Source organism: Hylobates moloch, unplaced genomic scaffold (assembly GCF_009828535.3).
Source record: "Hylobates moloch isolate HMO894 unplaced genomic scaffold, HMol_V3 SCAFFOLD_17, whole genome shotgun sequence".
NCBI classification, from domain to species: domain Eukaryota; kingdom Metazoa; phylum Chordata; class Mammalia; order Primates; family Hylobatidae; genus Hylobates; species Hylobates moloch.
The window spans coordinates 72,158,827-72,447,184 of NW_026652292.1; the positions used below are offsets into that span (position 1 = coordinate 72,158,827).

Here is a 288,358-nt window from a genome sequence, read left to right on the forward strand (position 1 = left end):
CAAAGGCAGGGCGGTGGGGGCCGAGGCCAGGCCCCAGCTCTGGGTGCTAGCCGTTCCTCCTTACCCCGCCCCCTTTCTTAAAGACCCGGCTTCTTCCGGAGGCCTGCGGCAGGGTCGCCTAAGCATTGAATGGACCTCAGCCCTAGGACCCCGGCGCCCTCGGAAACCGGATCTGAAGTCCGGATCATTAACGTTCAGAGCTGCGAGAGAAGCCTAGAAGTTGCCGAAAGGGGCTGAGAGCTGCTTCTCCTTCTCCCTGGGCAGCAAACCTCCAAGCCTGTGCGGGCCAATCTTTGCATCCTGGTATCCAGCGCTTTATTTAGTGCCTAATCGCATTCCTGTCCTGCAGTAAGTGCTTTCCATGAATTATTTCATTCCTTCCTTCCAGCAGCTCAACTTCCATTACCCCACTTTGGGGATCAACACTACCCTGGCCGCGGCTATTTCCGGTGGAGTTAGGGTTCGAACCTAGTCTGTCTGGCTCCAAACTACTCAGCGCGGGCCACACGTGCGTTGGTTTCCCCAGGCAGCGATAAGGGTACCATTTACATAGGAGAAAAATGAGGCCCGGAGAGAGTAAGTGACTAAATGGGCATCAATGTTATGTCAGGCACAGAGCTAAATGTTTTACGTTTGGCGCATTTCATTTTCCCGAGCCCTTTGAGAGATGGAATTTGAAGGCCCATAGGAACCACGAAAAAGCCAGATAGAAGACTTGGTGGGTTGAAGCCTTGCAGCTCCAAATGGCAGAGTAGTGAACAGGCTTTGGTGGCAGGGCCAGGCTTATCTTCCACTTCTGCTTCTTCCCAGCTTCCAGGCCCTTGGTTGAGTTCCCTAAACTCGCGCCCTCATTCTCCCCAAGGAATAAGGAGACTCATAGGTTGGCTTGGAGATAAAAGGAGATAGTGTAGTTAAAGCCCTTTGGAGTGGGTGCATGGCACAGAGCAAGCTCTCAAAACATGATCAGGCACAAAAGGCTTGATGGAACCCGCTTTTCTAGACCCTGCTCAGCCTCTTCTTCCCTTCCTTCCTATCTGCAGAAGAGGGAGATGATCTTTCCAAAACTCCCTACTGTGAATAGTAAATGTTTTTTGTTTTTTGTTTTTTGTTTTCTTTTTGTCTCTAGTGGAGACTGGGGCAGCAGCCTGAAAGGGAAGGCTTTTAATCCTGGCTTCATTTACCATGTGCCACTCCTTGGTGACAGTGCAGATCCTAGTGGGCAAGTAGCTCTGGTGGGCCTCACAGGCAAGGCGGGGGACCCAGTGCCGTTCTTCCTACCTGGGGTGACAGGAAGGAGGGTACAAGGCCCAGCAAGACACATCAGTTGCTCTGTGCTCAGCCTCCTCAGTTTCAGAGATTCTGGCCTCCTTGCTCAATGCCTGATTGGCAAGTTTTCCAGTTCTGGGCACTCAACCCCAATGCTTCAGCCCCAACACCCACACACACACATACACACACACACACACACACACACATCACACACACACACTGCAGTCCCTACCACCTCACCAGGGTGAGGCAGAGACTGGAGCTCTAGGAAAGGAAAGAAGGTCGAACAGATTCTGCGGTTTCCACATGCTTGCGCTGACCATACCTTTTGGTGAATCCTGGGGAGAATCCATGAAGCGTGTGGGATTACACCTTTTTTACAGAGCAGCAAGCAAAGTTCAGGAGGGTCAAGTGACTTGGGCAGGGTCACACAGCTTGGAAGTGGTGAGGCGGGAACTGGCCTGGGGGACTTGTGGGACTTCAAAGCCTCCAGTTAATGTTTGCCACGCCTCTGCGCCCCTTCCTACTCCTAGGGTGGGGACTAGGCTGTGGGAAGAGGAGGGGAGAATCCCACAGGGGTGCGGGGAAGGGAGTATTAATTCTCTGGACGGTTTCCTATTAAGAAAACACCGACTCCGGCCGCCTCCCGCCGCTTGGCCTCCTGAAGGCGAGGCCTGTATATTTGTAGTTTGGTTCTGCCCGTCAAGGCTAATTTCTCCCTACAACTTAATGGACTCGGCTTGACGTGCGTAATGATTCCTAATCACGAACATTATTTTCGCTAGCGCGGAGACATGTTCCAGTTGTTGTGACAGATCGCATTTCAGCCATAATGACGGAAAATTACCATTTCTAATTCTCCGGTTTTTGACACCTAAATCCACAGACCATATGTGGCGGCGGGAACTCTGGGCCAGGCGGTCCGCCCTCCCCGCCTCAGCGAAGCTCTGCTGTCGCCCAGGGCTTCCACCCCCGAGCCGCGCCCAAACGGGTGGAGTGGGAGGGGCCCACGGGACGGACCCAACTTTAGCCTTTGAACCCCTTCCTCCAACCTGAGGGCCCCCTACACCAAGGAGCAAAAACCAGAGCTTGGACGGGGCCTCAGAGACTGTTGCATCTTCCGTGACTCGTTTTATAGATGGAGACTGAGGGGCAGAGGAGAGTGCAGCTTATCCAAGATCTTAAGGCTGGTAATTGGTGAGAAAATTCTGCTGAGAACCATTCCCAGAGGTGAGACTGTTTTCTCCTTCAGCCCGGGAAAGGGAGACCTGACTCCCTCCTTTTATTTGCAAGCCTCAAAACCATCAAGCCAGGCAAAGGTTTTTTTTTTTTTTTTTTTTTGCCGGGGGGGGTGCTGTGGGGGGGTTGCGGGGAAACATTGACAACGTGCCAGGAAATTTAGGCACAGAGAGGGTAAGTAATTTGCTCAAGATCACAGCGCTAATACGAGATGATGCAATTCACCTTCCTCTCACTTTCGGCACTCACACAAACCAGGTGTGAATAATTATGGCCACTTCTGGTGTGAGGAAACTGAGGTTAGTAGACGGAAAGCCGAAACTAAGACTCCCATATCCGTGTCCCCTCGTGTTACCCAATTTAGTAGGTCCAGGGGATACAGCGAACCCTACTATATGCCAACATTTTGTAGGTTGTTTTGGGGGTCACTTCCTCTCCCCCATTCCTCCCTCCCCACCCTCTACCCACTTGAAGCTAGACTCTGGGCGAAGCTCTTGAGATACAGAAGTAGAGACAACCCCGTCTACCAGAGCCTCACCGTTTAGCTTGAAGTTCTAATATAGATCAATGCATTTTTTTCTTGGGGAGTAGGGAGATCCACGCGGGGGCCAGTGGAGTTAGCTCAGAATTTACTAACCCTGCTTTTAGGAATACATCACAGAACCTCAGATACCGCCTCTGTAAATGGGGTTAAAGACGCTCCACTCCAAAAATGGTTGCAAGCTCGATACGGCTCCTTTCCAAACACTCGAAGGGCGCGGACCTTCGCTGAGACGCCACCCGCGCAAGTGGAGGAAGCACTTGCGCCACTGCTGAGCGGTTGGAAGGGGAACACTGCAGGTACGCCCCAGTCAGGCAAGGAGGCAGGACCAAAGCCCCGAGCTCTCCGGAGGCTGGCGGGGAATCCCCAGAGGCTATCTGTAGTCCCGGCTGACCCCTGAGCGGGTGAGGGGGCGGGGAGCGGGATATGGGGGTGGTGGGGGGAGTTGAGCGGTGAGAGGATGTTGTGGGCGAGCCGCAGGCTCTCTCTGCGTAGCCCACCCTGAGTTTGCGGGCACAGCTCGGGTCTCAGAGCGCTTCTCCTTGTGCAAAAGCAGCGATGACCCACGAGGGTCAATGAGACCAGGTGCCCATTAGGGAAACAGAGATGGAGAAGAAATCACGCGCCAAGGTCTGAAATTCGGCGTGGCTCTCACTCGACATCTCCGCATTGTCGCCACCCGTGCACACGCCTGCTAGCGGCGCACCGGGCTCGGTGCTGCACCTTCCTCCTGGCGCCTGCGCCACTGCCCCCACGCGGGTCCCACCTCGCAGGACACCCCTTCCCGTTTCCGATGTCTGCTGTGGATCACACGCGGTCGCTGCCAAAGCCTCCATTTCGGTTCTGACCCAGTGACTTTGGGGACGCCCAGGGAGGAGATGTGGAAAGGATGTTGCCAAGGTGAACCAGCCAGTGTAAGTGCTAATGCTTCTGGCTTCTCGGTAACACCTACCTTGCCCCACCACCCAAATCAGGCCTTGATCAAAAAAGAAGCGTCTTGACAATACATTTTTAGACATAAATAAGTTGAAGGTGCCCACGGAGGGAGGTTGAAAACATTTGATTATCAGGACAGAGTAGAAGCCTGTCTGGCTCATCCCTTTGGCCAGCTCTAAAGCAGCAGTGGACACATCTTTGCGATTTTGCAAGCATGTTTGTGAATGCGCTTTGTAACTCCTAGAAAACAGGCAAAAAACCGGGAGTGGATGTAGCCGCACCACTGGCACCTGTAAGAACGTGCCCTAAAGCTGTGGAAAGTCTGGTCTTCCTGCTATTCAGGTTCCAGGCACACGTCTCAAGCCTCAAACCTCCAAGAGTTGCCTTGGCTGCTCATTTTACCAATAAGAAGACGGAGGTCAAGCCTGGAGATAGTGGCTCTGCTGTTTTCTTTAGGCTGCTTGAAGCTTTAGATAAGCAGGAAAATTCCATCAAAGAAATCCCTGTATGTAAATTGTGAGAAAAAGATATGATGAATATTAATGCAGAGGCCTCTGAATAAATGGAACCTCCATTTTCACATCCAGCACAGGATCATTTGCAGCCAGACAACCTGAGAGTCAACCCCAACTCTGCCTTTTACTGAGTGCATGATATTGGGCCTGAGTTTGCTCATCCGTAAATTGGGGGCAGTGATAGAATCTATCCCACAGGGTTTTGCTGAACATTAAATGAGTTTAAACTTGTAGATGGCTTAGAATAATGCCTGGCATATAACAAGTACTCAATTACTGGCGCCTGGTGTATAGTAAGTACTCAATACACATTAGCTATTTTTCAAAGACACCACAGCTCACCTGGGAAGGAATCTCAGGTATTTGCCTGAGATTCAAGCAAACAAATATGGAAGCTACAAAAGGCCCATGGAGCCTGAAGGATCCTTGCAGCGAGATGTTCTAAGTGTTGCCTAGAAAGGCAGTTTGGAGGGAGGGAGGCCTCTCCAGTCAGAGGTCTGGATGCTAAGTTTAGCTCTGCCACATATTAGCCAGGTAATTTTGAAGTAATAAACAATCTGTTTGTGCCTCCATTTCTTCTTGTGTAAAATGAGGGGCTGTTGTGAAGATTAAATAAATCAAATACATGTAAAGCATTTAAAGCCAGACCTGGCAGAAAGGGTGCTTTACGTTTGCTTTAAAAATATATATGTGCAACATTTTTCTGTATGCCTGACATTCAGTAAGAGCTCACTATTGTCGGCTCTTATTCCTTCTTGGTATGTAAGCTGCCTTTACAGACATTACCAGTGTAGGGAAAGATGAGGTAGTTAGTAAATGTTCTGGTAATTGTATGTGATTGCTCAGAGACAAGGACTTTAGGGATATAATCTGAGTTCAAGACTGACAAAACCACTCACTAGCTGGGTGGCCTTGCATCAGTCACAGCCTGGCGGAGCTGGCTGCCACCTGTTCAAGGAAGATAACAATTTCCACTTAGCAGAGGAGGCTCCAGAATTTCCCTATAGGAAGAGATCTGGGGTCTGGGGGATGGTTGGAAGCTTGTCTTCAAGCTGTTCTGGCAGAGAAAACAGGCTCTTGACTTAGATTGACTGTACGCTTGTGGTCTACTGGAAAGACTTCAGGCCATGGAGCAGGGCTTTAGCTGCCCTTTGCTGCCCAGCCTATTCCTAAAGGGCAAATTGCTATGCTAACATTCCTATTGTAATTACCTTAATTCCCTAGATCTCTGGGTGGGGCAGAAAGACGGCCTTAAAGTCTGACTGAGAAATTGAATGGGACATTTGGTTCTTAGTCTTTCATAAGAGGCCAGCGGAAGGGCAGAATTCATTTGGAGTTCACAAATGTCCCTTCTGGGAAGGCAATCCTGATCAGAAATCTTGATTGCTTATTCCATCTTATCAACCACTTACTGTGTGCGTGCCGGGTATGGAAAGATCCACAGGCTTAGTACCTATTTTGTAGACTGAGATTAAAATCATGTAAAATGGTTGGCAATGTGCTTGGTGCACAGTGCTGGAAAGATGGGAGTTCCTGTATTGTCAGATCATAAATGCCTGAGAAAAGGGCGAGGCGGCCAACAGGACCTTCTGGGACATATTCACAAGAAGGCTCAGGTGCATTTTTAAGCCATCCCAGAAAAGCTTTCAAAGCACTTGTGAGGCAGCTTCTGTCCATTTTACTGAATGACGTCCTGAGGCAGAAGGGGCTTTTCAGCTGGAATTTCCCTCCCTCTCTGAGGCTACTCTGGAAATTTTAATTTAAAAGCTCCTCTTGGCGCTTGCTCCCCGGCTCCCCAGTGCTCAGCGCCGGTGTCCGGGAAAGCTGGGAAGAGCCATGCGGTTGGAGGCCCCTGCGGCCCCTCCTGGCTCCGTTGTGTCTGCGGAGGTGGTTAGTTCTGGAGCACTTCAGTCTGCGCCGAGTGAGGACCTCACTGACTTATCGCCTCGGCGCGTAGCGGCGACCCAGTGGCTTGGGAGGGCGAAGGGGGTCACTGTGCTTTCAGCTTTCCCGGTCTGTTCCGGAGAGCCCACGGTTGGCTTCCACGAGAGCACCCAACATGCCGACTAGTCCTTCGGTTCTTCACGTCTGCATCTCCTCCCTTTTGTCCTAAGGAAAGGTTGTCAGCAAGACTGGTGGACACATGCGCAGTCTGAAGCCAGGAAACACGACGGTAATTGTTGAGGTTTCCATAGGGCCAGCCCATCATGGCAAGCTATCTATGCCCATTAGATAGTTGGTCTCGTCCATTCTGTGGGGGTCGTAATATTACCACTCCTATTTAATAGTAGAGGGGGCCGAGGTACCAGGGACTGGATTTCTCCGTGGTCCTACAGCTAACCAAGTGATGGACCCTGAATTTGAACATCGTGTCTGGCTTGAGAGTTCGCATCCCTATCCAGGCCTGTCTGCTACCTTCTCCTGCGTTTCAAGGCCCAGAATGGTGCCTGATATCTGGTAGGCTTCTCTGAATATTTGTGGAAAGAGAAGGTATTGTTCTCCTACTGTTACAGATGGTGAAGCAGCTTGCAAAGAGAACATTTCTTTCTCCAGGGCATGGAGGGAGTGAGCGGAATTGCTGAGCTAATCCCGGCCTCTCCAAAGGGAGGAGGCCAGGAAGAGGCCCAAGCCCGCGTTGGCGTGGGTCTTCCCCTCTGCCTCTCGAACGGGAAACAGTGATCACAGTGGCTCAGAGCGGCTAGCCGGACACACCCTGCCTTCAACGCCCGGGTCCTTCTGTCCCAAGCAGAGCACTGGATCTGTGACATCCGCATAGAGACAGGGCCGATTGCACTCGAGACCAGGCTCCTTGACGCTGAGGGTTCTCTGCCTGGAGGGAGGAACATACGGATTTAGTTTTTATTTCTATCACGCTCCAATTAGTCACCACCGACTTCACACTTTCCATTCCCCAAACGCCGGATGTCCAAGGTGCTGGAGGCCGAGAGCGCGAGCCAGGAGTGTAGGACTGCCCGGCGGCGGCAGCGCAATCCCATTGATGATTCCAGCAGAAAGGACAAGGCCAGGAATCTGGACGCCCGGGTGGAGATTGCGGTAGCCAGCACCGGTGGAGTGGGTGGGTGAGGGGCATAGCCCTGGCACCCGTGGAGTGGAACCCCGCGGCAGGGAGGGACAGGGGCTCAATGGGATAAAATGGGCTAGTGGCCGCAGGCGCGGCGTGGTTTGGATGGAATGGGGTTCAGAGGCGCAGCGAAGGATCCTGAGAAGGCCACCCGGCAGTACCGCGCAGCCAGGCCAGTGTCCGCCGCCCCCCTACCCCGCAACCCCCACCCCACTTCCCTCTCGGCAGGAGCAGCCCCAGGTGAAGCTGGCTGTAACCGGCTTCTGCCCTCGACAGTGGGCGCTCTCTTTCCGCCCCGTAACAATCACCCCATTCCCCCGAACGCCGGCAATTAATGGGGGTGGGAGCAAGTGCAAGATAAGTTGGTTCAAGTACGCGGGAGAGGGGACCGTGAATTTCCCATATCCTAGCAGCGCTTGACCGTGCCGGACGCTGCGTTTGCGGAGGAGCCACCTCCTGCGTGGGCCCTTGAAAAGCCCCCAACCTTCTTTCTGCAGCAGGTCCTTCTGTGAAGACGGAGCTGGTAATGTCTACCTTGTGGTGAAGCTAAAGAGGGACGAGGGCGCTCTCAAAATGAAAAAGCCCGGTGCAGTGTTAGGGCCTTGCAAGCCTCAAACTTCAGCGCGCGAGAAAATACAGTGGAGAGATTGCTTGGTTTCAACAGATGAGGGTGAGGCCCAGAGATCTGCACTTTTACTTTTCGGGTGGTCCTGGTGCAGGTTGTTCGGGACCTCACAGCAAAGCCTAGTGCTGCAGGGCGCGTAGGCAAGCGAATGGATGGTGTCTGGCCTCTGTTCGATCAGCGTGTTCTGGGAGCCACTGTGCCAGTGGCGCTGGGAACACGGCATGCCCAAGGCCTCTTCTCAGGGAGGTGATCGTTTATCTAGCTGGGCGTCAAGCCTAGAGCCAGGACTTCATTTAAGCCACTTTCTCCTGCGAGGCCACCACGGCCGCGAAGCCCGTAGCCTCAAGGTGCCTTCTCGCGCCCCTGCTCCCGGGACCTCTCTCGGCCTCCCAGTAGTTTTAGCATCCTTAAGCCTCGTGGCGCACGCTATGCTAGGTCCCGGCAGCCCTGGCGCCCCCAGATCTCCCAGAGGAGAGGAAGCTGCCAGGCGCCACGGCTTCCCTGGGGCTCTGAGCGCTTTGGCGAGCGTCTTTGCAGCCACCCAATCCGGGTGCGGTCTTAGAGGGGCGACAAGGCATCTGCCAGCTTGGGGCAGGGGGCGAGACGGGGGTGTGGATGGGTGGACGGCAGGCTGCTGAGTGTGGGGGGTCGAGATCTGCCTCACTAGGACTTTGCAGCCGTTTGCCCCAGAGCACAGGAGCCTGGCTGCGGCCGACACGCGGAGGCCGCCTTCTTCTCGCGGAGAACCCCGGCGTCGCTTCCTGCCAGCCTTGGCGGGCGGGGGTCAAGTCAGGCTTTCCAAGCCGGCGGGTTTGCGCCTGGCCTCGCTGCCAAGGAGAGCCACCTGCGGAGGCCTGTGGCGAGTGCCGAGCTGAACCCACACCTGGAACGTGCTTCTCCCCAGTTCCCTTCTCAAAGCCCTTTCCTTGCAGGTCTGAAATGGAGCGAGAGGCTCTGCCTCCCTCGGGAGGAAGGTAAGGAAGTTGTCAGGGATTCACAAGCAGACAGTGTTTGCTCGCCTTTACCTATCCAGGTGAATTATTTGCGGTGATTTCTCATTTCCTTCCCCAAAGAAAACCATGTCCTCCCATCTTTCCATCCCTTTTCCCTCCTTTAGCTTAAATGCTTATGAAAAATTAATGGAAAAACATCTTCAGTGGCCTTTGGCTTGTCCTAGAAAAACAACCCAAACCCAGACCTCACTAGTAATAACGAAAACTTTAAAATTCAGCTCTTTATCCCAGGCTTCCCTAGTTTTCAAACTGACAAACATGTTTGGACTTCAAAATATCAAACTCGATATCTGGCTGTTATACAGAGATAACTTGGGTGAGGCATGACAAAATGTGAAATGTTAGTGCCTAGATTTGGAACATTCCAAGGGGCTTTTTCCTTTTGCTAAGCTATAGGCTTGCCGAATGATCAGGCTAGAATTGAAAGTTTTGTGTTAATATATTGGCAGTTTATAGGGGAAAAAAGGTGGAATATCGAGCTCATGAAATTCAGTAAGAATACCATTAGAATTTTGCCGTATTTGTCGTTCCCCCTTGGTTTATTTTACATGAAATTCCATATAAAATATAAACTATTTATATAAGTTTGCAGTGTTACACTAACCAAAAATATAGGGAATGAAACAATTATGGAGCAAATATAAGCATATTAATTAGCCCACCTTGTACATGCAGCTATATGTTCTACATGGCATTTTTCATTACTACATGAGCTGTTAAATACATAAAGTAGGTACATTTGTGGGCACATTAACACACTATGTGAACTTGAACTTGTTCATTTCCTGGCTTTTATGGGCCTGGTTGGGCTGTGTGGGCATGCTTTACACATGCTCATGTGCCCTGAACTCCCATTGACTTCTAGAGTCCCACCTCCATGGATGGAGGGAGGCCAATAGAAAATGACAGCATTGAGTGTAAGCTGGCCAAATCTATGTTATCTGCATATGCCTAATAATAACTGCATCCCACAGTGGCCCTGGCCCCGAGACAGAAGGAAGCTCTAGACTCCTCATGAAACTGGGCCAGTGTCCCTTCCTTCACCGAGTGGTCATTTCAGGGACCACATGGCAAGTCCATCATTATACTGGAAAGGTTTTTTTCGTTGTTGTTTGTTTGTTTGCTATTGGCTTGCCTGCGCTATACTCAAGGCTTTGTTATAAATATGAAAACTAAATTGAGGCTGCCCTGCTCCCTTAATGCAAATCAGTTTGAAATAATTTTCACCCCCTCCTCACACAAAAAGCCATTTGTACCTTTTATGTTGGATTTCTATACTCCTTTATTCTCAATCGTAAAGTTGAAAATAATTTTAATAAAATAATTATATCCCTACAAATGGATTTCTTGGTAAAGAACAGGCCTGACATAGAAATAAATACCCTTGGGTAATGGTGGGTGTTGCAATGTAAAAGAATTTATATTACCTGTATGTAAAAAAATTGCTTATGTGTTCAAGAGAACTGAAAAAAAACTGTACAAACTACTATCTCCCATATATATTTTTTCACAGATTTTTGTTTTATTTTGTTTTTAGTAAATAGGAATCTAGCAAAAAAGTAGTTTGAATCTGGAATTAAAATTAAAAATAAGACTTTAGAATTCTACTTAACTGTGGAGACCATGAAAGAAAAAAATTAAAGTCAGCTTCAAGATGAATCTTGAAATAAATATTAAAATATCATTTGGCTTACATGCAAGTGGCATAAAAAGAAAAACGTGCTTGTTTTCAAGATGGCAAAAGGCTGGGAGAAAAGTGAAAAATGCCGTTTTTCATTTTTATGTCCTGCTACAGGAACAGATAACCAAATATTTTGGAGGGAAAAAAATCATCATTTTTTTGCAGAAGAGTATTTTCTTGCATGATCCAGGTTTTCACATTTTATCTGGTATGTATAGGCAGTGCATGATTAATCAATTAACATCTGAATTAAATATTGATAAGTGAGCTTTAAAAAATATGTAAATGGTCGTTTTGCTCTAATTATCCTATTTAATTAAAAAAAAAGTCCGCTTGAATATGGAGGTAACACCTGCCATTAACTAGTGCTTGCTTCATGCTAGGCACCATGGTTGGTGTCTTCCACATATTGTTTCCTTTCCTCCTTAAGAAAGTTGTTGAGATCATTCCCACTTAACAGATTAGGAAATTGAGCCTTAGAGAGTATAAGTGACTTGCTTAAGGTCATATAGATAGTAAATAGTAAAACTAGGATCAATTGACTTTGTGACCTAAATTTTAGCCACTACTCTATACTGCAACCTTCCATTGATATGAATAGCGTGTTTCACTGAGCAGACAAATGAATTCACAGAACCTTGATATTTTATAAAAAATGCTTACTAAATTAAAATGGTTCAAGTTGAAATGGTAGAATTGGCTATGAACTTAGACTTTGGCTTTCAAGAAGGTGGTCTTATTTGCTAGGCCTAAAACGTTTTACTTTAGTGTTCTGTTTTGAAATGTTATTTTTTGGAACAAAACCAGTGGTAAGGTTTAGAAATGGAAATGCCAATATAAAGGACAAATTGCTGGAATTTTTCAAGCTGTAAACCAGAGGGAGCTCAGCTGGGAAAATTAATAAGCATATTAATTTCATGTCAGACAATTCATGAGACTGATAGATTTTGTGTAGTCTCTCTATTGAAAAAATATATTTTAAAAACATTTGTTTGCTAAAAAGTGTAACTAAGGTTCACATTCCCTGGCTTGTGTACTGAAGATATTCAGCGTTTGAGTGTTAAGAAGAGCTGCAAATTAATCCCTGAGACAAATTCCTTCCATTTCCAAGTCTGCCAATACAGGATTTTCAGAAAGGAGAGTTGACCAAGGAAATTAAACTCCCTTTTACTATGCAGATGTCAAGAAAGAGCATACTCTTCAAAGCGAAGCTATGAAACAGAAGAATTTTTTCTTCACTTTGAAATATATTTTCCCCTTGAAGTTCTTTCAAAGTTTTAGTTTCTTTATTATTTGTTACTCTGCAGTACTGATTAGTTATACCCGAGGAACATAATGTAAAGGTAATTTAAAAATTTGGTGACAATCTCTAATTCTCTACAATTGAAAAAAAAAAAGTAATTGGAATTAACATACATGCCATTAAAGGATGGGTTTTAAATTTGGTCCTAACAGTACCAATATTTAGAAATGGCAGAATTATTTTGCCATCGAAGATTCTTTATTGAATAGTATTTATTGAATGTGATGAATGCCTGTTAAGCAGGTTAATGTGCTGCCTTTTTAATAGGGAGCTTTTCTACTGGCTTACCTTCCATAGGCATGCATTGGAGTTGTTTTTCAGTGCTGTGAGAGCTAATGAAGGCCAATTTAGAGCAATTTTCTTGAAGACTGCTGCTCAGCCCTGTCTGACTTGTAATTCCAACACTTATGCCAGGCTGAAAGGAGTAGCAGGAGGTTAGTAAATACAATTATATTAATATCGATGTTATTTTAGTTACTTAAAGTTCAGTTATCTTGAATGCAACCAGTCAGATTAATAGAGACCATATATATCCATTGCATACATTACACCAATAAACCTAGCATTTAAACAGACATTGAAATCAAGTGTTTGAGAAAAGGTTTCAAAATAATGTTTAGCCTGAGCTCGCCCTGAGCTAATGAATGAGGGCAAAAGATCCTCTTCTATTATATTTTTTACTCTAAACTAAATTTTTTACATTTATTAGTCAATGAGTCATTGGCATTTGTTATCTTAGATATGTCACTGCTATGTTTACCATACTTTTTGAAAAGGTGAGATTATCTTACTCTGTTAGAGATATTATTTTCATCCACATATTCTGAGCAGTGTGTACTATTTCAGAATGGACTTTTTAACAGGAAAATCAAGTAACTCAAGTTGTAGAGAATGAACATACATAATTCAAATAGAGGCCAGTTATGTGATGTTGGCACAGTGAAAACTCAGTAGGGCTCCTTTAGCTCAGTGATTTCATTATTCAGGGGGAAAAAAGAGAGAAAAGATGACTTACACATTCTTCTGTTATTTTGTAGCCTCTCAGACATTTTCAGATTTCACCTTTCATTTTAAAAACAAAAATTTTCTAGGCCTCTTTCCAAACTATTTAATTCACCTCTGGTAACTACAAATAAAAAATGAGGCATAAATTGCTTTTAAAAACTTAGAAAGGTATTACTAAACATATTATTGCATCAGACTTAATTGGCTATAATATATTTTACGCCTTCAGTTCTTTTGAGACAAAAATGAAAAAAAAATTGTCTTAGAAGCAAAAGATACAAAAGTGATTTCAAAGGCAATGATTAAAAGGTAATTTTGCAAAATAAGGTTTTTGTTGTTGTTGTTCTTCCTTATTTTAAATAATGTCACCTTGTCTGAAAGAGGATAAAAAGTTCCAGGGCAGAAAGTTTAAGGATATCTAATTTGCAATCAAAACTAATGCTTAGTATTTGTAAATTATTTTGTAATTTTTGAGCTGTAAAATGGAGATTATTCAGTTTATCAAAGACATTTTGTGGGACTTAACATATGGAAAAGAAAATGGACTATGAGTGCCACATAAATTTTGACATATGAAGAGAATTACTTAACCTGTTTTTTCTCCAAGTTGCAGTTTTTATCAGCACATTATAATTTGTCCTTTTATATGAATACCACAATTATAGAGATAATTTAAATAATATTTAAAATGAATCAATTTGAATTTTCAAAGTCACTAATTTGTATTTGGTACAATAATTTAATTTTTCATATTTGAATAATGGCAAGGTAATCAGCACGAATTTTCTACTTTCGGACTCTTTTTCCCAGTTTGTATTTTGACTTAAATACAAAACAAATGCATTCTAAAAATTAAAACTTTGAGTTTGGCCTTCAAAATTTCTTTGAATATTAAGAAAAAATTAGATATTCATAAGTGTAGTGATCATTTTTTCCTGATACTCATTTGAAAGGAATATTGGATTAAAATTGACAGGAGTTTGAAGACCTTTTATTAAAGGTGGTTCTTATAAAGCTGTGAGAACACATCCCGTCAGAGTTTCTCCTTGTCTTTGCATTTACATGGAAAATAAGGAAGTGTGTATAATTTATTACTATTAAGGAACTTTATGAATGGTCCTTCTCATATTTCCCCCTTGGAAGCCATTAGATAATCTGTTTTTGTAATACCGAGTCAAACATTTAGTTTAATATTCTTTTTCAGAACAGACCACATAATCATAGGATTATTAGACATCTCATAATTTTTAGAGGTGTCTAAAACCCATGCAGGTTTATTCCTGTGCTGAGAGTTTCCTAAAGTTACAATCTTTAATTCTTGTTCTCAAAAGCAAACAAACAAAAAAAAATGTTACCCAAGATGCACATAAAACATGCATTAAAGGGGTTTCCTACTCTATGTTTTTTTATTATCCCTCTACCTTACCACCCACCAGTGTTGTGGATTTAAGAGAGTCGACATAATTGAGTAAGTAAATTACCAAAAAACTAGGCAGCTGCTGCAGACACCTAGCAATAGACTGTACCTTGGTTCTAATGTTCTCGTATTAGCACATTACAACAAGCAGAAAGGGGCTCTTAATTATGTCTTGCTTTATAGGAGCACAATAAATTCCTTTTGTTGATCTTACTGCAAACTCAATGGTGTTTTTGTGCAGTGTTGAATTAAGAGATATCAAAAGTCATAGATTGAAGGATTATTCTGAGTATTTAAGGAACGTGTAAGTAGGTAGTAATGAACCCCCTACACAACCAAATCTGCTCTTCTGAATGCAAAAGTACCAGTTATTCAACATTTCAAACTGACAGCTTGTAAATGTAAATTTTATTAAATGCAGAGCAATAAAAATTTGTAGGTTTCTGTCACTTTGAATTTTAGTGGCTTAAAATGAGGCCTCTAGCCTTTTAAATCACAGCAGGTAAAAGCAGAGCTCTCTAGCATTCAGCATTTAAAAACTGGAACCTTTTTAGGTTTCACTATGTGCATTTGCTCACATAATATCCTTTGCAGGATTCAAGAATGGATGTGTTATGTCACTAACAGGCCTGCATTTTCCATCACCTTTATATCACTGTTCACAAAATGTTTCTCTTACAATTCTGGGAGACAGAGAGAGAGAGAGAGAAAGAGAGAGAGAGGTGAAGTGGGGGAGATTTAAAATTTAATTATTTAAAATAAATAAGTTAAGAGATAAAAAGAAAAATAAATTTTAAGAGAAATAAGGAACGATATCATAATATTTCACAGTATGGTTTAATTTGTACATTTTTAAAAGCTAGTCAAGCTCATTCTTGTGCAGATTCTGGAAAATATAAAACTGATTGAAGTTACATAAAATAAGCATATAGTAAGAAAATATTGTGGAGGACAAAATCTTAGTTAAAATTTTATAAAGATTTCTAAAACTTAGAAAGAAAATTGAAAACATGCATATATCAAGGCTCAGTTTATTGGCCAAAATGATAATTGATTTTTTCATTTAAGGAAAGTCCAATGCTAGATTTAAATTATGATTGTTTTCTATGTTCTTTGTTTAATAACAGGAACATTTCATTTCTATATTTTTTGTCCTACAGAGAGGTAGTTAAAAAAAAATTTTTTTTTTGTAATGTAAAGACTGGGTCTCGCTATGTTGCCCAGAAAGAAGCAGTTTCAATTGATACCTGACAAATGTCAGAGTTTAAACATAGTAATTGAATATGCAGTTTGTCAAGTGATATTACTTTACCTTGGTGAATACTGTTGCTATAAATGACTTTTCTGATGAGACTTATGAGAAAGCATTTGGCCACCTGCAGTTGTTAAAAATCCCCCTGGTACTTTTTCTAAGAGTTGAAGTATTACCCCGTGTTTTGGCCACATTCCAGTTTGGGCTAATGGCATTCGTCCTCTCGAAGTTTCCTTTGCAATTTTAATTGGATTTGACCCTTTTCTTCACTTTAAGGAGCCTTCCCCTGAAACAGTCCCATTCCGGCAGAAAGAGAGCAGACAATCATCCTTTCTTTGGCTAAATTTTTGGAGAGTATTACAATGCATTATCAAAGTGAATTTCAACATTGTACATGAGTATTAGAGGGCTTTAGTAACTATAATTACAAGTATTATGCAATGTATGCATAGACTCCTCTTTCAAAATATTTACTTTTAGGGTAGCTTAAAGGATGATGTAAAGCAACTATTTTAACTTCAGACTCAACAGCTTGTTTTTAAAATGGTGGAAACCAAAAATCCCTTATAATAATTTATACATATTTAAAAAATATGATTACCAAGATAGTAATCACGTTTTAGAAGACTAATTCTCCTTTCCATATTAAAAGTCAAAATCCTTTCTCAGAGACCTGTGTGGATCAACTAACATCTATTTGAAACTATTTCAAGTTTAGTACTTCTTGCTGTTACGACATCTACTGAATCGAAACTAGAGTTAAGTATAAAGGACATATTGAATAAGTTCTTAAGGTTTCCTTAGCTAACATGTTTAAATTTGAGGGACAGTCATTTCTGAGAATTTTTTTTTTTTTTTTGAGACAACGTCTCACTCTGTCACCCAGGGTGGAGTGCTGTGGCATGATTACAGCTCACTGCAGCCTTGACTTTCTAGGGCTCAAACAATCCTCATTCCTCAGCCTCCTGAGTAGTCAGGACTACAGGTATGCACCACCACTCCAGGCTAATTTTTTATCTTCTGTAGAGACAGGGTTTCACCATGTTGCTCAGACTGGTCTTGAAATCCTGAGCACAAGCAATCGGCCTGACTTAGCCTCCCAAAGTGCTGGGATTACAGGTGTGAGCCACTTCACCTGGCCACTTTTGAGAATATTTCTATTTCTGGTTTCTCACCTTCCTCTATCACTTCGGGTTGAATTGGCTGCCAAGGTCAACCCCTCATCTTGTAAGGGTTACCAATAGTTTGGCGGACCATTGTGGAAGAGAGAGAGGTGGAGTTAAAATGGTCCTTACAATCATGGCATTTCAGAGCTGAACTTTTGGATTTCACATTTAGTAACCTTACATTAATCTACTTTATATTTATTATTTTTCTCTCAAATTACATAAGTAATATGTGGCTATTAAAATACATAAGCTATATAAGGTAAAGTAATTCACTTTCTTCTCCCCTGCCCTGCTTTCTTTCCCAATCTTAGACAGGTTTCTTTGGTTTTTGTCTTTCTAGACACAAATACATTTTCGTACATAGTTTCGTGTGATTTACTTTACACATAAATGGAATCATACCATACCTTTAAGCAAGTTGCTTTTTTGTGTCCAAGTTGCTTTTTTGTGTTGCAGTACTACTTAAAGAGCTTTCTATAATTAATACATATAGATATAGTTAATTCTTTTAAATTGGGGCGTCCATACTATTAAGCACCCAACCCTCAAATTGCTGAATATTTCATTATTATAACCATGTCTCTCAGATGCCCCTTTTTATGCATATGTGGTATCACTTCTCTGGAATAAATACCTGTAGACTGTGCTGCAGTTATCTTGTGTTGTGACTGAGGCAAACAGTGTCCATAAAGATAAAGTGACCTATCTAAGGATACATAGTTTTGGCAAAGCCAGGACCAAAGCCCAGGTCTCTCAACATTTAGTTTACTGAACTTTCTGTTTGATATCATGTATAGTGGCCACTCTGGTGCTTTGCCCATATTCTTCCTGTATTGTAAGTATCCTCATCCTCAGAGGGTGGGGCATCAGCTTTCAACAGCTCACAGGTGTACCCCTCACTGGGAATTGTTCATGGCTGCAGGGCACTGTTTTGGCCAAGGTTATGCTTCCTTCCAGAGCTTCTCCCATGATAAATGATTCACTGATGCAGGAATAGAAAGACCTGGCTCCTTTGGTTCTATTTGGAACAACTTTGAAGAGCCACTCCAGCTCCAGAGCACCTCGTAGAAGGGCTGAGACCTCAGTTACACTCTATTCAGGAACAGCTTCTCACTCTGCCCATTTGGAACTTTCTTACAAGAACGCCTCACAGGAGCACTTGCCAATCAAACTTCTGCAAATGATTCTGTGGCACAGCATCTACTTCCAGTGTAGAGGAGGAAAAAATTTATTTTTCTACCTTTCTATGTTCTTGGCTGGGCCCTCTATAACAAAAGACAGAGTGATGAGAGAAAAACAAACAGAAGTATATTAACATGTATATTTCAAATATACATGGGAGAAAATCAGGGATGAGTAACTGAACAAGGTAGCTAAAATTTGAGCTTATATACTACTACCTTTGACTAAAACAAAGGAAGAAGGTTTGGGGAGGCAAGTTATGGGAAGGTGACCAGGAAAACTAGAATGTGGTTTGTAATGCAGATTTAAATTGGTGACTGAGACTCTTATCCATAAAGAAGGCACCAATTTAAACCTGCATTACAGATTTAAGAGAGGAGTACAGAGAGGGAGACAGCCTCACAAATGGTAATTTCATTTACAAAAGATAACTTACACTCTGTTTTCAGAGCTTTTCCTGTCTGTGTTGTTGTCAAAATAATCAACTCAAAATAATTATGCTAAAGATGCATGTTTGCGGTGCCATATTTTGGTCTCTTACACTAGAAAACACAATTCAAGACACCAGATGGCTTCCCATAGGCCTTTCTGAATGTGAATTGGAAGTGGAGAGACAGAAAAAGAAATGATGTTTAGAACTGGTGATGTCAATGGAATGAGTAATTCCTGTAGAGTTTAGAGCCACCATTAAGGCTAAGTATCGACTTAGCCAATACTGGAAGAAAAGGTGCAGAAAGGGAATAAAGAATGAAAAGGATATGTAAAGATGAGGGAAGCTGCTTCAAATAACTTTTAAGAAGAGAGAGAATAAACATCAAATATTAATAAGTGAATAGATGGAGAAATTTTGTTCACCAGCATACCTTTTAGGTATAGTACTATATTTTGGAATAATATAATAATAAGTGTGACGCTTTCCCATTCCCCCACCCCCACCCCATACACACACACTCAACCCTAACACAAAGATGTAAGCTGACACCAAAAACACTGAGAGGGAGAATGTTTAGGATACAGACAGAGGAAACCAAAGTTCTAGCAGAAATGAGAAAGAAAGAAAAGGAAGACAGGGTAGTTGGCTGCTACACAGAATAAGACCAAACGGAGAGATCCAGGTTAGAAGGGAAGCTCGAACAACTTTTGAAGGATGTAGAGTGTAAAAGAAGATTTGTGGCCGGGTGTGGTGGCTCACACCTCTAATCCCAGCAATTTGGGAGGCCAAGGCGGGGGATCACCTCAGGTCAAGAGTTCGAAACCAGCCTGGCCAACGTGGTGAAAGCCCATCTCTACTAAAAATACAAAAATTAGCCAGGTGCAGTGGCGGGTGCCTGTAGTTCCAGCTGTTTAGGGGCCTGAAGCAGAGAATCGCTTGAATCCAAGAGGCGGAGGTTGCAGTGAGCTGAGATTACGCCACTCTACTCCAGCCTGAGTGTCAGAGCGAGACTCTCTCTCTCTCAAAAAAAAAAAAAAAAAAGGTTTGTCCCCAGTGGAATGAACAATTTAAACCATGTTGCCATCACTCCTTCTCAGACTACTGTTCTTACCTACACAGGACCCTATCTAATAACCTTGCCCCCAGCTCAAGTTGATTTGACCTGGAATGAACCCCTGAGCCAAACTGAGCCAGTCAGATTCTTTCCATGAATAATTTGGAATTGGGATTCTCTCAGAGACAGATAATTCATTAAAGCAGCAATTGGATTTACAGTATTGTAAGTCTGAGAGCTGGGGGATGGCTGTCCTCTAGGATGGGACAAGGAAACAGAGAATACCAGGCTGAATAGAGAGAGTGGAATAAATTACATGAATGAAAAAAAATTAACATGAGAGGTAAAATACTTTCGGGTTTCCTTATGGATATCTGGGTCCTGCTTAAAGTCTCTTGTGAGGCTTAGCTGTATTCTTGTCCTTTGGTTTGGTAGGACATTCCTGTAGCCCGGTGACAAATTACTAACTCTATTTTTTTCTTTCTTTTTTTTTACAGACAGGGTATCACTCTGTTGCCCAGGCTAGAGTGCTGTTACATGATAATGACTCACTGTAACCTCAAACTCCTGGGATCAAGTGATCCTTCTGCCTTGGCCTCCTGAGTAGCTGGGACTGCAGGTGTGTACCACCATGCCTAATTTTAAAATTTTTTGTAGAGATGGTGTCTTGCTATGTTGCTGGTCTCAAACTCCTGGCCTCAAGTGATCCTCCCACCTCGGTCTCTCCAAAGTGCTGGGATTACAGCGAGCTCAGAATATACTACTACTTTAATAAATATTTTAAACTAAGGGTATTGGTACTAGGGGTTGGGTTGCAAACATTAACCCTTTGAAGAAAATGTACAATTGGCTTAGTTGAAAAGATACGAAATAGGAGTGAATAATGAGGATTTATCCTGAGTGGGCCAGGGAAATAGCTTGATTTTGTTTCACAGATTTCACTAATGATGATCAGAATAGGAAGGAGAAAAATGCCAAGAGAAAACTATTTAGCATAATTCTATAGAGACCAGTAGAGAAAATAACTGGATATGGAAACAAAAATCCAGTGAATTTCAGGTCAAAAGTGTTCAGAAAATAAGTTGATAAAAATATCAATGTCTTCAGATGGAGAAAATATAAGAAGTAAAACATGCATTCACCGCAGTGTCTAAAAAAAGAACAAAAAGAAGTAAAGCAAAATTCACATTTTAGTGTAATTAAATATGAGCACATACAAGTGAAAAAATAAAGTGTAGAATGGTGTATATAATATTTATGTTAAAAAATGAAGGGATAGTGTATTAGTTTCCTTGGGTTGCTGTAACAAAGTACCACAAATTAAGTTACTTAAAACAATGGAAATTTGTTGTCTTACAAGTCTGGAGGTGAGAAATGCAAAATCAAGTTGTTTAAATAGAGCCATAATCCTTCTGAATGCTGTAGGAGAGAATCTTGCCTTGCCTCTTCCAGCTTCTGATAGCTCCCAGCATTCCTTGGCATTTGGTAGCATAACTCCAATCTCTGCCTATGATTCTAATGACTGTCTTCCTCCTGTGTGTCTGTGTTTTCTTTCACATGGCATTCTTTCTCCTCTTCTTATAAGGACACTGGTTATCTAGAATTAAGGGTCCACTCTCATAACTTCATCTTAACTCCGTCATCAGCAAGGATCTCATTTCCAAATAGTCACAGGTACTAAAGATTAGGGCATCAACATATCTTTGTGGAGGATGCAATTCAACCTATCACAAAATGCATGTAGATATATATTTAATTATTAAGTAGACAAATGTTTGTCTTTTTGGTTATTTATTTATTTTAGAGACAGGGATTGCAGGAATGCAGTGGCCTGATCATAGCTCACTGCAGCCCCAAATTCCTGGGCTCAAGCAGTCCTCCCACTTGATCCTCCTGCATCAGCCTCCCAAGTAGCTGGGCCTACAGGTATGCACTGGCTAACTTTTTAAAATTATTTTTTTAGAGATAGGGGTCTCACTATGTTGCCCAGGCTGTTCTCAAATTCCTGGAGCTGCAGCTGGAGCAGCCAGGATGTAGGGAACATTGTCTCAAGCCAGAACAGGGCAGGGGGGCCCTAGGCCTGGCCCAGGAAATCATTCAGTCCTCATAGGCCTCTGGGCCTGTGATGAGAGGGGCTGCTGAGAAGATCTCTGAAATGCTTTTGAGGCCTTTTGCCCATTGTCTTGGCTATTAGCACTTGGCTCCTTTTTAGTTACGCAAATATTTCTAACAAATGGTTGCTCCATATCCTGCTTAAATTTCTCTCCCAAGGAAGCTTTTACTTTCTTTGCCACATGGGTAGGCTGCAAATTCTGCAACCTTTTATGCTTTGCTTCCCATTGTATAAGTTCCAACTTTAAGTCATTTCTTTGCTCCTGCATCTGAGCATAGGTTGTTAGAAGCCAGGACAGATCTTGAATGCTTTTCTACTTTTTTTTTTTTTTTGTCTGTCAGGTACCCTAAATTATCACTTTGACATTCAAACTTCCACAGAACCTCAGGGGCAGGGCACAATGCAACCAAGTTCTTTGCTAAGGCATAACATGAGTGACCTTTGCTCCAGTTCCCAATAAGTTTCACATTTCCATTTGAGACCTCATCAGCCTGGCCTTCACTCTTCATATCACTGTCAGCATTTTGGTCATAACCACTTAACCAGTCTCTAAGAAGTTTAAAACTTTCCCTCATCTTCCTGTCTTCTTCTGTGCCCTCCAAGCTCTTCTAGCCTCTACCCATTATCCAGTTCCAAAGCTACTTCCACATTTTCAGTTATCTTTGTAGCAATGCCCCACTCCTGGTACTAATTTCCTGTATTAGGACGTTCTTGTATTGCTATAAAGAAATATATGAGACTAGGTAATTTACAAGAAACGTGGTTTAATTGGCTCACAGTTCTGCAGGGTGTACAGGAAGCACAGTCCTGGAATCTGCTTCTGGGGAGGCCTCAGGAAGCTTTTACTCATGGCAGAAGGTGAAAAGGAGCTTGCACATCACATGGCAAGAGCAGGAGCAAGAGAGAGTTGTATGGGAGTTGCCACACCTTTTTAAATGACCAGATCTTGTGTGAACTGATTGAGAGCTCACATATCACCAAGGGGATGGCCCAAGTCATTCATGAGGGATCCACCCCCATGATCCAAAGTCCTCCCACCAGGCCCCACTTCCAACATTGGGGATTACAATTCAACATGAGATTTGGATGAGGACAAATATCCAAACTATATCAGGCATTAATTCTTTCATGAGAGTACAGCCCTCATGACCTAAACACTTCCTATTAAGCTCCACCTCCCAATATTGTTGCATTGGGGATTAAGCTTCCAACACATGCTTTCTGGGGACACATTCAAACCACAGCATCTATATTTTGGGATTTGACATAAAAATATAAATAATGCCAATTTGCTATTTAAAATGATCACACTTAGTCACTGCAGTTTAGAAGGCTGTGATTCAGGATGTAATTGTTTAAATAAAATGGTCAGTAGGAGAGATGTGAAGGGAAATCTACAAACTCAAGGACAAATGCCAAAAAGAGGATTTTTGACAATGAAAGAAAGAGAGAGGAAAATAAGTATTTGTTGTAAGAACAGATTCCAGTTTGCAAAGCCAGCTGGAAGCTAAGAGAATTTGTTCTTGATAGACTACACATAGGAAAACTGGCCAGAGAGAGTTTAGCAGGGTGGTTAAGGAGGACTCTGAAGACAGACAGGACTTGGTTTGAATCTTTGCTCTGTCATTTTTATTAAGGTAACCTTAGAGAAGTCTCATCATCAACCTAAAATTCATGATTCTCATCTATAAAATGGGGATAGTACCTATTTCATAGAGTTGTTAAGACATTAAATAAGCTAATATGCATCATCTAGCAAAGTGTCTAGTCCATAAAATAAGGCCAAGTATAAATAAATAAAAGTAGAAAACTCAAAACTCCATTTTAATTCTAAACAATTGGGAAAATTAGTGTGAAATTAAAATTTTAAGATGGCTCTCAATATCCCTGCACCCTAGTTTATATGCCTTGTATATGACTATGATGAGATAGTCACTTCTGGGATTAGACTCTGTTCTAAGGTACAATTGACTTAAAGAACAGATTATTCGGAATGGACTTAACCTGATCAGCTGCATCCTTAAAAGGGACTGTGCTTTTCCTAGTGAAAGATATTAGAAACATGAGAGGGATTCAACACACAAAAAAGATTCTCTTGTTGGTTTTAAAGATGGAGGGAGCCACAGGGTAAAGGAAGCAGATGGGAAAGCTGCCCCTAGCTGCCAGCCAGCAACAGAATGAAGATTTCAGTTCTACATCTGCAAGGAACTGAACCTTGCCACAGCCACAGGAACTTGAAAAAGGACACTGGGCTCCAGATGGGAAGGTAGCCTGGCCATCACCTTGATTTTAGCCTTGTGACACCCTGAGTAGAGAACCCAGTTATATCGTGCAAAGACTTCTGGCCAAGAGAACAGGGAGCATAAAAATTGGTGTTGTTATAAGCCACAAAGTTTGTGGTCACTTGTTACGCATTGAAAGAAAACCAATACACTTGTGTTTTATAACTGATAGGATCTTCGGAAAAGTGTGACCATGTCCTTTGGAATTTGTAATTTGGAGATGAATATAATGTATTTTTAAAATTATTATAAAATGCTGAACTATTATCTAAGCTAGTTAAATCAGTTCGCATTTCCATCAGTAGTGTATGATAGCTGCTGTTACTCTTTTTTTTTTTTTTTTTTTTTTGAGACGGAGTCTCGCTCTGTCACCCAGGCTGGAGTGCAGTGGCGCAATCTCGGCTCACTGCAAGCTCCGCCTCCTGGGCAGCCTCTCCGAGTAGCTGGGACTACAGGCGCCCGCCACCACGCCCGGGTAATTTTTTGTATTTTTAGTAGAGACGGGGTTTCACCGTGGTCTCGATCTCCTGACCTCGTGATCCGCCCGCCTCGGCCTCCCAAAGTGCTGGGATTACAAGCGTGAGCCACCGCGCCCGGCCGATTTCTAAGAAGATTAATAAATTTTTATATGTTTATTGATGATTTGAATTTCTCCTGTTTCAAAGTACCCATTCCAAATCTACTGCTCATTTGCTTATGGATATATGTCATACATTCTGGGTACAAGTGAGTCTTTTTTTAGTTTCTTATTTAGATGTAAAAATTCTATCTGCACTACAAATATTCTTCCCCACTCTAGCTTGTATTTTCACTCTCCTTGTGGTATCTTCTGATAGACAGAAGTTCATGATTTAAAGTAGCTTTATCACATTTTTATTTATACACAATGCTTATTATGTTTGATTTATGAACTATTTCTTTCTTCTGAGGTAATAAAGATATTTTTCCTGTATTAGCTCCTAAAATTTTATAGTTTTGCTATTTATGTTGAAGTCTTTTACTTGTTATGTGCAGGGTGTTAGGTAAGGGGTTCAGTTTTATTTCTCTTTTATTTGATTAGCCAGTTGAACCCCCTCTTAAAACAGCCTATATTATTTAAACTTTTTGTTATGAAAATTTTCAAGTATATATAAAAATAGTCTTGTATATCTTTTCTTAGATATATTCTTAAGTGCATGATACTTACTACACTATTGTGAAAGTTACCTTTGCCTTTTTATTTAATTTTCTACTTAGTAGCTGGTATACAGCAACTAACTGCATTGATTTTTGAGTATTGATTTTTGTATCCAAGAGATTTGCTAAACCCACTTTTAAAGTTAATAATTCATCTATAATTCTTTTGGATTTTCAGTGCACATAATTATATCAGCTTTGGATAATGAAAGTTTTATTTCTTCATTATAATTACTTCTTTTTCCAAAGTTATGTTACTAGTTAGGATTGCCAGTACATCATCTTAATCTCAATGGGAATACTTCTGACATTTTACCACTAAGTATATTTGTTGTAGACTTTTTGTAAATTATTTTTTATCAGATTGGGGAGTTTCTATTTCTAGTTTGCTAAAAGAATTTTTAAAAAATCATGAATAGATGTTGAATTGTACTGAATTATAACCATTTCCTTCATCTATTGAGATAGTCATAATTTTTATTCTTTAATACATTACATTATTTACTTTTTTAAACTTTTGAGATGGAGTCTCACTCTGTCACCTAGGCCAGAGTACAGTGGCATGATCATAACTCGCTGTAGTCTCTACCTCCTGGTCTCAAGTAATTTTTCTCACATCAGCCTCTCAAGTAGTTGGGATTATAGGCACCTGTCATTATGCTCAGCTAATTTTTAAAATTTTATTTTTTATTTTTTGCAGATATGAGGTCTTCCTATGTTTCCCAGGGTGGTCTCAGACTCCTAGACTCAAGCAATTCTTTCATCTTGTGCTCCCAAATCTTTGGGACTATAGTCATGAGCTACCATGCCCGGCCACATTATTTAATTTTATAACGTAAATGTAAGCCAATCTTACATTCCTTTCCTTTGTCATGGTCTCACTATGTTGCCCAGGCTGGTCTGGAACTCCTGGACTCAAGTAGTCCTCCCACCTCAGCCTTCTAAATAGCTGGGACTACAGGTGCCCACCACTGTGCCCAGCTATGACTTTAAACCACTTTCACTCCACTTTTGCCTTCCTTTCTTGAGCTTATATGTTATTATTGTCATGTATTTTAATCCTACCCTTTCAAACACCACAGGATATTATTTTATATACTCAATGTTCGCTTATTTACCCACATAATTATCACTTTCTTTGTTCTTCACGTGGGATTGGTTTTTCCATCTAAAATCTATCTTTTAAAGTTTCCTTTTGAGTGAGTCTAATGGTGGTAAATAATTTTTTAGTAGCCTGAAAATATCTTTATCTCCATTTCTTGCATAACATTTTCTCTGTTTATAGAAATCTAGAATATTATAGATCCCATTTCCGAGTCTGAATTTCACTGTGGCTGTTGAGAAATTGGGGTTAGTATGCCACATCTATAATGATAATCCAACTTTAGGGCCCTCTTTGACTTTGAGGTTCTGCATTTTCGTAGGATGTGCCTGGGTGTGGATTTCTTAATTTTTTTTTTTTTTCTTCAGAGACAGGGTTGCCCAGTCTGGTGTGCAGTGGTGCAATCATGGCTAACTTCAGCCTTGACCTCCAGGTCTCAAGTGATCCTCCTACCCCCTGACTTCAAGGAATCCGCCAGCTTCCCAAAGCATTCGGTTTACTGACGTGAGCCATGGCGCCATACTCGGATTTTTAAAAATTTCACTTGTTTGAGATTCACTGTGATGACCGAATAAGTAAATGAATATCTTTCATCAATTTTTGAAAAACTCTCACCCCTTATTGCTACAAATATTGCATCACCCCTATTTTTTTCTTTCATTGTATTCTGTAACTAAGATTGAATATTTGTTAGTCACTTTATTCTACATGTCTTTCAACATTCATTTCATGTTTTTCTTCTCTTTTATTTTTGTGCTCCATTCTGGATATTGTCATATAGACCATCTTCTAATTTACAAATTCTTTTTTCATCTGTGTTAATTCTGTTGTGTGTGTGTGTGTGTTTGCTTTTTTAATTTATTTATTTATTTTTTTTTTTTAAGAGAAGGTCTCACTCTGTAACCCAGGCTGAAGTGCAGTAGTGTGATCATGACTCACTGTAACTTCAAACTCCTGGGCTTGAGTGATCCTCCAATTTCTGCCTCCCGAGTAGCTGAGACTACAGGTGTGTACCACCTCACCTGGATAATTTTCAAATTTTTTGTGGAGACAGTGTCTTGTTTTGTTGCCTAGGCTTGTGTTTTTAATTTCAATTATTTTAATTTTCATGTTAAGGAATACTATTTGATTTTTTAAATCTGCTATTTGCTTTTTAATAAGTTCTTCCTTACAAGTATATTCAAGCTTGTCTTTCATTTCTAAACATAATAAGCATGATTTCTTCATTGCCTGTGTTAACAATTTCTTTATATTAGTCATTTTAGATGTTCATGCTGTTTGTGGTTTCAGCTAATTGTCATTTACAGTGCTTTATTTTCATGTGTTCAGAGCTATCTGTGTCTGTGAACTGCCAGTTTTTCTTAGAAAATTAATTGTGGATTCTCTGTGGCATAGACTAAAGGTGCCTTCCTCCAGAAATGATTGCTTTTATTTCTTCTGTAAGTCTACGGGCATTAAGATTGGAGACCCACTTTAAGCTAATTGTTGGCTTGAATTTCATCAGTGATGTAAGTGTCGTATGTCCTCTCTCCTAGTTTGCCTTTTAACTTTGTTTACAGTGTTTTTAAAAAGTGAACTAAAGTGTTTTTTTTAAATTTTAACATAGGCATATATTAAAGTATTTAAGTATTTCTAACTAAACATACCCTTCCTTCATAGTTTTGTTTGTACGTCTTAAGACCTCCTTCTCTACTCCAAGTTATATAATCTTCATTTTCATCTGAAATATTATAAAGTTTTGATTTTCGCATTTGTGAAATATTTTTATTTACACTGTAAGATAGAAACTTTATTTTTTTCCCTATAGATATCCATTAGTCCAAGCACCGTTTACTAAATACTTAATCCTTTCCTCACTGAATTGAAATACTAAATTATCATGTATGTCTGAGTCTTTCTGGGTTTCTACTCTGTTCTACTGACGCCTTTACCTCTATGCTGTCTGCAGGCCTTCTTCTTCTTTTTCAAAATTATTTGACAACCAAAATTTGGGATCATCTTGTCAGCACCACATTTAAACAAGATTACAATCTTAATTGCAATTGAATTTATGTGACTTTATATAGAATTGGGACTATTTTACCATAATAACTTTTTTTTGTTGTTGTTGTGACGAGGTCTTGCCCTGTTGCTCAGGCTGGAGTGCATGGAGTGCAGTGGTGCAATCATAGTTCACTTCAATCTCTAACTCTTGGGTTCAAATGATCCTCCTGCCTCAGCCTCCCAAGTAGCTGGGACTACAGGCATGTGCCACCATGCCCAGCTATGTCCACAATGTTTTTGAACATCTTTTGTTTCTCATTACCTTATAGTTTTTGTGTTTGCGAATGATATCTTTTTTCTTTATACTTTCTGGTTGCTTTCACTGGTGTAGCTGGTGTTTAGAAGTATCACTAATTTTTGTATGTTGATCTTGTATCCAGCAAGCTTAATGAACTCTTTTTAGGTCTATGAGTTTACTAGGAGATTTGCTTGTCTTTTCTATCTTGGTGATCATATCATCACAGAGACAGTGTTGTCTTTTCCTTTGCAATGTTTCTTCCCCATATGGTGGTGAATACAGAAGATAATAGCAAGCAAACTTGCTTATTTATTCCCAATTTAGAAATGCTTCAAAAGTTTTCCCATTTAGTGTGATGTTTACAGAGTCTTTTGCGAGTTATTTTTAAAAATCAGATTAAGGAAGTTTCCTTCTATTCTTCATTTTCAAGAAGTTATTATTTTTTAAAATCATGAGTGAATACAGACTTTTGTTGAATCCACTTTAGGTCACTGTAATTTCTTTAATGAATAGATAGAATTTATTTCAGAAACTATTAACTCAATGTACTAAACAACATTAATAGGAAAAATCCTCACTAAAAAAGTTTGATAACATTTAGCATTTATTTAGAACTAGGATTAGAAAGAAAATCTTTTAATGTTGAAAACTTTCCCTCTAATAGTGAGATGATACAAGGATGCCCACCATTTATACTGCACTGTTCTATAGTTATTATTGGTCCCTGTAATATTGAATTAAATTCATTTGTCTTTTCAAGAAGACCTGAAGTCATTTACACCCATAGTTTCAGTTTTATTTATTGCTTTTTTTTTTTTTTTTTTTTTTTGAGACTTAGTTTTGCTCTGTCGCCCAGGCTGGAGTGCAGTGGTGTGATCTCGGCTCACTGCAACCTCCATCTCCCGGGTCCAAGCAATTCTCCCACCTCAGCCTCCAGAGTAGCTGGGATTACAGGTGCCCGCCACCACACCTGGCTAATTTTTGTGAAATTAGTAGAGACAGGGTTTCACCATGCTGACCAGGCTGGTCTTGAACTCTTGACCTCAGGCAATCCACCCACTTCAGCCTCCCAAAGTGCTGGGATTACAGGCGTGAGCCACCGCACCCGGCTATTTACTGCTTTAATCTTTTGATTCACTATGATTTGCATCTTGAATTGTTTTTATACTTTATTTAATCTTATATGTTCATAGTAGAGGAGATTGCCTCAAATCAAAAGCTTCTATAAGGTCTTAACTAAAAATCTGATAGGTGTATTGTGTTGAATTAGGACCCAACCCCACAAAGACGTATTCATGTTCTAACCTCTGGAACCTATGAATGTGATCTTATTTGAAAATGCATCTTTGCAGAAGTGATTCAGTTAAGAATCTCAAGATGAGATCATTCTATATTATCTAGGTGGGCTGTAAATCCAACAAGTGTCCTTCCAAGAGACACACAAAGGAAGAACATATGGGCAGATGGAGGAGAAGGTCAAGTGAGGATGGAGACAGAGATTGGAATTATGTAGCCACAAGCCAAGGAATGCTTTCCCCTAGAGCCTTCAGAGGGAGTGTGACTCTATTGAAAGCTTGATTTTGGACTTACTACCTCTAGAACTGTAAGAGAATTGATTTCTGTTGATTTAAGCCACTCAGTTTGTGGTAATTTGTTGTGGCAGCCTTACGAAAGCCTAGTGAAGTAGGCGTTCTTTATTCTGATTATTGATTCTTTTTCTATTTTATATGTTGTAAATCTCTTCTATAGTCTCTCATCCTTTAACTTTGCATATGGGTAATTGTCATCTCTTTTCACACAATAAGAGTCTCATTGCCTTCTAAAACATCTCATTTTTTTTCTGGAATGATTTGAATTCTTTTTCTGAAATTAAGGTAAAGGAGGACGCATAGTGATCTCATGGAAGGGTATATTTAGTTAGAAATACTTAAAGCAGAGAAGTTAACATTGTTTCCGCATAAATACAAATCAACTTCATATTTGACCTAACATTACTGACAGTATTAAATGAGGAAGGACTGAGCCTTCACGTGGAACAGGAACAGGACATTTTTATTATCCTAGCAGAATCAGGGAGGGAAAATAAGTCTATAAGATTTATGGAAAGGTATCTGAAAATCTATACAATCAGGTAGTCCTCAGGTGAAAAATTCTGTATATGTTCCTCTGTGTGTGTGTTTTAAAGAGCCGTTTCATTTCTAATATTTAATATGTGACTTTTCCTAACTCTTAGTACAATATATAACTTGGTATTTATAAATATTTTCCTTTATACCTTTTACCTGCGAAATCTCAAATAATGTGGCTCCACTGTTAATAGATAACTATTTAGTAACTGAAAAATTAAGTGTATTATCGAATAAATAGAAAATCATTTTCAAGTTTTCTAGGATAGGTTTTAAATTGCCAGTACACTCTGAAGGCATGAATCTCCCCTGCCTGGGTCACCAGTCAAGGACCTGCACGTGCATTCACATCATTACGTATTTTTCTCATTAACTAACAAGAATATTGATCTGTAGGTGAGGTTTGGAGAGGAGAAGCAGGAGTCTTGTAGCTTACTGTGTCGTACAGTGGAGCTCTGAGATAGGTATTTTTCCCTTCAGTACTTCAGCCGTGACCTGAACTACTGGATTTCAGCTTCAACATAATTGCAGCACAGCAAGGAGTCCCTTCTGGAAACCAGCTGCTTGATCAGGGATTCATTTATCAGGGGGATTATGACTCCAAACATTTTTCTAGACTGTTGTGGCCATTTAAAGGGGGAAAAAAAGAGGAGTCTGGGGAACTAATTAGGAAGGAGTGGCTCCCCTCAGAGTCTTGACCTTAACCCTACTGAGAAAGTATGGGATTTACTTTACCTAAGTAAGGAAAGAACGTAAATAGTTGGCAAAAATGCTTTGTGGTATGACTTCCAGCAAGTAATGAATTGGCCTGATACAGAGACAAACATACACACACGCGCACACCCACACATACACACACACACGTGCATGCACGTACATACCTACAAGAAAAACAACAAATGCTTTAAAATTGCAATTAAATGTATCATTATGACACACGTTATTATTTTGTATTTTCCTGGTTACAAGAAAAATAGATTAATTTATGATTAGCATATAGAGGATTTAATCTGACTAGCATATACAGGATATAACCTAAAAACTTTTTTTTTCACATTTTGGTAGGTTATGGAATGTTAATACAATGAATTCAGCTGTCACTTTCCATTATTCTGCTTAGAATATTGTGTTTTGTTTATGTGCATTTTAACATCTTTCATTAATTCTAGAAAATCCTCAGTCTTTACCTTTCAGCATATTACCTCTTCCATATCCTTTCTCTCTTCTCTTTCTTCGGCTCTAGTTGTATGTTACACCTTCCCAGGTTATTCTCCATGTTTTTCAATCTCCTATTTTTAAAAAATATCCTGATGCATCCGTGGTACATTCTCGGTAATTTCATCATATTTATTTTCCAGTTACTGAGCTGTTTCAAATGTACTACTTAATCCAGTCACTAAGATTTTAATTTCAATGATTATAATTTTCATTTAAAACAGCAACAGAGGTTTAGTTTTAAAAAGTTTTGGTTTAGTGTTAAGAAGAACTTAGAGCTTGTATACAGTTTGCAGAATTGCAAAAACTTCAGAAACTTGGCTTTTATTGACAGCATTGTGCTGTCCTCTCTTGCATTTCTTTAAAATACTAGTATTTTGATCTTCATAATAGATGTTTACTCTTATTTCCATTTTATGGGTAACAAAACTGAGGCTAAGAAGCCAACCCAAGGCCTATACATTAGTAATAAGTAGAGCTGAAATTAAATTAATGTTTTATTTCTCTCCTTATAGCCATATTTTTTCTTATTTAAGTACATATTGTTAAATAGTTGTCATGAATATACCATGGAGTAGTGGAGGGTCGAGTAATTAGGGAAAGATGTGCGAAATCCATTATATAAAATTAAGCTATTTTTTTGGAAAAAGCTAAGTAGGCTTAGCCCAGGATAACTCAAAATATTCTTTTTTTTTTTTTTTTTTTTTGAGACGGAGTCTTGCTCTGTCACCCAGGCTGGAGTGCGGTGGCGCGATCTTGGCTCACTGCAAGCTCCGCCTCCCGGGTTCACGCCATTCTCCTGCCTCAGCCTCTCCGAGTAGCTGGGACTACAGGCGCCCGCCACCACGCCCGGCTAATTTTTTGTATTTTTAGTAGAGACGGGGTTTCACCGTGGTCTCGATCTCCTGACCTCGTGATCCGCCCGCCTCGGCCTCCCAAAGTGCTGGGATTACAAGCGTGAGCCACCGCGCCCGGCCTAACTCAAAATATTCTTAATTTCAAAGTAATTTCTTTTTCCTACTTATTTTGTTCATGTCTATGAATTTCCTCACTTCCTGCTTTATTTTTTCTATATTTGTATCCCTTCTTTTGGGGTCTTATATTCTGTAAAGTAATTCACAAATTGCAGTTTCTAATATTTATGATATACTTCTTACTTTTGTTGGATCATTATAAAGATGAAGTTAGATAATGTATGCCAAAGTTCCTCATAAGGTGTCTGTTTCATAATGGGTACTCAAAAAAAAAGAGGAATTGGACAAATTCTTTTATTTGCAAAGGCAGTATAAATACTAATCAAATAAAGTCATAATTCACCTTGGTATCCCTCACAGCATGTATCAATCAGGGTTCTCTGGAGAAACAGAACCACTTTGTGTGTGTATATGTGTGTGTGTGTGTGTGTGTGTGTGTGTGTGTAGTGAGAGAGAGCAAGAGAGAGAAGAATTTGAAAGAATTGGTTCATATGATTGTAGGTGCTAGCAAGTCTGAAATTTGTAGGGCAAGCTGCTGGCTGGAAACTCAGGCAGGATTTCGAGACTGTTACAGTTTTAAGGTAGAATTTCTTCTCCAGGAAACTCGTTTTTCAAAGTTAACTATCACGCAGCAGGTAGTATTAATCTATGGCTTTGTGTGTACAGGGGCTATATTTAGTGTTTTTATTGAATTGTTAAATTTCTTTAGGAAAATGATTCTCCTGTATCACACCAAACTTTAATTTATCCATATTTAGTCAGCTTACTCTTTCTCCCTTTACTCACCTTGCCAAAAAAGCTATTTGAAAATATTAGCATCACTGGTTTAACTGGATAGGTTGCCATCATGAAGGCTTTATAGACAAAATTCATTTGAATATTTATGTACTAATGTGCTTACATGATATGAAAATCAGACACTTGAATAAAAGGTTCTAATATAGATTTAGTGTTATACTAAGCACTGTATATGTATTGACAAGCTTTTTAATAATCCTATGAAGTAAGTACTATTACTATAATCTCTACGTTATAGGTGAGAAAACTGAAACTCACAAAATTTAGATTACTTGTCCAGCATCATAAACATGACTACAAATGTAAATCAGATCTATTCAAATCTATACTACTACTTTAACCACCATGCTTGAGCTTCTCCTCATGTTCTTATGATACTAATTTATTTTAGTAATAATGACTAAGGCACTGAGAAAGTTTTAAACATTCTGAATCAAAACATTTGTATATCATAATACTGAGCTCCCCATATATTTAAGGAGAAATTGAAACCTTTTGCATGTGAGCCCTTCTATAATGAGGATTTAAGTATTAGAACTAAGTTTCTTAACTATACATACGATTTATTTCTTTTCTGGAATTTTTAAAGGTAGGGCTTCTAAAATAATATTTTATGCAATATTATATTAGTTCTATATGATACTAGTAAATATTATTTAGAAAATGTGTTCTTTGGTCAAATAAGTTCAGGGAATTTCCAGAAATGTATTTGACTAAATAACCCTTTTTCAAGTAATACTGGGTTGTAAAAGGTCAACAGAGATTATTTATTGCAGTATTTCTCACAATATAGTCTGTTCAAGTGCATTGTTACCTTCCAAAAGTAGAGTAGCTATAGCTGTTTTCAAACTAAACAGCAATTCATTGGACTAATGTCCCAAAGAACTCACTTTTGGGAAATACCCTCTCAAAATTAAGATAACACTTTATAGCAGTATCTCACTTGTCTGAATGTCTTAAACTTAAATTCTACAACGTAGATAAACTGAAAACCCAGATGACACAGCTAGGGACCATCATAGATAGAGCAGTTATGCAATGGAGGAGGGCTGTGTAAAACAAGGTTTCAGAAGAGATCAAAGTAAAGGATATTAGGAGTTAGAGAACATTTGCAGCGCTGCCATTCCATGGACTCCGGAAATGCCATTTCCCTAGTATCACTGGAATCTTTATGCTGGCTTTTGATAGTGAGGGAAATTCACACCTTCAAAGCTCCCACAATCAAGCTTCAAATAATGTTTTGTGTTTGTACCACAACTCCTATTTTTCAGAACACTTCTACACATATTACCTTATCTAACCATGCCAGCCTTGCTGGTGAGTTGTGATAGGTCTGGTTTTCACAGCTGTAGAGGTGATTTGAGAACTCTTCTGCTCTACAGATTTTTGGTTTTGTCTGGAGCTATGCTTTAGGAATCAATGAAGCACGTCCCCATGCAATGAGGCAGAACTGTGGACAGCTGCAAAATTGCAGCTCACAAACCAGTTTGGGGTTCTGTTACAAGCAAGAGTTATTTCTTTTCAAACAAAGGCTTTTAGATGATTATTAAACTAGCAGGTTTTGTATGTATTAGCAGAATATACTAATCACGTGACAAAGTTCTCATCTACCTACTGTGAAAAGGACTGTTGTTTATTATTCGTCTTTTGTTACTGTTGAACTATTTTTATCCTTTCTTTTCCATTTTTAAATAAATTTATGTTCACCGTAACAAATTTCATACAATATCAAAATGTTTAAATGGAAAGGGATAGTTCTCTCTAATCTCACTACTATTAATAGCTATTCACAATTTGGTTTGTATTATTCTAGATATTTTATATGCACTTGCTATCAATTATATATGTATATATTTATAATTATATAAGCAAAACATACAGAAGATTGTACACATCAAGTTCATAGCTAAGTGAATTATAAGAAAGAACACATATCCATGTGACCACCATCCAAATCAAGAAATAGAATATTATCAGTAATTCAAAAGTATTGGCACCTCACTCATAGGTAGCCAGTACTTTACTTCTAATACAAGTGTTTTGTTTGTTTGTTTGTTTGTTTTTTTGGGAGGGAGTCTCACTCTGTCACCCAGGCTGGAGTGCAGTGGCGCGATCCTGGCTCACTGCAACCTCTGCCTCCCGGGTTCAAGCAATTCTCCCGCCTCAGCCTCCGGAGTAGCTGGGATTACAGGCACCCACCATCATGCTTGGCTAATTTTTTTGTATTTTTAGTAGAGGTGGGGTTTCACCATGTTGGCCAGGCTGGTCTTGAACTCCTGACCTTGAGTGATTCACACACCTCGGCCTCCCAAAGTGCTGGGATTACAGGCGTGAGCCATGAGCCACCACGCCTGGCCCAAGACAAATAGTTTTCTAAAGTGATGTCATGTATTCCCTTTTTTTGTTTTGTTTTGTTTTGTTTTGTTTTTTGTTTTTTTTGAGATGGTGTCTGGCTCTGTCACCCGGGCTGGAGTACAGTGGCACGATCTTGGCTTTCTGCAACCTCCACTTCCCAGGGTTCAAGTGATTCTCCTGCCTCAGCCTCCCAAGTAGCTGGGATTACAGGCGTGCGCCACCATGCCCAGCTAATTTTTGTATTTTTATTAGAGACAGGGTTTGCCTGTGTTGGCCAGGCTGGTCTTGAACTCCTGACCTCAGGGTGATCTGCCCACCTTGGCCTCCCAAAGTGGTGGGATTACAGGCGTGAGCCACCGTGCCCAGCTGGTTTCACGTATTCTCTACAAGGAATGTGTCAGAGTTCCCACAGATCCACATTCTCTGCAACAACTGGTATCATGTAGATTGTAAAGGTGTGTACTGACTTATTGATGGAGCTAGTATGATCAAAACTAAAGGTTTTTTTTTGTTTTTGTTTTTGTTTTTGTTTGTTTGTTTGCCAGCTTGCTTCCTTTTGGTTTCTGCTAAGGTTGGGTACATGAGAGAGTTTGGAAAGTAGGAGGAGGCATAAGGGACTTTCTTTCTTGTTTGTTTGGCATTCTTGTCAATGTAATTCCAAATATGGGATCTCACCTTAGCAGCAGCAGTTGGTTATAGCTGTGGTTTTCTAGTTTCCACCTTCTTTCTAACCTCACGAATCAGCATCATTATTGTGCTCACTTGGCGGCATGAGAAGCAGCTGAGCAATATCCTCTTCTCAGAGGTGAGTTCCAGCTCTGTGGGAACCCTCCTCTGATCTTCCAAAGTATGGCCAGTAGGAGCCAATGGAACATTCTCCTCAGAATTCTGTGTCTTGCTCCTTGGGTCCTTCCTCTGTACTCCTGAAAAATGGTAGCAGTAAAGCTAAAGTCTGGGTCCTAACTCTCTAGTTTGTCTCTTTCAGCTTCGAAGTTATGATAACCCCTACCACTTTCTTTTGTTCCTCTAAGAGGTAAGAGATAGTAACTGCTTCCTGCAGTAACTTTGTGCTACACCCCTGTATTTCCTTTTTGTTTTTTCTGTACTTCAACACCATGTAACAAATTCCCCATATTAGTTCTCTCTGTTAACATAACTTTATGTTTTTCATTTTTTTGACTGATATTGTTTGACTTCTTAGTTTTTGCTAATCTACAGATATAAAATGGTATCTCATTAAACCCTTTTTGTGCTTTTCTGGTTACATTAACAAGGGTTGAATATTTTTGTATATGTTTATTGACCATACTGTTTCTTCTTCTGTAAAATGTCTTTTCATTTTATTTGCTTATTTTTCTATTTTTTTTTTCTTGCTTGTTTGTAGTTCTTTGGAGGTTCTGGATACCAATTGGCACAAGTTTTATGTGGTGAATGTATCTCCTCCTAGTTTGTGGTTTATACTTTCACTTTATTGTATATTTTGATGAACAGTTTAAAATTTTAATAAAATTTTCTTGATGTTCTTTTATGAAGAACTCTTTGTGTCTTCATTATGAAATTCTTCTCCATCCCAAGATAAGAAAGGCAGGCTCCTCATGGTATTTGAGGTTTCTTTCACATTTAGATTCGTATTCAACTGGAATTTATTTTTTTGTGTGTATAATGAAATGTAGAGTTCCAATTTCATCTCTTTTCCTATATGTTTCCAACTGTCACCCCTTACCTCTTTGATACACTACTTGATACACTCTGTCATATATAAAGTTTCATGTATCTGGCAGCCTATTTCTTGGCTCTCCAATGTTATTGTGGTGAATTTGTTTATCCTTGCACCAATAACACACTGTATCTTAATCATTATAACTTTATACAAAGTCTTGATATATGGTAAGGAAAGTTCTAGGACCTTCTTCTTCTGGAATATCTTGCCTGTCCTTGGATCTCTACCTTCCATATGTGCCATTTCAAATTCTATGAAAAATCTTATTAGAATTGCATTAACTTTGCAGATCATTTGGTAGAATTGATATATTTTATTGTTTTTCTATCCATGGATATGAGATGTCTCTCCATTTATCTAGTTTTTAATGTATTTTATTGTTTTTTAAAATTTCCCCCATAAAATACAATATTTGCTTTGAGATTAATTCCAGACATTGCACAATACAGTTGCAATTATAAATAGTCCTAAAAAAATGTTGCCTATTAATGATCCCTTCATTTCTTGCCCCTTCTCTTGCTTCTCCTGGCTATTGTCATGTGTTTATTCTTACACATGAAGTTCAGCATCATTCTGTCAACCAAAAAAAAAAAAAAAGTCAGGAAGGTGTTGATAGAAAGTGGGCTCTCTATCTATATATATTTATGTGTGTATATATATATATATATATTTTTTTTTTTTTTTTTGAGACGGAGTCTCGCTCTGTCACCCAGGCTAGAGTGCAGTGGCACGATTGGCTCACTGCAACCTCTGCCTCCCGGGTTCAAGAGATTCTCCTGCCTCAGCCTCCCAAGTAGCTGGAACTACAGGCATGTGCCTCCATGCCCAGCTAATTTTTGTATTTTTTAGTAGAGACGGGGTTTCACCATGTTGGCCAGGATGATTTCAATCTCCTAACCTCGTGATTTGCCCGTCTCAGCCTCCCAAAGTGCTGGGATTACAGGCGTGAGCCATGGCATCTGGCCGGGCTTAATATATTTTTGTGCATGGAAGTCACATTTTTATAATGGTGACAAAAATATGTGAAAATTGTAGTTTCAAGTAGAGACCCCGAGATATAGTAGATGAGCTACTCCTAGATTAAATCATCAAATGCAGATGTCAAAACCTATACCCAAGAACCAGTTCCATGACTGTTGCCTGCCTCACCCATCTCAAGGGTATAAAATGTAGATGGAGGATTTGTTTTGTTTTGTTTTGTTTTTTGAGAAAAGAGTGCTAATTGTGGAGATTTCCTTTGGAAGAGTGGTAGGCTGTACTGAGGAGCACTCATCATAGTATTCCCAAATTGGAAACCACCCATATGTCCATCAACAGTAGAGTGGATAAATTGTAGTGAATTCATACAATGGAATAGTATGTGGCAATAGAAAATATACACTTCTGATGCACATAACAACATGGATGACTTTATAGAATACTATCGAGTGAAAATAGCTAGATGCCAAAGAGAACATACTAGCTGTAATCTATTCGTATGAAGTTTACAAGCTGGTAAAACTAATTTACAGGGCTAGAGATCATAATAGTAATCTCTGAAGAGGTAATAACTGAGAGGTGGCATGAGGGTGTCTGCTGGGATTCTGAATTGTTCTATGTCTTGATTTAGATGGTGGTTAAACATACAACATGCACATGTATATCTATGTAGATGTGCATACAACCCATGGGAGAAGATAATTTTAGGAAGAAAGCCTTATTTTTAAAAATTTTGTCCTCAAGGAGTTTAACAAACCAATTAATTCTAGGGATCAGTTCTATATTTTTCTGTTTTACGGCAGAACTATAGAAATACAGAAATACCAAGTGTACAACTTGCGAGCATGGCCACTATTTAGCCTTACTCAGACATTAGTCCTAGGATCTACATCTTCAAAATTGTGAAATAGTGCAAAAAGATGAAGAAAACTGATGGATGACATTGGATTTGTTAAGAAGATGTCAGAGACTGGTAGTTTCTGAAATTAGTTCCTTCCTTGATTCATTTACCATTTTCCCACCTTCATTAGTGATGAATAATAATGTTAAGATATTTTTACTCTATTTCATCTGTCACCTGTTGTACTACCTTTTTAATGTACCAGAATCTGAAACTGTCTTGATGATTTACTAAATATCTGTGTTCATCCTTATATTAGTTATCTATGGCTATTGTAAAAAATTACCATAAACTTGGTAACTTAAAAGAACATAAATTTATTCTCTCACAGATCCTGAGGTCATAAGTCCTAAATTAGTGTCACTGCACTGAAATCAAAGTGTCAGCAGGGCTGGGCTACCTCTAGAAGCCTGAGGATAATTTGTTTTTTGCCTCTTCCAGCTACTAGTGGCTGCCAGCACTTGTTGGCTAGTGGCTACATCATTCCAGTCTCTGTCTCTGTGGTTATATTGCCTTCTCCTTTTATGTCTGGGCCAAATCTTCTACTTCTCTCTTATGAGGATACATGTGATTGCATTGAGGGCCCACCAAATAATCCTGGATAATCTTCCCATCTCAAGATCCTTCACTTAATCACATCTGAAAGATACTTTTCCAAATAAGGTAACATTTACAGCTTCCAAGGATTAGGACCTGATATCTTCATGTGGCTATTATTCAGCCTACATATCCTTCTACCAGAATGTAAATTCCATGGGAACAGAGCTTTTGTATGTTTTTTTCACTTCTGTGTCTTCACTGTTTAGAGGAGTTGTGAACAAGAATGCCTGGTACACAGTAGGTAGTCACTAAATATTTGTAAATTTAATTAAGTTTTTTTTTTTTTTTTGAGACAGGGTCTCATTGTGTCATCCATGCTGGAGTGCAGCGGCATGATCACCGCTCACTGCAGCCTTGACCTCCCAGGCTCAAGTGATCTTCCTACCTCAGCCTCCCGAGTAGCTGGGACCACAGGTGCCCACCATTATGCCTGGCTGGGTAATTTTTGTTTTTTAAAGTTCTCTTAGAGACAGGATCTCCCTATGTTGCCCAGGCTGGTCATGAACTCCTGGGCTCCAGTAACCCTCCTGCCTCGGCCTCCCAAAGTGCTGGGATCACAGTTATGAGCCACCATGTCTAGCAGTCACTAAGTATTAATGAATCACTTTGATCATCTTCCTGTGGAATGGGGAGTTTTCATTTTATTGAGAAAGACATACCTATTACCATTAGCTGTAATTTATAGTGATAAGCTTTGACTCATTATCAGAGATAATATTTTAATAAGCAGGCCTATCCATCTACAGGCCAGGTTGCTTCATAAAGGAAGAAACCCCTTGAATGTGGATGTATTCAAATAAGGTTTGAATAATTATCCATTAGAGATGCTATAAATGATATTCTATACAATGTCTAGAATTCTTATAAACCTTTTGTCTATTAGTTTTAAAACCACTGAAGACCATTCCTCTAATTTTTGACCCTGTTAAGAGCATTGTACATGAGAATCCACAAAGATATATTCTTTTTGGTGGATCAGCTCTGTTTCTTTAGTAAGTCAGAGTATCATACTGGAAGCTCTCAATGCTAACATGATCCTCCTCACATAGAAAGTTTTTTTTCTTTTTCTTTACAAAAATGGCTCTAAGTTTTTAAATTCTAACTTTTAACCCAGAAACTTGCCATATGTGTAAAATATGATCACTAAAATAATGCAACTTTTTGTTTTATATAACACTATCCTATTGATGTACCCATATCCAAATGAATGTTGTTCCTCAAAGCAGTCATCTCAGAAATTGATGACTGGAAAATGAGAAGCTTTCTTCTAGATTTCCCTTCATATAAAACCACATACGAAAATCAGGCCTATGAATTCAGCTAAATCTAGTTTTTGGCCAAAGTAGTTATGTCAGTTGAAATTTTTGTGTGTGTAAGTAACACAATTCATCACTAAAGTACCTTATTATTATTCCCCATAACAAGAAACGTAGAAGATAGAGTGAAGAAAGTGTAGTAGTTCCAAAAATACTGTTCTCACCCAATAATGACAGCAAAGGAAGGGAGGAGGAGGACTCTCCTCTAATTCTCCTTTTTTTTTCTTTTTTTTTTAAATGGTGGGGGGAGGGTTCTTTAACAAATGTCTTCCAAAAGACACTATCTTCTGTCTCATTAGTCCGGTGGATCACATAGCCATCTGAAGAAGACTGAAAAAGAAATTTTCTTGCATTTTAAATGCCCTCATGGACAAGAAGGGATTAAGTCTGTCCTCACTGGAAGTAGATTCTTCACACTAAGAAGTACATATCCTTTCTTCTAATTCTCATGAACAAATCTGGTGAACAGAAAATTGGTGGTGGCAATGGTGGTGGGGGATTGGGGAAAGAATTCGGTACTAATACTTAACTGGGTACCTATAATTTTGGGCCAACCCTATCTGCAGATGAAGAGACTGAGGTTCTACATAAGAAACTTGTATAAGGTAAATTGGCTAGAAAGTAGTGACACTTCCAACATGGACCATCATCTAATTATGATGATGACGATGAGGGTGATAATTACACCGGTTAATATTGAATGCTTACTACACACCAGGCATTGTGCTATCTAGTTTATGCCGATTATTTCATTTAATTTTCAAACCTACAAAGGCAGTAGTCTGTTTTACAGATGAACAAACTGAGGCTCAACGACACGTATCTAATAAACCTGTGATTAAACTGCAGTGTTGCCTCCAGGTCTGGGCATTTCTTTATACTGTTCTGCTTTCCTGTTCTAATGCCCATATGGTCTCCAAGACTACTGCTTCCGGGCTAAGCATTTTGTTAACTTAAGATACTTCATCTGCAAAATGGAGATAATTATACTTTATAATTCCTAATAGTAGTAAAGGTAATAATAAATTTAAAGTGATTAACAATGAAACAAACATAACAGGACAGCATTATTATTTTTGAATTTATCTCACTATATTGTAATTTTCATTTATGCCATTTACCTACGCTCCTGGACTGATATTATCCAGGGCAGCAGTTCTTAAATTTTCTGGACTCAGGTCCTCTCTATAAAGAATTACTGTGACCTCCAAAGAGCGTACGTTTATGTGGGTTACACCTATCACTACTGCATTGAAATGAAAACTGATAAGTGTTTAAAAACAACAAACACAAGCTCCCTTAGCTGCCAGTGATGCCGTCGTACACAAAGCATATCCTCCAGGAAACGGTATACTAGTGAGAGAAGGAACGTGAGAAAGGCAGACGAGGTGTCTGTATTATTATGAAAATTGTTCTGAGGTCATTGGGATTTCCAGGGGTCCCTAGACCACACTTTATGAGAACAGCTGCCTTAGGGTAAAGATGGGGTGCCAGGAGGTTGGCGCTCAGTAGCGTTTGATGAACGAACCATGGGAGCCTGGGGTTGTTCAGATGAGGAAACCGAGAGTTAGCCTGAAATAAGCAGCGCCAGAGCTCCACTGTACTCACGGCCGCTACTGCGGCTTCCCGGCAGCCTCGGCCCCTAGCAGCTGTCCCCTCATCCTCCCTGAGGTACCCTCTTCCCTAGTCCAGTTTTTCAGGGGCCCTCTCTGGCGCTCTCCGCCAGGCTAAGGGCGTCCCGGGTGCCCGGAGACAGGCCCCGCCCTGCCGCCGGTCCTCGAACTCCTGGCTGCCAGGCAACCCTGGCGCGTAGCCCGGGCGTCACTGCTCCACCCCGTCAGGGTGAACCATTCCCTTCAGAGACTTTCTCAAGAGGGAAGGAGAAAAGGGAATTTGATGGAACGCCTGAAGGCTGCTCTGCTCCCGTTTTCTCTCCTTAATTTGAACGAACACTTCTTTTCTCCTTCTAGCCAACTATCTCCTGAAGGGCAACGCGGCGCCTCGCCTCTCCCGCCGGAATGTCTCCCCCACCAGTCCAGCGCCGCGAGTGGTTCGGCTCGTCAGGGAGGCCGGCGGTCGGCGCGGGTTGGCTCTGAGGCGGGGGCGCGCGCCCGACGTGCGCGTAGGGGGCGGGGCCGCGCGCAGGGAGTGGGGAGGTGGGCAAGATGGCGCCTGCCGAGTGATTCTTCTCGGATCCCTCCTGCCGGCGCGGAGACACCGGGGCGGGGGTCCTGCCGCCACCACCTCCCTTCCTCCTCTCCCCCGCCCCCGGAGCCTTCCTCCTTCCCTTCCCCCCTCCACCTCGGGGGGCGGGCCTGGTTCCCGGGACACCATGTCGGACTCTGAGGAGGAGAGCCGGGACCGGCAACTGAAAATCGTCGTGCTGGGGGACGGCGCCTCCGGGAAGGTCAGTCCTCGAGCAGGCCCACCGTCCCAGGCCTGCAGGAACCCCGGCGCTTCCCCACCTCCTCCCCGCCGCCTGGCTTCGCCTCGTTACCCCGAGCCCTCGGGCTTTTAGGCCCGGCGCGTCTGGTTGTGTGGCCTGAGGCCGGACACGAAGTGGGCGCTTGGTGAAGGCCGACGAGAGCTGTCCAGCTTCCCCTTAAAAAAAAGTCACTTCCTTACTCCCCGCCTGGATTGCGAACTCCTGCAAGACTCGGGCCAGCTTTTCAGCTTCCCGCCTCTCAGGACTGGCAGGGATTTGCCAAGGCATCTTAGCTCCTCTTACTTGTAGTCCGGGTCACACTTGCTCCTCCCCTCCCACCCCCTTTACCGTTTCTGATGCTTGCACTGCACCGTGAACTCCCAAGAGCGTGGCTCTGGAATCAGTATTCCCCGGGTGAGAATTGGGGCTCTGCCACTTAGTCGTCGGGTCATTGGAGGGCAAATTGCTAATCAGTTTGAGCTTCATCTGTAAGATGAGTATTGAAAAGGGCCGCCCCAAAGGGAGAAATGTGAAAATACACATAAAACCTTTAGAGCACAGTGTCCACTCAGTACACTCTAGTTGCTATTTTAATATCATACGTGTTCATCACCTCTGTTTCCAGCTCAGCACTCGGTACAAGCAGTCAGTCAACAAGTGTTTATGGAGCTCCTGTTATGGGCAGGATGCTGAGGGTAGAGCTGCTTGCGTGACAAAAGGGATCCCTGGTCGAATGAATGAGTGCGGGCGTGAGAATATCAGGCAGCGTCAGTCTTATTATCTCCTAGGCAGAGGCTCCTACCCCAAGGTTGTGGAACTCCTGAAATGGAGTAAACACTGCCCGGTATTTGCTCTGGGGAGACGGTCCATAAGATCTCAGAGGGGTCTGTGATCCCTCCACCAACAAATAAAGTGAAGAGCCTCTCTACCCGGATGCCTTCTTACCCATGCTTCTGTCAAAGGCGCCAACACTTTCTGGGAATATTGCTGAAGTTTATCTCCCCTGTACTCCTCTTCCTTATCCCAACCATAGTCTATTGAAACCCAGGCTTTTATTTCCTGTTTAAGCCTTCACTTTTCCCTGTTGCTGGTTGCAGTTTGGACCCTGGTTTCTCTGGTGACGACTTCTCTTTGCATCCTCCCTGGCAGTTGGCACTGCCCAGATACCTGCTTCTGCCTTTGGTTCTGACATTTGAGTTTCGAGGTCCCCTGGGAAAGATGTAAAATTTCATATGCAAAATTTGGAGTATTTTGTTGTTTCTTTCTTGTCTTCTTGGATCCTTTGTTACAGATTTTTTTAAGCTGAAGAAAACAATATGCTATGATTACCTTTAAACGCTGGGGGAAGAAAGGAACTTGGGGTAACTTTTCTTTATAAAGTAGATTAATTTTTGTATACTTAGTAAACTTTTCGAATGAATGAATTGCTATAAATAAATCATCATTGTTTCTAATACCTTTATTGAATAAAAAGTTTGTTAGATTTTTATAGTTTTCTCATCATTTAGATTTTCTTTTGAAGGCCGTCTAAGGTTTTGGCTCTTAAATTTAACTGTATTCAATTCATAACTGATCTTATTTCCCATTTAAAATGATAATGACAACCTATAACATAATACGTTTGTAAAAAGACACAAAAATTGCTGGTTATCCTATATGCTATTATGATTCTTTACACTGTTGTTCATTTTTCTAACAGTATTTATTGTACGTATATTACTCAGTGAAATTTGCTAATAATTTTGTCTAGTTTTTTATTTAGCCTATCATACATGTTTCCCCTTTGTTGCTAATTTAATGTGAATAATTATGGTTTTTTATCTCTGTTTAAAATTTTTTCTGGTATAGGACAGCATAATTTTTTCACTTCCATGTTTTTGAATTAGTATTATCATTCTGCTTCAAAGGATAACAGTAATATTTTTTATGGTGCTCCGACTTAATCTTCATCATCTTGACTAAATAACTTATTTTAAAACTGTAACAGCTTTTTCTAACAGGAACTTCCGGACACAAACACCTGACACCTAACCTTCTTTCATTATTCTTAAATCAAGAATTTTTTTCTCCATACCCTATTCAGTTCTCAAATACTTGGCAGTCACCAACATTCCCATTCTTTTTCCTTTATTGTTCTTTTCTTTGTGAACTCAGCCTCTCTTTAATTCTTATTTGTATCCTGATTTAACTCTTGGCTCTTTTTTCCTAGCATTTGTTTTTCCTGCTCAATCTAACTCTGAGCATTTTTCAACACACTGACAGATGCAATAGAGTATTGAGATGATGACTAACAGTTTCTCCAAGAGAAATTTAGCGCCTCCCTCCAGTATCACGTGTTTCTATTTCTTTCCTTTTCTGATTCATATTTTTTCTTTTATTACATAATCTCTTAAGAGCTTTTTGAGGCAAAATATTCTTTTTTTCTGTCTTTTCAGTGTTTGTAAATGTAGCATGGTTAAAAAATGCTAGTAGAAATTTACCAAATCAAAAATGTTATTAGAAATTTTCCAAATCAAAAAATATAAAGATTCAGATAAAAATATTTCTGATATGGGAGCTAGTTGTTCACTTAACACCTGTAATTAAGAAGGGTATTTATACAGTGACTTGAGAAATTATTGAATGTGAAAGATAGCATGCAGTCTAGATAATTGAAGATAAAGTGACCCCCACTGATGCAGTTGATTCTCTGTTCAATTTTTATCTCAAGATATTGGGAGATGATATAGTAAGAACTTAAACTTTAATACTCTGTATGTTCCCAGTAACCTGTATTTTTGACAGTTTATACTCGATTCCAATTGAAAATCCTAGCTTTATGTTTGCCTCAAAAATGTGAAAGCAGGGCTTTCAAAATCTAGAAGTCACTTTTTCAGGAAAAGAAACTTTCTTAGAATTTTTCTGAATATTCCTTAACATGAAAATGAACTCTGAGATTCTTTAAAGTGAAAAATTATCTCAAATGACACTATGTGAATGTTACACATGCCTTCAGTTTCTCTTTGGCCTGTAAGTATTTCAACTATCAGTCTATTAAATATTTTGAAATATCTGTAATAGTATAAGTAGTGAGTTATTTTTTCTAGAATTCTGAACCTCTTCAAAGATGATTTTGTGGTGTAAGTTAGATAAGATCAGTAGAATAATATAGTGTAAATGAGAAACAAAAGTGTAAAAAGAAATACCTATCTTTTCAATTCTGATCTCTCAGTTTTGATATTGTTACATGTGTCAAAAATATAACAAATGTGTTTGTTTCTAGATGTCTAGCAGAATACCCTTCATATGGTAGTGCTCAACAAATACTTGGCCAATTATCTTCGAAATTTATTACAAATGCTGGGTATTTAAACACAAAAATATTTGGAATTATGGTGTCCAAATTGCCATTTGTGTGAAAAATATGGTTCTGTGTAAAAGGAATTTTAGATGATCTTGCTAAAAGGAATTGAAGTTTGGCCAAATTTTCTTTTGCACTATTGTACTACTTATGTCATAAGGAACTGTAATAAGCTATCTTGGAAATTTATCTTAGTTTTCATTATTTTAAGAGTTGACATGTAATTTTAACTTTTAAAATAAAAAAATGGCTATTTTCTCTTAATGTAGGGAGTCTGTCTTGAAGAGCATAAAAGCTTAGTGAAGTTGCCTTTCTCTTTTTTGAGGGAAGTTTATAAATAAAAATAGTGCATTTAAAATGTTTAAGAATTTGTTGAGTTATTGTTACTCAGTTGTTACTAGAATAATTATTCTTTTGCTTTGATAAGAAATGGTACTTTAAAAAGAAAACTCCAGAGTTTTTGACTAAAACTTTCAGTTTCTATTAAAAAAATAAATGTATATCTGTTCTGGTTATGATAGCTTGTGACTTCATGGCATTATGGTTCTTGGATGGAAAATATTCATTTTGTCTGCTTTATATTAATCTTAAAAAATACCAGTTTCTTTATTTAAAAGATACATATTGTCACAGTCTTTCTTTAGGGTCATTTTCACTTAGCATCTTTAAAAATAAAGAAAAATTAGACACGGTGCTTTTCTTGTGGGAAAAAGAAAAATTCTGTAAGCAGATTTCTCCCTTCTTAATGAATGCTTCTTATTATTAGCTTAGTGCTCAGCTACCCTCAGAATATTTAACCTCAGAAGCTGATCTAAGTTAGATTAGATCTTTAATTATGTTTTAAAATAATTCAGATCTTTATTTATTTTTTAGTTTGTTTTTTTCTGTTGATAACTCTCAAATTCTAATTTTCAGCAAGGAAAAGGATCTTGAGATCTAACTCATTAGTTCGTTGTCCCTACCGATAGCTGCTGGCAAGTGAAATTTACCTGGTGGTGTTAAGTCTCTCCCCTCCTTGTAACTGATTAGAACTGCTTAAATTTGCTTGTTGGATTAATTGCAGTATACATGTTAAGATTGCTTAAGATTTATAGTGGTCTTATGATTACATTTCTTTAATGAATTAATTTTGACATTTTGTGCATCAATTTTTTAGACCTCCTTAGCTACGTGTTTTGCTCAAGAAACTTTTGGGAAACAGTACAAACAAACTATAGGACTGGATTTCTTTTTGAGAAGGATAACATTGCCAGGTAAGAGACTAAAAAGTCTTAATGTAGAAGATTATAAAAAATTTTAACAATAAGTGGCATAAGAAAGAAATGTGTAAAATTTTGGGGCTGCTTCTACATGAAGATGTATATAATCAGTAAATTTATCTTAGGGAGGTTAACTTTCATCACAATCTATCATGAAGGCATATTGTCCATGGGTGTGAGAAAAAGTTTATATACTCTCCCACTCCTTCCCTGTTTTTGGCTACTATACCTTTTTTGAGGATAAACAATGGTTGCTTATAAAATTCTGAAAAGCTTTTAAAAAATTAAGTGCTATACATTTGTCAACAGATATTGTATTAACAAGATGTGAAAAGTTTGGGAAGGATTATTTTTTAAAATATTATTTTGTTTTGCCTCTGCTTTAGTTTTTTGTTTAAAGTTGGAACAGAAGTATAATGTAGCTATGGAACTTCTGTGCTCTAATATGTGAATGCTGTTTTATGCAAGGCAGCATGAAATTGCTGGCATTTAATAGACCACTAAAATTTAGGGTCCCTAGGCACTCATAAAAATACAGTTTGAGCATTCAAGATGTTTCACTTCACCATGCAAAGAAACTATTTAGATGCCAGTTGCAGCACATTTTGTGGGAAATACGGGGAAATAATAACAAAGAAAGAGTGGTTTATGTTTTAAGCTGGTTTCTGAACAATTGGGGCTTTAAAATGCTGTCCTTTCAATTTCAATGGTTAAATTATATGTTTAAAGTATTTTATTAAAAGCAGTTTATCTTGATTGACTTTATAAACCATCCATCCCTCTCCTCTGTGAGGAAGCACATTTGGGGAAAATGGTTGCAAGTGTAATGTCAGATTCATGTACTGAAATGTGAGTGATACAGTGGGAAGGGGTTTAATACATTCCAATTATTATTGAAATATGTTAACCTCTCAGACACCCCATCTATCAGACAACTCCCCATGAAAGTTTTAGAGTAGGTAATGAAAACTCTTGGTAATGGAGGTATTCTTCTTATCTCCTTAGTAATATACTCTGTTATATTTTGTAATGGTTTGTATTTGGCTACCAATGAAAAATAGATTAGGAGATATCCCATGAGAAAAGAAAGAATTCCAATTTTTCCATTACTGGGTTATTGTTCAGCAAGAGGTTTAAGGAGAAACATATGCGTACTTTGTTTCATTTGTATTTTCTTTTAATGTATCCAAAACTGAAAATGTCATTTTAATTTTATTATTCTCACTCTTACGGATAATCTATGCTGCATTGAGAATACTTAACGGCAGTCACTAGCCAAATACATACACAGATCACATAATATAGATGCTGGAAGCTTATTTTTGCAGCAGTTTTTTTTTCACAGATGCCAGTTGTACACAGAGAATCTCAATATGGTATTTCGTTATTAGCTATTTTGATGCTTAATTTGAAAAACCACCAACTTTTTGTCTCATTACTTTTAATATTTCTCATTTTTTAGTTGAAAAGCTTAAATAAACAAGTACCTACTCAAATATTAAAAACAAAGACTGGTTTTTAGACATTTTATACAGGCGATATGATGATTTCTGACCTGTGTCCCAGCACTACCAATTTAAAAATTTTGATTACTTTGTAAAAAATATTTGATATTCTCGAAATCTAGATTTATAGTATAATATTTTAGACTTAGTACTTAGGTTAAAAAATGACATTAGGGCATGTATACTAATGAATGTATATTTTAATTTTCCTAATTAAGTTTTTATTTTGATGGCAAAGTTCCAGAAAAAAACTTCTATTTTTTTTTAAGGCAGTTGGTTTTATGCTACTTAACAGACTCAAACTTATGGTAGAAATTTCAATAAGAAAAAATAGTTTAATGTATTTTGTTTTTATATAATTAATAGGTATATTAAGAAATGAGGTGAATAAATTACAGGGTTTATAATTATCCTTTATATACTTTAATGTAAATTCATTATAAGTATCAAATGTAGGATGATTAATTTATCATTAGCCGATTAAAACATTACAGGTAGCTTTATTGAATTTATAGCATAGTCGGTGAATCTAGTATTTGTTAGTAGTCTAGTAAGTCCTCTGACCAGTTAGATTGTTAAGGGTGTAAACCTCCTGTCCATCTATTTACATTCTCTTCGTGCAAGTTTTCAAGATCATTACTTTGCAAATACTCATCCATTTTAGTATATTTCATGATCCGGTATGCTGTATAGTCTGGATGCAACCACTGTGCAGATTTTACTGCTTAAAATAGTGTATCTGTTAGTCAGAGATTCTGCTGATAGAGCTTCTTAAGAGCCTTAGTCAAAATACTTTCAGGAAGCTTGTGAGTACAGTCCAGTAAACAGCGTTCTACTGTGAAAAAGATTTCTAAGTCTTTAGTACTAGAAGTGGGCAGACTTGTGTTTTTAGTTCCATCTTGACTATGCAGCACTTTAAGTAAGGTTAACCAAGGCACCAAGTGTACTTTTACAAGGTCACTGTTGGATCCTCTTGGTGGCTTTAATTCATACCAAAAGCAACTTATCTGTGTTTTGTCACCTCATTTATTTTATTTTTTCTCCTAGTTACGTGTCATTTCTTACAGAGGAACAGGAATTTTGCAGCATTTTGTGTTTGGGATTAGATTTCTGACAATTTCTTTAATGTTCTTTATTGGTTAGAAATTTGTATTAGATAGATTCTTGATTTAAACAAAATTATAGTATTATTTGAATATTCTTATATAGCTTCATAGGTATGTCATCTTGAAAATATACTAGGAGAATTCTTATGTTTATGCCTGCAAAAACGAAAATGAATATTGATTTGAATCATATCCTCATGCGATTTTGCTCCTCAAATAAGGAATCCACATTTTATTTTTAGTTTTATGTGTTAATAATCCTAAAATTAAAATGTGGAGTTAAAAATATATTTCTAGATATAAGAAGTAATATGAAAATATCATTTGTTGAAACTAAAGATAGTCATTTTTTGTTAGCATTCTATATTAGTGGACTATCAGTAATTCATAGCTATTTTTATTTCTGAGTCACTAGAATTTGTGTGTTAAAAAAAACAGGCAAACACTGATAACAGGGTTTATTTAGAAAGGCATGCATTTAAAAAGTATCCTCAACACATGAATATGAACCTCTTAGATGGGAGACAGTTGGATAGATGATTTAGGGTCTTGATATGATTGTAGTCAGAATTTGAAAACATGTAATGAAGATCATGTTCCTAAAATTACCAAGTGTTCACAACACCTAATTCAGATAGGATCTGAATATCAGAACTTAAAGAAAAAAGCTTTATATTTCTTGATATGAGGTTAAGCAATAAGGACTATGGGCTCTGGAAAAAATGGGATTAAACACCTTTTAGCACTTATTAAGTATTGCCTAAAATCTTACTCTTTAAAAGTTAGTATTGTTAAGCGCTGTCTTTTGAAGTAATCAAATAACTCTAAAGAGTTGTGCAAGTAAAATGAATAGACTACTGCCTGCTTAGGGGTTTCTGAAACTATTTTATATACTTAGTGATGGCTAGCCCTTTCTCATCTGCTTAATTTGAGACAGCATTATAGAAGAATTATTTCAGCCTTGAATCTCAAAAAATTTAGATTTTTAAGAAATTCGATTTGTACAAGTTTTTGAGCAAATCTTAGTCTGTGACATTTTGGTTTTCATATTCATAGGGCTTTAAGAACATTTTGGTCATTAGTCTAAGTGTTGGAAGTGTGTGTCTGTGGGAATAATGATGGTGATAAAACATTAGCGCTCATTAATGCTAATGGCAGTTCCTCATGGAAATCCTCTGCACGGTGGCAGATGGAACAACCTATGTTTAAATAATGGAAAGATTGTAATACAAACCCACCAGAATTTAGAAAACTGCTGGTTAATCAAATGTCTTTTTCTTTTCAGTTGCATAGTTAAATGGTATGACTAACTTTCTCTGATTTTAGTATTTTATGTTGGCTTATAAATTTATATCTTTATAATCTTTTTTTGAAGTGAGATCATTTTTCAGTTTCTAATCTTTTATTTTCTTTTGATTTGCAAATCATTCAAAAAGTGCTAATTGAAACTGGAGAAAACTGCATAATTTTATGAGGGGGGAATAGTTTAAAATGTTCAACTAAAAAGCATAGTTTGGCTTTTGTAAGCGTACTCATCAGTTGCATTGAGAAGGGAGAATAGCTTATCTCATAAATTTTTGTATCAACCAAATATTTTACAAAATGCACAAAAGGATTTTTAAAGATTGCCTTTTAGAATGCTTTTATAATGCTTGTATGGGGAAGATGATTAGTTACACTATTTTATGAAGGCTTGGAAGTATACATAGTTTGTTTAAATGGAAATACTTTGAACAGGTTTGAAAGCATCGTAATATTTAGTGATATACATGGTATGTATCCTACGTTTGTTCTGATTAGGGCTATCAAATGCGTTTCTATTTTATGGGTTAAATTTGAAAACATAATTTTTTGACTATGTTTGCCATATCCTATAGTAGCTGACAATCACATTATAAAAAGATTCATTAATTTGAGCTGAAATTATGGGTGCATTTTTATAGTTTGCTATTATTCCATGAGTTTTAAAAGCCATAGAGTTTAGAACCTACAACAAAACTCATATGTATGATTGGATGGTTGAGTATATAAGCTTCAGTTTTTATTTTTAAAGTATATTTCTTGCTCCATGGACATGTGCTTCATTCTGTTCTCTAAGAAAAACATTTTTCTAAGGCTTAAGTTTACAAATTAAAGCTGACTTTATTTTCTTTTGTTTTGAAGGTGATTGTAAATATGATTCCATGGAAATGGAGTAAAAAGATAAAACTAGATTCTCCACTATGATTTCTTTTGACATTGTTTTCACAATTCCAAATATCATATGAGCCTGCACATAAAGGCAAATTGGGCTCAGAGTTTCTTATTGTGACTTAGTATTCTGTGATACTGTGTGAGTTGTTGTATTGTTACTTAATTTTTTTGGTATTCTTATTTTTATATTCATTTTTTATATTCTAGGAAACTTGAATGTTACCCTTCAAATTTGGGATATAGGAGGGCAGACAATAGGAGGCAAAATGTTGGATAAATATATCTATGGAGCACAGGTATGATATGAATTCTGATTATTCCAGTATTGAAAGTGTACCACTTACAAGCACACATGCAAATCTACTCCCAAATGCACACACACACATACATTCTTTCTAACTTTTTATCTGATATGTAGAGAGAATAATTTTATATTTGTGCTAGTTCTTTGGTTTCATTCTCTCCAAATTATGTTTGGAATGATTTGGGTGAGGGAACAGGAAAACTCTGAACAGCTTTCGTATGTTATTTATATTACTCGGTGTTATTGCTAGCAGTTCAATAAATGCAGTGATAAATGATATTTTGATATTTATTAGCTGGTTTGGTTATAGTGACTACTTTCAAATAAACTGAATGAAAAACACAGGGATGAAAATTTAACTTCATTTTAAGTTACAAGGACTAATAGTATATCTATATGTCTATATTTTTGTGCAATGAATATTGATAGCTTTTCAGATTTAATAGACATGTCAGTATTTTCTATCAGGTAACTGAATATGACAGTGTATATGTGAAACACGTACAATAATTTACTATGATAATGCTGTATTTTCAGAAGAAAATCCATGTAGAGCAAGAAAAACGAAAGTGAAAAATGAAAAATGACCTGAATAATTACATACATTTGGCAACATGAGCTTATATTCTCCATGAGCTTATATTGATATAATTTATAAGACTTTAAATAAAGTTATTATACAAATAGAAAATATACAGGGTAGTAATATACTTTAAAAGTTAATCATTTCTCTCTGAGCATATTCAGTGAAGAATTGTCTTTTTAATATTTGGCAGATTGCTTTTGATTAAATGACAGACTTTAGAAATGCAGTAATACCATTGAAAGTAATCATCTGATGAAGTAGAGAATATGGTATATAGCCGAATATTAAGTACATTGTGCTTACTGAGCTCTGTATGTAATACTTGATGTGCTATTTCTTTATTTTTGCTTTTTTTCTCTACTTTTAATTAGTGTGTATCTTCTACATCATCTGGAGACGTAGGGGTAATAGTAAAAATTTCTAGTTCTTTATTGGAGTTTGGTATTTTAAGTGGGACAAATATAACTTGGTTATGTGGAACCGTGTTGCTCATAATAAATGATTCTATAGGGTGGAGATATAGTATATTAAGCACTCTGCTGTACAAAGTTTGGTTCATGTCAAATACCATTGCCTTGATTTTGGATAAAAAATAGATTCTGATTTATTTTGTAAAATATTCAGAGAAGGACAATATGGCTATAGAGGCTAATATGGTTCTGAATCACATATAAAGGCCCCAGAGTTTTGATTTTTTGCATTGCTGATACAGAGATTTGGCTCTTAAAGCTCGTATCTTTTATACATTGTTCTTTGTCTCCTGCAAAATTTTTCTGTTCACATTTATAGCATTTTCATCTGTGGTTAAGTTACTTGATATTTTATGCATGTTCATTTTTCTCTTAAAAAGTACATCTCAGAATTTTGTGTATGGCTTTTTTGTTGTTTTATTTATTTATTTATTTATTTCTGTTTTAAACTGATTAAAGTGGATACTAAGCTAGAGACAACTTGCTGGACAGAGATTTGTGGGATACCACAGTTCTTGTTTCGTTCATGTGGTTGATAACATGGGAAAATAACAGTCTTATCTTTGTTCCATAAAATCTGTCTTCAAGGCTACATATAGGATTTTAAGAAAATGAAGATTAGATCTAACTGCTAATAAAATTTGACTCTTGGTGTCAAATAGAATAGTCTTTTATGATTTATAGGTGTAACCAGAGTTAGTGGAGAACAGGAGGACTTTATGCATTTCAGGGTAAATAATAATATGTAATTCAATTAATACATTTTTCTTCACTTAAAAATTAGGGGAATATTATGCCCCTGTGTTGAATTCTGTTAATTCTATCTTCAAATCATTTAAAAATTTATTATCTAATTTATTTAAATTATTTAAAATTTATTACTATTATATAAAAATTAATATTGATGTGAAATTTGTGTATTATAAAGTTAACCATTCTAAAGTGTATAATCAGCTAGGCGCAGTGACTCATGCCTGTAATCCCAGCTAAATGGGAGGCACAGGTGGGAGGATCACTTGAGCCCAGGATTTTGAGGTTGCAGTGAGCTATGATCACACTACTGCACTTCAGTCCGGATGAGAAGTGACACTCCATCTCTAAAAAACAAAATAAATAAAAAATAAAGTATATAATCGGTATCATTTAGTACACTCACAATATTTTGTGACCATTTCCTTCAGTCAGTTTTTGACAGTATATATTTTACGTTATTACAAAGCTGCTTACAGTAAGCAGACATTAATGAGAACATTTGTAGAAATTTCAAGAATTTCCATCTTTTTTGAAAGTCCATAAGTTTAGTAAAATGTCTTCATTATTTTTTAAGTTTCTTTATTTCTTGGGAGAAAGTGAATGTTATAGTTCTTAGAACTTGTTGTATAAGGTTTCTATCTTGAAGGTACATATTGACTTTTTTCTCTTTTGGTGGTGTGTTTTATCGTTTACACTTTATGATTGCTGTGACTCTTAATAAGCGTGTGCTGTGTTTTTATTAAACAATAATTTAGTACAGTATTTCTGAGAAATTCATGGATCTTTCTGTGAAATTGTCTGACAAAACTGGGAATTCTGAGATGATGAAATGAATTGTCAAAAATAGATGATAGGGCACGGTGGCAGGCACCTGTAGTCCCGGCTACTTGAGAGACTGATATGGGAGGATCACGTGAGCCCAGGAGTTTGGGGCTGGAGTGAGCTATGATCATGCCACTTTACTCCAGCCTGGGCGAAAGAGTGAGACTCAGTTTATAAAGAAGAAAAAAAAAAGGATGATAATATAATAACTTTTTTCTGCTTTCCACAGATTCCAAATAAATGCTATGTTAAGTACATAAAGTACATTGACCAGTGGTCTATTTTGTTAAACTATTTTTAAATTCTATATCCAGGCTAGAGAAGCTGTGACTCATTATTTACTACTATAAATTGGAGAAAATGTTACTTTTCAAAACCTGTGCTTTTAAAAACATCCTAATAGCATTTTAATAAGCTCAATAACTTTATATAATCATATAATTATTCAAAGTAGATCTATATTGCTTCTGGAGTTATAGATGCTTTATATTACCTATCTCATGAATACTTTGGATTTTGGTATACTACAGGACAGAAATCTTCCACAGAAATGTTGAGACAAGCTTTTTCAGGATATCAGTTTAATGTGTTATTTAGGGTTTTGTTTTAGGTTCTCTAACTTCTGTATTGTGTATAGAAAGAATTATACATGTCTGGGTCATTAAACTAGTCAATCTGTTTCTTTAAAGCATTTCTTAACATCTGCGTAGAAGCTTATATGTAGGCTGGGAGTTAACTTGGATCCAAATAAAACTGATTATTTTACCCTCTTCACTGCCTTTACCCCCAGCAACATTAAGTGTTAGCAATAGCCTATTGAAAGTGTTGGTGAAAACTAAATTGAATTGACACCCCAAAAAGAATTAGTGAGGTATTTTGACAAGAACTAGTTCTAAGAATTGAAATATGTCCCAGTTAAATTCCCAGGTTTTAAATTAACTTAAAAATTTCTAGGAGTCTTTAGAAAGATGTTATAGGCGATTTTTCATAGTGGTTAGGAGCAAACACACAGTACACAGTGTTTAGTGCCCTGTAACCTGTGGCTAACAGAGGCTAATAACAAACCTCAGAGAAGGACTGGATGTTTCATTTTTGTAGCTCTTTCTGTCCTGGAATCTAAGTGGTTTGCAAACACTCACCCACTGAGCATAAACTCAATGAAGTGTAGTCACTTGTGAGGTAGAACATAACTACTGTTGTGTACCAGTGGCCCCACACAGATGAGCCTACTTTTTAAGTATAAACGAAAGGATTTGGTGCCTATATGACAGCTAGGGAGAGAGTGCATCTCAAAACTGGACTCTCCAAGACCTTCTGCTCTCTTTTACTGTTAGTTGGATATTTGCCAACTTATAACTGATTATGTTTGTAGACTTTCTTTGTCTTAGTGTTTCTTACAGGTTATACTTATAAAGCAAGATATATGTTGTTATAGCTATTATATAATCTGTATGATTTAATTCATTTCTATATATAACTAAATAACTAAAGCAGATTATTTGTCTTGCATATCAGAGAGAAAACAACCTGCATTTTGGGAATGGGAGAACCTTTCATTTTTTGAGAAGGTTAAATATTGTGTGTACTGTGTTTAGCACATGTTACACTGAAGAACTATATCTATGCAATGCTTTACAAGACTGTTACTTGGTAGGCACCAGTGTTTGTTCTTTAAGAACTTCTGTCAAGGCCAGGCCAGTGGGTCTTTCCTGTAATCCCAGTGCTTTAGAGGGCCAAGGCAGGACAATTGCTTGAAGTCAGGAGCATGAGACCAGCCTAAGCAACATAGTGAGACCCTTTCTCTACAAAAAATTTAAAAAATTAGCTGGGCACTGTGGTACACGCCTGTAGTCCTAGCTACTAGAGAGGCTGAGATGGGAGGATTATTTGAGCCCAGGAGTTTGAGGCTGCAGTGAGCCATGACTGCATTCCAGCCTGGGGAACAGAGCAAGACCCCATTTCTTAAAAAACAAAAATTGCTATCGATTATTACCTTGAAAATGGTATCCATTTCGTTTAGTCACTCATTGTGCTTATTAGATATGGTAGTAAGTGAAACAGATGAAAACAAAGTACTGTATAAACTAACATTATATCATATTTACTAAAAATCTTGAGGTTTACAAAATACTACGGATGGTAGTATTTTCTTGGAATTGAAGTTGGAGGAAGGCAGTTAAGGCATAAAATGAAGGAAACTATTGTTGAAGAGGGATTTATTAAACTTGAAATCTGATTTCCAAAGGTCATGTAAAAGATTTGGGAAGAAGAACAGCAGCTGGAAGGTAACTTGGGAAGTAGAAGGAAAGGATGGTATGGGGATGAAGACATGAAGACATAGGAGAGAGATAAATGTCAGATATGTGGTTGGTAACAAAAGTTATCTGGAACATGAGACATGGCAATGGATTTAGATGACCATAGGATTGCTAAGAAAATTAGATCCAGGAGTTCCCAAGTAGATTGCAAGATGTATTCCATATTTGAGGAAGTTGTACTTTCTTGTGGCTTGGAAGATTCCAGTAGTTTTCTGGAAGGGGTCAGAAGAGTTCTGGATTGATTGATGTGGTCAGAGACTTAGGGATTTGAGAGTGCTTGTATTATGGCTCCTGAAGAGGTGAGTACTTAGAGGTCTGGCTTTGAGGCTGGTGAGTAGAGGCCCTGAGAGTCAATAGTTTTGGTACCGTGTGTCTTAAAGATTTGGTCCATTTTATTCATATTGTCAAATTTGTGGTCACAAAGTTGTTTATATTATCTTTTTAATGTCTATGGGATCGGTAGTGAAGACCCATATTAATTAATGTTGTTAATGTGTGTCTTCTCTCTCCCTCGCTTTGTTTTTGGTTAGCCTGACTAGAGGTTTGTCAATTTTATTGATCTTTTTTTTAAAAAAAAAAAAACAAAAAAACAGCTTTTGGCTTTGTTGATTTTCTCTGTTGTTTTCTTCTTTAATTTCAGTGATTTCTTCCCTAATTTTTAATTACTTTCTTCTGCTCGCTTTAGACTGAAATTACTCTTCTTCCTCTAGTTTCCTACAGTGGAAGCTTAGATTATTGATTTTTTTGCTTTTCTAATATATGCATTCAATGTGAAACACTTTCCCTAAGGACTGCTTTTGCTATATTCCACAAGTTTTAGTTGGTTGCATATGTTTTTTTTTGGTTCAAACTATTTTAAAATTATTTTTGAGACTTCTTTGATGCTTGTGTTATTTAGAATATGTTGTTTAATCTTCACATACTTTGAGTTTTTAAAGCTATTTTACTGTTACTGATTTCTGGTTATAGTTTGAGAATGTGGTTTGTGTGATTTCTGTTTTTTACAAACATATTAAGGTATATTTTAGGGCCCAGAATGTAGTTTATCTTGGTGAATGTACCATGAGAGCTAGGGAATAGTGCGTATTCTAATGAATACAGTAGTCTATAAATGTCAATTAGATGAAGTTGATTGTTAGTGTTGTTCAGATCAACTGTACCCTTACTGATTTTCTGTTTGCTTAATGAAAAAAGTCTTCAGCTCTAGGGGGATCTGCAGATTTGGAACTCCTTGCAGTTCTGTCAGTTTTGGCCTCGTATGTTTTGATGCCCTGTTATTAGGTGCATATATAGAGAGGATTGTTATGTCTTCTTGGAAGACTGACTTACTATGCCAGTCTTTAAACTTGATAATTTTCCTTATTCTGAAGTCTGCTTTGTCTCAAATTATATAGCTACTCCAACTTTCTTTTCATTAATGTTTTCATGGTATTTTTCTATCCCTTTACTATTAACCTGTTTGTGTCTTTATATGTAAGGTCAATTTTCCGTAGGCAATATATAGTCGAGTCTTGTTTTCTCATCTCCTTTGACAATGTCTTTTAATTTGTGTATTAAATTCACATACAAAGTGGTTATTGATATAGCTAGGTTAACATCTGTCATGTTCGTTTTCTATTCTTTGCACATGTTCTTTGTTTCTTATCCTCTCTTTTTCTGCTTTCTCTGGTTTTGAGTATTTCTCTCCTGTTTTAGCATATCAATCATACTTCAGAATTTTTTTAGTGATTGTTCTAGAGTTTGCAATATACATTTTTAACTAAGTTTAGTGTTAAATGACACTGTATTGCTTCATGTGTAGTGCAAGTCCCTCAGAATATTCTCAGTTCATCCTTTTTGTCCCTTATGGCATGGCTGTCATTCATCTCACTTATCTATATGCTATAATCTTCCAGTACATTATTATTGCTTTAAACAGTTGTATTTTATATCAATTAACAATAAGAAAAATAACTGATATTATGTTATCTTCATTTTTTCCTTTTCTGATACTCACTCTTTTTTTTTACATTCTGTATGATTTTATTTAAAAAATGTTAAATTTTATTGTAAACTGGCAGTTTATAATTGGTTATATTTATGGAGTACAGAGTGATGTTATGATTTATGAATACAATGTGAAATAATTAATTCAAGCCAATTAGCATATTCATTATCTCAAGTACTTATAACTTTTTTATGTTGAGAGCATTTGAAATTTACTCTTTTAGCAACTTTGAAATGTATGACATGTAATTATTAACTGTTTTAACCACACTGTGCAATATTTCTCAAAAAAACCTTTATATCTCCTGAGATTTTGTACCCTTTGACTATTTCCCCATTTCCCCCAACCCCTAGCCTCTGCAACCACCAGTCTACTCCCTACTTCTCTGAGTTTGATTACTTCAGATTTCACATAAGTGAGAACATGCAACATTTGTCTTTTTGTACCTGGCTCATTTCACTTAGCTTAATGTTTTCCAATTCCATCCATGCTGTTGCAAATGAGAGACTTTTCCTTTTTTTAGGCTTATGGTATTCCATTATGCATATATACATCATTTTCTTTATCCATTCATCTGTTGATGGACACTTAGGTTGATTACATAGCTTGGCTATTGTGACATTGCTGCAACAAACATGGGAGTGCAAAAACCTCTTTGACAAACTGATTTCAAATCTTTGGATAAATACACAGAAGTAGGATTGCTGGATCATATTCTTAGTTTTTTTGAGGAACCTCCATACAGTTTCCCATAATGGCTATTCTTATTTACATTTTCACTGAGAGTATACAGAGGTCCCTTTTCTCTATATCCTCACTGATACTTGTTATCTTCCATCTTTTTCATAATAGCTGTTCTGACAGGTATAAGAGGATAATTTATTTTGCTTTTAATTTGCATTTCTCTGATGATGTTCAGCATTTAAAAAAATATATCTGTTAGCCATTTGTCTTCTGAGTAATGTCTTTATGGGTCTCTTGCCAATTTTTAAATTTAGTTTTTTGTTTTGCTATGGAGTTGTTTGAGTTCCTCATATATTTTGGATGTTAACCCCTTACTGGATGTATGACTTGAAAATATTTTAATTTGTAGGTTGTCTCTGCACACTGTTAATTTTTTCCTCCTTTGCTGCACAGAAGCTTTTTAGTTTTCCCCTTTGTCTGTTGCTTTTGTTGTCTGTGGTTTTGGAGTCAAATTCAAAAAATTATTGCCCAGACCAATATTTTGTAGTTTTCTTCCCTAAATTTTCTTGCAGTAATTTTGTAGTTTCTGTTCTTACTTTGAAATCTTTAAACAATTTCGAGTTGATTTTTGTTTATGTTGTGAGATAAGGGTCCAATTTTGTTCTGCATGTGGATATCTAGTTTTCCCAAAACCATTTGTTGAAGAGGCTATCCTTTTTCCATTGTGTATTTCTGGCTCTGTTGTTGAAAAATCAATTGACTGTACATGTATGGCTCATTTCTGGACTCTAATTATGTTCCGTTGGTTAATGTGTCTATTTTTTGCCGGTACCATGCTGTTATAATTACTATAGCTTTGTAGTATAGTTTCAAATCAAGTAGTATGGTGCCTGCAGCTTTTTGTGTGTGTGTGTGTGTGTGTGTGTGTGTGTGTGTGTGTGTTCATGATTGCCTTGGTTATTTGAGCTTTTTCATGGTACTCATTTTTTTCCTATGTAGAGTTTAGTTTCTGACCCATATCATTTTCCTTCTCCCTGAAGAACCTCTTTTAAGTTTCCTTCAGAGCGGGTTTGCTGACAATGAATCCTCTCAGTTGTTTTTCTGAGAAGATCTTTATTTCTCCTTTACTTATGATAATTTTTATGGGTATAGAATTCTAGGTAGTTTTTTTTTTAATTTTCTGTCAGTATTTTAAAATTTCACTTCGTTCTCTTCTTATTTGCATGGTTTCTGATGAGATATTCTCTGTAATTTTTATGCTTTTTCATTTATAGATAAGATATTTTCCCTATTCTTCTAGCTTCTTTCAAGATTTCTCTTTTCTTTCTTTTGAGCATTTTGAATATATGCCTAGGTATAGAGTTTTTGGTATTTATCCAAATTGGTATTCTCCGAGATTCTTAAATATGTGGTCTGGTGTCTAATTAATTTTGGCAGTTTCTTGGTGACTGTTACTTCAAATACTTCCTAAACTTGATTCTCTCTTCTTCTGATATTTCAGCTATGCGTATGATGCACCACTGGGACTGTCCCACTGTTCTTTAATGTTCTGTTTTATTCATTATTTTTTTCTTTTTGCATTTCAGTTGTAGAAGTTTCTATTATCCTGTCTTTAAGCTGACTGATTTTTTTTCCTATGCCGTTTCCAGCAATGTACCCAACAATGGCATTCTTTATTTCTGTTATGGTGTTTTTGATATCTAGCATTTTATTTTTATTATCCCTTGTTTTATTATCCCTATCTGTTCTTGCATGTTGTTTTCTTTTTCCTTTAGAACCCTCAACATATTAGTCATAGTTACTTAAAATTGTCTGTCTAGTAATTACAAAATCTGTTTCATATCTGAGTCTCGTTCTGATGCTTGCTTTCTCTCTTCAAATTACCTTTTGAAATTCCTTGTAATTTTGTATTGAAAGCTGGACTTGATATACTGGGTGATAAGATTCAGGTAAATAGACTTTTAGTGTGAGGCTTTACATTGTGCTGCATTTAGTGTTTACTTTAGCTGTGGGTGCCAGAGGCATTGATTCCTCTAGCATCCTTGTTTTTGCCTCCCAGTCTTTTTTGGTGTCTCCAAGAATGCTTTAGGTGAAATCTGTCTTGCAGCTCTTTCAGATATTGATGCCCTGGTGGTGTTGTGGTAAAGTATGGGGGAGGAGAAGCATACTATATTCTTATGATAAAGTTTTAGTCTTTAGTGGACTTGTATTTCGGGACTGTGACCTTCACTAGTGTTTCTTTGCGCCTCCCAATTAGATGAGACAGACCGGCTACAGAGGGCTGGAGTTGGGAACTTCCCTTTCCAGATGGAATACAATGTTCTGATTAAGCCATTTATTCTGCAGAGTATGCCTTTTTTATGGATAATGCTCTGGGCATATTTCACAATGGTTACTTTTTTCCTCTCTTCATGCCAGAGCCTTGAGAGGATCTTTCTTGGCTCTTTACTGATAATCTGGTGGGATATCTGGAATCTGGTGGTATATCCATGCAAGTGTGGAGGCCCCTAGGAGTTCCTCACTCTTAAGCTAAACCTCAGTCAGCCTCCAGCAGTTCGTCAAAATTATCATTACTGTTTCTAGTGGCTGCTACTCCAGATAGGCAGATCTTGGCTGTAACTTTTTGGATTTGTTTGTCTCTCCAGATTTCAGGGTGATGATTTTCCTTGCAATATCAGTTTTCTGATGAGTCCAAGAAAAGTCACGATTTTTTAGTTTGTTCTGCCTTTTTCTTATTGTAAGGTCAGGAGTGATGACTTTCATGTTTTTTTTTTTTACATGTCAGAGCTGAAAGTGAAGTCCTATAATTCCTTTTATATTTTAATATTTTTAGTTTTCTCACTTTTTCATCTCAGATTTTCACCACAGTGGCACTAATTATGATGGCAAGAACAAGGAAAAATAATAGTTTTTACATTATAAATGGTACTGAGAATATGAACAGAGAGATGTTTTTGTTGCTAGATAGCTAGGTGAGTGAACAGGAGTTTATCCTTCTATATTTTTTGTGAATCCTGGAAGATTTCTAGGAATCACCAACTGAAAAATGTTGGGACACATTTGTCTAGACCAGAGATTGGCAGATTTTTCCTGAAAAGAGCTAGATAGTAAATACTTTATGCTTTGCAGGCCATGTTATCTCTGTTGTAGCCACTCAGCTCTGCAGTTGTAGCACAAAAGCAGCCATTGATAATACTTAAACAAATGATTGTGACTATATTTCAGTAAAAGTTTATCTACAGATACACAGTGTGGGCCAGATTTGACCCATGGGCCATAGTTTACCAATTTGTGGTCTAGAACAACAGTTTTTAATGTTTGTTCCATATCTCTCATCCTGTACTGATTATCAGTAGATGGTGGCCATGTTTTATTTCCATATATTTTACCATATTCAGGTGTTGTCCCATGTTGGGATAAAGGTTTTCATATATTAATCAGAAGGATTCAAAAAGTCTTAAGAGGCATAGGTCTAGGCTTTATTTGTGAGTTTAAAACCTACCTCAAAGTTGCCATGAAAATGTGATTCTTGTTCACTTAGTATGATAACAAAAAAAATCTACAATTGCATGTGGTATGTTAATTTTAAAACAAGTACTTTTATTATTTGACTTTATAATGTAGGCATATCAGGTATTTTAAAAGTGAGGTAACAAATGTCGCCCAAGATCAATAGATGGGGCCAGGACTGGAATCCAACAGCAACCCGAGTTCCAGCGTAGAGCTCTTTTCAACAAATAATATATCACCCATGGCAGTTGGAGGTGGGGCCAATAGATTGAAGATTAATCTTCTTCAGGTATCAGTTTTGGGGCTTTATTCTTAATAAGAAAGTGAGATACTCTTTGTTTTAGATAATTTTGTGTTGGGCATTATTTCAAAGCGTCTTGGAAGACAGACAGAAATAGATGTTCAAGTGACCAAAATGAACCAGATGAGTGATTTTGCATATTATAGAATATTTAAAGTGAAAGGGATCTTAGAGACCATCTAACTCAAATATCGAATTTTAGAGATAAGAAACCTGAGACCTGGAGAAGCTAGGTAACTTGGGGGCCAATATGGTTTAATAAAAGAGAATAATAATCCTAGAAGGTAATAACAGAAATGTATGCTAGGGCTGGCTTGCTCTAGCTTCAGAGAGTTAATTGTTAAATTTTTAGCAGTTTTTGTGAGCCAGTTAGTAAAAACTTTTACAATGAAAAATTATGTATAAAGTCACACGTTGTATTAAAACAAAAGTATTAGATGCCTAATCTCTATCACTAATTATTTTACTATGTATTTCTGTTATCTGTGTTCTCAAGGTTGTTTACATCTGCTATATCTATATGGTGGAAATGTTTTATAATGGTGACCTCCCCAACTCTGTCCAGTGGTATCACATTGATAGCTTAAAAATGACCACAGGCTAGCATTTACACCATGAAAATTGGCAAAGATTATGGCAAACTGTCACCCCTGCTGGGCCCTGAACTCCAAGCCAATTGATTAATATTTACCAGTGTCTCACTAGTTATGACTACTGTGTTCTATACTTGTTTATGTGTTTAGTTTTGCTGCAAGACTATGAGTTCCTTATGGTTTAGAACTTACATCTGTAGAATCCAGCACAATGCTTGGAGTTTAGTTGACAGACAAATGTTTTTAATTATTTAGTCTTTGGTTCAAATCCTGGCTCCATCACTTACCTATCAGTATGACCTTGGTTATTTTAACCTCTGTTTATTGTTTAAAATGGGAATAATAATACCAGCCTTTTATGATTGGTGTGAGGATTAATAAGAAGACCTTGACGTGTGTCTGGTATACAGTAGGTGCACAAAAGTAGTTGATTACTTCTGTTATAACCTAAGAAGTCGACATAAATGCCATTAGGGTCCAGGCTTATACTGTATGTAGAGCTTTGTATTAAGTGTTTGACCACAAACTGGATGAGAATCAAGAATGTGGTACTGTTATTTCTGTGTGCATATATACTTCTCCTTCCCACACAAAATAATGAGATAAATTAAAAGGAGTATGATATATAAGAGGCAGGAAGCAATCCTTCTGTTGTATTTGGCATTGCTCAGACTCTTATTACAGTATTATGTCCAGTTTTACATTGCTCATTTTAAAGAGGATGTCAAAAAACTATATGTAGTGTGTCCTGGGAAGAATCAGCAACTATGATTAAAGGGATAGAAAAATAGGCCCTTTGAGGTAAGTTTAAGGAACTGAGTTTGTTTACTCTGGAAAGGAGATGGTAAAGGAGTTACTTAATTCTCTTCAAGTACATGAAGGGTTAGTTTAAGAAAGATACTCTCAAGTTCTCCAAATGCACAGTGGACTAAAAGAGGAAATCGACATTTCATTTAAAGAAAATTGTGTTAAATACTTAAATTGTCTATCAAGGGATATCATGGAATCTCCGTTTTTGAAAATATTTAAAAAGAGTAGCAGCAGATGATTATTTATTGAAAGATTTAAATGTTTGACCTCATGAAAGTGAGAGGTAGGATTGTAGATGTAGCCTTTTCTACTTCTTTGATATGATGTTCTTACATTTACTGTAACTTACCAAGCATATTCCAGATATCTTATTGGAAGACCACTTACAATTTTGATAAGATTATGTTTTAGCTTGCATTGCATCTTAGTTGCTGGATTTATCTTGAATGAAAACATTCAGTATTATCAATCTGCTAGTAAGCAATTTAAATAGAAGTTTGTGTATAAAACACTACACATTTGTATTTTTATACCCATTTTGACATATCTGAAGCATTACTCAAGTATTCATTAAGATTTTTTCACCAAATAGTACATTACAGATATTTTGTAACTCTTTTGTGACAGGGAGTCCTCTTGGTATATGATATTACAAATTATCAAAGCTTTGAGAATTTAGAAGATTGGTTTACTGTGGTGAAGAAAGTGAGCGAGGAGTCAGAAACTCAGCCACTAGTTGCCTTGGTAGGCAATAAAAGTAAGTTATTACTGCTTATTTATGTATGGTACAGTTTTACTTGTTGTTGACAGAATGTTTGTGTCCCCCCATCACCCCCAATTTATATGTCGAAGACCTAATCCCTAGAATGATGGTGTCTGGAGGTGGGGTTTTAGGAGGTAATTAGGTCATGAGAGTGGAGCCCTTAAGAATGACATCTGGCAGGGTGCAGTGGCTAATGCTTGTAGTCTCAGCACTTTGGGAGGCCAAGGCAGGGGGATTGCTTGAGGCCAGGAGTTTGAGACAAACCTGGCCAACATAGTGAGACCCTTGTCTCTATTTAATTAAAAAAGAGAATGGGATTAATGCCTTCATAAGAGACATGAGAGAGAATTCTCTGGGCCATGTGAGGATAGGCAAGAAGGTGGCTGTCTGCGAACCAGGAAGAATGCCCTCACTGGATGCTGAATCCGTCAGTACCTTGTTCTTGGACTTTAGTTACCAGAAGTTTGAGAAATAATCTTTGTGGTTTAGGCCATAGTCTATGCCATTTGTTATGGCAGCCCAAACAGAGGACTTACTGAGACAGTTGCCTATCCTGTAGTTTTAATTCCTACAAAGAAAGATTTGATATTTGGAAACAGCTTTTCTGGAGTGAGCAAATTATTTGAGTAGAAAATTCCTAAGGGTGTGTACAATCTTTTCAATAACTGTTTTGATGCGTGGTCTATCATAACTGCTCCGCTGCTTTGGTCAATTCCTGTGAAGGTAAGTTTAGTTCTGACAGTGTGTGTTTTGGCTTCCTGTGGTCTAAGAAAGCAGCATGGATTATTAAGGACAACAACACAGCTGCAGATTTTATGATATTACATTGCAGTTTCAGCTGTATCCCAGAGGTTTTGAGTGATGCATTTCATTAAATGATCCCCTATTTTAGGGAAGAAAGAAGTGTCTACATTGGAATTTTATATGCGTTGTTTCTTGCTCCTGTCTCTTATAAATTTCCTCTTCTAAATTTTTGGGTTTTTTCTGAAATATAATTTTTTTTTGAGAAAGCATGTACTAGGGAGAAGAGTGGTTCTTGTAAAAATTATGGGTTTGTTAGTAATTTTGAGACCTGTCTCAAATGATAGATAGCAGAGAAAAGTTATAAAACTGAACTCAGTACATGACTGTTTTTTGGTTCCTCGTTCTGCAATGCAGTTACTTAGAAAAAGAGACATTAATAAAGGTTTTCAAATATAGTCATGTGTTGTTTAACAACACGATATGTTCTAAGAAATGTATTGTTAGGCAGTTTCATTGTGTCAACATTATGGAGTATATATTAGGGTTCTCTAGAGGGGCAGAACTAATAGGATAGATGTATATATGAAAGGGAGTTTATTAAGGAGAATTGACTCACATGATCACAAGGTAAAGTCCCACGATAGGCCATCTGCATGTTGAAGTGCAAAGAAACCAGTAGTGGATCAGTCCGAGTCCCAAAACCTCAAGAGTAGGGAAGCCAACAGTGCAGCCTTCAGTCTGTGGCTGAAGACCTGAGAGCCCCTGGCAAACAACCAGTGTAAGTCCAACAGTCCAAAAGCCATAGAACTTGGAGTTTCATGTTCAAGGGCAGGAAGCATCCAGCACAGGAGAAAGATGGAGGCCAGAAGACTCAGCAAATCTGCTTTATTCTAGCCATGCTGGCAGTTGATTAGAGAGTGCCCACCCAGATTGAGGGTGGGTCTGCCTCTCCCAGTCCACTGACTCGAATGTTAATCTCCTTTGGCAACACCCTCACTGACACACCCATGAACAATACTTTGCATCCTTCACACCAATCAAGTTGACACTTAATATTTACCATCACATAGAGTGTATTTACACAAACCTATATGGTATGGCCAACTGCGCACCTAAGCTATATGGCACAGCCTATTGCTCCTAGGCTACAAACTTGTATAGCATGTTACCATACTGTAGGCAGTTATAACACAATGGTGAGTATTTATGTGTCTAAGCATAGAAAAGGTACAGTAAAAATATGGTATAAAAGCTCCATTATAATCTTATGGGACCACCATCATATAGGTGGCCCATCGTTGATAGAAACATTGTTATGCAACATATGAATGTATGTGAAATATTATATGATTCGTTGTTTTCTAACTTATTTGAGGTCAGAAAAAGAGAAAATGACTTCAGATTTTACCATGGAGGATTTAGGTCAGGTATTATTTCCTGACTACAAGAGTTGTTAAATCAATACCTACATACATTACCAAGAGAATTATCTTTTCCAAAGGTCTTTAAAAATGTAGTACATTTTTTTTTTCTCTGTAATTGTTTAGGAAGCAGTGCTTCCTGAAAGACCAAACCAAGATTTCTGCATTATGTGGCTTTGCACACTAGATGAGCATTTAATAAGTTCAAGCTTAATTTAAAACCATGACACAGGTGTGAATGTCATTTCTCTGAGGAGTTAAAAATACAGGCATTATCATACGCTCTGGAAAATGGTATTACATATCATAAAATGTTACGGCTTGGGTAGAAATTGTAGTTTGCTTTTTTAAAAGCTTTAGTTAAATTTTGCTCATCTGTTTTGCAAACTATTCTTTTTAATTGAGCGAATCAGATGCTTTTCAGTTCGTTGAAAATCCCCCTTTGACAAATCATGTTTTGATGAGCTTAGGTTCTGTTTCTGGGTTCAGCTTCTCATTTTAGTTGTCATACAAAGCATTGGCTTATATTATGGTTAAGTATGTGCTTTATTGGAGGTTTCGCATTACCTTATGAGAAATTATAGAGTGTGGGAGGGGGTTATGATTTGTTTTAATTTTTTTCAGGATATAATCTAACTACCACTTGGGATAATGTGTAGTGGTGCATAATTATATACATTATGTTATGTGTATGCTATCCTGTGAGACATCCACCATCGGTCACTGTCAAAGACAGGCTGTTAGAGTAGATGGGCTATTGGACTGGACTGGTGGTGGCATGCCCAGGTTTTAAAAACAAATATTTGTACAAGTTATTTGAATTTATGCAAGAAATTAATACAGTGTTATGTTGGAGATTTAATAGCATAAAAGACAAGAGGTTTTTTTTTTTTTTACTTTTGGCATAGCTATAACCCCTTTGTATGTATTTATAATACACTCTTTCAGTATGAGATTATATATTAGTGTATGCAGTCACACAGAGTGTTACATATGTAAGATAAAGAGATTATAGATAAATATTTTCCTGAATATTATTTACTACATAATCTGTCACTGGCCCAATTTCATGTGATCATGTAATGAAAGATCCTTCTGCAGTTAAGCCTATTAGGGCTTTAACCCTGAGTCTCCTGAATATATTTTAATTTCTATTTCCAAATTAATGTTATATTGGTATGGTATAGTAGTATGTACTTATTTTCTTTTGGGGGGGATATAATTATATTAAAAAGCAATAAAATTAACAAAGATTTTTCACACTGGTTAAAGGCAAAGCAAGAGATGTGATGGAAAGACATGTGAAGCTGGATTATTATACTCATTACATAAACATAGTGATCTTCTTCCTAAATGTGGTTTTAAAATTTATCATTGTATCCCTTTCTTTACAACTTAGATAGAATGCATATGTTAAAAAGAAATGTGTAGGCTGTGGAAATACTGGTAGCAGTAGCCAGCTTTTAGTTAAAGTTAGTAGAAGGAGGGAGAGAAAAAGAGAGGGTGAATACACATTTCCATACAAGTTACAAGATTATTTGCTTTTTATTAAAATATATTAAACCTTCAGAAATTTGGGCTGAGGATAGAGGATATTCTGATTATGGACTTATTTTTATTAAAAGTTAAATTTTATGGTTAACTATCCAGAGTAACTAGAGTAGGTTAATGAAATGGCAAATAGAGGAAGAGATTTCTTTTAATGAAATGAAAGAATGATTGGCAACTAGTACATTAACTATTTCAATATATAATTCTTAAAAATGTACAGTTATTAAAATGAATTATTCTGTGTTCTATTTTTAAAGGCTATAGGTGCTAATTAGTGTTATTTTGTTTTACTATTTAAGTATTAAATGAAATACTGAGGTCATAGAGCTTTGGATTTAGACAGACTTTGCTTACAAGCCCAATTTCTTCATTCCAGAGCAGTGTGACATCATACAAGTTACTTTACGTTTTTATGCCTCAGTTTCCTGCATCTGGAAACCAGGGTAATAGTTTATGTTGGATAAAGCTGATTTAAAGATTAAATGAGATATTGTGTGAAAAGCACTGTGCTTGTGGTCTTTTGCATAGCAAGTGCCTAGTAACTATGAATCAGTTTACTAATCATAATGGCCTTTTAAAAGTACTGAGCATAGATGGCTTCAACTTGATTTATCACAAATTGCAAATTAGTAGAGCTAAAATTCATGTTCTGTGAAACTTTCCTGGAGAAAATGTTTATTAGAGAATTTCCTTATTACCATCTTATTTCTGTTCTCCCCTACCCCACCCCACCAGAGATCGATAGTTCTTATATTATGTGTTGGGTAGGGCCATTCTTTCATTGAACATTTTTGAGAGTCTGCCATGTGTATTAAGCTAGCCATTGTTAATTTGCTGAAAGGTTGAGACAAAGAGAGTCTTTAAAGAGTGATGGGAACCTGCCAACCTAGATCTTAATCTTATTCTCTGCCATCTTCAAATTAAAAAAAAAATTCTTTGTTTTGCTGTGTCTGGTTGTTGAGATTAATAAATACACTTATGGACTTTAGCAAGATGGCTTTAGCAAGATGAGTGAATAGAGACACCTGGCACTTGGCTATTGGAAGCCCAGAAGGGCAGTGTGGAGACACCCAGCCTCTGCAGCTCCATCTCCCCTGTCCAGATCAGATTGGTCCAGAGACAGGAGAGACTTCCCCTTGTGGGGAAAAGGTAAGCAGAAGATTCCTACTAGTCCCCATTGCCAGCACAAACATCTACATTCCTTACTGCAGGAGAATCCCACAGTTCTTGCAAGCCCTGACTCTAGTTTGGAGGGCTCCTAGGAATTCACACAGCTGCCTTGCTCTGGATTACTAGCACAAGGTGTGCATTCCTCACTCCCCACCCACCGCTTGTGAGCCAAGCTGCTGCAGCATGGTGCCATCTTGAGACGAGAGCCACCTCTGGAGTGTGCACTCTTCTGGGGGTCAGTAGCCTTTGGACCTCTCCAGCACTGGGACTCCATCTGCATTCCACCAAGCCCAAATGTATGGCTGAACACCACAGCCTCAGCTGCTCATAGCCTGGGCCCATGATCGGCTGTGACTCTGGTCCTGCACAGCAGGGAAACCAATCCCCACTGCCCACACTCAATTAAGAGGAAAACTCTGGCAGTCCTCCCCAGGGCAAACCTGCCCTTGAGCCAGCCAAACTGCTGTGTACCTTCCCCTGAGCAGGAGAGATCCTTGAACCACTGAGTGGCTTACATACCCTCAGGCTGGTAGAGTGGCTATGTGTCTGTGCCCAGGTCCCGAGAAACAGCCCATTGAGTGACTTCTGGCAGACACAGCCCCAGGCTGACCGAGCATCTGTGTATCTGCATCACCTGCCTGAGAAACAGCTCCATAGGCTGCCCCTGGCAAATACATCCCCAGGCTGACCTAGCAGCTGTGCATCCTTGTCTTAGGTCAGAGAAACAGCCCCATGGGCTGCCCCTACCAAATACTGTCCTAGGCTAGCCATCGATATTCTGGGTCTGAGAAACAACCGTGTGGACCACCTCTGGCAGAAATGCCCCAGGCCAGCTGAGCAGCTGTATGTACCTGTCGCAGGCCTGAGAAATAGCCCTGTGGGCTACCTCCAGCAGACACACACCCAGGCCAGCTGAGAAGCTGTGTAGCCATGTACTGGACCTTAGAAACAGCCCTTGGCAGGCACTCCCCCAGGCTGGACTAGCAGCTGTGCACCTATGCCCCCAGCCAGAATAACAGACTGCAAACCAGACCCTAAGTTGGCCAACTTACCATGTGCATGCATGCACCCTGACCTGAGAAACAGCCCAGCAAGCCCACCCATGGCAAAGTTGCACCATCACTGCCACATACTCTCTCAGCCTTGGCCACCGAGCTACTCATGAATGTCATGAATGTGGATTACAACTGAAGAAACTGTGTAGAGAAACACTACTGTGTCCAACTAGAAACAAACCCAATGCACCTTCACTGAACTGACACCCGGGGCCCATCTATATGAGTAAGTCTCTTCTTATCCTACTCCATAAAATTAGAAGAGGTGACTCTTCTATCAGGTGCATAGAAATCAACATAGGGACACATGAAACATGAAAAAGCAAGGAAACGACACCTTTAAAGGAATATAATAATACTTTAGTAATAGACTTTAATCGTAAGAAAATATACAAAATGCCAGAGGTGGAATTCAGAATAATAATCTTAAGGAAAGTCAGTGAGATACAAGAAAATATAGGTAGAAAATTCAACAAAATCAGGAAAATAATTCATGATATGAATGAGGAATTCAACAGAGAGATGGATATAACCAATAACCAATCAGAAATCTTAGAGCTGAAGAATTTAATTAATGAAATAAAAAATACTATCAGGAGCTGCAACAACAGATTTAGACCAAGCAGAAAAAGAATTCTGCAACTTGAAGACAAGCCTTTTGAAATAGCACAGACAAAAATAAATAAAAAAAGAAAAAAAATGAAAACCTATAGGATTATTGGGGCAAAAAATATAGGATTATTAAGTGGACAAATAATTATATTATGGAAGTTCCAGAAGGAAAAGAGAAGGGAAAAGTTGTAGGAAACTTATTTATTGAAATAATAGCCAAAAACTTCTTAATCTTGAAAGACAGATGAACATTCACATCCAGGAAGCTCAAAGAACCTGAAGTAGATTTAACCCAAAGAGGTCCTCTTCAAGGCACATTATAGCCAAATTGTCAAAAGTCAAAGAGAATTCTAAAAACAGCAAAGAATAGTGTCAAGTCATATATAAGGGACTTGCTAGTGGACTAACTGTGGATTTTTCAGCAGAAACCTTACAGGCCAGGATAGAATGGAATTGCCTATTGAAAGTTCTGAAAGAAAAAAAAAACCTGTCAGCCAAGAATATTAGAATATTAAACCCAGCAAAACTCTCCTTTTTAGACAAGCAAGAACTGAGAGAATTCATTGTCACTGGACTGGCCTTTCAAAAAATGTTCAAGGTACTCTTACATCTGGAAGTTCAAAGACAGTAACCACCATCATGAGAACATGTGAAACTATAAAACTTGCTTTTAGAGCCAATACACAAAGGAAAAAGAGAAAGAAATCTTATCACAACAGAAAACCATTCAACTATAAGAATAAGCAATAAGGATGTAAGGAACAAAGGGTATACAGAACAACCAGAAAGCAGTCAATAAAATGACAGGTATAAGTCTTCACCTGTCAATAATAACTTTGAATTTAAACTCATTACATTTCTTATTTAAAAGATAGACTTATTTAATATATTAAGACAAATAAACAAAACAAGACCCAACTATATGCTGCTTACCAGAAGCTCAAAGATGCACATAGACTGAAAGTGAAAGGATGGAAAAAGATATTCCATACAAACAGAAACCAAAAGCAATCAGGAGTAGCTATACATAAATCAGACAAAACAAGACTTCAAGTCAAAAGCTGTACAAAGAGACAAAGGAGGACATTATATAATAATAAAAGGATGAATTCAGCAAGAGAACATAACAATTGTAAATATATACATACCTGATATCAGAACACTCAAATATATAAAGCAAATATTATTAAATCTAAAGGTAGAGATACTCTAATACAGTAATAGTTGTTGACTTCAGCACCCTACTCTCAGCATTGGCCAGACAACCTAAACGGAAAATCAACAAAGAAACATTGGATTTAAACTGCATGATAGACCAAACTGCACCAAACAGATGTTTACAGAACATTTCACCTGCCCAACAACTACATAATAAACCTTCTTTTCATCAGCACCAGGAACTTTCTCAAGGATTGACCCATGTGTTAGGATACAAACTAAGTGTCAAAAAATTGTAAAAAATTGAAATCATATCAAGTATCTTATCTGACTATATGGAATAAAACTAGAAACCAATAGTAGGTGAGCATTCAAAACTATACAAATAAATGGAAATTGAACAATATTCTGAATGACCAGTGGGTGATGGAATAAATTAAAAAGGAAATTAAAAAAATTCTTGAAAGAAATGAAAGTAGGAACACAACATACACAAAGTTATGGGACACAGCAAAAGCAATACTAAGAAGCAAGTATGTATCAATAAATGCCTACATCAAAAAGCTGGAAGGATTTCAAATAAACTGCAATGAATCTCAAGGAAATAGAATGCAAGGACAAACCAAACCCAAAATTAGTAGAAGGAAAGAAATAATAAAGATCAGAGCAGAAATAAATGAAACTGATACTAAAAAAACAAAAAAAGTTTCAACAAAACAAAAAGTTGTTTTTTAAAGATATAATCAACAAACCATTAGATACACTAAGATAAAAGGGAAGACTCAAATAAATAAAATCAGAAATGAAAAAGAAGATGTCACAGTAGATACCATAGGACTAAAAAGGATCATTGGAGACTCCAGTGAACAACTATACACAGTTTTGAGCTTAATAAATAAATAAAGCAAGCAAGCAAGCAAGCTGAAGATCTGACTGCTAGAGTTGAAAACACTACAAAGCAGTAGTAAGCAAAATGGCACAGTACTGGCATTAAAACAGACACATAGACCAACGAAATGGAATAGAGAATACAGAAATAGATTCACATATTTACAGTGAATTGACTTTTAACAAATGTTCAGGAACACTCAGTGGGGAAAGGACACTCTCTTCAATAAATGGTGCTGGGAAAATTGGATATCCATATGCGAAATAACAAGACTAGACCTTCACCTCTCACCCTATACAAATACAATAAATATAAAATCAATTAAAAATGTATCAAAAACCTAAATGCAAGATGTGAGACTAAAACTACTAGAGGAAACATAGAGAAAACACTTCAGGACATTTGTCTGGGAAAAGATTTTATGAATAAGACCACAAGCATAGGCAACAAAAGCAAAAATAAACAAATGGGATTATTGCAAATTTAAAAATTTCTGAATGACGAAACAACCAACAGAGTGAAAAAGTCATCTACAAATTGGGAAAAAATATTTGTAAACTACTCATCCAACAGGGGATTAATAACCAAATTATACAAGGGATGCAGACATTTCAACAGCAAAAAACCAAAACAAAACAAAGACAAAAACAAACAAACAAAAAAAAAACCCACCCCGAAAACCTAATCCAATTTAAAAAATGGGCAAATGATCTGAACAGACATTTTTCAAAAGACATAGAAATGGTCAACAAGTATATGAAAAAAATGTTCCAGCATCACTAATCATCAGGGAAATGCAAATCAAAACCACAATGAGGTATCATCTCACCCCAGATAGGATGGCTATTATCAGAAATACAGAAGAAATAACAAATGCTGATGAGAATGTGAAGGAAAAGAACTCTTATACACTGTTAGTGGGAATGTAAACAGTATGGATGTTCTTCAAAAAACCACAAATAGAACTACCGTATGGTCCAGCAATCCCACTGCTGATTATTTATCCAAAGGAAAAGAAATCAGTGTATTGAAGAGACATCTGCACCCCCATTTTTATTGCAGCACTATTAATAATAGCCAAGATATGGAATCAACCTAGATTTTTAACAACGGATGAATGGATAAAGAAAATGTGGTATATTTGCATAATGGGATACTATTCAGCCATAAAAAAGAATGCAGTCCTGTCATTTGTGGCAACAAGAATGGAACTGGAGGACATTATGTTAAGTGAAATAAGCCAGGCACAGAAAGTTAAACACCACATGTTCTCACTTACATATGGAAGCTAAAAATAGTTGATCTTATAGAAGTCACAAATAGATCATAGTAGAGGCTGGGGAGGGTAGGGGAAAGTAAGGGTTAGGGAGAGATTTGTTAAAGGATACAAAATTACAGCTAGATATGAGTAATAAGCTCTAGTGTTCTAGACCACTGTAGGAAGATTATACTTAACAATAATATATTGTATGATTTCAAGTAGTTAGAAGGAGGATATTGATTGTTTCAAACACAAAGAAATGATAAATGTTTGAGATGATGGATATGCTAATTATGCTGATCTGATCAGTATACATTATATGTAGAGAGCAACATCACCATTAATATGTACAGTTATTACACCTCAATTTAAAAGATTGGAAAAAAATAAATACAGTTATGTTCAAATCTCCATCGAAGGCCATGCTTTTATTTTAGTGAGGTAAAAAATAAATTTCTGGTAGGTAAATTTCAGAATGGGTAAGAGTTAGTCATTGATGTATTCTGTGCATATCACAGAAGTTTGGCTGAAATTTAACAATCTCTTCAACTCTATGTGGTGTGAGATGTCTGAAAAGCTACAGATCCAGCCACATAAGCACCCCAAAACAGCTATATTTTCATATTAGACAACTTCTGCAAGGCAGGGAGCCAGATCTACGAGGCCTAATACTGGGCTTCCTGGCTTTTGCCGTCTTGCGCTTCCAGCATTGGGGCACTCTCACTTCGTAAGAGCCTGCACTGTAGAGCCTAGAGATTTTTAAATTTATGTCCACCTAAGGGCTTATCATAGGTGAACCTGGCCATGGTCTAACATACACTATCACCTCTCGTATAAACTACAATAGTAGCTTCTTAAGTGGTCTTCCTGCCTAGACTTGCTTTCCTACAATTCTGTTCCCAAATTGCAGATCAGATTATAAGACTTTTCTGCTTAAAACTCTGGTTGGATTACATCAAATGAAATCCAAACTCCTTACCCAAATTTACTAACGTTAGGGGATTGAGCTCTTACCTACTACTCAGACTTCATCTTCCACATGCTTCTTTTCCCACTATAAGTGCAAGGCATGTTTATTTTCTTTTTCTGTTTCCAAAACATTCCAAGTGCATTTGTATCGTACTTAGAATTTCTTATGCTTGAAGTGATTTTCCCTCTTGTCTTTGCTTTTAGGTAGCTCAATTTTGTGATTCACATCTCACCTTCAACATCATCTTTTTAAAGTTTCCTTGTAAAGGAGCCACCCAGTCTTCCTTTCTGTCAAGCTGTTAAGTTTCAGTTACCTGCACATTCTTATTGTCATCTGATATATTGTTTCTGGTCTGTATTTCCCCACTGAAATCTAAACTCTGAAAGCTAAGGATCTCATCACTTACAACAGTGCTTAAATTAATACCAAGTGAATGAATAAAAGCCTTTTCATGACGACTGTTGGAATTATAAGTGTTTATGGCCCTGGATGTGTTATTCAGGGAAAATGATTTTTTTAATGAGGGAAAATACATATGTAGATATGGGGAATCCATTACATGGCCTTCAGGGCCAAGTGGCCTATTGAATTCCACCCTGATGAATAATGTCAGAGGGTAGATCGTGTTTGAAATAAAATTTCATGGATTTTATGTTATAATTTTAGGTTAAATATGAAAGATTTAGGAAGTTTGCTTCTTAAATCCTAACTTGTGGCTTTTACACATATGTTAGAAATGTAAGCTTTTGACTTTTTATTTACAGTTTTTTTGTGTTTAGTTAAAAAAATCATAATCTATACTGAATTACATTTTTAATTTTTCAGTGTTTCAGGCAAGGGTATAATTGAAATGAAGTGGAAATTCAGGAATATTAACTTTAAAAAAATTAATTTTTAAAAAGATTAACTTTTTAAAAAGATTAATTTTAAGTTCAATGTTTTATAACCACATGGTATTTTAATTTGTCATTTTGTTATTTTCTATCTTAAATCTGTTATGCCTTTATACTATCTGATCCATCAGCTAGTTTCTCCCCTGACTAGCTAACATTCTCAGTTGGATAGATTATAAACAGAATTAACAGGGGTTACATAGAAGCTGCCCTCTTCCTGATTTATAGCTTCTTAGTTAGTGGAGGGGTGGTGGTTATCGGTAACTTGTATTGGGGGTGGGAATTATCATGCTCCAGTATAGAGTGGATGGATGAATGATTTCTACTCTTAAAGATGTTAACCAGATCCTTTTGCAAATAAAGACTAATAACTCAGATTTTTAAACAATCTTCATGACAGATGAGGGCATAGAGAAGAGTGCATCAACACTAATTAAGAATGTTGAGTGTATATTCTTCTTAACAGTGATTGATAGTTCTTGGAGTACTATCTCTGCCCAGGAAGTGATGTTTTACATTGGAAAGTTTAAAGGTTACATTTTAATGTACCCTATAAGTTGTGTTCCCTGAACTCAGTGAAAATGTATTAGTAAAATAAGTAAACTTCTAGTTGAAAATTTTACTTATGGTCTCAATACAATTATCAGCAGGCTTTTAAAAGAGACTTTTTTCCTCAGTAATAGAGAAGTATAAGAAATGGTTATATGTCCAGTTTGAAAACCATTGGAATTTATATGAAATTACTTGCCTATCCTGTGACTCTTTTGAGTCTTCAAAAATTCTTTATCTGTAAAACAGACATGTGAAACTATTAAATTGGTAATAGTTAATTTATTTTGAAGGATTCATATCAACTTGTATAAAATTCATCACCTATAATATTATACCAAAGTGAACAGGTCATTGTTACCAATTTGTTTAAGAGAGCTTATAATTTATGAAGCATAAACAAAAACTCTTTCGGGGATTTGAAAAGTTCATTCCCTTTATACATTTTAAGCTAAAACATTCTGCCCTTTTAACCATTTCTTTTAGTACTTTGCTTCTTTTTTGTTCCAGATAATACTAATCCCAAAGTATCAGAACCAAGTGTCTTTTTCAGATGGAGCAAATATTTCTGTCTCTATTGCTGCTGCTGCTGCTGCTTTTTCTTTTTTTAACTTCTCTTCACATGTAAATTTTTCAAATAGAACTGTGATCATTTACTTACTGGAACATACTGAGATCACTATATGTTGAAAGAGAAAGTATTTTGTTATATATACTTAAAGCTGTTCCCTCACATGATACTTCACACTCCTATTGTATTTTAAGGACATGTTGATAGCATTTCAAGTTTAATTGGCTGAGTAGTATCTCCAAATCAAATGCATAAGCTTGCCTTCAGACTGTTGTTGTTACTGACAACTATTGGGGAATAAAATATCAAATGAGTGTGGTTTCATAATATCAATCGAAACCTATTTTTCATCTGACGGTTGTTGTAGTGATGTTATTTTGTTATTTCATATTTACTTTTTTGGATAGCGTACCCAAACCATTTTGACAGTACTATAATTTACTTTGTCTAAGCAGTATTATGGTTTTTGTGGTTATGTTTTCATTGGTTTTGGAGGAATTGTATAAGCATTTTGATCATAACAATTTGTTTATATGATATCTCTCCATCTTCTTTTTGTCATAATAGAGATTTATTAAATGCTAATGAAAACATAATTCATCTTATTTGTTTTCTTTTAGGATGAATCTTTGATTTTAAATTTTAGAAGAAATTATTAAATGTTAGTATCAAATAAAGAACACAGAGCTATAGAAACATTTCTTTCTGAAAAAGGAATTTGGAAAAATTAATATAATTTAAGCCCCTTTAATAATGTATTTTAGTCTGTATTTGCAGTGGTTGTGGGAAAAAGCCAAAATAATTTAAAGGAACACTAGACTGGGTATCAGAAAACTTTAGATATTTTTCTAGGTGCTGTAATTTTATCTAGTTACGTGAGCTTGGACAATTCCCTTAACCACTTATGGTCATCCTCTTGTATAAAATGAGAGGATACTACTGAGTAATACCTAAGCATCTTTGACTCCTAAAATTTGGTGACCCAAACTATGTTTAGTTTTAAGGTTGCTTAATTGAACATGGTTATTGCCAGACAGTTTTAAGAGCGTTTAATTTTAACTTCATTTGTAGTTTAAACCTTGTCTTCTTAGTTTTTGCAGAGATGACTTTTTGGCTGTATTTTGTCATTCAATTGTTAGATTATTAAGATCCTGTTTGCATGTATGGTATATGATGGATAGGTACATATACATCATCATAGTAAATATAGCTATTAATAGTAATAAATCTGGATTTATTGAATTCTTACTATTTGCCAGGCAAACCCTGGACATATGGCCAACTTTAGGGTATTCTGGGGGCTCTAAAAATTGCTTTTTTTAAAAAAAATTTAAATTGTTCCTGAATTAGAATTTAAGTATTTTCCACTTTATGTGACATTGTTTTCTGAAATTTCAAATGAATGTGTAGTTTTGCAGTGTAAGTAAAGCAATTCAACAGGTGTGGTCTTTCTCTCTCTCTCTTTTTTTTATGACAGAAATTTATTATCCCAAGGTTCAGAGGTACAAACCAGGTTCAGAAATATGAAACTAAGGTGCAGGCAGGGCTCTTTAAGATATGAAGAGGGAAGGATCTAGGAAAAGGACAGATCAAGAAAGACTTTGTGGGCCATCGTACAGGCTTTTGGCTTTTACTCCGAGTGAGATGGAAAGCCTTCAAAGGTTTTGAACAGTGTGCAGTGATTTAACTTGTATTTGGAAAGGATCACTACATCTCTTGTTTTGAGAGCATACTATAGTGGATGATAGTAGAAGCAGGGAGACCAGATAGGAGGCTTTTGATGTAATCTAGGTGATAAATAATGGTGGCATGGACCAGAGTGATAGCAGTGGAAGTAGTGAGAAGTGGTTGGCTAGGAATAATAGATTTTCTCACAGTTGGTTGTGGAGTAGAGGGGAGAAGAAACAACATAATGCCAAGATTTGGGGCCTAAGCATCTGGCAGGCTAAAGTTGCATTTACTGAGATGAGCAAAACTGTAAGAGGAATAGGTTTTGGGTAAGGATTAAAAATTTGGTTTTAGATATATTAAGTGTGAGGTGCTTATTAAGCATATATGTGGAGATGTTTGGTAAGCAGTTGGTTATATGTATCTGTAATTCCAGGGGTAAGATGTAGTCTAGAGGGAGGGGCCAAAATGACCGAATAGAAACAGGCTCCTGTCTGCAGCTCCCAGCGAGACGAACACAGAAGGTGGGTGATTTCTGCATTTCCAACTGAGGTACCAGTTCATCTCGCTGAGACTGGTTAGGCAGTGGGCGCAACCCACGGAGAGCGAGCAGAAGCAGGGTAGGGCATCGCTTCACATGGGAAGTGCATGGAGCCGGGATCCCCCTCCCCCAGCCTAGGGAAGCGGTGAGGTCCTGTGCTACCTACCCCGGGTGCTACGCTTTTCCACGGATTTTTACAATCCACGGATCAGGAGATTACCTTGTGAGCCTACACCACCAGGGCCCCGGGTTTTAAGTACAATACTGGGTGGCTGTTTGGACAGGCACTGAGCAGCAGGAATTTTTTCATATTCCTGTGGCACCTGGAACTCCAGTGAGACAGGAAAACTGTCCACTCCCCTGGAAAGGGGGCTGAAGCTAGGGAGCCAAGCGATCTTGCTCAGTGGGTCCCACTCCCACAGAGCCCCGCAAACTAAGAACCACTAGCTTGAAATTCCCACTGCCAGCACAGCAGTCTGGAGTTGGCCTGGGAGGACCAAGTTTGGTTGGGGGAGGGGCTACCGCCATTACTGTGGCTTTAGTAGGCGGTTTTCCCGACGGGGCTAAGGAGACTCGGAGGCTTGGATTGGACAGAATTCACCACAGCCAGCAAAGTGACTGTGGCCAGACTGCTTAATTCCTCCTCACTGGGCAAGGCATCTCTGCAGGAAATCCAGCAGCTCCATTCAGGGGCTTACAGATAGAACTCTCATCTCCCTTGGATAGAGCACCTGGGTGGAGGGGCGGCTGCAGACTCAGGTTCAGGGGACTTAATCTTTCCTGCCTGCTGGATCTGAAGAGAGTGGCTGAGCCTGACAAGGGAGATTCTCCCAGCACAGCGTATCAGCTTTGCTAAGGAACAGACTGCTCCCTCAAGCAGGTCCCTGACCCTGTGCCTCCTGACTGGGAGAGACCTCCCAACAAGGGTTGACAGACACCTCATACAGGAGAGCTCCAGCTGGAATCAGGTCAGTGCCCCTCTGGGATGAAGCTTCTGGAAGAAGGAATAGATAGCAATCTTTGCTGTTCTGCACCCTCTACTGGTGATACCCAGGCGAACAGGGTCTTGAGTGGACCCCCAGCAAACTGCAGCAGACCTGCAGAAGAGGGGCCTTTTAGAAGAAAAACAAATGGAAAGCAACAATAACAACAATATCAACAAAAAGACCCCACAAAAACCTCATCCACAGATCAACAGCCTCAAAGAGCAAAGGTAGATAAATCCACGAAGATGAGGAAAAACCAATGCAGAAACGCTGAAAATTCCAGAAGCCAGAATGCCTCTTTTCCTCCAAGTGATCTCATCACTTTTCGAGGGCACAGAATGGGGCTAAAGCTGAGATGGATGAACTGACAGAAGTAGGCTTCAGAAAATGGATAGTAATGAACTTCGTTGAGCTATAACCCAATGCAAAGAAGCTAAGAACATTGATAAAAGGTTACAGGAGCTACTGACTAGAATAACCAGTTTAGATAGGAACATTAAAGACCCCCGATGGAGCTGAAAAACACAGCATGAGAACTTCGTGAAGCATACACAAGTATCAATAGCTGAATCGATCAAGCAGAAGAAAGGATATCAGAGTTTGAAGACCATCTTGCGGAAATAAGGCATGCAGACAAGATTAGAGAAAAAAGAATGAAAAGGAATGCACAAAACCTCCAAGAAATATGGTACTATGTATAAAGACTGAACCTACGATTGATAGGATTCCCTGAAAGAGATGGGGAGAATGGAACCAAGTTGGAAAACACTTCAGGATATTATCCAGGAGACCTTCCCCACCTAGCAAGACAGGCCGACATTCAAATTCAGGAAATACAGAGAACACCACTAAGATACTACACAAGAAGATCAACCCTAAGACACATGTGGTCTAGAGATAAAAGTTGAGGAATATATTTAGAGCCAATGGGATTGGATGACCTTTACGTAAGGAGTGAGTTTAAAAAGAGATGAGGTCTAAAGATTAAGCTTTGGGTTGCACCCATGTCTTATTAAAACCACAATTAAATATCACCACACACTTCTTAGGTGGCTGTTATCAAAAAGACAAAAGGTAAGTATTGGCAAGAATGTGAAGGAAAAGGAAACCTTGTATACTGTTCAAAATGTAAATTAGTACAGCCATTATGGGAAATAGTGTGGAGGTTCCTCAAAACATATGATCCAGCAATTCTAGTTCTAGTTATATATTTAAAGGAAATGAAATCAGTATGTTGAAGAGAATCTTTACTCCCAAGTTCATGGCAGCATTATTCACAGTAGCCAAGATATGGAGTCTGCCTATGTGTCCATCATTGGATAAATGGATAAAGAAAATGTGGCATATATATATATTTGTATACACACATGCACACGAATACTATTCAGCCTTAAAAAAGAAGGAAATCACTGCCGGGCGTGGTGACTCAAGCCTGTAACCCCAGCACTTTGGGAGGCTGAGGCGGGCGGATCATGAGGTCAGGAGTTCGAGACCATCCTGGCTAACATGGTGAAACCCCATCTCTACTAAAAATACAAAAAATTAGCTGGGCGTGGTAGCGGGTGCCTGTAGTCCCAGCTACTCGGGAGGCTGAGGCAGGAGAATGGCGTGAACCGGGGAGGTGGAGTTTGCAGTTAGTCGAGATCGCGCCACTGCACTCCAGCGTGGGCGACAGAGCGAGACTCCGTCGTGATAAAAAAACAAAAAAAAGAAAAAAAAGAAGGAAATCCTGTCATTTTTGACAACATGGATGAACTTGGAGAACATTATGCTAAGTAAAATAAGCCAGGCACAGAAAGACAAGCACTGCATGATATGACTTGTATGTGGAATCTAAAAAAGTTGAATTCTTAGAAGCAAAGAATAGAATAGTGGTTGTCAGGGGCTGGGCCAGCTGGAGACAGTGGGTAGATGTTGATCAAAGGGTACAAAGTATCACTTAGGATGAATAAGTTCTGGGGATCTATTGTACAGCATGGTAACTACAGTTAATAAAAACATAGACATGAAAATTGAGAAGAGACTAGTTCTTTGTAGATCTTAAATGTTCTCACCACAAAAAATGATAAGTATGATAAGTGAGGTTATGGGTGTGTTAATTAGGTTGATTTAATCATTTACAAGTATACACATGCCAAACATCACATTGTCCAAGGTAAATATATACAATTTTTATGTCAATTATACCTTAATAAAGCTGAGGGAAAAATAAGCACCTCACTTAGTGCTTATGATTTAGTAGCGCATAAGATTATGTAAAAAGCATTTTGGCCAGGTGCGATGGCTCACACCTGTAATCCCAGCACTTTGGGAGGCTGAGGCAGGCGGATCATGAGGTCAAGAGATGGAGACCATCCTGTCCAACATGGTGAAATCCTATCTCTACTAAAAATACAAAAATTAGCTGGACGTGGTGCCATGTGCCTGTTGTCCTAGCCACTCAGGAGGCTGAGGCAGGAGAATTGCTTGAACTCAGGAGGTGGAGGTTGCAGTGAGCCGAGATTGTGCCACTGCACTCCAGCCTGGTGATAGAAGGAGACTCCGTCTCAAAAAAAAAAAAAAAACCTTTTATATTACACACATAGTTGTTTTAAATTTTTTATTTTTTCTCTTTCATAGCTCTAATTTGAAGCTCAACAATTGTTTTGAAAATTAAATTATTAGCTCTAGCTAATCTCTTAATTTTCACTCAAAATTCCAAGTTTAAAAGATGAGAAATTGTAATTTCCCGTAAGGATATTTATTTTATACTATATTCTGCCACTTTGATATCTCTAATAGAGGGAGACAGTGTGGATAGTGGTTAAGGACACAGACTCCTAATCAAGACCACATCAATTCTGATATGGGTTCAGTTACTAACTGTGTGACTGTGGTAAGGTCCCTACCCTCTTTGTACCTTAGTTTTCTCATCTGTAAAGTGGGACTAATAATAGCATCTACCTCATGAGGAAATTATTCTAAGAATTTAAACTATATAAAGCTTCTAGAACCATATCTGTTATATAATATGCTGTATGTGTTAGTTGTTATTATTGTCTTTCCCATTCTTGCTTCAAATCCTGTCTTCTCTTATGGGTAATGGGAGGAGGTCCTGCTAAATATATGTATTTTTCTAATATAAAGATTTAAAAATAAAAAGCTTGACAAATACTATGAAATATCTATGAAATACATAAATAATAATTCAAATTTTGGTTATAATTAATATTTAGAAGCCAAGCCTTCATTTAAATTATAATTTAGAAGTTTTTTTTGTGGACATTTGCTTAAATTCTGCTGATGGAGGTGATATAATTTGATATCTAATCTGAATGGTGAAAGCTCTTGTGCTATTGCCATGAATTTTTATCTCAAGTTTATTTTGCTATATAGACATGTGTATAATAAAAAAAAGATGCTGCGTAAACCATCATTTGAGTTTGAATGTGCTTCTGTTTTTGGTTGAGGTATAAATGTTATTTCTGGCTGTGTCCTTCATACTTAGCTCTTCTTACAACAAATGGAAAGTCCTTAATTGTACCTGAGGGAATAGTTAATCCACAGTGGACATATGGTGGACAAAAGCTGAGTCTACTAAATGAAATAAAATTATAAATGGTAAACGTGAATGCCTACAAAGTCTTGCAGCCATGCATGATTGACTATTTGAGATTACCCTGTTTTGTGTATAACATAGTTCTTTTTTGGTGAGTTTTTATGGTATATGTATTATAAATTTGATTTTAAAATGTGCTCTCAAGTTATGTATAAAGCATATTTATCGTTTTTACTGTTCATTGAGTTCATGATGTGACTTTGATGTCAACAATAGAGGACGATGAGCTCACATTTTTGGAAAGTTACTGCTCTTTTGATTGGGGGCAGTTAATTAGCGTTAACCCAGAACAGCTCTTGGGCTTTATGGATTTGGGTGTTATGTGGTTGCACTGCTCCAGCTAAAGGTTAAGTATTAATGGAAAATGGTCACAGCCCTTTTACTTAAAGAAAACATGTTACTTGTAGGTTTTCTTTTGATTTTACTTTTACAGTTACATTGAATGTCTTCATTCATTTAGCCATCCATAAAGCAAATATTGTTGCACATGCAATGGATAATAAGTCTTTTTAGGATTACTTGTGTGGTATGTCACAGATCATTAACTGCAAGTAACCACCTGACTTGAGGGAAGCCTGGAAGCATCATTATAGTGAAATAAGCTTTTATTTAGGTATCACTGTAGCACATTGATTTATAGAATTGTCACCAATGGCTAGTTTGAAGATATATTGTCATTATCATTTAAGGAATGGTAGAGATTAATTTCTGTAGACTGTAACAAAGTTATGTTGATTACAGTGGAAAATATAAGAAATATTGTGGTCTGTATTTAATTACTTTTCAAAGGATTTTTAGGCAATTAATTAGGCTAAATCAAGTGATTTTTTAGGATGCTTTCAACTTTGTGTATGATTGAATATATGTATTAAAGGCATGTTTTCAGTTTTCCCTACTTTGAAATGCCTTTAAATTAAGAAGCATAGCAAGGCCGTAGCAAACTTTATGTAACTATTTAACACAGTTAATGCGTATTAACTTTCCTTTGTGAGTACATGGCATTATGTTCATCTTACTTCCACAACAAGACTTTAAGTCTACAAAAGAAAGACAACATCTAATTTAGTACTTTTGTATCACAGGGAGGGAAAAAATTAAGGATTTTTTCCTTCCTTCCCATTTATGTATTCAAACCCTACCAATTTTGCAAAGCTCCAGTTTGAGTTCCACATTCCTAATCTTAATCCTTATTCCACATTCCTAATTGATTGGTTTCATTCTAAGGCCTTCCTCAGTAGCATGTATGTGGCTGTCTTCCCCTTTTGTCTTCTCATGTTTTTTTTTTCTGTGCATGTCTGTGTCCTTATCTCTTCTTATAACGCTAGTCATAGTGAATTAGGGTCCATGCATATGGTCTCATTTTACCTTAATTACCTCTTTAAAGGCCGTGTCTCCAAATGGATTCACATTCTGAGGTACTAGGTGTTAGGGTGTCAACATTTAATTCTGGGGTGATACAATTCAGTCCACATCAGAGCCGTTGTGATCTGATGTTTTAAGTAAATCTCACATAATCATAGAATGTTGAAGCTAGAAGCATGTAGAAAGGTAATAATTTCTAATCTTGTAATTTTGTTTTCTAATGAGGAAACCAAAAATAGAGCCCTTTGGTATGAAAAACGGAATTAAATTTTTAGACAGTTTTTACGTATATAAAAATATTGATTATTGTGATTAATTAGATTACTTAAATTATTTAAATAACTTTTTTGATAACAGTAGAACCAAATACAGATGCTGTGCAAATTAAAGAAGAAAATGTAAATGTAAAAGTAAATGGTGCCTCCTCGCTTTTTTTTCTGTCCTCATACTTCTAATGGATGCCAAAAGAAGAGTGAAAGTGAGTTGATTCCAAAAGTTTGGTTATTTCTCTTCTTTTTGAACTATTACTTTTCTGATGACTTGTATCATGCTTAATAAATATGAAGTGTATGAAATATCATCTTTAAGTTATTTTTGGAAGATGAGGTATAAATTAAGAATCTATTGGACACAATAAATTCATATTGTTACAATCTTTCAGTCTCCATATAAACAAAGGTTTTGATTTAGATAGCTTTTTTTCCAGGTGGATTGTCTTGGAGAAAATTTTTAGGTGCAGCAAGGCAGTCATGACACATTTAATATGTTATGATTAGTTGTGTTCTGTATTATGAATAATTTACTAATAATAAGGTAGATGGAAATATATAAATAATGCTACTTTGTATTCTGATATAATTTATAAAGAAAGAAATGGATGGAGATAACAGCTAGTGCTTTGGGAATCGTACATATATAATTGTGTTTAAGAGCATTATAGTACTAGGCTCACTCTGGGTGATGGGTTCAACAGAAGCCCAAACCCCAGCATTATGCAATATGCTCGTGTAACAAACTTGCATATGTGTTCTCTGAATCTAAAGAAGATAACTACAACAAAAAATGGATCAAAGGCCTAAACTTAAGAGCTAACACCATAAAAATCTTAGAAGAAAACATAGGTATAAGTTAACATGACCTTGGGCCAAGTGCTAATAATGCTCGTAATCTCAGCACTTTGGGAGGCTGAGGCAGGTGGATCATTAGGGGCCAGGAGTTTGAGACCAGCCTGGCCAACATGGTGAAACCCCATCTCTACTAAAGATACAACAATTAGCTGGGCATGGTGGCACACTCCCAGCTACCCATGAGGCTGAGGCATGAGAGTTATTTGAGCCTGGGAGCTGGAGGTTGCATTGAGCCGAGATTGTGTCTCTGCATTCCAGCCTGGGTGATAGGGCAAGACTTTGTCTCAAAAACAAAAACAAAACCAATATGACCTTGGATTAAAGCAACAAGTGTCTTAAATACTTAAATATAAAACCTGAAGAACAAGCAACCAAAGAAAAAAATATTATATCAAAATTAAAAATTTGTGTGCATCAAAGGACATTAGCAAGAAGATAAGAAGTCTGTAGAGAGAGAAAATATTTACAAATCATGTCTGATGAGTATAATATCCTATAGAAAATACTTGAACCTCAACAATATAAAGACAAATAACTCAATTTAAAAATGGACAGCAGATTTGAACATACATTTCCCCAAAGAAGATCTACAAATAGCCATTAAGTACATGAAAAGATACTCATCATTAATCATTAGGAAAATGTCAGTGAAAACCACAATAAGACAACATGTCACACCCAGTATGATGGCTATAATAAAAAAGAATAGAATAACAAGTGCTGGTGAGGCTGTGAATAACTTGGAACCCTCATATATTGTCCAATAGAAATGCAGCTGCTGTGGAAAACAACTTGGCAGCTCCTCAAGAAATTGCAGTTAGGCAGTTCCTCAAAAAGTCAGTTACCTTATGACCTAACAGTTCTACTCCTAGGTATCTTCCCAAGAGAAATGAAAATGTATGCCCACATAAAAATTTGTGTACAAATATTCAAAACAGCATTATTCATAGTAGCCTAAAAGTAGTAACAGCCCAAATTTCTATTAACTGAAGAATGGGTAAATTAGAAACAAAAAGTAATATTATTCAGCCAGAAAAGGAATGACATACTGATACATACTATAGCATGTATGAATCTCGGAAAGATTATTATAAATAAAAGAAGCCAGATAGAGAAGGCCACCCACGTATTTCATGATTCCATTTATAAGAAGTGTTCAAAATAAGTAAATCCATGAAGACAGAAAAAGTAGATTAGGGGCTGGGGAGAAAGCAAGAAGGGGAGGGAAAGGTAATGACTACTAGGGTTTACTTTTGGTGTGGTGAAAATGTTCTGGAATTAGATAGTGGTGATGGTTGCACAACCTAGTGAATATGCTAAAAACTATGCACTTTAAAACATTCAACTTTATGATATGTGAATTATATCTCAATTTTGAAAGATTCTGTAACTATAATCTTAAACAATTTTAAAGATAATATGGTTTATAGTCTTATAGGCTGATATAAGGTGTTTTGATTCATATTTTACCATTCTGGATTAATACATGGACAACAAAACTTTGGATCGTGCATACAAAACTCCAAGATCGTCTCTTAATCTTCAAATTTTTCTCCAATACATTTGACTTAGGGTAGTGGCCTCCAGGTGCATCAATGTTGCTGCAAATGACATGACTGTATTCTTTTTTATGGCTGTGTAATATTCTATGGTGATTACCACATTTTGTTTATCGAATCCACTTTTGATGTGCACCTAGGTTGATTCCATGACTTCACTATTGTGAATAGTATTGTGATAAACATAAGAACGCAGGTATCTTTTATGGATGAATTATTTTCCTTTGTGTAGATAGCCAGTAGTGGGATTGCTGGGTTGAATGGTAGTTTTGTTTCTAGTTCTTTGAGAAATCTCTGTAAAGTTTTCTGTAGAGGTTGAACTAATTTCCATTCCCACAACAGTGTGTAAGTATTTCCTTTTTTCTGTAGCCTCTCCAATGTCTGTTATTTTTTGATTTTAAAATAGCCATTCTGATTGGTGTGAGATGGTATCTCATTGTGGTTTTAATTTGTACTTCTCTGAAGATTAGTGATATTGAGCATTTTTTAATGTTTGTTGACTGCTTACGTGTCCTCTTTTGAGTAGTGTTGTATGTCATTAGTCCACTTTTTGTTGTGGTTATTTTTTTTTCCTTGATTTAAATTCCTTGCAGGTTCTGGATATTAGTTCTTTGGCAATGCATAGTTTGCAGATATTTTCTCTCATTCTGTAGGTTGCCTGTTTACTCTATAGATAGTTTATTTACCCATGCAGAAGCTCTTTAGTTTAATTAAGTCCCATTTGTCAGTTTTTGTTTTTGTTGCACTTGCTTTTTGAGGTCTTAGTTATAAATTTTTTGCCTATGCCAGTGTTCAGGAGGGTTTTACCTATAGTTTCTTCTAGGATTTTTATAGTTTGAGGTCTTACATTTAAGTCTTGAGTTGATTTTTGTATATGGTGAGAGGTAAGGAAGGTTTCAGTTTCATTCTTCTGTATATGGCTAGCCAGCTTTCCAGCACCATTTATTGAGTAGGGTATCCTTTCCCCATTGTTTATTTTTGTCAACTTTGTCGAAGATTAGTTGGTTGTAGGTGTGTGGCTTTATTTCTGGGTTCTCTATTTTGTTCAATTGGTCTATGTGTCTATTTGTTTACCAGTACCATGCTGTTTTGGTTAGCATAGCCTTATACCATAGTTTGAAGTTGGGTAATGTGATGCTTTTGGTGTTCTTTTTGCTTGTGATTACTTTGGCTATCCAGGCTGTTTTTTTGGTTCCATATGCATTTTAGAATTGTTTATCTAATTCTATGAAAAATGGCATTGGTAATTTGATAGGAATTGCTTTGAACTGGTAGATTGCTTTGGGTAGTATGGTCGTGTGGTCATTTTAACAATATTGATTCTTCCAATCTTTGAGCATAGAATGTTTTTCCATTTATTTGTGTCATCTGTGATTTATTTTAGCAGTGTTTTGTAGTTGTGCTCAGAGATCTTTCACCTACTTTGTCACATGTATTCCCAGGTATTTTATTTTATTTTTTGTTACTATGGCAAATCTGATTTTTTTCTTGATTGGGTTCTAAGCTTGAACATCATTGGTGTATAGAAATGCTACTGATTTGTGTACATTGATTTTGTATCCTGAAACTTTACTGAAGTCACTTATTGGGTCCAGGAGTCTTTTGGAGGCATCTTTAGGGTTTTCTAGGTATACGATTATGACGTTGGTGAACAGTGACAGTTTGACTTCCTCTTTACTGATTTGGATGCCCTTTATTTTTTTCTCTTGTCTGATTGCTCTGTCTAAGACTTCCAGTATTATGTTGAATAGGAGTAATGAGAGTGAATTTCCTTGTCTTGTTCCAGTTCTTACGGGGATTGCTTCCAGTTTTGCCTGTTTAGTGTGATGTTGGCTGTGGGTTTGTCATAGATGGCTCTTATTATTTTGAGGCATGTTTCTTTGATGTCCAGTTTGTTGCGGATTTTTATCATTGAGGGATGTTGCATTTTATTGAATGCCTTTTCTGAATCTATTGAGATGATCATATGGTTTTTGTTTTTATTTCTTTTTATGTGGTGAATCACATTTATTGATTTGTATATGCTGAAGCATCCTTGAATGCAGGAATAAAACCCTTTTAGTGAATTATCTTTTTGATGTGCTGCTTGATTTGATTTGCTACTGTTTTTGTGGACGATTTTTGTTTCTATGTTCATATTGGCCTGTAATGTTCTTTTTATGTTGTTCTTGACACATTTTGTTATCAGGACGATACTGATTTCATAGAATGAGTTAGGGAGGTATCCCTCCTTGACTTTTTGGAATAGTTTCAGTAAGATTGGTACCAGCTCTTCTTTGTATGTCTAGTAGATTTTGGCTGTGAAATGCATCTGGTCCACTGCAGTATTTGTTTAATATATTTTTTATTGCTGATTCGATTTTGTAACTTGTTTTTTGTCTGTTCAGGTGGACTTTAATTTATTTCTGGTTTAATATTGAAGGCTGTGTGTTTCCAGGAATTTATCCAGTGCCTCTAGGTTTTCTAGTTTGTGCACATGGATGTGTTCGCAATAGTCTTTGGGGATCTTTTGTAGTTCTGTGCTGTCAGTTGTAATGTTACCTTTGTCATTTCTGATTGTGCTTATTTGGATCTTTTTTCTTCTTGGTTAATTAATCTGGCAGTCTATCAGTCTTGTTTATTTTTTCAAAGAACCAACTTTCAGTTTCATTTATCCTTATATTTTTTTCTTGGTCTCAATTCCATTTAGTTATGCTCTGATCTTAGTTATTTCTTTTCTTCTGCTACCTTTGTGTTTAGTTTGTTCATGTTTCTCTAGTTCCTTTAGGTGTGACATTAGTTGGATAATTTGAGAGATACCTGTCTTCTTGATGTAGGCATTTAGTACCATAGCTTTACTTTTTACACTACTTTTGCTGTATCCCAGAGGTTTGGGTATATTATCTGTTTTCATTTATTTTAAGTAATTTTTGGATTTTTTTTTGCCTCAGTTTTGTTTTTTTACCCAAAAGTCATTTAGAAGTAAGTTGTTTAGTTTCCATGTATTTGTTTGGTTTTGAGAGTTCCTCTTTGTATTGTTTTCTTTTTTCTTTTCTTTTTCTTTTTCTTATTTTATTTATTTATTTTTTTGAGACGGAGTCTTGCTCTGTGCCAAGGCTGGAGTACAGTGGCGTGATCTCGGCTCACTGCAGCCACCACCTCCCGGGTTCAAGTGATTTTCCTGCCTCAGCCTCCTGAGTAGCTGGGATTACAGGTACCTGCCACCATGCCCGGCTAAGTTTTGTACTTTTAGTAGAGACAGGGTTTCACCATGTATGCCAGGCTGGTCTCAAACTCCTGACCTCAAATGATCCGCCCAGCTCAGCCTCCCAAAGTGCTGGGATTACAGGAGTGAGCCACTGCACCCGGCCTGTGTTGTTTTCTAATTTTATTCCATTGTAGTCTGAGAAGATGCTAGATATGATTTTGATTTTTTTGAATTTTTTGAGACTTTATGGCCAAGCACATGGCAGTCTTAGAGGATGTTCCATGCATAGATGAGAACAAGGTATATTCTGTGGTGGTTGGGTGAGCTGTCTATAGACTACGCCAAGAGTCCAGTTTAATTCCTTTGTTAGTTTTCTGCCTTGATCTGTTTAATGCTGTCAGTGGGGTGTTGAAGTTCTTCACTACTGTTGTATGGTTTGCTATCACTTTACTTAGGTCTGGTAGTATTTGTTTTATAAACCTGTGTGCTTCTGTGTTGGGTGCATATATATTTAGCATAGTTAAATCTTGTCAAATTGAACCCTTTATCATGATATAATGCCCTTTTGTTGTCCCAAATTTTATTTTATATTTGGCGGGGGCACATGTGTAGGTTTCTTAAATGGGCATATTGCATGATGCTTAGGTTTGGGGTATGATTGATCCCATCACCCAGGTACTGATTGTGGTACCCAGTAGGTAGTTTTTCAGCCTTTACCCCACCTCCATCTGTCTCCTTTTTAGTAGTCTCCAGTGTCTTTTTCTCCCTTCTTTATGTCTATGTGTACCCAGTGTTTGGCTCCCACTTGTAAGTGAGAACATGTGGTATTTAGTTTTCTGTTTCCATGTTAATTCATTTAGGATAGTGGCCTCCAGTTGTATCCATGTTGCTGCAAAGGACATGATTTAGTTCTTTTTTGTGGCTGCATAGGAGTCCATGGTGTGTATGTACCACATTTTCTTTATACAATCCACCACTGATGGGCATCTAGGTTGATTCCATGTTTTTGTTATTGTGAACAGGGCTTCAGTGAGCATATGAGCATATATATATACATTTTTTGGTAAAATGGTTTGTTTTCCTGTAGTTATATAGCTTCATAATAGGATTGCTGGGTCTAATGGTAGTTCTATTTTTAGCTCTTTGAAAATTCTCTAAACTGCTTTTCATAGTGGCTGAATTAATTTCCGTTCTCACCAACAGTGTATAAGTGTTTCCTTTTGTCTGCAGCCTCTCCAGCATCTATTTTTTTTTTTTTAACTTTTCAATAATAGCTGACTGGTGTGAGATTGTATTTCATTGTGGTTTTGATTTGTATTTCTCTGGTGATTAGTGATGTTGGACCTTTTTTCATATGTTTGTTGGCTACTTGTCTGTCTTTTGAAAGTGTCTGTTCATGTCCTTTGCCTACTTTTTAGTAGGGTGTTTTTGTTTGTTTGTTTCTTTGTTTTGCTTGTTGAATTAAGTTACCTATGGATTCTGGATATTTGACCTTTGTCGGATACATAGTGTGCAAAATTTTTTTGCCATTTTGCAGATTGTCTGCTTTCTGTGTTGATAGTTTTGCTGTACAAAAGCTTGTTAGTTTAATTAGATTTCACTTGTCCAGTTTTGTTTTTCTGTTGCAATTGCTTTTGAGGACTTATTTATAAATTCTTAGCCAAATATAATGCTGTTGTCTTTTTTTTTTTTTTTTTGAACTGTTGTTGGTTTAAAGTCTGAATCTGATGAAAGAATAGCAACCCCTGCTCTTTTTTTTTCTTTCATTTGCATGATAGATCTTTCTCCATACCTTTACTTTGAGCCTATGGGTGTCATTAGAGGTGAGATGGGCCTCTTCATAGCAGCATAAGGTTGGTTCTTGTTTTTAAATTCAGTTCCTTATTTTAAATTCCTTTTCTTGTTTTTTTTTTTTTTAATTCACTTTGCCCCTCTGTGTCTGTTACATAGTTTAGGCCATTTATGTTCAAGGTTAATATTGACATATGAGGTTCAGTTTTTGTCATAGTATTGTTAACTAGTTTCTTTCTAGTCTCAATTGTGTAATTGCTTTAAAGGGTCTTTGAGCTTTTATGATAGCAAGTATTGTTCTTTGGTTTCTATGTTTAGAACTCCTTTGAGCATTTCTTGTAGGGGCAGCTTCATGGTGAAGAATTGTCTTAATGTTTACTTGTCTAGAAAAACTTTATTTCTCCTTTGTTCATGGAGCTTAGTTTCCGAGATATGACGTTCTTGACTGGGGTTTTTTCTTTAAGAAGTCTAAAAATAGGCCCCAATCTCTTTTTGCTTGAAAGATTTCTGCTGAGAAGTTTACTGTTAGTCTGATGGAATTCGCTTTTTATGTAATTTGGCCCCTTTCTCTAGCTGCCTCTAAGATTTTTTTCTTTTGCATTGACTTTGAGTAATCTGATAACTATATATATGCCTTGGGGATGGTCGTCTTGTACAACATCTCACAAGAGTTCTCTTAATTCCTTTCTCTGGATGTTGACCTCTCTTGCAAGATTAGGGAAATTTTCCTGAATAATTTCCTTAAGTATATTTTCTAAGTTTCTTACTTTTTCTTTTTCTGTCTCAGGAATGCCAGTTTGTCATAGGTTTGGCCGCTTTATATAATCCCCTATTTCTTGAAGGCTTTGTTTCTTAAAGTTCTTTTTTGTTTATTTTTGTGTGACTGGGTTAATTTGAAAGACTGGTATTCAAGCTCTGAAGTTCCTTCTTCTGCTTGGTCTAGTCTATTGTTAAAGCTTCCCATTGTATTTTGAAAATCCTGTACTTAATTTTTCAATTCCAGAGGTTCCACTTGGTTTTTTCTTAATATAGTTATCTCATCTTTCATATCCTAAATTGTTTTTCTGGTTTCTTTGTATTGGATTTCAGCTTTCTCTGGATCTCAGTGAGTTTCCCTGCAATCCATAGTTTGAATTTTTCATCTGTTATTTAAGACATTTCAATCTGGTTAGGATCCATTGCTAGAGAGGTAGTACTATTCGGAGGTGTCAAAAGACTGCCTTTTTGTACTGCTTGAATTCTTCTGCTGATTCCTTCTCTTCTGAGGTATTGTCGCTTCTTATTTTTGAATTTGCTATTGTTTTATTGGGGCTTTTTACTTTTTTAATTCTTTTTTTCCTTGAGGGTATTACTGTGGTGTATATTGTGTATGATTGTTTGGCTTCGTTTCTGGGTGCTTTCAGGGGACCAAGGCTCTGTGTGGGCTCCTTGGTTGTGGGTAGTTTCTGTGTGGTGGCTTTCTCAGATGCTGCTTGTTGTGGCAATATATTGGATATAAGGGCTGACACACTATCTCCTGTGGGCCTGATGGTGTGGAGGTCTCCAGAATCTTATCTCGTGGACTAACACAGCTCTTCTGGTAGCAGGTTTTTAATTTCCTGGTGCAGTTCTGGGTATAATCCAGTAGATGGCACTTAAAAATAAGAGCTGGCAGGTAGGCTGGTGCCCTGTGGATGTGCTCACCCTGATGGGGTTGGTGAGAAAATCGTGAGGGGGTGCACTAAGGTCTTGGGAGAAGGGGCAGCGGGTGCACCAGCTCTTCATCTTGAGCCGTTAGGAATGTGATTTGCTTCTTTATCGTGCCCTTGTTGCAGGGCTCATAACCTTGAGTTGTTTCTGGATTCAGTGTGGCTGTGGGCCACAGATAAGCCTTTCTGATTACTACTACTAAAATGGGGCTGAGGAGGCAGAGCCTCTATTCCCATTCCAGGGCAGGCAACTCTGTTCTGTCCTCTGTTGCTGGGGTGCTGCCACTTTTTGTAAGAGAGTGGTGTTCAGCCCGCCCTTTGTGAAAGCCTGAGTGGTCATGGGCTGACGGTGGAGCCACCATGAAAAGCACAAAAGACACTTTCTTTGAGGCATGCCCACTAGCCTGTGGCAGGAAGAACACTGCTGCCTCCACAACAGTGTACTGGGGGAGGCTGGGAGATGACTCTCTCTCCAAATCTGTTCCTGGGTGTCAGTGCTGGCCCATTCAGTGGTTGGTGCTGCACCCATTTCCTTTGTCCCAAGGTGGGCTTTGGTGGGCTGTTCTTCCCTCCTCCTTTAGGGGTGGCACAGGCTTAGGGTTAGATCCTTGGGTTACCACAGCTCCCCGAGGAGCTTCTTGTCCCCTGTGCTTGCCAAAGTCAGAGTGGGTTATGGGTGTATTTGTGGTGCATCTGGTGAGACAGTGGCTCAAGGGTGGAGATACCCTTGGCACCATGGGTGGAGATTCCTAGGCAGGGTTGTGGCACCATGGGTACACAACCACCATGGCACCCACTGTCTCAGTTCAGGTCTGAAGGGAATGTGGGCACATCTGTGCAAGCTGGTCACCTGGTTCTCCATTCCCAGTAAGTACTCAAATCGCCACCAATAGTGTTTCCCTGGGTCATAAGGACAAAGAGTCTACCCAACAGTTTGGTGGTCAGCCGACTGTCACAGAGGTGAGGGGAGTGGAGAAGCAACCCCACCTACCCTTTCCATGGGACTCCGAGTTTCTTGGGTGTCAATCTCTGTTATCCTCATTCTGCTTTCCTTTTTTTTTGCACCCCAGCTTCTTCCTTTAGGCATTCCAGCAGATCCTGTTCCCTTCCTTTAGTTTTCCTTTTGGAATGTGTCTATTCACTGATACCTTTGGTCTTCTCTCTGAGGAGAACTGACATCCGATGTCCCTAAACAGCTGTTTTCTGCTCCTTGTTCTCTTTGATCCATTTTGAGTAAAAAAAAATTTTTTTTAATATTATGTGAGTAGGGGTTCAGTTTTTTTGCATGCAGATATCCTGTTTTCTCAGCATTATTTGTGGAAATGACTATGCTTTTCCCACTGAGTGGTCTTCACATCCTTGTCAAAAATCAATTGACTACAGATGTTTGGGTTTATTGCTGGACTCTCACTTCTGTTTCATTGATCTATATGTCTGTCCTTATACCGGTATAACACTGTCTTGATTACTGTAACTTACTGTAGATTACTGTATCAGTTTTAAAATTTATTAGATTAGTATTGAATAAACTAGATTATTGTAGTAAGTTTGAAATTAGGAAGTGTGATTCTCTCTACTTTTCTTTTTGAGATTGTTTCGACTATTCTATGTCCCTTACATTTCCATGTGAATTTTAGGATCAGCTTGTTATTTTTCTGTGAATAAGTCAGCTGGAAATTTGATTGGTGTTGAAACTGTAGATCAGTTGGGGAATATTGCCATCTTTACAATATTTTCTTCCAATCTATTAACATGGGAAGTCTTTCTATTCATTTAGTTTTAAAAAAATTTCTTTCAATAATATTTTTTCACTTTTGAAGTATAAAATTTGCACTTGTTTTGTTAAATTTATTCCTGTGTAATTCATCATTTTTAATGCTCTTGTAAAGTTGTTAATGGAAATGCTTTCTTAATTTCATATTTGAATTGTTCATTGATAGTGTATAGAAGCAAAACTGATATTCGTATGTGGAACTTGTATTCTACAACCTTGCTGAGCTAGTTTATTTCCTCTAATAGTTTTTTTTGTGGGTCTTCAAGATTTTCAATATATAAGACCATGTCATCTGCAGATAGAGAAAATTTTACTTCTTCCTTTTCAATATGAATGCCTTATAATTTGTTTCTTGTTCAATTGCCTCAGCTAGAGCTTCACTGAATAAAGAGTGAAATTGGCCAGGCACAGTGGCTCATTCCTGTAATCCCAGCACTCTGGGAGGCTGAGGCGGGTGGATCACTTGAGCTCAGGAGTTCAAGACCAGCCTGGCCAACATGGTAAAACCCCTGCCTTTGCTAAAAATAAAAAAAATTAGGTGGGCGTGTGGCGGGCACCTGTAATCCCAGCTACTCGGGAGGCTGAGGTGGGAGAATCACTTGAACCTGGGAGGCGGAGGTAGCAGTGAGCTGAGATTGTGCCACTGCACTCCAGCCTGGGCAACAGAGCAAGACTCTGTCTCAAAAAAAAAAAAAAAAAAAGTGAAATTAGAGTATTAGAATTTTTGTTAAATGCTTCTTTGGCATTTATTTAGATGATCATTTTTTTTCCCTTTATTTCAGTGTTATTATGATATGTATAGGTATAAATCTCTTTGAGTTTATCTTACTTGGAATTTGCTGAACTTCCTGGATGTGTGGATTAATGTTTTTCACCAAATTTGGGAAGGTTTTGGCTGTTATTTCCTCAGATAACCTTTCTGCTTTTTTGTTTCTTCTACTGGAAAGGACTACTTGGTGCTCTCCCACAGTTTTTTGAGGCTTTGACAATTTTTGTTCACTTTTTGTCTTTCTGTTCCTTAGACTATAATCTCAATTGATCTATCTTCAAATCCTCTGATTATTTCATCCGCATTCTAGAATCTGCTGTTGAGCCTCTCTTTAAAACTTTCATTTAAAAAGTGCTTATTGATTAGTTCAGTGATTTTTGTCCTTTCTGGATGTTTCCGACTGATTTTTATCCTGTTTATTGCTCATATTTTATTGTACTTTACATGTGTAATACTCTTTTATTGAGTCTTGAACATTTTATATTCTTGAGGACTGGATTTTCTTCTTTTTTACTTTGGCAGACACTTATTTGTGGCTTGATACTTTAAGGCTTGTTTTCATGCTTTGTTAGGGTGCTTATAAGGGAGGAGACCACCTCTCATATTGTCTTATGCCCAATTTCTGCCTCCAAAGAAAGAAGACGTAAAAACTAAAAGAAATGAAATCCACAGGCAGACAGCCCGGTGGCGCTCCGTGGGCCTGGTTAAAGATCGACCCCTGACCTAACCGATTATGTTATCTATAGATTCCAGACATTGTATGGAAAAGCATTGTGAAAATCCCTGTTCTGTTCTTTTCTGATTACTGATGCATGCAGCCCCCAGTCACGTACCCCCTGCTTGCTCAGTCGATCAGATCTATCCATCACGACCCTCTCACGCGGACCCCCTTAGAGTTGTAAGCCCTTAAAAGGGACAGGAATTGCTCACTCGGGAGCACCGTTTTAGGAGACGTGAGTCTTGCCGAAGCTCCCAGCCTAATAAAGCCCTTCGTTCTTTAACTCGGTGTCTGAGGTGTTTTGTCGCGGCTTGTCCTGCTACACTTATATTCTAGGGTTACTTTAGCCCCATTCCAAAGGTATTGCTCTTCTCTGTTCTCCACTGAATGCCCTGAGCATTCAGTGAGTTTCTTCCTCTCTCCCAGGTCTGTTTGCATTCTGGGAATTTTTCTGATTGCAGCTTCCTGGTTCTTATTTGCTCAGTCTCATGGAGTTCTGCCATATTCATGTGCAGCTTAGTAGTGAAAAACATACTGAAGGAAACCCATACAGATTTCTGGACCTTTTATCTCTGTAGATCTCTCATTTTTGGTAACTTGCGCTGCACAATCCCATGTGTTTCCACTAATTTTTAACTGTTATCTTGGCTTCCTCTATTTGCAAGCTCATACATACTCTCCTTGTTTTCTCCTCTTTAGTAGGTCTAGAAAGTATCTCTAGGTAGGAGTGACTATAAAGCTCACCTTGTTTGTTTCTTGTCTCAGGGATCACATGCTTGTCTGACGTTCATTGTGTGAAATCAATTGCATTACATATTGTGTCCAATTTGTTATTTGTTTATAGCAAGAGGAAAATCTTGTCCTAGTTATTGTGTCAAAGCTGGAAGCAGTAGTATTTTAAGAAGGCCCTTAAGTCTTCAAATATTTTATATCTTCAGAATGTTCATATCAAATACAATATAGATTTCACCTACCCACCTTTTGGGGTAGCTGTTTTAATGAAGAGAATTTCAAAAATTGGAAACAATGAGAAAAACCTCAATAATGGAAAAGTTTGCTTTAAAATATCAGGTCTATGGGGAATTCTTATCATTTGGATCATGAAACTGAGCCATTTTCTTACACTATACACGTTCTGATTTCAGGCAAAATAAGGAGGTAGAGGAGGATGTTAATGATGATTAATAACCCACACAAACCAAACTTTTATTAGGCAGTTGCCTTGAAAACTCAAACCTCTAAAGTACATGTTATATCCTCTGAATCAAGTTAAACTAGGTGTATGGCTGAAAATATTCTCATTAGTTATAATCTTGAGAGTAAAGGTTACCAACACTAAAACTGATAGTAAAATATTTTGAAGGTCAGCCAAATGTTTTGATTAACCCTGTTGAATAATGTGAGTATAATCTCATCAGTATAATAAGGTAATATATTTGTTTAGCAAATACCTGTTGGGGACCTGTTATGTCTAGGAATCATGCTAAATACTAGGAATTAAAAATGCATAAGGCATAGTTTCTATTCTTAAGGACCTGATAGTTTTCAAGGTATAGCCATAAAAATATGAGGAAGGTTGGATTTGTAGTATTAAAAATGGACAGTTGCCAGTTTATGGACATGCAAGGGAAGGTGGGGTATTAAATGTGAATCAAAGTAAAGAATCAGTACTATGTAAATATTTTGGAGCAGAAGTCAAGGTTGTAGACATGGATATAGCATGCTTTGAGGTCTTTTGAAAGCATCTATTTTTTTTTCCTTGTAATTCTCATTGTTTCAAGTTGTCCCTTCATGGTCCCCTCCTCAGAGATTCGTTTCTGATGTTGCATCCTCATTAGTATGTGAATCTTATAAAATTGGATGAGATGAGGTGGTAACCTGAGACTAAGAAGAGAATGAATTTCTTTTTGCCCTGCCTTCCTCAGTAAGGCTTTTGCATTGAATCTTTATGAAAATCTCATGAGAATTTTGTAAAAAGATGAAAATATCAGAGATGATCTCCAGTTTTAAGTTAAGCAATTAGACAAATTTTTGTTCTCTTCATTTTAGGACATTATCTCAAGTTCAAATCTCCAGAGATAAATTTGATGGTAATATAGTCATAAAACTTAAAGTTATCAATGTGACATTTAAAATCTCATCTTGCTTTTAACCTAACCTTTAATTTCTTTTTCTTTTATATTTCACTGCTATAAAACAAGCAGGTGTTGAGCAGGAATGTTTGCAGGAAGTAGTACCTCAAAGTGCTAATCCTATGAGGACAATCACATGTATATTGTTTAGAATTGATACAGTTCCAAACTGTGATTGCTGTTCTGTCATATTTTTGTTGCCACAGAACTTTGTATACATGTGTTACAACCAAACCAAAACAAACAAACAATACAACTAAAGCAAATATAAGCAACTAAAGCCACAGTACAACTAAAAGCAAAACAAAACAAGACTGCCAGGGCCTAGAAAAGCCAAGAACTTTGCCAGAGGTTAAATTAATCCCTCTGTAATGACAGTATCTTCAAGATCTTGAAGAAATGCATATGGACCAAATTTGCTGTTCGCTGAGAATTTCTCCCTTTCAATTGCATGTGTACATATGTGTGTGCATGCATGCACACACCCAGCCACAACTTTAATGTAGGATCTTGAGTCCTTTTCATGATGCTAGAGATTGAATATGCCAATATTGGGGTTTCTGAAGCAGAAATATTGTGTTAAATTATTGTGAAGAACTTCTAGGAAATAGTGTTTGTTGAAATAGTTTTACATGGAATTCAGTCTTTAATTTTAGTATTAGTTTAAGAGAACTTCTTTGATTCCAGAATCAATTGCCTGCTTGCTGATCTTCTTGATAAAATTCATATTGTAGCATCAAATAATTTCTTAAAAGTACTACATTTGGTGCACTTCTAAAACATCAAAAAATGTTTCTTGTCTAGTTTTGATGCCAGGAGTGTTGGTGTCAAAAAACTTTGATACCGAGCGTATAACTCTGGAATCCAGATGAAGAAAATGTTCCAAGGAGGGAGTATTCAATATGTCAAATGCTGCTGATAGGTAAATAAAAGAAGATCAATAATTTACTGCCGGATTTAGCAATAACTCACTTCTTATCTGTATAAGAGCAATTTTGGTAAAGTGGTGAAAATAAAAGCCAGATTAGAAGCAGTAAGTGTAGATGATTCTTCCGAGGAGTTTGTTTTAAAGAATTCAGATAAATTGAAGCAGAGGTGGGGGTCAAGAGTTTTTAAATTGTTTTGCTTTCAATTTTGAGATAGGAGAAATATGTTTGCATGCTGATAGAAATGAAATAGTAGAGAGAGAAATTGATGTAGAGGAGAGAGGTTAGAATTGCTGGAGTGATGTCATTAAGTAATTGAGAAGAAGGTAGGATCTAGTGTACAAAAAGAGGGTTTAACTTTAGGAACATGGATCACTTATTGGTTCATAACAGAAGTATAGGCAGTTGCCTGTATACTATGTTCGGTGTATAGATCTGGTGACATTTGGAAAGTCTCTTGACGCTAGTTTCTCAGTGAAATAGGAAGCCTAGTCTTTTTGTGTGGGTTGAATTGTCTCCTTCCAAAAGAGATGTTGAAGTCCTAGCCACTAGTACCTGTGGGTGTGATCTTACTTAGAATTAGGGTCTCTGCAGATGTAATCAAGTTAAGATGAGGTAATCTTTGATTAGGGTGGACCCTAAATCCAGTGACTTATGAGAAGAGAGAAATTTTGGCTGAGACCCAGACACACAGGAAGAAAGTTATGTGAAGATGGAGGCAGAGATTGGAGTGATGCAGCTACAAGCCAAGGAATGCCAAAGTTTGTGGGTAACCGCAAATAGCTAGGAAGAGGCAAGGAAAAATTCTTCCTTAGAGCCTTCAGACGGCACTTGGCCCTGTCAACATCTTGATTTGAAGTTTGAGAAAATAAATTTCTGTCGTTTTAAGCCACACAGTTTGTAGTACTTTCTTACGGCAGCTTTATAGTCTTCAACTGAAAGTGAGGAAAGGATTGGTACTTGATTTCTCATAGATACTTAAAAAACTTTTCCGTTTTTCATCCAGCACTTTATATAATAGTAAGCTTCCTTGACATTTTTATTGGCGGATGAATAGAATGTTTTTAGCCCATTTTTAATGGACAGAGCATTTGTTATACCTTCCTAGCTTTTTACTAGTCTTGATATAGTTTTTTTTTTTTTAACCTTTTGTACCTCCAAGCTTATGACTTTGTCCAAATAGGTTTTCAGAAAGCTGGTTGCAGCACTTAGAACTGATAGAACTCCCCTTCCCTCCCCAGTGATCCACTGTACAATCAGCTTATAATTATTGCTTTGATATTTTTCAATATCCTATTCAAAATATCAAACATACAGAAATGTTGGAAGACTTTTACAGTGAACACTTACTTGTATTCTCACTATCTAGAGCAGGGGTTGGCAAGCTTTATCTGAAAAGGGCCAGATAACAGATATTTTAGGCTTCAACGGCCCTACAGCGTCTGTTGAAACTAATCAACTGTCCCATTGTAGTATAGAAGCAGCTATGGACAATACCTAAATGAATGAGTATGGCTGTGTTCCAACAAAACTTTATTTATCGACAGTGACATTTGAATTTTGTATTTCACATCATGAATTATTGTTTTGCCTTATTCTCACCTTTTTTTTTCCCCCGAGACGGAGTTTCACTCATTGCCCAGGCTGGAGTGAAATGGCGTGATCTCAGCTCACTGCAACCTCCGCCTCCTGGGTTCAAGCGATTCTCCTGCCTCAGCCTCCTGAGTAGCTGGGATTACAGGTACCCACCACCATGCCCAGCTAATTTTTTGTAGTTTTAGTAGAGACGGGGTTTCACTCTGTTGGCCAGGCTGGTCTCAAACTCCTCACCTCAGGCGATCCACCCGCCTTGGCCTCCCAAAGTGTTGGGATTACAGGCGTGAACCACTGCACCTGGCCTCTCACCTTTTTTAAAGGTTAAAACTATTCTTAGCTCATGGGCCATAACAAAAACTGGCAGATTTGGCCCACAGACTACAGTTTGCTGCCTGTGATCTAGAGTCAACAATTAAAAGGCTGCTTTGTTTGCTTTTTCATATATGTATCCATCTAAACATCCTTCTATCAGTCTAGTAGTTCACCCTCTCTCTGATGCATTTCAAAATAAGTTGCAGATACTATACTTTACATACTTCCTTGAATGTATCATTACTTAGAGTTTAATTTTTTTTGAGGTAAAATTTACATTGAAATGAAATAAAGTTTGTGTACTTTTTTTGATAGGCATTTTATTTTATTTTTTTCATTTTTAAAAATTATACTTTAAGTTCTAGGGTACATGTGCACAACATGCAGGTTTGTTACATAGGTATACATGTGCCATGTTGGTTTGCTGCACCCATTAACTTGTCGTTTCCATTAGGTATTTCTCCTAATGCTATCCCTCCCCTGTCCCCCATCCCATGACAGGCCCCCATGTGTAATGTTTCCCTCCCTGTGTCCAAGTGTTCTCATCGTTCAATTCCCACCTATAAGTGGGAACATGTGGTGTTTGGTTTTCTGTTCTTATGATAGTTTGCTGAGAATGATGGTTTCCAGCTTCATCCATGTCCCTGCAAAGGACATGAACTCATCATTTTTCATGGCTGCATAGTATTCCATGGTGTATATGTGCCACATTTTCTTAATCTGGTCTATTATTGATGGACATTTGGGTTGGTTCCAAATCTTTGCTATTGTGAATAGTGCCGCAGTAAACATAGGTGTGCATGTGTCTTTATAGCAGCATGATTTATGATCCTTTGGGTATATACCCAGTAATGGGATGGCTGGGTCAAATGGTAATTCTAGTTCTAGATCCTTGAGGAATCGCCACACTATCTTCCACAATGGTTGAACTAGTTTACACTCCCACCAACAGCGTAAAAGCGTTCCTATTTCTCCACGTCCTCTCCAGCATCTGTTGTTTCCTGGCTTTTTAATGATCGCCATTCTAATTGGCATGAGATGGTGTCTCATTGTGGTTTTGATTTGCATTTCTCTGATGACCAGTGATGATGAGCATTTTTTCATGTGTCTGTTGGCTGCATGAATGTCTTCTTTAGAGAAGTGTCTGTTCATATCCTTTGCCCACTTTTTGATGAGGTTGTTTGTTTTTTTCTTGTAAATTTGTTTAAGTTCTTTGTAGATTCTGGATGTTAGTCTTTTGTCAGATGGGTAGACTGCAAAAATGTCCTCCCATTGTGTAGGTTGCCTGTTCACTCTGATGGTAGTTTCTTTTGCTGTGCAGAAGCTCCTTACTTTAATTAGATTCCATTTGTCAATTTTGGCTTTTGTTGCCATTGTTTTTGGTGTTTTAGTCATGAAGTCCTTGCCCATGCCAATGTCCTGAATGGTATTGCCCAGGTTTTCTTCTAGGGTTTTTACGGTTTTAGGTCTAACATTTAGGTCTATAATCCATCTTGAATTAATTTTTGTATAAGGTGTAAGGAAGGGATCCAGTTTCAGCTTTCTACATATGGCTAACAACCAGTTTTCCTAGCACCATTTATTAAATAGGGAATCCTTTCCCCATTTCTTGTTTTTGTCAAGTTTGTCAAAGATCAGATGGTTGTAGATGTTTGTTGTTGTTTCTGAGGCCTCTGTTCTGTTCCATTGGTCTATCTCTCTGTTTTGGTACCAGTGCCATGTTGTTTTGGTTACTGTAGCCTTGTAGTATAGTTTGAAGTCAGGTAGCGTGATGCCTCCAGCTTTGTTCTTTTTGCTTAGGATTGTCTTGGCAATGCGGGCTCTTTTTTGATTCCATATGAACTTTAAAGTAGTTTTTTCCAATTTTGTGAAGAAAGTCATTGGTAGCTTGATGGGGATGGTATTGAATCTATAAATTACCTTGGGCAGTATGGCCATTTTCACGATACTGATTCTGCCTATTCATGAGCATGGATTGTTCTTCCATTTGTTTGTGTTCTCTTTTATTTCATTGAGCAGTGGTTTGTAGTTCTCCTTGAAGAAGTCCTTCACATCCCTTGTAAGTTGGATTCTTAGGCATTTTATTCTCTTTGTAGCAATTGTGAATGGGAGTTCACTCATGATTTGGTTCTCTATTTGTCTGTTATTGGTGTATAGGAATGCTTGTGATTTTTGCACATTGATTTTGTATCCTGAGACTTTGCTGAAGTTGCTTATCAGCTTAAGCAGATTTTGGGCTGAGATGATGGAGTTTTCTAAATATACAATCATGTCATCTGCAAACAGGGACAATTTGAGTTCCTCTTTTCCTAATTGAATACCCTGTATTTCTTTCTCTTGCCTGATTGCCCTGGCCAAAACTTCCAACACTATGTTGAATAGGAGTGGTGAGAGAGGGCATTCCTGTCTTGTGGCAGTTTCAAAGAGAATGCTTCCAGTTTTTGCCCATTTAGTATGATATTGGCTGTGGGTTTGTTGTAAGTAGCTCTTATTATTTTGAGATACGTTCCATCAATACCTAGTTTATTGAAAGTTTTTAGCATGAAGGGCTGTTGAATTCTGTCAAGGCCTTTTCTGAATCTATAGAGTTAATCATGTGGTTTTTGTCATTGGTTCTATTTATGTGATGGATTACGTTTATTGATGTGCATGTGTTGAACCAGCTTTGCATCTCAGGGATGAAGCCGACTTGATCTTGGTGGATAAGCTTTTTGATGTGCTGCTGGATTCGGTTTGCCAGTATTTTATTGAGGATTTTCACATGAGTGTTCATCAGGGATATTGGTCTAAAATTGTCTTTTTTGTGTGTGTCTCCACCAGGCTTTGGTATCAGGATGATACTGGCCTCATAAAGTGAGTTAGGGAGTATTCCTTCTTTTTCTGTTGATTGTAATATTTTCAGAAGGATTGGTATCAGCTCCTCTTTGTACCTCTGGTAGAATTTGGCTGTGAATCCATCTGGTCCTGGACTTTTTTTGGTTGGTAGGATGTTAATTATTGCCTCAGGCTCAGAGCCTGTTATTGGTGTATTCAGAGATTCAACTTCTTCCTGGTTTAGTCTTGGGAGGGTGTATGTTTCCAGGAATTTATCCATTTCTTGTATATTTTCTAGTTTATTTGCGTAGAGGTGTTTATAGTATTCTCCGATGGTAGTTTATATTTCTGTGGGATCTGTGGTGATATCCCCTTTATCATTTTTTATTGCATCTATTTGATTCTTCTCTCTTTTCTTCTTTATTAGTCTTGCTAACGGTCTATCAGTTTTGGGGATCTTTTGAAAAAACCAGCTCCTGGATTCATTGATTTTTTTTTGAAGGGTTTTTTGTGTCCATATCTTCTTCAGTTCTGCTCTGATCTTAGTTATTTCTTGCCTTCTGCTAGCTTTTGAATGTGTTTGCTCTTGCTTCTTTAGTTCTTTTAATTGTGATGTTACGGTGTCAATTTTAGATCTTTCCTGCTTTCTCTGTGGGCATTTAGTGCTATAAATTTCCCTCTACACACTGCTTTAAATGTGTCCCAGAGATTTTGGTACGATGTGTCTTTGTTCTCATTGGTTTCAAAGAACATCTTTATTTCTGCCTTCTTTTCATTATTTACTCAGTAGTCATTCAGGAGCAGGTTGTTCAGTTTTCATGTAGTTGTGTGGTTTTGAGTGAGTTTCTTAATCCTGAGTTCTAATTTGATTGCACTGTGGTCTTAGAGACAGTTTGTTGTGATTTCTGTTCTTTTACATTTGCTGAGGGGTGCTTTACTTTCGACTATGTAGTCAATTTTGGAATAAGTTTAATGTGGTGATGAGAAGAATGTATATTCTGTTGATTTGGGGTGGAGAGTTCTGTAGATGTCTATTAGGTCCGCCTGGTGCAGAGCTGAGTTCAACTTTTGGATATCCTTGTTAACCTTCTGTCTCGTTAATCTAATATTGACAGTGGGGTGTTAAAGTCTCCCATTATTATTGTGTGGGAGTCAATAAGTCTCTTTGTAGGTCTCTAAGGACTTGCTTTATGAATCTGGGTGCTCCTGTATTGGTTGCATGTATATTTAGGATAGTTGGCTCTTCTTGTTGAATTGATCCCTTTACCGTTATGTAATGGCCTTCCTTGTCTCTTTTGATCTTTGTTGTTTTAAGGCTGTTTTATCAAAGGCTAGGATTGCAACCCCTGCTGTTTTTTGTTTTCATTTGCTTGGTAGATCTTCCTCTATACCTTTATTTTGAGCCTGTGTGTGTCTCTGCACGTGAGATGGGTCTCCTGAATACAGCACACTGATGGGTCTTGACTATTCAATTTGCCAGTCTGTGTCTTTTAATTGGGGCGTTTAGCTCATTTACATTTAAGGTAAATATTGTTTTGTGTGAATTTGATCCTGTCATTATGATGTTAGCTGGTTATTTTGCCCGTTAGTTGATCCAGTTTCTTCCTAGCATTGATGGTCTTTACAATTTGGCATGTTTTTGCAGTGGCTGGTACTCGTTATTCCTTTCCATGTTTAGCGCTTCCTTCAGGAGCTCTTTTGTAAGGCAGGCCTGGTGATGACAAAATCTCTCAGCATTTGCTTGACTGTAAAGGATTTTATTTCACCTTCACTTATGAAGCTTAGTTTGGCTGGATATGAAATTCTGGGTTGAAAATTCTTTTCTTTAAGAATGTTGAATATTGGCCCCTAGTCTCTTCTGGTTTGTAGAGTTTCTGCCAAGAGATCCGCTGTTAGCTGATGGGCTTCCCTTTGTCGGTAACCCGAGCTTTCTCTCTGGCTGCCCTTAACATTTTTTCTTTCATTCTAACCTTGGTGAATCTGACAATTCTGTGTCTTGGGGTTGCTCTTCTTGAGGAGTATCTTTGTGGTGTTCTCTGTATTTCCTGATTTTGAATGTTGGCCTGCCTTGCTGGGTTGGGGAAGTTCTCCTGGATAATATCATGTTTTCTAACTTGGTTCCATTCTCCCCATCACTTTCAGGTACACCAATCAAATGTAGATTTAGTCTTTTCACATAGTCCCATATTTCTTGGAGGCTTTGTTCATTTCTTTTTACTCTTTTCTCCAAATTTCTCCTCTCACTTTATTTCATTAATTTGATCTTCCATCACCGATACCCTTTCTTCCACTTGATCGAATCGGCTACTGAAGTTTGTTCATGCCTCACGTAGTTCTCGTGCCCTGGTTTTCAGCTCCATCAGATCATTTAAGGTCTTCTCTACACTGTTTATTCTAGTTAGCCATTCGTCTAATCTTTTTTCAAGGTGTTTAGCTTCCTTGCCAGTGGTTCGAATGTCCTCTTTTAGCTCAGAGAAGTTTGTTATTACCGAGCTTCTGAAGCCTGCTTCTGTCAGCTTGTCAAAGTCATTCTCCATTGAGCTTTGTTCCGTTGCTGGTGAGGACCTGCAATCCTTTGGAGGAGAAGAAGTGTTTTGGTCTTTAGAATTTTCACCTTTTGTCCTCTGGTTTCTCCCCATCTTTGTGGTTTTATGTACCTTTGGCCTTTGATGCTCATGACCTACAGATGGTGTTTTGGTATGGATGTCCTTTTTGTTGATGTTGATGCTGTTCCTTTCTGTTTGTTACTTTTTATTCTAAGAGTCAGGTCCCTCAGCTGCAGGACTGTTGGAGTTTGCTGGAGGTCTACTCCAGACCCTGTTTGCTTGGATATCACCAGTGGAGGCTGCAGAACAGCAAATATTGCTGCCTGATCCTTCCTCTGTAAGCTTCGTCCCAGAGGGGCACCTGCCTGTACGAGGTGTCTGTTGGCCCCTACTGGGAGGTGTCTCCCAGTTAGGCTACGTAGGGGTCAGGGACCCACTTGAGGAGGCAGTCTGTCCATTTTCAGAGCTCAAACCCTGTGCTGGGAGAACCACTGCTCTCTTCAGAGCTGTCAGACAGGGACCTTTAAGTGTGCAAAAGTTTCTGCTGCCTTTCGTTTAGCTATGCCCTGCCCCCAGAGGTGGGGTTTACAGAGGCAGCAGGTCTTGCAGAGCTGCGGTGGGCTTCACCCAGTTTGAGCTTCCCAGCCACTTTGTTTACCAACTCAAGCCTCAGCAATGGAGGATGCCCCTCCCTCTGCCAGGCGGCTGCCTTGCAGGTCCATCGCAGACTGCTACACTACTAGTGAGCAAGACTGTATAGGCGTGGGACCCGCTGAGCCAGGCGCAGGATATAATCTCCTTGTGTGCCGTTTGCTAAGACCATTGGAAAAGCGCAGTATTTGAGTAGGAGTGTCCCGATTTTCCAGGTACAGTCTGTCATGGCTTCCTTGGCTAGGAAAGGGAAATCCCCCGACCCCTTGCATTTCCTGGGTGAGGCGATGCCCCGCCCTGCTTTGGCTTGCCGTCCATGGGCTGCATCCACTGTGCAACCAGTCCCAATGAGATGAACCACGTACCTCAGTTGGAAATGCAGAAATCACTGTCTTCTGCGTTGATCACGCTGGGAGCTGCAGAGCAGAGCTGTTTCTATTTGGCCGTCTTGGAATGGAATCTTCGTTTGTGTACATTTGATGAGTTTTGACAGATCATATACTTATATAATCTACGTTCTCATCAAGATATAGAATATTACCATTACTTCAGAAAGTTTGCATTCAATCTTCATCCCCACCCCCATTCTTAATTATTTACTCCATGGATTGGTTTTGCCTGTTCTAGAGTTTTATATAAATAGAATCATACATTATATTGTTCTGGCTTTAATTTTTCTCTGTATTTCTATTCTCTTAGAATTTATCTTTTAAGCTTGGCTATGTTGTTAAACATACTACTCACATGTTTTCAGCATTTATATGTGATTGTGAATTGAGTCAGCATATTTTAAAAAGTCAGTCTCTGATAGTCTCTGTTGATGATGTGATTATATCTGCAATTAATGATGATTCTTCTTCCTTACCTATAGCTTACGTCTTATTTTTATCTTACTGAATTGTCTAAAATTCTTGAACAATTTTGAATAACTACTGTGGTACCAAGCACCCTTAATACTGACTTTATAAGAATTGCCTTATTTAGTATTTTATCATTAAGTAGGAATTTTGTTTTTGGCTTCTAATTGATATTCTTTATCAAATTAAGGAAGTTGGTTTTCATCTTGTCCTATTCATCTTCATATTAAGAACATGAGTTAAATTTTATTTAATGAAGGCATATATGATGTTTTCCTCATTTTGCTTATTCATAATGGATTACATAAAAAGATCTAATTTTAAACCAGCCTTATAATTCCTAAATTAAACTTTTTTGGTTATATACTGTTAGATTCAATTTGATGTTTTATGTACAATCTTTGCTTTTAAATGAGATTGGCCTGAAGTTTGTACCAGCCTTGTCTGGTTTTAGTACCAAGATTATGTCAGCTTCATAAATGAATTGGGAAATACCTCATATGTTTCTGTTTACTGTAGTTGGTTGAAGTGACATAGGAACTATATTTTTGGAAGGTATGGTATAACTTATTTGTAAAATCATCAGGATTTTGGTTCCTCTTTTAGAGTTAGATCTTTTACTACCTGTTATAGTTCCTCTTTGATATTAGAATTTGGTGTTTCTTCTTTTATTCCCAGTCAGTTTTGGTTATTTATATTTTCACGGATGATTTGATCGTGATTTTTGAATTATGGGTGCATGGCCAAGTGACTTTCCCTTACAGCTTAAGTATCTGATCTTCAATTAAACAATGTAGCTCTGTTCCCTTGGTAACCTGATAAGGTAGTATGTGTCAATAACATTACTGCAAAACATTTTTATGATAAAAATGAAACCTGATTAGTAAATAACAGCTGGACTGGGAGGGACCAGAGATGAACTATAAATACTGATAGAAACCATAGCTTTTGGGCTTTTCTGAGTGCGGAGACTCGTGTATGGCTTCTCATTTGGAGGGGCTCTGGAATCTTTGCTTATGTAATGTTACAAGAAAATTGGCTCTTGTGGGACAGGGGGCTTCTGAGCTAACCCTATACCCATGTGTCAGTGTCATATGCTCATATTTGTGCTGTCACTTGAGGAGAAAATAGCTCCCAGACTGCTGTGTAATCTGTAGTTTCCCTCTGAGAAAGACTAGATGCTGGCCAGCTGGCAAGCTGTAGTTCTTGTCTTCTATATTTTGGAATAGACTTATGCCAAATGTGGCCTGTGGTCATTTTTGTGGGTCTGAACATTTTAGCACAAGTTTATTGGAATAAAGTTATACTTGGCATTCTCTCTCTTTAAAAATCCCTTCCTCATCTGGGATTATATCCCCTTTTTTCCATTCCTAATTTATAAAAAACTATCTCTTGTTTTCTTATTTATTACCATCTTTTGTTTTTATTCATCATGCATAATTTTTAAAACATTTTCTCTCTGAAAACTTTATGCTTTTTTCTCTACAGGTTCATTAATTTTGGGGGGTACTATTAAAGAGTGCGACAAGAGCCCAGTGAAGAGTAGTCTTCTTTTTACAAAGAAGGGCTGTTAGGATCTTTATTCCTTGAGTTACTGCATGTACAGAAATATTCTTGATTTTAAGTTTAAATAACATACTGGCTGGACAGCAAATTAGTTTGCCATACTTTATTTCCTTGAGAAATCTGTATCACCATGCTGTTTTTCAGTATTGAATGTCAAAAAGTCTAAGGAAAGTTTGATTTTTTAATATTATAAGTAATGACTTAAATTTTTTGTTAGGATGTTCCAAAGATTCTTTCTTAGATTTCAAGATAAGATACATTGATATGTATTGATTATTCTGTATCTGTTTATTGGGGTGGAGAGATTGATGGATAAAATATACCTTTCAAACAAATAGATTTAAATCCTTCCATTTTTTTGTGAAATTATTTTTTTCTGTTCCGTTATTTTTTCTGGGGCACCAATTATGTGCATATTAGATATTTGCTTGTCTTCCATATCATTTTTCTCTCCTTTTTACACTCTTTTTTAAATTTTTATTTCCCTGTAGTTGGATTTCTCGATCTTGTCTTTCATGTCCCTTATGTTTTCAGTAGTGTCTTTTTTTGCTGCTTCTAATTTAGCTTTGATTTCTTCAGTATCTTTTTAAGCTATTTGCTCAGGTTTCATCACTTCCTGTTATCTTACCATAACTTCTTTGAGTTTTTGTATCTCTGCTTTTTTGTTTTATAGAAGTAGTTGTGTAATTAAGTTTTAAAAATATATGGTAATATTTAGTCACAACTTTCATTTGCTCCATGGCTACTCATTTCCTGTAAGTCTCTTTGTTTGTCTTTAGTTTTTTTTCTTATTCTTTTTGTTTTCTTGTTGTGCCTTTGTATAAAATCTGTGCTGATTCCTGTATTATTATTCTTCACTTTTTAGTGACGTAAATTTTTTCCTGCGGCAACTCATCCTCCTCCTACTCCCCCAAATCTTGCCTACTTCTCTCTCCTTTTTTGCCAGTCTTTTTAAAGAGGCTCTTAGAATAGAGAGGTCAAGACGTCCATGTTCTAGGCTAAGAATAATTTTTCTTACGACACAGGGTTGTTTGTGTGAGAATATATATTTTAATTGTTTTTCTCCCCAGACACAGATTGACATTAGATAGTTGCTTGCAGTGTATAGATCCCCACTTCTACTCCCACCCCCAGCTCTCCTGAATATATGAACAGATTGCTTACTAGCAATCTGAGCATTGATGCTTTGGTCTGTTGTGATCTAGGGAAACACTGCCACCTGGATCTCAGAAGTTCTGGATGTTCTAAAGGACAGTTTTCTGTGTTTTGCAGTCTGGATAGCTGTCCTCTGTTAGCTTTTATGCTCTTAACCATAGACATCCTTTCTTGATTTTACATGTGTCAACCCTTTTTGTTTACCTTTACTGAATTTGCTCCCTTCTTCAACAAATTGTGGTATAGGGGCTGTAGATGTTTCATAGGTTCAGCAAAGGAGAAATTTTCATTTATCTTTTTTTTTTTTTTTGACTTTTGAATGGAAAGCTAAACTATCTGACCCTGACACGGTAAAACCCTAAAAACATTTTAAAATCATTTTGTCACTCATAGTTTATACAAATAAAAGTCTTGTCTTTTGTGTTTGCCTGTTAAGTGGGTTATTGAATTCATTTCATTAATTAGATCATGGTATATTTGATCTTATTTTTCAGTCTGTCATTTGTCTAATATATTTTTCTTTTTTCTCCTCCCTTGTTTTTGTAATCAATTAACATTTTAAAAACTTATTTTTCCCCCTAGAGATTTGGAAATTTTTCTTTTAAATTATATTCTTTATTTTCCAATTATAATTAATCTGATTTTGTTTTTAAAATATGTTTTAACAGTAAATTACTCTTAAATAACATTTAATATTTGTGTTAAATTATTACATTTAATATGTAATTTGGAATTTCCCTAGCAATATAGACAATCAGTGTCTATAGCCTTCAGCCGTAATAACACAAGTATGCTTGTGCTTTTGAGTTTTACCTTCTACTTCATATTTAGATTTTTGTTAATCTTAATTTTTCTTGTCAGATTGTTATTAAGTTTACATTAGTTTTACAATATGCTTCATATCATATCACATATCACTGGGTTTCCTTGGCTTCTTTTTTCATCAGCTTTGCTTGCATTCAGTGAACTTTTTAATGGACCAACTTTTTGTTCTGCCTGAGTACATCAGCTATTTATTCACAAAAGTTGTATTAATTAATGTTTTTTGTATCTTTGTTGTCTGAAAATTTATTATTTTGCCAACATTTGAACAATAGTTTGGGCTTTTTTTTTGTTCAGAATGTTTTTCTTCTTATAACCTATGGTCATTGTTCTGTTGTGTTTTGGTATTTAATATTGAAAATGAAAATGAAAAAAGTCTGATAGTAGTCTTGATTCTTCTGTATTTTTCCCTCTCATTGAGTTTATAGGATTTTTTTCTCTGTTTCTTTGGGGTATTGGGACATGAACAGACACTTCTCAAAAGAAGACATTTTTGCAGCCAAAAAACACATGAAAAAATGCTCATCATCACTGGCCATCAGAGAAATGCAAATCAAAACCACAGTGAGATACCGTCTCACACCAGTTAGAATGGCCATCATTAAAAAGTCAGGAAACAACAGGTGCTGGAGAGGATGTGGAGAAATAGGAACACTTTTACACTGTTGGTGGGACTGTCAACTAGTTCACCCATTGTGGAAGTCAGTGTGGTGATTCCTCAGGGATCTAGAACTAGAAATACCATTTGACCCAGCCATCCCATTACTGGATATATACCCAAAGGACTATAAATCATGCTGCTATAAAGACACATGCACCGTATGTTTATTGTGGCACTATTCACAATAGCAAAGACTTGGAACCAACCCAAATGTCCAACAACGATAGACTGGATTAAGAAAATGTGGCACATATACACCATGGAATACTATGCAGCCATAAAAAATGATGAGTTCATGTCCTTTGTAGGGACATGGATGAAACTGGAAAACATCATTCTCAGTAAACTATCGCAAGGACAAAAAACCAAACACCGCATGTTCTCACTCATAGGTGGGAATTGAACAATGAGAACTCATGGACACAGGAAGGGGAACATCACACTCCGGGGACTGTTGTGGGGTGGGGGGAGAGGGGAGGGACAGCATTAGGAGGTATACCTAATGCTAAATGACGAGTTAATGGGTGCAGCAAAACAACATGGCACATGGATACATATGTAACAAACCTGCACATTGTGCACATGTACCCTAAAACCTAAAGTATAATAATAATAAAAAAAATAAAGTTATGTATAAAGGAAAAAAAAAAGTCAGGAAACAACAGATGCTGGAGAGGATGTGGAGAAATAGCAACGCTTTTACACTGTTGGTGGGAGTGTAAATTAGTTCAACCATTGTGGAAGACATTGTGGCAATTCCTCAATGGTCTAGAACCAGAAATACCATTTGACCCAGCAATCCCATTACTGGGTATATACCCAAAGCATTATGAATCATTCTAGTGTAAAGACACATGCACATGTATGTTTATTGCAGCACTATTCACAATAGTAAAGACTTGGAACCAACCCAAATGCCCATCAGTGATAGACTGGATAAAGAAAATGTGTTATCTGTACACCATGGAATACTATGCAGCCATGAAAAAGGATGAGCTCGTGTCCTTTGCAGGGACATGGATGAAGCTGGAAACCATCATTCTCAGCAAACTAACAGAGTAACAGAAAACCAAACATCACATGTTCTTACTCAAGTGGGAGCTGAACAATAAGAACACATGGACACAGGGAGGGGAACATCACACACCGGGGCCTGTAGTGGGGTGGGGGGTTAGAAGAGGGATAGTATTAGGAGAAATATCTAATGTAGATGAGGAGTTAATGGGTGCAGCAAACCACCATGGCATGTGTATACCTGTAAAACAAACCTGCATGTTCTGCACTTGTATCCCAAAACTTGAAGTATAATAATAATTTTAAAAAGGCTCTGTTTTGTAGAGCTACCTAGAGTTTGGATTTCCCATAGTTTTCTCATTTTTCTATTTGTAATTATTTTTGAATTTTAAAAATAACTTTTACAATATACTATAAAGGTGAAAATGAATCAGAAGGCAAACTTAAATGAATAATAGATCTCAGTAAACCAAGAAAGTGAGAGAATTGACTGTTGAGGAATAGAAAATTCTTGTTAGTGCTCTAACATGAAAAGCTATAATGTTTATTTGTTCTAAATTCTCACAGTGTAATCTTCCTCTGTTCTTCAAATAGTGAATATTCTGAAAAATGGAAATCAGGGTTCAGTAGTTCCTTTTTTATTGCTCTCCCATGATTACAATATTTATTGAGAAATTTATGAACTTTATTCATAAATGCTGATTGTATTTCTGACAAATATTGGGAAGGACGCTTGTCAAGTTTTATGATTTAAAGTTTTTATCTTGTAGTAGTCAGTGAAAGGAGTCCATGTTATGAGTTTCAGTTAGGACTAGATGATTCATTCACATAAGAACAGTTACCTATCCAAAGAACTGTAGTTTTCAAGTGTATTATCTTTAGTTTCTTTAATTTACTATATATGTCTTATAGGCTGACAGCTTTCTTTTACTACTTTTCAGTATAAACTCGTATGTTTATTGTTTCAGCTTCATAGAACATACTGCATCCGTGAGATATACTTTTCGGGTTTAATTTTAAATAAGCACAATGTGCTATATGTGTTTCAAAGTTAAAGTGTATTCTTTAGTAATATACCCCAGTAAAAGAAAGAAAGACTGCTAGTTTTAAATCAGATGTTCTTAGATTGGGATTTTGGCTATGTTTTTCTCCTCCCAATTTAGAAAATTTTCAGTTGATCTTCTAGCACAAACCATTTACTTCTCAAGTATGGGTTTAAATTCTCATTAGGAGACAGAGATATTCTACACAAATATGTTGGATCTTTTAAAAATAAATACCTGAATGTGGGGTTTAAAAATCTTTAGGAGTGATTATTAAATTCCATTTTAGAATTTTCTGTAATTTGGGAATAACCAAAAAAAAAAAAAAAAAAAAAAAAAAAAAAGAGCGACAGAACAGTTCTTCCTTAACAAAAACAAAACAAAATGGTGGGTATCTGAAAACCAACAAAAAAACTGGTTAGTATTGTTAAAACGTATTAACTGAATTTGTTCATTTTAGTTTCTGTAAAAAAAGTATTCTTTGGTTTAAAAATGGACATCAAAGTTGATTGGTATAATTTTGTTTCCTTCCATATTCCAACTTCCTCCCTACCACTGCCATTTATATATCCATAAGTTATAATTTGATATGCTAATGTATTGAGACAGTGAACTGAATTCTTTGCAATGGAGATGTTTGAAGCCTAGAATATTTCTAGGTTTGAAATTAAGCTCCTTCTTTCTTCAGGATTTTTTCCTTTTTATGCAGTATAGTTTACTGATCACTTCTATATTTTGATAAGAATTTGTGAAAATTTATTAAATTTTGTATTTAATTTTAGATTGAGGAATGGATTGTTCCTCTTTCAAAAGTGGTTTTCTGTTAGGAATATCTTTACTTGTAACTTTTCCTTAAGTAGATCCATTATTTTGTTTTATTTTATTTTATTTTATTTTAGTTATGTTATGTTATGTGTTATGTTATGTAATGTAATGTTGTTATGTTATGTTATGTTATGTTATGTTATGTTATGTTATGTTATGTTATGTTATATGTTATGTTATGTTATGTTATGTTATGTTATGTTATGTTATGTTATATTATTTTCTGAGACAGAGTTTTGCTCTTCTTGCCCAGGCTGGAGTGCAATGGTGTGATCTTGGCTCACTCAACCTCCGCCTCCCAGGTTTAAGTGATTCTCCTGCCTCAGCCTCCCAAGTGGCTGGGATTACAGGCATGTGCCACCCCGCCTGGCTAATTGTGTATTTTTAGTAGAGACGGGGTTTCTCCATGTTGGTCAGGCTGGTCTCAAACTCCTGACCTCAGGTGATCCTCCTGCCTTGGCCTCCCAAAGCGCTGGGATTAGAGGCGTGAGGTACCGCGCCCAGCTAAGAAGATCCATTATTTTTTTAGAGAAAGCATTTTCTTGAACAGTTGTCTTATTATTTATTTATTGGCTTATTGTCATATTGAACTAGCACCATCTTCTGAGAGTTTGTTACATTACAGTTTAATATTAAAATCTAAGGAATATTTATAATTGAGACAATGGTTTCATTTTTATGGGAATTTAAAAACTTTTCTAAAATTAATTTGGCTAAATGCATTTTGATGATTATACATGTATAACTATATGTTGGAATTTGACTTTGTTCTTATGTATTATAAACATTTGCACACACTCAATTTTCTTAGATTTTAAAGTATTCATTCATTTATTTACTCATTCATGATTGCCTTTTATATACCAAGCATAACAGTAGGAGAGACAGTATGATAGCATTATCTTAAAATGATGTACTTCGTACGCTGGGGCACTTTACAGGAAGAAGTGGGTAAGGAAGATTTTATAGCATAGATAATACTGAAACAGAATCTTAAGCAATATGCAGGAATATGCCATAAAGAGAAGGGTGAGAAAGGACAGTCTAAGAAGAAGTAGAAGAATGAATAAAACTGCAGAAGTTAGCAAATAGTCTGGAATATCAGGGGACTTTGCAACATTTTGTGACAACTGGAACAGAGTGCAAGGCAGGATGAGTTGAGAAATAGACAAAATCGTTTAAGGAGTTTGGATTTTCTCACAAGAGCTACAGAAAGCCACTAAAGGTTTTTGAGCCGGAGGTATAGATACAAGTCAGCAAGCTATGGGCCACGACCTGTTTTTCTATGACCTACTATCTAAGAATGCTTTTTACATCTTTTAATCGTAGGAAAAATGTAAACAAAACGTATGACACCTGAAAATTATATGAATATCAAAATTTAATGTCCATAAATAGTTTTACAGGAATAGAGAGAGCCACGTTTATCTGTTTCTATCTTTCCTAGGACTGCTTTTTCACTACAAAAGCAGAATTCAGTAGTTACTTTAAACAATATATGAGCCAGGGGCCGGGCACAGTGGCTCACCCCTGTAATCCCAGCACTTTGGCAGGCCGAGGTGGGTGGATCATCAGAGCTCAGGAGTTCGAGACTAGCCAAGGCCACATGACAAAACCCCTTTTCTACAAAAAAATACAGAAATTATCCAGGTGCAGTGGCATGTGCCTGTGTTCCCAGCTACTTGAGAGGTGAGGCGGGAGGATAGCTTGAGACTGGGAGGCAAAGGCTGCATTGAGCCGTGATCACACCATTGTACTTCAGCCTGGGAGACAGCATGAGACCGTGTTTCAAAATAATAATAATAATAATAATAATAATAATAATAATAATAATAATAATATATGAGCCAGAAAGCCTAAAGTATTTACTATCTGGCCCCTTACAGAAAATGTTTGCTGATATCTGGTCTAAATGTATCAATTAAAATATAGAAATAATCATATTGGATAGAAAAGCAAGACCCGACTACTATATACAGTCTATAAAAATCCACTTTAAATATGAAGATACAGGTAGCTTAGAAGTAGAAGGATGAGAAAAGGTATATTTTGCAAAGACTAATCAAAAGAAAGTTGAAGTAACTGTATTAACATGAGAAACAAGGGATTTAGTAGAGATAAGGGAGGACATTACATATTGATCAAAGGGTCAGTTCACAAAAAGGTATAACAATTCTAAATGTATATAAACGCAGCAGAACTTGCACAAAGCAAAAACTGATAGAACAGAAAGGTTAAATAGACAAATCTACCATTGAATCTGAGATTTCAACAATCCTTGATCAATGTCTACATGTTTTATCAATAACTGGTGTAACATGTAGACTGAGAATCAGTAGGGATATAGAAGGCATGAACAACATCATGCCTAATGGACCTAATAGACATTTATAGAACATTCCATCTGACAACAGAAGAATATGTTCTTTCTCATGATAGACCATATTCTTGCATATAAAAAGAACATTAACAAATTTAAGAGAACTTAATGTGTTCTCTGACAATAATGGAATTAAACTAGAAATCAGTAACAGAAAAACATATTTGCAATATTCCTAAATATTAAGAATTTGAACAACTCCTAAACAGCCTGTGGATCAAAGAGGAAATACATTGAATTGAACAAAAATAAAAAGACTACATTTAAAACTTTATGGCATGCTGCCAATGCAGTGTTTAGAGAAATATGTCTAGCATTATTAAATGCTTATACTTGAAAAACGAAGTTTTCAAAATCAATGATCTAAGTTTCCACCTTAAGGATACAGAAAATGAAAGGCAAGTGAGCAGAAAAAGAAAAAAGTAAAGGTAAGAGTAGAAATTAAAAAAATAGAGAAATCAATGAAATCAAAAGCTGATTCTTTGAAAAGATTAATAAAACTGATAAACCTCTAGCCAAAATGACAATAAAGAAAGAGAGAAGATACAAATTACATTGTCAGGAATGAAAGAGAAGAAATCACTACAAATTCTTAGGCATTAAAGGGAATGTAAGCGAATATTACGAAAATATTTACTTCCGTTAATTGACAATTTAGATCAAATGAACAAATTCCTTTAAAATTTTTTTTTGATTATTATACTTTAAGTTCTGGGGTACATGTGCAGAATGTGCAGTTTTGTCACATAGTTATACACATGCCTTAGTGGTTTGCTGCGCCCATCAACCCATCACCTACATTAGGTATTTCTCCTAATGCCATCCCTGCCCTAGCTCCCTCCCCGCAACAGGCCCTGGTATGTGATTTTCCCTTCCCTGTGTCCATGTGTTCTCATTAAATGAACAAATTCATTTAAAGAAACAAACCAAGTTCACTCTAGAAATAGATAATCTGAATACTTCTGTATTTATGAAAAAAATTGAATTCATAATTTGGAATGTTTCCATGAAGAATACTACAAAGAACACTATGGATCCATATGGTTTTACTGGTGAATTCTACCAAACATGTATGGAAGAAATAATACTAACTGTATATAAACTTTTCCAGAAAACCAAAGGTGTTGGAATACCTCCCAACTTATTTTATAACACCAATATAATAATCTGTTAAAATCAGATAAAGACACTATAAGAAAACTACAGACAAATATTCGCCATGGACATAGATACAAAAAATTCCTTTACAAAATATTAACAAATTGAATCAAGCGATACAAAGGATACTATATTATGACCAAGTGGAGTTTATCCTGGAAATGCAGTGCTGGTGTAATATTTGAAATTATTTAGTGTAGCTTACCATATCAGTAGGCTAAATAAGCCATATGGTGATCTCAACAGAAACATAAAAAGCATTTGATAAAATTCAGCATCCATTTATAGTTAATAAAAGTCTCAGCAAACTAGGAATGAGAAAATGAAAAGAAACTTCTTCAACTTCATAAATGGCATCTGCAAAAACCCTGCAATTAATGTCATACTTAATGATGAAATAGTGAATTTGTTTTCCACCTAAGATTAGATACAAGGCAAGGAAATTCACTTCCACCTCTCCTATTCAACACTATTTTTTAAGGTCCTAGGTATTATAAAACTGCAAGAAAAAGGTATATAAAACATAAAATTGAAAAGGAAGAAATAAAACTACAAAATTCTCAAATGATAAAACAAGACCTAAATGAAAGACAGCAAACACCATTTTCAAGGATCAAAGACTCAATATTATAAATGTCACTTCTCTTCAGATTGATTTATCCATTCATCATAATTTCAATCAAAACTCCAAATGATATTTGTGTGTGGTATTTAAGCAAACTGTATCTAAAATGTATAGGGAAGATTAAAAATCCAAGAATAAGAATATGCTTCTGAGAAGCATTTGCCATGCCAGTTATCAAGACTTACTAGCAACAGCTTGTATAAAGACAGTAGGGAATTCATCCAAGTAAACAGGATTGAGACACTGGAAACAAGTCCTCGCATAAGTGGAACTTGGATATTATAGTGGAGGTGATATAGAAGATCTTTGAGAAAGAAGAGAATGCTTAGTAAATTGTCCTAGGATAGCTGTTATTTTTATAGAGAAAAAGAAAATGGATATTACCATGCACAAAAATCAGTTCCAAATAGATTAAGGGCTACAATGTTAATGGCACAACTTTACAGAATAAAAAAAAAAAAAGAATATCTTTCCTACTTAGAGTGTGGAAGAGTTTCTTAAACAATACATAATTGCTAAATTTAAATATTGGATATATTAACTACAGAAGATAAACATTTGTTTCTATGAAATGATACAGTAAAGAATTAAAGACAAGCCACAAACTGGGAGAAGGTGTGTGTAACACAAGATAACTGAAAAAGACTGGTATACTTTTTCAAATCTACAAGAAAAAGGCTGTTCATTAAAAAAAGGACATAAAACATAAATAGAAATTTCATGGAAGAGGAAAGACATATAAGTGCAGTCTCATCACTAATCAAGGAATGCAAAATAAGAACATGAGATTCTTATGCTTTCTAGATTGGCACAAATCTAGAAGACTAAGAATAACAAGTGACAGATAATGTCAATCTACAGGAACTCATAGTCACTATTAGATGGATTATAAATTGGTACAGCTACTTTGAAAACAATTTGACATTCTGCAAAGTTGAACATTCATAGAGTATGATTCAGCAGTTCTTCTCTTCTATGTATCTTAGACAGCTAGGCATATTATCAGGTGACATGTACTGAGTAAGACTATTCATGGCCTTGTTGTTAGTATCTTAACAGTTGGGAACAGCTTGTGTTCATCAATCAGAGAAAAGATTTATAGATTGTGGTAGATTTATAAAAAGGTATGTTATATGGCAGTACAAATGAATGAACTATATATACTTCATTGGGATGATATGGATGAAACAATATGCATGAAAAATGACAGACGCAGATGACTACACATATGAAGAGAAAGCAGTGTGATAGCTAAGAATACATACTCTGGAGCTAGACTGCCTTGGGGGTGAGTTGTGGCTCCACCACTTACTAGATGTGTGCCCGTATATGAAGTCTTTTATCCCTTTCTCTGCACCTCAGTTTTCTCATTTGTCAAATGATGTTTGTAGTGAGGATTAAATGATTTAATATGTGTAAAGTGCCTATAGAATAGTGTGATGCTGTATAAGTGCAATTCTTATTACTCTGAATTCTGTTGTGATTGGGCAGTTTTCTGTTTGTTGTTACTTTAAATAATGTTCTATCACTCCCCATCTTCCGGTAGGGCTAATTATAATATATGGTCATTGTTGGTAATGGGAAAATACAAAGAAGAATTAAATAACCATAATATAATTGCCTAATTGAGGCAATCCTTTTTTTTTTTTTGAAACCGAGTCTTGCTCTGTCACCCAGGCTGGAGTGGAGTGGGGCGATCTCGGCTCACTGCAAGCTCCACCTCCCGGGTTCATGCCATTCTCCTGCCTCAGTCTCCCGAGTAGCTGGGACTACAGGCGCCCGCCATCACGCCCGGCTAATTTTTTGTATTTTTAGTAGAGACGGGGTTTCCCCGTGTTAGCCAGGATGGTCTCTATCTCCTGACACCATGATCCGCCCATCTCGGCCTCCCAAAGTGCTGGGCTTAGAGGCATGAGCCACCGCACCCGGCCAGCAGCCTTACTATGGCTTGTGTACTTTGTGAGATGCCAGGGTATGCTAGTGTCTAGGTAAGACAAATACACTTCTTTTTTTATGCAATTCTATGTATAAATGGTAGAAGTGAATTTGGGCCTTATTGTATCTACCTAGTATGTAGAAGTTTGCAAATGAACCTCTATAGCACTGTGCCAGTGTGAAATTGTCTGATAGGAATTCCTGTGGTAAATGCCCAAAACATGAATAAAATAAAAAGACAGTTTATTAATTTTCCAGTTCCTTTAGGCTTTTGATAATGTATGCACAAATGTTATACAAGCAACAAAAGTTGTAGATAGCCACAAATATAAAAAGATTTACTTACTAAATAGTGCTTTTAGACCTATTATTTCCTCTAACCTGAGGCAAGAGGAGAAATAGTTATGCATTATCCATTACTAAAAGGGATTTAGGTAACCCAATTAATGAAATTGAGGAAATAATGTGAATTCTTACTTGCTCCCACCTCTGTCTGCTTGTTACTGGCTGCGGCTGTTGGTGGTGTTTTGGTGACTCTTTGGAGTTATGAAGACTCATTATTATCCCCTTAGAATCCTGATAGGTTGGTTTGTGGATATGTATGTGACTGTACACTATAAACGCAATGCAATTTGAGTAGGAAAATCTTGCAGCAATATACAAAATCTATAGAAGTGCTGGAGAATTGCTAGAAACAAAGAAATTAACAAATGAATATCTGGCAGAGTCAGTTGAAAATAATTGAAGAGAAAATTCACAAGTTTCATGACATGTTTAGATAGGTCACAAGAGTATGATTTGAGGATTTAAAGGATTAATCATGGTCCTTGTGAAAAATAATAAAAACCATGAATAAATATTACAACAGTGACCTTTCTTTGTGATCATATAAGAAATTAGATTTGAAGAGAAGAATGTCATATTGTTATAATTTTAGTAGGACTTTTATTATAATTAGTAGGAATATAGATTAAGTTTAAATTTAAATTTTAATGGAAACTTTTATATATGTTCTTCTGTATTACATGCAGAAGAATATGTAAAGTGTTTTAAAGAATAACTATTCCCAGGTCATGAAATAGAGCATTGCTAGCACCACAGAACCAAACAGGTACCTTTATCCATCTCCTTCTACCTTCAGAAGTAGCTGCTATCCATAATCTTGATCTTTTTCTTGCTTTTCTGTTTTCATAATATGTGTAGATGTCATCAAGTAATGTTTTGCCGTTCAATATTTTTATATAAATGCAATTATTTATGTGTATTCCTTTGCATGTTGCCCTCACCACCTTTGTGAGATTTATTCTTATTGTGGTGTGAAACTCTAGTTCATTAATTTTCAACCTTGTGTAGTATTCCTGTAAAATGCAGGCGTACATATTATTTTAGACACAATTGATCATTTGTATTTATTTTAAGAGCCTAAAAATATTTCTCTTCACTCAACAAATACTTTGTGAGTGGTTGTTTTATTATGTGCTTTGTTAATTTGTTTTTGTTTTTAGCTGCATGTAACAAAACAACCAAATAAGCATAGGCTAAAAGTAACAACCTTATTATCTCAGAATATTTGACTTCATAAAGTCTTAATTTCTGTGTCTCAAAACCCTCATGAAGCGTTTAAAAGGAGAATGCCAGCCTAAGGTGAATGTTTGGAATGAATATGGCAGATTTCCTTAATACACAAAGTGCTTACACAGATTGATAAGGTAAACACTTAAAACCCAGTTTAGAAAGTGGGAAATAAGAGGCATCTTATAAAGAAATGTAAAAACTAGTATACAGGAAAATTTTTAAACTGCATTGAGGTCTTTAAATTTATACTAGAAACAAAAGTACTTTCTTTGATGACAACTTTTTTCTCCGTTTGTGGAACACGTGGATTTTCCAGCAGTTACATTTGTAAGAAGGTTGGTTTAAGAATCTACACAGTCAAAGTCAAGTTCTGCTAATTTTTTATTTTCTTGCATTAGCAGTTCTTCTAATACGGCATGATTTACTATGTCATCATAGAAAGACAGCATTAGAGAGTGTACATGGCAGGGTAAAATTAAACACATGCTCACAATCAAATTAATGTATTTCATCTGTCTTCAACTAATAACAATCTGTCATGTTATCTATCTGAGTAGGGGCATAAACAGTTTATTTTGTGTTTGGAGTAACTTCCTGGAGGTAGTTAATGTGACAAGTAGTTTGTTTGAATTGAGTATAACCAGATCAACACTCAAGATGTTTCCTTGATAACCTAAAAATTACTGTGAAATCTGTACAAGTGCTATATTTATATTTTGCTTTTACTTCTTTTAAGTTAGACAGTGACATTTTTTATAATCATTTCACTGAGAATACTCTGTTCCTGCCATTATGTATGGACTGAAGAGCAAAAATAGTTTATAATTTTAATGTTTTTTTTCCATTGACAGCAAGTAGACATTAATAATATAATTAATTGATAATATATTCCCTTTTAAAAATACATGGAATAATATTCTGGTTTGAATGAAAAAGTCTTGTTCATTATAGAATATGTTCTTACAGCATGTTGAAAAATAAATACTTGGGAAACTAGGAACATTGTAAAGCCTCAGGCCAGTGTAATATAGATACTCTTATGAAGTGCTTCAGAATTTTAAAGTCGTACTTAAAACTTTATGACATTTAGTCTGATCAGTAGCTCTGATCTGTGAAATGTACAGAGCTGATACAAATCTATCAGTAGCTCTGATACATTTGATATGTCTAGTTTAAAAATATTTGTTACATTTAATACTGTATCTTTTAGGACTGTGCTCTCCCTTGTTATCAGTAATAATATAGGTGGATGCAGTGGAGATCCTGAGTAAGGAATCTTGAATGCCAGTAAACAAATAGTACCTAAAAAGAAAAGTAATTGTATACTTGGCCATTTGTATTAGCATGTGTGTGTTTTAGAAGTCAAAGTGTATACATAATTTTAACCACATGTGAATCAAATTTAATAAGTTATTAAGGGAATTTTGTTTGTTATGTTTAGGCTAATCATGGATCATTTTTAAACTTTATGTAATTTCACATAAAGTTTCACAACTTGTATGTACAGCTGCAAGTTCTTCGTAAATAACTATGTAATCAAGTGATAAGGCAAAGCATATCTTATGTTCTATAATGCTTATGGGCTGGTTTTTATGATTTATTGTTACTAATTAATACTTTTAATGTATTAACAAATATAAAACCAGCTATATCATAGTGCATATTTTTAAAGTAGTGATTATTTAAAGTTTGTCTTTATTATTTTAATTAAAAATCTAAATAAAATTTAGACTGTTAAGTGACTGTTAATTCGTCCCTAAAGTTGATGTTCTTTCTTCATTGAGAACCTCCAGCTGGATTTGAATCAGATAGCATAGTTCTAATTCTGGTGCTACTGATGACTAGATTTGAGACTTTCGTTAAGTCATTCTAAAACTCAGTTTTTGTGTGTGTGTAAAATTAGAATAATGCTTACCTATTCGCCAAGGTTGTTATGAGGCCCCAAATGGTTTTGTAAATGTTTAAACAGAGTTAGGTTGTTTCAGAAGTCTCTTAAAGTGGTTTCTCTGCTTTTTGGTCCTCAGACATCCTTTCTCCTCATGGTAGCTAGAGTAATTTTTTCAAAATGCAAAATCATATTGTGCTGTTGGTTACAACCTGACAATGGTTTTCCATTATTGTATTTGAGTAATATCCTCATTATGCTGTAGGTACCACTCTTGCTTATTATACTTCGTTGTTTTCCTCAATTGTACTCCATCTTTTTCCTCCTCCAGATTTTCATCCCTGTCCCAATGACTAAAACAGTTTTTTCCTCCAACTACCTCTTAATTTGTTTGGTTTATTCTTACCCTTTAGATCAGGGGTTCCCAACCCCTGGGCCATGGACTGCTACTGTTACATGGCCTGTTAGGAACCCAGCCACACAGCAGGAGGTGAGCAGTGGACGGTGAGCATTACTGCCTGAGCTCCACCTCCTGTCAGATCAGCAGCAGCATTAGGTTCTCATAGGAGCGTGAACCCTATTATGAACAGCACATGCGAGGGATCTAGGTTGTGTGTTCCTTATGAAAATCATTACTAATGCCTGATGATCTGAGATGAAGCAGTTTTATCCCAAAATTATGCCCCCCTACTACCCCATTTGTGGAAAAATTGTCTTCCATGAAACTAGTCCCTTGTGCCAAACAGGTGGAGTCCACTGCTTTAGATCTCAGATCAAAGAGGTCTTCCATGGCTATCCTATGTAAAATTGTCGTTGCTATCCTGATTCCTACTCCTCTCTTTCACTCTTTTACTCTCTTATCTGGTTGCCTCTTCCACTTTCAGATTATGATAATTGTAGTAATTGACTCATTTATTTACATGCTCACTTATTATTCTTTCTACCTCATTAATGTGAGCATAAAGATAATGTCTATATTGCTCCCTAATTTATCCCTTGTGCTTACTAGCATAGTACTTGACATATAATAGGTGGTCATATTTATTTAATACATTTGAAGTATCATTTTACTTCTTTTGAAGAAGTGCATGTACTATTTTTTTTTGTAGCCTGTGATTTTATAGCTCTACAGTTAATCTGAATAAATTTTAGGTTGATTAATGTGCAGAACTGTAGTGACTTTCAGGGGGAAAAATAATCAGCTGCATGTATATAATATGTATAAAACTTGCCATCTTCTATTTTTAAAGTTATGATATAGTTAATTATTTATGCATACAAGATGGGTAAACAGAAGAAAATGTCATAATCAGAAACCCTATAGGAGGGTAACATTTTTTATCATTTAAAATTTTCTTTTGAATAGATTCTAAATCTGGAACAGAGTTTTCAGTCCGTGTAGTCAATGAAAGTAATTTAAATCCAACAAGGGAAAATGTAAGGTTTGCTGATATATGTTACCTGCAAGAATTCCCTTTTTGTGCTTACATATATATTTTTCTCAGGTAGGCTGGAATATGTGAGTAACTTGTAGATGATCACCTATTCACACATAAACTTCTTAACACATACAAAACCCTTAGGCCTAGGCCCTGCTGATTTCACTAGCTCTTGGAAGCCAGGTTCTTTCAGATGCTTTTGTACATTTTCCTTTTGAGAAGAATGTACATCCTTTGTATCCATAAGGCTATCTGACTAATTTTTTCTCCTCCTTCAGTATGTAACTGAAGCATCACTTTCTCTGTGACATGGCTCCTATCATCCCTAAGCAGTTGTAGAAGTTTCCCGTCTCTGTACTCATTATAGATTGTCTTACATAGATCTTTGTTACTCTCATGATTTCAGAATTTCATTATATAGCATCGTTTTATTTGTGTCCCTCTTAGCCTTCCCAGCTTTTAGCACCACGTAAATAGTTGGTGAGTAAATAAATGCATGGACAAACCACAATGACACTAGCTAATACTTAATGAGTATATGCCAGTCACATACAATATGTCTTGCTATATGTGTATATATATAGTCATTGCTTTTTGTGTATTTATTCATCTTATCCATTATAGCAGCCTTATGAGATAGGTACTATTATTGTTCTCATTTTATAGGTGAGAACACTTACTATATTCATTGTTTACAGCATTATGTTTTTAAATATGTATACATTGTGTAATGGCTAAATCAAGCTAATTAACATGTATTACCTCACATACTTATCATTTTTTTGTGGTGAAAACACTTAAAATCTATTCTCTTAGCAACGTTCAAGAAAATACTTACCATTTTTTTGTGGTGAGAACACTTAAAATCTATTCCCTTGGCAACTTTCAAGAATACAGTACCTTATTATTAACAAGAGATTACAAGTGCCGGCCAGGATGTGGAGGAAAGGGAATGCTTGCACACTGTTGGAGAGTGCATTCTTTATCACTATGCACTACTTTCTTTCCAGTCTGTAAATAACTGAAGAACTGTAACTATATTCAGCCCAAGTTTCTTCTGTATTTACCTTAATGCAAAGTCAAGAAAAGTTATTTCTTGTATGGGACAAGTTCTTGTATATAATCTATCATCTCTGGATCAGTCAAATAATAACAGAGATCATCTCGGGATATGAAAAAATTTTACTGTTAGGACATTTTCTTTATAAAGATATTTGATATAATGTAATTTTAATCAGAATTGTTTACTATTTAATATCATAAACTTCCTGTTACTCATCAGAATCTGTCTCTATATCCTAATATACAGGCCACTTTTTCCTAGAAGTTATCCAAGTGAACAAATTCTGAACCATCGCATAAATTTAGAGAGTTAGTGTTCCACTAGAATCAGCAGGGCCAAATGAAGGATAAAAGTGACAGCTTTAGATTCAGAATTTTTTTAAAAATTATACTTTAAGTTCTAGGGTACATGTGCACAACATGCAGGTTTGTTACATAGGTATACATTTGCCATGTTGGTTTGCTGCACCTATCTCATCATTTACATTAGGAATTTCTCCTAATGCTATCCTTCCTCCAGGCCCCCACCCCTGGACAGGCCCCGGTGTGTGATGTTCCCTGCCCTGTGTCCAAGTGTTCTCATTGTTCAGTTCCCACCTATGAGTGAGAACATGCGGTGTTTGGTTTTCTGTCCTTGTGATAGTTTGCTGAGAATGATGGATTCCAGCTTCATCTGTGTCTCTGCAAAGGAAAAGAACTCATCCTTTTTTATAGCTGCATACTATTCCATGTTGTATATGTGCCACATTTTCTTAATCCAGTCTGTCATTGATGGACATTTGGGTTGGTTCCAAGTCTTTGCTATTGCTAGTAGTGCCACAATAAACATACGTGTGCATATGTCTTTATAGTAGCATAATTTATAATCTTTTGGGTATATACCCAGTAGTGGGATTACTGGGTCAAATGGTATTTCTAGTTCTAGATCCTTGAGGAATCGCCATACTGTCTTCCACAATGGTTGAACTAATTTGCATTCCCACCAACAGTGTAAAAGCATTCCTATTTCTCCACATCCTCTCCAGCATCTGTTGTTTCCTGACTTTTTAATGATCGCCATTCTAACTGGCATGAGATGGTATCTCATTATGGTTTTGATTTGCGTTTCTCTGATGACCAGTGATGATGAGCATTTTTTCATGTGTCTGTTGGCTGCGTAAATGTCTTCTTTTGAGAAGTGTCTATTCATATCCTTTGCCCACTTTTTGATGGGGTTGTTTGTTTTTTCCTTGTAAATTTGTTTAAGTTCTTTGTAGATTCTAGATATTAGCCCTTTGTCAGATGGGTAGATTGCAAAAATGTTCTCCCATTCTGTAGGTTGCCTGTTCACTCTGATGGTAGTTTCTTTTGCTGTGCAGAAGCTCTTTAGTTTAATTAGATACCATTTGTCTATTTTGGCTTTTGTTGCCATTGCTTTTGGTGTTTTAGTCATGAAGTCCTTTCCCATGCCTACGTCCTGAATGGTATTGTCCAGGTTTTCTTCTAAGGTTTTTTATGGTTTTAGGTCTAACATGTAAGTCTTTAATCCATCTTGAATTAATTTTTGTATAAGGTGTAAGGAAGGTATCCAGTTTCAGCTTTCTACATATGGCTAGCCAGTTTTCCCAGCACCATGTATTAAATAGGGGATCCTTTCCCCATTGCTTGTTTTTGTCGGATTTGTCAAAGATCAGATGGTTGTAATGTGTGGCGTTATGTCTGAGGCCCCTGTTCTGTTCCATTGATCTATCTCTGTTTTGGTACCAGTACCATGTTGTTTTGGTTACTGTAGTCTTGTAGTATAGTTTGAAGTCAGGTAGCTTGATGCCTCCTGCTTTGTTCTTTTTGCTTAGGATTGTCTTGGCAATGCGGGTTCTTTTTTGATTCCATATGAACTTTAAAGTAGTTTTTGCAATTCTGTGAAGAAAGTCATTGGTAGCTTGATGGGGATGGCATTGAATCTATGAATTACCTTGGGCAATATGGCCATTTTTCATGATATTGATTCTTCCTATCCATGAGCATGGAATGTTCATCCATTTGTTTGTGTCCTCTTTTATTTCGTTGAGCAGCGGTTTGTAGTTCTACTTGAAGAGGTCCTTCACGTCCCTTGTAAGTTGGATTCCTAGGCATTTTATTCTCTTTGTAGCAATTGTGACTGGGAGTTCACTCATAATTTGGCTCTCTGTTTGTCTGTTATTGGTATATAGGAATGCTTGTGATTTTTGCACATTGATTTTGTATCCTGAGACTTTGCTGAAGTTGCTTATCAGCTTAAGCAGATTTTGGGCTGAGACGATGGGGTTTTCTAAATATACAATCATGTCATCTGCAAACAGGGACAATTTGAGTTCTTCTCTTCCTAACTGAATACCCTGTATTTCTTTCTCTTGCCTGATTGCCCTGGCCAGAAATTCCAACACTATGTTGAATAGGAGTGGTGAGAGAGGGCATCCCTGTCTTGTGCGAGTTTTCAAAGGGAATGCTTCCAGTTTTTGCCCGTTCAGTATGATATTGGCTGTGGGTTTGTCATAAATAGCTCTTATTATTTTGAGATACGTTCCATCAGTACCTAGTTTATTGAGAGTTTGTTAGCATGAAGGTTGTTGAATTTTGTCAAAGGCCTTTTCTGCATCTATTGAGATAATCATGTGGTTTTTGTCATTGGATCTGTTTATGTGAAGGTAGATTGAGAATTTTAATTTGTTGCTTCTGAATAAAAGCTGTAAGCCTCAATGAAATAAAAACAAAACATGGTACTAAAATATCTATGCATGTCGTGATATATGTGTTCAATTTGCCTTCAAATAATCTGAGAGTGGTGGTATGGATGAAATAGGATTGGTCATGACTTGACAATTGTTGAGGCTAAGTGATGTGTACTTCAAGAGTCATTATACTATTTACTTTTGTATAAATTTTCAATTTTCCATTAAAGTATTTCAGAGTGGTGGATTATCAATAACTGTAGCTTTGGAAAGCTATGTTTTTTAAAATTTTGGTTAAAAAAACCACAAAATTTACCGTCTTAACCATTTTAAGTGTACAGTTCAGTAGTGTTACTGTAGTCATATTGTTGTGAAACAAATCTTCAGAACTTTTTCATCTTGCAAATCTGGAATTAGCCATTAAAGAGCAACTTCCCTTTTTCCTCTGCCTGCATCCCCTGGTAACCACCATTCTACTTCCTGTCTCTGAATTTGACTACTTTAGTTACCTCATAAGAGTGGAATCATATGATATTTGCATTTGGTGACTTGCTTATTTCACTTAACGTAATGCGCTTAAGGTTCATTCATGTTGTAGCATGTGACAAGATTTCCTTTCTTTTTAAGGCTGAGTAATATTCCATTGTATATATACACTGCATTTTGTTTATCCAGTCATTCATCGGTGAACATTTGTATTACTTCCACCTCTTAGCTATTATGACTAGTGCTGTTGTAAACTTGGATGTGCAAATATCTCTTCAAGACCCTGCATTCAGTTCTTTGGGATATATACCCAGAAGATGGATTACTGGATCATACAATCGTTCTATGTTTAACTTTCTCAGAAACCCCATACAGTTTTCTGTAGCAGTTGCACCACTTTACAGTCCCACCAACAAACATTAGTGTTCCAATTTCTCCACATCTTTTTCATCCTTGTTTTTTTAAATTTAGCCACCTTAATGGTGCAGTGATATTTCTTTGTGGTTTTGATTTCCATTTCTCTGATGATATGTTATCTTTGAAGAAATATCTGTTCAAGCCTTTTGCTTATTTGTAAATTGTGTTTTTTGTTGTTGTTGAGTTGTAGGTGTTCTTTATATATTCTAGATATTAACATTTTGTCAGATATATGATTTGCAAATATCTTCTGCCATTTTGTAGGTTGTCTCTTCACTCTGTTGGTTATATGCTTTGATGCACGAAAATTTTTAAGTTTGATGTGGCCCTGTTAGTCTGTTTTTTCTTTTGTTTCTCTGCATTTGGTGTCATGTCCAAGAAATCACCACCAAGTCCAATGACCTGAAGCTTTTTCCCTGTGTTTTCTTTCCAGGAGTTTTTGGTTTTTATGTTAAGGTCTTTAATTCATTTTGAGTTAATTTTTGTGTATGGTGTAAGATAAAGGTCCAACTTCATTCTTTTACATGTGAAAATCCAGTTTTCTCAACATAATTTGTTGAAGAGATTGTCTTTTTCCCCATTGAGTTGTATTGGCCTCCTTATAGAAGATCATTTGGCCATATATGTGAGGTTTATTTCTGGGCTTTCTATTCTATTTGGAAGACAACATTTTTAACCAATAAAATGTTGCTCTTAATTAGCATTTCTTTTATTGTGTATCCGACTCTCCAAGTAAATCTTGCTGTCTGAAAGCAGAGATGTTAAATAACACCACGTTTGTTAAAAGATCTTACAAAATACTGAATGATAGTGATGGGTGAAAATTGACACTGGAAGTTCTTGGGTTATCAAGTTTATAATTTGACCTGGGTAAAGTCAGGGAGGAAAAACGAGCAGATCCCTCAACAAGTTTTGCATTGGGTGGACAATGTCTTTAGAAGCACATATACTTTGTCTGGCATTCAAAAGTGGTGGTGCTATCTTTTCAGAATTGTATTTTCATTCCAGTCAAAAGTATCCACTCCATGCAAATAAAATTTTTTTAAAATTGAAGTATCAATCATGTTGAAAACATACTTTTTTTCTTCAATTCTTCACAGATAGCTATTTTCTTCAGATTTCATTGTTGAAGGAGAATCTGGCAAATACCAAAAGATGACATGTTCAAGCCATCTGTACTTTTACCTAAATGTGTAGCAAATCTCCATACTGTATAATTACTTCTCATACTTCAGCATTGCTTTCCTTATATCTTCCAACAAAATGTGTTGACAATGAGGTGTGCATTTTTGTTTTTGTACGATTTTCCATGTATCACTTGAGCCATTAAATGGCAACAGAAATAACATTTCTCCAATGGTACAAGTTTTGTTAATATTTTTCCCTAATATGTAAAAATGTAAAATAGGCTTCACAATTTATAATTAAATTTAATGTAATTTTATGACTATTTGATTACATGTGAGATGACCAGAATAGGAGAGACAATTATGATGCTTAGATTTTCATTGTCTTGCTAATCATGATAACTTCCTATATTTTAAGTTCATGGATACATATGCAGGTTTGTTACATAGTTACACTTGTGCCATGAGAGTTTGTTGTACAGATTTTTTCATCACCCTGGTATTAAACCTAGTACCTGTTAGTTCTTTTTCCTGATCCTCTGTCCCCTCCCACCCTCCATCCTCTTGTAGGCCACAGTGTCTGTTGTTCCCCTCTGTGTGTCCATGTGTTCTCATCATTTTTCTGCTATTTATAAGTGAGAACATGTCATATTTGATTTTCTGTTCTTGCATTAGTTTGCTAAGGATAATGGTCTCCAGCTCCATCCATGTTCCCACAAAGGACATTATCTCCTTTTTTATGGCTGTGTAGTATTCTGTGGTGCATATATACTGCGTTTTCTTCATCCAGTCTATCAATGACAGGTATTTAGGTTGACTGCATGTGTTTGCTATTTTGAATAGTGCTGCAAGGAACATACACTTGCAAGTGTCTTTAAGATAGAGTGATTTGTATTCCTTTGGGTATATACCCAGTAATGGGCTTGCTGTGTTGAATGGTAGTTCTGTTTTAAGTACTTGAGGAATCACCACACTGTTTTCAGCAATGGTTGAACTAGTTTATACTTCCACCAACAGTATGTAAGCATTCCCTTTTGTCTGCAATCTTGCCAGCACCTGTTATTTTTTGGGTTTTTTCCATTCTGACTAGTGTGTGATGGTATCTCATTGTGGTTTTTGATTTGCATTTCTCTAATCATCAGTGATGTTGAGCTTTTTTTCATGTTAGTTGGATGCATGTATGTCTTCTTTTGAGAAGTGTCTGTTCAGGTCCTTTGCCCACTTTTTAACTGAGCTGTTTTTTTTTCTTGTAAATTTGTTTAAATAGCTTATAGATGTTTGATATTAGATCTTTGTCAGATGCATAGTTTGCAAACTTTTCTCCCATTCTGTAGGTTGTCTGTTTACTCTGTTGATAGTTTCTTTTGCTGTGGAGAAGTTCTTTAGTTTAATTATATCCCATTTGTAAATTTTTGTTTTTGTTGCAGTTGCTTTTGGCATCCTCATCCTGAAATATCTGCCTGTTCCTATGTCCAGAATGGTTTTGCCTAGGTTGTCTTGCAGGGTTTTTTGATTTCCTTGTGTATTCTTGATATTAATATTTTATCATAGTTTGTAAATATTTTCTCCTATTCTGCAGGTTATTTCTTCACTCTGTTGATTGTTTCTTTTGCTCCGTAGAAGGTTTTTGTTTGATATAATTCTTTCTGTCTATTTTTTGGTTTTGTTGTCTGTGCTTTTGAGGTCTCATCCCTAAAAATCTTTGCCCAGACCAATGTCTGTAAGCATTTCCCCTGTTTTCTTCTAGGAATTTCACAGTTTCTGGTCTTAAATTTAAGCCTTTACTCCATTTTGAGTTGATTTTTGCTTATGGTGAAAGATGAGTCTATTTTTATTCTTTCGCATGTGGATGTCATCATGAGGTTAGCTGGTTATTATGCAGACTTTTTTGTGTGGTTGCTTTATAGTATCACTGGTCTGTGTACTTAAGTGTGTTTTTGGAGTGGTTGATAGTGGTCTTTCCTTTCCATATTCACTGCTTCTTTTAGGAGCTCTTGTAAGCCAGGTCTGCTAAGAGTTCCCTGAGCATTTGCTTGTCTGAAAAGGATCTTATTTCTTTTTTGCTTAATTTGGCCAGATAAGAAATTCTGGGTTGGAATTTCTTTTCTATAAGAACATTGAATATTAACCCCCAATCTCTTCTGGCCTTTAGGGTTTCTGGTAAGAGGTCTGTTAGTCTTACGGGCTTCCCTTTGTGTGTGACCTGACCTTCCTCTCTAGCTGCCTTTAACATTTTTCATTTTATTTCAACCTTGGAGGATCTGATGATTATGTGTCTTGGGGATGGTCTTCTTGTGAAGTATCTTTCTGGGGTTCTCTGCATTTCCTGAATTTGAATGTTGGCCTCTCTAGCTAGGTTGGGGAGATTCTCATGGATGATATCTTGAAATATGTATTCCAAGTTGTTTCCAGTCTCCCCATCTGTTTTAGGGACACCAATGGGTTGTGGATTTGTTCTCTTTACATAATCTCATATTTCTCAGAGATTTTGTTCTTTCCTTTTCATTCTTTTTCCTTTATTCTTGTCTGATTTATTTCAGGAAGCCAGTCTTCAAGTTCTGGGATTCTTTCCTAAGCTTGATCTATTCTGCTATTAATAGTTGCAATTGCATTATGAAATTACCGTAGTGTGTTTTTCAGCTCTATCAGGTCGGCTACATTCTTTTCTGTACTGGCTATTTTGTGTGTTGGCTCCTGTATCATTTGGATCTTCCTTGGATTGGGTTTCAACATACTCCTGCATCTCAATGACCTTAATTTCTATCCATATTCTGAATTCTATTTATGTCATTTCAGCCATCTCAGTCCAGTTCAGAACCCTTGCAGGAGAAGTAGTGCCGTCATTTAGAGGAAAGAAGGTACTCTGACTTTTTGAGTTGTCAGAGTTCTTATGTTTATTCTTTCTCATCTTTGTGGGCTCATGTTCTTTCAATCTTTGATGTTGCTGATCTTTGGACTTTTTTTTCTTTTATCCTATTTGATGACCTTGAGAGTTTGATTGTGCTTTAAGGTGGGTTCAGTCAACTGGCTTCATTTCTGGAAGATTTTAGGGGGCCAAGCCTCAGCTCCCAACTCCTGGACTGCATGCTCTAAATCTGGGGGACTTGTATCCAGCCCCAAATTTGTTCTCTGACTCCTCCAGGTTAGGAACCTACTGTGCTGGTGGGACCTATGTATTCCTGGACCACTGATCATTACACTTCAATAGGTGGTACTAGCCAAAGTGTTTCGTAAGGCAGCAGCAGTGGGATTTGTCCTTGTTTGCATGTGCTAGCAGCAGCAGCAGCAGCAGCAGCATGGTGGGGTACACACTCATCAACTGCAGCAGGGTGGTAGCAGGTGCCTGCCTCCCTGCAGGCATTCACAGCAGCAGCAGAGGCAATACTGCTTTGAGGGGTACAGGGCCCCTGCTGGCGACTGTGTCCATGGTGGTGCTGGTGGTGGTATTAGCATGGGGGTCGGGTGCTGGCGGGTACAGGTCTGTGCATGATCACTCAGGTGGGGGTGGCTGCTCAGGGTAGGGGAGGTCCATTGTTCTCCCTTCCTAGTTTCACTCTTGCGGCAGTGTTGGTGCAGGGGTGGGGCTCTGGAGGTGGTGGGGTTGGCAGGGTTCACTGGGGCGAGAGAGCAGACAGGCTGGTGTGTGGCGGCAAGCACTACTTTCCACCAGTCAGATGCAGTGCACCAGTGCAGGAGTATAATGTGGGCCCCCAGTACATCCAAGACTGCACTGCAAGCAAGTATGGCCAGGCTGGGACCTCAGGAGAGGCCAGCAGACCGACGGATGCGGAGGTTGGACTCGCCCTGTGTGATAGGCAAGACTGCCCTGCATCATTCAGGTCCGACAGTTCCCCTAGGGCAAAAATCTCTTATGGGAGCACAGGCACGCCTTACATGGCATCAGGCAAGATGGCGTGTGCAGGGGAACTGCCCTTTATAAAACCATGAAATCTCATGAGAACTTATTTACTATCATGAGAACAGCACAGGAAAAACTGTCTCCATGATTCAGTTACCTTCTACCAGGTGCCTCCCATGACCTGTGAGGATTATGGGAGCTACATTTCCAGATGAGATTTGGATGAGGACACAGCCACCCAAGATGAGATTTGGGTGGGGACACAGCCAAACCGTATCACTACCTGCCACAATACCTGGCATATAATAGATGCTCAATAAATGTTTGTTGAATAAATCTTTTTTTTTTTTTTTGATTGACCAGTGGTAGTACTAGTCTTTCCATGGTTATATTTGTTAGGAAAAAAACTTTTGTTTGAGTAGTAGTAAATGACAGATGGAGATTTGGAAGGAAGGAGAGAGAAAGAGAAATAAAAAACAATAAACCATTAGAAAAAACAAATGTACACACACATTAAGTGACACAACTTTTATTTTTATTTATTTTTTAATGGATGGTGATTTCAATGGGTGGTGATTTCAGTGGGGATTTTTCCTCATGACAAGATTTGTTCTTACTCTTGTTGAATTAGAAAAGTTAGCTTCAATATTATGATAAATTGGATATATAAATGTGAGTGCTAATAGCTGAGTATTTTAGTCTTCCACAAATTGATGCCTGTGGTATCTGGACATTCCTTGCCTGTACTTGTAAATAAGGAGATAGTGATGTTTAAGGAATAGCACTGTGGCCAGAAAAGCAAAAAACAAAACAAACAAAAAAAAACAAAACGAAAAGACCAGGTGCTGTGGCTCACGCCTGTAATTCTAGCGCTTTGGGAGGCCGAGGGGTGGATCATTTGAGGTCAGGAATTCAAGACCAGGCTGGCCAACATAGTGAAACCCCATCTCTACTAAAAATACAAAAAATTAGCGGGGTGTGGTGGCAGGCGCCTGTAATCCCAGCTACTCGGGAGGCTGAGGCAGGAGAGTTGCTTGAACCCAGGAGGCAGAGGTTGCAGTGAGCCGAGATCATGCCATTGCACTCCAGCCCGGGTGACAGTGCAAGACTCTGTTTCAAAAAAAAAAAAAAAAAAAAATTCCGTATTTTCCAAGGTGAGCAATACAAATGGAGCTCAGGAATACCCCATTAGATAAAAAAAAAACCCAAAAAAACAAAAACAAAAAAACTCCTAGCGAGAGAACCCTTGAGCCTACAAACTAAAGACTTTTAATGTAATTTTAAATAAAGTCTTTTATGTAGTATGAGTGCATTTTTTAGTTAATAATCAATTGGCACTATTATGTAGGCTTACTAGATTTGCAAATTTACAAGTTTTTACAAGTCAGTTGGGTCCCTTCCTCAGGAAATCAGTTTAAGTTTTTTTTCCTATATTGACTCAAAGAGCCTAGTTGTCCTTAAATCCTGTGAATATATTTGCCTTACAATTTGACGGCATTGAATAAACACGCTTATAGGGTCTGTAGTGTTGTAAAAAGAGAAACTGTTAAATAAAGGATCACATTTGGAAAAATAGACTGTGCTGGATAAAACCAGTATTGGATATGAGTACTGTGCTTTGCTTTAAAGCACCTACAACTATTCAAGGAAATATATCCTTGCCCCTTACTCTCAAAATGGATTCTCTAGATGGAAAACAACTGAACTATGTCTTTGTGAAATTAAAATACGGCTATAAATTAATGTAAACACACAGTGTAATATTGATCTCTTAAGCAGAAAGTTATGTATTTGTGCTAACATTCAAGCTTATAGAGATTACAGAGCTAATTGTTAAAGTAATTATTAAAGTAATTAAACTGTTTCAAGCCAAATATGCTTGGGTAAGTACAACTTGCCTTCAATTAATCACCATGTTTAAATGTACTATATTAAGTAGATCTTTGTTGAGCATCATCAGTGTGCCTGAACTTATACAGACAATAATAATAATGATAGCTCACATTTTTTTTTAGCACTTATGTGCTGGTCATTGTGCATTATACATAGATTAATTATCAAATAACTCTCTACAAAATAGGTATATTTGTTATTCCCAGTTTATAGATGTGGAAACTGAGTCATAAAGAGGTTTAATAAATTGTCCAAGGTTACATAGCTAGTGTTGAAGCTGGAATATAATATTGGAAAGCAAGTCAAATTTAAACATGTTAAAAATGTTTTGATAGACTCTAATATTGAATTATTTTCTCTCTTTAACACCTTTCTAGTTGATTTGGAGCATATGCGAACAATAAAACCTGAAAAACACTTACGGTTTTGCCAGGAAAATGGTTTTAGTAGCCACTTTGTCTCAGCCAAGACAGGAGACTCTGTAAGTAAAATAATGAATACTGTATATTTTAAGTGATGTTTTACTTTTATTTACTAACATTCCTAGGAAGTATACTTCCATTATTTAACCTTTGGAGCAAATTAATTCCTATCGAAAACATGAAATTCCTTAGATTAGATATAACATGTTTATTCTGGTTATATTACTTTTATAATTTTTTAACATAATTTTATGGTTATTTTTAAAAAGGGAATTAAAATGAATATAAACCACATGTAATGTCAGTAGCTAGAGATAACCACTCATTATCTCATATGATTCCATCTGGTCTCTTTTCCTGATGCTCACACTAGTGCTGCTGCCTGTGGCTAGGAGATGGCATTCATTGAGTGCTTACTTTATTATAGACACTGTACTACTCTGATTATCGCCATTTTATAGATGAGTCTTAGAGAAATTATGTACTGAGGTCCAGATTACACACCTATTAAGTGGAGGAGAGAGGATTTGTGAAGGCATATAGTGACACTCTGGGGCTCACAGTCTTAACCACAACCCTATATTTATTTTTAAAAAATAAGATTATAATATAGAAATAATTTTATATTTTACCTTTTACTTAATATTTTATTATTCCTTGTCATTTACTAATAGATTGAATAATTCATTTCATAAATGTTCAAAAATTTATTCAATCTTATTCTTATTGTGGAACATGTAGGTTAAGTTTTGAACGTAATGTTCTAATGTAAAATTTTGTCCATAAGTTTTTGATGTTTTGATTATATTCTTTAGGTAGATTCCTTGAAAGGGGATTGAAACAGTGCCAAATCACCACCAGAAAGACTAAATTCATGCTATCACCAGCATCGTATTATTGCCATAACTACATCCTTTTAACATTCAGGATTTATTTAGGTATTTATTTTAAAATCTTTGTCAAATTGGTAGGCCCCCAAAAGGAAAAAAGACACTTCACTATTTAAATTTGAATTTCTTTGATTATAATTGAGGTTGAAATTTTAAAAGTTTTATTAGTTATTCATTTTCTGCTTTTTGTTATAATTTTCTATTGCATTTAGAAATTTTCTATGACCATTTTTATATTAGTGCTAATAGTCATATATCATAATTTTTTCAAATAATCTTCACTGACCCCCATTTGACTATTTTTCCAGTTGACATTTTTCAGCTAAAAGAAGTTGGAAATTTTTCTGTGGTTTAAGATTTTTGATGTTTTTCTCTGTAATATCCTTTATAGTTTTACACCTAAAATAAATAATATGATGGGGGTTTATTCTTTCTTTTGGTAAGACCCATTAAAAAATTTGGCCTCCTGGAATCCTTTCCCCTCAGACAATGTGAACATGGGCACATACTCACCCATCCATGCCTTTTTAAAAAATGTAATGTCAATAATTGTAGATAAACTCATCTATGGATTCACTGGGCTTCTACCCTCACTTAATCTTCCCAGGGGCTTTTTTGCCATTTCAGAATTATTTTAACTTGTAGTATTTTAGCTTGTTTTTAACCACTTAGTATTTTTTTGCCACGTAGTGTTTTTTTGTGTGCTTATATTGAACCACTATTTAAAAACTTCATTTTTTTAAAGTGGTACTTTGAAATGGTTTGTTCTTATGAAATTACTTTAAGACTTGTAATCATCTCTAGCTCCAGGTAACTTTCTCATCGCTTGAGGAGATGAGCTCCTGGCTTACTATACTTTCTCTGATATTACCTATGTCATAATTCTTAGTGATTTCAGTATCCTTGTTTCTCCCTGACTCCACCTTAGTCACTCTCGCATACCACAGATCATGTCATTACAAATTACTGTGGCTCCTCTATTATCTCAGTATCAGGCATCCTAATCACTAACCACCAACAATCTTCTGTTTCACACCTTTGAATGTCCTAACACAACCATGCTCAACCCTAGCAAGACCTACAAGACATTGATCCTAACACCTTTGCAAAATCTTAACCTCCTTTCATGTCTTCATTTTTCTCTCTTCTGAACTTAAATCTCATGGCCAGTCCAAGTCATTGCCATGCATATACTCTCAGTTCCCTTTTCCCTCTTTCACTTTGTCATATCTGCTTGTGTAAACCTTAATTCTGGTTTAAACCAAGCCTCCACTTTTTCATGGGTGTACCCATGAACATGACCAGAGAAAAACACAGAGGCATGCTGGAGGTTTTACTTTAAGTTCACAATCCCTAATCTGAAGTGGGCCCATAATGCTGCTCAGTAATTATGCTCTATGTCTCTAGTCTATCACCTCTTCCCCTCACCTAGGTGACTTTTTTTGTTTGTTTGTTTGTTTGTTTTTTGAGACAGAGTTTCACTATGTCCTCTGGGCTGGAGTACAGTGGCTTGATCTCAGCTCACTGCAGCCTCCGCCTCCTGGGTTAAAGCAGTTCTCTGCCTTAGCCTCCTGAATAGGTGGGATTACAGGCACCCACCACCACGCCTGGCTAATTTTTTGTATTTTTAGTAGAGATGGGGTTTCACCATCTTGGCCAGGCTGATCTTGAACTGACCTCGTGATCCACCCGCCTCAGTCTCCCGAAGTGTTGGGATTACTGGCGTGAGCCACTGCGCCAGGCCGATGACTATTTCATAGCTTCTCTTCTCTCTTCAAATGTTCAAACTATCCTCCTCTATCAGCTGATGACCTTGTTTCCTATGTTATAAGAAATTTGAAACAAACAGAAGACAACTTCTACATACTGCTGCTACCAGGTCTAACCTCATCCTACTTACGCCATCTGTTCTCATATCTTCTGTCTTCTCTGTGGTTACTCTGGGATCTATTCTAGCTAGGGCCACCTTCTCCATTGTGTACTAGTCCCATTTATCTTTGCTGAATCAAGGATATTGCTTTAGCAGTTCTCTCTGTTTCATATGGATTTTTTTTTTCCATCTACTGGATTATTCTTTCAGCACAGAAAATATTATGACTTCTTTTATCTTAAAAACAAGAAAATTCTTGATGCCACATTTTTTCTCTAGCTGTTGCCTTATTTCCTTCCTTCACTTTCCAGTGGATGTTTTGAAAGAATTGTCTCTAGTTCTTCTTTTCCCAATTTCTCTTTCAGTTCCAGCAGACTTTTGCCCTCAGTATTTTACCCAAACTGCTATTATTCAGGTCATCAATGGCCTCCGTTTTGTTGAATCCAATGGTCAGTACTCAGCCCTCATCTTATTTGATTAAGTAGCAACATAAATAATTGCTGATCACTCTCTTCTCTTTGAAATACTCTCTGCACTTAGCTTCCAGGATACAACGCCTCCTGGTTTTCTTCCTACTAAACTAACTACTCTGTCAGTCCCCTTGACTAATTTTCTTCCCTCTCCAGCCAACTAAGGTTAAGTCCTTTGATATCTCTTTTTCTACACTTATTCCCCTAATGGCTTTATTTAGTCTTCTGGCTTTGCTCAGACTTTTCCCCTGAACTGTAGACTCTTATATCCAACTGCCCACTTAGCATCTCCACTTAAATGTCTAATAGGCTGCCCAGTTTAACATGTTTAGAACTGAGCTCTTGATATTCCCTCCTCAAATCTCTCACAGTCTTCCTTACTTTAATAAATAGCCGATCTACCAGTTGCTCAGGCCAAAAAAATTTTGGAGCCTTTCTTGACTCCTGTTTTTCTCTCACACCCCACATCTGTCACCAAATCCCCTTGGCTGTACTTTGAAAATATATCCAGAACCTGGTGACTGTTTCTTACTGTGTCCACTTCTACCACTTTGATTCAGCCTCCATAATATTTTACATTAGTTTCTTTGCTGATTCTCTTTTTGTACACTTGGTCTCCTATAGTGAATGTTCAATACAAACAACCAGACTAATGCTGTTAAAATTAAAGTCACACTGGGCCACCCTCCCATGCCTTCCATTTTATTTGGAGTAAACACCGAAGTCCTTCCAGTAGCCTACCAGATTCTACATGCTTTGTACTCCCTTCATCTCTTTGCTCATCTTCTTTTATAATCACTCTTTCTCTCCACTCCACCACAGTACTTCTCCTGTTGTTCCTTGAACACTGACCATCAATGAACTAATATATGCTTCTTAGGGTACAAACGGCATAAGGCTATCAGGAATATGTATCCTTTTTTGTTAGAAATAAAAATTAATAAAGTTTTGATAAATATTCTATAAGCATGTGATGAATAGGGATAAGAATATGGTAGGACATTTATGAAGAAAAGATAAGTTATACTACAGTAAATGTCAGGATTGGAACTCTAGTAATTATAGTGGACCTGACATAAGCTAACTATGTGTGGAAAGGCTATTTATAGAAAAATATTTGTCTATTTTTGTTTAATTGTAATGGCATATATTTTTCCTTTACTCTGAACTGATAAGATATAGTAAACAGTACCAAGTTGATTTACTCAAGATACATGGAGAATTTGTTGGAATGATATGAAAAGCACAGAGAGTATTAAAGTATTAGAAAGTAAGACCTTTTGAGATAGGCCAAAGGCGGCTAAAAGGACCAAGATAAAATTGACAGTGAAAAACTAGGTTGGTAAAGTATAGATTATTTTTATTTTCTTCAGCAATTATGGGAGTTTTTATACTAGTAAGTAGGATTGGTTTGTTGTTTTTTGAAGTGGTAGCTGTAATCATCATGTTAAATCTTTCATGTGTGCGTTTAGCGAAAATGACCAATTCATTGAATTGCATGGAGTTTTAAATTACGGCTTAATAATTTAAAGATTATTGTATTTAAAATGTTGCTACATTTGACAAATAAAGCTATTTTTGGAATCACCTGCTATATCATATTTTTGCAATTATTGCTGTTTATCATTTTTAAGAAAATTCTGTTTATTTGAAGATAACTCAAGCGTGCCTCTTTTAAATCATTTAAACCCATTTGTGTTATGTAGGTCTTCCTGTGCTTTCAGAAAGTTGCTGCTGAAATCCTTGGGATCAAATTAAACAAAGCAGAAATAGAACAGTCACAGGTGATTACCTTGAACTTTATATTTAAAAAATTAATGAATTTCTTACAAGGCATTAATTTTCACCCATAAATTCTTTCCCATTTATGCCTTCCGTGTATGTATCTCTAAAAGCTTTGGGAATAGATTGTATGTATGAATCAGTGTTTATTACAGAAGATGGAGAATGTTAACTTTTTGCCAGATTATACCCTTGAAACCTCATTTTGTCTCTTTTGTTGGGGAAAAAAGATACTAGTATAAAAAATTTTTATTAGTGGTTAACTAGTGAGTTAAGGTGCTGACCACATTGTCTGGTACTTCTTTATTTAAATCCTTTTGGAGCCTCTATTCAATTTTAAAACATCCTTGACTGTAGTGATATTAGTTTTGATGTTATTTTGTTGTCAGTTTAGTAGTGTTATTAATTAGTAAGGATTTCTATGTTTTTTCATTATTCCTAGGTACTTTTCTTAGGCTAAGAAAAAAACATGCAGCAGCAGCCAAGAACTTTAAAGTACCACTATAATTTCCCACTAATTCATATGTTTGATAGGATGAAAAATCAGAGCAAGAGCCTATAAAGTTATGCTTCAGAAGTGGTTTGATTAGAAGTAACAAACTAATTACATTTTTCCTCAATTTCTTCCACCCTATTCGCACCCTGTGCAACTAAAAAAGTATAATTATATTTTCCCATCCTTAAATTTTTCTTTAATTCTTTCAGAGTTAGTTCTGTATCTTTTTCTCATGGTCTCTCCGTGTGTGTGTGTGTGTGTGTGTGTGTGTGTGTGTGTGTGTGTGTGTGTTTTAAAACAATCGAAGCAAATATTTGAAATTGTTATGCTGATATGGCTGTTTCTAAGAGTTGATTAAAACATTTGAAACTCTAAACATTTGCTAATTTTAATTCCCATCATTCAAAGACATTTGTTTTAGCACTTGGTATGGCCAGATACAGCGCTAAGATACTTTGTGATGTTTAAATAGCTCCCAGACACATAAAAAGTGGTCACTTGGTTTGGGCCTAGGAGAATATAAGAAAGAGAAGTCACCATGATTTGCTTGATCACACAGACCTTGTATCCCAGAGGTCAAGTAATTCCTTTGCTTTTTAGCTTCTCTGTCTAAATAATGTTTGTCTCTGCTTAATTAGAGAGTCTGTGATTATCATAAGTGATTTATTGATCATACATTGTAAACTCAGTATAGTAGTGGGTCTAAAAAAGAATTAAAAGACTTTAAAATATCCCTGCTTTCAGTAAAGAAAATTAATAGGTTATGTGCCAGGGGGACTGTGTTATCTCAGTTAATCCTCATAATAACTCCCTGGATCAGGTGAAATTTTATTATTTTATGATCAGGAAGCTGAGACTGTGGAGAAATTCAGTAACTTGATCACTAACCCTTAGTTGGGCAGTGGTGGAGCCAGAATTTGCACCCAGGTCTCTCTGATACCAGTGCCCTTGGTATTTCCACTCTGCCATACGGGGGGAAGGTGTACTGGGCAGTTTGGAGTGGGAAGGGAGAAAATGGCTGAAAGAGGAGCTGGTATGAACAATATACCTGGGTAGAAAAGGTTAGGTTATATTTTGGAAACAGAAGAGCAGTTTGGTTAAAATAAATTACCATTTGTGTCAGAGTATAAAGAGTTTGAGAACAGATTTTGGGGATTTATGAATGCCAAGTTGATTAATTTTATTTGACCTATAATCATTTTGAGGTAGGGCAATAAATGAAAGCAGTTTTTTAAAATTATTATTATACTTTAAGTTTTAGGGTACATGTGCACAATGTGCAGGTTTGTTACATATGTATCCATGTGCCATGCTGGTGTGCTGCACCCATTAACTCGTCATTTAGCATTAGGTATATCTCCTAATGCTGTCCCTCCCTCCTCCCCCCACCCCACAACAGTCCCTGGAGTGTGATGTTCCCCTTCCTGTGTCCATGTGTTCTCATTGTTCAATTCCCACCTATGAGTGAGGACATGTGGTGTTTGGTTTTTTGTCCTTGCGATAGTTTACTGAGAATGATGGTTTCTAGTTTCATCCACGTCCCTACAAAGGACATGAACTCATCATTTTTTATGGCTGCATAATATTCCATGGTGTATATGTGCCACATTTTCTTAATCCAGTCTATTGTTGTTGGACATTTGGGTTGGTTCCAACTCTTTGCTATTGTGAATAGTGCCACAATAAACATACGCTTGCATGTGTCTTTATAGCAGCATGATTTATAATCCTTTGGGTATATACCCAGTAATGGGATGGCTGGGTCAAATTGTATTTCTAGTTCTAGATCCCTGAGGAATCGCCACACTGACTTCCAGAATGGTTGAACTAGTTGACAGTCCCACCAACAGTGTAAAAGTGTTCCTGTTTCTCCACATCCTCTCCAGCACCTGTTGTTTCCTGACTTTTTAATGATGGCCATTCTAACTGGTGTGAGATGGTATCTCATTGTGGTTTTGATTTGCATTTCTCTGATGGCCAGTGATGATGAGCATTTTTTCATGTGTTTTTTGGCTGCATAAATGTCTTCTTTTGAGAAGTGTCTGTTCATGTCCTTTGCCCACTTTTTGATGGGGTTGTTTGTTTTTTTCTTGTAAATTTGTTTGAGTTCATTGTAGATTCTGGATATTAGCCCTTTGTCAGATGAGTAGGTTGAGAAAAATTTCTCCCATTCTGTAGGTTGGCTGTTCACTCTGATGGTAGTTTCTTTTGCTGTGCAGAAGCTCTTTAGTTTAATTTGATCCCATTTGTCAATTTTGGCTTTTGTTGCCATTGCTTTTGGTGTTTTAGACATGAAGTCCTTGCCCATGCCTATGTCCTGAATGGTATTGCCTAGGTTTTCTTCTAGGGTTTTTATGGTTTTAGGTCTAACATGTAAGTCTTTAATCCATCTTGAATTAATTTTTGTATAAGGTGTAAGGAAGGGATCCAGTTTCAGCTTTCTACATATGGCTAGCCAGTTTTTCCAGCACCATTTATTAAATAGGGAATCCTTTTCCCATTGCTTGTTTTTGTCAGGTTTGTCAAAGATCAGATAGTTGTAGATACGTGGCATTATTTCTGAGGATTCTGTTCTGTTCCATTGATCTATGTCTCTGTTGTGGTACCAGTACCATGCTGTTTTGGTTACTGTAGTCTTGTAGTATAGTTTGAAGTCAGGTAGCGTGATGCCTCCAGCTTTGTTCTTTTGGCTTAGGATTGACTTGGCGACGCAGGCTCTTTTTTGGTTCCATATGAACTTTAAAGTAGTTTTTTCCAATTCTGTGAAGAAAGTCATTGGTAGCTTGATGGGGATGGCATTGAATCTATAAATTACCTTGGGCAGTATGGCCATTTCCACGATATTGATTCTTCCAACCCATGAGCATGGAATGTTCTTCCATTTGTTTGTATCTTCTTTTATTTCATTGAGCAGTGGTTTGTAGTTCTCCTTGAAGAGGTCCTTCACATCCCTTGTAAGTTGGATTCCTAGGTATTTTATTCTCTTTGAAGCAATTGTGAATGGGAGTTCACTCATGATTTGGCTGTTTGTCTGTGACTGGTGTAGAAGAATGCTTGTGATTTTTATACATTGATTTTGTATCCTGAGACTTTGCTGAAGTTGCTAATCAGCTTAAGGAGATTCTGGGCTGAGACGATGGGGTTTTCTAGATATACCATCATGTCATCTGCAAACAGGGACAATTTGACTTCCTTTTTTCCTAATTGAATACCCTTTATTTCCTTTTCCTGCCTGATTGCCCTGGCCAGCACTTCCAACACTATGTTGAATAGGAGTGGTGAGACAGGGCATCCCTGTCTTGTGCCAGTTTTCAAAGGGAATGCTTCCAGTTTTTGCCCATTCAGTATGATATTGGCTGTGGGTTTGTCATAGATAGCTCTTATTATTTTGAGATATGTCCCATCAATACCTAATTTATTGAGTTTTTAGCATGAAGGGTTGTTGAATTTTGTCAAAGGCCTTTTCTGCATCTATTGAGATAATCATGTGGTTTTTGTCTTTGGTTCTGTTTATATGCTGGATTACATTTATTGATTTGCATAGGTTGAACCAGCCTTGCATCCCAGGGATGAAGCCCACTTGATCATGGTGGATAAGCTTTTTGATGTGCTGCTGGATTCGGTTTGCCAGTATTTTATTGAGGATTTTTGCATCAATGTTCATCAAGGATATTGGTCTAAAATTCTCTTTTTTGGTTGTGTCTCTGCCAGGCTTTGGTATCAGGATGATGCTGGCTTCATAAAATGTGTTAGGGGGGATTCCCGCTTTTTCTATCGATTGGAATAGTTTCAGAAGGAATGGTACCAGTTCGTCCTTGTACCTCTGTTAGAATTCGGCTGTGAATCCATCAGGTCCTGGACTCTTTTTGGTTGGTAAGCTATTGATTATTGCCACAATTTCAGAGGCTATTATTGGTCTATTCAGAGATTCAACTTCCTCCTGGTTTAGTCTTGGGAGGGTGTATTTGTCGAGGAATGTATCCATTTCTTCTAGATTTTCTAGTTTATTTGCGTAGAGGTGTTTGTAGTATTCTCTGATGGTAGAGATTGTATTTCTGTGGGATCGGTAGTGATATCCCCTTTATCATTTTTTATTGTGTCTGTTTGATTCTTCTCTCTTGTCTTCTTTATTAGTCTTGCTAGCAGTCTATCAATTTTGTTGATCTTTTCAAAAAACCAGCTCCTGGATTCATTAATTTTTTGAAGGGTTTTTTGTGTCTCTGTTTCCTTCAGTTCTGCTCTGATTTTAGTTATTTCTAGCCTTCTGCTAGCTTTTGAATGTGTTTGCTCTTGCTTTTCTAGTTCTTTTAATTGTGATGTTAGGGTGTCAATTTTGGATCTTTCCTGCTTTCTCTTGTGGGCATTTAGTGCTATAAATTTCCCTCTACACACTGCTTTGAATGTGTCCCAGAGATTCTAGTATGTTGTGTCTTTGTTCTCGTTGGTTTCAAAGAACATCTTTATTTCTGCCTTCATTTCGTTATGTACCCAGTAGTCATTCAGGAGCAGGTTGTTCAGTTTCTATGTAGTTGAGCAGTTTTGAGTGAGTTTCTTAATCCTGAATTCTAGTTTGATTGTACTGTAGTCTGAGAGACAGTTTGTTATAATTTCTGTTCTTTTACATTTGCTGAGGAGAACTTTACTTCCAACTGTTTGGTCAGTTTTGGAATAGGTGTGGTGTGGTGCTGAAGAAAATGTGTATTCTGTTGATTTGGGGTGGAGAGTTCTGTAGATGTCTATTCGGTCTGCTTGGTGCAGAGCTGAGTTCAATTCCTGGGTATCCTTGTTAACTTTCTGTCTTGTTGATCTGTCTAATGTTGACAGTCTCCCATTATTATTGTGTGGGAGTCTAAGTCTCTTTGTAGATCACTCAGGACTTGCTTTATGAATCTGGGTGCTCCTGTATTGGGTGCATATATGTGTAGGATAGTTAGCTCTTCTTGTTGGATTGATCCCTTTACCATTATGTAATGGCCTTCTTTGTCTCTTTCGATCTTTGTTGGTTTAAAGTCCATTTTATCAGAGACTAGGATTGCAACCCCTGCCTTTTTTTGTTTTCCATTTGCTTGGTAGATCTTCCTCCATCCCTTTATTTTGAGTCTATGTGTGTCTCTGCACGTGAGATGGGTTTCCTGAATACAGCACACTGATGGGTCTTGACTCCTTATCCAGTTTACCAGTCTGTGTCTTTTAATTGGAGCATTTAGCCCATTTACATTTAATGTTAATATTGTTGCGTGTGAATCTGATCCTGTCATTATGATGTTAGCTGGTTATTTTGCTCGTTAGTTGATGCAGTTTCTTCCTAGCCTTGATGGTCTTTAAAATTTGGCATGTTTTTGCAGTGGCTGGTACCGGTTGTTCCTTTCCATGTTTAGTGCTTCCTTCAGGAGCTCTTTTAGGGCAGGCCTGGTGGTGACAAAATCTCTCAGCATTTGCTTGTCTGTAAAGTATTTTATTTCTCCTTCACTTATGAAGCTTAGTTTGGCTGGATATGAAATTCTGGGTTGAAAATTCTTTTCTTTAAGAATGTTGAATATCGGCTCCCACTCTCTTCTGGCTTGTAGAGTTTCTGCTGAGAGATCTGCTGTTAGTCTGATGGGCTTCCCTTTGTGGGTAACCCGACCTTTCTCTCTGGCTGCCCTTAACATTTTTTCCTTCATTTCAACTTTGGTGAATCTGACAATTATGTGTCTTGGAGTTGCTCTTCTCGAGGAGTATCTTTGTGGCGTTCTCTGTATTTCCTGAATCTGAATGTTGACCTGCCTTCCTAGATTGGGGAAGTTCTCCTGGATAATATCTTGCAGAGTGTTTTCCAACTTGGTTCCTTTCTCCCCGTCACTTTCAGGTACACCAATCAGACGTAGGTTTGGTCTTTTCACCTTGTCCCATATTTCTTAGAGGCCTTGTTCGTTTCTTTTTATTCTTTTTTCTCTAAACTTCCCTTCTCGCTTTATTTCATTCATTTCATCTTCCATCACTGATACCCTTTCTTCCAGTTGATTGCAACGGCTACCGAGGCTTCTGCATTCTTCACGTAGTTCTCGAAACTTGGCTTTGAGCTCCATCAGCTCCTTCAGGCACTTCTCTGCGTTGGTTGTTTTAGTTATCCATTCGTCTAATTTTTTTTCAAAGTTTTTAACTTCTTTGCCATTGGTTTGAATTTCCTCCTGTAGCTCAGAGTAGTTTGATCATCTGAAGCCTTCTTCTCTCAACTCGTCAAAGTCATTCTCTGTCCAGCTTTGTTCCGTTGCTGGTGAGGAACTGCATTCCTTTGGAGGAGGAGAGGCATTCTGCTTTTTAGAGTTTTCAGTTTTTCTGCTCTGTTTTCTCCCCATCTTTGTAGTTTTTTGTACTTTTGGTCTTTGATGATGGTGATGTACAGATGGTTTTTTGGTGTGGATGTCCTTTCTGTTTGTTAGTTTTCCTTCTAACAGACAGGACCCTCAGCTGCACATCTGTTGGAGTTTGTTAGAGGTCCACTCCATACCGTGTTTGCCTGGGTGTCAGCAGCTGTGGCTGCAGAACAGCGGATTTTCGTGAACCGCAAAGTCAGCTGTCTGATCGTTCCTCTGGAAGTTTTGTCTCAGAGGAGTACCCGGCCGAGTGAGGTGTCTGTCTGTCCGTACTGGGGGGTGCCTCCCAGTTAGGCTGCTTGGGGTTGAGGGACCCACTTTAGGAGGCAGTCTGCCTGTTCTCAGATCTCCAGCTGTGTGCTGGGAGAACGACTAGTCTCTTCAAAGCTGTCAGACAGGATCGTTTAAGTCTGCAGAGGTTACTGCTGAATTTTTGTTTGTCTGTTCCCTGCCCCCAGAGGGGGAGCTTACAGAGGCAGGCAGGCCTCCTTGAGCTGTGGTGGACTCCACCCAGTTCCAGCTTCCTGGCTGCTTTGTTTGCCTAAGCAAGCCTTGGCAATGGCGGGCGCCCCTCCCCCAGCCTCTCTGCCATCTTGAAGTTTGATCGGAGACTGCTGTGCTAGCAATCAGCGAGACTCCATGGGCGTAGGAACCTCCTAGCCAGGTGCGGGACACAATCTCCTGGTGTGCCGTTTTCCAAGCCCATTGGAAAAGCGCAGTATTAGGGTGGGAGTGACCCGATTTTCCAGGTGCTGTCTGTCACCCCTTTCTTTGACTAGGAAAGGGAACTCTCTGACCCCTTTCGCTTCCTGAGTAAGGCAATGCCTCGCCCTGCTTCGGCTCGCACATGGTGCGCTTCACCGACTGTCCTGCGCCCACCATTTGTCAATCCCTAGTAAGATGAACCTGGTACCTCAGATGGAAATGCAGAAATCACCCATCTTCTGCGTCACTCTCGCTGGAAGCTCTAGACCGGAGGTGTTCCTAATTCGGCCTTCTTGGCTCCACCCCAAAAGCAGTTTTTAGATAGAATTAATCTAATGGGATATTTTTATATGTCATTGGATGGGAGGGAGATTGAGGTAAGGAGACTGAGTTACTGCTACCATGTGAATAAGGCCAATGTCAAGGTGGAATGGAAAGGTTGGATGGATGTAAGGGAGATTTTAAGGAAGAACCAATAGGGCTTGTGGAATTATTGGATAAGAGAGAATAGAAGTCCAAGATAACCCTGAAGTTTCTTGCCTGGAGGAATGAAGATAGGAGAAACCCAATGATTGGTGGTCTTTCTGAAAGAGGGAATGGTGGGCTGGTGCTTCACTGGTGAGAGGGCTGCACTGAGGAAGAATTCCTTCTACCGCCTGAGCTGTGCAGTGGTGATCAGATACAAGGAGACCTCTGGAGAAATGAAACAACTGGAGGCAAAATTTGGGGGAAGCTTTATTAGCATTAGCTCCCTCGTGTTGCAAGATCAATAGAGTTACTATTTTGACTTTATATATGGGCTTAATATACTGGCATATTTTAAATAAAGAGATATTAGATGTGTTAACTACATAGTTCGCTACCCTGCCTGCACATCCACCTTGTTTTTTATGCTTTGAGGTTTAATTCTATCTTCAGTTTGTTGGTGGCATTTACTCTTAATGCATTCATTTGAAGGTGAATTCAGGTTACTGCAGCTCTCTTCTATATGTTTGTCAGAATTTTTTGTGTATAGCAAGAAGCCTCATTAGTCTTTCTTGATCCTGATGAATTTAGTGTTTTTGCCAATTAAATTATTGACTTTACAGTTCATATTTCTCAGTGGAAAGATTTGGCAAGTTCATCTAAAAGTCTAGGAAGTGCAGATTATATATATATATATATATATATATATATACACACACACACACACACACACACACACATATATACACACACATACATACATACGTATATATACACACACATACACACTGCATGTGGTTGCTGCGACATTTGAAAGATTACTGGGGGGATTCAAGGGAATGTTTGAAAGTACTTTGTATTATTCTATAGAAAAGGAGTTAAATGGCAGATTCACCAGTCCCATTGATGTTGATGCTCTACTATAATAATTTAGTTTGTGACATAAATATTTACAATGGGGTTTTAGTCCTAGTTCCATTCACTGACTATTTAAAGAGATTCTGCTAGTTTATTTCTAACCTAGATTGCTCCTATTTGGGAGTTATATAAAATGAGTTATCAACACACATTTCAAGCTTTGCAAGGAAGAGGAAGAGAGAGAAAAGAAAGTGAATGCAATTTATTAACACAGTAATCATATTTTGAGGGTCTGTGTAATGCCAGGGGGCCCCACTAGAATCTGGGGATACAGAAATGAATAAGAGAAAGTCCCTATCCTCAAGGAGCTCCCAGAATAAGTGGAGCAGCCAAACATTTAAACAATGAACACTATAGATCCATTTTTCACAATTCCCAGTTTGGCTTATAGTTTCATTTGCATCATTTATGTAGTCTTCCCCTTTCTCCCCACTATCTTATCCTCTAAGATAGTGTAAGAATTGATACTGTTGTTAACAAGTGTTCTAGTTTCCCAGGTTGTTCAGATTTTTTATTTGCAAAGTACATAGACCTTTAGGAGAGAAAATAAATTTACAATTGCTGTGGTTTAGGAAATCCAGCAATCAGCTCTTTCAGAATGCATTAGATAATTGGTAAAGAAAAAGCATAGTCCTTTTAGTCCTGCCTTGTGTCCTTCAGTCTGAATTGCAAGGAAGTTTTGCCATATCTACTTGGTGTTAAGAGTTCTTAATACATTTTAAGCCTCAGCATTTTTGCTTGCCAATTAATAAACTATGAATTTCTACTTGGTTTGAACTAGGTTTGGATTAGTTTTTAAAATACCAAAAATTTCTATCATGTCTGAAATATTCATTAAACTTGCTAAAAATATATATTCCTTATTGTCCCCTCAAATTATTTTCAGACTGTATCTGAAAGTATCTCACGTAGGGCTTGGCATGTAATAGACATGCTCAAGAGTTTAGTTATCTTAATTGGCATATTATTGTACAGTACAAGTACCCATTTATCCTTTGGTATTAAGGTCCTTTCTGCTTTTTAGCTTTACCTGAATGTTGATCTTCCTCAGATTCTTTTTACCCACATGTTAATTTTTTACGATCATTTTCTCCAGTATGTTTATTAAAACTGTACTGGGATTTCTTTCTTATCCTAAAGACCACTTGTTTTCTTGAGGAGCATATTTTCTTATTTTATACATACTACTCTAACCCTCAGATATTAAACGTTGCTTAATGGATTTTCATATCACATAACATTTTTTCTTTTTCCTATTCACCTTTTAAATTAATTTTTTAAATGAAATTTCAAAACCAGATGTGACTTTAGAGATCATGTAGGTAGACCTTGTTTTTATAGATTAGGAAATTGTGAAGACAGAAGTGAAATAACTTGCCCAATGTTTTGTTACTGGCAGCATATAATGGCCCATTCGTTATATAGAAGAGTAGCATTTTAAAAACTCCCACTCTGTGCAAAGTACTATGCCTTTTAACATGTTATATCCTATATCCGTGCTTTAAATTGTATTCTGTAATCTTGTTGCACTTTGAATATATACCAGTCAGAATATTCTGTAATAGTTTACACATCTGTTTTCTATTCTAGACTCTTAGCATCTCAAAAAAACAGATTATGCATTATTTACCTAAATTTCTGCAATATCTGGGATAGTGGTTGGCTTTGAATGAATGACAATGACAGATGTTTTAGCCTTCAGGGTGTGTTTACTCCATATTCTGGCCGTGACAAACTATGGCTTTTGCAGTGGTAAATATGTTCCTATTACCTGGAGTAAGGTACAATTGCACAGAATCCATCTATACTCCTTACACCTTGTGCCCCAACCCATAGGTTGCTTTCTTGCTTATGCCCTCCATTGCTACCACTTCCATTTCCAGTATCCACTTGGCAAATGCTCTTTGAAAATATCAGGGTTAAGCTTGTATTCACCCATATAACTCTTTTCCTCTTAGGGCCACTTCATTATTTTCATTTCATCAACTAATAGCAGAGAATAATCGAGTGTACTTTGTGGCTCTAAAAATAAAGGTTGGTATTTTGTAGGTAACATTTTCTCTAAAAACATCAATAAATGGCTTTTAAATAAGCTGACTATAGTGAAACCACCTACCATGAAGTTTATGACATGGAAATTATGTTTTTCTAATCATTGAAAGTGAAATTTGGAATCTGCAGAGCCTTGGTTATGGCTTACAGTTTGGAAACATTTTACAAAGCTTTATGTCAAAGAGTCAAAGCCCCTGAGAGTGATGCTGTCTTGTTAATTCTTCATTAATTTGATGAAAATTAATAGTGAAATCCAAGTCATTTACATTAGTCAGTACTTGGACCAAAATGTCTTGAGCACAGGACAGTAACCTGGTTGTGTTTATAGGATAAGACTTAAACCAACATTTTGTTGGATTAATGAGTTGCTTACTGATTATGAAAATCCCACCTCTTCATTGTCACCATAGTTTGGCATGAAACAATTAGGTTTGGGGAGGTTAGATAATGGTATACAATATTTCACTGATGTACCCCCCTACTCATACCTCATTTGGCAGTTGGTATTGCTTCTGTTGATAGCATCAGGCAGAGTGCCTAGTAAATCATGAGTCTTGTCCAAAAGTTAATGCTGCTTGTTGCTAAAGAACTTAAGCAGAAGCCACCCAAGGCTGATATGTTCGTATGCCTCAGCATCCTATTCATTGACTCTCAATTGTTTATAGGATCTTTATTTATAAATGTAATCACAGACAGCAACTCATATTAAGATGCTTTTCTATCTTAATAAATTAATAGATGCTATTATGAAGGATGCGTGTCCTGAAATAGGATATTTGCAATCACATGGATAGCGAGGATAGTTTTAAATCTAAAATATTTGGGTAGCATGTTATCTGTGTCATACATATTTGTCACATATGGTCTTTTTATCCTAAGGGTAGCAGCAATTAAGAATATAACAAGGTAAAAATAAATAGTTTCTTATTTAGTAAAACTTAGATATTTGAAAGCAACAGTTGTTGTACTTAAATATTGTACCTTGTGAATTTTTTTTATATGACCTGCAACTGCATTTTGAACTTGTTTGTTTCTGTATGAAATTCGGAAGTATGGAGGTTAGGATTGGGAGGAATGGGGGAGTGAGCAGCATAAGGAAGTCTTGGACAAGTAATAAATAGTATTAAATATAAAAATTGTAAATGGCATATGGCTTCCTCTGATTTCTTCATTCCTCTCCCCACCTTCAAAGATAATTAATTACTCCTTCCTCTGTGTTCCCACAGCATAAGTCCACTAGTTAAGTGTTTAACTTGTATGGCAATTTGTATATGTGTTTCTCTTTCCATTAGGTCCTCAGCAACTTGTGAATAGATTCTATGTAAGTCGCCCATACATTCACAGTATAGAGCGACTGGCACATTGTATATCTTCAGTAAAGCTTGTTAATGGAAATGGAATTAATCCTTTTATTGCACTTTAACATAGAAAAACCTCATAATTCTTCATAGTCTTCTGAAATCCTGGGCATTATATATGTTATATATAGTTGTGTTATCAAAAATGGAACTTACAATTTGGGAAGTTCATTGGTCATTTCTATTTCAGTAATTAAATAGAATTACAAAGAATAATGTTTCTTGGGTCTTTGTTCCTTTCCTTTTGTATGTGTACTTTCTGGTGTGTGTGTGTGTGTGTGTGTGTGTGTGACATGTTTACATTTATATGTTAATTTTATTTTTCTTCTTTGGTGTTTTTTTCTATATTCAGTCATTGAACATACTTTCCATTTTGTCTTTTTTTTTTTAATTCTTTCTTCTTTGTCTCATTTATGTTGTATGGAATTGACAGCGTATTGTCAGGGCAGAAATAGTGAAGTACCCTGAAGAAGATAATCAACACACCAGCTCTGCTCAGAGTAGAATCTGTTCAGTACAGTAGTGCAGGTATTAAGTGATAAATTATTACAGTTTGGGGAGGTGGGAAGGGAGAACCATTGAATGCTATCTTGTTCTTTATTCCTTATGAATAGGGAAGTTCAGATGATTATTGTACATTATTGGAAATTAATATCGCGTCTACGTCTTGATTTAGAACTAAAAAATTGGTCCTCTGCCAGGAGACGTGAATTAAGAAATTGGGAACAAATTAAAGTAACATTTCAGTTACTTTTAAACATATTTGTCTTTATGGTTGTGTTTATTACATGTGCAGTGAAGTGGAGAATTGAGGCAGTTATTTCATTATTCATTCCTTACCATTTTTCCTGAAATAGCTTGGTAATTGAAAGAGTATTTTTAAAATTTGCCTTGAATTGCCCTTGTTTGTCTGCTTGTGTGTGCAGACTTTGTAGAGTTGAAAACAGTAAAGGATTTGTTTTAAAGTATTACTTAGAGATGAATATTAAGCATATAGCTAAGTGTATCATTTTAGATATTCCTTGAAGTGTGTGTTAGAGGGAAGAAGGGAAGAGTTAAAATTATCTTTTGGTTTAAATTATTTTAAAAACATGAATATGAAGTAATTTTCTAAATTTTTTCATTATACTGTATTTTGTTAGAGTTGTATTCATAACCAATAGTGAGCCATTTGGAAATAAGTTAGGGATTTTGGAGGAAAGGTTTAGAAATTTGAAAAGATTTAAAAATGGGTTGCTCAGAATATTTCTGCTTTATATGTGAATCCTCTTTAACATTTAAATGTCTTCTTACAAACTCACAAACTGCTGTAAACATTCAATGAAAAGTTTTTGCTAAATATAATGGCTTATGGAAATATTAAGCAATAATGTTATTTTTTACTTTGAAATGATGAGTTCTTTTCTGTGATTTAAAATATATGTGAATGATTCATTTAAATTATTTTGCTCTAAATTATTATCAGGGTTTAATTTTTCATTATTGATTCATCAGTTTTTCATTAGACTTATGATAACCTCAAGTTAATGTCATAAAACCAGGGATAACTCAATAGCTGAGTTGCCATTCTCTTCTTGAAAAAAAAAAAAAAAATCCACTCTTCATTTGTTTGTCTGGCTTATTCCTTTAATATCAATTCCTGCTTCATTTATGGTGTCCATCATCAGAAGTTCAGCAAAGTTCAGAAAATAAAAATATACTTTAAGGAGCTCTTTCTAAATGTTCTGATGTCCTGATAATAACTTTGTTTTCTTTTATGACAGAGGGTGGTGAAGGCAGATATTGTAAACTACAACCAGGAACCTATGTCAAGGACTGTTAACCCTCCTAGAAGCTCTATGTGTGCAGTTCAGTGAGCACATTTTTCTTTTGTGTTGATAGTTCTGGTTGCCCTTCACCTCTGGGTGGGCCCGAGGACTTCTAGGAACTTGTTTTATCAGTGACCATCTCTGTAGTTCAGTTAGCACTTTCCTCCCAACTTGCTTAATCATTGCTATTGCCTCACAGTGGCAAGGCAGCTCCTTGGATTTGAAAGAATTCGACTTTGGGACCACACACTTTGAATTCAAAATGGAAAACCCATTCCCTGGAATTAGACTGCTTCGTTGCAAAAGAATGATGTTGCTTCTTTGTATGTCCTTGCTTCTTTTTTCAGTGATGTAAATTTTTTTAACTTAATATGAGAACTCTCCAAGTCTTGATCATCAGCCAGGATTTTGCCACAGCAATTTCATTCTCTTATCGGAACTTGTATGTGTCAAAGTATACTTCAGAGTGCAAACATTAAGCAAGTAATATATTTTACCTACAGATACTTATGAAGACATTCTTTCGCTATCTATTGTGAGTAAAAGTATTTAAAGCTGTATCTAACTGAAAATGCTTGAAATAAGGCTGTAATAGAAATATTTTTTCATTTTTTAAAAAGGGCCTAAATTGTTTATATTGTAGTTTGTAACTCACAAAGTAGTATTTGATATTGTATTTTTATTACTGTATCATTGTCATTATGTATTGTGTAATACTCAGGTTTGAAGGCTTTCTGAATTTTGGTAAATGTTCAGCTGATGCCTCACATGGAATTTCTCTTGCAAACTGCATAAGAGTACTCCCGAGAATGAGTTATGACATTGTTGATCAGACTGTACCTGATGTTCAGATGTTTTTCTTTCACAAATAAATTTATTTAAATTATGTCTTTTGGCAATTTTCTTTCAAACGTCTTCCTTTTTGTTACAGAAAGGCAGTGTGTATTTGGATACAAAATTAGTGATTCTGTGAAGTTTAGTGTATAGTCAGTCACTTAGAATTGTTAGGTTATTTTGTTGGACCAATTAAAATCCAGACTCCATAGCTTGGCATTTCAGGGGCTCCACATCAGCTGCCTCCTACCTTTCTACCTTTTCTCATGCCACTCCACTGTACCATCATCACTTCTCTGCAAACAGAGCTATGGATTCATTCCTATTTGCTTTGTGATGCTCCACAGGAATCTGTTTGTCTTGGTCATAGTTGTGGTTTTTTTTTTTTTCTTTCGTGCTAAGACACAGTGCCTGGCATGACTGGTGCTCCATATTTGCTACATTGAAGCGGGAACAAAAGCCACCCCTCCACAAAGCCAGTCCTTGTCTCCACAGCTCACGGTTCCACATCAGTACCTCTCTGATAGCCACTGCCCCTTTCTGCCTTGAATCGCTGCTATTTGTGCCCCTGTTTTTTATTGTTTAATAATCCATGAGCTCATTGAAGGGCAGCTCTGGTCTTTTCTCTTTCATGTCTCTTACAGTGCCTGGCAGCGTGCCTTTGTCATAGATTTGCCACAAGTGTGTGTAGAAATTTGGATACCTAATTTTAGAGGTGTAAGGGATTTTGGAAAACTTTGTTCACTTCCTTATGTGGCTAAGGAAACCGAAGTGTGGACAGAAAAAGTAACTTGCCAGAGATCATGGAATCATAGAGCTAGACTTGATAGATCTGTCTCTAGGCCGAGACATTTAAAAAAAATTTTAATTAAAAAAATTTGAAAACTGTGACTCTACTTGTTAGTGGTCCAGCCTCTTTCTATTTTGATTTTTATATTTTTCATTTTATAATAATTTAGCAGACTTTTAAGCCCTTCAAGTGATAAACCCTTCAAGCTATTGCAGCTTATCTTCCTAATATGTGCAGGCCAGTTGACTAGGGATGTTAATAGAATATAAAGTTGAATAAATGAGCTCTCAACCCTCGAGGACTTTACAATCTAGTGGGAGAGATGTTTGTTGTTATTGCTGCTATTTTAAAAGCTGTGATTGATTGAAGGCTTCTATTAAACTAAAATTGCCCAAGGCCTTACATTTAGTAAAAGGTGAGGCCATGCTCCATTTGGTCATTTTGTGTTGATTTCACCTCCATCTATGTGAAAACTGAAGGATTTTCAAAAAATTTTTTTCCTCCCAATACAATTACTACAGTATGATAAAGTATGACTTAATACATATGTATGAATTTCAATTTGCAATTTCAGAGAGAAATTGCAAAAGGTCTACAAGACCGAATTTTTTTAGTGGTGTGTTTATAAACTTAGAGCACTGCGTGGGACTGAGCAGGGGCCAGGGAAGAAAATGACGTTGGTAGGCGTTCTTTGGCCTGAACATTTCTAGGCGTTTGTTACATGGACTGTTTTATTTTCACACCCGTCTGTGAGAGGGGAATTATTGCCTTCTCTCATAGAGGAAACCGAAGCTGAGACTAAGTGATTATACGAAAGGCCTTCCTTCAGTAAGGGGTAGAGCCCGGTGCTACACAAATTGGTTCTTTGACAGAATGGACTACACTGGTACTGGTTTTAGGCTGCCTTTCATTTGTGAAGATCACATAACTGACACCCTTCCTGAGAGTTAAATAGGTCTTAGTTTAAGCTGTTCTTTTGAGAAGTGGCGATGGGCCTGTGTGGTCCATTCGCCCTCACACAGTGACTACCTTGACCAGTAGCATGTGTCCACAGAGGCTGGTGGTGGGAAGTTTGCCCTCTGATCACTCAGGTGAAACAGGAATTGCCCCTCTGTACCCTCCTGCCCGCCTTTAGTCTCGGTGTTATGTCTCTCCCTGCTGAGCATGACTGGTCGTTGAGAGCCTTTTGCCTCAAGGAAAGCTGATGCAGTACAGCATATGGCCAGAGCAGATTTCCGAATTCCATATTACAATTTTCCCCATACCTCGGATTTTATTTTTGAAATAGAAATGTAGGATTCATGCTTATTTTACTTTGTTACCTCTCCTGTCTATAGTTTTTAATTTAAAAAATTACAAGTCTTTCCATCTAGTTTTAGGCACTTTGTCTCCTGAAGATACATGCTATAAAGTTTCAAACACATTGTGGTCACTTCTGCTGCTTATTGAGCTTTTGAAAAACACAAAAGTCTTCAACCAGAACTGGTCATTGGATGCTGCCTTTCAAGTGCACCCTCTATTATGTGTGGCCAACCACTCTGGAGTGGTTTTTGGAGTGGCCCAAAGAACTCCTGTGACTGCTTTATTATTCCAGGAGGAGGTAAGCCAGGGCCCTTTAAAGTTGATCACTGAAACAATGTGATGGAGCAGAATAGTTTGTGTGTTGTTTAAAAATAGAAATGTTTTCTGGCCATAACCTGTGCTAGTGGTTGCTGTAATCTTGGATATCCTGAACAACAGTTGCAGGATTTAAAGGCAACTGAAATGCAGACCTGTTTAATATTATGGTAGACATCCATGGGTCGCCTCCCCAGCACACATGTCGCCTCTCCAAACGGTTTCCTAATTTCCTGATAGAACCCTCCCTCAATTTTCAACTGTTTCTAGCTGCTCATGAGGGAGTCCTCATTGAATTAAACCCATTAGGATATTAAACCCCGTTGCTCCAGTAGTTCGCTCTGAAATGAACTGATAACTCCATCATAGCTAATGAAATTGGAGGGGATTTTGCTAAGGTTTCTGAAAAAGTAAAGAAAAAAGAAATGTTTGCCCCCGTAAGTTTTCAGAAGACTCTGCCACCTGGACTGGAATGAGAAAGGCTGTGGCTCTGAGTGACACTGGCAGCCATCTTGAGGCCACAAAAGGAGAGAGAGCTTGACCAAGGATGGTGCTGATGCCAAGAAAGCAGAAGTGGAAAGTGGCGATGATCCAAGTCCCTGTCACCATCTTTGAGTCCTGGATCCAGCCATGCCTTGAAATGTTCAGCAGAGAGTTAATTTTAATTTTAATTTTAATTTTTTTGTCATTTAGACCAGTGTTATTTTACTTTTTGGTTACTTCTTATATTGGCACCTGTTATGTACTAGGGCCTTTGCTTGGTACCAAAAACAGAGATGAATATGATCTGTGTTTTGCCCACAAATTCATAGTCTAGGCAGGTGGGTAACTCATCAAAATGTAATCAGATTGTTACATGCTGCAATCAAACTAATATAAGAAGATGTAACTTAGCAGTGAGTGTGGGTAAAAAACAGGAATTTCAAATAACAGGAAACAGGGATGACAATGTAACACGGTTGCTCTCACAAACTAGCATAATCTTAGCCTGCATTAATTAGGTGTGTGCGTATGAATCACCTGTGGATCTTGATTCAGTAGGTGTGGGGTGGGTCTGAGGTTGTGCATTTGTAACAGGCTCCCAAGTGATGCAAATGCTACTGGCTTTTGGATTACATTTTGAATTGCAAGGGATTAGACCATGCCTGTATGGATGCCCCTCTTTAAGGGGATAATAAGTCACATTAGGATTATAGTGAGGGGATTCAAGGTCATAGGAAATAGTGGAAGGAAGACAGTATGTTTAATATGGAAAAGAGAAGGCCTCACACAGACTCTGCTGATAGTCGTCAAATAAGTAAGAGAGTGTGCTTTAGAAAAACATTGTATTTGTACTATAGGACCTAGAGTACCCCAGAAGTAGGAGGGGTGGACAGAGGCTATGGGAAGATTTCCATTCAGGCTAATGAAGAACCTTGAAAACATTTGCTTCCCAAAGATGGAAGGGATTGCTTTATGAGGTTTCGTATCATGTTGCAGGGTTGCAAACTTACAAGCCTTCCAGGGCTAGGTGGTAAATAAATATAACAGAGGTTAAGAGTGTAAGACCATACGGAGTGGTGGGGATTGACAAGCTGGAGAGCATGTTCCCTGCCTAAAGTCATTTTGATTCAGTTTTTAAAGTTATATTGACCAGCTAAAAACTATGTATGGATAGGGCCACAACTAGCCTATACAGTGCTTTTGTGCCAGTTAGAAAAAAATGTGTTTCTTTCTCAAGGCATTTTATTTCCTTCTTTTAGAAAATTGTCTTACTATTTATTTTTAAAAACAAGGCATTTTACTGTCCTGGAAAATGGGTGATAAATCTAAAACACTCGTGGCCCTATGGTTGGTAGGACCCTATGGATGGACTGGATTCATAGCCCTATGGCAGTAGCCTTATGACTGGATTCAGCCCTCTGGAGCCCAGGTTACAACCCTTGTGACTGTAAACCTGTTTCTGGGTGTAAAGCTGATGAAATTAGGAGAGAAAAGTATTTGTCTAATATTTTCAGAGAGCAAAATCATAGTGTTCAGGCTAGGAAGGCCCTAGGAACATGGGCGGCACAGCATCTACCCTCGGGGAGGTTTGGGGCTGGAGGAGGAAGCAGGTAAGTTAGCAGGGCATCATGGCACTCGAGGTGTCAGGAGAGAATCCATCTGTGGCATGTGTATTCAGGGCAGACAGCAGGTCAGTTCTACCTAAAGAGGAGTAGGGGGACAGATTTAATAGAGGAGGTGAGGCTTGGAGAGAAAACCTTGAGCGTGACAACCTTCACATCGTAGCATCCTCTCTCCTGGCAAGTGAGCCTTTCAGTAGAGGAGGGCCCTTTGGGCTGAGCTCGGAAGCACATACATTCCATTTTGCCTAGCCTTTTGTAGCATCAGTTTTTCATGCTGGAGAGCTGGAAACAAGAGGAAAGGCAGACTATTTGTTTTAAAGCTCTTCTTCCAAGTCATATTGAATGTTCTTAGGCCTCCCACATGGTAGATTGAGGCTGACTCAGGGCTATAGGCTGGGCAGAGATCACTGGCACAGCCTATACACCAGCCTTTAGCTGCCCTCACCTAAGCCTCTTGACTTGGTCCCTTAATCCGTAATTAATCTGGAATCCACAGGTTACACAGGGATATGATTCCTAGATACTGTGACTCTCGAGCGCCTTGTGCTTTCCCACTACTGCTGCCTGTGTCCCCAGATGCCTGGACTTCTCCAACAGCGTTTCTTTTTAGAGACCTCCACAATCTGCTGAATACACAGCTGTGTTTAGGTCACTTTTGCATTCAAAACCCCTCAATGGCTCCCTACTGCCTTTCCCATCAAAGGAAGACAAATTCCTCAGCCTGACATTCAGAATCTTCTTAACAGCTTCCCTACCCTTCTTTCTAAAACATCTGTTCATCTTCAACTCTGGTGAGCACTTTGCTCTAGCAAGTGGTTCCTCAGTCTGCATCTTTGCGGAGATTTTCTCTACGGGAAGAAAGACCTTGGATAGGGCAAGGTAGAAAACCTGCTTTTTCTCCTAGCTCAAAAACCAACTCCATGTATGACTAGTCAAACCACCTAACCTCTCTGGGCTCAGTTTCCTCATCTGGAAAATACAGGACTTTGGACAAGAGCAGGGATCTGGGACCTATTTGTTGAGTACAGTTATATGCACTCTTTCTCATCACTATGGCTTATTTATTATAGGTGCGGTACAGGTGCACTGAGCTCTTTGTAAGCATTTTCTCATTTCACATAGGTGGTAGTCAGCCTTCAAGATGGTTCCAATGATCCTTGCCTCCTGGTATTCACCTTTGTGAATCCCCTCTCACATTAAATCAGAGCTAACCTGCCATCCATAGAATACTTACAGATGTGGTGTGTGATTTTCGAAGTGAGATCATAAAAGGCATTGTCAACTTCCTCCTTGGCCCCTTCAATTGTCCCTTCTGAGGAAAGCCAGACACCATGCTGTGAGGACACTCAAGCAGCAAGGTGGAGACTGCTATGGAGAGAAGACCTCCCACCAACAGCCACCACCAACTTGCCAGTCCTTTGTTAACAGCCAGCTTGGAAGCAAATCTTCCAGCCCCAGTTAGGCCTTCATGTGACTGCAGCCTCACCAAAGACCCAGAACTAGCTGAACTGCCCCCAAATTTTTGATTCAAAGAAACTATGAGATAATAAATGATCATTGTTGTTGTAAGCCCCTAAGTCTTTGAGTAATTTGCTTCACAGCAATAGATAACTAATACCATGGGTATTTGTATTATCTCTGACAGATGAGGAAAATGAGGCTCAGAGCAATTGAATAGCCCATCTGAGGTTGTGAACTGGTGAGTAATGGGACAGGGATGCAAATCCAGGTCTGCCTGACTTCTCACCCATCACGTTATATGCCTCATGCCGCAGTGTCCCTCTGCCATGTTCAGAGTAAGTGCTTATTATATAGTTTCAAGTGAACAAACAAACTGTTTTCATGACTGAATATATAAATCAGTTACACAAGTATATATTTAGAAAAGGAGCCCATAAAAATAAAGAATGAATATTTTCAGTCTCATTAAATCAGGTTGGATTTTCTTATTGCTTAGGACTAATTTCTTCAAAAATTTTAGTCTCCTAAAATGAAAACTTTATGCTCAAGAATAAAATAAATAAAAAAAAATTATAGTCTCCAGTGAAAGTAATCCTATTATTTGTTCTGATTATATAAATATTGTAAAATAATACACAGAAAAATAAATTAGAATCACCCCCTCTCCTGCTCAATATTACTGATGTTTTGGTTAAAAGCCATCTTCCAGGTTTCTCTCTAGATATAAATACACATATCTGGAAGCTATATTTACACATAAGTTGCATTATATTAAATAACTAATTTGAAATTTGCTTTTTTTACTGAGTGATACAAGCATTTTTCTACATTCCTAAGTATACATATCCATCATTATTATTGACTTAATGGTTTTCAAGTATATAGTTTTATGATAATTTAGTTCATCATTCTCTTATCTATGAATGTTTCCCTTTTCCGCAAGTTTTCACTATTATTAGAAACTATGTTTTGTTGAACACCCTATGTATATCTTTCTATATTTTCTTTTATATATTTACCCTCAGGATAAACTCATAGAAGTATAATGGCTTGTTCAGAGAGTATTTTGAAAGTATCATATCTTCATAAATTTTGCCAAACTGTCCTTCAGAAATATTGTCCTAACTTATATTGCTAATTGCACGTGAAAGTGTCCACTTCCCTGTGACTTTGGCAACAGTAGAAACAGTAAATTCCGCATGTTAGTTTAGTGGGTGCGCTGACCTGTCTGGTCTCCTACATGGCACTGATGAGAACTGACTTTCGTCAATAATTGTGAGCAGAGGCACATATGATCTTTGCACGGTAGTGAAGATCCATGCCTAGAGGGACGTCTTCCTGGTGCCTCTATTTTGGTCTGAACGTATTTTAGTAATGTCAGATTGTTTCTTTTACACCCAGTAAATATCCTTAGAAATGTTTCATTCAAAATCGTTTATTCTGACTTGAGTTGTATAAAGTCACAGCACACCAGTGGCTTATTAAAACAAAGGTAACCAACCTTCCATATAAGGAGGCTTTGTTTTCTTGATGTTTTTCTCCCTTCCTCTGAAGCCTGCTGGTCAGAAATTACCCCTCTTACACCCCCTTGCTTGTATATCATACCTCCTTCTCTGGTAGCACCGTTATGCCATCCTGCAGCCATAAGCCTACTTGTCCCATTTTCTTTTAGACCACGAACTTTCTAAGGCCAAAAATCTGGCACCTGGCACCAAAGATGTCCCCAATAAAGGTTTATTGAATGAATAAAACCTATCTATATTGAGGGTTGTCATGAGTAACCAGCCTATGGAGTGAGCTGGCAAGAGCTCTGTCATGGAGACAGTAAGCTGAAGGACTAAACTTGTCTCAGCCACTCATTTGAGTGACCTTGGGCAGATTCTTCCACCTCTATCAGGCTCTGTTTCTTTCTGCAGTTAGTTTATTGAGTGACATCAATGGTCTCCAAACCTGGTTGGTCATCAGAATCACCTGGAATCCTCACTGGATGCAGGGCTCTGGGTTCTTTTAAGAACCACTGGACAAGGCCGGGCGTGGTGGCTCACGCTTGTAATCCCAGCACATTGGGAGGCGGAGGCGGAGGCGGGCGGATCATGAGGTCAGGAGATCGAGACCACGGTGAAACCCCGTCTCTACTAAAAATACAAAAAATTAGCCGGGCGTGGTGGCGGGCGCCTGTAGTCCCAGCTACTCGGAGAGGCTGAGGCAGGAGAATGGCGTGAACCCGGGAGGCGGAGCTTGCAGTGAGCCGAGATTGCGCCACTGCACTCCAGCCTGGGCGACAGAGCAAGACTCCGTCTCAAAAAAAAAAAAAAAAATAAAAAAAGAACCACTGGACAAACTCATCTTTATATCTACCTTTCCATTACTTGACCAAGAACATATTGCCAGCAATAAGCTTCAGTTGGCAAATCTATAAAATGGGGATGATAACCACGGTGGCTGCCCTTAGAACTTCATGGGGCTGAGGAGAAGTTCTAATTATGGGGGAAAGGACCTCGAAACAACAGTTCTAAACAAGTATGTGAACTGCTGGTCTTTTCTGTCTGCTTTTTTCAATGGGACTTGGAGTGCAGTTTTCACTAACCAACACTAATTGAGAACTCGTGGCTCCCTTGATTATGGATAGGAAATCCTTTGCTGAGGCCCCGTCTTTTGCTTCTCTCACTAGCAGTCCAGATTCCCTTGAAATATTCCCTCCCTTGTGGAAATCCGCTCTAACCTGGGTATGGAAGATTATCTCTCTCCAGCTTCCCAGAGACGCTTGGCTCTTGAGCCAACTTAACCATTTCTTCTCACTCCACTCTACCCCTTCTTCTGTCCCTTACTCTGATCCTCTGACTTTTTCTCAAATTTGTCTTCCAATTGGCAGGTGGCCTACTAGCAGACTGGCTGGCTTCCCTGTGTTGGGTCAGGGTGTAGGGATGATGCTGTAGAAAGCTGCCAGAATGCAGAGCATACCAAGGTGTGGGCACTGTCTCATTACTCCTTTCACAACCAAGTGCAGAAGGACCTCATCCTGTCTGGTTTTGATTCTGTCTTTGGAGGCCCACCCCTGAAGACAGTTGAAGATGAGGAACAGAAAAGGGAAGATAGAGTGAAGGGCTGATTTATCAAGTAGCTGCTACGCACCAGGTTCCATGCTGGACCCTTTGTATATATTTTAATAACAGCCAACCTTGATAGCACTCCTGGTTTGCCAGGCAACTTACACAGAGTATCTGATTTAATCCCCATCCCAGGCCTGAAGTGAGAGTTGTCATTCTCATCTTACAGATCAGGAAGCTGAGACTTGGAGGAGGGAAATGTCGTGTCCAGGGTCACACGGTCAGCAAGAGCCAGAACCAGATTTTGAACCCTGACCTTACTGATTCGAGTCTGTCCTGCCTGACAGAAATGGCATTTTTTCAGGCTCCATATTTAGCATTCAAATTCCCAGAGAAAGACCTGAACCTACAATGGGATTTCTTTTCAGTTTTTGGAGCCAAAATTATTTTAATTTTATGGCTAGGAAAATGTAAACTTACATTTTCAGCAGACCAGAGATGATAAAGTATGCATTTGTCAAATAAAATTCTTTGCTGTTATAAAGTAAATCATTCCTTGGCGTTGTAAAAAATTAGGCCTCACTTGAACTGTTTTCACTTCAGCCTTTGCTAATATTTCTGTTATCTCCATTAGGGATTACAATGATGAATGCCTTTTATTCGCATAGTTAAGCACTTCAGTGAATGTGTGAACACACAGAGCTTCATAAGTCATAGGGAGATGAAACAACATGGTCACCACAAGAAATATCTTGAGAGTCTGACAGATTGGGGTTAGCATCCTGTCTCTGCCACTCATGCGCTGTACGACCTTGGCCAAATTCCTTAGCTTTTCTGGTTCTCAGTTTCCTAATGTGTAAAATATGGATAATAATACATATCTCCCTGGGTAATTTTAAGGATGGAATGAGATGACTTACTTACAGCACTTTGCATTGTATAATACCTGGCATTAAGTGAATGCATAATAAATGTCACAGTTATTATTGGAATAATTCTCAAGGCAACTAGTTATTTAGTGGCAATGCCCAGGGCTCACTGAACTTAAAGTTTTTTGGCCATCAAGACTGAGTCTAGGTCGTCTTGTTCCGTGGGCCCCAGCTGCTGATGTATTTATGCCCCTCTTAGAAATAGCGCAGGCAGTAAGCAGGTGAAATTCATTAGTAGCTATCTGTTGAGATTATTTTGGCTGCAAATAATAATACCCAACTTAACATGTCTTAAATTAAGAATACTAATCGGCCGGGCACGGTGGCTCACGCCTATATTCCCAGCACTTTGGGAGGCTGAGGCTGGCAAATCATTTGAGGTCAGGAGTTTGAGACCAGCCTGGCCAACATGGTGAAACCCTATCTCTACTAAAAATACAAAAATTAGCTGGGTGTGGTGGTGCACACCTGTAATCCCAGCTACTTGGGAGGCTGAGGCAGGAGAATTGCTTGAACCTGGAAGATGGAAGTTGCAGTGAGCCAAGATTATGCCACTGCACTCCAGCTGGGTGACAGAGTGAGACTGTCTCAAATATGTGTGTGTGTGTGTGTGTGTGTGTGTGTGTGTGTGTGTATATATATTATCACCTCTCATAAGAAGTATGTTCAGGGTAAGGTGATCCCAGAGTTGTTTAATTAACTTGCCCAAAGATGCCACCAAGTTCCCATTTCTTTTCTATCATCCTTAGCCTGTGGCTATTAGGCTGGCTCCTTCATGATCCCAAGATGGCTGCAATAACTCCAGGCATCACATCTTTACATCACAAAATGCAAAGGTCAGAAAGAGGAAACATGGCTCATCCTATCCTCACATCTCTTTCAAAGACAGGAAATAAATTTCCCCAAAGCCCCACCTCCCAGAAGATCTCTCATCAGTTTTTTGGGACAGAATTTTATCAAATGTTTATCCCAGACCAGTGGTAAGGGAAATGGGCAGGGCCAGCGATTCTCAACTCTAGCTGAGAACAAATTGGGGACCTTTTAAAATAATTACAGATGTCTAGGTTCTGTCCTTAGAGGTTGATTTAATTGGGTTTATGTGGGGCCTTGTACACACGTGTGTGTGTGTGTGTGTGTGTGTGAACATGTGTACACTCCGGGGAGCTCTGATGCGTGTGTGTGTGTGTGTGTGTGTGAACATGTGTACACTCCGGGGAGCTCTGATGCGTGTGTGTGTGTGTGTGTGTGTGTGAACATGTGTACACTCCGGGGAGCTCTGATGCGTGTGTGTGTGTGTGTGTGTGAACATGTGTACACTCCGGGGAGCTCTGATGTGTGTGTGTGTGTGTGTGTGTGAACATGTGTACACTCCGGGGAGCTCTGATGCACATGTAAGATTGAGAACCATTGGTTTAGACCATCCAAGTTTCACCTTCTGAGTGAGAACATTTTAGCCTTCACTGAAGCACATGGCCACAGGATATCTGGACCAGATTGCAGTTCTAGAAAGAGGATCATGACTACTGGGTGAACATCCAAAAGAATCTGAAAGAAGCAATGGGATAGGAATGGATAACCCTCCCACTGAGACCCTGCAGTCCTGGAGTGAATGATACACCCTAAAGGCATGAAATGCTTTCCAGTCAACTAGCACTAGAATCAGTGAAGCTGCTTATTGTTGAAAATGCAGATCCCTGGGCTAAACTACAAATCCACAGTCTCTAAATCTCTGGGAGTTTGCACTTTCCACAAGATCCCTAGTTGATTCTTATGCTCACTGGTGATTAAAAATAGTTGCCTAGCAGATTTCACTGCCAGCCCAATCACCACAAGCATTCTGGAAACAACAAACATCTCCTTCTCCTAGAAAATTTAGGATATCTGGATTGGGCCATGTGGTATTGTGAAAAGAACATGTGTTCAAATCTGACCGATCTGAATCTGAATTCCAGTTCTGCCACCTGTATATTGTACCGTTTTGGTTAACATCATCTCTTTGAGCCTCCATTTTCTTATCCACACAATCAATAGAGTAATACCTACTTCTTAATTTTGAGATTAAATGAGATCAAGGAAATGGGAGCAGCTGACACAGATTAGGGCACAATGGATGTCAGTTAGAATTTGGGTCTTCTAACTTTCAGGCCCACACTGCCTCCCAAAATAGTTTGCTGAGCTTCTTCCAAAAGCAATAGAATGGAAGCGCTATGCCCTAGGTTGCAAAGAGCCAAAGCATTGAAGTTGAGACGCCTCCCCAAAGTGAAATTGCTTGGTGTTTCAGCCTTAAGGAAAAAGTCTTCCTGGGAAAGCAAAGCTAAAAAACTAAAGCTTCCCGGAGGGCCGATTTTTTTAGTCCAGATCAGAAAATGTAATGGGCCTGCCCTGGAGTCTCTTTGGCTTGTCTGACATGGTTGTGACCTGAATACGTGATCAAAGCAACAACAGTACTCTTCTCTGGGTTGTTAGGCAGGAACCTTGGGATGAATTGTTCAGAAAGGGTCATAGGCAGGGTTGGGTGGAAGGTTTTCCATCACTATTTAGGGAAGAGTGAAGTGTGAGGTCTGGCTGTATTCAAGGCTATGCCAAAGAGCCCATGCTTAACTGCTTAATGGCAGCTCTGGGCTTGGCCAGCCTCCTCCCTGTCAACCTGGTGGCCTCTCTATCTGCCTACTGTACAGGGAAAGAGTCAAGTGTAAACTAACACTTCATGTAAATGGGCTGTCAGGTCACTGAACCAATATGTTACAGTTAATCTGTTAAAAACAGCAAGGTCCCCCATTTGTAAACATCCCCTTGATAAGCTCTTCATAGCATATACAACCTAGGAAAATGAATGGCATCCCACCAGCTGCCCTGGAGTCAATGTCCCTCTGTGCTTGTCCAGATGACCTCTCAATTCAGCTTAGCCCAGACTATCCCAGTCCAATTCATGCGGACCCACCTGAGGCGAGCTCTGTACTCTTCCTGGGGTGGGGGTCTGGGGTTCCCAAGGAAGAGCCAGAGAGAACCTCCAGCTTTAAATGACTTATGTAATGGGAGATGTGGTAACTTTGGAATACTGCCTGGTATAAAGGCCGGAATTGTGGACTGAAAAGTTACGCACCCCTGGCCTTGGATCCTAGTTCCCAAGCTCAGTGCTGCATGGCTTTGCCAAGTTAATGAGTCACATCTCATATGTTTTTAACTCCTATGGATTTAACTCCATGCATGTAGTAAAAGAGAGTGAGGAGAGAGACTGCTATAAATAGTGTGGATGATTTTGATTTCCAGTCTATTCAGTGAACAATGTAACCTGGAATGAGAGGTGGGAGATGTGACTCAGTTGTCTGAGGCAATTTTGGTCCTTGCTTGTCACTTATGCCATGAATATCTTGTGTTGGGTGTGATTCAAGTATTTAGGGCATACATATTTGGCTATAGGAATTTTTTGCCTGGCTTGCTAACTTCAGAATCCAAGCTATGTGTAAGACTGTATTTCATTCTATCTACCCAACATAGTGGTGGCACTTGTCAGGCCATATTATGTCATTTTCCCTTTTAAAATAGGAGGCACTTTGAGGGAAGAATCTGGTTCTTCAACTTTCTGGCTCTCTTGCTTCCCTTCTCTCCCAGAACCTAGCACAGAGCCCGTACTTAATAAATAGTAAAATTAGCACTTGATGCCTACAGTGGTCCTCTCTGCCCCTACCTCATCCTTAAGTGGAAGCAAAAGGAGGAGTACGCCAGTGTGACTCACCCTTTCTAGCCAAGGTGGTCAGCTCAGGGCTGAATCCATCTCTAGGATTACAGAACTTAAGAATTACACAGTGGCTTAGAAATGAAAGATGGAGGTAGAGCTTTTGATGGCATGCAAATCCTTGGTTCCATTGGGTCTTGGAGTTCAAACATATATCTATGCTTAAGTTCTGTTAGGCCCAGCATCCATGTAAAAAGCTCATAGGCTTACCTAAGCTAGTTCAGGGCAGGTTTCCGTCACTGCAACTAAAATAGTCCTAAGCAACACAATAATTTAGATTATTAAATGGTCCTGTGTCACTTGCATCAAGAGTTGAAGATAGACTCATTAGCAGGGATTCTCAGAGCAGTCCTGCCTTAAGAATAAACTCTGTTTATTCTTAAGTGGCCATGGAGCTGAAACAATTAGTTGATAGTCATAGGCCCAGGCCATCACTTGTTTGAACCAAACCTTATACAAGTATATTCTAGAAATGAAAATTCCTCAGGCCAACCATTGCAATGCGCTGGTTACCTGTCCTCAAACATAACTAAAGGATGAAGTGTAGAGACTGTTAGCTTTGCTTTCCCAGGAAGACTTTTTCCTTAAGGCTGAAACAGCAAGCAATTGCACTTTAGGGAAATGTCTCAACTTCAGTGTTTTGGTTCATTACAACCTAGGGCATGGCACTCCCATTCTATTGCTTTTGGAAAAACTTCAACAAACTATTTTGGGAGACAGTGTGGGCCTGAAAGTTAGAAGACCAAAATTCTAGTTTGCTATATGATTATGAACAATTTGCTTTGTCTCCCAGGCCCTCCATTTACTGGTTTGTAAAATGAGGGCATTAGATTAGGAATGAAACATGAGTTTTGTCTGGCCATCTGCCTCCACACTTGCCAGCTAACTCCACTTCTACCTTCCCACCCGAATTACCATGTAATGTTCAGTGCACAAACTCACAAACTAAGGAATGAAAGAAATATTCCTTTATTTTTCTACAGTAAACTTAATTTTTGTCTGAAGCCCTTCTTGTACCTGTGTGGTCTGTCTCATTTATTTTCCCGGGGTCATGAACAAGTTCTGGAAGCTTTTTAAAGAGGCAGATCTATTTGGTCTTCGCAGGTATCCATCTTCACCAGCATCCACAGAGACACCCCCATTATCCTGTTTCATCCTCAGTCATTGGTCTGAACAAGTTGCCTTGGAGATGTCTCATTGCCCTGAGTAAGGATCCTTCAAGCCAGCAGTTCTGTCCTCTACCCCTGGGCCACTCATGAACATGTTTGTATCATTCTGATGCTACCAAGGCAGTCAGACTTGAAGAAATCAGTGGGTTGTCTCAGTCTGATTGCTGAGACATCTCCACAACCATGTCTATATTCAGACCTTGCTGCTACCCTGGTTCTGATCCAGGTGAAGAGCAATAAATCTCCCTTTCTCTCGGATCCAACAAAGTGTCTTTGGGACTCATTCCAAGAATCAAACCCAGAGCCTTTTTTTCAGAGACACTGCACCTCTCTGCAGTCCTCACTTTCCTTCTGACTCACTACAGTTTCTTAAATTGAAGTATCTTTATCATGCCGGTGTGCACCACTGTGTAATTCCTTTTGTCCATTTTACTTTCTCCTCAGTCTATTATCTATGCTGAATCTTATCCACTTCTCCTAGGATCTTAACACTGAAAACCTAAAAGACACTTTTTTGGCCTTTTTTTTTTTTTTCATATAACTTCCCTAAAGTAATGGACCCTGACTGGTGCTACTTTTGAAGGAATATGAAGAAGGAAGGCACACATGTAAATAAGAATGAGAATAAAAATCCAGTTCATTTTTCTAAATATTACCCCACAACACAACAAAGTGAAGTGTGAGCTGTGCTCCAGTGGAAGCACTCTCCCCATTTGCATCAGTTGCAAACAACAGAATCCACTGTGTTTTAAACAGAGAAGGCATTAATTGGTTCCCTTCAGAGTCTTTGGGAGGGCCACAGAGCCGTGCTCAGGGATAATGCAAGCAGGAACACTCACATCACACCCCTCCATGGTTCACAGCTGCGATCTCATGGTAGTGGGGCCCAGATACCACGATTGGCAACATACATGAATGCAGGGCACTGTTTCTAAGATCTCTGCCCCTCTGCTGAAGCGTTTCTGCCACATGCTGCTATTCTCACCCTGAAGTTGATTCTGCATGGCACCTCCTTCCTCACATTGCTCCCTCGGGATAGAAAGAACATGTCTGATGGACAGAGCTGAGGTCATGTGCTGACCTCCTAACTGCAAGGAAGCCTGGGAAGAGAAGCTTTCTGGCTTAGAACTTGAAGAGATGACACTCATAATGTAGGAAATAACCAGGAAGTGGGAAAGATATTGAAAAGATGATGAGTGCCATTGATAACATGTGTCACAATGTTCTTCTTTGCAGCCAGCTCAATATTTGATGTGCTGTAGGGAGATTTCCCTGCATAAGTCTCTATCATATGCTTCCTCTTTCCAATTTGTCATAGCCTTTATAGTCTAACACTATAAAGTTTTATTCTCACTGCTGGCTGATAAGGTCTATAACACTTCCACAAGCTGGCATAGTCAGTTTAGTTTAATCAGTGTTAGTCAGTGTTCTGACTCTAAAATAAAAGACGACTTAAGAACAACCTTGTAATGCCTGCTAACTCTGGAGACTAAATCTATGTTCTTGATTGTAATTGTATTGCTTGTTTAAAAAGACATAGTATTACCCTTTTTTTGCTTCTTCCGTGTGCTAGGCACTTTTATAAAAATAAAAGCCATTTAGACAGGGTACAGTGGCTCACGCCTGTCATCCCAGCACTTTAGGAGGTGGGGGTGAGGCCAGGAGTTCAAGATCAGCCTGGCCAACATGGTGAAACCCTGTCTCTACTAAAAATTAAAAAATTAGCCAGACGTGGTGACATGCACCTGTAATCCCAGCTACTTGGGAGGCTAAGGCAGGAGAATCACTTGAACCCAGGAGGTGGGGGTTGTGATGAGCACTCCAGACTGGAGTGTCTCCTTGGCGACAGAGCAAGCCTCTGTCTCAAAATAAATAAATAAATAAATAAAATAAAAGCCATTTATTAAACACGGTGTCAAATGGAAAATAGGCTAACTTCAGGGCTGACTGGCACCTCAGCCACCTGCTCTATGGTGAGAACAGGTTTCCTGTGGGTTGGCCACAGGTCTCTGGACACACCGACTAAAAGCTCGTATTCATGTCAGGGGAAGGACTGTGAAGGAAAAGCTGAGGAGAAACTTATGAGGCAGAAGAGAAGATTTCAACATGTGTTAACTTGAAGAATGGGAGAAAGATTTCTAGAGAAATCTTTAGAGGGACATGCTGCCTGAAGCTCTGTTTCTTGGATAAATTCATGTAAAAGAATGAGAACTGTTGCAGATGGAAAACTTGACTGTCGCATCAGTCCAATTTTAACTGTTTTTTTGAATTTTCAGAATAAATTCAATAAAATTGTAGAAAATAAAAATGCACTAGAAGCACCCACAAAACCTCTATACCCTAACGGTTATACCGCACAGTTGGTATTAATATTTTTATTCTAGAACTTGTATTTATAATCTTCCATCCTTTTCACTTCATATCAGTTTATAATGCCTTTTTAAATATGGCCAAATAGTTTCATAATTATTAGTTTTAATGAGTATAAAATGTTTCTTTGAGTAAATATGTCATAATTATACAACCTTTCTCCTATTTTTGGAGATAGAAGGTTTCCTCAACCTTTTAGATGTGTTAAATGATGCAGCTTCCATCCTGTATACTCACAAATGAGTCTTCATGCCCAGCCTGTATTTGTTCAGTCTCAGGCAAAGCTGCATCACTCATTCTGTCTCAGGCCATTACCTCCACATGTGTTGCCAGTCTCCTGCCTGTATGAGGTATTATACAGTATTTAATCCCCTATCTCTCCTATATTTTCAACTCTTAAACACCTCCAGTCGTGTGTGAGGCTTTCCTGTCTTAAAATAAAAGGCTCCGTTGGCCTTGAGTCTCCCTCTTGCCCCCAGAAGTCCTCCACTCAAGCCCATCTCAGGGCATCCTGGCTCCTGTCCCCTCCAGCCCATGGGAACCGCCCTTGCAAAGGCCCCCAGAGGGCTCATGCTGACCTTTCTCAGGCTATATCTTAAGACTTGGCTTCTTCATCTTATGATATCCCTGCATCCCTGGCTTCTGCTCCTCTCCAATGGCTGTGTGTCTTCAGTCTCTATCTCCTTGCCAATGTCTGCCTTTCCTTACACACTGGTTCTCCCAAGGATCCCATTCTTGGTTTACTTCTCACCCGAGAGATGTTCTCTCTTTCTCTGTAGTTTTATTCATTCTCAGTTTCAACCACTCTCAGTGTCTTAGTTAGGAGTCTCCGGAGAAACAGAGCCAATTAGATAGGTAGATAGATGATAGATAGATAGATAGATAGATAGATAGATAGATAGATAGATAGATAGAAGACAGATGATCTAGGAGATTTATTATGGGAATCAGCTTATGTGATAATGGAGGCTGAGACATCCCAAGGTACTACTGTCTTCAAGTAGGAGAATCGGGAAAGTCAGTGGTGTAATTTGGTCTAAGGCTTGAGAAACTGGGAGGTGGCTGATATAAGTCCTGGAGTCCAAAGGCCTGAGAACCAGTAGCTCCAAGGGCAGGAGAAGATGAATGACCCAGCTCAAGGAGAGAGAGTAAATTAACTCTCCTCTGCCTCTGTGTTCTATCTGGGCCCTCAGTGGATTGTGTGATGCCCACCCACATTGGCAAGGGCAGATGTTCTTTACTTAGTTTACTTACTTAAATGCTGCTCTCTCTGGAAGCATCCTCACAGACACACCCCCATAATGTCTACCAGCTATCTAGGTGTCTTTATCCCTCTCAAGTTGACACATACAATTAACCAGCACACTCACTGAGTTGCTAACTCTGAAAACCTCTATTTCTAATTCTAACCCTTCTCCTACCTCATCCTTCTCCTATAATCAGGCTTCCATCCTTCCATTTTACAAATATTCGTCAAGAGCCTTTTGTGTGCCAATATTTTTTCTAGATTGCATTCAAAGACAAATCAAGCAGAATCCTCCATGAAAACTCATACATCCATTTGCAGTTGGACATCTCCAATTGAATGACATACACTCAACTTACATTGAACTCATTCTATAACTCTTCTCCCACACAGATCAGCTCCTCTGCCTGTGCTTTATTAATGGCACCACCAATCCAGCTAGTTGCCCAATCCAGAAACACAGGGGTTATTCTGGGCTAGCTCTAACCTCAATCCCCATGTCTTCATGATTCAGTCAACAAATATTCCTGAATCTCTGTGCTAGCACTCTCCCCTCCCACAACAGCTATGTCCTTTGTCCGCATCCACTGCTTATTGTTTTGCAATGACCTCTTAATGGATCTCGAGGCCTCTAGGATGATTCCTAAACACCAACATGGCTATGCCACTCCCTAATGAAAATTTCCAGTGGCTTACCATTGCATGTGGGATACAGTCCAGTTATCCTAGTATGATGTCCAGGTTCTCTCCTGGCTTACCCCTCTAGCCGTCTTTCTGCCTTCTGTGTCTTACACTTTACGGGTTGTGACACTGAACTACTTGTAGTTTAACCAGTTTATTGCTTACTAGATGCACTTCCTTTTTTCTATAATCACCTTTTCTACTTTCTCACCATTCAGTTCCATTTTTTTTTTCTATAAGTCCAACCTCAGGCATCTTCTGCAGAAAGCTTTTCCTGATCTCTCCTTTCCCACCTCCCTGGGCTTAGCTCCAGGTTCTGTGTGATCCTAGTAGCCTGTATATCTCATTTTAACTACACACATCATGTTGTTTATCTGTTTACATGCCTGTCTTCCTTAGGAATTCAAATAAATGTTGAACAAATTCATTTTAAAATCCTATGTGTGTGCCTAGCAATTCTATGTTAGTTACTCAACACTCTTGTTCAGAATAATTTGGTGGGTTTCTCATCATAAAACCAGGGGAGAAACATGTCTTCAGGATTGTCCAAGATTTCCCAACTGGACAGAGAATTACTACTTCACCTTTGATCTCTCAACCTCTCATCCCAGTCACTGACTTTGAGACCACAGCAAAGCTCCCAGAATTTCAAGCACTGGACAGAGTCTCTGACCAACAGATTAATTTTAGAGTCATTGAAATTCTGCCAACTCTGGGGGGAATGATTGGGAGCCAGGCTGACAACCAGCAAAGGAGGAAATTACTCTCTGTCTCTTTCAAGATGAGAGAGTTGTAACCACGGTGCCTCCCACAGTGATGCTATTCAAAAAACATAAATTTAATACTTTTATGAAACTCAATCTTCTAACCATAAGCATTTCAGGGATCTCTTTGATGTTCAGGAAAAGCAGCCCGGTGCCATGTCTTTTGCACATATGGTGAGGACCCTGCCTTGCACATGAGCTGAGAATTTTGGGTTCCCCAATGCTCTGGAAGAGTTATCTTTTGTTTAAATGGCTCAACAAACATTTATTTAGCCCCTACCACGTTCAAAATACGTTTTTTTCTTTCCCCTGGAGAATAAGCATAGATTTCTGAATCAGACGAAAGCAAGTTCAAATCCTCTCTTGGCCCCTAACTGGCCACAGATCATTAGTATACCCCTGGATGACTCAGTACTGGTTTCCTCATCTGTGAAATGTGGTTATAATATTTACCTTTCAGAAAAATATCAAGGATTATGTGAGGTAGAATAAGAAAGAGGCTGCCTTGCCCTGTGCCTGATACCTAAATGTTTATTTAAAAGAGAAACTAGGAGAATCCAACTTTGTATACATATTATTTGCATTAACAAATTGTGGCTTTACTGTAAGAAGCACATTCAGTAAGGAGACTTTAAAAACCATTATGGATGCATCAGTTAGGAGTGATGCATCAGTTAGGAATGTAGTTGGCTGCAGCAACAATAAGCCAGTGGCAGGCCAGTAAGTGTTTAATAATGGACTCTCTGGGGGAAGAATAAATCCCTGATTTGTAGTGTTTACTGATTTCTGTAAAGTAAATACTCCCACCAAGGCTGATTTCAAGCTACCAATGTGGTGTCACTGAATGTAGAGTTGGGAAGATATATGGTATCTAGCATATGGTATATAGCAATGAAGATATATGATATCTCCTCCATTCATACACAATAGATGCACATAAACCCAAGAGCAGAGATAACAGACTAGAGCACAGTTATAGATAATAGTATATTTTGTGAAATATTTAGGAAGCAGTGAGTTTTGAGTATTTACAACCCTCATTTTAAATATAATTGTAAGATTCCACAACTTAATTTTTAATAATGTCTGTGTTTAACAATTGACTATAAAGTTCTGAAAAATTTAACAATTACTTTTCACAAGTTGATGAGAGTCAGCTCTGACACACCACTACACAAAATCCTGCTATAGTGACTTAAACACAACACATTTCCTTTGTTTTTTGTGACAGGAAGTTCAGGGATGAGCATCTGAGGGCTGGTGGCTCATCAGGAACGAAGACTCTTTTTTTTCTGCTCTGGTGTCCCAAGCACAAAGGCTTCATCCTCATTCAAATGGCTTCAAGATTGCGAGGTGGCTGCCATCCACTCCATGTCTGCATGTCATGGAGCAACAAGGGAGGAGGAAAAGGGTGAAGTGTGTTTATTTGGTAAAAGACACTGTATTCGTTTCCTATTGCTGCCGTACTGAATTATCACGAAACTTAACACAAAACAACAGTGGCTAAAAACAATGCACATTTGTTATCTTATTGTTCTGGAGACAGGAAGTCCTTTGTTAGGAGGGATGGGCTCCTTCTGGAGGCCTTAGGGGAGAATCTGGTTCCTTGCCTTTTCCAGCTCTAGAAGTCACCCTCATTTGTTGGCTTGTGGACCTTTTTTGTCTTGAAAGCCATCAATGGACAGTTGAGTCTTTCTCACATCACAGCACTCTGACTCTGCTTTTGTTGTCACTTCTCTTCCTCTGACTCTTCTGCCTCCCTTTTCCACTTATGAAGACCTTTGTGATTACATTGGGCCCACCTGGATAATCCAGGCTAATCCCCCTGTGTTAGTCTATTTGCATTGCTAAAAAGGATTCCCTGAGGCTGGGTAATTTATAAAGAAAAGAGGTTTATTTGGCTCATGGTTCTGCAGGATGTACAAATATGGCACCAGTGTGTACTTGGCTTCTAGTGAGGCCTCAGGAAGCTTCCAATCATGGCAGAAGGCAAAGGGGGTGCTACTGTGTCACATGGTGACAGAGGGAGTAAGAGAGAAAGGGAGGAGGTGCCAGACTCTTTTAAACAACCAGATCCCATGTGAACTCATAGAAAACTCACTCATTACTGCAAGGATGCACCAAGCCATTCATGAGGGATCCATTCCTATGACCCAGACACCTCCCACTGGGCCCCACCTCCAACATTGGAGGTTACATTTCAAGATGAGATTTGAAGGAAACAAAACATCCAAACCATATCACTTACCACTGAAAGATCCTTACCTTAATTCCAGCTGCAAAGTCCCTTTTGCCAAGGAAGGTAACATATTCACATGTTCTGGGATTAGAATGTGAACAACACTGTGAGTCATTATTCTGCCTACCACAGACACTCTCCCCAAGGACTATTTTCCATGTCTCACTGTTTGGAGGTGTGCTGTCACGAGGCCACCCCTAGTTGCATGGCAGGCTGGGAGATCAAGTTTTAGCTTTTAGAGCAATTTTGAAAATGTAGGTAAGATATTAAGGGCTGGAAATAATATTTGGGTCACCCAACCAATATTGGCTGCCACACTACGAAATAATACATAGTCAAATGGGTCTATACCTCATAGCCTGCTGCTTGACTCAGTGGAATTATGTTTTAAAAATAGACTATTATCTCAAATTAATAATTGTTGGGCAGACTCTACCAAAGGTCATTGCTCACGCATGCTTCCTTTCTTCCCCTCTACCTCTTCCCCTCTCTTCCCTTTCCCTCCCCTCCTTTCTCCTCTGCTCTACCTTTGTGGTCCTGCAAGTTTCCCAGCCTGTCTTTTGACTTGTAGTAGACCAAAGAGGTGAGTTTCTATGCTCACTTTTGTGTCTGACACAGGGTGGTGGGATGTTGTTCACTATCCCTTCAAATCATGGAACAGGGAATCGAATGCAGCATTTTGACCAGTTGCCCTCATCAATCCACAATTAATCATGTTGGAAAATTTATCCCACATAACTCTTCTGCCTGTTTTTCAATTTTTGGACATTGTAATGAGAGAGGGCTTTGGGTAAGGGCTTAGGCAGCCACAGACATCTGATAGCCAGGTATGTTGACTTAAACAGCAGAGTTACCTACAGAGAGGAAGAACTTTATGGTTCAGGCTGATAAAATAGCTCCTCACTGGCTTCGCCATGGTACCTGAATTTTTCAACATGATAGGACGTATGGCATGTTGTTTCTATATGACAGGAAATATGATATATTATTATTATTGAAAGATCTTTTGATTTCCAACTTGGCCACTGTAAAGAGGATAGACTCTAAAAGAAAATGGTCTTGTGGTGTCACTTAGGTAAGTCTCCAATAGGAAAAGAGTAGATATTGGAACAAGAACCAGATAACATTTCTTATTTTCCGTAAGAGTGTTGACAATATCCACCATGCCATTGAATGTTCCTTTTATAAAAAGGTGAGACATTTTATAATTTACTACCCACAAAAGCTTTATTTCATCTCCAGAAACGTAAGTTTAGATATTGAAAACAGGAGGTGTTTCAGTTACAAGCTTGGCATCTCTATATAGTGCTAAGGTTGGAGGAGGCCTGGAAAGAATTTTCAAGGAAGACATATTATAGACTTCCTTCCCTTTCGAGCCTCTCTAAACAAGGGCTTCATAAACATATGGAGTGATGTGAGGAGTTTTTGCTGTTGCTTCTCTTTCTTGTAAACCACATGTGCTGCATATATGAAGCCAGCATCTATGAGAGAGAACTGAACAGGATAAGAAGTTTGTTGACAAAATACCTGGCCCCTGGAGTAGGCTCCAAGCCTCTAATGGTGCCTCCAGCCACTCAAGACAGCAGGGGCTTAACATTTTGACATTGTTGTCTAATTTTTCTTTGTCTCTTCCTGTTCTCTGCCACTTGGTGGTAGCCTAGGTTGCACAGGATCATGTGAATCCACTTAGTCACGTCTGCAAATGAGAGCCTTTGAAGTGTAAACTTTATTCATCAGTGTGATTTAAGCCACATCTTGGTGACAGGACATCCATCTCAACAAATGGCATAGGGCCAGCAAAAGTCAAAGACTCAACCAACATGCACGATCGTTGTTCAAAGACATGTCAAAAGGAAGAGAAGTACATTTTAAACATTTTGGTATATACATAACATAAAATTTACTATTTTAACCATTTTTAATTATGCAGTTCAGTGGCATTAAGTATATTCACATCCACTGTTGTTCAACCATCACCAACATTTATCTGCAGAACTTTTTCAGTTTCCCAAACTGAAACTCTGTCCCCATTATACACTAGTTTTCCATTTCCTTCCCTTCAGCTTCTGGCAACCACCATTCGGCACCATCTTTTCTGTCTCTATGAATTTGACTACTCTAGGTACCTCAAAGTTAGTAGAACTGTATAAGATTTGTCCTTTTGGGTCTGGTGTATTTCACTTAGCATAACGTTTTCAAGGTTCATCCACATTGCAACACATGTCAGACTTCCATTCCTTTTTATGGCCAAACAATATTCCATTGTATGTATATACTGTATGTTGCTGATCTATTCATCTGCTATGAGGTATAATCTCATTGTGGTTTGTTTTGTGTTTACCTAATGATTAGTGATGTTGAACATCTTTTCTTGTGCTTATTGGCCATATGTATGTCTTCTCTGGAGAAATGTCCATTCTGTTCTTTGCCTATTTTTCAGCTGTTTTTGTTGTTGTTGTTGTTGTTGTTGAGTTGTATAAAGTACAGAGTATCGAATTATAGACCACATAACAATGATAACCATGACTTGGAGAGTATTAATTAACCAACAAACTGACCTACCCACCCTTCCCTCATTTCAAGCCCAAGGTTATAAAGTATCATTTACATCAATGTGTGTCTGCAATCTCATTTCAACACCTTGACAGTCACCAGGTGTTTCTGTAAAAAGGCATTTGTACAAACTGTAGCATCTGTTTAGAAGTAGGGAATCCAGAGAGGAGGGAAATTTAGAAATCTGGCAGCTGGTCTCAGTTTGAATATTTAATGTCAATTTGGACAGTGGGCCTGAAATGCTAGAACCCAAACAAAGATTTCCATGTTCTAATTATCTTCCGACCACTGTTGTGCTAAGCTCTACTTGGCTTCCCTTACTGGCACTTCAACTCTCCAGGCTGTACCATTTTGAGGGAAAACAGGGTGGCTTTCTGCATAAAATGCCATGGAATATGAAAAGTAAAGCAGCTTTGTCTGCTTTACCAGGGGAAAACTCCAGACTTTCTCAGGTATCCCTCCAAGTTTTCCAAATAGTTCTGAGAATACTGAGAAGTAGGTACATCTTGTATGCTCTAGAACCTGTTCTCTTGGAATTGTTGCCTTCAGCTTGTTCCTCTATCACTCTTGATTTCTGAAGCAGCATGTCTTCTGCCCAAGCTTTCACAACAGCTGCTAATACCACCAGTGCCTGCATCAAGGATGCAGAGACTGGTCACAAACACATCATATCCAACTGTCGCCTAGGCTTTTGGCTTCAAGGTTTCAGACACCTTGCACTTAACTTGTCTCATTCTTTTAATTTGTATTGCTCTTTTACAGCATCTGCCTTACCACAAATCAGGCCTGAGCCCTGTGTACAGGACAAGGGGCTGTCTGATAACGTGAGCGGCCCTTAGACCCACCCTACTGATGCGAACACATTGCTCTCTGGCCATAGTTGTAGAAAGGAGTGTACAGTCCCTAGGGTGAATTTTTCCCTACTAGGATACTCTTATTTTCTCCCGTATTAAATGATATCCTGTTGGGTCCACATTCTTCCTCCATCATTGCCAGCTATGAATAAATCTCAGGGTGGGCATACAGACTGGGATCCTACTCCATGATTTTGAAAATAAAAATACCATATTTCAGCTACAGTTATTCATTCACTAATTTTTCTTTTGAGATGAATCTAGCACAAAGGTACTTCCATGTTTTAAATAGCAAAATCTAAATTTTATTTTTCCAATGAGAATATTCCAACATATTCTGGCATTTCATCTTAAAATTCTTTGCTTTGCTTTTTAATAGGTTTACATATACATATTAACACATTCATTTCCAAACACTCCTAGGGAGATTGCTGAACTAGAAGATTGAATTGAGATTGGAGTCTTCCTGGAATAAATAAAAGAAGAGCCACTAAAGGGTAATGTGATACACTTATTATTCTGCCAGGCTCCTCTGCATACTATTCTAACAAACTCCTTGGGTGAATAAGAAACCAAAGCTAGTCTTTATAATACTGGGACTCACAGATGGGGGATGGGAAAAGTGCTGTGCTCATGGAAAAAAGATTTCATTTCTTGACTCGGCTTTAAATTGTATTACAGATGAAAATGGGAGAAGCACTTGTGGTTAATTTAACAGATCCATTAGTGAAAGGACCCTTAGAAATCTGTCAAAACTTTTTATTATATAAATAGGGAAATTTCTCAGATGGGAAAAATAACTTGCTCGAACTCAAATCATAAGAGCCAAACGTCACTTGTTCATCATTTTGTGGCCAAACAACTCTGTGCAGGTTGTTCTGAATCAGAATTATTATCCTTGGACTGTTTGTTAATGGTTGTTACTGACTATTAATGGTCTGTGGTGTTTACCTTCCAAGGGTCTAACATTTTTACATGTAAAAGAACCTTGTAGCATAGGACGAAGGTTTCGATGGTAAAATCAACCCTAAGGCCACCTAGTAAACTCAATGAGCAGGGGCTCTCAACCTGAGGTCCTTAGAAGGGCTTTAATCTGCTGGGTGCGGTGGCTCATGCCTGTAATCCCAGCACTTTGGGAGGCCGAGGCGGGTGGATCACCTGAGGTCAGGAGTTTGATACCAGCCTGGCCAACGTGGTGCAACCCCTTCTCTACTAAAAATACAAAAAAAAAAAAAAAAATTAGCCTGGTGTGGTGCCAGGTGCCTGTAATTCCAGCTACTTAGGAGGCTGAGGCAGGAGAATCACTTGAACCCAGGAGGTGGAGGTTGCAGTGAGTCCAGATCACGCCATTTGCACTCCAGCCTGGCCAATAAGAGTGAAACTCTGTCTCAACAACAACAACAACAAAAGGGCTTTAAGCTTTGATATTATATGCATTAAGCTCTTGGAATTATATGAATTATTTTATGCATGGGTAGTTATATGCATTTTCTTTAGAGACGGGATCTGTTTAATTCTGGACTTTCTTGGCTGGATAAGACAAACCTTGAACATAAAAGTAATTTATTGGCTTATTTTCCTGGAGCTCATACCCCACTCCGTAACAACTTCCAGAGTGGCTGAATCTAATTGCGCTGTTTCTGTTTTTGTCTACCTCGCAATTCAGTTTGCCCTTGACTTCATTCTGATTTGGGGATCTTTTTACTTTGTGAAAAAAAAGCCACAACGATGACTCCACACACTCACACCTCCCAGCTTAGTGCCACCCACTGGTAAGAAAATGACTCTCAGTCCCCACATGGGTCATATAGACGGCCATCACCACTCACTGGGTCTAGGGTGTTGAGCCATTCTGGTTGATCAGCCTGAGTCATCTTTGCACCCTTCCTCTAAACATCGATATTGACATTGTTACAGAACACATAGAGTGGGGGAAGAGTTCTCTAAAGGCACCAGGAGAAGGGGGTTGGGAAGCACATGGAGCAGATAAAGCTCTAGCAAACAGATTTCTGTGGAGTCCACCATTCCCCGGATTCTCAAGGGATCTGTTTCAGAAAGGTCAACAAAAGTGTTCTTAGGAGTAAAGGCTGTATTATGGGTCTCCTAGTAGATTACATGAAACACTCTCCTGGCCTAACTCAGGAAGGCAGAGTACTTGGTTTTCACATAGTAACTTATTTTTTTCATCCATACAAGTGTGCTTTGAATAATCCCTCTGCAATATAAATGCATTTGGCCTTTGGGTTCACTTCATCTACACAGCCTACTGATAGGAAAGTTGTCAATTTACTTGGAATAAATAAAGACAATTCTGTTTTCTGTAAAATATACTTTGCACATGATATGATTTGATCATGGCTGCCCTTCTGTGAATGTGCGTTCCTGAATGACCGTCATGAATTTTATCAATCAAAACTCAGGAGAGCACTAATCCAGAGAGATGTCAAATCCACAGTTGTTTGTTCTTGGCCTTGATCTCAGTGCCTGGAATTCTTCAGTAGCAGTGCATGCACCATGGCTTAATACCTTTACGGAATTACGTGAACACTCAACTTTCTGGCTTTTCTTTTTGGAATTAAAATAAGTAATATTTTAGGCCATTCTAAAGTGGGGACTAATCTTTCCCAGGACCGATAGAAAACTTCTCCCCAGGATAATAGAAATGAGACAATATTTTGTGCAGAGGGGGCCTTCAAAGAGAAAAGAGTCAGCTTCCATTGCTCTTAATTAGGGAGTCTATTTTAATGCTCCATTGAGGCTCTTTTTGGTGGCACATTAGGGTCCATTGGGAAAGATATTAAGCTCCAGGGTATTCTGTGTTGGAGGTCAAATGGGATGAGCTGGCATGATTGAGCAGCAAGGAAGAGAGGAAAAGTGGGAAAAGATCCTGGAAGCCAGGTGTATTTGTTCCAGTGCTGGCCAACCACTTTGTCTGAGTGGAGCAATGTTGTATCAATAGCCCACAAGCGGTCCAGTCCTTCAGGGAGTAGAATTCTACAACTGGGAGAATTCTACCTGCTATTTCCTCAGGACAACTGTAATATTCAGGGGACCTGTGGATACCTCGGTGATAAAAGCTGTATTTCTCAACTTTGGGTGGAAACTGAGCTTTTGGGCTTACCCTGAGCTGTGATAATAGGGAAGGAACTTTACTTTCCATACTCAACATTTTCAATTGAAAATTGCAGGGACTGTGCAATTGACTGTGCAGGAGAGTCGATTACCAATGTCAGCACCATTCCCATTCATCTGGGATAGACTCCATGCTCTTCCCTAAATCACAGGGGTTGAAGCCTGCAGGTGATATTTTCCAGAATTTCTTGCAGCAAGATTTCAGATTAGAATTAATCCATGATGGGCACTAAGGTGTGATTAGAAAGTGGGCAGATGAGATCAGATGGGTTCAGGGTGGGAAAAGATCTGTGAAAGGATACAATATTACAGCTAGATAGGAGGAATAAGTCCTAGTGTTCCGTACCACTGTAGGATGACTATAGTTAACAAAAATATATAATTTCAAATAGCTGCAAGGAAGATTTGGGGCGATGAATGTGCTAATGACCCTGATTTGGTTGCTGTACGTTATACATATAAAAACATTACTATGTACTCCATGAATGTGTTCAATTAAAAGTAGTTTTATAAAATAGTCCAAAAAAAGAAGAAGAGCAGAAGCAAAATCAGTATTATTGCTCCTCTGGCAGTTGTGGGCAGATGCATGGGTTTTGGCCTTTGCTTGTGCGCCTCTGCAGTGGCCTGCAGGTGTTAACCCCAAATGACCTGTCTCTTGCTGCTGGCAGTTGTTCTATCAATGATTGTTCTGAGACTTCTTTTTGTATAAAAATGACATATTCTTTATTTTGCATACTTTAATTTCAGAACAAAATGAACAAAATAAACAAAAAACCTCATAATATATAACATCCAATACTGCTGTCAGAGTAGGGAGGGAATGGGGGCTTGACACCCTTGTTTCCTGCTTTCAACACAAGGACAGAAGAGAAAAAAAAACACTAGACATCAGCAGGGGGAGCCAAGTGGGCACTCGAGGATGCCATGGGATCCATGGGGACACTATCCAATGGTGAGTTTTCCAACTATGAACTCCTAATCTACTTCTTCCTTGTGAGACGCATCACGCATCCTCGTCACCCTCAAGAGGGGTGATCTCATCAGGAACCACAGCACTGTGTTCCTCTGCTGCCACTTAATCTTCATCAATACCTAGACCTAGCTTGATCATGTGGTAGATGCGGTTGGAATGGGTCTGGGGATCCTCAAGGGAAAAGCCAGAAGACAGCAAGGCAGTTTCTAACGGCAGCACCACCAGGTCCTTGGCTGCCTCGTCATTCTTGTCTGCCTCAGCCTTCTGCCACAGCATCTCCACAATGGGGTGGTTGGGGTTGATCTCCAGGTGCTTTTTGGCCATCATATAGTCCACGGTGGAGTTGACCCGAAGTGCCTGGGCTTTCATGATCTGCTCCATATTGGCTGTCCAGCTGTAGGTGCTGGTCACAATGCAGCAGGATGAAGATACAAGCCTATTGGAGATTGTCACCGTCTCAATCTTCTTATCTAAGATTTCTTTCATGAGCTTGCAGAGGTTCTCAAACTTTGCCTTCCTCTCTTCCATTCTCTTCTTCTCCTCCCCATCCTCAGGTAGCTCCCTCCTTGGTAACTGAGACCAGGCTCTTGCCATCAAACTCCTTTAGTTGCTGCACACATAGCCATCAATGGGCTCGGTCATATATACCACCCTGAAGCTCCGCTTCCATACTCGCTTCACAAAAGCTGAGTTGGCAACCTGCTCTTTGCTCTCACCAGTGATGTAATAGATGGACTTCTGTATCTCCTTCATGCAAGAAACATACTCTAACAAAGATGTCATCTCATCTCCAGACTGGGAGGTGTGATAATACAGCAGCTCAGATGGGTGGCATCAGTTAGTGGAGTCCTCGTGGATGCCAAGCTTGAGACTTTTAGAGAATGCCTCATAGAATTTCTTGTAATTCTCCTTGTCTTCCACCAGCTCAGCGAAGAGCTCAAGGCACTTCTTAACAATGTTTCTGTGAATGACTTTCAAGATTTTGCTCTGCTGGAACATTTCTCGGGAGATGTTCAGGGGCAAATCCTCAGAGTCAACCACACCACGGATAAAGTTGAGACACTCTGGTATCAAGTCATCACAGCTGTCCCTGATGAACACACGATGGACATAGAGTTTGATGTTGTTCTTTTTCTTCTTGTTCTCAAAAAGACTCAAAAAGATCAAAGGGAGCCTGATGAGGAATGAGTAGCAATGCCCTGAATTCCAACTGACCTTCTACAGAAAAGTACCTGACTGCCAAGTGGTCTTTCCAGTCATTGGTGAGGCTCTTATAGAATTCTCCATACTCCTCTTGGGTAATGTCTTCAGTGTTTCTGGTCCAAATAGGCTTGGTCTTGTTTAGTTCTTTCTGATCAATGTATTTCTTTTTGATCTTCTTAGTTTTCTTCTTCTTATCCTTACACTGTCATCCTCCTCATCTGAACCCACATCTTTGATCTTGGGCTTTTCTTCATCATCTTTATTTTCCTCTTCTTTCTCACCTTTCTCTTCCTCTGCCTTATCATCACTAATTTCTTTCTCTCGTTCCTTCTCCAGATAAAGGGTGATGGGATAGCCTAGGAGCTGAAAGTGCTTCTTCACTACTGCTTTGACCCGCCTCTCTTCTAAGTACTCTGTCTGATCTTCTTTAAGGTGGAGGATCACTTTGGTACCCCTGCCAATATGCTCACCATGGTCAGCACACACAGTGAAGGAACCTCCAGTAGAAGACTCCCAGACATACCATCATCATTGGGCTTTGTGATCACAACCACTTTCTCTGCTACCAGGTAGGCAGAATAAAAGCCAACACCAAATTGCCCAATCATGGAGATGTCTGTACCAGCCCAAAGAGCCTCCATGAATGCTTTAGTACGAGACTTGGCAATGATTCCCAAATTATTTATTAGATCAGCTTTGGTCATGCCAATGCCTATGTCTACCAAAGTCAGGGTATGTTCCTGAGTATTGGGGATGATGTCAATTTTCAGCACTTTACCACTGTCCAACTTGGAAGGATCTGTTAGGCTTTCATAGCGAATCTTGTCCAAGGCATCAGAAGCATTAGAGATCAAATCCCAAAGGAAAATCTCCTTGTTAGATTAGAAGGTATTGATGATGAGAAACATGAGTTGGGCAATTTCTGCCTGAAAGGCAAAAGTCTCCACCTCCTCCTCTCCATGGTGCACTTCCTCAGGCATCTTGAAAAGAAAAGGCTTACACATATTAGAGAGCAAGGTGGGCTGGCTCTCCAACACACAGGCAGCACAAACACTGTGCCAGAGTGACTCCAGAGCCGTTCTGTGACTTTTTCAACTTCTGGATCCTCCAAAAGCTGGGGAGAATCTGAGAGCTGGAGGGAGCTCTCTCTAGTTCTTTCCTCCTCGTCTCTTCTAAGGATTTTGTTAGCATCTATCTCCCTTTTCATGTGAAATACCTGGAGTGTGTTTTTCTGACTGATGCTGACTGTCCCTAATAAGATTTTACATAGGTAAACATGTCTATGAGTGAGACAGAATGTGAAACATCAGATGTTTCAAAAAGACAGAAGGTTGAAGAGGGCTTTGGAAAAATATAACCTGCCATAAATATTGCTTCTGATAAGGCAGCTATTTGGGGGACAGAGAGCCTATCAGCATTTCTAGGCAGTCACTAGTTCATGTGAAAGAATGTACAAATTTGGAGTGCTACAAAACAAACAAAACAACTCAGGATACTGTTTTATTAATGGAAATTCCTGAAAACAAAGCTCAACAAAATCTTGGGAGGTGGTGATACTTGAAAGACAAAAGTGATTCTAGAGGATTTTAAGGAGAGAGGGCCAAGAAGGAATTTTACAATCTCCACTGGTCTCGGGATGCTCCCTTACCTTTTTCAGCCCTATGTGCAAATGCTATCTTGTCAGCAGGGTCCTTGCTGAATGTTGTTTGCAATAGCACTCACCTTTCCCCTCCACCTTCACATCTGGCCCCAGCTTCCATCTCAGCTTCATGTTTCTCCATGATATCGGTGGAGTGTCTTGACTACAAGTTGTCCAGGTTCTTGGTGTTTTGAACAAAGAATTGGACAAAATGCACAGGAAAGCAAGGAGAGAATGAAGCAATGAAAGCAGAGATTTACTGAAAATGAAAGTATACTCCACAGGGTAGGAGTGGGCTGATCAACAGCTCAAGGGCCCTGGTTACAGGATCTTCTGAGGTCCAAATATTCTCTGGAGGTTTTCCATTGGCCACTTGATGTACACCCCATGCAAATGAGGTAGTGGCCCGAGATCAGTCTGATTGATTGTGGAAAGCAACCAATCAGAGGCTGAAGTTACAAAGTTATACCCATGCAAATGTCTAATTGCCAATTAGAGGCTAAACTGAAGTTACAAAGTTACATGCCTATGCAAATGAAGACTTGGCACACAATTAGTCTGACTGGTTGTGGAAAGCAACCAGAGGGACTTTCAATTTTCCATCTGCCACACAGTAAAAGGGGAGGGAGGGAGTTGCAAAGGGAGTAGCCGCTGGCCCTTTTGTTACTTAGGCGTGAAAACTTGGTGTTTTCCTTTCAATTTAGTTCTAGGAAGTCAGTGTGAATCAGCCTTAGGTTCCCTGCCTCCAGACCCTATTCTCCTGCCTCAACCATGGTACATGGAACAATCTGATACACTAACTATGTATTTTGCTGTTTGTCTCTCCCCACTGAATTCCATAAAGTTAGACATGTTGGTCTGTTGTGTTTCACTGCCATATCCTCAATAACTTAAATTGTACTTGGCACCTAGAAAGCACTCAATAAATACTTGTCGAACAATTGAACCCCACTGCCTAAGATATAACCACAGCTAATTTGTTTTCTTTCCTTCTTATATAAATGTACATTTAACAGTTCTATATGGAGGGAATCTTAGATTCTTAGTTTCTATTTATATTTTTCCCTGACTCAGCCTGAAGGAGTGCACCTCAATGGAAAAGAAAATGAAGATGCTCATTATTTTTCAAGGACTTTAGGTGTGGAGTGGATGGGTGAGTGCAGCATGGTACTTAGCACTTGGTTAGTCTTCTTGCCCTGTTTCTTGCTGGGCTCTTATGCTGGTGTCTGAAAAGAGAAAGATACAACAATTAAAAATAAAGTAAAATTACGTATTGCTGAAATGCCTGAAAGATGTTGCTTAATGAGACAAAGCCATACAGATAGTAGATATTTCTTCTACCTTAGGAGGCAGCAATCTGGCTTCTCTAGGCTGGGGTTAGGCACAGGGGCCTGAGTGTGAGCCAGGGGATCCATCGCCTGGAGCAGGAAGTGGCAGAGGGTGTCACCTGAGCGGGTCCAGCAGGGGAAGACAGCATGACAGGCTCTGTCCCACAGCCAAGAGGACTTGCTTTCCAAACAACAGCCTGTATGTTTTCAGGCACACAGGAGACACTCTGTGACTTTCTGAATGGGTTGAAAGGAATTTAGGAGGCAGGGGCTCCCACAGAGCCTGACAGTCCTGTTTTCTCACTATTATTGTGGACTCTATTTTGCTGTTAGGCTCGGGTGGCTTGAGAAGCCACAGATGATACCTTTGCTGCCGCTCGTACTGCGGTGGTTGCAGATGCTCTACCATGTCCCTTCCCCCACCTGGTGTCACCCCTGTTCTCCCACCAATGTGGTACTATGGCACCTTTTAATATGGCTGCTGAAGGAAATGTATTATGCTGATTAGATACTTGGTTCTCTTTAAGTTCTTTGTCAAAGTGGTATTATTGGGCTCTAATTTGTCAGTAAACACAAATCCTAATTGGAGGTCTGAAATCTTATGGCAACACTTGTTGTCCAAACAATCCAGAGGACTGAGAACAGCCCTGTCTGATAGGACTTTCTGCACTGAGAGGTGCAGCAGCCACCAGCCACATGTGGCTGTTGAGCCCTTGAACTGTGGCCAATGGGATAGAACTGGAATTTAAACTTTATTTATTAATAGTTTTAATTAATGTGAATTTAAAATGTTAGTATCCACATATGGTAGTGCAAATCTAGAATATACATTTATATTTTAAAGACTATAATCTAAATGAAAACAAAAATTAAATGCAAATGTAATTCTTGGAGGACAGTAGTCTAGGCGACATCTGGCTTGAGACCTTCTGTACCTTTGTTCTCATGACCATGTAATGATTTTGATGGCTGATCCTTGATATTTAGGAAAGGGATGCTTTTGTCTCATCCCAGTAAAAGGATAAGCTTATTTGCAAATTAAGAAAATGAACACAAGGTAATCCCAGCACTTTGGGAGGCCAAAGTTGGTGGGTCACTTGAGGCCAGGAGTTCAAGCCCAGTCTGGGAAACATGGAGAAACCCTGTCTCTACAAGAAATACAAAAATTAGCCAGGCATGGTGGTTTGCTCCTATGGTCCCAGCTACTTGGGAGGCTGAAGTGGGAGGATTACTTGAACCGGGGAGATGGAGGTTGCAGTGAGCTGTGATTGTGCCAGTGCACTCTAGCCTGGGCAACAGAGAAAAACCCTGTCTCAAAAAAAGAGAAAGTGACCACAGGATCAAGAAATTGTTATTAGTCAAGGTTCTCTAGGCAAACAGAACCAATGGGACACACATACACACACACACACACACACACACACACACACACACTAAGAGATTTATTATGAGGTTGGCTAACATGATTAGGGAGACTGAGAAGTCCCATATCTGCTGTCTGAATGCTGGAGACCTAGGAAAAGCTGGTGGTAGAGTTCCAGTCTGGGTCCAAAGGCCTGAAAACCAGAGAAGTCAATAGTGTAGGTTTTAGTCCAAGGGCAGGAGAAGATCCATGTCCAAACTCAGACAGGCAGGAAGCAAAAGGGGCAAATTCCTCTTTCTTCTGCCTTTTTGTTATCAACACATTGGATAATACCAGCCCACATTGGGGAGGACAGTCTACTTTATTGATCCACCAATTTAAATGCCAGACTCATTCAGAAACCCCCTCACAGGCACACCCAGAAATAAAGTTTAATCTTGGCACCCCATGATGCAGTCGACAGGGAATTAACTTTCATACCATCCATCCAGTGTATCAACAAGAGATGGATTCTCTGGATGTGCTGAACCAGTTTCTAAACCTCAAAGACTGATGACCAGAGCCAGGATCGTGATGCATTCCAGAAGGAGATGCCCCACGAGGGCCTGCAACTGGCTGGTCACCTTCCGATGTCATCTCGACTTCACTGCCTATAACTGTTTTTAAACAAATCAGTGATAATCACTGTACCTAAGAAGACAATTACTGCATATTGAACTGCCACTTTAGACCAGGCATTCTGCCATGTATTTCACTATGAGTCATTTTAGTTTTCATTTAATTCAAGTTTGCAATGAGCAGTAATTTTACCTTTATTTTATACATGAATCAACTGAGCCATTTTGCTCTGGTCTCATAGCTAGAATGAAGCACTTGGCCTTGAACTTGGGACTTCGGTTCCCAAAGACAGGATTTTTCTTCTGTGCCACCTTGCCACCAAAGACGTGCTGAAGGTAGCTTAAGGAAGTCAGGAAATGTAGTTTTATGCACTTGCATTGAAATGAATGAGCTCTTCTGAAGCAACAAAATACCATAGTTTTCCTAAAGCATACACCCACTTAGGTTTTTGGCTTCCATTTATAGAGCATATGCTTAAAATGAGATCCTCTGCAGAGCCCTCTTGTGAGCACTTTCATTGTCTTTGAGAGATTTATCAAAAGATTCTTGTTTCTACCAGGCTCTTGTCTAGAAAGAAACTATTTGTCATTCACAGAGGCCCTCCAGTTACAGGACATGGGAACAACCATAGCATTTTCTGGATAGTCTGAGTGAGCAGAAGTGGGTCCTCTGGGCACACAGGTTATATTTGATCTTGGACTTTTCAGAATGCCAGGGAAATTATGCTGCCTTTTGCAGCTGTACAATAAAAGAGACACAAACCAGATATTTGATGTGACTAGAGGTAAGGGAACAGAGTGGTTGACATTCTCCCAGCAGTCCTGGCCCCAGGAATTGTGGGTGGGTTATTGACAACAAGCAGAGAATGCTGCTGAGAGGAGGTATTCCCAGAGCATCTGATGTGATGTTTTTGTTTTGAAGACATGCTCAAGTCACCTTGATCTTCAATCTGGGGAGAAGCCTGATATGATTTGGCTGTGTCCCCACCCAAATCTCACCTTGAATTGTAGCTCCCATAATTCCCATGTGTTGTGGGAGGAACTTGGTGGGATATAATTGAATCATGGGGGCAGTTTCCCTCATATTGTTCTGATGGTAGTGAATGAGTCCCATGAGATCTGATGGTTTCATAAGGGGTTTCCCCTTTCACTTGGCTGTCATTTCTCTCTTTGCTGGCCACCATGTGAGACATCCCTTTGCTCTTCCTTCCTCTTCTGCCATGATCGTGAGGCCTCCCCAGCCATGTGGAACTGCGAGTAAATTAAACCTCTTTCATTTATAAATTGCCGAGTTTCAGGTATGTCTTTATCAGCAGTGTGAAAAAGGACTAATACAAAGCCCTTCTGTGATGCGCTATGTGTGATCACATTCCTTTGAGCTTCCTCTGAACAGATTCCGGATAGTGCCCTCAGAAGTGCTTCTGACTCAGATTTTACTCAGCACCATTTGGATCTGAGATGAGCTTTCTTTATTTTCAAAAGAGTCCTTTCTGGCAGAGTGGGCTGTGGTGGGAAGAGTGTGGATTTTGGAGTTGGGCAAACCTGGTGTCCATCCTGTCGATGTCCTTGCTTAGCCCTGTGACTTTAGGGAAGTCATTTCTCCTCCAGCTTTATTGAGACGTAATTGACAAATAAAAATTGTATATATTTAAGGTGTACAATGTAGTGACTCGATGTACGTATACATTGTAAAATAATTATCAGGGTCAAGCTAATTAACACATGTATCACCGTTTTTTGTGTATGTTATCATAATGCTTAAGATATACTTTTCTAGCAAATTATAAGTGTACAATACAACATTATTAAGTATAGTTATGCTGTACATTATAGTTATGCTGTACATTAGATCCTCAGAACTTACTCATTTTATTTCTACAAGTAGGAAAGTCATTTCTGAATGGACAACTGTAGTAGAGCCTTCTGGTGTTATCCATGTCTAGTTATTAGACCATGGTGGGGGAAACAAAAACTGAGAAGCCTTAAAAACACAGTAATACAGAAGCACATGTGTCTTAGCTGTCCTGGTGCTCATGCCATCACATGTCATGTGGCTCCTGGGAAACTCCACTGTACACTTGTGAGAAGAGAATGAAAAAGGCAAATAACATGTCAGTATCATCAAGAAAGAGTTTTGACCTTGCAGACTCTGAAAGGATCTTCAGCACCCCAAGGAGTCCCCAGATCACACTGAGAACCACTGTTGTAATATTTCAAATCTGTGTTTTAAATACAGATGTCTCCGAGCCTTTACACAGGATGTTCTCTCTGTCTGCAACACTCTTCCTCAGACATTTTGATCTCCCACTCCCTTAGCACCTTTGCATAAGAAAGGTCTTTGCTACCTTTCTTAATAAAGCTTATCCTGACCACCCCATTCAAGTTGCAATTACTGCCCCCCTACCATCACCACTCAAATTGTTCCTTATTCTGCTCTATTTTTTCCACAGCACTTATCACCTTCTAATAGTATATTGTTTATTGATTTATTTACTGTAATATTATATAATTTACTTATTTACTGTCTATTCCTGTTAGAACTGAGTTTCATGATGGGTTATTTTGTTCATAGATCTATTCCCAGCAACTGTAACCATATCTGGCATGTAGTAGGTGCTCAACAAATATTTCTGGGACGGAAGGAAGAGAAAAAAACTCCATGAGATTAGACATGTTTAAAAAATATTTTAGTTTTATTGACGAATAATTGTATATATTTATTAAGTACAATGTGACATTTTGAAATATGTATACATTGTAAAATATTTAAATCAAGCTAATCAACATATCTATCACTTTACCTACTTACCGTTTTTTCATAGTGAGAACATTTAAAATCTACTCTTTTAGTAACTTTTAAGTGTAGAATACATTATTATTAACTATAGTTGACATGCTGTGCAATAGATCATGAAAACTTATTCCTCTAGGCCCCTTTTTTATTATTTTAGGTTCTGGGATACATGTACAGAATGTGCAGGTTTGTTACATAAGTATACATGTGCCATAGTGGTTTGCTGCACCTTTCAACCCATCATCTAGGTTTTAAGCCCCGCATGCATTAGGTATTTACCCTAATGCTCTCCCTCCCCTTGTCCCCCACCCTCTGACAGGTCCCAGTGTGAGATGTCCCCTCCCTGTGTCCGTGTGTTCTCATTGTTCAGCTCCCACTTATGAGTGAGAACATGTGGTGTTTGGTTTTCTGTTCCTGTGTTAGTTTGCTGAGAATGATGGTTTCCAGCTTCATCCTTGTCCCTGCAAAGGACACAGACTCATTCTTTTTATGGCTTCATAGTATTCCATGTGGTATATGAGGCACTTTGTTTTATTTGTTGCTATTATCTCCAGTGGCTAGAACAATTCTGTGAGCATACCGGTGAATGAATGAACAAAGTGAAAATCCAGTCTTTTTAGGTTGTCAGATCCCATACTTAAAACCTCTAGACCTTAAAGATGATTCAGAAAGTTTTTACTGGGCCATGTTTTACTAGTGGTGGGATGAAATACAAGAGTTTCTGCATGCTTTTAAGTCTCATTTTACTTACTTATTTATTATCAAAGGAAGCATAAATTGAATGAGGATGAAAAACCAACAGATGCACCTGGCCTGTAGGTAGCCTGGAACCCAGCAATGTTAGTTCCCTTTCTTTTTCTTTATTTTTTAAAATTATTCATTTTTAATTTTTATATTTTCTATTTTTTTGAGACCGAGTCTTGTTCTGTCACCCAGGCTGGAGTGCAGTGGTGTGATCTCGGCTCACTGCAACCTCCGCCTCCCAGGTTCAAGCAATTCTCCTTCAACCTCCCAAGTAGCTGGGACTTCAGGTGAGTACCACCATGCCCAACTAATTTTTGCAGTTTTAGTAGAGACAGAGTTTCACCATGTTGGCCAGGCTGGTCTTGAACTCCTGGCCTCAAGTGATCTGCCCGCCTTGGGACCTCAGGTGAGTACCACCACGCCCAGCTAATTTTTGTATTTTTAGTAGAGACAGAGTTTCACCATGTTGGCCAGGCTGGTCTTGAACTCCTGGCCTCAAGTCATCTGCCTGCCTTGGCCTTCCAAAGTGCCGGGATTACAGCCATGAGCCACCACGCCTGGCCCAGTTCCCTTTCTTTTTCTTCTCATTTTCCTCTTTGTTTTTTGTGATCTTAGTGCTAAGAGGGCCTGCATTCTAAGGTGTTCAGGCCTTCTTAGAAGAGAATGCCTTTGAAAGCTGATCAGCAGGGCAAGTTGAGTCTTGAGTATAAATCCTCTTGTTAAAAGCCCATTAAAGTTGGCCTGAGAACTGCGGCATGAGGTGCCTTAAAAGAGCAAAAGGCCTGCCACTTCCAATCAAAGCTGGTTTTCTCTTTGACCTCTCTTACAGTTCACTTCTCTGCACTTCCCTAGGGCATGTGTGTCAGAAGCCAGTGGCAGCCAAGCAGTGAGTGTTAGGAGTGCAGTCTTATCAGTTGTTAGCAATTGCCATGCAAATGTACAAGGTCAGCATTGTCATTTCCACATATGTTAGGTGCTAGAAACGAGGGCTTTTTGAAAAAGAGCTCTTTAAATGCCAATGTCTAAATGAGATACTAACTTGAATGGTCCTTAGAGTTTTTTATGTTTATCATAATTATTTCTGTACATTCTTCCTCTGGAATCATTCTTTAATTTCTATTTTAAGTCCACATTAGACTTGCATCATTCATTCAAGGAAGGGAGAATGTAGAAGAAAGACTAGGCGAGACTTGTACCTAAGTGATGAAAGATCTGTGCTGTCACTGCTGCTTACAGGGACCACTCCATGGGAGCTTACTTTGTGTCAGACCTGGTCTAAGCCTTTACACACATTAATACTGTACATTTATATATATATATATATGAATAACTTTAATGCTTATAACAAGGCAACTGGAAAAATATTATCATCATCTCTATTTTACAGATGAAGAAAGTGAGCACAGACAGGTTAAGTAAATTGTTCAAGGTCACACAGCTTGTGAGCAGGGAAGAGGTTTCCAGCCAGGATTCAGAGCCTGGATGTTTAACCAGAAGAGATTGAAAAGATGAAAGATTCTGGAATTCTATTATACAGAGTGCTATATGGCTTTCATGTGGAAAGAATGTGGCAGTTAAGATGGTGACCTGAAAGAATAAGGAGGATTGGACAGGCAGAGATGGGAGAAGAAAGGGCACTTTACAGAAATGTTGTCCAGTAGCACATTCTGCAGTGTTGAAATTGTTCAATATCTGTCTTATCCCATATGGTAGCAACTAGCCACATATGCCGATTGAACACTTGAAATATGGCTGGTGTGACTTAAGAATGAACTTCTAATTTTGTTTAATTTTAATTAATTTAAATGCAAACAGCTACATGTGAATAGTGGCTGCCATATTGATCGGTGAAGCCATAGGAAACACCAGCATAATGATCATATCATAGGATACGAAGAGTCCTTTATTTGTAGGTGTGAGTAGGCTGAGTGAAGGATAGTAAAAGAGCTGAGGGAGAAAGGCTGGGATGGTTGTCTGATGACAAATGTCATAAGAAGAATCAGATTTATTTTGAAGACAATGAAGGACTGGTCAAAATTTCAGATCTGGAAGGTAACTTGATAAGCCATGTGCTTAGGGAAGAAACAGAGGGCAGGATACATTGACAGATGAACAGGTGGAAACCTGGGTGGCAAATTTTGACAGTATTGCAATCAGAATTCTTTATGAAGACTTTTAGTACTATTTTTAGATTTATTATACAAACCAGGGAAAAATAATTGGTAAATAACTTAGGTAGCATCTTATTTTTCATTCTTTTGGGTAGTGTAGCCTTATTTGCTCAACTGTAACTATAATGTTTAAATCTTAGCACAAACTGTTTATTGCAAGTAACCAGCATGAGTGGGCTGAAGCAAAAATGGATCATCGTTAAAAAGACAGTTAGGTAGTTCTTGGAATCCAGGAGCAGTGGGGCTCTGAAGGGACTGGAATTAAGAATTGGAAAGTGAGCAGGAACCTAGGCAGTCCTTATTCTCTTCTCATTTTTGACTCTTTGTACATCTGTTTTTGTTCTCTCTCCTCCAGTTGCTTGCCCTGCTTCCCTCTACTGCAGTGGGAAAATTATGACTATTTTCAAGGTCTTGAGTTTACATCTCCTCGGTTGCAACCATATGCAAAGACTGTCTCAGAATCCTCGTTCAAAAACAAGGAGCTTGGGTCAGGCATCCATTTTGGTTCCAGCAACCACAGACAGAGATGTAGAGTCAGAAACACAAACATGTTTGCCAGGGCAGCAGGAGAGGAGATGAATTCTCAGAAATAGAAGGTCTTTGTGACTTGGGCAGTAGCATAAATGGTGGTTGTTACAGTTCACTATTGCTATGAAAATGTTGACTGAGCTTGGGTCTCAATTGAGAAACACAGAACTAATAGGCATTTGGGCCTACAATAAATACAGACAGGAGTTCAAACCACAATGAGAATTGGCAGTCAGAATTTAAACAGAACCCTGACTGATTAGCATTGCTAATTTTTCTTTCCTGCTGAGCCCATTAGCTTATCTTTGGTCTAATTTTTGTAACGTGTGCTCCAGTTTAGAGAAGCATTTTCCCATGGTTAGAATAAAGACTGCTCCTGATATTTCACAAGTTACACAGAAAGTTTCTGAGCACTTAATAGTACAAGAAATAAGATCTGAGAGATTGGTCCTTATTTTGCAACATAATGGAAGAAGTATAGAAATGACTGCCACATGTTGAAAATCACCTCTCATATTTCAAACACCTTTTTAAAAAGGTGCTGAAAATTAATTATATATTAATAGTAGTAAATGCAAGTAGAACTATTTAAATAGAAGTTTGGAGAGGGTAGAGACCATGGTGGTGTCATAATATATCAAAACCTCATGTTATTTTGAGACGGACAATGACTCTGCCATTTTAGGCATGCCTTAATCCTTTAAGAAACCAGGTAAGAAAAGTGCTACATTTGCCACTTGTAGAGTAACAAGGTATTTTTTTAAATATAAAACAATGTAGTTTTTTAGGGTGTGGGCTCTGTAAGCATGAGGTCAAGATTGGAAGGAACAGAGTCATCAAGATGGCTGACTAAAGGTGCTAACGCCCACCTACTCCATAAAGAAGAACCAAAACAACACATAAATAACTGTACCTTGAATAGAGTGTCTAAGGGAGAACACTGGAACTCAGCAAGGAAGAGATGAAAACCCTTTGAAGCACAGAAACTCAGGATGACAACATAGAAAAGGAAGCAAAAACACCCAGCTGAAATTGGCTTGGAACCAAGAAAGACTTTCCATTGTGGGGAAAAAGGTAAGCTGGGGAAAATATCTCCAGAATTACCCATTACCAATGTGAATACTTGCAATTCCAGCTGCAGCCGAGCCTCATAATCTTGGCAGGCCTTGAGCCCAGTGCAGGAAGCTGCCTAGAGTTCATGTGGGTGCATTACTCCAGAGAAGGAACTCATGCTAGGTCCTCCCCACACTCCACCACAACACACTCCCTGGAATGCAAGTTTTTATGGCTTGGTGCCATTTAAAAAACAGAACCACTGCTGGAATCCATTCTATTCTGGAGCCAAATACCATCTTTATCTCCACATTCTTGGGGTTGTGCTATCATTTCACCACACCCTCACAGAAAGCTGAAATGCCATGGACCCAGCTAGACCCAGCAGTACAGCTGCAACATTGGTACCTGAATACACACAGCACCCTATGCTCCAAGTAATGGGCAGCTCAGCACAGTGAAGAGGATGCCCCTAAGACAGCTGACACATACTTTCTACAAGGCCTGAGAACTAGCACAAGAACTTGTCCAATGCCTGCTACTGCTAGCATTCTCACTCTCTGAACTGCCTGAGCCACTGTGCATTGTTTGCACTCTTCAGTGACTTGGATACAGCCCACCTGGTGCATGCTACCACCAATAACCGTGCCCCCACAACCATTGTAGCCACTGTGCCTGGCACACCCCAACCCCACCAGGGCTTGAGAAGTAGCCGGATTGGGGGCCCCCATAGGAGCACCTTCATATGTAAAGCAAATGTTATCAAATCTAAAGGGAGAGATAGACTCTAATACAATAATAATTGGGGATTTCAACACCCCACTGTCAGAATTGAGCAAATTATCTAAACAGAAATCCAACAAAGAAACATCAGGTTTAAATTGCACAGTAGACTAAATAAACCTAACAGATATCTACAGAACATTTCATCCACTGGTTGCAGAATACATATTCTTCTTATCAGCACACGGGACATTCTCCAGAATAGACCAAAAGTCAGGCTACAAAACAAGTCTCAACAAATTGTTTAAAAATTGAAATCATATCAAGTGTTTTTTTCTGACAAATATGAAATAAAGCTAGAAATCAATAACAAGCAGAACTTTGGAAATTGTACCAAAACATGGAAATTAATGGCCAATCAGTGAAGAAAGAAATTCACAGAAAGAAATTTAAAAAATTCCTGAAATAAATGAAAATAGAAACATAACATCAGAACTTATGGGATAGAGCAAAAATAGTATTAAGGGGGAAGTATATAGCAATACATGCCTATATTAATTAAGAAAGATTTCAAATAAAAAATCTAATAATGGATCTCAAGGAACAAGAAATGGAAGATTAAACCAAACACTGAATTAGTAAATAAACAGCAATGATCAGAGCAAAAGTAAAGAAAACAGAGACTAAAATTCCAGAATATCAACAAAATAAAAGATTTGTTTTCTGAAAAGATTAAAAAATTGACAATACATTTTCTAGATTAACTAAAAAAAACAGAGACGATCCGAATAAATAAAATCAGACACAAATAAAGACATTACAACTGATATCACATACATACAAAGAATAATTAGAGACTATTATGAACAATTATATACCAACAACTTGCGAAACTAGAGAAAACTGATAAATTCCTGGACACATACAAACTTCCAGCATTGAACCAGGAAGAAATAAAAAATTTGAACAGACCAATAATGAGTAACAAGATTGAATCTGAAGAAAAAGTCTCCTAAAAAAGAAAAGCCCAGGGCAGGAGGGCTTCATGGCTGAATTCTATCAAATTTTAAACAAACAAACAAACAAACAAGCAAACAAACAAAAAACTTTCCTCAAACTTAAAAAAAAAATGAATGAAAGAAATTATTCCTAATTTGTTCTATGAGGCCAGGCCAGCATTACCTTGATACCAAAACCAGGCAAGGACACAGTGTAAAAATAAAACTACAGGCTGATATGTATGATAAGCATAGATGAAAAATTTCTCAAGAAAATGCTAGCAAACCAAATCTAACAGCACGTCAGAAAGATTATATGCCATGATCAAATGGGATTTTTCCCAGGGATGCAAGATTTCAACCTGTGCAAATCAATAAACATGATACATCACATCAATAGAATAAAAACCAAAAACCATATGATCATCTCAATAGACACAAAAGAAACATTTGGTAAAATTTAACATTTATTCATGATAAAAATCCTCCAAAAATTAGGTATAGGGGAAATGTAGCACAGCACAATAAAGACCATATATGACAAACCTACAGCCAACATCATGCTGAACAGGGAAAAGTTGGAAGCTTTCTCTCTAACAACTGGAACAAGGCAAGGGCCCACATCAACACTCTTATTCAAGATAATATTGGAAGTGTTAGCCAGAGCAATAGGACAGGGAAAGAAATAAAGGGCATCCAGATTGAAATGGAAGAAGTTAAATTGTTTTTGTTTGCAGATGACATCATCTTATATTTAGAAAAACCTAAAGACTTCAAAAAACTTCTTGAACTGATAAAAAATTCAGTAAGGTTGCAGGATATGAAATCAACACAAAATAATCAGTAGCATATCTATACATCAATAATGATCTAGCTGAAAAAGCAATTAAGAAAGCAATCCCATTTACAATACTACAAAAAAGTCTAGTAATAAATTTAACCAAGAAGGTGAAATATTTCTACAATGAAAACTATAAAACACTGGTGAAAGAAATTGAAGAGGACACACACACACAAATGGAAAGATATCCCATGCTTATGAATTGGAAGAATTAATAATGTAAAAATGAGCACTATACAGATTCAATGCAATCCTATTAAAATATCAATAACATTCTTCACAGATATAGAAAAAAAAATCTTAAAATTTATGTGGAAACACAAAAGACTTTATATAGCCAAAGTAATCCTGAGCAAAAAGGACAAGGCTGGAGGCATCACACTACCTGATTTAAAAATATGCTGTTCTACAAAACTTTAAATCACACTACATTATTTAAAAATATGCTATTCTACAAAGCTATAGTAACCAAAACAGCATAGTACTGGCATTCAAAAAGATACATAGACCAGTGGAACAGAATAGAGAACACAGAAATAAGTCCATATATTTACAGCCATTTGATTTTTGACAAATTCACCAAGAACATACATTAGGGATAGGCCAGTCTCTTCAATAAATGGTGCTGGGAGAATTGGACATCACAGAAGAATAAAAATAGACTCTTATCTTTCACCATAAGCAAAAATCAACTCAAAATGGATTAAATGCTTAAACTGAAGACCTGAAACTGTGAAACTACTAGAAGAAAACATAGGGGAAATGCGTCAAGATATTGGTCTGGGCAAAGATTTTTATGGATAAGAACTCAAAAGTGCAGAGAACAAAAGTAAAAAATAGACAAATGGAATTGTATCAAATGAAAACCTGCACAGCAAAAGAAACAATCAAGAGTGAAGAAATAACCTGCAGAATGGGAGAAAATATTCACAAACTATGACAAAATATTAATATCAAGAATACACAAGGAACTCAACTCCACAACAAAAAATCAAATAATCTGATTAAAAAGACAAATGAATTGAATAGGTATTTATCAAAAGAAGATATACAAATGGCCAATGGGTTTATAAAAATGGTCAACATCACTAATTATCAAGAAAATGTAAACCAAAACCACAATGAGATATCATCTCACCCCAGTTAGAACAGTTATTATTAAAGACCAAAAATATAAAATGCTGACAAAGATGTGGCAAAAAGGAAACTAAAATACATTGTTGGTGGGAATGGAAATTCATACAGCCATTATGAAAAACAGTATGGAGATTCCTCAAAAAACTACAAATACATTACCGTAACATCCAGCAATGTCATTAGGGGGTATATGTCTAAAGAAAAGGAAATCAGTGGGGCAACAAATTTTCTGCAATCCCTGTTTATTGTAGCACTCTTGTAGCACTATGAAGAAAACACAGGAGAAATATTTCAGGACATTTGTATGGGCAAAAATTGTTATAAATAAGACCTCAAAAGTACAGATAACAAAACCAAAAAATAGACAAATTGTATTATATCAAACAAACACCTTCTGCACAGCAAAAGATATAATCAACAGAGTGAATAAATAACCTGCAGAATGGGAGAAGATATTTACAAACTATGCAAAGTTTGTACATGTGCATTGTAGCATGTGGATTGTGCATGTGGATTGTAGCACCATAGCCAAGATACAGATTCAGCATAAGTTTCCATCAACAGATAAGTAGGTAAAGAAAATGTGACACATACACACACACACACATATACCCAGTGAAATAGTTTTCAGCCATAAAAATAATGAAATACTGTCATTCACAGCAGTATAAATAAGTCCGGAGGACATTAAATTAAGTGAAATAAGCAAGGCACAGAACAGCAAGTACCACACAATCTCACCTATATGTGGAAGTTAAAACAAATTGATATTATAGAGAGTAGAATAGTGGTTACTGGATCCTGGGAAGGGTAGAGGAGAGAGCAGGATGGCAAGAGTTTCGTTAGTGAATACAAAATTACAGCTAAATAGGAGGGATAGTTCTAGTATTCTAAGCACCTTGGAGTGACTATAGTTAACAATAATTTATTGTGTATTTTTATATAGGTAGAAGAGTGTACTTTTAATATTCTCAACGCAGAGAAATGATAAATGTTTGAGGTGATAGATATACCAATTATTCCGATCTGATCATTACCCATTGTATACATGTGTCAAAATATCACACTGTACCCCATAAATATGTATAATAACTATGTGTAAATTAAAAATAATTTTTAAAAGACGAGAAGGAACAGAAACAAGGAGTGAATGCCAAGGGTAAAGGACCAGCATTTTTAACTCTGCCATATTTATATGAAGGTTACATATACTTTGCTCCAATTTAATGATCTTCGCAACCTTTATCTATGGTTCATTTACTTATTCAGCAAATATTTCTTGAGCATCTACTATGTGTCAGGTGCTATTCTAAGCAGGTGAGAAATATCAGTGAGTAAAACAAAAAACATTCTTACCTCCTGTATGCTTTCATTCTATTGTGTGTTGACATCATGGGGGAATACATACAATAAACAGTAAGCATAAAGAATAAGTAAATTATGTCATATTTCAAGGTAATGCTGTGGGGAAGAAAGTAGCGTGGGTTAAGAGGATCAGGAGTCCTTTGGGTAGAAGGGTGAGTGGGTTGCATTTTAAACATGGTCATCAGGCCAGGCATCATGGCCCACGCCTGTAATCCCAGCACTTTGGGAGGCTGAGGTGGGTGGGTCACCTGAGGTCAGGAGTTTGAGACCAGCCTGACCAACATGGTGAAACCCCATCTCTACTAAAAATACACAAATTAGCTGGACGTGGTGGCAGGTGCCTCTAAGCCCAGCTACTCGGGAGGCTGAGGCAGGAGAATCGCTTAAACCTGGGAGGCGGATGGAGGTTGCAGTGAGCCAAGATCACGCCATTGCACTCCAGCCTGAGTGACAGAGTGAGACTCCATCTCAAAAAAAAAAACCAAAAAAAAAACAAAAAACGTAAGCATGGTCATCAAGGTAGAACTTATAGAGAGGATGACTTTTGAGCAATGATTTCTAAGAGATAAAGGAGGAAGTGATTTGAGTACCTGAGTAAAGACCATTCCAGGCAGAGGGAAAAGCCAGTGCAATGCCTGGAAGAGGGAGAGTGGTTGGAATCTTCAAGCAACATCAAGGAGACTGATGTCATTGGAGTGCAGTGAACAAGAGGGAGTATATAAGATGTAGTCAGATAAATGAAAGGATGGGTGGACAGCACTGAAGTGGGGCAGATCATTTAGGGATTTTGGGGCCACTAGAAGGTCTTTTTTACTTGAAGTGAAATGGAGAGCCATTGAACAGTCATGAGCAGAAGAGCGATGTGATCTGACCTATGAAATTTTAGAGGCATATTTTACCTATAGTAAAATGCACAGGTTTCAGAGTATCATTTGATATATTTTGAAAAATGTGAAATCTATGAGACCATTACCTAAGTCAAGATATAGAGCATTTCCCTCTAAATTTCTCTCATTACCCTTCCTATGGTCTGAATATTTGTGTCACCTTAAAATTCGTATGTGGAGGCCTAATCACCCAATTAGACAGAAACAATAGGTTGGGCCTTTAGGAGGTGATCAGGTCATGGGGGCGGAGTTCTGTTATAAAGGATTAGTACTTTAAAGAAGAGGCTAGAGGGAGCTTATTCACCCTTTGTGCCTTTTGAGGACATAGGAAGTGCCATTTATGAGGAATGGACCCTCACCAGACACTCAATCTGTTGGTACCTTAATCTCCCCAGTCTCTAGAACTGTAACCAATACATTTTTGTTATTTATAAACACCCAGTCTAAGATATTTTGTTATACCAGCAGGAATGGACTAAGGCAATCCTTTATTGTTTTTATTATTTCATTATGTGTATTATTTCCTTCTATTTTCTTTGTGTTTAATTTGCTCTTCTTTTCTAGCTTCTAAAAGTAGTGGTTTAGATTAGGGTTGACAAAAGTTTTTTATAAAGGTCTAGATGATAAATATTTTAGGCTTTTGGGGTCATACACTCTGTTGCAACTGCTCAACTCTGCCATTGTAGTGCAAAGCTGTCATAGACACTGTGTAATCAACTGAGTGTGGCAGTGTTCCAATAAAACCATTAACAAAAATAGGCAGCAGACTGAATTTGATCTGGAGGCCATAGTTTGCTGACCTCTGGATTAGATCATTGGTTTTTGAATCTTCCTTCTTTTTTATTTTTGCCATTGCATTTTTTTTTAGTTTTAAAATTTCCATGTAGTGTTTCTATTTCCTTATTTATCTGCTGAGATTCCCATTTGTTTCAGGAAAGTTTATAATTGTTCAATGAAGCACATTCATAATGGCTGATTTAAAATCTTGGTCACATAATTTTATCATCAGTGGTCATTTTGATGTGGGTATCTGTCGTTTGTCTTTGCTCATTCAAGTTGAGATGTTCCTGGTTCTTGAAATAGTGATTTCCTATTGAAAGCTGGGCATCTTAAGTGTTATGTCATGAGAGTCTGGATCTTAATTAAATCGATTATAGTTAAACTCTTCTGACACCACTCTGGTGGGAGAGGAGGCAGTCTACCTTCTTCTCTCCACCATTCAGAGTTTTCTCCTTTTTTTTTTTTTTTTTTTTGTATAGAATACCCAGGGGTTTGGCTGTATTTAGTAGGAGAAATAGGGAAGAGGACATGTGCTGCATCTTAAGAGAATGCATTTAACGTATCCATTTGTTTATTTATTTTGAATTAAATTTTTAAATCTTTTTTAAGTTCAGGGGTACATGTGCAGGTTTGTTATACAGGCAAACTTGTGTCATGGGGGGTTGTTGTACAGATTACTTCATCACCCAGCTATTATGCCTAGTACCCATTAGTTATTTTTCCTGATCCTCTCCCTCCTCCCACCTTCCACACTCTGAAAGGCCCTAGTGTGTGTTGCTCCCCTCTGTGTCCATGTGTTCTCACCATTTTACTCCCACTTAAAAGTAAGAACATATAGTATTTGGCTTTCTCTTCCTCCATTAGTTTGCTGAGGATAATGGCCTGCGGCTCCATCCATGTCCCTGCAAAGGACGTGATTTCATTCTCTTTTATAGCAGCATAGTACTCCATGGTATATATGTATCACATTTTCTTTATCCAATCTGTCACTGATGGACATTTAGGTTGATTCCATGCCTTTGCTATTGTGAATAGTGCTGCAATAAACATATGTGTGTGTATCATTATAATAGAACAATTTATATTCCTTTGGATATATACCCAGTAATGGGATTGCTGGGTGGAATAGCATTTCTGTTTTTAGGTCTTTGAGGAATTGCCACACTGTCTTCCACAATGGTTGAACTAATTTACACTCTCACCAACAGTGTATAAGTGTTTCTTTTTCTCTGCAACTTCACTAGCATCTGTTTTTTATTTTTTTACTTTTTAATAATAGCCATTCTGATGAGTGTGAGATGGTATTTCATTGAGGTTTTGATTTGCATTTCTAATGATCAGTGATACTGAGCTTTTCTTCATATGCTTGTTAGCCACATGTGTCTTCATTTGAAAAATGTCTGCTCATGTCCTTTGCCCCTTTCTAATAGAGTTTTTTTTTTTAATTTAAGTTCCTTATAGATGTTGGATATTAGATCTTTGTCAGATGCAAAGTTTGCAAACATTCTCTCTCCCATTCTGTAGGTGGCCTGCTCACTCTGTTGATAGTTTCCTTTGCTATGCAGAAGCTCTTTAATTAGATCCCCTTTGTCAATTTTTGCTTTTGTTGCAATTGCTTTTGGCATCTTTGTCATGAAATCTTTGCCCATTCCTATGCCCTGAATGATATTGCCTAGATTGGCTTCCAGGATTTTTACACTTTTGGGTTTTACACTTAAGTCTTTAATCCATCTTGAGTTAATTTTTGTATATGGTGTAAGGAAGAGGTCCAGTTTCAATCTTCTGCATATGGCTAGTCCATTATCCCAGCATCATTTATTGAATAGGAAATTCTTTCCTCATTACTTATTTTTGACAGATTTGTTGAAGATCAGATAGCTGTAGATGTGCGGCCTTATTTCTGAGTTCTCTATTTTGTTCCATTGGTCTATGTGTCCGTTTTTGTACCAGTATCATGCTGTTTTTGGTTACTATAGCCCTATAGTATAGTTTGAAGTCAGCTAGCATGATGCCTTCAGCTTTGTTCTTTTTGCTTAGGATTGCCTTGGCTATTTGGGCTCTTTTTTGGATCCATATTAATTTTAAAATAGTTTTTTCTAGTTCTGTGAAGACTTTCAATAGCAGTTTAATAGGAATAGAATTGAATCTATAGATTACTTTGGGTAATATGGCCATTTTTATTATATTGATTCTTCTTATCCATGGACATGGGATGTTTTTCTATTTGTTTGTGTCATCTCTGATTTCTCTGAGCAGTATTTGTAGTTCTCCTTGTAGAGGTCTTTCACCTCCCTAGTTAGCTGTATTTCTAGGTTTTTTATTTTATTTTATTTTTTTGTGGCAACTGTGAATTGGGTTGTGTTCTTGATTTGGCTCTCGGCTTGACTGTTGGTGTATAGGAAAGGCAGTGATTTTTTCACATTGATTTTTGCATCCTGAGACTTTTTAAAAATTGTTTATCAGCTTAAGAAGCTTTTGGGCTGAAACTATGGGGTTTTCTAGATATAGGATCATGTCATCTGAAAACAGGGATAGTTTGACTTCCTCTCTTCTTATTTGAATATCCTTTATTTCTTTCTCTTGCCTGATTGCCCTGGCAAGGACTTCCAATTCTATTTTGAATAGGAGAGGTGAAAGAGGGCATCATTATTTTGTGACAGTTTTCAAGGGGAGTGCTTCCAGCTTTTGCCCATTCAGTATGATATTGGCTGTGGGTTTGTCATAGATGGCTCTTATTATTTTGAGGTATGTTCCTTCAATACCTAGTTTATTGAGTTTTTTTTTTTTAACATGAAGAGGTGTTGAATTTTATTGAAAGCCTTTTCTGCATCTATTGAGATTAAAATGTGGTTTCTGTCTTAGTTATGTCTATGTGATGAATCATTTATTGATTTGGGTATGTTGAACCAACCTTGCATCCTAGGGATAAAGCTGAGTTGGTTGTGGTGTATCAGCTTTATTATGTGCTGCTGGATTTGGTTCATCAATATTTTGTGGAGGATTTCTGCATCGATACTCATCAAGAACACATATTCATTTAATGTCATAAATTTCCCTCTAAGGAATGTTCTAGTGGAATCCTATAAATTTTAATATATTATGTTTTCTTATATCATTTAAATGAAAATATTTTTCCATTTTTTTTTATTTCTTGTTAAACCTCTGGATTACCTAGCAATAATTTACAAATATTTAGGGATTTTCTAGATGTCTTTTGTTACTTATTTCTAATTTAATTCCAGTGTGGTTTGAGAATACACTCTAAATTCATTATTTCTTTTGAATTCATCGAGACTTGTTTTATGGTACAGCATATGATCTATTTTAGTTAATGTTCCATGTGTTCCTGAAAAGCAAGTATATTCTGATGTTACTGGATGTGGTAAATGCCAATTATGTCAAGTCAGTTAACAGTATTGTTCAACAAATGAAACATTCAAATTTAAACCCAGAGCATAGGGATGATGACATGTTGGTTGTTTACCCAGGAGAATTGGGATACATTGACTTTGAAGCAGTTTTCATGGTGGTTGAGGGGGTTTCAGGTCTCTTTAATGCATCACCCCTCAGTTGCCAGGAGGCTATCTCTACTTAGTGCCCCATTGCTTAACACTCCCTATGCCCGGTCAATAGATGAAGTTCAAGTCCCCTTAGCTCACCTCCAGGTTGCTATGTGATCAGCTTACCTGGATAACTTTAGCCCTCATCATCCCCACCGTACCTCTCCTGCACAGAGACCACTGTCCTTCTCTTCTCAATGACTCATAGGTCTCTACACACCTGTGTTTCTCTCTCCTCTAGGTCTTTGCATAGGCTTTTTATCTTCCTGGAGTGACTTTCTCATGAGAGAGCAACTCATCTTTCAAAAGCCTGCTTAGTAGGGCCTTCTATGATGCTCCCTATAAAGAATGAATCTTTTCACTATTTCCTGGGAGTAAATATCCCATTATAGAACTTCAGCAGATAAGCCAAGGGAATCTCCACTATGTGCTGGGCTCTGTGCCAGGGGCTAGGACTCACAGGTGAATAATATTTGGTTTCTGCTCTCAAGAAGTTTATGTCTTGGTCTTCTTACTATGCCATAATGGAATTTTTAGCATATATGGCTATCTCTTGCTAAACTGCTTCCTGCTACACCTAATGGGGACAGACCTCTGCCTTCTAATATTTTTCTTCTGAGCACCTAGCATCAGACATGACACATAATAGGGGCTTACACACAAGGCCAATCAAGTTATGCTAAGAATAACACCTTCACTCTTAAGACTTGTTACCATCAGTGGTGGATTTGGGGACCAAATTTATACCCTTACAAATTAGAACTATTTCCTTTACATTCTGGAATTATACTTAGAGTCATGCACTATAGGAACTTCTTTCAGAGATTGGTTAATTAATCCAATATTTCTAAAAATATGCTTTTATGTGAGACTGATGGAATACGAGATAACTTTTGGTAGTAGATGGATTAATTTTTTAATAGTTATTTATTTTGAATGTACATTAGAAAAATATACATAGCATACTTATGATGTCACAGATATTTTTTAACAAGTGTGTAAGCATAAAGACAAACATTACATAATTATGTTTTTAAAAATAGAATGTGTTATAGGAAGGAATGGTAGAAATCATGAAGGCAGTACATGAATGAGAACAGTTTACTTATTTTATAGATGCTTAAACTAAGGCAAGAAAGAATTTTACTCAGGGTCCCAGGGCTTGAGAGTGCCCAAGCAGGAATTAAGTCTCTGACCACATCACCCTGGTTTCCAGTTGGAGAACTTTCTGGGCCGCGGTCCTAGCTCCGGGTGGCTGCAGGGAGAAGGACAGACTGGAGCGTAGGAATTTGGGTGTAGGCACCAGGTGTCCCATTTGGAGCTGTGGAAGAGTGTGGGAGAGAAAGAGGAAACCAAAGGGAACAGAGAGGACTGGGGTGTGATAATAAGCCTTCAGTTTCAGCTGGATAGCCGACACCAGTGGGTGGCCTCACCCCTGGTTAACGCTCCTCTCTGCGGGGCCAGGGTAGAAGCTTTGCTTCAAGAGAGGCTGCTGCCCTTACCTGCATATTAATGTCAGTAGACCCTGGTACCAGAAAAAGGCCAAGTGAGAGATTTTTTTTTTTCATTCATATCGAGACAGTGTCTCTTTTTAATTTTGTTACACCATGTAGTACTCTTTGGTGTCTTTGGAATAGAGGTATGTTTTCATCTTGCTGGGGAAACTTTTCTTTGGGGATTGGATTGGAAGGGATAGAAGAAAAGAATCCCACTGTCCTTCTGTGTGCTGCACCCTACCCTACCCCTGCCAAAGACTGCAGTGAAGAGCAAACTTGGCTCTACCCAGAACTAGTTTTTGAGAGGCATCTGACCTCATCTGTAGGGATCTGTGAGCTATCTTTGTGCCGGAGTTGGCTAGCTCTCCTTGGAGTGAATGTTGTTTTTGGGTTCCTTGATTTCCTTGGAAGGGTGTCTTCTTGAATGGTTAGATCTTTTAATCCAAGATTTAATGCCAAAAATCCTGCCCTCCAGGCTCTCACTAGAGAGCACTGCATTTTTCATTTGTTCAATAAATTTGTATTAAGTACTTGTAAGTCAGGTGCTATCTTGGGCCGTAGGGATACAATGGAGAAAAAGCAGGTAAGATCCTTATCCTCTTCCATTCTGGTGGGGAGACACCAATACGTGGATAAATGCATAAATAGTGTGCAGATTTTCATTGGCCATGACAGGTGAGCTGGAGAATGATGGAGAGGCCTGTTTTAGAGGGGTGGGCAGACTCTTTGGAGGAAGTGACTGTGAATTGTGACCTGCAGAATAAGGGGTCAGCAGCCACGTGAAAAGATCAGGATAGAATCCTCTCAGAGAGTGAGCAAGTACAAGGGGCGGGAGGTGGGGGAGAGTTTGGCATCTTTTCCAAAGGCCGGCGTGGCTGGAGTGTGGTGGGAAGAAGACCCTGGAGAAGTGAGCAGGGATTAGACTGTGCTGATCTCTGCAGGCCATGGTAGGGAGACTGGACTTTTGTGGGAAGAGCAGCAGGAAGCCTCCAAAAAAAGCAATACCAGTGCTTAGGGAGGAGGAAGTGGGCAATGCAGCTCCGCTGGGGCTGACTTAATCCCAAACATCGGAAAGATGGACTTGAGGCTGTGTCATCTTGTCCTCTCTGTCCTGCTGGATTTTGAGTAATATTTGCATCTTTTATAGAGAAACTCTCCAATATTAGCCTTGTAGATCTCATTCTATATAATGAATCTTGTTGAAGATTTAAAGCTTTGTTTGAAATAAGTCCAGTGAGAAATTTCCTTTACAGTCCAATACTAGGAAAAATTATTCCATCTTCTGAAAAACAGTATGTGTTTTTACTTCTCTTTGACATAAAAACACTACAGAACTGCCTTTAGTTTCCTTTCTCCTTTGGTTGCCTGGATGCTCAGGGTAAAATCTATGACCTCTGCCCCTCAAACAGCTGTAATATAGCCTTCATGATCTGCATATTCAGATTTTCCTATTTTAGTCTTGGCTTCCGTTTGGAAAAAAAAAAAATTCTTCCAGTCCTGATTTTTTTTTTTCAAACCCTTTCTGTATTGAAGCAGGCATACATTTCTTTCTTTCTTTTCTTTCTTTTTTTTTTTTTCAAGCTTACTTTCCCAAATGGTCCTCTTAATGAATAATGCTGTCCTGCTGTTGCCCTAGCCAGAATCCTTTCCATTCTTTGGCTTCCTAAATTCCCACTTTGAGGGCCAAGGAGGTCCCATGTCCTCCAAGAGCCCCTCCGAATTCCTGCTGCCCTCCAAACTCCTGCAGCTCCTCTGATGAGCACCATGCTGGTTAGTCCTGGGCCAAGCCCTGACTTGCATTTTTCTTAAATGGTTTCTTGTATGTTAGTCTTCTCTCTCTAATTAGATTATATTTTTAAAGTCAGGGACCAGAATGTAATAAAACTCCCATTTACTGAGTGCCTATTCAGTGCTAGTCTTTATATAAATTTGCTTCCTAATGCTCTCAATCTATGAAGGAGGGATTGTTTCTATTTATAGACAAGAAAACTGAAATTTGGAAGTTGACTGTAAATGTGACCAGAGTACAAGTGGGTAGAACTGGGAGTCACACCCTGCCTGGCTCCAAAGCCCATATCCCTGGGGCCGCAGCATTCTTTACATTTCTGAACTTACTGTGGGCTCCCAACAAAAGCTGCCTGTCATGTCACCATGGGGCCATCTCCCACCTTCTTTCTGTGGCTTGAGGTTCTTCCAACAGCGAGTAGATTCTCATTTAGGGCAAGAAATTATATTCTAATGCAAATGACCCTATAAAAAAGTCACATTCAACACTTCAACATAGAGTTTTCAGGCACCTAATGGGAACTGGGTCCCATCTCAGATGCTTGGAAGGATACAGAGGTGAATAACACATGGTCTCTGTCCTCAAGGAGCCCATAGTCAAGGGCTCAGAGTAGGTTCTTTCCTGAGCATTTGCTTTAGGGGCAGTGAGAGGGTGCTGCCCTTGTTAAAATGACAGAGAGACAGGGGCAGGCAGAGAGGCCACTGGTCAAGACCTGGGTTATTCTTCAGTTTATTCATTCAAGACATATTTACTGAGCGAGTGCCTGATGTCAGCTAGGTTGTTCCTGGGGACACTGTGAGGAACAACACACGTCCACATCCTCATGGAGCCGATGGTCTGGAATGGATAGAAAGATCTGGAACAAAACAATTAAATAGACCATGTTCTACATGAGGGGTTGTTATGTAGTGGAGGCAAATAAAGAGGAAAAGGGTATATGTATGTGCATGAATGTGTATGTGTGTAGAGGGGTGGGGAGCAGCAATTTTTAGTTCAGGAAGGCCTCACTCAGATGGCGTTTGAGTAAAGAACTGAAGGAGGTGAGAAAGCGAGCTGCAGGGATCTCTGGAGGAAAAGCATTCCAGGTGGAGGGGAGTGATGGTGGGACAGGCCTGTGGCAAATGTATGGCTGGCATGTTGGAGGAACAGGCAGGCAAGTGTGCCTGGACTGGAGTGCATAAAGAGAGAGCAGTGGGAGATGAGGGCAGGGATGAGGGCCGGATGGCTCCGTGCCTGGTAGTCCCTTGTAAGGAGTTTGGTTTTCACTCAGAGTGACTGAGAGTCACTGGAGGCTTTGAGTAGAGGAGGAACATGACGTAACTGACTACCTATGTCTGCTGGGTTGAGAATGGGCATAAGTGGTGCTATGCAATGAATTATGTCCCCTCAAAATTCATGTGTTGAAGCCCTAACTCCCAATGTGATAGTAATTGGAAGTGGGGCCTCTGGGAGGGAATTAGATTTAGATGAAATAATGGAGATGGAGTGCTGATGATGGGATTAGTGTCCTTATAAAAAAGGGAAGAAAACCAGAGCTCTCTGTCTCTGCCTGGTGAGGACACAGACAGAAAACGGCTGTCCGCAGGCCAAGAAGAAAGCCCGCACCAGGAACCGAGGCTGCTGGCACCTTGAGCTTTGACTTCCCAACCTCCAGAATGGTGAGAAACATATGTCTGTTGTTGAAGCCACCCATTCCATGGTATTTTGTTATGGCAGCCAGAGCTGACTAAGACAGTGGGGCAGAGCTGAAAGCAGGGAAACCCATGGGGAGATAAATGATGGTGGAATAGAGTGTAGCAGGGGAGGTGGTGAGAAGTTTGATTCTGGATATATTGGAAGGGCGTGATATGGGTTGTAAAACATCAGATTAAGGATGACTTTGAGGATTTGGGCTGATACCATGGAAGGATGGAGTTGCCATTAATGAGATGAAGATACCAGGATGAACACATCTGGGGGAAAAGAACAGAGGCTTATTTGTGGGTATGTTAAGATTGGACAACTATTAGCTATTTTAAGCAGAGATGTTAAGCAGGTTGGGGGTATATTTGTGTGGAGTTCAGAGGAGAGGCTCCAGACTAGAGACAGAACCTATGCTAGGATTCTAGCACCAGCATTTGGGAGATTCACATACTCTGAGCCTTATTTTCCTCATCTATAAAATAAACATAATAATATCCTTAATAGTAGAGAGAAAGAGGGAGGATAGAAAGGACAGATGGCTGTGATGTTTAAAAAGGTTTTGCTTTGTACAAATGCAAAAGATTGTCATCATTTCCCCATCTGCCCACTTACCAGTGCAGGCAAGTGAGGTCAATTTAAGGCTTGCTCTTTTCTCCTCTCCTCTCCTCTCCTCTCCTCTCCTCTCCTCTCCTCTGTCTCCCTCTCTCTCTCTCTCCCTCCCTCCCTCTCTGTCTCTCTCTCTCTTTCGTTCTTTCTCTCCTCTTTCTTTCCTTCTTTCTTCAGGGTCTTGCTGTCATCCAGGCTAGAATGCAGTGGCTCAATCTTGGCTCACTGCAACCTCTGCCTCCCAGGTTCAAGTGATTCGTGTGCCTCAGCCTCTTGAGTAGCTTGGATTAAAAGTGTATGCCACCACTCCTGGCTAATTTTTGTATTTTTAGTAGAGTTAGGGTTTCACCATGTTGACTAGGCTAGTCTCGAACTCCTGGCCTCAAGTGATCTACCTGCGTTGGCATCCCAAAGTGCTGGGATTACAGGCGTGAGCCACCACGCACAGCTGAGGCTGTGCTTTTCAAAGTACACCCCAGGTTCTGCCTACATTAGAAATGTAGATTTTTTTTTTGTTTGATTCTCCATAAGAAATGCAGATTCTTGGCCCATTTTGACCTACAGAATCAGAATTTCTGAAGATAGTACTCAGGAATTCATTTTTCTGCCTCTCCCCTGGCTAATTTTCATGCACCCAAAAGCTTAAGAATTATAGGTATATAGAGAAAAACACTTCCACCAAGATGAGGACATCTTAGATTATAAAAAGTTTAAGTTGCTTCAGAGTCTAAAGAAAATTTCTTTAAGAAGTGAATATGCTTAGAGGATAATCAGTGTCTTCTATCATGCAAAGGTAACAGGCTAAGTTAGGAATGTCCAGAAGACATGGGCAGGCTGACCTCTGGGTGGGGGCACAGGAGTGGGTATGAGTCAGGCAGGGGTCAACCTGAGCAAATCAGGGGTGGTAGAACCTGTTAGTGGTACAAAGCATGACCATGGCCAAGTCAAGAAATGCAAGTTAAAGTTTTAAAAGTGAGCATGAAGCTAGAAGCTGAATGGGCTGTTATTAGGATACAGCAAGAAAGCAAAGTCAGGAACAAAGGAAGAGAGTCCAAGGGGGCCAGAGGGTGGGCCTAGAAGGAAGGCAGCTGGTGGTACTTGCACTGGCTTCCATTGACAAGATGCACACAAGTGGGATGGGCTGGTTTCATGATTAGAATGAAAGCTCCCTGAGGGCCAAGTTCTCTCTGCAGTAGATTAGCTCAAGGTGATCATGCTAGAGGTGCAATCTGATCCATCTCATTCTTGTCCAGCCCCAGTGGCTAGGCCTTCTTGCAAGATCAGCCTTTCTTTTTTCTCCTCACTTCCTGCCCTCTTCTTGCTGAGTGCTCCTCACCACCACGTAGGCGGCAATTGATCCATAATAGACATGTTTTTATTATAGTAATAGTACCACTTTCTGCAAAAAAGAGCAATGCAATTTTGTTAATGAAAGTCATGTGTTGAGACAGGGTTAGATGGGAACTTCTGGATCTGGCTTGGCTCTGGCTCAAAACCTTCCGGGAAAACACAAACTTTCAGGGACACACCCAGAAAGCCCCATTTACCTCTGTCAGGCCCAGCTGCTTTGCATTAGAAAAACAGTAACAACCCTCTCCCAGTGCCCTTTCATGAATATAAAATGGGTAATAAAATAGTTATTAGAAGGTAATCAATGGTGCTTATGTTTTCTTTTGTGAGGACATTGATGGTGAATTCCCACATAATCCCATCAGCAGCTGGGTCTGCAGGGAATCTTTTCTGTGTGGCTGGCCAAAGCCCACTGTGCTCTATGGCTCTTGGTAGGTCAGAGGACAGGACCCCTGACATTTCCCTCTCATTTCCAATTCTATAGATCTTCATTCACATTGGTGAGGAGTGAGAAGATTGACTTCAGGGTTCCCCCAGGGGAAAACCATTCCTACTTAGTAGCTTGAAGGTTGGAATGAAATGAACTAACATTGATAAAGGGTTTAAGCCCTAAATATGAATCACATTGCCAGGGCTTAGTTCCCCTTTCCTCATGTCCCCATCTTGCCTTGTTTAAATTGTTGGGATAGTTCAGGGCAACTGGAAGAATATCAAGTAAATTAAGGGAACTTTTCAAGAAAGTCCAGACTTTCCCTATTGAGGAAGCCCACATGACTTTCCCTTTCCCTCTCAAAGCATTAATTGAAGATCCCTCACAATTCAAAACTTGATCAAATAAGATAACCTATGAAGGCCAGTAGGGCTTGATCCATGGTATGTGCTCAGTATGTGTTACTTTAAAAGGCTTTATTAGATTTTGTTTTTTGACTTATTAATTTAAAATAATGATATTTGTTTTTATCACCAGATTGCAAAATCCTTGGAAATAAAAAACTGTGTATTTTTTTCACTTCTGTTTTTTTTTTTTTTTCAGTATCCAATAGGGTATTGGGTGCATAGTAGAGATTAATAAATGTTTCTTGGTTGGTCAGTGATGGCAACAACCATATTTAATTGTTTATATATGTATATTTATCTTAAGTTCAGTAAACCTTTATTGACAGGCACTTTGCCAGGTACAGAAGAAACTCATATAATAATACTCCATGCTAGAACATTATGGGTATTAACCCTTTAATCCTCATAATAGTCTTACAAGTGTCTGACTCACAGACTAAGCAATGAAGATAATATGACTATATTACAGTGCTCTTAACCATTGCAACACAACTGTTTGATGAGTACCTCAGGTCTGGTCCTGCCTCTCAAAGGGCTTCCCTTCAAATGTGAATCAGGGTTGGGAGTGGAAGAGATATGTAAGTAGACATATGCTGGTATCATGATGTTGATGTGTAGTGGGATGGAAGGCTGAAGAGACTGGCAGGGACCATATTCTCAGGGCCTCGAATGCTCAGGGAAAAATTGGGTCAGCTGGCCTGGAAATTCCATAGAATGAGTTCCATAACCTTCAGAGATCTCTTCTTTGTTTGCTAATGATGGGCTTCATTTTTCCCTTGTGAAGTCAACTGGCAACGTTGAGGGAGTTGCCTGGGTGTCATGTTGGAATCACAGACTCTGAGAGCTGCATTCCTTAGAAGGTGTGGTTGGGCTCCCATTCAGTGTACTCCTGGGAGAATGACACCTATCTTTGCTTATAATATGGTTTGGCTGTGTTCCCACCCAAAATCTCATCTTGAATTGTAATCTGAATTGTAATGCCCATGTGTTGGGAGAGGGACCTCATGAGAGGTGATTAGATTGTGAGGGCAGTTCCTCCATACTGTTCTTGTAATAGTGAGTGAGTTCTCATGAGATCTGGTAGTTTTATAAGGGGCTTTTCCCCACTTTGCTCCACACTTCTCCTTCCTGCCTCCATGTGAAGAAGGATGTATTTGCTTCCCCTTCTGCCGTGAGTGTAAGTTTCCTGAAGCCTCCCCAGCCATGCTACACTGAATCAATTAAACCTCTTTCCTTTATAAATTACCCAGTCTCAGGTATGTCTTTACTAGCAGTGTGAGAATGGACTAATACAGCTTACATGCCCTCAGTATGGAAGACCTCACTACTTCACCAGATGGCCTATTCCATCACTGGACAGTTCCAATCCTGAGCTAAAATAATTTTCTTTCAACAATAACATGATGGTGCTCTGCCTTTTCCCATATGTCAGCTCTTTCTGGGTTCCCTGAAGCAAGTCTTCTCTAAGACAACATTTACAGATCCTTTTATTATTTCTCACAGGATGTGCTTTCTAGACTCATTCATCCCTTTATTCATTCAACAAACAAACACTGGATTAGATTCTGGGAATGCAAAGATGGTTTAAACCTTGGCCTGCCATCAAAGAGTTTATAATAGTTAGAGGGAGAGAGACATCAAAACAAAGATTCCCTGGGCAGTTTGATAGGAGTGACACAATGGCTGCTCAAGCGAGGCCCTGCAGGAGCACAGAGGAGAAAATCCTTCTCCTAGGGATGTTATCTTCTGGGCCTCTCTAAGGACAGTGTTCCCCCGGCTTCTTCCTTACAGTGCCTCCATTCTTTTCTTTACATCCTCTTGCCCCTGGAAGTCATCACAAAAACCAATGGCTTCAAAGAGCCCATACATACAAATCAACTCCAAAATCCCTCTCTCTGGTTCAAACACCTCTGCTGAACTCCAGATCTCGTTGCTTATGTGCCTTCTGGATCCCACCATTGGTGATCCCAGAGCCACTTCCAGCTCAACACATTACCAACAAAATTCACATCCTTTTCCCCCAAAACATTCTCAGAGAGGTTAAGGCAACTTGGACTGTCAAAATCCTCACTTTTTCTGCCGCTTGCCACAGACTTTGGGATAGGAAACGAGATGGGAGATACCCAGTCTTTCCCTCTTGTTTTGTGTATTTTCTCTGTGGTGCCCTTTTCAACCAAACTCCATTCAGTATTTCAGTGCCCCTTTCTGGGAGCCTCTTGTGTCAGTAAGAAACCAAAGTTGGTGACGTTTCCTTCCCTGAGGCTTTGGACAGCTTCCGCATGTGAACCATGACAACAGAAAGATGTATTCTCTGGGCATAGAGGCCCTTTCAACCCTCACTAGACATACAGTTCTGTTATTCTTTATTAATAGCTTTCCACCAGAGACTGAATCTGTTTTAGTCTCCAATGTATCCACTGGTTTGGAGTAGCACTTGGCTTATAGTTGATACTCAACATCTGCTCAGTGGTTGAATGAATTCTGTCTCTATACCAAGCCATAATATTTCTTTGAAAGTTCATATATTTAAAAGTGAGCCTTAGAATGCTGAGTTTGAGAGTCAGGCCAATTTTTGAGAATGCAATTCAATTCCACATCCATTTATTGAGCAATTACAGTGTTCCAGACACTGTGCTGGATATGGGGGTTTCATCTAGGAGTAAGACACAGCCAGGAGTTTCAGGCAGCTCATAGAGGATGAAGGTAGGAAGTGGCAGGAGAGGTGGGACAGTGCAACACAATAGCTGTATGGCAGTGTTATGGGTGCAAGACATGAAGTGCTGACACGGGAGAGAAGGGGGCAACTAACTGTGGGTTTGAGGGGAGGTTAGTGGTCTGCCAAAGTTCAGCTCCACAGGCCCTGAGTTCCTCAGTTGACTTTCTGAGCACTGAGGATGCCTTTCTCTGTCTCTCTTAGGTGGAGATAAAACTTCTTTTAGTTTCATCTTTCACCTTAAAGACAAATAAAATCTCAAATTAGAATACTTTAGAGAGAAAGAGCTGTGAGAAACATTGAGTCCCCTGGATTTCCATCTTCCTTTTCGTAGCGGAAACTTCAACCTAAATCTTACCAGGACACCCATTTTGTAACATGGATCCAACCAGAGTCTCTCTGACAGCTTGAAATCCCTGATCTAGGCCAACTCTCATTTTTCAGGTGAGAATAACGACCCCTAAAGCCCCAGAGCACACGAGTGGCAACTTTGCAGTGGCCGCGGATCTGAGTCCGGGGCCCTCGCCCTGCGCCCGGGTGTGTGCAGCTCAGGCTGAGAGCCTGTGGGACAGCCCGTCCCGCCTGAGATTAACCATCAGGTGGGAAAAGCAATTACATTTTGCACAGGCCAGATCTGCTCGTCCCATTCTCCCTCCCTGCAGGCGATGTCAAAACACGAGGGCAGGATCCTGCTTCTTCTCACGTTTTAAAAACATACAGTGTACTTGTGTTTACAATACTGCCAAGGGATATGACGCGGAACGGCAGAGCGCACGGCCCCCTGAAAGGAGCCACCCTCTCCTCGCCGTGGCTCTCTCCTTCCACGACCACAGCCCTCTCCTTTGGGCTCCAGTTCAGAGATTCTTGCCAGGGGATGTCGCTGAGCTTCAGGACTTAAACAATACTACACGTTGTGCAAACAAACAGCACCAATAATGATCTGCCCCTTGGATCAGAGCCATGGCTGTCTGTGTCACCCAGCCTGGGATTCTTTCGGTGGGGAAAACAGGTTAGGCATCAGAATTCCAGTCCCAGACCCTGTTTTGTGCTTCTGTGGTGCTTACACATGGGCTTTTTAGTTTTCTTGGCCTCAGCTTCCCCACTGGAGAAATGGCAGAGCTGTGAAGCTTTGAGCTCATCCACTGGTTTTCATATTTGTGTGTGTTGCAGTGAGATTTCTTTCTGAAATGGAGTCATGCAGGCAAATTTAAAGTATAAAATTGATGAAAGCCAAACGTTCTGGTGAAGGCAGGAGGAGAGGTCTGGGTTACCATCCCTTCTACTCTGGGGACTCTTCACATTCTCTCTGTGGATTTCTTGGGTCCTCAGAACATGGTTGGATAGATGAGCTTTCAGATCCTTCTGGCTCAAACATTCTGTGATCCCATAAAAATGTTATAAATGCTAAGTCACAGTTGTCATTGTAAAAATGTGTGTGTGTGAGAGAGAGAGAGAGAGAGAGAGAGAGAGAAGAGATTACAGATTACAGATTATAATTGGGCATTTTATTTTGGTCAAGACATGTATTTTTAACTTATTTTTGCTTGATTATAAAGGTAAGACATATTGATTCTTAGAAATCAGATTACTATAAAATAAAAATCACATGAAATCTTGCTCTTCTGAATTGAAATTATGTTGAAAGATGTCTCTGCCACTTACAGGATGTTCCAGGTTAAATGAGCGCAGCTTAAAAGACAAATGGATGAGGCCACTTGGCTTTGCTGTGTGGGAGATGATCATATTTTCTTTCATCTGTGCATTCCTTAACAGTAAACAAATCATGTCTGTGTACTATGACGCAGTTGATTCTTAAAACCAAAGGGAAAAGAAAAGAGATAAAGGAAGTGTGTTTCAGAGAGAGGGACAGAGAGAGAGAGAGAGAGAGAAGATGCCCAAGATCACACAGCGAGGAAGGGAGGAGCCCAGATGAAACCCCTCAGGTGGCTTCTATCTGAGACAACGAACCATTCCCTCACCGCTGCTTGGATTCCTTTTCTTTCTCTTCATCTTTCTTTTGTTTTGCTGCAATGCTGGGCAGAAGCTTCGTGTTTTCATCTTGACCTGGATTGCCACTTTACCCCAAGTTTATTCCTACACCAATTCCCTGTCCTCAGTTCTCCAGTTCACATCTCAGACTTTCAGAGACCAGGAGGAGAGCAGCTTTGAAAGCAAATTCAGTATAGGATAAATGATGAATGTGGTCATTGGCACTCAACACCAATACCACCTTTCTGACATGTGCCATCCTGCACCACAGGGACATAAAGAATGACAATTCCCAGACTCCCTTGCAGCTAGAATGTGAGCTGTGTTTCAGTTAGTAGATACACTTGCTTGACATTTGGAAGGTGGAAGTGAAGCAGCAGCTCCGTGTAATTGATGGCAAATCAAACACAAGTCAAGAAAGCTTTCTACTTCCCCTTTAGAGTTTACGAACGGACTCTTTGAGGTCAACTCCTGGAACAACCATCCTCTGCCGTACACATGATCTCACTGACTTTACTGAGTTTCAATTAGTTGCCAAGCCGTAAAGTGGAAGTAAGAAGAATACATACTTCTAGAGGCTTTGAAAGTCAAATGAGATGATGCCAGGGAAGTAGCCACATGTGGTTGAGAGTATAGGAGCTGAGAGATTTAGTTCTTTTTTCACTTCTTTGCTCCAGGCCTTGACACACCTTACCCAGGGATCCAGTCGCTGCCTAAAGTAAACTTAAAGCCAATACTGGAACAGTATTTCCCAAACTGTTCCACAGAAAACATGTTTCCCAAACTGTTCCACAGAAAACATGTTACCATCTCCTCAGATACTAGGGTTCCAAGCATAGTTTGGGAAACACTATCCAAGAATATTATTCCCAGAGAGAACCTTAGAGATCTTTTAATTTACAATCCCTTATTATAGGGAGACTGAGGCCCCAAAAGGGAAAATAACCTTTGTGAGGTTACCTAGCAAGCAACTTGCAGGAGCATCCTGGTCTTCTAATTTTTGAGTTAAAGGTCAGGTGCAGTAGCTCACTCCTGTAATCCTAGCACTTTGGGAGGCTGAGGTAGGAGAATCACTTGGGGCCAGGAGTTTGAGACCAGCCTGGACAACATAGTGAGACCTTGTGTCTAGAAAAAAAAAATCAAATAATTAGCCAGGCATGGTAATGTGTACCTGTAGTCCTAGCTACTCAGTAGGCTGAGGTTGGGAGGATCTCTTAATCCCAGGAGACTGAGGCTGCAGTGAGCTATGAACAGGCCAGTATCCTGCAGCCTGGGCAACAGAGCAAGATCCTGTCTCAAAAAAAAAAAAAAATTAAGGTCAAGAGGAAAAGTTACCAAATCTCTCTGAGCCTTAACTTTCCTATCTGTAAGATGGTTATAATAATGCTTGTTCTTCCTACCACATGTGGGATAAGTGACAATAAAATGTTATTGTGAAACTGCTTTAGAATATATAAATATATGGGGGGAGAGAGAAGAGACATCCACACACACACAAGCACATTTAAAAAGACTTTATGCAAAAGCACAGCTTTGTTAATTATCTGCATTTGATTTTGATTTGTTAATTAATTAAACACAGGTTTGTTGAGCACCTGTCAGTTACTATTTCAGTGCTGGCCATAAGTAGAGAACAAGAGAGTAAAGGTGGCTGCTTTCCCGAGCTGATAATCTGAACGAGGTGGAGCTGGATGGCAGAGGGAGAGACAAAGAAGACAAATATACAACAGATAAACAAGAGAACGTTGGAAAGTGCTGAATGCTCTGAAGAAGTGAAGTAGGGTGATGCAATCAAGAGAGATGTGGCAATTTCAGACCAGGTAGTCAGGACGGCCTCTCTGAGTGAGACCTTACATTGGTCTTGGAAGCACATGGGAGGGTCTAGGAGCAGAGTAGTTCAGGCAGACGGGGGCCTGGAGCAGAGGCCTTAGGTGAGGCAGCAGTGGTGTCAGCTGAGATCCTGTAGGGAAAAGGACCCCACATCACTGAAGGCCATGTAGCCCAGGGCAAGTAGCAAGGAGAAAGGGAAATGGGTAGCAGTTTGGAGACCTAAGTTCTAATCCTAGCTTTGCCACAAAGTAGCTGGGTTGCCTTCGACATGGCATAATATAGCCCTGGCTTCAGTTTCCTTATCTGTCAAATGGGAACACAAATCCTGCCCTTTCCTAGAGGTACGCTGTGAGGGGGCACGGAGTAGGTGTGACCTGCCCTCAAACACCCAGCTCCCATGTGTCCATGTGTAGTGATAAAAGGCAATCTGTCTTAGGGCCCTCCAGGAGTCTGGGCTGTGGGGATGAGGGGCCTCCAGGCCATCCACCTGCATGCACAATGCAAGGCCTGTGCTGGCCCCATGGACAACAGGCGCGGGAGAGAGGGTCTGCTTTTTCTTTTCATGGACTTGAGACTTCAAGCGTTTGGACTGAGTGCCAACAATAATTCATCAGGAACTCTTTACAACTCAGCATTACAAAACCTGTTAGGAGACAGATCGCCCACAGGACAGCCTTTGAGAAGGAAATGTGTTCAGGCCTGGTGACCTCAAGATGATTAATGATTTTTAACAGGGTGAACTCTGTCCTCCCCCTCCCATGTACTGTATTTGCACTCCCTGCCTCCCCTGACTTGTTTGCAGGAGAAAGGGGAGGGTGAGAGGGAGGAGGGGAGGGGAAAGAATAGGTGGGAGCAGAGGATGCTTGTGCTTGAAGGCAAAGCCTACCAATCATAAGGAAAATGCAGGAATAAGAGCACTCTGTCAGAAATGCAGAAATGCCTTATTGTTATTGTTTTACTTTTTTTTTTTTTTTGGCAAACACAGCAATGGAGGCTTTATATCTTGAAATCTGTGTAATGTGTCACAACTCCAGTGAGCTTTTTTGTGTTAGGCTTTTTGCACAGTGCCTTGCGCTTTCAGCCATTGTTATTATTATTATCACCTCTCCATCCCCACGGACACAAACCTTGATGTTATTGAATGTGGGATGTGTTGGAAAAGGTAATGATGATTTTACTTTTTGATTTTTAAAGTCATGGTAACTTGATTTTTACGTTATTAGATTTAAAAAATTACAACAGTGATATATGCAGTTTTAACAAACCAAAAATACAGAGTTATTGGAAGAAAAATTTCTAATTTTCCCTATACCCTTCTTTAGTCCCAAACCCCTGAGATCATCAATGTGAAATCAGGGCAATCCTTGGTAGTACTGTATACATATTAATCTAGAGTGATGTCCTCATACGTGATCTTATAGAACATGGATGTTCAGCTGCAAACCAAGAATAATGGCAGGCCTTTACAATTTTGTGGGAAAAGCAAATTTATGATGATAAGAAGATGATAGCCAGTATTTATTGACTATTTATATTAAAGATACTCTTACATCAACAGTATTCTTTAGAGTGCCTTTACATTAAAGGTACTCTGTTCTAGTGTATTACATGTGTTATTTAGATGATAATTACTATTTATTGATTATTTACATTAAAGATACTCTGTTCTAGTGCATTGTATGTGTTATTTAGATGATAATATTTATTGGTTACTTACATTAAAAGTACTCTGTTCTAGTGCATTACATGTATTATTTAATCCTCATAATAGCCATTGAAGGTATTTAGAAATATTCTTCCCACTTCACAGATGAGGAAACTGAGCTATGCAGTCAGCTTGGAAGTCTTAGAACCAGGATTGGAGTTCAGGAGGTCTAACTCTCAGCCCTGTGCTCTGCTGGATGAGCTTTCTTAGTTTTAAGTCTTTCTCCTATAATCTTTCCTAAAACTCTGTTTACCTACCTCAATGTCTGCTTGCAAGTCTTTACAGACAGCAAAATAAATGAGAGAGTAGCAAGTGAGTGATTAAGGATAAAGGTTCCGCTCCCCCATACCCACTGTGATGGCTATTTCCTCTGTGGATCCTCATTCTGGGTGAGACTCAATTTCATGAATGTGTATATTTTTCTGCTCCTAGAACTGTTTGTAAAGTCTCATTAACTGTAAAACCACTTCTTGATATCTTGCCTGACTTTCAGGTGCTTCAGCAACATCCAAACAAGTTTGAGAACCACTCAACTTGACCCTGAGATTTTGTATGAGGTGTGTAAAACTCACTCATCAACATGCATCTTGTGATTGTGTTATAAAAGCAGCCAAAAGGTCAATATACAGCAAAATTTTTAAGAGCACATTATTTTTTTAACCATTTATACCTTCAGTTTTTTTTTAATTTTTATTTTTTCCTTCCAACTTTTATTTTAGGTTCAGTGGGTACATGTGCAAGTTTGTTACATGGGTAAATTGCATATCATGGGGGTTTTGTGTACAGACTACTTCATCATACAGGTACATGAGCAGAGTACCCTGTAGGTAGCTTTTTGATCCTTGCCCCCCTTTTACTCTTCACTCTCAAAGAGGCTCCAATGTCTTTTGTTCCTTTCTTTGTGTCCACGTGTACTCAATATTTAGCTCCCACTTATAAGTGAGCATGTGGTATTTAGTTTTCTGTTCCTGTGTTAATTTGTTTAGGATAATCCTGCTGCATCCGTGTTGCTGCAAAGGACATGATTTTGTTCTTTTTTTATGGCTGCATGGTATTTCATGGTGTATATGTACCACAGTTTTTTTATCCAGTGCACTGTTGATGGACATCTAGATTGATTGCATGTCTTTGCTATTGTGAATAGAAGAGCACATGATTTTGAGTTAGGATCTTGTTAAAATTATACCTCTTCCATGTAGTAATTATGTGACGTTGGGACTCAGTTTTCTCACCTGTAAATTGGAAATAATTGCACCATTTACTTTATAGGGTTGAAATCAGGATTATTGGAAATAATGTCTGTAAGTAAAACACTTAACACAGGGTGTGGCATGTAGTAAGGACTTAATGCATAGTAGCTGCTGTCAGTGAAATCAATAATTTATGATATCTGCTCACATTTTTCCCTCAACTTCACTAATCCAGCTGGAAGAAACATCATCTGAAATTCACTGACAGTTTCACTGTAGACTGAGTTGATATTACATGACCTTTTACAAGTTTTACAGACCTTGATGCGACTTGGCAGACATTATGGAAAAAGAAAACTGGGCAACTTGTAAAGCACATCATCTGTATACTTTTTAATTGAGGAGCCAGAAGCTGGGAGAGAGGCATGGAGATTCTTTCTGACAGCTATCAGAAGGAGCCACCCTGACAACACCTTGATGGGTTACTCCCACATTGGCCAGATCCTGTCGAGTGGATCAGTTGAGGTGGGAGCCTTAGTTTAGTTGTTGGATGAGATGTGTTTGATCTAAAATAAAGTTACTAGGCTGGGCCACCCTTTGGAGGATACAAAAGTTCAACCTAAGTCTTAAACATGCATGCTTAGTCTCTGCGGAATAAAGGGCTATGGGTGAATGAGAGTTTGAACTCGATTTTCATGGTTTTAGGGGGAGACCTATCCAGGTTACTCTGGTAATGGGAGGTGTATTTTAAGGAACTCACAGTGGACAGACTTTCACAGGAATGCTAGTTTAGCCAAATAAGCAAGATGTTCTTGATCGCACAGTCCGATCAGTAAAAATACTTGAGACTGCATGCTAATATACAGCTCTGTGTGTGTACGTGTACACTTATTTATAAATTATGTACTATTATAATGTACAAATGTAGCTATTATCATTAGCTAATATCTCAAAGTGCATTTTCCATGAGTGAGGTTCCTCATTAATGATAGAGGCTCTAACTCTATGTTTCAAATAGTCCTTGTATCAGTTTTTTGGGGGGCTGTCATAACAAAGTACCACAAATTGAATGGCTTAACCAACAGAAATTTATGAAGAAACGCAGACCCTGCTGGTGGGGTGGGAAGGGGTGAGTTGTAGCTGTTTGCCACAGGTATGGTTGTAATTGCGGCGATGGGAGCAAATGCAGGCACCAGAGGTATCTCTTGGAGAGGTCCATCTTTAGTCCATCTTTTTCCTTCATTCCTACCTCTGTTGCTTTGGTATTGCATTCATCTTATATCTCTTGGTCCCTTCCAGCTGGTGTCTCTATCTCTAGGATACATGTCCCACTCAGGAGGTTGAGTGATTTTTTGTCTAAAACAGAGTCCACCACACTAGTCCCTGCTCTATTGGTGTCCAGTTGTCTGTAGGAGTGGGGCAACCACAGGGATGACAATCATATGGGCTACTGCTCAGATATGCCAGGCTGGGAATTAACTGTAATTCCCTGAGAGTTAAGGAAGAAAGCACATCAGAATGCAAGTGAAAACAGTAACATTTTATGAAGGATGGCCTTAAATATGCCCTGTTATAAAATAAAAGCAAGAGAAAAGCCAAGATGGCTGACTAGATGTAACCAAGAAGTGCCCCTCCTACCAAGAGACAAGACCATGGAGAAGAACAATATACTCTAAGCAGATCTTTGGAAGGAACGCATTGAGAATAGATGGAGGGAGGACACAGACCCAGGGCTGAAGGAAGAGGAAGCTGGAAACTCTGCACAAAGTTGCTGAGTACCAGAACTTGTTCCTGGCCCCAAGTGGCTCCTGGGAAAGAGGTGAGTTAAGTAGGCATGGAGTGGCCCATTCTCACCACGGATCTCTGGAATTCCAGCTGCAGAATACTTCATAACCATCATGGACATTTGAGTTGGCAGGGAGAGCTTCTTGGAGAATAAGCAAGAACAGGACTACAAGCCTGTGTGGAGCCCAGTGTTTGGAGTGGGCATGGCTGCAGTGGAGCATAGCCAGGGATGCCTATTCCTCAAGGTTTGCCATGCTCTTCTAGGTGGCTTTGGCCTTTGTTGACTATCAGACATGGATGAAACAGGGCTATCTTGCCTGTGGGATGAGACCAGTTTGATCTGAGCACCCTCTATCTGCTGGCCCCTCCAGGGTCCCAGTGACTGGCCACACCTGCATGCAGTGCAGCCTCAGCTGCCCAACTGGGGTGCTTCCCAGTGGCCCTCTCCATAGCATCTTCACCAGCAAACCCTGCCTAACCATCAGAGAGCTTTGACAGAGACATCCCTGCCGGCATGTGCTCACCTGCAGCTTCCCACACTCCTTTGCCAGTGTGCGTAGATCTTACCACCACTACCCTACCCCTGCCTTCACAAACATGAATGCAGAGACCCCACAGTGCTGTTGCCCTGCTGCTGCTGGTATGTGCACCCAAGCATGGATCTTGCTGTCGCTAACCCCAACAAAGCACTTTTACTGGCACTCCCTATCAGAGTGTTGTTGCCAGTGAACTGGGAATACCTTGGCCCCTCCTTGCTCAACTACAAGGGGCTAGAGAACAAAGCCATGGGCCTGGTCCAAGTTCTGCAGAGTTAGAGCATGCAGCCCAGGAATACTGAGCTGAGCCCTGGCCTCCTGAAGTCATGCAGAAACGATGGCAGTTGACAACTTAAATTATACCACAGTCACACCCTCAAGGGCTTAAAAAAATATATAAAAGCAAAAAGCCCCATCCAAAGGAAAGCAACTTCAAAGATTAAAGGAACAGCCCACACAGAGGAGAAAGAATCAGTGCAAGAACTCTGGCAACTCAAAAAGCCTGAGTGCCTTCTTTTCTCCAAATGAGTATACTAGCTCCCCAGCAATGGTTCTTAAACAGACTGAAACGGCTGGAATGACAGATGTATAATTCAGAATTTGGATGACAATGAAGATCATCGAGATTCAGGAGAAAGTTGATACCCAATCCAAGGAATCTAAGGATTCCAGTAAAATTATTGAAGAGGTGAAAGATGAAGTAGCATTTTAACAAAAAACCAAACTGATCTGATAGAGTTGAATAACTCACTATAAGAATTTCATACTATAACCATAAGTGTTAATAGCAGAATAGGCCAAGCTTAAGAAAGAATCTCAGAGCTCAAAGACAAGTTCTGCAAATCAACTCATTCAGAAAAAAAGGAAAAAAAAAGAATGAACAAAACGTCAAAGAAATATGAGATTACATTAAGAGACCAAACCTATGACTCACTGGTGTCCCTGAAAGAGAGGGTGATAGAGCAAGCAACTTGGAAAACATATTTGAGTATATTGCTCATAACAATTTCCCCAACCTCGCTAGAGAGGTCAACATTCTAATTCAGGAAATTCAGAGAAACCCTGCAAGGTACTAGACAAGATGACATCCCCAAGACACTTAGTCATCAGATTCTTCAAGGTCAATGCAACAGAAAAACTATTGAAGGCAGCTAGAAAGGCCTATATTCAGCATTCTTAAAGAAAAGAAACTCTAACCAAGAGTTTCACAACCAGCCAAGAACACTTCATAAGAAGCCTGAGTGTCCTTCTCCTGAGCTTCATAAGCTAAGGAGAAATAAAATCCTTTACAGACAAGCAAATACTAAAGGAATTCATTGCCACCAGACCTTTCTTACAAGAGTTCCTTGAGGGAGTGCTAAACATGGAAATGAAAGACTATTACCAGCCACTACAGAAACACATATAAGTACATAGATCATTGACACTATAAAGCTACTACACAATCAAGTCTACATAACAACCAGCTAACATGATGATAGGATCAAATTCGCACATGTAAATATTAACATTTAACATACACTGGCTACCCCGCCTGTCCCCACACTTAAAAGACACAGGCTGGCAAATTGGATAAAGAAGCAAGACCTAACTGTATGCTGTCTTCAAGAGACCCATTTTACATATGATGATACTCATAGGCACAAAATAAAGGGATGAAGAAAAATCTATCAAGCAAACAGAAAACAGAAAAGAGCAGGAGTTGCTATTCTTATTTCAGACAAAACAGACTTTAAACCAACAATAACAAAAAAGGACAAAGAATAGCACTGCATAATAATAAAGGGTCCAATTCAACAAGAAAACTTAGCTATTCTAAGTATATATGCACCCAACATTTGAGCACTCAGATTAATAAAACAAGTTTTTAGAGACCTGTGAAGAGACTTAGATAACCATACAATAATAGTGGGAGATGTCAACACCACACTGACATTATTAGACAGATCCTTGAGGCAGAAAACTAATAAAGACATTATGGACCTAAGCTCAGCACTTGACCAAATGGACCTAAGAGACATCTATAGAACTTTCCATCCAACAACAACAACAACAAAATATACATTCTTCTCATTTACACGACATATACTCTAAAATCAACCACACATTTGCCCATAAAACAGTTCTCAACAAATTCTTACGAACCACAATATCAGACCACAGTGCAATAAAAATAGAAATCAATACTAAGAAGAGCTCTCAAAACTATACAATTACATGGAAATTAAACAATCTGCTCCTAAATTACTTTTAGGTAAATAATAAAATTAAGGCAGAAATCAAGAAATTCCTTCAAACTAATGAAAAAAAATACAACATTGCCAGAATCTCTGGGACACAGCTAAAGTAGTGTGAAGAGGAAGGTTTCTAGTAGTAAATGCTAACATCAAGATCTGAAATTAATAACCTAACATTGCACTTAGAGGAGTTAGAGAAACAAGAGTAAGACAACCCCAAAGCAAGCAGAAGACAAGAAATAACCAAAACTAGAGCTGAATTGAATGAAATTGAGATGTGATAAACCATACAAAAGATTGGCTGGGCATGGTGGCTCACGCCTGTAATCCCAGCACTTTGGAAGGCCAAAATGGGCGGATCATGAGGTCAGGAGAGCAAGACCATATTGGCTAACATGTTGAAACCCTGTTTCTACTAAAAATACAAAAAATTAGCCGGGCATGCGGGCACCTGTAGTCCCAGCTACTTGGGAGGCTAAGGCAGGAGAATGGCGTGAACCCTGGAGGCAGAGCTCGCAGTGAGCCGAGATCGTGCCATGGCACTACAGCCTGGGAGACAGAGCGAGACTCCATCTCAAAAACAAAACAAAACAAAAACAAAAACAAAAACAAAAAGCTTACAAAAGATCAATGAAAACCAAAGTTGGTTTTCTGAAGAAATAAATAAAATCAATAGACCACTAGCTAGACTAATAAAGTAAAAAGGAGAGAAGATCTAAATAATCACAGTCAGAAATGACAAAGGAGACATTAGCACTGATCCTACAGAAATATAAAACACCCTCAGAGACTATTATGAACTAGAAAACCTAAAAGAAATGGCTAAACTCGTGGAAACATGCAACCTCTTAAGATTGAACCAGGAAGAAATTGAAACCTTGATTAGATCAATAATGAGTTCCAAAATTGAATCAGTAATAAAAAAACTACCAATCAGAAAAATTCCTGAACCAGATAGATTCACAGCTGAATTCTACCACATATATAAAGAAGAGCTGGTACCATTTCTATTGAAACTATTCCCAAAAGTTGAGGAGGAGGAAACTCCTCCCTAACTCATTTTATGAGGCCACAATCATTCTGATACCAAAACCTGGCAGAGACACAATGAAAAAAGAAAATCTCAGGCCAATATCTCAAATGAACATAGATGCAAAACTTCAGCAAATTACTAGCAAATCAAATCTAGCAGCACATCAAAAAGCTAATCCACCACAATCAAGTAGGCTTTATTCCTAGGATGCAAGGTTGGTTCAAATACACAAATCAAAAAAATATAATTCATCACATAAACAGAACCAAAACCAAAAACCATACTATCATCTTAAAAGATGAAAAGGCTTTTGATAAAACTCAATATCCTTTCATGTTACAAACCTTCAACAAACTAGGCATTGAAGGAACATACCTCAAAGTAATAAGAAACATATATGAAAAACCTACAGCCAACATCATATAGAATAGGCAAAAATGGAAACATTCCCCTTGAGTACAGGAACAAGACAAGAATGCCAATTCTCACTACTCATGTTCAACATAGTACTGGAAGTTCTAGCCAGAGCAATCAGGTAAGAGAAAGAAATGAAAGGCAGCCAAATAGGAAGAGAGAAAGTCAAACTATCTCTCTTCCCAGATGATATGATTCTATACCTAGAAAATCCCATAGTCTCTGCCCAAAGCCTCCTAGATCTGATAAGCAACTTTGGCAAAGTTTCAGAATACAAAGTCAATGTACAAATATCAGTAGCATTTCTATACAACAATAATATCCAAGTTGAGAGCCAAATCAAGAATGCAATCCCATTTATGATAGCTCCAAAAAGAATAAAATACCCAGGAATACAGCTGACCAGGGAAGTGAAACATCTCTATAACAGGAATTACAAAACACTGCTCAAAGGAATCAGAGATGACACAAATAAATGAAAAAATATTCCATGCTCATGTATAGGAAGAGTCGATATTTTCAAAATGGCCATAGTATCCAAAGCAATTTACAGATTCAGTGTTATTCCTTTTAAACTACCAATGACATTCTTCACAGAATTAGAAAAAAAAACTGTTTAAAAATTGATATGGAATAAAAAGGAGCCTGAATAGCCAAGGCAATCCTAAGAAAAAAGAACAAAGCTTAAAGCATCACATTATCCAACTTAAAACTATACTACAAGGCTACAGTAAGCAAAACAGCATGGTACAAAAACAGACACATAGACCAGTAGAACAGGTAGACCAGTAGAACCCATAAATAAAATCACACACCTTCAGCTATTGATCTTTGACAAGGTTGACAGTAATAAGCAATGGGGAAAGAACTCCCTATTCAATAAATGATGCCAAGATAGTTGGCTAGTCATATGCAGAAGATTGAAACTAGACCCCTTCTTTCACCATAAACAAAAATTAACTAAGATTAATTAATGACTTAAATGTAAAACCTAAAACTAAAAACCCTAGAAAACCTAGAAAATGCCATTCTGGTCATAGGCTTTAACAAATATTTCATGACAAAGACTCCCAAAGCAATTACAAAACAAAAATTGACAAGCAAGACAGACCTATTTAAACTAAAGAGCATCTGTACAGCAAAATAAACTATCAACACTTTAAAGAAACAGCTTAGAGAATGTAAGAAAATATTTGCAAACTATGTATCTGACATAGGTCTAATATGCAGAATTCATAGGGAACTCAAACAAATTAACAAGTAAAAAACAACCTCATTAAAAAGCAGACATGGGACATAAACAGACATTTCTCAAAAGAAGACATACGCGTGGCCAACAAACATATGAAAAAATGCTTCAGCATTACTAATCACTGGGACATGCAAATTGAAACCACAATGAGATATCATCTCACAACAGTCAGAATGGCTGTTATTAAAAAGACAAAAAATAACAGTGGCAAGGTTGCGAAGAATAGGGAACATTTACCTACTGCTGGTGAGAATGTAAGTTAGTTTAACTACTGTGGAAAGCAGTTTGGAGATTTCTCAAAGAATTTAAAACAGAACTACCATTTGATCCAACAATCCCATTACTGTGTATATATCCATGGAAATATAAATTGTTCTACTATAAAGACACATGCAAATTTATATTCATCACAGCAGTATTCACAATAGCAAAGATATGGAATCAACCCAGATGCCTATCAGTAGTGCATTGGATAAAAAAAATGTGGTACATAGATACCATGGAATATTATACAGCCATAAAAAAGAACAAACCATGTCCTTTTCAGCAACGTGGATACAGCAGGAGGCCATTATGCTAGGCAAATTAATGCAGAAACAGAAAACCAAATAACTCATGTTCTCATTTATAAGTGGGAGCTAAATATTGGGTACATATGGACATAAAGAAGAGAACAATAGGCATCAGGGTTTACTTGAGGGTGAAGGGTGGGAGGACTGAAAAACTACTTGTCGAGTTTTATGCTCATTACCTGGATGAGGAAATAATCTGTACACCAAAGCCTCATGGTATGCAATTTACCCATGTAACAAACCTGTGCATGTACCATCTGAACCTAAAATAAAAGTTGTAAGAAAAAATAAAATAAAAAAGGTTTTTTTCTTCATTTTCTTGTGATACAACCTCCTGACTAACCAGTGTGTCACAGCCTTGTGGTGGAGAACTACCTCAGCACAGAATCCAAACTCCCTGGGTTGGCCAAAGATGCCCTTCCTTATTTGGTAACTGCTACAGTTACAACTTTGACTTTGGTGACTCCCAATCTACCAGTATTTGCACTTACTTTGGTAACCATCTTGCTCTAAGCTGGGTCTGTGGCTGCTTCAACATGGCAGAAGTGATGCTGCCATATTGGTTTCAAGTGTAGCTAGTAATTGACCTGGCAGCTTCCATATCCTCATTCTTGGGATGCTTGCTCTTGGCATGCTTTATTTTGGAATCCATCTTCCATCACTGGAGCAGCCCAAGCAGCCATGTGGAAATGACCATGGGGAGCAAAACTGAGGTCCCAGCTCCCATCCCTAACTGAGCTTCCACTGAAGCCCCCAGATGACTGTAGCCACCTCAGGGGCTTGGCCAACACCACATGGAACAGAAGAACCGCCCAGTCAATGTGTAACTTACAGGAGGTAATATGTTATTGCTGGAAGCCACTCAGTTTTGCAGTGGTTTGTTCCTTGCAATAGAAAAATAAAGTAGAGCCAAATGACCTTCCTTAGTGCTGTCAACCCATCTCTCCCCTTCTTCCCATCCTGTGCTTTAGTCAATTCGAGTGACTTGTCAGTGATCAAGTCAGCCATTGGGCCTTTTTACTTGTTCCTCTCTTGGCCCGGAATGTCCTATCCTCCCTTCTCTACTGAGAAAGTTTCTATGCATCAAGACAATTGTTACCTCTTCTCTGAAGTCCCCCTGACACATTCTTTTTCCTTCCATGCAGCATTAGTGTCCCTACTCTGTGCCCCATGGCAGTTTATGTGTTCTAGAATGTTATATGACCTATAATTGAACCTATTATGTTTTAAAAAATACATTGAATGGCTTGTCCACCCTCCTAGGAAGTGAATAGGAGTCACGGGTGTATTAGAAAGTAGCATGGGCTCTGGGTAAAGACATTTCTGGATTTGAATTCCAGTTTCTAAACTCACTGGCAAGAGTTTATTTGGATACCTCTTTAAGCTTCAGTTTTCTAACCTGTAAATGAGGGCAATATTTGCCTCCTCTTAGGGTCACTGTGAAGATTAAATTGTACTGTTGCATGTCAAACATCTGTCACAGCAGCTGGCCTATCAGATATTAAGGAATTCTAGAAAGTTTCCCACCCTGTCATGCTTCAATGTTAAGGATGACAACTCACCCCGGGCACCTTCTCTGGTCTCTCCCTCATCCCACATACCTCCTGTTTTAGGTGTCCTGCCTTGTGCTCTTGTAATCCCCCTCCTTACTGTGGTCATGGATTTTATCACACTATGAGCCATCTCCATTGACAGGGAGCTCCAAGAAACAGGTAGGCACCCACTGTTTCTTGTTACTATTTCCTCAATCCCAGCAAAACAGCATAGCACCCAATACCTCGTAGATGTTCACCAAATACTTCTTGAATTAATAGTCCCCAAATCTAGGATTTAATGTCGGACTACAGCTGAGTTAGGGAACTGGGGCAGTTTCCTTGCTTTTGAGTCAAGATAGTTTAATGTATTCTATTGGCCACATTCTGTTGATGAACTCATGTTATTGAGCTTAGCAAATGTAATGGGGCTACCTGGGGGAATTTTAAAGGTTTCGTCAGCAAAAAAAGAGCTGCTTTTGTGTGAACTTGAGTAAGTCCCATAACTCAGTGCTTCATTTTTCTCATATTGAGGCATAGGATCTGTGGGATCTTTCTCAGTTCAAGCATTCTGATTTATAACTGTTTTAAATTTAGTGAAATATTTCTAATCTTAGATTCCATGGACTTAATGTTTCTTACCTCCTGTCAACTCATCAGGAGCTTTTAGGAAAAGATCTGTAACAGGGATCCTAAGTTGTCAAAGAGAATGTTTTAGAACATTAAATAATGATGATACATTAACTATGATATTTTACAGAATCAGGAAATATTTAGCTTATGTAAATGAGTGGAAACGCAGACAAAGATTTTTGTAGAAGCCACTTGATAGTGTTATTTATCATCTGGAAAAACCAAAAGCACCCTAGAAGTCCAACTTTAAGAATGGTTGGGTAAGTTTCTAATATATGAATTAACTTAAACTGAGCAGCTGCTCAGTGCTGGCCATGTCCTTGGTATCATTTAGTACAGATACCCTTCCAGGGTCTCATGGTTTTGTGAGAGCAACGTCAAGTGAACAGAGACAAGTTTCCCAAGTGGGGAAGTATGCAATATTATGGGGCATCTTTCCCAGACATCAAGGTGGGAGAGGCAAAACTTGTGGGATCAGGGAAGATTTCCAGAGGAAACGCAGGCACTTGTGTTTTAGACAGAGACAAGAGCTTCTGCAAAGGCCATCTGGGAAAGGTGGACTAATGCATTTTGGATACAGAAAGATCCTCATGTGGCTGTAGTACAGAATATGGTGTTTTGGAATCATAAGGGATGGTGCTATAATGGTAACCATGTTAAAATATTTTGATTCCTCCTGTAAGAAATGCGGAAGCACTGAAAGTTTCTTATTTTTTCTCCGCCCATGAGGAGAGAAAACCATATTTGTGAAAAACTTTCAAGGTTAAAGGAAAATAAATATGGTAGGATATTAAAACAACAAAAAGACCACATAATTCTGTATCTACTGTGATCTGTTCTATGTAAGGATAAACAGTATGCTTGAGAAAAAGCCTGAAGAAAATAATGGTGAATGACAGCAGTGGTCTCCTCTGGGTGGTGGGAAAATGAGTCACTTTTCTTTCTGTGCTTTTACTGTTTCTTATACTGTCTAAATTTTCTTTCTCTTTTTCTTTTCTTTTTAAACATAATTTCACTCTTCTTACCCAGGCTGGAGTGCAATGGTGTGATCTCAGCTCACTGCAACCTCCGCCTCCTGGATTCAAGTGATTCTCCTGCCTCAGCCTCCCAAGTAGTTGGGACTACAGGTGCCCACCCCCATGCCCGGCTAACTTTTGTATTTTTAGTAGAGACAGGGTTTCACCATGTTGGCCAGACTGGTCTCGAATTCCTCACCTCAAGTGATCTCTCTATCTTGGCCTCCCAAAGTGCTGGGATTATGGGCATGAGCCACCGTGCCTAGCCTCTTATACTGTCTAAATTTTCTACTGTATGCACATGCGATTTGGGGTGTCAGAAAAATATAGAAAAAAGATCTTGAGGTTGATGAAAGATAAATGCTGTCCACACATTTGTGGATCCTCTGGGTGGCCTGGTTTTGGACCCATCCTGAACTGACTTTCTCTTGGGGCTTTTCCCCCAGGCAGAGTGGGGGCTGGCATGTGCCTCCCCTCCATCTGTGTCTTGACCAGGGCTGTGCTGTATGTCTGAACACAAGCCTCACTCCTGCCTAAAGAAACCGAGAGATTTAGACAGACCAGGGAGATCTAGTGAGGAATGGTTATGGAGTGTGGGGAATTCAGGGAGAGGCTGGCATGAATAGTTAAACACTGCTGAGGAGAGCTCAGTCTCTGTGGGCGCCACTGAATAAAGAAGAAAGAAAGAGAGGTGGGCCCTGGCACAGAGTAATGGGTGGGAATGATACAGAAACAAGATAAGGACACAGAGAGGAACAGAGGAAGGAGAGGGACAAGGAGAGAAAGAGGCAGAACTAAATAGAGAGGTAACACATCAAGATGTGTGCATTAAACGTGTGCATTTTTTTTTTTTTTTTTTGGTATATGGACTCTACCTCCATAAAGCTAAAAAAAGGATCATAGATGAAAACATAACATGCGAAACTGTGAAACTTTTAACGAAAACACAGGACAAAACTTTTATAACCTTGGGTTTGTGATTTGTTTTTAAATACAATACCAAAAGTGAAGTCGATAAAAGAAAAAAATAAGTTGAATGTTATAAAAAATAAAAACTTCTGCTCTAAAAGAGGTGGTGCTGGAGGGTGGGAGGGCAAGAAAGAAAGACGGTGAAAGGATAGAAACATAAGAGAGACAGGAATGAACAGAGGAGGGAGTTATAAGGCCATGGAGAAAGAGAGGCAAACATGGAAGCAAAAGAGGCAGCAAGGCAGGCGCTGACTGGCAACAACAGGATTAGAAAGGCAAGAGCTATGGACACAGAGATACTGTAACCAAGAGCAGAGGACGGAGGAGCTGGAGAGAAGGAGGGTAGATGCTCAGACCCAGAGATGATCTGGAGACACAGAGAGATGGAGATAGAGATAGGGCTGGCAAGAAAGGCAAGGATGAGATGATGGTGAGCAAAGAATGTTTTTGCAAGACACATTAGAGCAGTGGTCCTCAACCTTTTTGGCACCCAGGACCTGTTTCATGGAAGACAATTTATTCATGGATGGTGTGGGTGGGGATGGTTTGGGGATGAAACTGTTCCACCTCAAATTATCAGGCAGTAGTTAGATTCTCATAAGGAGCACTCAACCTAGATCCCTCACATGTGCAGTTCACAGTGGGGTTCATGCTCCTATGAGAATCTAATGCCTTCCATGATCTGAGGAGAGGTGGAGCTCAGGCAGTAATGCAGTAATGCTTGCTCACCTGCTGCTCGCCTCCTGCCGTGTAGCCCAGTTCCTAACAGGCCACAGACCGGTACCGGTCCATATCCCAGGGGTTAGGGAACCCTGCATTAGAGGACCTTTGTTTTCTGTGTCTGCATGGTAGTTCTGAGCAAGAATATTTCAAAGACATGCAGATGCGCAAAAGGCTTGTACTGAAACTCATTTCTTTCCTAGTTGCACTCTCAAAATGTTAGCAATATTATAACAAGATGAAAAAACTATTTGTATAGCCGTTTATGATTTATGCATCTCTTTAATTTCATCATTGTTTTACCCAATCAGTAGTCTTTTAATTAGACTTTTTATTTATTTTATTTATTATTATTATTATTTTATTATTATCCTTTAGGTTTTAGGGTACATGTGCACAATGTGCAGGTTTGTTACATATGTATCCATGTGCCATGTTGTTTTGCTGCACCCATTAACTCGTCATTTAGCATTAGGTATATCTCCTAATGCTGTCCCTCCCCCCTCCCCCCACCCCACAACAGTCCCCAGAGTGTGATGTTCCCCTTCCTGTGTCCATGAGTTCTCATTGTTCAATTCCCTCCTATGAGTGAGAACATGCGGTGTTTGGTTTTTTGTCCTTGCGATAGTTTACTGAGAATGATGTTTTCCAGTTTCATCCATGTCCCTACAAAGGACATGAACTCATCATTTTTTATGGCTGCATAGTATTCCATGATGTATATGTGCCACATTTTCTTAATCCAGTCTATCGTTGTTGGACATTTGGGTTGGTTCCAAGTCTTTGCTATTGTGAATAGTGCCACAATAAACATACGTGTGCATGTGTCTTTATAGCAGCATGATTTATAGTCCTTTGGGTATATACCCAGTAATGGGATGGCTGGGTCAAATGGTATTTCTAGTTCTAGATCCCTGAGGAATTGCCACACTGACTTCCACAATGGTTGAACTAGTTTACAGCCCCACCAACAGTGTAAAAGTGTTCCTATTTCTCCACATCCTCTCCAGCACCTGTTGTTTCCTGACTTTTTAATGATGGCCATTCTAACTGGTGTGAGACGGTATCTCATTGTGGTTTTGATTTGCATTTCTCTGATGGCCAGTGATGATGAGCATTTTTTCATGTGTTTTTTGGCTGCATAAATGTCTTCTTTTGAGAAGTGTCTGTTCATGTCCTTTGCCCACTTTTTGATGGGGTTGTTTGTTTTTTTCTTGTAAATTTGTTTGAGTTCATTGTAGATTCTGGATATTAGCCCTTTGTCAGATGAGTAGGTTGAGAAAATTTTCTCCCATTCTGTAGGTTGCCTGTTCACTCTGATGGTAGTTTCTTTTGCTGTGCAGAAGCTCTTTAGTTTAATTAGATCCCATTTGTCAATTTTGGCTTTTGTTGCCATTGCTTTTGGTGTTTTAGACATGAAGTCCTTGCCCATGCCTATGTCCTGAATGGTATTGCCTAGGTTTTCTTGTAGGATTTTAATGGTTTTAGGTCTAACATTTAAGTCTTTAATCCATCTTGAATTAATTTTTGTATAAGGTGTAAGGAAGGGATCCAGTTTCAGCTTTCTACATATGGCTAGCCAGTTTTCCCAGCACCATTTATTAAATAGGGAATCCTTTCCCCATTTCTTGTTTTTGTCAGGTTTGTCAAAGATCAGATAGTTGTAGATATGCGGCATCATTTCTGAGGGCTCTGTTCTGTTCCATTGATCTATGTCTCTGTTGTGGTACCAGTACCATGCTGTTTTGGTTACTGTAGCCTTGTAGTGTAGTTTGAAGTCAGGTAGCATGATGCCTCCAGCTTTGTTCTTTTGGCTTAGGATTGACTTGGCGATGCGGGCTCTTTTTTGGTTCCATATGAACTTTAAAGTAGTTTTTTCCAATTCTGTGAAGAAAGTCATTGGTAGCTTGATGGGGATGGCATTGAATCTATAAATTACCTTGGGCAGTATGGCCATTTTCACGATATTGATTCTTCCAACCCATGAGCATGGAATGTTCTTCCATTTATTTGTATCCTCTTTTATTTCGTTGAGCAGTGGTTTGTAGTTCTCCTTGAAGAGGTCCTTCACATCCCTTGTAAGTTGGATTCCTAGGTATTTTATTCTCTTTGAAGCAATTGTGAATGGGAGTTCACTCATGATTTGGCTCTCTGTTTGTCTGTGATTGGTGTACAAGAATGCTTGTGATTTTTGTACATTGATTTTGTGTCCCGAGACTTTGCTGAAGTTGCTAATCAGCTTAAGGAGATTTTGGGCTGAGACGATGGGGTTTTCTAGATATACAATCATGTCATCTGCAAACAGGGACAATTTGACTTCCTCTTTTCCTAGTTGAATACCCTTTATTTCCTTCTCCTGCCTGATTGCCCTGGCCAGGATTTCCAGCACTATGTTGAATAGGAGTGGTGAGAGAGGGCATCCCTGTCTTGTGCCAGTTTTCGAAGGGAATGCTTCCAGTTTTTGCCCATTCAGTATGATATTGGCTGTGGGTTTGTCATAGATAGCTCTTATTATTTTGAGATACGTCCCATCAATACCTAATTTATTGAGAGTTTTTAGCATGAAGGTTGTTGAATTTTGTCAAAGGCCTTTTCTGCATCTATTGAGATAATCATGTGGTTTTTGTCTTTGGTTCTGTTTATATGCTGGATTACATTTATTGATTTGCGTATGTTGAACCAGCCTTGCATCCCAGGGATGAAGCCCACTTGATCATGGTGCATAAGCTTTTTGATGTGCTGCTGGATTCGGTTTGCCAGTATTTTATTGAGGATTTTTGCATCAATGTTCATCAAGGATATTGGTCTGAAATTCTCTTTTTTGGTTATGTCTCTGCCAGGCTTTGGTATCAGGATGATGCTGGCCTCATAAAATGTGTTAGGGAGGATTCCCTCTTTTTTATCGATTGGAATAGTTTCAGAAGGAATGGTACCAGTTCCTCCTTGTACCTCTGGTAGAATTCGGCTGTGAATCCATCAGGTCTTGGACTCTTTTTCATTGGTAAGCTATTGATTGTTGCCACAATTTCAGAGCCTTTTATTCGTCTATTCAGAGATTCAACTTCTTCCTGGTTTAGTCTTGAGAGGGTGTATTTGTCGAGGAATTTATCCATTTCTTCTAGATTTTCTAGTTTATTTGCATAGAGGTGTTTGTAGTATTCTCTGATGGTAGATTGTATTTCTGTGGGATCGGTGGTGACATCCCCTTTTTCATTTTTTATTGTATCTATTTGATTCTTCTCTCTTTTCTTCTTTATTAGTCTTGCTAGTGGTCTATCAATTTTGTTGATCTTTTCAAAAAACCAGGTCCTGGATTCATTAATTTTTTGAAGGGTTTTTTGAGTCTCTATTTCCTTCAGTTCTGTTCTGATTTTAGTTATTTCTAGCCTTCTGCTAGCTTTTGAATGTGTTTGCTCTTGCTTTTCTAGTTCTTTTAATTGTGATGTTAGGGTGTCAATTTTGGATCTTTCCTGCTTTCTCTTGTGGGCATTTAGTGCCATAAATTTCCCTCTACACACTGCTTTGAATGTGTCCCAGAGATTCTGGTATGTTGTCTCTTTGTTCTCGTTGGTTTCAAAGAACATCTTTATTTCTGCCTTCATTTCATTATGTACCCAACAGTCATTCAGGAGCAGTTGTTCAGTTCCCATGCAGTTGAGCAGTTTTGAGTGAGTTTCTTAATCCTGAGTTCTAGTTTGATTGCACTGTGGTCTGAGAGACAGTTTGTTATAATTTCTGTTCTTTTACATTTGCTGAGGAGTGCTTTACTTCCAACTATGTGGTCAATTTTGGAATAGGTGTGGTGTGGTGCTGAAAAAAATGTATATTCTGTTGATTTGGGGTGGAGAGTTCTGTAGATGTCTATTAGGTCCACTTTGTACAGAGCTGAGTTCAATTCCTGGATATCCTTGTTAACTTTCTGTCTCATTGATCTGTCTAATGTTGACAGGGGGTGTTAAAATCTCCCATTATTATTGTGTGGGAGTTTAAGTCCTTTTGTAGGTCACTCAGGACTTGCTTTATGAATCTGGGTGCTTCTGTGTTGGGTGCATATATATTTAGGATAGTTAGCTCTTCTTGTTGAATTGATCCCTTTACCACTATGTAATGGCCTTCTTTGTCTCTTTTGATCTTTGTTGGTTTAAAGTCTATTTTATCAGAGACTAGGATTGCAACCCCTGCCTTTTTTTGTTTTCCATTTGCTTGATAGATCTTCCTCCATCCCTTTATTTTGAGTCTATGTGTGTCTCTGCAGGTGAGATGGGTTTCCTGAATACAGCACACTGATGGGTCTTGACTCCTTATCCAGTTTGCCAGTCTGTGTCTTTTAATTAGAGCATTTAGCCCATTTACATTTAAAGTTAATATTCTTATGTGTATATTTGATCCTGTCATTATGATGTTAGTTGGTTATTTTGCTCCTTAGTTGATGCAGTTTCTTCCTAGCCTCGATGGTCTTTACAATTTGGCATGTTTTTGCAGTGGCTGGTACCGGTTGTTCCTTTCCATGTTTAGTGCTTCCTTCAGGAGCTCTTTTAGGGCAGGCCTGGTGGTGACAAAATCACTCAGTGTTTGCTTGTCTGTAAAGTATTTTATTTCTCCTTCACTTATGAAGCTTAGTTTGGCTGGATAGGAAATTCTGGGTTGAATATTCTTTTCTTTAAGAATGTTGAATATCGGCCCCCACTCTCTTCTGGCTTGTAGAGTTTCTGCGGAGACATCAGCTGTTAGTCTGATGGGCTTCCCTTTGTGGGTAACCCGACCTTTCTCTCTGGCTGCCCTTAACATTTTTTCCTTCATTTCAACTTTGGTGAATCTGACAATTATGTGTCTTGCAGTTGCTCTTCTCGAGGAATATCTTTGTGGTGTTCTCTGTATTTCCTGAATCTGAATGTTGGCCTGCCTTGCTAGATTGGGGAAGTTCTCCCAGATAATATCTTGCAGAGTGTTTTCCAACTTGGTTTCATTCTCCCCGTCACTTTCAGGTACACCAATCAGACGTAGGTTTGGTCTTTTCACATAGTCCCATATTTCTTGGAGGCTTTGTTCGTTTCTTTTTATTCTTTTTTCTCTAAACTTCCCTTCTTGCTTCACTTCAATCATTTCATCTTCCATCACTGATACCCCTTCTTCCAGTTGATCGCATCGGCTACCGAGGCTTCTGCAATCTTCGCGTAGTTCTCGATACTTGGCTTTCAGCTCCATCAGCTCCTTTAAGCCCTTCTCTCCATTGGTTTTTCTAGTTATCCATTCATCTAATTTTTTTTTCAAAGTTTTTAACTTCTTTGCTATTGTTTTGAATTTCCTCCCATAGCTCAGAGTAGTTTGATCATCTGAAGCCTTGTTCTCTCAACTCGTCAAAGTCATTCTCCGTCCAGCTTTGTTCGGTTGCTGGTGAGGAACCGCGTTCCTTTGGAGGAGGAGAGGTGCTCTGCTTTTTGGAGTTTCCAGTTTTTCTGCTCTGTTTTTTCCCCATCTTTGTGGTTTTATCTACTTTTGGTCTTTGATGATGGTGATGTACAGATGGGTTTTTGGTGTGGATGTCCTTTCTGTTTGTTAGTTTTCCTTCTACCAGACAGGACCCTCAGCTGTAGGTCTGTTGGAGTTTGCTAGAGGTCCACTCCAGACCCTGTTTGGCTGGGTGTCAGCAGTGGTGGCTGCAGAACAGTGGATTTTCGTGAGACTGCAAATTCAGCTGTCTGATGGTTCCTCTGGAAGTTTTGTCTCAGAGGAGTACCCAGCCGAGTGAGGTGTCAGTCTGTCCCTACTGGGGGATACCTCCCAGTTAGGCTGCTCGGGTGTCAGGGACCCACTTTAGGAGTCAGTCTGTCCATTCTCAGATATCCAGCTGTGTGGTGGGAGAACCACTACTCTCTTCAAAGCTGTCAGTCAGACAGGGACATTTAAGTCTGCAGAGGTTCCTCCTGAATTTTTGTTTGTCTGTGCCCTGCCCCCAGAGGTGGAGCCTACAGAGGCAGGCAGGTCTCCTTGAGCTGTGGTGGGCTCCACCCAGTTCGAGCTTCCTGGCTGCTTTGTTTACCTAAGCAAGCCTGGGCAATGGTGGGCGCCCCTCCCCCAGCCTTGCTGCTGCCTTGCAGTTTGATCTCAGACTGCTGTGCTAGCAATCAGGCAGACTCTGTGGGCATAGGACCCTCCGAGCCAGGTGCAGGACACAATCTCCTGGTGTGCCGTTTTCCAGGCCCTTTTGAAAAGCGCAGTATTAGGGTGGGAGTGACCCGATTTTCCTGGTGCTGTCTGTTACCCCTTTCTTTGACTAGGAAAGGGAACTCCCTGACCCCTTGCACTTCCCGAGTGAGGCAATGCCTCACTCTGCTTCGGCTCACGCACAGTGCGCTGCACGGGCTGTCCTGCACCCACTGTTTGGCTCTCCCTAGTGAGATGAATCCAGTACCTTAAACGGAGGTGCAGAAATCACCTGTCTTCTGTGTCGCACAGGCTGGGAGCTGTAGACGGGAGCTGTTCCTATTCGGCCATGTTGGCTCCACCCCCTTTTAATTAGACTTTTAATGCTCATTTTACTTATGGAAACTGAGGCTCAGAGAAGCTAAGCACCTTGTCCAGGTAGCATAACTAGCAAAGAGCTGAGCAGCAATGAAAACCCCAACTGTCTGTTCTCCTAATTCGGGGCATTGGTGGCTATTTCATTTTCCTGTCTATTGTCAAGACTTTAGCGAGCTGCATGCATAGGGGCCTCTGAAAAGAATTGAATGCATCAGTGGTTATTATACACCAACTGTGTGCAAAGGTATTGGGGAGGTAGTAATTCAGTGCTAATCAAGATTTGATTTCTATCCTCAAAAAGCTTATGGGAAAACTAAATTGATGAAAATACACAAAAGTAACTCAGCTGTCCCTTGGGACTTCAGGTAGACTTAGTTGGAACATCCAATCTTTTTGGTAGTGAGAATCCAGAGCCTTTTCTTGAAATTTCTGCAAATTCTTGATCATCTTTCTCATGGCCTCCTTTGTTTCTGCTCCTGCAACTCTAGGTACCATCTGGGATTGGATCTGGGCCAGCTGGGAAACAGAGCTTGGCTCCTTTGCCATTTTATTTATTTTATAAAAATCTACTCATGTGGGTACGTTTTGTGGGTTTAGTAACTTTAGGAAAGATTTGAGAGTAAAGGGTAAGAATTCTGGTTTTTAGGACCCAGATTTTCCCACCTTGTAGGCTTCCCACATTAGGTTTGATGTTTTCTAAATCCCCCACCGCAGACTGGTCTACACCCCATTGTACATGGCTCCCCTAGCGTAAAAGGTTCAAGCTCACTTCATTTGAACCTCAACCTCACCTGGCTGGCCTAACCTTCCCCAGATCTCCTGATATTGAGGGAAATGCATTTTCCCGTATTTCATTACACATGAAACAGTCAGAGACCCACCAAGGTATCAATGATGAGGTTACTGTGAGGCAAAAGGAAATGAGGATGATGGGAGCCAGTGGGGCAGGAGCCCTGGAGGAGATGGTACCAGAGATGGGTTTCTCGAGAGCTTCCAAAGATCTCAGAAGGAAGGCAGAATGTGCTCCTTAGGATGTGCAGGCTGCTGGGACAATACCTAACCCATGCTCTTCTTTCTCTGCATCATTAGATCCTGGCTGGAAGGTAAGAGATGCAATTCTTACTCAGTCCTGGCCTGGAGACTTTTCTCTCCCTGAGCATTTGGCTGGGAATGGTAGGAGGTGGCAAGGAAGCTTGTGTTTGTCTATCTGGAGGGTCTGAGCTCTCTCTGTTTTTTTTTTTTTTTTTTTTTTTTTTGAGATGAAGTCTCACTATGTCGCCCAGGCTGCAGTGCAGTGGCGTGATCTCAGCTCACTGCAACCTCCACCTCCCGGGTTCAAGCGATTCTCCTGCCTCAGCCTCCCGAGTAGCTGGGATTACAGGCACTTGCCATCATGCCCATCTAATTTTTGTATTTTTAGTAGAGACTGGGTTTTGCCGAGTTGGCCAGGCTGGTCTCGAACTCTTGACCTCAGATGATCCACCCACCTCGGCCTCCCAAAGTGCTGGGATTACAGGCGTGAGCCACCGTGCCCTGCTGAGCTCTCTCTTATGTATTTACTTTCACTTTCAGAACTAAGAAATCAGTCTCTCCCCAGACTAAGAAAGGCAAAGGTGTTCATGTCACATCTGTTTCCAGCTGCCTTTTAGCATAGCTCATCTTTTTACACAGTGGATGGCTTGATATTTACCAAATGCAACAATGCATGCAGCCCTGAATGGAAAACACAACAGCCTGATTCCTGTCTCCAGGGCCTCATTCCTGGGAGGGTATGATCTCACTCAGGGACCCTTGAAGTCCTTGGGCATGTCTGTCTTCTGTGTGCAGCCAAGGAGTTTTTTGTTAACATGTGTAAAAAATGTTCGTGAAATATGTCTGGAGGCTTTCCACTGACTTCTGCTAACACAGGTGTTATGTCTTCTGGCCTGGGCCAAATCCACAAGTTTACATTTTAATTTTTCAGTCATTCATTTTGATATATGCTTAATATTCATCAGTCATAAGTGAGTTTTAAAAATAAGACCCTAGAAAAGAGAGGGAGGAGAAAACCATGCAGGCAAGAGTGCTGGGTTAGAGTCCAAAGACCTGGGCCCTGGGCTCCTCCCCAGTCTCATCCTACATGTAACAACTTGGGCACCTCGATTTTGCTGACCTCCATATCCACATCTGTGAACTGTGGATAACAATAATCTCCTCTTATTGCATTTACAGGCTAGTTGCTGATGTACTTGAAAGTGCTTTGAAGACTTTAATACATGAGACAAATTATACTTGTTAAGCACTCAGCCAGGAAATGTGGGAAGCATCTTGCAGAAACTATTTAATTGAATTCCACAATAACCATATGTGGTAGGTACTATTAGTTCTATACAGGTGAGGAAATAGACTTTGGGAGATTCAGCAAATTATCCAGGATCATACATTTTACTCAGAAAATATTAATATAAGCCTTCTAATCCTTTAGCACATCAGTTTTTATCTTTCTTCCTCTTTTTCCTCTTGTTTTTCTTATTCTCTTCCTCTTTCTCCTCCTTTTTTTCTTCTCGTTATTTTTCTCTTCCACCACCATCTACTTCTTTTTCTTCTTCCTCTGCTGCTGCCTTCCTTCCTTGTCTGTGTCCCTCTCTTCCATCTACTCCTCCTTCTTTTTCTTCTTCCTCCTTTTTACTTCCTCTCCCTCCTTTATAAAGTGTATAGGGAGCCGGGTGCGGTGGCTCATGCCTGTTATCCCAGCCCTTTGGGAGGCCAAAGGGGGTGGATCGCATGGTCAGGAGTTTGAGACCAGCCTGGCCAACATGGTGAAACTTTGTCTCTACTAAAAATACAAAAATGAGGCAGGTGTGGTGGCGAGCACCTGTAATCCCAGTTACTTGGGAGGCTGAGGCAGAAGAATTGCTTGAACCCAGGAGGTGGAGGTTGCAGTGAGCAGAGATCATGCCATTGCACTCCAGCCTGGGCGACAAGTGCAAGACTCCATCTCAAAAAAAAAAAAAAAAAGTGTATAGGGAAGTGTGATAATCTTTAGAGCTGCTCACCAAATGCTTCTCCTCATGGTAAATGTGTGCTTCCAGGTCCTTTTTGAAATCAGCTATGGCCGTGACTTGCTTCAGCCAATACAATTTGAACAGAAGTGGCCTGTGTCCCTTCTGGGCAGAAATTTAAAAATCCAGTGATCCAGTGCAGATTTTGCACATTCCCTTTTCCCGTTTGCAAGCATGGATTTGGTGATGCATCCCTCAACTTAGATGGCTGAGTGATTAGGATGACAGAGCCCTCTTTCCATTCCCTCTCATATCTACCTGTACTGGAGGTGTGCATAAGGACAAAATATTAATGTGTTTGTACCTCAGAGATTTTTGTGGCTGTTTGTTACTGCAGCATAACTGAGGCCACCCTGACTGATATGAGATGCAAACCTGCTTGGAGAAGCAGTAACCAGGAAAAAGAGTGGATTGTAATAGGAATAGTACTGGTTGGAGTGGGAGTCCAAGATTTGTCAACTTATGTAGTGAACTTGGGCATCTCAGTTTATTATGCTGGAAATCAAGGAGGAATAGATTCCTTTTTCTCAGTCATGCTCTGGAGACAGAGCTCTTGAAGGTCCTAGTATTCCTAGCAGAATTCAGGAATTTTTGTGTTAAAGGAAAAACAACTGTTCATTATATTCTGCTAAGTCTTATTAATCTAAAATGAAATAAAGACAGGAGACAAACATTAAATATGGTAGAAAAATGCTTTTTAGGAAACTTAAATTCAATATTATGAATATACTTATTTAATTCCCCCGCACTCAAACCACACTACCTACAAACTAGGAAGATTTTATCAATTTTTGGATTTCCTACTGGAACATCTTGCCTAGCACCAAGACAGAAGCATTTTGTGGGGCTGTGATTCAAGAATTTCCAGACTATATGAATGATTTCCTATTTCTTTTCTGCTATCATGCCCAAGAATTCTGAGTCTGTGAATCCCAAACCTTTCCTAACATGTTTTTGGAGCTCCCTTTTAGTGAAAAATGCCACTTGTGGCTAGTGAGGTGATAGATGACTAAAATAATTGACTCTGAAGACTTATAAAAAATGATAAACAAGCTAGTTAAGGAAACAGAAAGAAAGGCCAAGGTGCTTGTAGGCAGAGTGAGTGAGGAGACAGGTGTAATGTGAACTGCAGAGTGAGCACTGGTGGTTCCAGGTCTCTCCATTTCTCCAGATGGGCCTACTTCTGTCTGTTACCTCAGCCCCTGTCTACTCTTATCTGATCTGTTTTCCTAATTTTCCCAAAAGTATCCTTGCTGCCCAGGGCCAGGAGCAGGGTGAGGCAAGGTAGACAGCTGGGGCATCACATTTAAGTAAGCACTCATTCTAAGGTAGAGGGAACAGCACACGTAAAGACCCTGGGGCAGAAGTGGACTTGCATGCTCAAGGAATGGAACAGAGGCCAGTACATTTGATGTGTTGTGGGAAAGATGGGAGATGGGAACGAAGTCCAGATTATGCAGTGCCTTGGAGACCACAGAAAGGGCTTCAGATTTTACTCAAAGCACAGTGAAAAGATATTGAGGAAGCTTTTGCAGAGGAAAAACATGGTTAGATAAATATTTTTAAAATATTGTTCCATCTGCTATGTGGAAAATAGTGTGGCAGGGGCATGAGTTGACCAAAGAAGACCAGTGAGAGGCCACAGTGATATTCAAGGTGAGAGATGCTGGTAGTCTGAACCTGGATGAAAGCAGGAAGAAGAGGACAATTGCAATATGTATTTTGATGAAATGAAAATACATAATTGATTTCATTGTTCAGACATTGTTGATTATTTGAATGTGAGTATGTATGTGTGTATAGTGGGGAGGGTTTGGGGAGGGAATGGAAAGGATCATTAACTCCTTGCTTAAGTGAGAAGACAGGGATTCCACAGACTGAGGAGAGGAGAACTGGGGCAAGGGAGAGGAGGAACAGGTTCAGACTTGGGGCAATAAATCAACAAGACTCTTCTAGGCATTCTGTGTTTGACGTAATGATTAGGCATCTGAATGAAGCTGTCAGATAGATAACAAGAGTGTGAGGAAGAGGCAAGGGCTGGAAGTATAAATTTGGGAGTGAACTGTGTACAGACAGATTACATTTAGGAGCAATTGCTGCTTCGGGTCAAGGTGGAATAATAGGGACCAGATTTACCTTCAACATAAGAAAATGGAAAACTGTAGAGAATATAAGAAAATGCTTTTCACATACTAGACATTAGGCAATGCAGGGCAGTGATCCCTGAGAGTAGGGAGGCACGTGAGGTGAGCTATGGTTTTCCCTGCTTACTCCCTGGAGAGAGTTTCCAGGATGTGGTGCAGGGATGGGTGAGCTGAGCAGAGTCTGTGGTTTCCCTAGTTGAGATGACAGAGCTGGGAGTTCTGGAAGGCCAAAGCGAATGGACGCTTGTGTTGGAGAAGGGAGAACTGCACAGAGAGAATGTGCTGGTGATCTACAGTGGACCCAGCTGGCCTTAGGGCTGCCTCTGCTCCTGGCTGACCCAGACACCAGTTTGATATCTGCTACGTAGCTTTCTTAGTCACCTTTTATGCATGAAGCCCCAGGTTTCATGCGTTGAGTCTGATGCTGGATCCCATCACACTCCGTGGATCTCTGCCCATCTCAGTTATGAAGTCTTGGCTGCCCCTGCTGGCTTTTGGCCCAGTGCTCTATAGACCTCACTTCTCTTACCACTTATTTCTAGGTGCTTCTCTTCCACATGTGGCCTACAGGGGTGCATACCTTGTTGAAAAATATGATTATTTTTTCAAGTCTTTCACCTCCTTGGTTAGATGCATTCCTGGGTATTTTTTTTGTAACTACTGTAAATGAGATTGTGTTCTTAATTTGGTTCTCAGCTTGAACACTGTTGGTGTATAGAAATGCTTCCAATTTTTGTATGTTGATTTTGTATTCTGAAACTTTACTAAAGTCATTCATCAGATCTAGGAGTCTTTTGGAGGAATCTTTAGTGTTTTCTAGGTATAATCATATGGTCAGTGAACAGAAATAATTTGAATTCCTCTTTTCCTCTTTGGATGCCTTTTATTTCTTTTTCTTTCCTAACTGTTTTGTCAAGGACTTCCAGTATTATGTTGAATGGGAGTGGTAAGGGTGGACATTTTTTTCCTGTTCCAGTTTTTAGGGAAAATGCTTTCAGCTTTTGCCCATTTAGTATAATGTTGGCTGTAGGTTTGTCATAGATGGCTCTTATTAATTTAAAATATATTTCTTTGATGCCTAGTTTGTGAGAATTTTTATCAAGAAGGAACATTAGATTTTATGAAATGCTTTTTCTGCATGTATTGAGATAATCATATGGTTTTTGTTTTAAATTCAGTTTATGTAGTGAATTACATTTATTGATTTTCATATGTTGAACCATCCTTGCATTCCAGGAATAAAGCCCACTTGATTTTGATGAATTATCTTTTGGAGGTATTGCTGAAATCAGTGTGCTAGTATTTTGTTGACAATACTGATGAAAGAACTCAATGATGATACAAACAAATAGAAATACATTTCATGATTGTGTATTGGAAGAATCAATATTTTTAACATGTCCTTACAACCCAAAGCAATCTTCAGGTTTTTTTTTTTTTAATTTGTACTTTAAGTTCTGGGATACATGTGCAGAACGTGCAGGTTTGTTACATTGGTATACACATGCCATGGTGGTTTGCTGCACCCATCAAGCTGTCATCTACATTAGGTATCCCTAATGCTATCCCTCCTCTAGCACCCCACCCCCCAACAGGCCCCAGTGTGTGATGTTCCCCACCCTGTGTCCATGTGTTCTCATTGTTCAACTCCCGTTTATGAGTGAGAACATGTGGTGTTTGGTTTTCTGTTCTTGTGTTAGTTTGCTGAGAATGATAGTTTCCAGCTTCATCCAAGTCCCTGCAAAGGACATGAACTCATTCTTTTTTTATGGCTGCATAGTATTCCATGGTGTATATGTGCCACATTTTATCCAGTCCATCATTGATGGGCATTTGGGTTGGTTCCAAGTCTTTGCTATTGTGAACAGTGCTACAATAAACATACATGTGCATGTGTCTTTATAGTAAAATGATCCATAATCCTTTGGGTGTATGCCCAGTAATGGGATTGCTTGGTCAAATGGTATTTCTGGTTCTAGATCCCTGAGGAATCACCACACTGCCTTCCACAATGATTGAACTAATTTACACTCCCACCAACAGTGTAAAAGCATTCTAATTTGTCCACCTCCTCTCCAGCATCTGTTGTTTCCTGACTTTTTAGTGATCACCATTCTAATTGGCATGAGATTGTACCTCATTGTGGTTTTGATTTGCATTTCTGTAATGACCAGTAATGATGAGCTTTTTTTCATATGTTTGTTGGCCACATAAATGTCTTCTTTTGAGAAGTGTATGTTCATATCCTTTGCCCACTTTTTGATGGGGTTGTTTGTTTTTTTCTTGTAAATTTGTTTAGGTTCCTTGTAGATTCTGGATATTAACCCTTGTCAGATGGATAGATTGCAAAAATTTTCTCCCATTCTGAAGGTTGCCTGTTTACTGGCATGATAGTTTCTTTTGCTGTGCAGACACTCTTTAGTTTATTTAAATCCAATTTGTCAATTTTGACTTTTGTTGCCATTGCTTTTGGTGTTTTAGTCATGAAGTCTTTGCCCATGCCTATTTGCTGAGTGATATTGCGTAGGCTTTCTTCTAGGGTTTTTATGGTTTTAGATCTTATGTTTAAGTCTTTAATCCATCTTGACTTAATTTTTGTATGAGGCATAAGGAGGGGACACAGTTTCAGTTTTCTGCATATGGCTAGCCAGTTTTCCCAACACCATTTATTAAATAGGGAATCCTTTCTCCATTTCTTGTTTTTGTCAGGTTTGTCAAAGATCAAATAGTTGTAGATGTGTGGCATTACTTCTGAGGCCTCTGTTCTGTTCCATTGGTCTATTATCTGTTTTGGTACCAGTACCATGCTGTTTTGGTTACTGTAACCTTGTAGTATAGTTTGAAGTTAAGTAGCGTGATGCCTCCAGCTTTGTTCTTTTGGCTTAGGATTGTCTTGGCTATACAGGCCCTTTTTTGGTTCCATATGAGCTTTAAAGTAGCTTTTTCTAATTCTGTGAAGAAAGTCAATGGTAGCTTGATAGGGATAGCATTGAATCTATAAATTACTTTGGGCAGTGTGGCCATTTTCACAATATTGATTCTTCCTATGAATGAGCATGGAATGTTTTTCCATTTGTTTGTGTCCTCTCTTATTTCCTTGAGCAGTGGTTTGTAGTTCTCCTTGAAGAGGTCCTTCACATCCCTTGTAAGTTGTATTCCTAGGTATTTTATTCTCGTTGTAGCAATTGTGAATGGGAGTTCACTCATGATTTGGCTCTCTGTTTATCTCTTATTGGTATATAGGAATGCTTGTGATTTTTGCACATTGATTTTATATCCTGAGACTTTGCTGAGCAATCTTGAATTTTAGTGCAATTCCTATCCAATTACCAATGTCATTTTTCATAAAATTAGAAAAAGTAATTCTAAAATTTATGCAAAACCAAAGAGCCTGAATAGCCAAAGGAATCCTAAGCAAAATAAAAGCAAAAACAAAAAACAAAAAAACCCCCAAAGCCACAGGTATCACATTACCCAACTTCAAACTATACTTCAAGGCTATAGTAACCAAAACATCATAGTACTGCTACAAAAATAGATATATAGACCAATGGAATAGGTTAGAGAACCCAGAAACAAAGTCACACACCTATAGCCAACTGGTCTTTGGCAAAGTTGACAAAAATAAACAATGAGGCAAGGACACTGTATTCAATGAGTGGTGCTAGAATAATTAGTGAGTCATATGCAGAAGAATAAAACTAGACCACTACTTCTCACGATACACAAAAATTAACTCAAGATGGATAAAAGACTCAAAGGTAAGACCTCAAACTATAAAAATCCTAAAAGAAAACCTAGGAATAACTCTTCTGAACATTGGGCTAGGCAAATAATTTATAACTAAGACCGCAAAAACGAATTCAACAAAAGCAAACACAAAAAGACATTTGGAGCCTAATAAAGTTAAAGAGCTCCACAGCAAAAGGAGCCATCAAGAGAGTAAATGGACATCCTACACAACGGGAGAAATTATTTGCAAACTATACATCCAACAAATAACTAATGTCTAGACTCTATAAGGAACATAAATGACTCAACAAGAAAGAAACAAATAGTCCCATTAAAAAACGGGCAAAGGGCATGAATAGACACTTCTAAAAAGAAGACATACAAGTAGTCCACAAACATATGAGTAGCTGCTCAGCATTGCTAATGATGAGAGAAATGTAAATTAAAATAATGAGATATCATCTCACACTAGTCAGAATGGCTATCACTAAAATGTCAAAAAATAATAAATGTTGGTGAGAATATGGAGAAAAGGGAACGCTTATACACCTTTGATGGAAATGTAAATTAGTTCAAACCCTGTGGAAAACAATTTGGAGATTTTTCAAAGAACTGAATATAGAACTACCATTTGACCCAGCAATCTCATTACTGGTTATCTACTGAAGGGAAAATAAGCCATTCTACCAGAAAGGCACCTGCACTCATATATTTATTGCAGCATGATAGCAAAGTCATGTATTCAACCTAGGTGCCCCAAAAAGGTGGACTGGATAAAGAAAATGTGGTACATATACTCCCTGGAATACTATACAGTCATAAGAAGAATGAAATTGTGTTCTTTGCAGCAACATGGGTGCAGCTGGAGGCCATTATCCTAAGTGAACTAATGCAGAAACAGAAGATCAAATATTGTGTGTTCTTACTTGTAAGTGGGAGCTAAACAATGGGTCCACATGGATATAAAGATGGAAACAATAGACACTGAGGACTCCAACAGTGGGGGAGGAGAAAAGGAGGCAAGGGTTGAAAAATTACCTATTGGGTACTATGTTCACTATTTGGGTGATAGGTTCATTAGCAGCTTTAACCCCAGTATTATGCAATATATTCATATAGTATTATGCAATATATCCATATAGTATTATGCAATATATCCATATAACAAACCCATAGAGGTACGCCCTGAGTCTAAAATAAATTTTAAAAAATATCTTTTATATCTCCTGTTGCTGTTTTTATTTTTTTAGACAGGAATGAGTGTTTAAATATTACTTCACTCTCATCTTGATTGGCAAGTAATGGAACAATCTCAGTCTTTGTCTTCCTGCATCTTACTGCAGTATTTGATCCTCTTTCTTGACATGCAGTCTTCTTCTATCTTTCATGATACCATTTCTCCCAGTTTTCTTTTACCTCCCTGGCCTTTCTCAGTCTCTGTTAAATGCTCCAGAGACCCACCCTTGGCAATCTTTCACCCAATTCCACTGCTGCAGGTGCTTTATCATTGCTACTGACTCCAGCTCAGGCTACCCTACTTGCATGTTCGTTAGGCACTCCCACCTCAACAAGTTCAAGATCATTCCCTATAACATTCCCCTCAAACCTGCTCCTCCACCTGTATAATCTAGTATGGTAAATGGCACCCTATAAAATCATATATTTAAGATAGAAACCTGAGTACTATAACAGATTCCTCCTTTAAAAAAATCTGGCTCAGCTACTCAATCACTGTCTCATCAGCTTTGAACCTGTAACCCACATATATCTTGGACTGTTGGCTCTTGTCTCAATGTGAGCCTTGAATTGTAAACATAGACAAATAAACAGCAGTCTGGAAACAAAAAAAAGCAGGATAAATAAAAATGAAAACATTTTAAACTATTACTTAATCTTCTAAAGAATCCCCCCAAAATATCCCACGCATAATGCACAGCAAACTTTGAAATATGCTCTTCTCATTTTTGCCTTTCTCTGTTTTTATCTTATCTATAGCTACATGTCTTTCTCCCTCTATCATATACCTGAAGAGCTCCTTTTTCCCCTTTCCCTGAAAAACTTCCTCTCTTCAACCCCAGCTTGTGACTATTCCCAAACCCAAGATCTTTTACTATCCCTTTTCATTTGTTGTTTCATGGTTTACTCTGGACTGTATCTGATGTAAATCAATTCTGTAACCTTCTGTACCTCTCAGACTTCTCTCTCATTCCTACTTCTTTTAGCATCACAAAAGACTAAGAATTGAGTTGATTCACAGACATGTCCTTGGAAAGGAGGGACGTATTAAAGAGGAAAAATGCATTTATTTCAAATTTAATATTTTTCTTTATTTACTGTCCAAACCCAGTTAAATTTCTTTCCTGTTCATTCCCTTCTCTCCATTCCTGGCTGAAACAATTATAGCCCAGTTTCAAGGACTGTGAAGGGACTGAAATTTCCTCCTAATTGTAAGTGAACAAGACAAACTATCACAGTTTCATGGATGCTGATAGAAGACTCAAGACCCAGGAGTCAAACACAAAGGACAATTTATTGTTCACAATATAAGCAATCGCCAGTGTCAGCATTATTGTGTCACTTTCCTGAGCACCGATTCCCACAGGATAATGCACAGAGAGCCAGAAGACACCTGCATACACAGTGAGGTGCAGAGCAGGAGAGATATCCTGAGTTCAGGGAGTCAAAGCCTTTTATAATGGGTCATAAGCATGCCTACTCTTTGCTGCAGGGCAGGGGAGGAGTTAGATACTACCGCTATCTTCCACAGCTGTAAGCACACCTTCCTTTTTTTCTGGAGGAGACACTATCTATTATCTCCCAATGCTGTTCAATATACAAAAACCCTTGAAGAGATGGTCTGGAACAGAGAGCATCAAGGCCTCATTTACAAGACTTGTAGAAACATAAAGAGACCCATGAAGAATTCTCTCTCCTCACCTTCTCAGGACAATTGACATATATTGTTGGAATATTAAAATATCTGCCCAAATGCCCAAGTTGTTCCTAGTCTTACCCTCTTCCAATGCATCCTCCCTCTGCTGCAAGGGTAATCTTTCATAATGCAAGCAGTGTCATGCAAGTAGCATTGCTTACAATTATTCAATGACTGCTTATTTTCTACAAGATAATTTCCATAATGTACCACATAAAACATTTTTTGATTTGACATTTGCCTACCTTTTCAGTCTTCTTTTCCATCCTGTACTGAAAATATTTGGCATTTAAAACATGATTATAACCTTACATTTATTATTATAAATAACTTTTGGAGCTACTTCTACAAAGAAAGCAATTTACAACTATTGGGCTTGAGAGATGGCCTTTATAAACATATAAACTATTCTTAATAAAGTCCACTTCAAATTCTATTTGTACTGTTTGTATGTAAATATGTGTGTTGGTGTGTGTGTTAATGACAAAGGAATTTAGAAAGAAAATTATTCTGTAAGACCAACAAATAGAAGTACTATATATTCTCTATTTATTTGTATTTTTTCTACAAGTATTCTAGGCCTTGCATAGATCAACTGTAGTCGAACTTGTCTGCTGTCTGATTCTAACAATGACCCCTTGCTCTGATTTGCCACTGGGGTTTAAAACCTCTCTCTCAAGTTCACACAACTGTCCCTTCAGGGGCTTTGCATTTTTTCTCAGTCTGAGCTCTTTTAGACAAATGTCAGTTTTTTTGCCATTAGCCTTGTGAGAATTTCTGAAAATAAATAAACAGCTTGGAGAAGGAAAGCCACTCTGGGAGTGGAGAATATGAGTCAGTGCCATGGTTGGTGGGGGGAGAAATGAACTTTTAGCTTATGTTGTGAGTCTTTTACTTTGAGACTTGACGCCGGGAGTGGTCTTGGAGTCCTGCTTCCTGACATCTACCCTCAGCCTGAAGTCCATGCCAGGAAAGGGGTGATAAACCAGAGTTTATGGGGACCATTTATGATATATTGACATGTTGAGGTGATCTTTATAATGATTTTAAGCTTATCGATTTTTAGGAAGGATTGAAGCATTTTATATCTGTTGCATCAAGAGAAACCCAGGCCTCCTATAAAATGGATCTAACTCCACTGCCTCCTATTTCCCATTACAATCCATGAAGGATTTATTATTCCTGCTACTCACTGGCTGAGTGACGTCGGGTGAGTCACTGTCTGAGCTTCAGCTTCCTATCCATAAAATGGGAATAGCAATGCAATGGGATTGTTGTGAAGATTGAAATAAAACAAACAGTGTTATATGGAAGAGTATTTTAAGCTATAAAATGCTATAAAAAACTAGGAATTTGTGTTATTTGGCTCCTGAAGTCCAAACATTCTGTCTTATGCTACTGAGGTTTGTCTTCCACCTCTAGCAGATTTACGTTCACAGAGCAAAAGTGAACATTTATGAAAATGTTTTTTTTTTTTTTTTTCCCCTCAACTGTGGGGAGATGTTGGCCAAAGTGTAGGAAGTTTCAGTTAGACTGCAGATCTATTTTACAGCATGGTGACTATAGTTAATAATCATGTATTATACAATTGAAAATTGCTAGGAGAGTGGATTTAAAATGTTTTCATCATAAAAACTGGTAAGTACATGAGGTGATGGAGATGTTAATTCAGTTGATAAATCATTCCACATTATATACATACATCAAAACATCAAGTTGTATACCATAAATATATCCAAGTTTTTTTTTGTTAATTAAAAATAAAAATAGTAAGAATACAATTAAAAGAAGAGTTTTACTATTTTTAAAAAGCGTATACATGTAATTTAAAAAGATGGGTAGTATTAGTATTAATTTTAGTTCTTCCCCTGGTATAGCATAAACTTGAGCAGGTTATTATCCAGATTTGCCTCTTCACTCTTACTAGACTATGATGTCCTCAAGGGCAGCAATTATCTTTTCATTCCCCAAGTTCAGCACAGTGTGTCTGTGAGTAGATTGTCAGTAAATGTTCATTTAAAAAAATGCACAAACTGCAACTTCTCCATTTTTAAAGAATGAGAGTGGGGGCTGGGCGCAGTGGCTCACACCTGTAATCCTAGCACTTTGGGAGGCTAAGGCGGGTGGATCACGAGGTCAGGAGTTCAAGACCAGCCTGTCCAACATGGTGAAACCCTGTCTCTACTAAAAAATACAAAAATTAGCTGGGCGTGGTGGCGTGCGCCTGTAGTCCCGTCTACTTGGGAGACTGAGGCAGAAGAATCGCTTGAACCCAGGAGGCAGAGATTGCCGTGAGCTAAGATCGCGCCACTGCACTCCAGCCTGGCAACAGAGTAAGACTCAGTCTCAAAAAAAAAAAAAAAAAAAAAAAAGAATGAGAGTGGGACTCTATCAGGTTTCTTCTAAGCAAGGCATGTGACTCATTGGCTGGTTGTGAAGGTAGTAGAGTAAAAAATTAAAGTCGACTACACATAGAAAGGTAGGGATTGCTTTGTGAAACCTGTTTCGGCTGTGTGTGTATGTGTGTATGTTTGCATGTAGTATATACAAGTGGCAGAATAGATTTCTTGTTGTTCATTGTGGCCAAAAATGTGTGAAAAACAGTGGACTGGTCCTTCTATCCCTAATGTTACATTACAGCTACTACCACCATCATAATATTTTATTTTATTTATTTATTTATTTTTGAGACGGATTCTTACTCTGTCACCCAGGCTGGAGTGCAGTGGCATGATCTCGGCTCACTGCAAGCTCCGCCTCCCGGGTTCACACCATTCTCCTACCTCAGCCTCCCGAGTAGGTGGGACTACAGGCATCCGCCACCACACCCGGCTAATTTTTGTATTTTTAGTAGAAACGGGGTTTCACCATGTTAGCCAGGATGGTCTCGATCTCCTGACCTCGGGATCTACCCGCCTCGGCCTCCCAAAGTGCTGGGATTACAGGCGTGAGCCACTGTACCCAGCCTATAATATTTTATATTTGATTACTACTTTACATTGTACAGGGACTGTTTATACCCCCCCTTCATATAGTCCTCTGTTACAACCTAGGACGGGGAGGAATATGTTATTACTCTTTCCATTCTTCTCGTGGTAGAGGAAAGACTTGTATCCACAACTCCCCCTTCTAGGATGGACTGTCTTTGTTTGGAGAAACATTTAAGTAAGTCCTGGGCAGGTTGGCTGAAGAAGACATGCTCTGAGGACAAATGGAACAGGTTACTGTCTTCTCCAGGTAGAAGGTGTTATGGGAGGCAGGTGCCTGGGTGTGGAGAGAGGCCACTGAGGCTGCATGGAGGAGGGGAAAAGCTGAGAGAGATAACCCTTAAAGTAACCCTTGGAGAGTACGGGTTCTTTAGTGGAATGTTTGCATGATCTGACCTCCTTCCCAGGGCTCTACCAATCTTTGGATAAGGTCTTTGCAAAGCCATGAACTTCCAGCTGTGACTGAATTTCTTGTGGAGTCTGGCACAGAAGTCGATTTCTTCATCAAGTTGCTGCCAAAGTCAAAGCAGAAACAGCATGTATGGATGAAGAGACAGTGAGCATCTGGGTTATATAATGATGAAGACACTGAGGGTCAGGGAGGTTTTCTGACAGAAGCTAAGTATTGACTAGAGGCACTTAGTATGCTTGGAACTAGATGACATGGAAGGATAAGTTCAGTTTTGTTTCTTTTTAACTGGTATGGCTCTTTCTCTCTTGGTCATGACATAGTGTTTTCTTGAGGTTCTGTTGTGGTATCGGCTATGGATGGGTACATGAGTGGGGTAAAAATGATTCACACATGGGTGGGCAAAAGGTCAACAAGAAAGCCACAGCCTGCCTCAGGCAGGGAACAAACATGTCTTTATCTCTCTTTTTTTTCGGTACTGGAAATAATACAGAATTGTTGAGGTATGTATAGTTGGGTGGAATTTTCTGCTAGTGCTGAAAACCAGGCAATCCATATTATGCCTCCTACTACTGCACCACAGGGATGAATAGTGAGACGTCGCCCTCAAGTTACAGATAACTGCAGCAGGCACCTTTCGGAGTGTCTACTGGAGGATGGAGCGTGTGCCTGAGTTTTATCATTGTAAGGAGCTATGCTATAGCTATTATATTAGGAAAGCAACAGTAAGTACCATAAAAATACATTTTAAAAAACCCAAAACAAACAAACAAAAAAACTATGCAATTTCAGACAAAGAGACAAAATTCTCACCAATTAGGCACTTGAGTCCCAGGGTCTTTTCTACATCAAATGTCTGTTCCTATGCAGACTGGGTTAAAAACAGATTATCATGGGACATTGAGAGGACTTGAGACTGTAGTATTAGAGCAGCAAAAAGGTGCAGGCACTGAACAGGCTCTGATCAGAGAGGCAGGGCTAATGTCAAACCTCCTCTGTCCTGCAATGATTCCCAAATTGCTGTAGTGGTTGGGCGTAAGTGTTGTAACTTCCAGGAAGACTTTATCAAGTGACTTCTGCTTCCCCAATCCTGATAGATTTTAGTGAATTTCCCCACTGTGTTATCCCTCTCCCCACCTCCTTTTCCCTTTTCTTAACTAGCTGAAAATTACTACGTGCAAAGGAGTATTACTCATGGGCATGTGTTTTGTTTGCAACAGCATGGTGGCATGAAAAACTCCAAGAACTCATGCATTTTTGTAGTGTAAACATTGTTTTATATCACATTTGTAGAGACCTGTATAGAGTTCTGTTTTCCATGGATTTATTTACTCTTTTTTTTTTTTTTTTTTTGAGACGGAGTCTTGCTCTGTCACCCAAGCTAGAGTGCAGTGGCATGATCTTGGCTCACTGCAAGCTCTGCCTCCTGGGTTCACATCATTCTCCTGCCTCAGCCTCCTGAGTAGCTGGGACTACAGGCGCCCGCCACCACGCCCGGCTAATTTTTTTTGTAGTTTTAGTAGAAATGGGGTTTCACCATGTTAGCCGGGATGATCTCGATCTCCTGACCTCGTGATCCGCCTGCCTCGGCCCCCCAGAGTGCTGCGATTACAGGCGTGAGCCATGGCGCCTGACCTGGATTTATTTACTCTTAACAACTCCTATCAGGTAGAAAGATCTTCACTGACTACTGGAGTTGTTTGTTGTCTCCAGAGTGGGCAAACCAGGTAAGCAGCTTCTGCCCCTGAGAGAATCACACCTGAGCAAGGCCAACTCTTCTTGAGGTGCTCTACAGTTTACAAAAACACCTTTGTAAACCCCCAAATGCTGTTCAAATGTAATTGGAAATTATTTCTGCCTGGCCCCAACCGTCTTCTACACTCAATCAGTCACTGCATGCACAGTGGTCTCTTTATGAAATTCCCCATCCTGCATTTATGAGTGTGTAACTTGATACAGCTTTTTGGTGCCTTCTTTGTCTGTAGGTAAATAACTCAGGGGGAATTTACAAGCCTTTCCCCCATGGCCCAAGAACAGTCATCACCAACCTGTGAGTCTTGGATTGGAGCTTATCCCATGCATTCACATCTTTTATTTCTGAACCTCACAGAATCCCTGCGGTAGGATAATGCCTATTTTATAAGTAAGGAGGTAGGATAATGCCCATTTTGTAGGTTAAGAAACACAGGTTGTAAGAGGCCGAGCTACTTGTTCAAGGGCTTTAAGTTGAGGTCCATTGACCCCCAGCATGCCCCAGAGAGTCATTAGACTGTCAACCCATGAGGTCAGGAATAAGATCTGTCTTGCTGATTGTTGCAACTTCAGAAAGTAGTGTGGAGCAGTGCTCAGTAATGCCTGCAGAATGAATGAATGAGGGGATGAACGAATGACTGAGTGAGGATCAGCTGCAGTGTTCAAATCCCTCAGCACCTAGCCTGGTGTCTGTCATACAGTAATGCTCAGTGGGTATTTGCTGCAAGGATGGGTGAATAAAGAAATGTGTGGGTGCCTCTCTGAGGGTCTGACATGGGGACTGGAAGTTCTGTGCTCACTTCTCTGCACTCACCTCTAGGTTTTGCAGCTAAGGATATGTCTTTGGCTCATTGTTGACTCTTTCTGATAGTCTAGTAGAAGGCTCACCTGTGGTGCCTGGGAGCCTCACTGTGCTCAGCACACAGAGTGGGGCAGCAGGAACACACACCTGTCAGAAACATCCTTCCTCTGCAGAAAGCAGACCTGGAATGTGACTTGAGCCTCCCAGAAATACATTCTCCCCACCTCCATCTCCTGGGGCTATATATGGGAATCTTCTACCCCACAGGCCAGCAATAAAAAAATCAACTGTTCCTCTTAGAGAAGGGGCATCTCTGGGAGCTCCAGTCCTGAGGCCTGGATCTTATTTATTGCCAGCCTGCTTCAGAGCTTCAGAAATCCCAGGGAGGCCTCACTGCTCTGCTCCAAATCTTCAAAGGACTGTTGATATTTGATCTCCTGTCCCAATTAATCAGCTGCTCCATGCATTCACAATGTCATCCCTGTTTGCAACTGCATGGTTGGAATGCTTTTCCTTGCTGTGGCTTTACCACTTCTATGCTGAAGGAATGAGAAAAAGATACACTCTTCTTTTGTCCTGCCTGTTCTTCCTGTGTCTGGAAAACGCAGACTGCTTTTGGATCTACTCCCACTAACTAGGGTTCAGCCTTACTTTCCCATTTTCTGGCCAGTTGATGACTCAGTTTCTTTGACCGTAAAATGAGGACCCCAAGACTTGTCCTGCCCATCATGCTAAATATTGTTTTTTTTTTGAATTACTTTTGTTTCCAGGACATGTCTAAAAGTGGCTTGTTTCAATAAACTTTTCTTGTCATTTCCCATTTTCTCCTTAAATAATTAAGGCGCAAATGACTGATGCTAACCAAAGATTGATGGATACAGTAATTACTCAGTGCCAAACTTTTTAAGAAGCTACCCCAAAAAGGCCTTTGCTCATTCTTTGAGTCTCTAAGGGGGAAGAGAGGCAGTTAACGTCATTCACACCTACTATGTGTGGAACATATTAGCCTGTTTGTGCATGAGGTCTTACATAACCTCCAGGGCAGTTCCTTGGATGGCATAATGATCCTGTTGTGTTGCTGAAAACACTAATGCTCCATGAAACCAGTAAGTTTTTGAAGCTCATGCTATGAATATGCGTGAAAGTAAGGGATGCACCCACATCTCCCTAACCTCAAAGGTACAACTGTCATCTCTGCCTTATCCATCTTTCCAGAAAGAAATGAACAATAGAATACATGTATGAACTAGTATCATCAATGCCATCAGGCCTTGTGCCCAAGGTGATCTACATACAATCTTTTGAAACAGGATTAAGTTACATGATTTATCATGTTGTCCAAAAGGAAGAGGTTCTGTACATTCTGAAAGGAGAAGGTGCTGAGTGTGTGTCCATATGTAAGCTCATGAGTTGTGGCATTAATATTAATATAAAATAATACATAATTACTAGAAATAAATATTAATTAAAATATTAAAAATAATAATATTAATGAACACCTACTATGAGCCTGTGATAAGTATCTCATTTAATCCTCTCAATAATATTCCCAGATCAGTATGTCATTTTATGATATTTTCAATTTTAGCATGACAATTTTCAAACATATGGAAAACTCGAAATAGCATAATAAGCACCTGCGTTTTCCTCATCTAGATTAGCAGTAATGCTCAATTTTCTACATTCATTTTTTTCCCCTGCTAAATTATTTTGAAGTATAGTTGTTGTGAAATTTCACTCCTAAATATTCCAATATGTATTTCCAAGGAGTAAGGGATTTTCCAATATAATTTTAGTACTATTATGACTCTTATGAGAAAGTTCCCCATATTAAGATGAGAAAATGTTCAGAAATGCATTGAGCTCCAGCCAAGTAGACTACCATGGGGCCCTGGAGCATGGCCCATTATTTCCTCATTGTGCTATGTGTTGAGTTAAAGAACTTCAGTTTTGGAGGGTGAATTCCTGAAGTGCCAAGTTAGGAGGGACTGGGGATAGTGATTAGAGAGAGTATGACCTGACTTCAGCCTCTAGGTTACACTTGTATTTGATGCTTTGCATTTCTCATCCCTGAATTAGTCTGTTCTCATGCTGCTGATAAAGACATACCTGAGACTGGGTAATTTATAAAGGAAAAGATATTTAATGAACTCACAGTTCCATGTTAATGGGGAGGCCTCACAGTCATGGCAGAAGGTAAAAAGCACGTCTTACATGGCAGCGGACAAGAGAGAGAATGAGATCCAAGTGAAGAGTTTCCCCTTATAAAACCATCTGATCTCGTGAGACTTATTTCACTACCATGAGAACAGTATGGGGGAAATCACACCCATGATTCAATTATCTCCCACCAGGTTGCTCCCACAACACGTGGGAATTATGATAGCTACAATGCAAGATGAGATTTGTGTGGAGACACAGCCAAACCATATCAATCCCCTTTCACACACATTATGCCACTCAAAGTGCAGATAATTTTTAGGCCCTCTGCTCCCATTAGAATCTGGGCAGCATAGCTAGATGTGGCCTACTTCAAACTTAAAAATCTTTCCTTAAGAATACTGTTTATCTTTAAAAATATATAATTCCTGCTTCATAATCTCTCCATGTGTGTTTTTAATATGCACTCATGAATTTATTTGCTCATTTGTGCAACAAATATATATATATTTGTATTTTTAGTAGAAATGGGTTTTCACCATGTTAGCCAGGCTGGTCTCGAAATCCTGACCTCAGGTGATCTGACCTTGGCCTCCCAAAGTGCTGGGATTACAGGCATGAGCCACTGTGCCCAGCCAAAGAATATTTTTTTGAGGACAAACTATGCCCAAGCACGGATACATATTCTAGTATCATCAATGCCAACGCAGGTGCTTATTATGCTATTTCGAGTTTTCCATATGTTTGAAAATTGTCATGCTAAAATTGAAAATATCATAAAATGACATACTGATCTGGGAAGATTATTGAGAGGATTAAATGAGATACTTATCACAGGCTCATAGTAGGTGTTCATTAATATTATTATTTTTAATATTTTAATAAATATTTATTTCTAGTAATTATGATGATACTACCCCATCACTTAAGTCAGACTTAAGTGATGGGGTATTTTTGTTTTGAGGCTGCTGATCTCAAGCAGAGAGGTGTCCAAGGGCATTGACCAATGCACCTGTCTGGTGAGGCACTGTACTCGTTAGTTAGCTGCTGGTGGCTCTTAGTCTAGTTGGCAGAGAATTCAATTCATTAGTTATTCACACAGCTACTGTGTATTGGACTTAATAGTGAGACTTTGAGATAAATGAAGTTGGTTCCTGGGCTCTGGAGAAGGCAGATGTGTATCAAACTAATTATACTATAATGTTATAGGGATCTTTGGTGCTCACAACCTCCAGTCTTGTGTTTCATAGGATCTACTATAATTCATTAATTCATTCACTTAACATTTATTTATTGAGAACCTCCATTCTACATGCTGGAGATAATGAGCAAAGTAGACTGAGTCCCTATACTTGTGATGCTTATGTTCTAACATGGAATCATATTAATCCCTTTCACAAAACTGTGTTTGCTAAGTGGCTTATAGTTTCATAATGCTTACATATTTATCTAATTTTCATACAGCATTCCATGGGCTAGGCAAGGTAAGTCTTCCTGTCCCAATTTTACAAGAGAGGAAACTGAAGTTCCAAGAAATTAAAAGGCTTGTGGATAAAGCAACAGACTCAGAATTTCAAGTAATGATCTTTTTTTCTCCATCACATGAATACACATACTGAAATACCTGGGCCATGTGTTGCCCTAGGCTCTGTCCTGGGGATACAAAGAGTACTGATCCTGAATATATAAATTTAGTCCCAACTTCTCTGAGATTCAGTCTCATAATAAAGCCAACAGAGAACATTTAAGTCTCTTCCTCTCTCCTTTCCTCTATTCATTCCTTCCCTATTTTCCTCTTCAGCACCACAATTCAACCACTTGTTCAAACCCACATTCTAGGGTTAGCCTTATTTTCTTTTTTATCACATTTACCTCCTAGATCTTGTCAAGTCAGCTTCCTAAATAATTTCTGAATCTATCCAGTTCTCTCCATTGCCACTGTGACCTTCATAGTCTAATCACCATTTTCTCCCATTTGTACTACCCTCCAAGAGATGTGCTGGTACTGTCCTTGCCTTCCAAAATGCAGACTTGGTGAACGTTGAGAAAACAAGTCATTGTGCTTCTCTGTTTAATATCCTATAAATAACTCAATTCCTCTTGGAACAAAATCCTACCTCTTTCCTATGCCTTACAAGGTACTGCATAAGCTGATTTCTTCCTTCCTTACATGCATCTTCTATTATCCCCTTCTCTCCCTGAGATTCCAGCTACACTTTCATGCAGCCACACTGGTGCTCTTTCTGGTCCGTGAGAACTCCAAGCTGATTTCCATTTTAGGCCCTTTGAATGAGCTGTTCCCTCTGCCTGGGTTGCTCTTTCCCTTGATTTTTACCTGGGCCAGAACCCTCTTATCACCTGATTTCCAGATTTAATGTCACTTCCTTAGAATGGTCTTCTTTGGCCACCCTATCTAAAGTAGACTCCAATACTTTATCATGCCACCCTATTTTAATGTTCTGCCGTATACCTATCGCTATCTGATATTCTGTCTTATCTACTGGCTTGCATACCTATTGCCTGTGTTCCCTAATGGAACGTAAGCTTCAGGAGAGTGAGAACATTGCCCATGTTCTTTAATCTCTGTATCCTCAATGCCCAGAACAATAGTGAGTGCCCAAAAAATATTTTTTGATGGAATGAAATAAAGAAGTCAGGACTGTTGCTCTCCAACTTCGAATAAACTTTACCAGCTCATTGCTTAAAGCATTTGGTTGTAGAATCTGACCAGGTCAGAGCCCATGTGCATAACTCTGGGCCTGGTAAAGGAGCAGTCTGAAAGGTGAAAGCACTAATTCCCCATTATGAACCTAGTGAGTGTTCTATTGGTAAATCTTGTCACTGGCTCTTAGGTAATAAATATTCAATGAGAAGCCACTTCAGGTTCAGTGCTTGCAAGTTTGCTATCTTAAATTCAGGTAATAACTCTGTGACATGAAATGTAACCACTTTATGGTAGAGCTGAGAAAGTAATACTCAGGGACATGAGTTAACCTCCTCACGGTTACATGTCTAGTGAGAGCCAGAGCTGGGATTCAAACCCAGGGCCATCCTACTTGAGTTATCATCTTGTTCTACTGCCCTGAAAGCCAAAGACACACTTGACAGTAGGTCTTTTCAAGTTGAAGAAAAAAATATACAGGTGACCAGGAAAGCCAGGACACATCGGAGTGGAGACCTGTGGCGTGAGCAGAGGAATCATCTCGGACAACCCTTCATTTGAGTGTTGTTTCTATTTTAAAAGAGCAATTCCCTTACAGGGTTTGGAAGGGCCTTCCTTAGAGAGGGCCCAATTACAGGGGCACCACATTCAAAATGCAAGAATGCCTGATTTGTGCCTTTTTAAACAGTAAAAAGAGCTCTGAAACATATTAAATTTTTATGAGGTGTGTTGCTGACTAAAATTTTTTTTGAGCAAATAATCATACAAAAAGAGTAGACCACATACTTAAAATTAAAACCTCCAAATAAGAAAAATATTTATTAAATAAACTTACACCAAGCCACAGTGACCTTTTGAATAGGCTTTCTTCCTGAAATATTGAGCCAATTCAATTTTTGGAACAATTTTAGTCAACAAGTTGATGGGTCATTATTAGAGAATGACAACGTGGGAGGTGCCACCTATTGTCAAGTGGGAGAATCCTGGCCTCAGTGTGAGAAGATCTGGTGAATCTAATCCTGTCATTAACTGTGTGACCTTGGGAAGCTGGATAACGCCTTTAGACTACAGTTTCTCCATCTTTAAAATGGAAATATTAGTATATCACCTTGCTGCCTCTTAAGGTGATTATGAAAATCAAATGACTAATGGATGCAAAAGCACATTGAGAGGCATAAAATACTTATTTATGATATTAACAGAGCTAGCTAATTATTCTAGCAATACTAATAAGTGGATTTATTTGCAATGCCCAAGAGATGGAAGCTTTTATTCTTAGAATTTATTTCAATTTCCAAGAACTTTCAAGGCTTTCATCCTAGGACACATCATATTTGTTATTTGGTCCCTGCTGCAAATCTTATCTATTTCCTTGGGCATGGCTATTTGCCAGACTTCTAAAAATTCTTGCCTCCAGCTTTTTTTCCCTCCAGGCCATCCCGTTATCTTCATGTTATTTGCCGGCTCAAACATATTCCATGATTCCCTATTGACCATCAAAACCCTACTTACTATATGAACTTCCAATTTGATCACCTCAGTTCTCCATCATTCAGTCCAACTTGGCTCCAGCTAGATGGACTTATTCTTTAACTTCTGTGTATACATTATATTTTCCCATTGCACTAGCCTGAATATTTGTGTTCCTTCAAATTCATATGTGAATCCTAACTCCTGAGCTTATGGTGTTAGGAGGTGGGACCTTTGGAAGATGATTAGGTGATGATTATAGAGCCATCATAAATGGGATAAATGCTCTTTTAAAATGTACCCCAGAGAGCTGCCTCACCCCTTCTACCATGTGAGGACATGGCTAAACGGTGTCATCTGTGAAGAAGAAAGGAGGCCCTCGCCAGACATTGAATCTTACTGTGCCTTGTTCTTGGACTTCCCAGCCTCCTGAACTGTAAGCAATACATTTCTGCTCTTTATGAGCCATCCTATCTAGGACATTTTGTTATAGTAGCTCAAATTTTTATATCTGCTGCTTCTCTTCCTGGGAATACTCTCCTTTCTCCCAAATGTCTATCTCAGGCTTAGCCTGAGGCTGCATCTTTCCTGCTATTCTTCCATTTTTTCAATTATTTCATGACTTTGGTCACCTCTTGTTTGATGCATTCTCTCATTTATCTGTTGAGAGCCTGGACAATCAGGCTTTTCTTCAAAGTTTTCCCAAATTAATTTTAATGGCAGTGCTTTTCAAGTCCTTGACACAGCTCACAGTAAGTAATATATTTTACATTAAGGCTCAATACACACACACACATACACACCACACTTAAAGTAAAAAAAAAATATCAAGAAGCATAATGATCATTATGTATAACAGACCCTGGTGTTTTATTCTATTCTTGTCCCTCATTTAAAAAATCTAGTTGCAACCTACTACATTGATTTTACAAGTCACCAATGGATTGCAACCTGTGGTTTAAAAAACACTAATTTACAGTATTAACTTTATGAATATAATTATTTAAAGGCCTGGCTCTTGATATTCAAACCTAAGCTTTTGGAGTTAAAATAGAAATTTTCTCTCAAGATTTGGGCTTGCATTTGAAAGTCTTGGCTTTATAGGCCGTTTTCTATATTATGAGTTAATAATAACTTATTTAGAAATTCCATTCATGACTTTGATTATCTCCTGGGGCAATGGATGCCACTGATCCAGGAAAGAAAAGCCTCAGTTATTTTGTCAGAGTTTCTTTTTGTCACATATTCATTGTTGGTGCTGGAATTTGAAAAGGCCCAACAAATAGCATTTTTCTTCCCTGACCGAGTTACACCAATTTGAGATGCAGAGGCAGGAATCAGGTGGAAAGAGGTCAAATATCATCTTTATTCTTGGCCAAGCTGTTGGAATACATGGCTTGGGTGCTAGAACCCAGTGAGCTTGCTTAAATGCCCACTGTGAATGAAATTACTCCTGCAGGCATGAGGAGCACTAGGGAGCCACAGCCTCACTCATCCCCAAAACCAGGTTTCTTGCTTCACTAGAACTTGATGACATTTTTAATTGTTTGGATTAACCAACGCTACAGTTCTTCCACCTTTCGATTTTCTTTATATGTAAGATCATAAAAATATTCCTTATTTTAGCAAGTAGAATTGGGGTTTTCTGTTACTTACAGTTCAAATCATAAAAACAGGACATGTTAACCTAGGGCTGAGAAACCATTGCGGGCAACTTAGGGATTTTATGTAACATTATCTTAAATGGAAAATAAAGGGAACTTTCTTTTAATTAATTCTATATCACTTGTGTCTCCCTTTATGAGTTCTAAATTATTTATTTGCTACCTTGGTTTAGAAATATTTATTAATTGATTGGAAGCATGGTAAATAGAACGGAATCACCCTTGATCTTTGAACAAGGATTCCCATAAAACTACCATGAGACAATGATTCTCATACTAAAAACTCCCTTGACTGTTACTGCACATGGTTTCAGTCTTATAACTTCCTTTCTTTTTCAGACATAACTCAATTTTTTCTTTTGTTTTCTTCATCTTTTTATCTCTCTTTTATTTTTTCTTATTTATCCTTACAAGTATTTAAATAAAAGTCACCAATATTTTCCCGATTTTGAAATACAATGAGCTCTTTTAAAATCCCATATTACTTAACCACTCCCTACAGTTAGGTACAATTAATCACCCCTTCCTTCTCATCTCTAGTTTCAGTGGCACTACGTTAACCTGAGTTTCCGTTTTATCTCTTGGGTCACTCCTTCTTATATTCCCGTATGGCTCTTTCTTTTCTGCTTGATGCTAAATGTTAGTGAGTCTTAGAGACCTGTCCTTTGCCCCATTTTCTCTTCTCATTGTATCCATTCTACCTCCATAATCACCTCTATTCTTGAAACTCTAGGCTGATGACTATTAAGTTTACATTTCTGGCTAAAATCTCAATAAATACTCATTTAATAAATGGAATGAATGAAAACAAATTCTATTCTACATCTGGAATCAAACATCAGAGGTACTTGGACTTTCATTTTGATGTCTCATAGCACCTCAATTCCAGCACATCTCAATAAAGAGTCATCTTTTCTTCCTCCCTAGGTCCTACTCCTCTCTCTCTGTTTCCTCTCTCAGTCAATGAGTTCTAGAAGGCTAGAAACTGCCCTGAATGACTCCCTTCACTTCTCATTTAATTGCTTACCACTTGCTGTCAGTTCTAGCTACTAAATATTGGTCAATCTTTCTCCTCTTCACCTTACCTATTGTCACTCTGTTCAGAGCCTTAGCATGTCTTGCCTAAAATATACCAGTGGACTCTCAGCTGGCTTGCCATCCTCTAATACTGTCACTTTTCCTTTGATTCCTCCATGATCAAAGTGTTAACTTTACACATTGTATTATATCAACTATAGGATAAATTTTATAAGCAGCATATAAGTGCTCACAATATGACCCCAGCACATTTATTTTTAGGTCTATTCCTAGGAATGTAAAATCTTTTTGTTATTGCCAAGGGGATTTTTATATTATATTTTATAATATATTATTTTTGTTATATAGAAAAAATTATTTAAAAATATGTTTTTCAAAATTCGTCATATTATTGAACTATCCTATTAGTTCAACAGTTTTTCTTTCAATTACTTTCATGCTTTACAGGTATGCTATGATATGTTTTGTAAATAAATATAGCTCTGTCCTCTATTTTTAACATTTATAAGAGTTATTTCTTTATTGCAGTGTATGGTATTGTTTAAAAGTTCCATAAGAATGATAAATAAAAGTAGAAGTACTCATTGTTCTTGTCTTATCCTTGACTTTAATAGGAATTTATCTGACGTACTACAATTGGGGATGATTCTGTTAATTAATTTTAAGATCAATACCATTTATCTTGTTAAGGAAATATTCTATTCTCTTTAATTAAGATTTAAGATAAACAATGAATTTAAAATTTTATCACATAATGTTTAAACATTTATTGAAATAAATTTTTTTTCTATTAATTTATTGAGGTGATCAATTATATATAAACAACATGTTGTTAGAGATAATGTATGAATCTGGAGTAACATTAGATGGGAACTGGTTTGAGGAACTGGGAATACCAGAGTCTTATCTCAAGTTATTTCCACTCTTCCTAATGAAGTTTCTAAGAAGAAAATATGCACAAGGGATAATTACAAAGAAGATCATATTATAATATAAAGAACCCTGGAGGGTAAGGCTGGGCCATAGTAAACACCAATTTTTTCTAAGCTGATTTTGCCTGCTAAAGCAGGCAACTGTTCTTTCTATTTTTATTATACTCAACACCCAGCCCATGTGTCAGATCTTTCTGGTCCCATGAAAAGAAAACATAGAAAAGATAGTGTTCTTTGGAGAAAGGCCTAAGTTAGCTTGTGAGTTCTATTGTGTAGATCGAAAGGAATAAAATGGAAGGCAAGTCTATTGGAAATGTTTCCTAATATTAAGGCAGTCTCACGTTCTGGAATAAATTTGTTAATGAATCCTGTTGGTTCTTCAAAAATACATCCAGGATCCGATATATTCTCAACACCTCCACTATTCCACAATGGTCCTAGGAACCATCACCTCCTGCCTGTATTGTAACAGAAGCCTCCACAGTGCTCCATTGCTTTTGCCCTTATCCTGAAAATCTATTTTCCACTCAGTATCCAGAGCGACTATTTTAAATTAAAACATAAGTCAGATTATGCCACTCCTGTGCTTGATATCCTCCCATCGTCCCTGTCTCACTTGCAAAAGCCAAGGTTTTTCCAGTGGCTTATAAGTCCCCACCTGAGTTGCTCCCCAGTGCCTCTCTGATTTTGTGTTTTCTGTTCTTTCCTTGATCACTATGGCTGCACTAGGCTTCTGGAGTACACCAGGCACATTTTACCTCAAGGTCATTCTTCCTCCTGCCTTGGATAGTTTCCTCACATGCATGTGGTGATCAGTACTCTGCTAAATTCTCAACATACATCCTTTGAAGATCTTCAGAATTTTCTCTCTGGACAGTTCTGTTCTTTCTGATACTCTTTCCTAAAAACTTTAGTGGCATTGGTCTCTCCAAACTCTCAGCATCACATTCTCAAATCAGCTCTGTCTGTGTTCTTTCTCTCTGCACCCCAGTCTAGAGACTCTCTCCAAGCAGTAACCTCAATTTGTTTTCTGTCACTCAGGGATCACTGCCATTTATCACCAGTGACTTGAAAACCATTGTTTCATATACTTCCCCCCACCTAGATTTTTAGTTATTTTAAATGGAAGGGTAAATCTGGTTCCTGTTACACCATCTTGCCTAAAAACAGAACCCTTCAGCACTTCTTAATTCACTATCCTGCTTTAGCTTGTCTCCATAGTGCTTATTAACATCCAACACATTCTCTATGTTACCCATTTATTTACCTGCCATCTGTCTTTCCCCTCACTAGAATGTAATTCAACAAGGGATCTGTACTTGTTCACAGATGTATCTTTGGACCTAGATCAAGGGTTGGCACATTGTAGGTACTCAATAGTTATTTGTTAAATGAATGAATGAAGAATGTACTGGAACCAGGAAGAATTTACTCAGGACCATTAGGCCATGGTTCTACTTCTACAAAAAATCGCCAACGTCAGCAGGATCTGCTTCTGAGGGCTGGATACTCAGTCAGTGGCAAGAGTCTATCACCTCCTCCATCAACACTTCTCTTTGTGGAACACATTCTCACTCTTCTTGCCATCTCCCATAAAGGGCTTTGCTTACCCAACACTCCTTAGCTGGATCGCAACTCTGAGAAGCATAGCTGGAAGGTTTTAAATTTCGTTTCAAAATATAATCATTTTACAACCAAGCATATATGTGTATGTGTTTCTTCTCTACACCCAAACCTAAGCAGCTGCTACTTAATCCTCATCTCTTTCTTTGTATAAAACATGCATGTAAAAGGCCTTTTTAGCTCATGAGGGTGGAAGTTCAGGTGGGAATGAATCCAAGGGAAACTTTGGACTCACTCAGCAGGGGTGGGCTAGCTAAATAACAGCACCTTTCCCCACAGACTTCCCCTTGTCATAGCTCTGTGCAAGGATTTCCCATCTGTCAGCTGGTGCATCCAGCAGTTACTCACTTGAGGAATCTAAGTTAAGTGTGGCATGTGTGGGAGTGTGTGCGTGTGTGTGTGCATGTGTGTGTGTATTTGTTCATTGGAATCTGTGGAGGTTTCTGGGACAACTTTTCTCTACTTTTATTTTTATCTGCCTTTCATTTAGTCTCTGCCTTTGTCCCACTTTGATTTTAATTTTGGTCTCAGGCTTTTGTCATGGGAGTCTTTGCTTTATTGGTTCCTTTTCATCCTTTAGGTCTCAGTTCAAATGTTTCTTCTGCAGAGAGAAATTTTCTTTTCCCACTGATTAATAAATAAGTTTCTCCTGTTTCCATCATTCCATTTACTCTCTGCATTGCAGTTACAGCATTCTGTAATTATTCAGTTTGTTTATCTATTTACTTGTCTCCATCTCTGTGTATAAAATCCAAAGGAAGAAGAACCTTGTTGGTCTTACTCACTTTCTTTTATCTTGTGCCTTGCATAGGGCCTGACACATAGTAAATGCTTAGAAAATATGTACCAAATTAATTAATTGATTGATTCACTGAGGGAACAAAGGACAAGAATACTAATGAGACAGTGCAGAATTGATATGGAATTGCACGTATTTGTATGGCTGGGCTAAGATTTGCAAGGGCGGAGGGGAGATTTAGGGCCAAATCAAGCAGGCCTTGTATACTCTGCCATGACCATGATTGGGCTTTATTCTGGAGATAATGTGAATCTATGGAAGGACTTACATAAGAAAAGATGAAGTCAGTTTTATGTTTCAAAATGACCAATGTTTCTGGGGTGGTGAATGGATTAGAACAGAATAAGACATGCTGCAAAGGGACCTGTTTGGACACTGTTGAAGTTATCTGGGTAACAGATGATAAAACCCCTACTTAAGGCCAACAGCAGTAGAAGCAAAAAATATTTGAAAAACTTGAGATAGGAAAAACAAGTCTTGATTGAAAGTGGGCAATGAAGAAATTGGAATAAAAAAGAGTATAAAGAGCAGCCAGAAGCTTAAGTGGGTGAAACACAGCAAGGAAACACTGACATAAAATGAGTCTGGTTTGGGTATCAGTGAAAATGGTAGAGTAAAGGCCTCTGAAAGTCCTCTCCTCCATAAAAGCAATAAGAACAAGGGCAACAATTTTCAGAATTAACTTTTTAAAAACTGTAGGCATTAATAAAAGTTTTGGGGAAAATTCAGGGAACATTTAAGGAAAACAGCTGAATTTTGATATAAAAACCTGATATGAACAGTGCAGTGTTAATTTTTCCTATTCTCATCCCTTCATTTCCAGCTCCATGGTAACCTTGAAAACCAACAGACTATGACCACAGTAAAAACCCGAGACTTGGTTGCCACTAGAGGGGGCAAAAGAGGGTTGGAACTCTTCCAAAATCCTATTTCTGGAGAACTGTTATTTTTTTTGACCTGCCTGGTGGTTCCCTGGAAGACCCCATTCTCGAAGCAGTCTTATTTAACTGATTCAGAGATCACCTAGTATGAATAGCTTTTTTCTTAGGGTCATTTACTGAAAACAATTAGGAGCATTTGTTTAGTATCATGGCTGCCTGTGGTAGTGAATAATAGTTGGGGCAAATAATAACTTAATAGGAAATGCTTGAAATTGATGTCCATAAAGGGCTCTGAAAAGCTTTGACACATTCCTGAGAATCTAGAAGGCCATGTGCATGCTGTGGTATGTATGAACACTCAGGGAAGGCTTGAGAAGGCTGTAAGCTCTCACCAGTGTCTCACTTTGAGGCTTCACTTAGGGGAAACTGAAAATTAAAGCAGAATAGTTAACTGTCTAGTTAAATGTTGAAGGCATGTTCAATATGCACATAGAGCCATTTGTCAAAGACTTGGGGGCTTATTGATTCCAGGCACTTAAGGACATCTCTGTCCAATTGACCACTATGTTAACAAAGCAGAGACTTCCGTGTTGATACGTGTCAAAGAATGCAGATTTTACAGCACTAGTTCAGAAAAATTACTAAACAAACAACAGCAATAACAACAAACAGTAACAACAGCAAACCTTGGTTGGGGGCAGGGGGTAGAATCCAGAATTGCCATATTACCTAAAATGTTCAGTTTTGATAAAAATTATGAGATATGCACAGAAACCAGAAACTATGACTCTTGCACAGGAAAAAGCAGTCACTAGAAACTGTCTTTGAGGAAGCTCAAATGTTGGACTTGCTAGATGAAGACTTTAAATCAGCTATTTAAAGTATATTCAAAGAGCTAAAGGAAAACATGTCTAAAGAAGTAAAGGAGAGCTGAAGAATGAGTTTTCAACAAACTGAAATATCAGTAAAGATAAAAATGATAAAAAGCAGCCAAATCAAAATCGTGGAGTTGAAAAGTGCAATAACTGAAATAAAAAGTCACCATAGGGGCACTTGAACAGGTGGGAGAAAGAATACACAAACTTGAATGCAAGTAATTGAAATTATCTGGTCTGAGAAACAGAAAGGGAACAGAGCAACAAAAAATGAAAGGAGCTGGATAGACCTGTGGCATACTGTCAAGCATACCAATATACACTTAATAGGAGTCTTCAAAGAGGAGGATGGGGAGAGAGAAGAAGAAAAAGAAGAAGAAGAAGAAGGAGGAGGAGGAGGAGGAGAAGGAGAAAGAGAAGAAGAAGTAGAAGGGGGAGGGGGAGGGGAGGGGGAGGTGGAGGAGGAGGAGAAGAATGAGAAGTAGAAGGAGAAAGAAGATGGATGGAGAAAGAAGATGGAGAAGGAGGGAGAAGAAGAAAGAAGAAAAAGAAGAAGAAGAAAAAAGAAGAAAAAGAAACAGGAGGAGGAGGAGAAGGAGGAAAAGAAGAAAGAAGGAAAAATAAAGAAAAGAGAAAGGATGAGAAGTGTCAGCAGAAAAACGGGAGCAGAGGAGAGGAAAGGGGAGGAGAGGGAGAAAAAGGGAAAGGAGAATGGGCAGATGGGATATTTGAAGAAATAATGGTTGAAAAGTTTCCAAATATGATAAAAATATATTAATGTAGACACCCAAGAAGCTCAATGAACTCCAAGTAGTGTAAACTTGAAGAGATTCACTCTTAGGCACATCACAATCAAAGACAAAGAGAGACTCTTAAAAGCAGCAAGAGAAAAGTGAATGGCCATGTAGAAGGGGCCCTCAGTAGGATTAACGGCTAAATTCTCATCAGAAACTGTGATTCTGGAAGTTAATTGAATGTTTATTCACAGTGATGGCAGATAATACTGTCAGCCAAGACTTCTGTGTCCAGTACAACTATCCTCCAAAATTGAAGGTGAAATTAAGACATTACATGATAAACAGAAACTGAGAAAATGTGTCACTAGCAGACCTGTTGTACAACAAATACTAAAGGAATGCTGTAGGCCAAAATAAATGACACTAGAGAGTAATTCAAATCTGCATAAAGAAATAACATCAGTAAAGGTAACTAAATAGGTAAATATAAAAGACAGTATAAATGTATTTTTTGTTGCAACTTTTTTCTTCTGTATAATTTATAAGAACTGTATAAAGCAATAATTATAAATCTATGTTGATGGTGGTACAACACATAAAGACAATTCATATGACAATAACTGCACAAAGGAGGGATGAGGGAACAAAGTTTTATATACTATTGAAATTAGGTTGATATTAATCTGAGCTAGACTGTTATAAGTTAAAATACAATATTGTAATGACTGGAACAACACTGATACATGACTTTAAAAAAAGTGAAAGAAACAAGGGGATTAAAATAGCAGACTAAAAAAATACCTACTTACCATAAAAGAATGCAATGATTTAAGGATAGAGAAACAAAAAAGACATAGGAAATGGAAAACAAATAGCAAAATGGCATACATAAATCACACCTTATCAGTAAATACATTAAATGTAAATGTATTAAATACTTCAATTAAAAGGCAGGGATCCTCAGAATGGATAAAAATTATCTAAATATATGGTGTCTACAAAAGACAACTTTAAATTCAAAGAAGCATATAGGTTGAAAGTAAAATAATTTAAAAATTTATACCATCTAAACAGTAACCAAGAGAACTGAGTGACTATATTAATAACAGACAAGAAGGCTTTAAGTAAAAACCTGTTACAAAATACAAATAATGGCATTATATATTAATAAAAATGTCAATTTACCATAAGCTATAATGATTATAAACATATAACTAAAATAAACCTAAAAACAGTGTCCCACAACACATGAAACAAAAACTGACAAAACTGAAGGAAGATATAGGCAATTCAATAATAATAGTTGGAGATTTCAGTGCCTCACTTTGAATAGGACAATTGGGAAGAAGATCAGTATGGGACTAGACTACTTCATCAATGCTAAAATTCAACTAGATTTAATAGGCATACACAGAACACTGCCCCCAAAAAATCAGAATAAAATAAGTCTGAAGTATGGAATCCCGTATGCAAAGTATAATGAGTTGGGACTGAGAATAATTAGAGAATAGAAAATAGGAAGCCAAGATGGGTTTAAGCAAAAGGAATTTGTAGAAGGCAAAGTGGTTCACATGTCTGTGTCTTCAGATCTTGAAGACATCCAGCTGAGTTTTCTGACATGATTTCCTTTCAACAGGATACACCCCCTACCCCCACTTAATCACCCAAGTCATAACCTCTCATTCCCCTTTACACAGATAAACCCTGGTGTCTAACACATTCTACTTTCATCTCTACCCTCATCAAGAGGTAAGCTTGCAAAAGTGTTGAGACTTTGAAAGACTGAAGATAAATAGCTCAGAGATATCAAATTTGGAAGTATTTAAGAGATTACTAGCCAGTTCTAAGAGGTTGGCACCTAAACTGGCAGTCCAGAAACTGCCAGTGTGTTCTAAGTACGCTGACTTGCATTTAAAGCATAGGTTTGTTTTCCATTGCAATATAGATTCAGCACTATCCATGCCTATGGGTGCCTGAGCATTTTGGTACAATGGTTAAATGCTAAGTTTTCGCTGTAGAACCACATGTATATAGGGAATTAATTCTGCCACTTAACATACGTGTATTGTATGAGTATTGCACAGCTTAATCTCTTTAAGCCTTAGAATCTTTATGTGTAATAATAATAATATCTATCTCATTGTGATGTTGTGAGAATTAAATGAAATCATACTGTAAACTATTTAGCTGAGTGTCTTTTGTGTAAGGAGTTAATATCCTTACCCAGATTAAATGTTCTTCAAAGGAACTCAGCCTCCTTAGACTGGGATTTAGATCTCCGTCCAGGAGAAATCATTCTTTCAATTTAGGCAATTTTTTTTCTGGAACCTTATTGCAACTGGTCAAGCTATATTAGAAATGAAAACCTATTGTACTAACCGCTCCCCAAGGACTCATTTCTCCCTGCTAATGTAGTCCAGGGAGCAGAGGCATGAAATAGTTAAATAGGAAAAATTCTGACTTGCTCCACACAAGGCAAATGCTTATTAACATTACACAGGAAATATCAAGTCACCCTGCTTCCAGCCAATGGAGCAAATCCATTTGTATGTTAGACCCTCCTCAGTTGACTATTTTACAAAAAGTTGTCAAATATAAAACTGGCCTTTTATTATCATAGCAAAAAAGCTTAGAGAAAAGCACAAGCTGAAGCTGAAAATATGACCTTGACTCAGGAAAGGAAGTGGTAGATCATGAGGGAAGAGAACAATGTGGGGCCCTAAGAAGATTAACATAGCCTGGAGGAAGACGAAAAATCCAGAGTGGACCAGAGCTGGGAGTCTTTCTTTACTCTGTCCAGCTAGAAACTTTCTAACATTTCTTAGCAAAGAAGAACTAAAATTGATTGTTTTTTTAATGGATACAAGCTTAGACTGTCAATGGAGAGAACTGTAGCTAGTTTTCAACGTAAAGCATGGAAGTCAATCTTTTAAAATTAACTGTTATTATAAAATCCTGAGTTTAAGACCCCTCCAGGCATTGCTCTATAGAGACACCTGAGCTGCTTGAACAAAACTGTCTATTTCAGTTAAGATGCTGGTGCCAGA

The 288,358-nt window shown here is 38.6% G+C and overlaps 1 protein-coding gene, 1 long non-coding RNA gene and 1 pseudogene across 6 annotated transcripts; 1 reads left to right on the forward strand and 2 right to left on the reverse strand.

Annotated features, from left to right (window-relative positions):
* Positions 1 to 38,260: 38,260 nt before the first annotated feature.
* On the reverse strand, positions 38,261 to 44,756 carry LOC131381613 (uncharacterized). The gene is made up of 3 exons (XR_009210474.1): positions 44,681 to 44,756; positions 41,818 to 41,983; positions 38,261 to 38,431 (listed from the first exon to the last, which is right to left on the reverse strand). It is a non-coding gene; the product is annotated as an uncharacterized LOC131381613 (long non-coding RNA).
* On the forward strand, positions 43,795 to 162,920 carry RAB28 (RAB28, member RAS oncogene family). 5 transcript variants are annotated; one of them, XR_009210473.1, is made up of 9 exons: positions 43,795 to 44,060; positions 48,575 to 48,671; positions 53,689 to 53,777; positions 67,247 to 67,376; positions 142,820 to 142,923; positions 147,801 to 147,878; positions 158,775 to 158,850; positions 160,660 to 160,754; positions 161,990 to 162,026. XR_009210473.1 is itself a non-coding variant. In XM_032135978.2 (8 exons), exons 1-7 carry the CDS (start codon positions 43,986 to 43,988, stop codon positions 160,747 to 160,749), a joined length of 663 nt encoding a protein of 220 aa, XP_031991869.1. In that variant the 5' UTR covers positions 43,808 to 43,985; the 3' UTR covers positions 160,750 to 160,754; positions 161,990 to 162,920. The 5 variants fall into 5 exon arrangements, 3 of the variants coding, with proteins under 3 accessions (XP_031991867.1, XP_031991869.1, XP_058286032.1); XR_009210472.1 differs by lacking the exons at positions 160,660 to 160,754; positions 161,990 to 162,026 and adding an exon at positions 158,407 to 158,568 and having other exon boundaries at positions 43,808 to 44,060; positions 158,775 to 158,793; XM_032135978.2 differs by lacking the exon at positions 158,775 to 158,850 and having other exon boundaries at positions 43,808 to 44,060; positions 161,990 to 162,920.
* A 29,674-nt stretch (positions 162,921 to 192,594) lies between these two features.
* On the reverse strand, positions 192,595 to 194,762 carry LOC116457049 (heat shock protein HSP 90-beta-like; annotated as a pseudogene).
* Between the last annotated feature and the right edge of the window lie 93,596 nt (positions 194,763 to 288,358).

Coding starts and splice junctions, on each gene's coding strand:
- RAB28 (XM_032135976.2), top strand. CDS start 43,986: ATGTCGGACTCTGAGGAGGAGAGCCGGGACCGGCAACTGAAAATCGTC. Junction 142,924..147,800: donor CAGCCAAGACAGGAGACTCT/GTAAGTAAAATA, acceptor TGTGTTATGTAG/GTCTTCCTGTGCTTTCAGAA. Junction 147,879..161,989: donor CAGAAATAGAACAGTCACAG/GTGATTACCTTG, acceptor CTTTTATGACAG/AGGGTGGTGAAGGCAGATAT.